The sequence below is a fragment of the Molothrus aeneus genome, chromosome Z (assembly GCF_037042795.1).
Source record: "Molothrus aeneus isolate 106 chromosome Z, BPBGC_Maene_1.0, whole genome shotgun sequence".
NCBI classification, from domain to species: Eukaryota; Metazoa; Chordata; class Aves; order Passeriformes; family Icteridae; genus Molothrus; species Molothrus aeneus.
In genome coordinates this window covers 67,744,868-68,033,225 of record NC_089680.1, presented here as the reverse complement: position 1 = coordinate 68,033,225, position 288,358 = coordinate 67,744,868, and the positions used below count along the sequence as shown (strand labels likewise).

The 288,358-nt window shown below is 39.0% G+C and overlaps 5 protein-coding genes across 7 annotated transcripts in view; 2 read left to right on the top strand and 3 right to left on the bottom strand.

Annotated features, from left to right (window-relative positions):
- Positions 1-89,487, top strand: part of MCC (MCC regulator of WNT signaling pathway) — a 102,196-nt gene extending 12,709 nt beyond the window's left edge. The window contains exons 2-17 of the mRNA XM_066569111.1: positions 24,147-24,260; positions 30,822-30,964; positions 38,380-38,516; positions 42,904-43,067; positions 47,702-47,908; positions 56,478-56,624; positions 56,923-57,012; positions 57,672-57,820; positions 59,492-59,632; positions 60,776-60,876; positions 63,119-63,302; positions 69,843-70,077; positions 75,715-75,921; positions 76,861-76,958; positions 86,987-87,109; positions 88,144-89,487. Coding sequence (XP_066425208.1) covers positions 30,840-30,964; positions 38,380-38,516; positions 42,904-43,067; positions 47,702-47,908; positions 56,478-56,624; positions 56,923-57,012; positions 57,672-57,820; positions 59,492-59,632; positions 60,776-60,876; positions 63,119-63,302; positions 69,843-70,077; positions 75,715-75,921; positions 76,861-76,958; positions 86,987-87,109; positions 88,144-88,324 — 2,289 coding nt within the window. The 5' untranslated portion in view covers positions 24,147-24,260; positions 30,822-30,839 and the 3' untranslated portion in view covers positions 88,325-89,487. The remainder of the gene's footprint in view (positions 1-24,146; positions 24,261-30,821; positions 30,965-38,379; positions 38,517-42,903; positions 43,068-47,701; positions 47,909-56,477; positions 56,625-56,922; positions 57,013-57,671; positions 57,821-59,491; positions 59,633-60,775; positions 60,877-63,118; positions 63,303-69,842; positions 70,078-75,714; positions 75,922-76,860; positions 76,959-86,986; positions 87,110-88,143) is intronic.
- A 7,953-nt stretch (positions 89,488-97,440) lies between these two features.
- On the bottom strand, positions 97,441-113,125 carry DCP2 (decapping mRNA 2). Of its 2 annotated transcripts, XM_066569703.1 has the most exons (11): positions 113,068-113,125; positions 107,648-107,799; positions 105,867-105,994; positions 105,357-105,455; positions 103,703-103,855; positions 101,998-102,110; positions 101,783-101,890; positions 100,920-101,043; positions 100,283-100,390; positions 98,574-98,625; positions 97,441-97,876 (listed from the first exon to the last, which is right to left on the bottom strand). In XM_066569703.1, exons 1-11 carry the CDS (start codon positions 113,118-113,120, stop codon positions 97,713-97,715), a joined length of 1,254 nt encoding a protein of 417 aa, XP_066425800.1. In that variant the 5' UTR covers positions 113,121-113,125; the 3' UTR covers positions 97,441-97,712. The 2 variants fall into 2 exon arrangements, with proteins under 2 accessions (XP_066425800.1, XP_066425801.1); XM_066569704.1 differs by lacking the exon at positions 100,283-100,390.
- Positions 113,126-120,947: 7,822 nt separating this feature from the next.
- On the top strand, positions 120,948-139,954 carry REEP5 (receptor accessory protein 5). Its single transcript, XM_066569179.1, has 5 exons — positions 120,948-121,116; positions 121,224-121,317; positions 131,371-131,509; positions 135,861-136,029; positions 137,400-139,954. Exons 1-5 carry the CDS (start codon positions 120,999-121,001, stop codon positions 137,447-137,449), a joined length of 570 nt encoding a protein of 189 aa, XP_066425276.1. The 5' UTR covers positions 120,948-120,998; the 3' UTR covers positions 137,450-139,954.
- Positions 139,955-146,409: 6,455 nt separating this feature from the next.
- SRP19 (signal recognition particle 19) lies at positions 146,410-151,094 on the bottom strand. Of its 2 annotated transcripts, XM_066569002.1 has the most exons (5): positions 151,019-151,094; positions 149,821-149,896; positions 148,790-148,861; positions 147,707-147,818; positions 146,410-146,742 (listed from the first exon to the last, which is right to left on the bottom strand). In XM_066569002.1, the coding sequence occupies exons 1-5, from the start codon at positions 151,060-151,062 to the stop codon at positions 146,609-146,611; spliced, it is 438 nt and encodes a 145-aa protein (XP_066425099.1). In that variant the 5' UTR covers positions 151,063-151,094; the 3' UTR covers positions 146,410-146,608. The 2 variants fall into 2 exon arrangements, with proteins under 2 accessions (XP_066425099.1, XP_066425100.1); XM_066569003.1 differs by lacking the exon at positions 148,790-148,861.
- Positions 151,095-158,256: 7,162 nt separating this feature from the next.
- APC (APC regulator of WNT signaling pathway) lies at positions 158,257-230,183 on the bottom strand. The gene is made up of 16 exons (XM_066569467.1): positions 230,099-230,183; positions 219,740-219,892; positions 204,212-204,296; positions 203,094-203,295; positions 197,300-197,408; positions 195,651-195,764; positions 190,408-190,491; positions 183,823-183,927; positions 180,162-180,260; positions 177,310-177,688; positions 176,077-176,172; positions 175,369-175,508; positions 174,274-174,351; positions 172,301-172,417; positions 171,440-171,654; positions 158,257-171,023 (listed from the first exon to the last, which is right to left on the bottom strand). The coding sequence occupies exons 2-16, from the start codon at positions 219,872-219,874 to the stop codon at positions 164,459-164,461; spliced, it is 8,523 nt and encodes a 2,840-aa protein (XP_066425564.1). The 5' UTR covers positions 219,875-219,892; positions 230,099-230,183; the 3' UTR covers positions 158,257-164,458.
- Positions 230,184-288,358: the final 58,175 nt, after the last annotated feature.

Here is a 288,358-nt window from a genome sequence, read left to right as displayed (position 1 = left end):
GAAATCAGAATAATCTTTTCTTTTCCAAAGACATCTCTGTTAAAAACAACAACAACAAAACAAAAACAAAACAAACAAACAAAAAAAACCAACAAACAAAAAAAAACCCCAAACCAACTCTGCTCTTGCTCTTATGTTTGAAGGCATTTTAGTAGTTACAATAAAGGAAAGATGTACTGCAGTCTCTCCTTCATTGTGCTTTTCCTTTGCATTGTGTAAGTAACATTACAAACCTCTTGCTTTGTTTTATATGTAGCTTGCTGTTCTATTGGTGCAGGCATTTCAGAGTGTCTGAACTTGTTTGTTTGGGGTTTTCTTCATGCTTCCTTTTGGAAGTGTGTGGGCTGGTTTACATTAGCACTGTATCCATCCTGTATGAATCAGTATAAACTAAAACTTCACACCTAGAGAAGAAGCCACCACCTCTCTTGTTTCGTCCTGCTAAAGGTGGGTCTTTCCAAACTTCAGATAAGTGTGGGAGGTGTGATGGGTGCAGTGTTCTTTGCCACTCTGGACCTAGAGAAGTCACATTCACCATTTACCACTCAGGATGTTATTAAGTAAGTTCTCCACCTTAACAGCAGCAGTAACAGAAGTTCAAAAGCATTATTCACTTCCTTCATTGCTAACACAAGGGCAGCTGTAGCACAGATGGAACACAGGTGTTCTTATTTTTATCAGTACATTGTCTAATCCTGGTCTATACTAGATTATGTGGTACAGGTTACCTCAGCCCAATTACATCAGGGAGTAAGTTTTAGTCTTCCATGCAGAGTATTTAATTGACCATATAGATTTTATTGTCCTTCTTCCTCTCAAGTGCAGGGTTTTCATCAATACTAAATGTCTCAGATAGGTTGCTTTTCTGCTCCAGTGTGGTAAATTCTCTATTTCCAGCCAAAATATACACATAATTGTTGCTCTTAGAGACCTCTCCTTTTGTCCCTTTGTCATTGTGTAATTCTATAGCAGAGTGAAAAATGAGAGCTACTATGTGCTGTCTAAAAGTCCTCCATGTCCACAGGCCTTCCCTTTTCCATTCTTCCTCTTTCTTGTGTGAACTCATTGCATGTTTTACAGCTGTCACTGGGACACTGTGCCTGGAAAGGCTAGCATGCACATCTTGGCACTCTTGCTTGCTCACATGCTCCCTCTGTCTTATTAAAAGCCCCAACCTGGTTAATTCATGCAGTCTGTGAGTCGGGATAAATTTCACCTCCCTATGGATGGGATACTCTGGGAAGCATAAGCAATCATCTGGAGGCCAAGAGTGACAGATCACAGTCCTAGTAGCAGACCTGCTCATTTTTCACTAGGATCCACCTTCTGCTTTTCAGTACACTGAGTTTTTTACACTGTTGATTTTCAGATTGAATTTTGGGGAAATTACAGTGTTGCAGCCCTACTCACGTGATCATTTTTTTCCTTCCTCAAGGGGATGGCATCAGTAGTTGAAAAAACAGGCATAGCCAAATCTTTCCTTGGGAACTCCATACCTGAATAAAATATCTGTGAAAACAGTATCAAAATACTCACTACAAAGGCAGTGGAGATATTCTGAGAGTTGGTGCTGGCTAGGATGTGAAGACAACAGCATTTTTCTATACGTTTAGGTATTATCCTGGGGGGGAATTATGGAAAGAGTCTATATGATAAAAGTACAAAGCAGGTTTTTAACAAAAGGCACTGGAGAGAAACTTCAGGAAGAATCTTGTTATGAAGCAAGCAGAGTGAGATCTTCTGTCTTGCTGACAAGTTTTGCCAAAAGAGTGGTGCTAGCTTTCGCACTCCAGGGGAGGTGAAGTTCAGGCAAAGAGGAGATCATGAGTGCATTCCTGGTGAGTGACACTGACAGAAGGCATAGGTAGGCAGTTCTCTGTGTGACTTAGTCCAAACACAATGCAGGTGGGAAGTAGCAGCACGGAAGTGTGAGATTATGTGGATGAGATAGTGATAACAAGGAGGTCAGCTTAAACTGTCACCCTCTTGAGTTTCCAGGGAACTCATGAACTACAGTCATGAGGACTGACAAAATAGGTGTTTCCTTGAAGGTATATCAGCTGAGACAGTCCCATACTGGAAAAGCCTTTCAGGAGGAGAAAGATGGTGTCATTCTGTGACAGTGGTGACAGTGTTACCCCCTTGATCTTTGCTCTGGGGATGTTTTCCACTGATTCAGGACAGTTTGGGCTTGATCACGAACCAAGGTTTGTGCTCATATAGTCTCCAGGGCTTACATCCTAAGTGGACTTTGCTTGCCTTCCTCTGTGGTTTGACAGTTAGCTTTGCTTTTGTTTTTGCCCTTCTTTACTGTTTTTTCTTCATTAGAGCTCCCATAAAAACCAGAGGTTTAATTGTAAAGAATCTGGGAGAAATTTTGTCCATTTTCTCTATGATATAAAGAGTATTTGGGATGAGGTAAAACTGACTTCAGATGAGTTCTGAAAAGCTACAGTGTGACCTATGTGCTATACTCATAAGTCATTTTGTGTTCTGACCATTATAGAATAAAGGACAGGCTTACATCTGATCCTTTTCCAATTTGCTTTTCTCTCTGAAATTAGTTGTGTGTTAGCCAGACCTGCAAAGACAAACCTCTTTCTTGCTCAGTTGGATTACAGCCAGCGTGAAAGCAGCAAAGTCACAATAACTCATTTGGAAGTAAACTCCCTCATTTTTTAAAAACTATTTTTAGATGATTGTTGAAGTTTCCTCCTCTGGCACTGAATGTTTTTCTGTATTTCACTGAGTTATATAACATCTCACGTTTTGGAAAGTTCATGTTGACATACTTGATTCTCACATATTTTCAGTTCTTAAATTGAGATAGGTAAAAAAACAAAACAAAACCAGCAACTAGACTTTGTTGCTTCCTGCTCCTACTTACTCCTTTGTCCCTTTTGTTGTTGTTGTAATCACATACTGACATTAAATTAGTCTTTGGTGTGTATTTGAAAGAAGGGAGAGGGTCAGAGTGCTCCAAGTCATATGGATTCTCTCACCTAGGAATATGCTGTGCTGCTCAGTGCTGTAGGCACTGCTGTGGATTGACCCCTTCTGGCAGCCTCTCCCCAGCTGGTTGCTCACCTCCTTCTCCACAGCAGGGTATGGGGACAGGATAGAAGGGTAGGCATTCAGAGGGTGTCTCCCATGGCGAGCCAGAATAATGCCAACCTAAAGCAAGATTCTAAGCATGCCAATCAAAACTGTATTAGGCTATCCGATTAATGGATTTACAGGCTTTCCTGTGGCATTGCTCATTTATGACAAGTGTGACTCTTCTAAGGAATTCAGGCACAATTCTTTTATCCTTATCAGAGATACTTTTGAAGAGAAGCTCTTAATTTATATATAAAGGGTAGTAATACAATAATGAAGATCTGTTCATATAAATCAAGTTGTGCTGAGAAGTTTTCTTTGTTCTAAATTTAAGCTGTATTTTTTGAGGATTTTAGGGAAGGAATAATTCCATGCTTTGCTTTCTGTTGGGCTTTTTTTTCCCCCTTCTATTTCAAATATACCTTTATGTTCTAAAAACAAGAGATGAAGAGGACTAAATGCAAGAAGAGGTTTAAGGTTTTCAAAGAACATTAGTGGTGCAGAGATTATTTGCTTGGCTGTTGCTGTTAGAGCAGGATGTTATTTCTCATTTCATGTTATTTCTCTCTATTTTGGTCCTAACACTTGGATTGATGTGCCTTATCTTTATTTACTACTAGTGTGTAGTATTTCAGAACCTTTTGCAACTCTTCAGCTTGTCTTAGATTATGGAAAATCAGAAATGTCTCTTGGGAGATTGTTGAACTGAACACAGTCATATACTCAGAAAAAAATCATAATATACTTTCCTTTCTTACTCTCCTGTATTAAAGTTCTTGTTACCCAAAATGCATTTCCACACTGGGTCGACACCCTGGAAGCAGCTGCTCCTGCTCCTTGTCACTTACCCAGATAATTCATTTCAACTTCACATGCCTCACAGGTGTACAAATCTGTAGTGATGAAAATAGCACTTGAGAGTAGGTAGATAGTCATGCAGAGCGGTCTGATCAGTGGCTCGTGCTGCTCATTGTTCTTTTCTGAATCCCTCAGTATCTCATTCTCTGCTTGGTAATTCCATGTTTTAGGACTGAGTGGATTATTCCGGATGACCTCTTACCTGAGTTGCAGACCTGTCATCTTATTGACTCCCAAACATGACTCCTTCCATAAATGCACAGTTCCTTCTCCTGCTGCTTCACTTTCTCTCTGTGCCTCCATCAGAGCCCTGCTGCACCATAACTCAATATCATCCCATCTTGTATTGTCTGGCCTTCTACCAAAATCACTTCAATTTTCAAACTGTCTTTGTAAAACTTAAGTACTGTTTCTCATTCTTCACTGATCTTTCCAGCACCAGCCTGTTTACTCTTACTTGCAGATGTCATTAGTCCAATTTATTTCCCTTTTATAGGTATTGAAGTTAGGTAAGGTGGACCTCATGAGTTAATGCCTCTTCACAGGCTAGTGGCATTTTTGCTTACTTTACGGTGTAATTGTGATGTCTAACTGTAAATTAATTAAATTTGGAATTAAGTATTCCTGAGACACTTGGAACTTTTACTTAAATGGGATATATTTTGTAGTTACCACATCCAGTCTCCTTCCATGGAAGTTTTCAAGACCCAGCTGTACAAAAAATCCTAAGCAACATTGACTGTACTGTGAGCACAAGATTGGGCTAGAGATCAACCATCCAGCCTGAGTCATTTCATGTTTCTGGAGCATTCTTCAGCCTTACACCATTCCACATCTTTCAGATTCATCAGTCCTCATCCTTCATGTCTCTGGGTTTGCTTCCCTGGTTAAATAAGGTTAGGTACATTGGATTAGCTAGTTTTGTGGGTTTTTAAAATATAGGTTGCATTTCCAGACATACCTCATGTAACACTTACAGATGTATCTTTATCAACTGATAGGTTCTTTGTAAAAACTGATTGGGTCACCTTTGAAAACGAGGGTAAGAATTCTGTTTGTCAGCTGGGCTGGTATTTCCATGATGTCTGGCAGCAGAGCACATTACTATGATTAATTTATAAAAGAAAACAGGGTATTCTGAAATGACTGCAGGGCATGGCTTCCATGAAATGTGAACAAGTTGGGACTAGAATAAGCTATATCTAATATTTCAATTCCCATCTGAGGTCCTGCTTTCTTAACTATAAATAATGTACAAGTCCCTTTTACATACAGTTCTGGACACTAGTGCTCAGTGTAGGTTTTAGATATGCCTGTTCCTTTTTTACTTTCTCTTCTGCCTTAAAACTGCTGCATTAAAATATTTTAAGATGTGGAGTGATGATCTAGAAAGTGTTTATTTTTTTGTTGGTTTTTGGTGGGGGGGCTGCATAAGCTCTTCTAGTTCCTGTGTTCAGTGAAGACAGATTGAAATATCTTGACTTTAATACCTTTAATACCTTTAATGCCTACTACACATTTTTCAAAAGAGTGTTACTAAATATTAATGTCTACAACGGGTAACAAAATTGTTTCCATATTCATTGCAGTACAGCAATAAAAGCTTTTCTTTCATTCCCTCTGTGGTTTTGCTTCACAGAGATAAAATCAGTAGTGCATTTGTGGTTTTATGTGAATGAAATGTCTCTTCTCAATTACTGTTTCAAAACAAGCTTTCTAATTCCTATTGTCCTAATCTAAAAAAGAATTATTTGTCACCAGAAAACTGGCAGTGTCACCTCACTTTTGATTAAAAAAAAAAAAGAAATTATTTCAGAGTTTTATTAGTTTCTGAAATGGCTGTTTTTTGTTGTAACTACTGTACTGTATAATTCATGCACATAGAATAGGATAGTAAACAGAGTTAATCTTATGGTGTACCTACCAAAATATGTTCATAAAAATCGCTGGGGTCAGGATGGTTGGATGATAGGACCACTAGTCTGAGAAATTAAACAACTGGCTTCCAGTGCCACGTCCGCCATTTTCTGTCTGATAGCTGAAAACAAAAACAAAACCAAAACAAACAAACAAAAAAACCCCACGAACAAACAACCCCTCCCAAAAAACTAAAACAAAATCTCTGGAAGAAATATCATTACCCACTTCTGTAAAGTTTTTATGTGGTACCTTACTTTTCACTCCAAGATTTTTACAGTATTAATAGTTTTACATTCTCATTCTGCCTAGGAAATCCTAGGGGTCCTTAACCAGTAGCATGTGGTGTTTCCAGGCTTTAATTCAGAAGAGTTGATAGTAATGAGCATCCCAAATCTTACCTTCTGTGTGCTGCAGGAATTTCTCAATGTTCTGCTATTTTTGGTGTTATTTGGACTTTCAAGAGTATGAAATAATTTGCGTTTTGTTTTTGTTTTGGAGGGGAGGGGATTCTTTGGTTTGTTTTAGCCTAATTCTGTTAAGCTATGATATTATTTTGTTTTTAGTGGGTGAGAGACTTCAGTAAAAGGTGATTGAGGACTTTTTTTTTTTTTAAATCTCTGCCCATGTAATAGTTTTTTTAATTGTTTGAAATGGCATAGTATAATTGTGTTGCACTAGGCATGGAAAAGTCTCATCTGCCGATTATTTGTAGGGAGTGTATAGAAAGAAGATGTAATAGTTTCAAAATGTATGATTCAGACTGGTGGGAGAAACAGCTCCATCCCATGTGTAAGGATTAGAAACCTAGAATCAGCTCGGATAAAATTAAGCTACAATGTGTAGGCCTGTTGGGATTTTGAAGGGCTGGGGTGTTCCCATCTGCCTTCATCCTGCCATAGCTGAGAAGTAGGTTGAGCAGGCAGAATGGTTGATTCTCACAGTTTCCATAGTTTTTGTTGGCAGTTCAAACTTGTCCATTGATAGTCACATAGCTGAGTATGTAAAACAAACCACAATTTTCCCTTGGCTGATTGTGCTGCATTGGTGTCTCCTGCAGTGTGTAGTTCTGGGATATGGAATAGCACTGGAACTGTTGAGTTGGTAACACTGCAAAAATGTGCGTGAGTTGTGCAGAGAGATGTTTATGTTTAAGTGTAACGGTCTTGTCTAGAGACATCTGGTTTATACTGTCCTTGAATTCTTTTCCAGATCTCTGTTCTATTTTCTGATTTTGTAATGTAATGGAACATTTGCTATTAATTAGGAAAGCCCTTAATGTCCTTACTTAAGAAAAGCAGCTAACTCAAATCTCAGGAAACTCAAGTATATTAGTTCAAAGCAGGGTTGTCTAATTCACAGCACCATTTACTGACCAAATCCCCACAGTCTGCATCACAACACTAGGGAAAAGTTGGGGGTGACTACAAGGGAAGCATATGTAAGCCCTACAACTGCATGTGTCTCTAGGTACACAGCCTGGTATCATATGAAAAGGAAGGGAAGGCAGAATTGATGATTCCAGTGTATGGTTGGTGTGTAGCACTGAATTATACAACCAGCTCTGACCTTCAGGTAGAAGTAATTGCAAGGAGGGCTGCAAAATGGGTGATACAAATGTGGGGTTTGGACTTTGGATCAGTGTGGCTCAAAAACTTGGCTAGTCACATGAGCATAGACATGAGCATCCCTGCTCTGTTTTCTAATAGCAGCCCAAACTGGAATTTATACTCATCTGAATATGGATTGGGGGAAAGATTAGAAAAACAAGGGTGCTCTGTATCATGCAACATCCTTCATGTTGCAGTCTTTCAGACTTACTCTGAATCTCATGCTTTTGCTGGGCAGTGGAACTGACCTCAGCAAAATATCTTAACCAGGTTAATACAGATCCAGCTTTGACCCACAGCACCTGAAGAGATTGTGTAATATTCTGCTAGTGCAGTGGGGACTGTTTCAGTCTCATTATACATTTATAAATGGAACTTGAATGGAGGGTTTTGAGTGTTCGTGAGCTGTGCATGATCAGAGCTCAGAGAAGCAGATTATAAATTTCTCTGGTTCTCTGTTGGGACTGGGCAAATGGGAAATCTTAGTAACAGGATTAAAGAGCACTACAAATTACATTTACAGAAATACTCTACTGGAGTTATTTGAAAAGATAAATGTGAGAATCTCATATAGCTGGTGCACACAATCTCAGGAAGCATTCCTTCCCTTCCTGCCTCTCACATCCTTTCCTTCAAGAAATACCTACACTTAAATTTGACTGCCTGTGGATATGTGGTATGTTAGGACTATGAAAAAATTAAACTGAAATTTACGTATCCTAGGTAGCTAAACCACATTAAGCATGCAATTATATGTTTGTGATTACAATTTCATTGAAGTGGAGGGGAACAGTAGGACTGAGTCTTGTTTTGTCTCCACTGTGGTACCTACATGTAATGTGTTTTGTATAAACTTTCTGTCCTCTGACCAGATTTAGCTCTTTCAAAGCATGTTCTGGGTGAGGCTGACACCTTTTTACTCTAAAATATACTGTGTATATCAGTATGTTTTTATTCAGACTGGCACAGGCATTCAGAAACATTGTTTGGTGCTGGAATCTTAGAACAAGACAAGAAAATAAATTACACTCCCTCATTTTCTGGGTCAGGTCGATTTTATTTTTTCCTCTTTGTTTTAGTGGACGTTTGGATTCCTGCTGATTAGATTGCTTTACAGTGATGTTAACACAGTCAAATTGGCAGGAAGATATCCCATTGTGTGACTCAAGAAAGAGCAAATTCATGGTGGCGTCTGTAGTGTCTGTAGTGTCTGTAGTTCTTTTACCCTTCCAGTTGTTGAGACTGCAAAGAGTATTTTGCAGAGTGCTTTGAGATAACGCTCGGTGGGTGACATTGAACTGTGTCTGGAGCAATAATTTCAGGTCACGAGGTACGGAGAGATTCTTCCTTCAGAGGAAAACTGCTTGCTTGCTTTTAGTTTGTTCCCGAGCCCTTGCCCCCTCAGAAGTTTTAACATCTGCATGGCTAGAAGACCTTCAAATAGGTTCACTTAAGGATTAAACATTTGACAAACAGTTAAACATATGTTACAGAATTAGTTGTGTGGTGTCAAAGCTTTGTGCTGTGAGTCCCAGGTCCTGCAGTCAGATTTCCTCCAGCATGGAAGGAGTAGGGCCTCTGGTGAGTTTAGAGGAAGAGTAAACAAAATAGTGATGGGGAAGGTCTGTTGCTAGGACAGCGAGCCTGCTACCAAGCACAGAACACTCTTCTGTGGCTGTTCCCAGGAGTTTGGGGGGAGCAGGAAGAGGTATGTGTTTGGCTGTTCAGGGTCAGGTTTGCAGGCATTGCTGCTTCTGCCCAAGCAGCCACTTCAGCTTTGCTGCCTGTATTTAACTGAGCGCTGTGCAACTTCTTTCAAGCCTGGCTACTGTGTAATAAGAGTTTTGTGTAAATTGCAGTCTGAGTCCATCTAATGACAAATTTAACCTGAGACTTGGATGAGATGCCTGAAGCAAGTAGTTGTTTGTGCAAGGAAGCCATCAATACCTTCTTGTTTAGGACAAAATACTTGAAAATGGACTGAGATAGCTGGGGACTATGGCTGGGAGGAGGAGAAACACTCACCTTCTTACCACAATGTAAAAATAGAAACCAACCAATGTTAATTTTCTACAGCTACCACTTCTTTTAAAAAGTTGTTTTACCTCAGCAGGATTTTAAAAGTTTGTTTTTCAGTATATATTCCCAAATACTCTGGCACATGGAGCAGTTAGGTGCACTTCAGCAAAGAAATGTCATAAAGAATTCCACTATTTTGAGAAGGTTAAAAAAATCCCTCAACAAATCAAACACAAAACCATAAAGAAATAACAGATACTTTGTAAAATGGCTGCTTTTTTTCAAGCAGTAACATGTATTAAAACTTGACCCTTGCTGTTGGAAATCAGATCGCTGTCACGCAGTCTCTTTTAAAATATCTGTTTACCGAGCTTAATTTCTGGAGTCTTTGAGCTGTTATGTTCTAGGGCTTAGGTACCTGTGGCAGCTGAGTATGCTGCTGCATATTCAGCATTGCAGCTGAAAGAGGCAGGAATGGTGACTGCAAACAGAGACGGTACTAATTGCTCCCTGCACTTAGTTAAATAGCTGCAGCGATGCATGACAGCAGGAGGGAGAGGGTTAATGAGGGGCTAATTCCATCCTCAGAGGGACCACAGGGCTGAATGGAAACAGCTGCTGTACTGCAGGCTCTAGGCTGCACAGGGAGTTGCTGGCAGCTTCGGTGAAGGGAGGGAACAGGAGAAGAATGGTATGTGGGGAAGGGAATAAACAATCCAGAAAAAAGAATATATAAAAGTATCTTATGTCGGGACCCCGGAGAGGGGAGAAATCACAACAGGCAGGAGTGAAGGAAAGGAGAGTTCAGGCTGGAATTGCAGACCGGAGGAGCGAGTGCAGCCACCTGCGAGCCACCTGCGACCTCCCTCTGTGAACATCAAGGCTTACAACTAAGTTAACAGGGCACAGTGTAGGTGTAACTTGGATATTGAAGCAGTATAGCTGTCTAAATGCACGCTTAGCTGAGCTAGTGGGCTCTGATGGAAGGTGTGGGGATGTTGCTCAAGATGGATGTATGTGGCAGTGCTTCACCAGAAATGCATGTTTCTGATGGTATTTGTCAAAATTTGAATATGAAAGTAGGAGTTTCATTCACTGAAGTCAAGTTACCCACAGCTTAAGAGTCAAGTTACCCACAGCTCTGTAGAATACAAATAATTTGTGTAATTGCCATCTCTGGCATGATGCCATGATGTTGTCACTTGTAGGTTGCCTTCTTTGGTATACCTGTCGTGTGCACAGACATGTCTTGTGTTGCTGCTTGCATATCAGCAGCTGTTACCAGCATTCATACACAATAAATCCCCAAAAATGTTTTAGCTGAAGACACAGCCTGCCCACTTCATGGAGGAGGAATTGCTAATGCCCTTACCACTGCTTTCTCCTAAAGACCTGCATTTTTCCTTGCAGTTGATACAGTTATCTAAGGTAGGGGTGATGAGGAGGACAGACAACATTGAAATTCTCAGTGCGGACAACCATGGAATATATCCAGGAGAAATACTTGAGAACACAAGGATGTGCAGGCTAGATTGTTAATGTAGTGGAAGTCAGTGATTTAATATATTCATAGGTTGAGGTTGCTGACAGCAAAAAATCAGCATGGCTGGCTGTACAGCCAAGCACTGTCCCACAGGGCTGTGGTGTGTCAAGCACCAGAACTGTAAAACTAAAGCAGTCCCAAGAAATGCACCTGGGAGGATCAAAAGTGGAAGAGCTTGTCCTGTTAAATAGATTAGGGTATGTTAGCCTCAGATGATAAGGAAGAAAAAGGGGTGTATGTTTTGAGAGAGCATTATAAATTCACGAGTGATATGAAGGAGATCAAAAGGGACAAAAGTTATCCTTGAGGTACAGAATGTGCAAAGCAATACCAGAGAAGCTTTACAAATGTGTAAAGGTAGTTCTTACGTGTTTTCTTCAACTTCTCTCTGATTTGCCACTCGCAGAGGATGCTGGACTATAAGTTTGTGGTCTGGTCTGATACAGCACTTATTTAGTATACTTTTTGATACAGAAATCTGCTTTAAGATGGAAAAACTGGTGGTTTTTTTTTTCACTGATGTTTCTTCAATTACATTAGAGTGATTACTGTTTCATTCTTAGAATTACATTAATGAAAATATTTATTGATATGTCAAGATTTAGAGCCCACAGAAACAATTGTTGAGAATGTAAATGAAATTGAATGGAAAAAAAAATGCACCAATGTAACTCTTCACCTGAACTGTGAAGTATTCTGTTACACAGATAGTGAAGCCATGAAAAATGAAAAAACGAACTTCGACTTTCATTCTGCTAGATTATGTGTGAGTCATATGCCACATGCTGTATAAATATTCAAACAGGAATGCTGTATGAATGAGGTATGATTTTTATGAAGAATTAATACAGAATAGCTTTACAATTTTGGAATCAGGAAATTTTTTTTGCCTACGTGCTGTTCAGGGGTGAAAAATAAACCATGTGTTAGATGGAATAATGGAGTGTTGATCCTTTTTTGTCAGGACAATTAACATGAGTAAAATATTTGCCCTACTTTAAACAGATAAGGAGGTGCTACATTGTGTTCCTCTTAAGATTAATGTTTCTGTATCGGCAGCAAAGAGCACAAGATTTATTTGTAGAGCCTTATGTAGATTTACAGCTGTTCCAGTTACTGCTTGAAAGCTCTTTATATGTCAGACTCACAGTGAGTCTTTTTGTATGGGTGAATGTTAGTGAAAGTGGTCATAAGAAGGATGCAGACATTTTGAAGTGTTAAGTGGAATGTGTAACACATACAAAGCCTTTAAATTATAAATTTTGTCTTGTCATGACCCCTGCTTTGGTTTTTTCATATGTGCATGTGTAGGCATGCATTTGTGTGAAATAAACATAAAAAATGTATTTTATCAAAATGCTGTAGAAGCAAATTTCTGCGCTGTCCTGACTTCCTTAGAGAATTAGTAATGTTTTTTATGTTATTATTTGATGATTTAAAGCAAAGAAAATTACACTCAAGGAGAGACAGACTCAGGGGATGTGCACTTTCCATAGAACCATGCTCTGGACTCATAAATATCTATGGAACTCCTGTTTATTTAATGGGATTGCATGGGTGAAATCAGGGTTGAATTTTGGATTCAGAGTCCAAGATAAGGAGTGAATCTGCCTTGGGCTTGGTAAAGACAGATGCATAATATTGGGAATACTATGTAAATTAATTAAAAATATTAGAACAATTGCTGGTTTTCTGTGTGACTGAAACTTTCAAGTTTGGTAATTATAAGCATCTGTAATTTCAGTAAATGCAATTAAATTTTGAGTGTGTGCATATACAAGTGAAGATTAATTGTCTGATAGACACATTTGAATCCTCAGCTTATTCCTTTGCAGAAAAATTGCAGAGAAAAATTCATATAAAATGAGTAGTCTTAACCCATAAATATGAAATAATATGGTTAGAAAATAGCTTTTCATTTGCAGAAGTTTTTGACATTTAAGAAAATTGTTGTACACTTCTTGGTGAACAAGGATATAATATTTTTATACCAGTTGAAAAAGAAAATAGAGACATCCTCACTTGAAGAAAAACTGAAGTTCATCTGTCAAGCCTCTGTCTCTGAACTTATAGTAAAAAAAGAAAGAAAATGAGGTAATTGTGGGAAGAGACGTTAAGAGAAAAACATTTAATCTTGTACCAGGGTTCTCCAGACACCCATGAATTTTGCAGACAGAGTTTTGAACTGGGCTGAAATTCTAACCATTGCATTCATGAACAGTAGCTTCAGGTTCATAATCACTGTCTGTGCCTCCGAATTACTTTTGATCCCATCTTAACAAATTGCTGTCACCAGTTGGCTCAAATGCACTAGCTTGGTTTTGTCCTGCTACATACTCTTGATTCTCTGCAAATTTTACAGCTACTTGCTTTTATATTGGGAGAAGCCTGTTAAATAAATTGCTGAAAAAGTATGAAGCCACTTGGAACAAGATGCTGTGCCTGATGTTACAGACAGAGATACCATGTTGGGTTATTAGTCCAGTGCATGACAAAAAAAATACTTGTCCTGAATGGAGTAATATATCCAGGTGTTACTGAAATACTAAAAAACTTACATATACAAATACTTATTCAGTTACCAAGTTGAGGTCTGCCAGCTGTGCAGATTTATCTCTATTAGCACAATTGATAATAAACATTTTTCAATGCTTATTTTCACCTTCTTAGTTTGTGCACTGGAGGTTCTGTTGCATTAAGTGTAAGCCGTATGACTGGAAAAGAAAAATGTATTCATGCTATCAAGTTTATTGAACAGCTCTGGTTCATGAGTGGCATATCTTTGTGCTGTTTGCTTCGTTCCAAAGGTAGTTGCTATCAGAAAGGAGTTTGAGGTATCATGCAGAAGTGTTGCATAATGTTTTCTGGTGGCCAGCACTAGATCTGAACATTCAAATAAATGGTATCTGGAGGATGAAAGGTAGTGGAGGGCATTTTCAGTTTCTTGTTTCTCTGACACTGCTTTTATCTTGCAGGGGAGGAAAAAACCCTCTAGTGGTTTTCAGTAATGCAAATTGTGTTCTTCCAGATAGGAGAAGAGGTTTTAAGTGGTATTTTTCAGTAAGAGATTTATATCAAAACAGTTATGCCATAGAGAGCAAGAACTTACTTGAACAGGGCTATGTATTGTTTTTAGAAAGGGGCAGCAGTTTGTTAGGATAGAGTGTAGCAATTGTGCTTGAGTATTTTCTTTATTCAGCATACTTTCATTAAGAATCTTTATATAAATATAAAAAAACGTACTGATGTACTGAAATCCAGATAAGCAGATGCTTTTTTTAGTGTTTTCTGTTGTAAACAAGCTCCTCTAACAGTGTTGTAGTAACTGTTGACATACTCACTTCCTTATAACATACTCTCAGAGATGATTCATCACAGAGCCTTATCAGGGCTGTATTTTGCAACAGTAATTGTTTTGTATCCAATTTGTTAAAATTATAAATTGAATAATAACATCCCGTGCAGTGGAAAATCTCATCAGGAAGTAACGCTAACTGCTCCTGCAGTTTGCCATCTATTTGCAAAGCTTTCATTAAAATTAGTCAGCTTTTACCTGGTGTATTGACCAGGTAATAAGAAAGAGGAGGCAGTGAAAAATGCAAGACTTGTGATTGAAAATGCCAGAATGTACTGGGTGTTTCTTATGAGAGAAATACTCAAAGATAACTCACACAAAGGTTTATGGCATGGAGCTAGAAACTTCCTGCAGCAACTGAAGTTATACTAGCATAAGTAATTTTCCTGCCTTGGATTTGTAGTAAGTCTGAAGAAATTAACTGCCCTTGGAGAAGTTGTGCATCCAGTTTTGGTTGGCTTGTGAAGATTACTGGGCAGAAGAACCGACTTCTGCCTAAAACAGAAAGTTCTGGTGTAGGAAACAGTTGTTTATGCTAAGAATTGATGTGTAGTAGTGAGACAGTAACCTAAGAATACTAGTCTGAGATTTACAGCCAGGAGTGTAAAGGTGGTTGGTACTTAAAACCCTGTAGCCCTTATAATATGTTTTTTTTCTAAAAGCATTTTAAAAATCACTGCTTCAATGTAAGCCGGGGAATCGCTGGAGATCTCAATGTCTTTTCTACTTTTTCACTCTGGATAGGCTTTGACTGGTGGGTGTCTTTAGGGATACTGGGCTTCCTGGAAGGAGGGGCCCTCAGGAGATGGAAGAGGGAGTGGCAGTGGGCCAGAGCTTACAGGAGCAGGGAAGGGGGATATCAAGGTCTCAGAGGTGCAGCTGACCTTGGGAAGGTGAAATAATTAAAACTGTACTGAGTGTGTTTTGTTAAGCAAGTACATGTGCATCCAGAGAATTTTGCTGTTATATCTGGGAGCTCCAAAGATGATTAGCTGCTTCTAAAAATTATTTTAGAGCTGTACTTTTGGAAGTTACATAATGGACATTGTAATGTAAAGCTCTTTAGGGCATAAGCTGACTAAGGAAAGCTGGAGAGATGTTTTCTTTCTGTGAGTTTCAAACAATTGGACAAGTACATCCTAGAGGATTTGGTGGGGTTTTTTGTTTGTTTTCTGGGTTGAGTTGGTTTTTGTTTGGTTTTTTTTTTTTATTGCTTATGGTAGAAACAAAGTGCTGATTGGACCTGGCAATACAGATCTTATTTCTCTAAATTTATGGTGACAGCAGATCACATGGGTCATTCTGGAGACAGAGATCCTTTGTAACTTTGTAAGTGGTTTATTGCTATTCCATAGTCCTATCTTTCAAAATCAGAAATTATTTTGAGATAGTTTTTGGAAAGAACTCAAGAACTATGAGATACTTTAGTAAATTATGATTAAATTAGCATAACAAGTAATGTCTAATGTTTGAGTGGTTCTTGAATGGTGATCTCTGTTTTGAAGTATCTGTATTATTGTCAGTCAGTAAAAGCTGAGGCTGAAGGAGCAAGTTAAGTTGTTACAAAAAAATGGCATAACTCTTGGTAAATAATCCAATGTGGAGGAGCTTACACTCTCTCTGTTGCAGCCAGCACTGGACTGTAGGTCACCATAATGCTAAATGCAAAGGATTGAGTGAGGTGCATTCCTGGGATTAGTTTTCCACTCATTTTGTTCCTGAGGGGAAAATAGTGTGCCCATCACCTCAAGAAACTGGAAAGGAACAGAGGTAAGGAATTTGGCATCCTGAGATCTCAAAGGAAAAGAGAATGAACTTTGCTGTTTTTCTCCTCTGTTAATTTTCTCTGGGGATGTTGGGCAGAAGAGGAGATAGAGAAAAAATAAGTCTGTTCCTCTTTGCATTGGTGCAGTGACAAAGAGATAATTTGCCTTACTTAAATTATGTTGAGAGTAAGTGTAAGGCGAGTAAGAATGCTAAATGAGTTAACTGAACAGTCCTTCTAAGACTGGATGAAGGGCCTAGCTATGACCCCTCCTAGCTCATAATTTTGTAGTAATTTATTATTATTATTTTTAGTTAAAGAAAGGCTGTGATTGCAGATAGTATCTTGAAAAATGAAGATAGTATTTTGTTCTAAGCTTAGTCTCCCCACAAGCCCATTTTCATACCCTGCATTACTGTTCTTTTGCTTCCTCACTGGGAGTGGAAATAGCTGCAGATTCCTCCTCTGGAAGGTAAAAGCAAGGCTGACCTTTCCTGCCCAGTGTAGATGCCTGTTCTGAGGCCATCGGGTTGCACATGTGGGCTGCCCTGCAGTGCCGCAGGGAAGATTCTTAAGAATCCCAAACGAGTGAACTTGCCAATGTGTAGTTGTTTTCCGCAGTCCCCAGTTTTAAGTGCTCGTCTCCTTTTGTTATTTTTAGGTCTCAGTATTTGGCTTTTCTTCTCAGGTCATCTAAAATTTTCTTTTCAATGATATTGTAAACATCTGTTTTAATAGAAGTAGAGCCGTTAGTCTAGGCCTCTGGCATACTCAGAAGTGCAATTAGCACCATGGTCCATTCATCAAGTGTGAATTGCCAGATTAATTTTTCAAGGGAAAATCTTCCATGATTGCATTCTTTGTTTTTTCCTTTAATACGTTTTAACACTGATCCTGCTCACCAGAATAGCATTAATTTACCTCTTCTGTGTACTTCTAAAGCAATCTTTATTGTATTTTCTTTATGGGACATTTTTTTGCTTTGATTTATTTGGAATAGTTTTTTGGTTTGTTTTAAGAAATAGTTTGAAATATTCACAAGTGCCTGCAAATGCTAATTTTCAGTAAAAAAACCCCAAGTAACTTCAGTTGAAATTGTTTATAAATAATACAAACAGATTGCAAACATCTTCTGCAGATTTTTCAAATTAAATCTGTGTCTTACAAAAATTTGGTCTTTGTTTTTCTTGAATTTGAATGGCTCCATCCTGGCAAGTGTTGGCACATTATTTGTTTAGTATTGCACAAGCATATGAAGTAACTGTCTAATGTTTAATATGACAATAATTGCCTCAGAAGCACAGTTACAAAATGTCCATTTTGTCTGTCACTTTGAAAATATATAGGCTTTTTATTAGCATGTAACAGTTGTTTCGGACATAAAGTTTTAGGGCATATTTGTAGGCATATCCAGCAATTCGGTGGTACCCCTTTTTTTAGTAATTTTGACTTTGCCTTGGGTAGTTACTTAAAGGGCTGTTGACTGTGGTATTTCAGGGCTGTGCTTTAGAGATCATACAGCTGAAAATGTCTGGGGAATATCAATCTATCATGTCACTGCTTCTGGGATATGGTTATTCTTTTATGTTTTTCCCTTCCATTTTGTCAGTAAATTTACAGAAACTGAGTTTGATTACATTTATTTCATCATGTGGACCATAAAAAATGAACCTTTTATGGGCCGTGGCTAGGAGAAGGTGGCATGAAAATTGTGTAGGACAGAGAAGAAAAGTGGTTGAGAGTAGCTACACATTCATATAGCAATCACTTTAAGTAAGTGTTGTTTGCAAGTAGTGCTGATCTGTGTGCCTGATAAAATGTAAACTTGACAACACCTTGGAGTTTTATCTGTAACAAACATCTCTGAGTTTCATATATTTTAACTCCTCTCTTAGAAATATTTTTAAGCTTTGACTTGACTTTTGTTTCTTTTTGTTTGAGTTTTTTCCCTGCTTGTGTGAAGCAGTGCTGTGATTTCTTTCACGCTTACTGTTCTGTGTAATTTTTTTCCTCTGTACATTGTTCACATGTCTTCAGTATATCTACCATGCCTTAGCATGGAAGTTTCTCATTCACCTGAGCAGATAAGTGCCAGCCTTGTCTGTGCTTTCCCTGGACCAACCCTGATACTATTCTGTATTGCCATTTATGAAAGCTACCAATCTACAGCACAACCACAGCTCTGAGATTGCTGAAGGTTTTATTGTTCTGTCTCCAGATGTGTTTTTCACTATGAAGTTAGATCACCAACCTTTTCATTCCTTGACTGAAATCCCTCATTCCCTTGAAGAAGAAAGGTGTTAGAAAATACAGTGGATAGACATTTGCTGTTTTGCCCTTTCTGTGCTGTTAGCTGGAGTTCTAACTTGTATTTTCCATGTTGTTCTCTACATGTATCATCTCTCATGTTACAAATCAGCTTGGGTTTTCAAAGCCAGCATAGTGTCTAGTGTAATTTGATAACAAAAGAATTGGAACGTTTTCAGAGAAGAGGCAAAATTCTTACTATTTAATCATGTTTTTATATATGTTGCCTGTTATGAAACTAAGTAGTTGCAATACACGGAAAACGCTCATGTTGTGGATTATTTGCACTAAACTATGCAAAATGCCAGTGGGAAATAAAAAGGAGAAGAGAATGGCAGAGCCTAGTACTTTCTGACCAGGTTCTTCTAGACAGTCCACATGTGGAAGCTGTGATGTTTAACATCAGATTTATTTATTTGAAGATAGTTGATGGTATACAGGATTTTTGTTTTAACATCATGTCACAAAACACAGTGAGAACACAATACAGATACAAGTCAAACACAGCAGAAGAGAGCAATTGCAGTGCACAGCTCAATCACAGAGCACCACTATGGTTCCCAGCCTCTCTCTAACATGATCACCCCCACCACACTGGGCGTCCCTGGCTTTGCTAGGAGTAAATGTGTGAATTGAAACTGGCTCAAGCTCATCACTCACTTTGAAATTCTGTCAGTTCATTATGTTTTTATAGTTTTTATTTTGGGCTGAGGTATGTATAGCACCCCACACTGGCCTGGCTAACACACTCCTAGACATTCACACTCTTAATGAGCTTGGGTAGAAATACACACCAGCTGATTTTTTCAGCTGTTCAGTTGTTTGTCAAAATCAAGACTGACCCTCAGATCCTCTTGGTGTTGAGATCAAGTCAGCTTTTTTTGCAACAGCTATGCTCAGTCCCACCCAGCCACATTCTTCCTGAGCTTCATGGACACATACCCTGGCCCATCTCTGGTCCTTCTCCCATGGCAGGGCGTTACTGATCAACCACAGAGGACACACAGAGAACAAATAAACTGGGCTTTTGGTGTTTGGCTGCATTGTATTGGTATATAGTTTGGTGTGATTTTATGGCTCCCTGGTTATGTCCGAGGTTACCTTTCTGAACATCGGTTCCCATACTGGTGTGCAGCAGTGGAGTAGCTAAGGAATACAGGAAGCAAGGGGAAAAAGATAAGATTAGTACTTAAATTTCACAGAGAACTATATGCATAGGTCCTTTCTGTAATTTCTCTGTTGAAAATAGCAAACATGTCCAGTCAGTACAACTGGTTTTAGCAATATGATTTAATTAGTCTGGTTCCAGACTGAGGGAATGAAAAATGTGGATCAGATTTAGTGGTGAGGATCACATTTCACAATGGCTTGGAAAAATGCTGAGTGGAATAGTAATTTTAGTGCTTTTTCAGGGCTCTAACCTTATCATTTTTTCAGCACCCTCATTCATTGCCCTTTGTGATTTTCTCTTGGTTTTTTCTTGGCATCAGAACACTTCTAGTAGTGAGAAGTGAAGAACACTTCATCAGTACAGTAGTCACCTGCTTCCTTGGCATTCAGTTCATCTTATTATCCCATCTACTTCTGTATTTGTTTCCCACAAAATTCTTCAGAAATATGATTCCCCACAAATGTTGTTCCTGATTCCTGCATAAAGCATTTCATAGCACCAAAACCAGTCTTCAAAGCACAGTGCAAAATAGGCATCACATATCATGTCTGCAGTATTGTATGAAATGCTCGTAGAAGCAGGTGGATAATGAGGAAGAAACTGCATTCATAAAGGAGGCTTGATCGGAGGTTAGGAACTTGCTTTTCCTAAGCTTGTTCTTCTGTTTTTATAATTATAGTACCTTTCAAAACTTAGCTGTACATTGGTTTGCATTTTAACAAAAGCATATTATGGAGTTTGTTACTTTATATTGGTAATATCTTAATAATAATAAATAATTGTTACTGTATATTTAATATATTAAAACCTGGCAGGATATATTGGGTATAACATGTGGTGTGTATGTTTCAGTAAGCAACCCGCTGTTGTTACTGTAATAAAAGCTCAAGGAAATTGTAGCTTCTAAGCTAAGATAGGTAATGAATTTTTAATTTATCCTATGCATCTAATCTATTTTCTTACGTTCTTGGATGACGGTAGAGAAGCAAATTGGCTGGCTAGTCTGACCCTTCTTATCTCGTTCTCACGCATTGACCCAGCTTGTCCTGTTGGACAGTTTGGGTGCCTCAGCATCACAGCAATGATTTTTTTTCTTGATGGAATTCAAATAGATGTATTGGATCAATATAAAGTTTTTGAACAGTACAGGCTTTGTCAATTGACTGTTCTCTCTGTATGAAGCAGGTCTCTGTACAGTCTGTTGCCTAAAGGTTCAGACCAGTGTCTTGTACTGGCAGAAATCTTTGTGCTCTCTGTATTAATTTTATACACTGCTGAGTTTTTGATCTGTTTTAAAATCTTGTATCATTAAGAGGCAGCCCACCTTGAACTATAAATGTATGGTATGAGTGTTAGTCATAGTGACTCTGCCTTATCTGTCATTGTTTGCTGAGGAGAGAAACAGTATGCTGTATGGCCACCCCAGTTCTCTCGGTCTCAGTTGTCACAATCCTGTAGTAGTTCAGTGCTGCAGTTACAATTGTGGCTGACTTACTGGTTGAGATTTTTAAATTGAGTCTTTCCCACTTTAATAATTTGGCTTATTAAACTTGATTTCTAAACATGAACTTTATTTTTCCCCCACCCAGAGCTACCTTCTGCATAGATGGTAGCTCTTTGCTCAGATGCTTCCTTTTCTGAGTTACAGCAACATCCAAAGATTATGTTCCAGTTCCCACCTGCCTTGTGATAAACAAGCACACTGGGAAGCATGATCTGTGGGAGCGCTCACACCTTAAGGGAGAGTGCAGCAATGGTTCCTAAAACCTTTTTAAGGAATTGCAGAGGAGAGCCTGACTCTGCCATGAATACACAGTTACAATGGCTATGTTAATCTTAAGTATTCAGTAGTAGCTGGAGGCATCACTTGCACATCAAACTAGAGTATCACAAGCAGCCCTCCTCTATTGTGATAGCTTCTTTTTAGGTAGTCTGCCCTTTCACTGTGTTGTTTGGTTTTGGTTTTTTTTGGTTGTTGTTTTGGGTTTTTGGGTAGTTTTTTTGCTTGTTTGTTTTTATTTTTATTTTTGGGGTTTTGTGGTTTGTTTGTTGGTTGGTTTTGGGTTTTGTTGTTGTTTTTTTGTTTTGTGGTTGTTTTGTTTTTTGGGTTTTTTAAAAGTTTATTAGCACTTGGAAACTGAAACAATCCAATTAATGAAAGGGTAATTTTGGATGGTAAAAGATAGAGCAAGCTTTCCTTGTCCTTAATAAAGCTATCCTTTGGTTGTTTAGAGAAGAGAGATGCTATACTGAGCACAGAGGTATTGGATACCCATCTTTGGCAGGGGCTGCTAGGCCAGGCTGCTGTAAAACCAGGCACAATTCATGTTGTTTCTTACCCAGCTTGCAGTGTGCTAGGGGACATGAAGAACAGCTGAGCTGACTGCAGAGGGTGAAGAGGACAAAGACAAATCCATTGGAAGTCTGCCTCATTAGTTTCACTGTTCAGAGAACAAGTTGCTTTTCATTGAGATTTTCAAATTAATGGTGTCCTTTTATATTACAAGGCCATGTGTATGGGCATTATTAGTCTTGTATTTAATTTAAACAACAGCTGGTGATCATTTAATTACAGGGTATGAAAGGGAATGACACTTGACTATGTAGCATTGTTTTATTCAATTTGGAGAATTGTAGCCATTTTTCATGTACTATTTGAAAGCTGTGGTGAAGGATGTGCATTTTGTGAACAAACTTGTGAGCTTCATTGCAACAATTCTACTCTGTTATGGAAATAAGGTAAAACAGTGGCTTAAAAACATACCAGATTTTCTGAAAATCTGAAGGAAGTAACGAACAGATTGGTACAATTGGTCTGCTTCTTTTTTCTCTGCACTGTGAAATCAGTGCATAGTTTCCTTCTGCTGAAGGTCAAAAATATTTCAAGGTATTAAGGATGTTTCTTGGTTTATTCAGAGTTTTCAGTGTACATACTTTATAGAAGCTGTGTAGGATATGCCCATAGCAAGCCTGAGCTACTGAGTTTTTACATGAAAAATGAGGCTGCCTTGAGAATCTTAAATGTTCTGCAACATAAAATTGTGTATGTGTATAGTTGTACTGAAACAAATAACTACATGTATGTAAGGTATTTTTGTAGCTGATGTAATAAAAGTCCTATTGACTGCACTGACAATTGAGGATACCCAGAGAATTACTAGTTACACAGTATTTAAAAAGGCAGAATTCACATCCAAATACCTTTTTAAAATTATCTTTCTTGTCTTGAAGGGAGAGTTTTTTTCATTAACAATGAGAATACTGTATGTGAAGAGCCAGTTGGTTCTGGTCTCTCTGCTGTCAGGCAGCTGCTTTCACACATCAGCATGGGAAGACAGCTATGGTTTTGCTGGCTTCCAGTATTATAAAGGTAGAATTTATATCAAAATAGGACTTACTAACTGATTCATTGCAAATGAAACAAGAGAAATTACTTTTAGGTGACCCGCCCAATAGAATATCAGATTGAGGGACTGAAAGTGGGTGGAGGATTAGAAGCAGTTTGTATTTCAGCCTGAATCTTGGCAGCAGAGCAGTGTTTGCTGTGTTGCTTGGTCTGGTGTGAAAGGTCACTTCTGTTTTCATACCCAGCATAACTTGAAGCTGTTTCTTTACGACTACAAAGAAAGACTTCAGGGCCAGTGGCTAGTTCTCCTCCTGGACTTTCCAGGTGTAGTTATCAATACTTAGTGTTGAATTCTGGCTGATGAATTTGGTGAAACGATGAATGGGGTATTTAAGGAGAAGAAAAGAATGGGAACAATTAAAATTCTTTTAAGAACTGTTCTTGGTTTTTAAGTTGTGTAGCTAACCTAATTTCAATGTTGTGAGTTATCCTAGACTGATATGTATTTTTGCATGCTATCAGCTAAGTGTGGAAAGTATCTTTCATCAAAAGCATCTGCTGCAGAAAGAAAATTAGTTTGGGTTCTTCATATGTGGGTTAGTAGATAAGAATCACTGAAACTCACTGGCGTGGGACTGACGAGAGCAACAACTGCAGAAGATTAGCTCGCAGTGATGTAAGCGTTAGTTGCAAAATCAAAGCAAATCCTTTGCATGGAGCTATCCACTTTCACCAGAATGATAACCTCTATATGTCTAAAGGCCTTAAAACGTGGTACACCTCATTCTATAATGCAAATTTTAGTCAGCATTTAATGTAAGGGTTTATAGCACAAGACTCAGGCTATGTCTTAATGCAGTAGCATTATAGCTAATCTATGCATTCCTAGCTGAATTATTCCTCGTTGTATTTGCCCTTATAAAGGATATGGTGAACGAATGTGTGTTCTGCCTGGAAAGAAAAATTCCCATGTTAAAAAACTATTAGTTAAATTGTTAGTTGTATGTGGAATTTTTTTAGACTTTGTTCTACTGAAGTTCCTATTGCCTGCTAGAGAAAACCAGCATTACTATAGCTGCCATATAATATTGTCTCTTCTCTAGTGCTAAGTGGTTTGCGAATTGATTCATTTGTTTCTTTCCTTTCTGTCTTCCAGCTTCATTTAGCAGCCCTGGCTTCATTAAAGGGAGACATTGTGGAGCTTAATAAGCGTCTACAACAAACAGAAAAGGAGCGTGACCTATTGGAAAAGAAATTGGCAAAAGCACAGGTGAGCAATAGTTCAAGATTCTGAAGATCCTTGGTTTTGTGCAGTCCTTGTCCTGAGAGAGGATAAAATTCCAAACAATGTCACAAGTCAAAAGAATTTTAAGACTACAAGACACATAGTTGCCATGGGTTATACCTTTTATGTGTTGAAGACATTCTTCTAAAAAAAAAAAAGTAAAAATTAATTAGATACATTTTGTTTTGAAGTCAGTATAAGCAACAAGTGCTTTGAATTATTGTAGAATATAAGACTTACAGGTTGCTCTCAGTGGGTTAGGTAACAGGTTGCAGAGCCTTGCACTCCTGGGTCACATTTAAACACAGCACAAATTAACACTGATCAAAAGTTACTGCCAATTTTCAGTTGTTTTGATGTTATGGGAGAAGTTACTTGTGATCTCAGTCTAGCTTCCAGTATGCCAGTTGGAATTGTGGAAAATACAGCCAGTGGAAAGCCAAGGGGTTTAATAAGAATAAGGTTGGAACTCTGATGCTTTCATAGCTCTTACATAGTGGCAAATGCAAGCAAGGAAAATCAAACTAATACCTTTTAAAAATAGTTAACATTTCAAAACTAATTCAGAATGCTTGGATACAGACAAAAAAACCATTTTGTCCTGTGCCACTTTATTTGTTGCTCAGAGATGTTGTAGAATCTCCAGCCTTGGAAGTACTCAAGGCACCTGGACCTGTTCTTGGGTTGGGTAAGGGACTGAGTGAGTAAGTTCCCTGCAATCCTTAGCCTTTCTGTGACTTTACAGATTTAAATTTTCTATATTTATTTCATTTTGATGAGACCTTTCATCTGTGTTACTTAAATTCAAGCCAAATATAGAAGTGTTTAAGCAGTCTCGATTTTCAGGCTCTTTCTTCAGTCCTCCCTTATTTTGGCCTTTGTCTGCATTCCCTAATGTTTTTTTCAGCTGCTTTTAAGATTTATGGGCTTGTAAGTGATACTGTTATTGCAGACCATCAATGTAACATCCAGAAATAAAATCACTTTCATGTTTTTATTCTCCTCAATATGTGATCCAGAGCCACGCTGGGAGTTAACATGGTTTATCAGCTATAATCCTGAGAGCCTTTTGTAATTTCTGTGGCATTCTTGGGATAGTCCTCTTTCTGGCTTACAGTTTGCTATGAGGCTGCATTAAACTCTCAGATGGATTCACTGTATCCAAATGATCCACATCATTCTGCATGATTGCACTGATTTTATTGTTGTTATTTGTAACTCCGGAGGGTCTGGTGCTAACCACAGGTTTTTGTTAGTATTTTATTTTTATTTCTGGATCTTTATTTAAAAGTAGAGATATTATCTCTCAGCCCATGGAGAGTGCCTTGTAGGTGCTCCCATACAGTACTGAATACACAGTGATGGCAATTGGGATTAAGGATCAGTCCTTAATACCAATTAACGTGTGCTCTGTTAGCTCAAGATTGTTGTTTTCTTTGATGGGTTACCAATTACGCATGCGTACATAATGCTTAGTTTGTAATGCTGGGGGTTTTACTTGATATTGAGCCATGCAAACACAAACATAGTGATCAGTGCCTCCTGACCTGTGAAGAGTACACAACTGGAATATCCGAAAAGCAGGCTCATAGCTGGATTTTGGATAAACAAATAAGTCTTTATAATGAACAGTTTTATATAAAGGTTTAATGATTTATCTCTTTGCACTTCATTTTTTTCTAAAGCCCTCCAGAGGATAGAATTTAGTATGTGTTAAATAAAATACAAATCTTTACTAAGGAATTCAAATCATTAAACAAACACAACTCATATACTGAATGTGTTGGCAGTGCTTAAGTACCAAAACATACACTGGTGAAACCACTGCACCTTGCCTTCTTTTTCTAACTGCATACCAAGTACTTGTGCCACTTAACATATTTTTTTTAACTTTTCTTCCCACTCCACAGAGATTAGTTCATTATTCTTTCCTCTACAGCCTCTGTCTAATGTGAATCAGAGGTTCAGAAGGCATAAATTAAATAGGAGGTGTTTGAGGTTCTGCATAACCACACTCAGATGCTAGTGGGTCAGTATTAAATCTGTATTCTGTATCTGACTGTACTTACCAAGGCAGCACATGTTTCATTTTAGCTGGCATGGTAAATGCTCTCTGGAACAAATAGCTCTTAAAACGCATTTTTTGTAATACCTTTCCCATCATTTCATGATGCATGTGAGGCATTTGGAAGAAAGGATTAGTGATTTGCAGAGTGGAGGTGATTTGGGGAACCACAGCTCAAGTAATAGATGACAAATGGTGAAGAAAGCTAGTTGGACAGCATGGGTTTAAGGTTTTGTGAAGTGATGTAATTGATTAGTGGTTGTTGTAGCATACTCCCTTCCAAATCTGCAGCCTATAGAGACCAGATACAGCATTTCTCTGCATGCTTCTATTATTTCAGTAACATAGCAGATCTCTTTGTGTTTTTATCAGAGTACAATTCAGCAATAAAATGATCTCTTGAATGAAATTTGCTGTGAAACACTGGTCAACCACAACTAATGTCTTCTTCCAAAAATCTTTCTGTGATTATGATAATTCTTGTACTTTCTACTGGCTCTGTGTGGCACAGTATCCTGGCTTTGATAGTGATAAACGGTGGGAGTCTGAAGGGAGAGCATAAGAAATGCACATAGAGGATTTTCCTCTTTCATATCCCCCACCTTTCTGCCAACATCTGTGAGCAGGAGGCCATATCACATCTCTATAGTCATGTCCTCCATGGATTTATATAATCTTCTTTCTAATCTGTCTACATTCTTGGCATTTCCAATATCCTGTGACATTGAGTTCTGTAGTTCTGTGATTGAGCATGGGATTTAATAACATGCTGAATGTTTCAGCAAGTACAACAAGAATAGATAATTCACTTACTATATTTTTCTTATAATTTCATCTCCTTTCACAAGGTTATCCTGCTCTCTCATTCTTATGCTTAGTCATTGTTATTTTATAATAGCTCTAGACACAGAATATGCTGTATTGTTCTGGATCCTGTGTCACAGCAGTAAGTTTCATTACTGCAGTAATAGTTCTTTGCCATCCTCTTGATTATTCAGAATATAGAGAGGAACAGCAGAATTACAGTATAAGAGTAAAACCAACACTCTGTAGACATATAAGAACAGAAGCAACATTCTCTGTAGACATGTAAGAACATGTGAACTTCACAGGAAGGCTTTAGTTTCTCATTTAACAGAGAAACTTGAAATAGGAATGCATGGTGTTCAAATGAACATTGAAATGACTTTGTTTTGTTGTGTGATGTCCTTATCAGACATAGATTAATTTTGTGTTTGTATTCCTCTTCCACATTAAGTATACACAGAACGTATCACAGAACAATTAATTCTGACCATGCATGCTTTTGTGATTGAGGATTTAGCACTATAGACTTTTTTTTATACTTAAATTTAGATTAATTGATTGCTACTTTTAAATCTGCCACTCCTCTCAAATTAAAACACTGTATTAGTTGAGCTAAGATTTTTAGCTTCTGTAATCCTGTTAGACAGGTTTATCACTGTGGCTTGTTCAGGTGATGACTTGTATTCTTGGTGAACAGCACCACAGCCAGGGTTTGTCTCTGCAGGGCCTGGGGCACTGGGGCATCTCGTAATGAGCACCGCTGCTAGTAGTTCCTTTTTGTTTGACCTCTGATTGAACACTGCAAATTTAATATAAAGATTAACAGAATTTAACATATTGCTGGTGTTTCTTTCACTAAGAATATATGAACATTAATAGGAAATAGAATCACTTGTTCAGACAATAAGTTTGAATTAAAATGTTTTCTCTTGTCATTCTTCTTCCTCATACACTTCTTGCTGTTGTTGTTTCCTAGCATCAAGAGATCAGACAGTGGCGGTTCCAACCATTGTTAATTTTTATTGTAAATGAAATGACCTTTTTAATCCGTACCAAATAACAACCAAGAGTTCTCAACTTATATTGAGAACTGTGCTGGAAACTTCTCTTCTGACTCCAACAATTAATTGCTCATCTTTTGCAACCTCTCAGTTGGTTATCCCTGTGTTTACTTTCTCGGAGAATTAGACCTCTTAAGGGTTTTGAGACTGGAGCTCTTAAGTATGAGGCTGGAAGAAAGATGAGGAAAAGGGTATAAGGTATTTATTATTTATTATTAAGGGTATAGATATTTATATTTACCTTGTACTGTGTGACTGACATGCAAATAAATCTTAGGAGGTGAATGTGTACCCCTTGGAAAGAAATAGAGACCGGTGGTAGATTGCTGTTTTGAGACTCAAACCATAAAGAAACTAAGGATGGTGGTGAACAGCCACAGTAGTATCCCAGAGAAAAACTTCAGCAGTGGGTAGAAAAACATGCATTTGTCTTTTCCTTTTTAAGTTTTCAGATGACAGTTCCATAATAAAGAGCACTTTTGAATAACCAGAACAAATTTCCACTGGTGCGTTTTGGGATTCTTACTGAACCATGTTTCCATTGCTTGGATGCTTTTGCCATTTTTTCTTGATGGCTGACCAGAACTTAGGAAATGCAATTCTGTTCCCTGCCTCAAAGACAGACCAGTCCTCAGTATCATGGCTTATCTTTTACAGAGGTTTCCTTTCAGCCTTTTCCAGTTGCTTTTACCTAAGATAATTCAAAAGCTCTTTTAAAAAGTGAAATGTGAAGTTATTATTGTATATTGCCAGACTGCTGGTTGTTCACAAAGTACATCTGTCACTGAATGATGTTATCCTGAAAAATGGTCACTGAAAAATGGCTGGAGAAAACAGAAATCAAGTTGTAATGTGGCTGAAACCCATTAGCAAAAGTCCATATATCTTCAGTCAATAGAAACAAATTCTGCTTTTCAGGCATAGCTTAGAAAGACAAAAATTGTTGTGATTGGGGTTTTATTTATTATCTGGAAACAATTATTATACACTCTATCTGAAACATCCCTTTGGTTTAAAAGCTAAAAAAACCACAAGTGCACATAATAGATTGGTCTTGATAATGGTGAGGTAGCATTTGTGGACAAATACGTGTGTCAGAAGAAATTCAGGTTTAGAAAGGCTAAAGAAGCAACTCTTTATTGCCCCTAAATCTACTTTAAAGTTTTTGTGAAACACTTTCTCTGTGTTATTTCTGCAGTTTGAAATCTTCAGAAAGATACAATGTTAAGATGTGGAAATGTGAGATATAAGCTGTAGAATGATCCTACTGTAAAGAGTCATCATAAGGTACATGTACAGCCTATCAGTTGCCAACCTGAAGTTTCATAAGCCAAGTGAACATTATCAGTCTTCTGAAATGTCTTCCTTTCCTCTCCTTTGCAGTATGATGATATGATCTGTTTTCCTTAGTGTAGGTGAAAGTGATTTTTACTACAGCTGAAGGTAGAAACTATTTTGTTGTAGTCTGTGGAAGGGTGCTCTGATGTCTGTGCTACTTTTAAGTGTGCATATTCATGGAAGTTAAAAACTGTGGAATAAATTTATTTAAAATTAAAAATAAAAATGTTATTGAAGCTTATTGTAAATTTTAATTTTCAAGCAGTCTTTTTATGTTATCAAGCTGTGAATGTAAGTGGACAAAAATATGGGAGCAAATTATGAAAATTCTGGCACATCTACTCCTTCATTATTTTTTGTAGTCCAAAGGGTTTAGGGAGTTAGCTTGTATAGAGTGTTTACTTGATTTGAAAAAAAAAACCTGTTTGATTCAGCAGTTTTGGAGGACCTCCAATATTACTATCAGTTTTGGCCCTTAGAAATGCTAAGATTTTACATTGCTGCTCTTCAATTAAGGAGTGTGGGTTTTATACTGTTAAGTGACTTGTGAGTTTTGGTTTTTTTGACAGCATGGTACTTGACATTGTGTGATTGCTAGGAGGCTTGACTGGAGGGGGTCAGAAGCAAAATGTTAGAAATGAAAGCAAAGCTTCAATCAGCATGCAGTACTGGCTTGTCATTGCAGTGGTTTGTAATGGTTTATTGTAGCCAGGGAGACTATATTTAAAATGCTGTGGGAAGGAAAAAGGAGGATTTCATGATATGGATGAAAAACAAGCAGTCATGTAGCTCTTTATTGTTCAAATCATGAGCATTTTATTGGAGATTACGAACATATTAAAAATATGCTGTTACCTATAAACATTACTAAAAGCAAGTACTTACACTAGAGATGAAGTTATAACCTAAAAGTGTGATTACTTTATAATAATGTGGTTTCTGCTGTAAGATTTGTTCTATTTCAGACCACAATGGGGAGATCCTATGATTCAAAGATTATATATTTATGGCTATTTTGAGTTGCAAATAGTGGGGTTTTTTTCCAAGCAGAAATGGCAACTTCTCTTTAGGAAAAAAAACAAGTAAGTACACCGCATAGTCTGTCAGTTCTCAAATACTGTAACTGCCTACCTGCATACACCTGTCCTTTTCTCTTGTTAAGGCACTGTTGGTTTGATGAGTAGGAAAACCATAGTGCAGTGCACTCCTGCCCTGTGCCCAATCCCCTGCAGCTGTCCATAACACCCTTTCTGTTTCCTTGCTTCTCTGCTGCAGTGTGAGCAGTCCCACCTGATGAGAGAGCACGAGGATGTGCAGGAGCGAACGACGCTGCGCTACGAGGAGCGGATCACAGAGCTGCACAGCATCATTGCTGAGCTCAACAAGAAAATCGATCGGCTGCAGGGAGCAACCATAAGGTACTGCAGCTTCCTGGGAATTCTGGGCCAGGGCAAGACCTGGTGCAAGACGTGGTGCGAGTTATGCTCTAATATGATGACGACTTTCAGGCTTGTCATGACGGGTACAGAATAGCTGCCCATAATCATGGTGCGTGTTCTGCGGAGTATCATCCCAAGCACCCAAGAAGGGCTTCCTTCTCTCTGGCAAAGCCACACTTTACAAAACCTGACAACCTGCACTGCAAAACATGCACCATGACATCTAAATATTCCTTTTTGTAATGTGCCAGTGTACCATATAAGTGATAGCAACAGTGTGTAAAGGAAGATGAAGACACCCGACTTGAATCTCAGCTTTTAACTTTATTTTGCAGCCTCCTGTAGATCACCTAAGCAAAATCATTTGTGGGAAAGATACAGTTCAAATAGATATCAGTAGGTTTTGCCTCTTCTTGTGCTGGCTTTTTTGACAAAACACAATGGTACAAATCATGTTGTTGCCTGGTTCTGCAGCAGCAAAGCTTGGGGTATTACACTAGGTTGTTACTGTGTTAAAATAAACTTTATATTTGACTACATGGAAACAGTTTTCCTCACTTTTTACATGTTTATGTTTTTACATATTATTTTCAATGTAGAAAAGTTGAACTGGAGTGCAGACGGAGCTTCCTAAAGTTTACCTAGTGAAGATGCAATGATATGCCAGAATCTGTGGATTTTCTAGAGAACATTAAGTTAGATTTGATGCATTTGTGGGTAATGTTGATGTGGTGCTCTGGCCATATAGCAAATTTTCAGTTTTTCTTTACTTATTAGTTGCACTTATTTTTTGGCAATTGCTTCATTTCTTTGTTGCGAGTACTTCTGCTAGCACAAGACAATGTTGTTACAACTACTCACTTAATCTTTCATTAATATATTAGAATGGAAAAAGAAGAATGTTTGGTATACCATAAAAAAGACGAAACACAATCACATAAATATTTACCACTACTAAAGCAGTGTTAGAATCACATGTTCATGTTATTTAATAACATAAGTACTGTTGCCTATGAGATGATCGTAACTAGCAATGGTCACGGTGAGATTTTTCAGGTATTTTCTGCTGGTAGTAGTTCTCTGAAAAAAATCCCCATGACTCCCTTCTTCATTTATGCTTGATACCTCTGCAGACAAACTTTCCATTTGTCTTTTAAAAAGACTAGTTGAAAAGCAAAATCTGAGAAAGCATGAGAACTGCACTGATTTTTTTTCTTCTTGAGTGACAGAAAAGCTCTATGACATTTAAGAAGAATATTACATAGAATTCATAAAAATGGTGTGTTTGGAATCCTTGTGGCAAAGTAAATGCCAGGTAGTGTAAAATTATGAAGAACTGGAATCAGATGGATACCTCTGAATGTTTAACCATGTCCATAAATGAGTCAGTTGTGACATGCACAGGAACATGAGGTGTAAGAAACAAGCCTAATGGGATGTACATGTTGCTTCTCATGAAAAATGCAGGTTTTCTGTCCCTTTTGGGCAGTTCTGGCCTTTAAAGGCATCAGAACAATACTACTGCAACAGGTGCCACACCATTGTCATGCCACTCCAGTTTAATTCAATCATATGAGAGCTTGTTTTGCTCAGACAGCTGGAATGCCTCATCTGGTTTTATTTGTTTTGGTTTTATTAGTAAGAACCAAAAATGTTTTTTAAAGTTAGTGGCTCTTTTTATTTCCTTTAATGATGGAAATAGCTTATTTTCTTTGTCAGGCCAATAATTTGGTGCCTGGGGAACAGAGGAGAAATATTCCTTCTGAAAATGGAAACTGAAGGGATTCCACAGGATTTGTAAAGCCAGCTGAAAGAAGGAAAACTGATATCTCCTGCTGTGGCTATCTGTAAATCCACTCTGGAATCCACATGTGTCAGTCTTGAGAAGCTGTCTGTGCATCCCACAGAGCAAGGGTGGTGCAGTTGCTGTCCTTGCTGGAGCAGGTGTGACTCGCAGCGCTCCACCCTTGGCTCTGGGGACTGCTGAGTCTGGGAGCTGGAGCAGAACAGTCCTGAGTGAAGATGTTCTGGGAACACAGCGCTGCTGGGGCCTCAGCAGTTACACTTTCCTCTAAAACAGGAAGATTTTAGTTTTGATTTGTCTCTTTGAAACCTGCAGGTAGTATTGAGGAGAGGCTTTACTTGTGCTGCCACAAAATTTGGGCTGTCTTTCTGGAACCAGAGCTTACATTAATTGCATAACAGATTAATGTTTCCCCAGTGCTGACACAGTGACTCTCTTTTTCACATATCAGTTTTAGATTGTAAAAATAAACTAACGTGTAGCTTCATGTACCTCTACTCTGTGACATTCCTTATAGTTCCTAAACACAAAAATATTTTGGAAACAATTAGAAGAAACCAGTGCTTCATGGAGGGTATTTGACTATCCTCTTTAAATTGTATTATATTTATTTGAATGTGAAGCAGTGCCCTCAGAATGTCAGAAACAGAAAGTAAGGAGACACCATGTTTAAATCGAATAAGGTGTTGCAACAGTCTGAGGAGGAGTGTTGGCAGGCTATATAAGCTGGTTAATATTCTCCATTCTGAGAATTTTTGTCTCTATTTTTTGGTGTGTGTTGGGGGTTTTTTGCTTTTGCACTGTCAGACTTTAGAAGTGTAATGGCTTTTGCTCATGCAGTTTAGTAATGCTGGCTCTAGAATCATGGAGGGGTTTGGGTAGGAAGGGACTTGTAAGACCATCTAGTTCCAGCCACTGCTATGGGCAGGGACACCTTCCACAAAACCAGGTGGCTCAGGGCTCTATCTAGCTTGGCTAGGGACACTTTCAGGAATGGGGCAGCCACAGCTTTCCTGGGAGAAAGCTTAACTCACATGTCAATGCATGTGTCTCTTTCCAGGTGTATCTGATATGCTGATACCCGTGGCAGTAATCTTACAGGAATGTTTTCAGTAGTTTACAGGATTTTTCGAGGTTTGCTAGGCATTTCTTGGGTCCATGTGTGTGGCCTCATGAATTTTTAGCTGCAGCTCTTGCTCTGCATTCTTCCAGCATTCCTTGAGTAAAATGAGTTCACCATGCTTGGGGGAGCAAGCCAGCATTCATCTGCAATTGTCTCATCTCCCTACTGCTGATGCTCCGGACAGCCTAGCTGGTTTGGAATCCCCCTTCCAAAAAGAGGTAGTAAGGTGAAAAAAGTGTGTTCCAGCACTCAAATACTCAGGTGCAAGTAGACGAGCCCCTGTTGCCAAAGATCTCTGTCCTTTGACAAGGTCCATGCAATTTTATCTCAAAGTGTACAGCCTAGAAGATGGGAAAACCAGTCAAATGGATCTTCCCAGAGTCATATTGTAAATACTTGGACATAAAGGATGCACCCAGTTACTCTGAAAGATGAAAAGGATTTAGAAATTACACAGTAGAGTACTAAAATGTAATAATGTCTATATTTAGGTGAGAATTTCTGACTTCAGAAGTTTTTCATATAGCCTTAGATTCATTCAAACTTGACTCTTTTTTTTCCTTAATAATTTCTTGGGCTGTCAAAATCAGCTGTAACTTCAGCATGTGACTGACAGTTTTTCTTAGATGTCAAATTGAGGTTCAAGAAAAGGAAAAGAGAGATGTCTAATTGCTTTTAGTTCTAAACCAATGGCTGTTTGGGTACATCTCTAACTCTAAAAATAGCGAGCAACTATAACAATACCAGACAGAAATATACTATGTTCAGTGTTGGTGCGTGCTATAAATTACTTGAAATAGTTGTCAAGAATCTTATAACCCATTAGTGTAAAATAATTTGTTCAGACTTACAATTTTTATTCTGAGATACATTTAGAAAGTGTTGGAAGTTAATGGAAAAGAGGGGTAGTGTGAGAAACAACTGCTCACTTCGAAAATTTTAAAAGGTTTATTAAACCTTGACAAAAGATACAACAAAGGCACTACATAAGGAAAAATTCACAGTGCTGGGAACTGCCCTCGTGGATACCATGTGGCCGGTTCATCTTCAAGATGGACGCTCAGTCTTTTATATCTTGGGGGTTGCATCAGCCAGCCTTGGCCCCTCCCAAAGTCTGTCAGTCAGCTCTTCTTTGCCATTTATCGGTGGAGACTGCTTTCTTGGAAGTTGATTGGAGATCAGATGTTGCCATCCCGCAGCCCCTAATCACCAGGCTTTTCCATTCCCAACTGCTCCATGCAAGGGGCACATGTGCACGCCTTGTTTTTACCTATCTTAGACAACCCAGGCTGTCTGATGGCAACAATACAGGGGGAGAAAAGGGAACTAACTATGGGGAGAACAGAGGACATCTAAACTACAAGAACATAACTGTACATCACTAAAGCTTTTCTCAATACTCATAACAATAGTAATTTCTTAATTGCGAGACCCAGTCATCTCTTTATCCATCTATAACAGTAGCAAAGAGACTACGGCTTCACAAGAAATAGCACACAGCACTTACAGTCACATTTACACAGTGACCTGGAGGTCTAATTCTGGCTTCTAAATATGTGCTAGGTGGAACCATTTCGAAGGGCAATGTGGGTGTAATAATGTTGGCTTCAATGCACAGTGCCCAGCTCCCCCTGCCCTCAGTGATTAATTTCTGTGCTGTCTCAAGCGTGTCACAATTTGTTCACAATGAACTAGTTCAGAGGGACTCGTCAATCTTTGTGCTCATACACTTGTAGTATTTTCTATCTGAGGGTCTTAGAGGGTTTTAAAAATAGTTTTTTTAAGTTAAATGATTGTTGAAAAACTGCTGGTATCTGTAGTACAAACTATAGGCTGCAGCTATGAAGAAAACATGCACCTTGCCAGTGTTCTGTGGTGTGAAAGGGTGCTGAAAAATGTGCAGTTTTGCTCACTGTTGGAACAAGTTTTTCTGAGTGTCTGTGCAGCACTCTGATCCTTGGTTGCACCTAGTAGTGAAGAAAGCAATTGGTGCAGAAGTAACTGAAAACCACAGACTTTTTTCTCTAATCCTCCCATCCTCTGTGTTTAGCATGGCTTGATCTGGTCTTAATTGCCTCCAACTTATCATGACATTCCAGCAAGTGGGACCATCAGGGCCCATAACAGAACAAATGCCTGCTTTTTACAACCAAGCTGTTGCTGATAGCAGCAATAAGGAAGTTGTAATGCCTCCAGTGGTGTGGCTGGAATCCAATGGCTGGTCCTTGTCAGCTGTCGAGCACCTTGCATTTCCAGTGCCACTGGAGGACTCTTTCCTCTGTTTTGGAGAAAAGAAAGTCTCAAACAGCATCTTTTGTTACTGCCAGCATCAGTTTTAATGGCAGAATTTATATTTGTGATGTATCACTGCCCTTGAATTCCCCCTTATTCTTGCCCTCAGTCTGTTTTCAGTCTGTTCTGTGGTGGTGGAGCACTGATTGACCTTGCTGCCACATAATCAGAAATGGATTTTGATCTTTCTGGTCAGCTTTTAAAAGCATTAGTTCATTTAGAAACTGACTTCTGGCTTGAGTCATCAGAAGGGTGAGAGTCCTACTGCATGATTTACTTTTCACTGTCCCAAGATACTGAGGGGCACTTAAACTGAAAAACCCAGTACTGTTGCTAGCTAGATGAGGCTGTGTTGTATTTTAAACAGAAAAATCTGTGCAAGACCCCAAAGAAGAGTGGTGAGAAATTATTATTGTTATGTGTGCTGTTGCTTTAAGGCCAGAACTTTTTATCCATTTGAGAGGTAATTCGGGTTTTAAAAATATAAGACTAATTGTTTCATAAATGAAAAAAAGTCAATTACCTTCAGAGGAAAAATTACAACTGTTTGAGTGCTTGGTAATTGTTTTGTCTAAAGCTAATTACTAGTGGCTTTTTTTGTGCTAATAACAAACTGGTTCATGGAACATTAAAGGACGCTTATGTGTCTTCATTACACTGTTTTAACTCCTGCTATTCATGACTAGGTTCTATCACTCTCTTAAACAAGTATTTCGTGGTACTTCCAAGACTATTCTTTGATGTAAATCTCAGTGTTTACCAGCTGACCTGCAATTTGTTTAGTAATAGTCGCCACTAAGTGCTTCTGCTAAAGTCACACTTTCTTTGCAGTGAAGCAAATGTAAGGTCCAGAAGAACGTGGTAGAAATTGCATCTCACTACCTTGGGAAACCCTGCTTGGCAAGCAAGCTAGAAGTCCTTTTTTGGTTTTTATTGAGGTACATAAGTTCTCACCTCTGCAACTCTGAGAGCAGACTTTACTTCTGTCATTGATACCTGCATGTATGGGCCATCTTGTCTGCTGTTTTGCCTGACAAATCGAGACACACCTCCAGGCTGGATCCTGCAAGAAACACTCATCACCATGTAGCACACACACAACAGACCTAACATTATAAATACCCCTCCCAGATCCCCAGATAGGTCTTTGCTGTTTCTCATTGTTTCCAAAGCCAGATGGTTCCATTCTCACACTTTTCTGCTGAATCTGCAGCAAAATTAATCTCTGCGTGTGATTTAGTGTGCAACAAAATGATGGCTGTTTCTTTTCTATCAGAGGGGGCCCTGCACCTGGATAAACTGGTGTTTTTCCAATGTTTAAAATAGATACTTTAATGTGAAAACAGTTGCTATGAAAGTTTAAAAAAATAATAAATCTGAGTCAAATCAGCAAATGGATCAAAAGAAAAAATGTTTACAAATGTTCTCAAGCAAAGCTATTATTCATTTACTTATCTTCTTTCCCAGTGCTTTGAACTCTTTGTGGAGATGGGAGAGAAAAGGCCCAATTTTTTTAAGCTCATTAGCTTCAGCTAAAGTATTTTGTGTCCTCAATTATTTTAGTTGAACCAGCTTGACAAATAAACTAAAACCTAGGTAATTGAGGCTTTTCTTTTTCCAGCAGTTCAGTGCAGTGCTCACTTATCTGTTCCTCTCTCTTTTGGGAAGAGAAAGTAAAAAGCAACCTGTCTCCAAAAGCATTTTGATTCACATATGCAGGTACATTCATGTGCATGATTACTTTGCACATGAGGTGGTGACATCCTTGGACTGAGAAAGAGACCAAAACCAGTTACTTCTAATCCACTTTGGGATCAAGGCCACTTGTGCTGATTTGTGTAAATTATCAGCTGGGGAGTTACTTCAGAGCAGTCTATGTCCTTGCATACATCCTTGGTAGCACTCAGTTCCACCCATTGCTTTTTTCTCCAGTGGCCAGGAGAAATAATGAAGTTAGGAATAAAGAAATGGAAACCAGGCACTAACTGCTGCAAGTGGGTGTTGCAAGCATGGCACAGTGGCTTTGCAATGAAGAGTTTAAAGTCATCTCTACTGACTGGGCAAAACACTTGTGTAAATTGGATCCTGTGGCACAGCTTGTGGGTCTGAAATGGCTGTCACGAAGATGCACTTTTCCTCACAGAATTTAATTTCTCCTTTTGCTCTCTCTGCCAGGGAGGAGGATGAGTACTCAGAGCTGCGGTCAGAGCTGAGCCAAAGCCAGCAGGAGGTTAATGAAGACTCACGCAGCATGGACCAGAACTCTGTTTCAGTGCCAGAGAACCAGTCCACCATGGTCACTGCAGATGTGGGTGAGTTGTGTTCTTAGCAGAAGTGATGACTTCCCACTGCAGAAAGGTATCATAGCTTTTGAAATGCAAATCCAAGCATTTGATGAGGAAATGAATTAATGTAGGATGTGTTAATCACAATTGATGCTGAGCCTCTACATGACTGTGAACTTAGATGCGAAGTAATCTTTGTGCCTTGATTGTAGAATTGTAGAATCATTACGTTTTGAAAAAATCTGTGACATCATTGAGTCCAACCATCAACCCAGCACCACCACCATGTTCACCATTAAATTTATTGTCCTCAAGTGCCATACCCACATAGTTTTTGAGCACTTTCAGGCATGGCGACTCCATGCACCCCCTAGGCAGTCTGTTCCTAGGTCAACGCTTCACAACCCTGTCCCATGAACATGCTTTTCCTGATATCCAATCTAAACCTCCCCTGGTGCAGCTTGAGGTTGTTTGCTCTTGTCTGGTCACTTGTTACCTGGGGAAAGAGTCTGACCCTCACCTGACTGCACCCTCCTCTCAGTTGCAGAGAGCAGTGAGGTGCCCCCTGAGCCTCCATTTCCCCAGAAGCAGACCTTCTAGCAGAATTCTGGTGTAATCCTCACTATGACAGATTTCCAGAATTCTCTTCAGTATTCTGTTTCTGTTTTCTATACTATATTGTTTACGAGTGCAAGACCTGCAACAGCATATTTGTATTTTCACATCTACAATTTCTACAAACATTGATACAACAGTATTAATAATAATGTGACTGTGAAGTGTCTGACCTAGGAATTCAAAATATTTAATAGAGGTTTTTAAAGTTATAAAAAAGTTAATATTTTACTTTCAAAAGCTAGTGCTTACTGTTAAGTTCCTATTTGAACAGATTCTGAGGGTTTTTTCATCCTTAATTTTCTTCTTACCAAGAAAAAAACAAAAAGGAAACTTAATCACTTTTTCAGGGTTTATTTTGTCTTCATGAAGTGAAGGCTTTGTCTTCATGAAGTGAAGGCTTTGTGGATATAAACAGCAAGTTGTGTAAGTTTGTTCTAACAATGAAAAACATGGCAGTAGAATGACATACAATGTAGAGACCTAGAATATAAGGGGGATGATGTTTCTGTCTCAAAAACCAACAGACAGATAGCTCTGGAGCCAGCCAAGGACTGTTGGTAATAACAAACTCTGGGAAGGAACAGGATGTGGCTGGAGAAGAGAGCCGTGTGGAGGTACAGGCACCACTCTTTAGAGACAAATGTCCTTCTTCAGCTCCAGGATATGAGCACAACAAAGCACACAGCAAGCGCACAGATGTAGCTGAGAAGGGGGCATGTGCTGTAGAGGGGAATCCAGGTCACCTAAGACCCCAGAAGCCCTCCCAGCCATTTCTAGAAAGGTTTGAAAGAACAGATTGCCCATGATAATTAATTTGCATAGAAAGGGAGAACCTTATCTCCAGAGCAGGGAAAACTTACCTATAAACAGGTCCACAAAGCCGAGGGTGCTTGCTTTACATGTGCAACCCGGCACCCTGAATGGCTGAATCATGCCAGAGCCAAGACTGGTGATCTTCTTCTCTTTCTTCTTCTCCCTCATTCTCCTTCCTTCTCCCTCCTTCTCCCTCCTTCTCCCTCATTCTCCTTCCTTCTCCCTCCTTCTCCCTCCTTCTCCCTCCTTCTCCCTCCTTCTCCCTCCTTCTCCCTCCTTCTCCCTCCTTCTCCCTCCTTCTCCCTCCTTCTCCCTCCTTCTCCCTCCTTCTCCCTCCTTCTCCCTCCTTCTCCCTCCTTCTCCCTCCTTCTCCCTCCTTCTCCCTCCTTCTCCCTCCTTCTCCCTCCTTCTCCCTCCTTCTCCCTCCTTCTCCCTCCTTCTCCCTCCTTCTCCCTCCTTCTCCCTCCTTCTCCCTCCTTCTCCCTCCTTCTCCCTCCTTCTCCCTCCTTCTCCCTCCTTCTCCCTCCTTCTCCCTCCTTCTCCCTCCTTCTCCCTCCTTCTCCCTCCTTCTCCCTCCTTCTCCCTCCTTCTCCCTCCTTCTCCCTCCTTCTCCCTCCTTCTCCCTCCTTCTCCCTCCTTCTCTTCTTCCCTTTCCATCTGCTCTTTCTCTCTCTTCCCTTTCCCACTTCATCCAAAAACCACTGCCATGTGCTTGTATAATAGGTCTGGGCCTAACCTGACCCAGTTTCCATGCCAGTTGTGTATTTGTGAGTTTTTGTGGACCCTGTGACTTTCATCATTCCTTCGACCACAAGCATCTGCAAATATTGGGTGCTCCATTTTCCCTGAAGGGTAGGCTCACAGACAAAAATGGACAAAGTAAGAACAAAGTTATGTCTAGGGATTCCAGCATTTCTTCCATATTTTCCTTCTATCCATAGACTCTATCTTTTTTGGATGTTGTTTCCATATTCCTGTGAAAATAAATTGCACACACACGTATAGATACAGGAATATGTATGATTTTAAATCCTTCTAGATGTAGGTATATAAGGAGAAATAATCATGCTCTAATAACCCATGTGCATGACTTGCTTACTGCTCTGATAGAGTGACTGCCCTAATCAGTGACTTAGTAAAACCAGTAGTACCTCATGACACTCTGGTACATGTGGATCTGCTGCTCAGTTGCTACAGGCAATAAAACACCTAGAGGTAGAACTGTGAATGCTCTCCAGTATGTCTTGCAGAGCTTGTGATTGGGTTGTGCTGGTTTTCTGTCAGAAATGAGGTTCTCACACTGTAAAATACTTATTTTATGGGGGAGTGTCACCATCAGAACAAATCCCAGCAGAGAAGGTCTTGTGACAGTTGTTTAAATGTACAAGAGGTTTATTACAGAGGATGTTATGGAAAAAAGCAAATTCAAGCAAACAAAACAGAAGGTTTTTACAAGTAAGCATCCTGCTTGCTATATCCTGCTTGTGAGTGAATGATGGTATTATGAAGGGCTTTTTTGGTATTACTATAACACATGGGTGATTGCTAATTAGGAATTAGTGAAATGACTTCCCAGAAAAAAACTTGTATATGTTGCCCATTCAAATTTTTCATGCAGTGCTATAACATCATTCTAAACTCTTCTTTTTGGTCAGCAGTAGGTTTGTATTTATGAGTGTTAGGCTGTGAAGTTAGGTTAATGATAACGAGTTTGCAGTTTTTTACTTTCTGTTCCTCCTATTCCTACATCCAGCAGCTCTCAATCTTCCCTTGCACAGGGAGGTTTCAAGGCAGTCTGCAATAATCTGGTGACTCATGTCTGTTAAAATTCGGACCCAGTTGAATGCCACACTGCTTTAGTGCCCTGCAAGATCCACAGCTGTGAGACTACCACAAAGGTCAAACTATGGTGAAGTGCTTGCAGCAGCAATACAGGAATCACAACCTCCACCAAGAATGCCTGCTGCTGTTTTTAGTGGGATGGAGGAACTGCAGGTGCGCTGCTGCCTCATAGTGCCCCCCTTTTTGTGCTGTGCTGTGGGTAGCTTCTGCAGACTCTGATCTAGCCAGCCAGAAATACTGACTGGCACTTCCAGGAGACAGCACAAGGGTGAATTCTGCCACAGGTCTGCCTTAGGATCTGCCACTGCCCATCACCAGAGGTGAACCTAAGAGAAACAAAATTAATTTATGGAGTGAGCTAGCAAGGTACAAAGACCCACGTGTTTTCACATAAGTGGAGGATGCTACGCCAGTGGGCACTAGAAGAGGTTTGCCTGAAGACAGGAAAGGAAGTCATTCTCTGTGATACTTTAAAATAGCTTTGTTGTATAAGGTGGTAATATGGTTGTAGTATGAAACATAAGCTGTGGTGTTATGATCTGTGAATATTCAGCTGCTTTATTTGAAGACATAGCTGTTAAAATAAAACATAGGCTCTAAGGTGGTTGGTAGGGATCATTTCTGTAAACACCAGGATTTTTTAGAATCAGGCAATACCTAAGTACAACCACAAAAATTCCTCTGAAAAACATCAAGTCATAACATCCCTGAATGTACCAGCAGAAGAATCTTGTATTTACAGAGACAAATGTATGACTTCAATAAAATCAGGATAATAGACCTTGAATGGCCAAAAGAAAAACAGAAAAAAAATGTCACGGAGTGTAAGCATGTAATATCTTGAAATGTTCTTCAGAAAAGAGGGAGTTTTGAAGAAAGAATGGACACTTCAGATAATCTGTGGCGTGAAGCAGTCAGGTGTTGTTTGTCAGATGAGAGGTAGCTCATGATTTCAGTTGATGTGATTATAGTATTTAAGCCTATCAGTTATCGAGGAAAAAGTGGCAGAGTGCAAGGACATTCTCTGAACAGTATCAGTCCTGGCTGTTCTGCAGCAGACACTTCCTGGTTAAGAGTTTGTTTTTTCACTGAGTCACTAATTGTTGTGATGTTTGTTTTGTTTTGTCTTGCTTTCTTTTAGATAACTGTAGTGACTTGAATTCAGAACTGCAGAGAGTGCTGACAGGTCTGGAAAATGTTGTCTGTGGGAGGAAGAAAAGCAGCTGCAGTTTATCGGTGGCAGAAGTGGACAGACACATTGAACAACTCACTACTGCCAGTGAACATTGTGATTTAGCTATTAAGGTAATGGTAACATTAGGTTTTAAAATGCAGTGTGTTCATTGCCTGAGACACCTGATCGCTTTTGTAATAATCTTAATCACACTTTGCTTCCAAAGATGTTAAAAGTACTTCACAGGAGTCAACTCAAGTTCACAGTGAGCGTTTATAAGTAGTAACACACCTGTTCTACACCTCCCAAGGTCCCAGGAGGAGCTACTTTGGACCTCAAATCAGAAATGTATTTGTCCTATGCTCCTTTCAACGATAAGAGAAATGAGGATACTCAACAGTTAATTTACTTTCTTAAGCAATTTTTCTTATTCTGCAAACAAGCTGTCACCTGCCCAAGGTCCTACAGGTAATCATTGACCAGTGACTGAAAACACAATGTGTATGTTTGTGGTTGGCTAAGTTGTGATTGGCTGCCTTAAAATGTAAAGCTGTGCTGATTCCAGCCAGTCTGGGCTAATTTTTGCAGCCAGGAGGGGGCATGGCCATGTTATCCCATATCCCTCATTTTCCAGGAAAGAGGGGAAGGGGTCCCTTCCTGGTCATGTATTCTTGGGGGTGAGAGCTCATGTGCAAACTGCCCATTTCTTGTACAGTCCCTTATTAGTATATTTGCTCTTACTGTTCATTTTCTTACCTCATTGCTGTTTCCAGTAAATAGTTCTTATCTCAACCCCTGATCTTTGCCTTTTGTGCCTCTGATGTCCCTTTCTATCCCTCCACTGGAGTCTGGGAAGTGAGTGAACTGGGGTGTAGTTTGGAGTTGTTTCAGTGGGAGCACTAAATTGGGGAACACCATTCCCCAGAGCACAGCAAAAGGTAATTTAACACTAAGCATTGGTTGTGCATTAGTTCAAATGGGATAAATCAGTCTCAGGAACAAATAATTCAAGTGATAGCTGTATGTTGTGAATGTAACCGAACAAGGACATGGATGTTTGCTGGCACATGTAACAAAAGGCACTGCAGTTCAGAACCTGAAAGCGAGAGAGCCACAGAGAATCTTCCTATACACAGTGGAAGACATGAACAAGCTTTTTGTGTCAGGTGGAAAGGTGTCAGTGACTCATTTATGCAAGAAAATTGTACTGACAGCTTCGTCTTGCAGTGAAGAAGTCTCTGACCATTCTAGATGGCTTTGACAGCCCTTTGTAGTACTGCTGGGAAAAGTTCCTTCTCTCCCTGCTGGTGCCTGAGAAATATAACAAAACATAAAGCAATTAATGTTGAGTAGTAATTTGAAGAATGTGTGTATGTTTGACTTCTGGTCTCTTGGGATCAGTATTAAAGCAGTTTATTTGAGTGTCTCAGAGGATTAGGATCAGTACTTTGAATGTTGCCAAGTACTTTTTGGAGTTGTAGGATGAACTGTTTTCAGAGGTCACTATTTACCAAAAGAGAGACTGTGGATTCTGGGAAATAGGTAGAGATCAGCCTGTGTGAGGCCCACAGAGGTATCTGAAGTGAGATGTGTCTAACAGATCAAAACCCATACATAAAAGCCCCTCTCCACCATTGCACCCCTGGCTGCAGGTCATTTCTGCTTTCCTGTTTCCTCAGAGAAAAAAATGGAGAGAATTTTAAAGTGGGTGGAATTGTGAATGGAAACCTGAAGTGTTCTGACTACCTTTTGCCTTGGCTATTGGCTTTTTTCTTCACCAACAGACTAATGCATTTAAATGTTTTAAATCCTTTAGCTTTGGTGGTTAAATTTCACTGGGTTCCTTTTATTGCAGTTGCTGCTGAATTACTTTTTGCTTCTGTTATACAAACTATGTCACCCTAGCTGTCTCAATTGTTTCTGCCCCACAGAAACTGAAAAGACCTTGAAATTAAATTTATCAGATTGTCTTACTTACTTATCAGTTAGAAAAGCATACTTTAAGAAAAGGATTTAAGAAAATTTCCACAGAATAGTCTGGTTAATGCTTTGTTTATTTTGGAGATCACATCAGTAACAGATACCTAACCACTAAAATTTTGCTGATTGAAAAAGCTGTACATATTTCCAAGCATGAAACATTTAGAATGTGAGAACAGCTGTACTGGGTTGGACCAAAAGTCCATATGGACTACCTAGTGGCAGATGCTAACGGAAAGACAGCATCAAAAATTACATGCATAGTATGTTGTTCTCCTTCCTTCAGAGATGCTTCCAGCAAAGTTTGTCTGTAGGAACTTGAACCAAAGATGATGTCTTTGTGTTTAATTGTAATGGGTGAAATCTTCTTCATTCTTTCTATCTGCTGTGGTTTTGGACCTGTCTAAATTCTTGGCCTACATAAATTCTGTTAGGAATAAATTCTGCCATTGAGTTACAGCATGGGAAGAAGTACTGCTTTAGTGTTAGTGTCTTTTAAACCTGATACTTGCTGATTTAATCTGATATCTCATCTGTAACACAACACTTCTTGTAAAGAAAATAAGGCAGAGAGCACTGATGGCAGTGGCTGCAACAAGACTGGAATTACCATGATATGACATCCTGCTGCCCTTTGCTCAGAACATGACATTGTAATTCAATCCCATACTCCGTGAAATTATACCTGAATTGTCTGCTGTGCAGCAGCACACCAGATAAAACTGCTCTGTAATGCTGCTTTGAAGAAAACTAATCAGCATTATTTTACATAGCTATATCTGTGTGGAGTGTTTATGTTTTATTTTCCATGGAGGACGGTTGGTAGCATATTGGACACCAGAGAGAAGCAGTGGTCTAGGAAGGGGGGAGGGGGGTGGGGGTTGGGAAAATAGCAACACTGGAGCATGGGGAATGGGGAGGAAGGAGTCAGCAGCAGAACTACCCGTTAGAGAGGTGAGAAAACAGCAGGGGAACTGCGAGGGTGGTGTGGGGGAAGAAGGGAGAGGACAAATCAGCAACAGAGAGGCACTGTTTAAATAAAGCTGGCATCATCAAATGAGGATGCTCCTGCCATTACAGAGCTTCTCTTTACATTGTGAGATTAACCACCCTGTGCTTATTCAGATCTTGAACTCATCCTCATGCTCTGTTGAAATAATTTACCTGGTTATAATTTGAGACCTATGGGTCCAAGTGAAGCTAATACAAGGGAGACTTGCGGCTTCTTTCACCTCACAGGGATGTTGCAAGCCTTTGCTTTTTCAGAAAAGTAATTTCAATTTCCTGCCAAATCTGTAAGCAGAATTACAGTGTAGATACTCTGATACTCTGTCAATAGAGTTTCATAATTGTGGCTCTAAAATGTATTGCACTTTTATGTAAGAGAGACATGAAATACAATTCAAAAGGATAAACCGAACAAATAATAAAAAATTTCATTGATACCTCAAAGTCAGACAGTGCTGAAAACACTGGTAAGATTTATTGCAGGAAAAAAAAAGTGTCTCCAGCTAGGCTTATTATCTTCAGCTGTAGTCTAGTTGGTTATTTTGGTCCCTCCCAATTTGAGGAAGTAAACAAAGCAGTAATTATTCAGTAATATATAGAATCATAGATTCCTAGAATATGCTGAATTGGAAGGGACAGATCAGAATATAAATGTTCTTTTGAATAAAGCAACTAAATAGATTATTGTTAACCTTGGTGCATCAGTTATCTTCTATATTAGATGTAAAAGTATAGGCTTTAGCTATAACTTGTTTTTGGATTAGCCAATTAAATGAAACTTTCTGCATTACCAGTGATGTCATATATTCTTTTATTTTCCATGTTTCTTCCCATCATTTCAATGCACACTGTTTTCAGGGAGATTAAAAGCTTATGGACAACATTTGGAGTGGTTTTGCTGGTTGCAGATATCTTCCATAGTTAGACACGGAGCATAGGCACAGCATACACTGTTATGCTGTGTTTCAGCATGTTAGTGGGCAGCCTGACAGTCAGTTCAGTCATGGCAGTATTCCCTTGCTGGTGGTGGGTGCTCGTAGTTCAGTTTTCCCCACTGGAAGCTCGTGGCTCGTGAAATGTCCCTTGAACTGAGCAGTGTCTACACAGCTCTGAGGACAGAGGTGGGACAGGAAGTGCTGGATACCATTGTGTCCCAGAGAAACCCAGCTTTTTTTAGATAGTAGAAAGGCTGTAACATCCCCTGTAAGATTAGTCAAGGCCAGAGTTCTTCCTTTTATTCTGCTGTCACCTCAAGGAAGGAACATACTCAGGGATATGGGAAAGAAGAACCCTCTTTCAATCCTCTCCCACTCTTTTTATTGCCCTTTTGTGACATTAGTCTAGCAATAAATAAGGCCCCATGCCATGCACATTCACTGGCTGCTCATTTCTGCCTGTTACTCAGCAGGGAAACAATAAGTACAGTGCTCACCCATGACAAGGAGTTATTGATTTGTTCTAAAGTATTCTGAGATTAAACTACCAGGATTGCTGTCATTCACAGGTGACGTGTCTTATTTGCATGTATTTATCTGCTTTGGTGTTTGTCAGTATGAAATGTTTTAATGAAATGGTCAAACTGTCAAAGAAAATAACTAATAATTTGGTTTGATATTACTTAGCAAACAAAAGAAGCAAACTAATGGTGTTGAGAGGCTGGGGGTGTATGTATGAGGTGTAGAGTTGCCTGTTAACACATATTTCTGTTCAATCTGCCCATTAATCCTGCTCAGTTGTCTTTGGCTCTTTCTGTTTGTTAATGACTGTGTTTTTGCAGACTGTGGAGGAGATTGAGGGAGTGCTGGGACGTGACCTTTATCCAAACCTTTCTGAGGAGAGGTCTCGATGGGAGAAGGAGCTGGCTGGCCTGCGGGAAGAGAATGAGAGCCTCACAGCCATGTTGTGCAGCAAAGAGGAGGAGCTCAACAGGACCAAGGCCACCATGAACGCTGTCCGTGAGGAGAGGGACAGGCTGCGTAGAAGGGTAAGGCTGCTGTACAGATGACGCCTTCTTCTTCCTCCAACCTGTGTGGTTTTGTCACCAGAACAGGCCTATCTTTAATCTTACTTCCTGTGCTGGTTGGAGGGCTTTTTGCTTTCAAAGCTGGGCTGTACAAATGAAAAAACTAGGACAGAACTGAACATAATTGAAAAAGAGTTTGTGAAAAACAGCCAGCGTGCACAACTGCCTGATTTCAGAAATTAGAAAAACTGATACTCATCTTAAAGGAAGCATACGTAACTTGGATATAGAGAAAGCAGATGTTCATCTAGTGAATTTTCCTGTGAGGCTATTTTTTCCTGTAAACAACAAATATTTCTTTGTTTTTGATGGAAATTCAATTTGTGATTAGGAGAAAGAAAAAGAGCAGAACTCCTGTCAGTGGGCAGTAATTCTCATACTGAACAATGTTCCAGCCATATCCTGCTTCCCTGTCTACATTTTATGATACTTTAAGGTCAGATGAAGGCTTTGTGCTTTGTGTGGAGTCCAAAGTGAGAAAAAAAAAGGGGGGGAAGATTCTTCACAAAAAATATGAAAGATCCAAGAGAATGTGACCTCAATCTCAGTTACTTTTAAAATTTGTTAACTTTGTACCTGGTAAATTTGTGGAGTTTTGTTTAGGTAGAAGTTTTTTTATTTTTAAAACAGGCAGTTTCAAGTTTGTGTTCAGTCTAAATGACAATTCAGACCACCATATCATGGTAAACTATTGCAAGTATTACTCTTTACCCGTTGGCACCAGATTAGCTTTTTTTGCTGTTCTAAACTAATATTGCTCTGCAGTGACTGTGCCATTATAGCATGAGCCTACATCATGTGAGATTTGCAATCTTCAGGTATGAAGACTCAAATTACCTTTTCAAAACTCCCTGTCCTCTCCTAACACTAAAAAGGCATGTGTGATGATGCAAGAATAGTAATCTCGTATCATATAAAGCAAGATCACTTCAACTTTTCCTTTGTAAATTTTTGTCTTACTATATACCATGGGTTGTTTTCAGTCCTGAAATTTTTGAACTGATAATGACAATTTTTTTTAGTGGAGGCAATACTACCCTTTGAGCTACAGAAGTAGCATTTATGGACTGGCTGGGTTCTTGCCAAACTGAGGGAGTGGACATCAACACAAGCAGGCAGAGAGTTGAAGTGTGTGCTTGAGAAATTTGCTTACACAAATGCAATTATTGACACCCCAGGTGACCCAGATCAATACTGAGATATCAAACAAGAGAAAAATAAGTGGCTTGAGCATACAAAAAGATTTCTGTTTTGAGAAGTACAGCATGCAAGTTAAAGGGCTTAAAAGAATGGTAACAAGAATTAATGCTGACATCCAGGAGCTCCTCAGTTGAGAAACAGAAAAGGGGAAGGAATTGGTGTAGTACCCTCAGATATCAAAATGGCTGAGCCATAGTAGCAAATTGAGTCCTCTGAGGTACCAGAGAAGTTATTTTCAGTAGGACTTGGAAAAACTGTATAAAAAAATTGTGAGATCTGGTCTGGAATGTTTTATGTCATTTTCATCTCTTAAAAGTGCAGTTTAAATTGGCAAAAAATGATGTAGACAATGGTCAAAGAAATGGTCGTTGTCTGTAGAGTAGGGACTTGTCCTGTTCAGCATGGCAAAACAAATTCCTAATTTGTTTTCTCTTTACAAATGCTAGAGAAAGAAAATAAAAATGGGAGCAACGGCTCTCTAAACTCAGGGACAAAACTGGAGCAAGAACAGAATAACACAAAACACTTATGGTTGTATGAGGCCGTGAGTTGGACTGTGTGGTGTCCAAGACACAGGAAGATTGTGGTTCTGAAGAAACAGTAAGGAGTACTACTTTCTAAATGGAACTTTAAAATATTAAAGTTATCTTTGTATAATGAAATGCATGACTATGCAAGGATAACTGTTAAAACCAGGATCATTTCATTAGGATTGTATCCAAAGGAAAGCAGAAAAAGCCAAGTTAACACAGCTGCATTAATTCTAGAGCCAGCCGTAGCATCTTTTCACAATTCTGCTATGTTTTGTCTGGCTGCCAGCAGTTCCAGTTCTCTATTATGGAGGTATCTCTGATGGAAGCAGAATTAAGGTCATCATCTTGTTTCAGTTGTTTGTAACTTCAGAGGACTTTACTGAAATCTGGTAATTAATATCATCCTTATCATGCAGAACAACTGATTTATTACCCCCACCAGAGAAGTTAGTTTGTGACATATGACCCTGTCTGCACACTATGTAATTGTTGCACTGGAGACCATATTTGCATTTTTAATGTAGCTTCGTGTCCATAGTGGCAACAAAATAAATGTTTTCTTTGACCTATGAAATATTTTCTATATGCCACCTGAACTCAAAAGTCACTTCAAATTATTTCCCTGGAGAGTGGGAAAGGAGATCTAAACTAAAATTTAGTTATTGTCCTTCTCAAATTAAATTGGCTGAAGTGAACAAGCTTGAAGTTGACCAGATCAATAGGTCTGTTCCTTCAGACCAATGTGTGTAATCAAGCAGAGTGCTTTCAATACATTTTTCTCAGGCTTGTTGGAGATTTAATGTAATTTACTGCGCTCAGTTAACAGATTGAGCTGCTCTCTGGAACAGTAGCTAAGAAACAACATACATTCAGAGTTTGTTTCTCACAGGTCATTAGTGAGTGAGGTAAATGCTTATTTCTGTAGGTTGTCTCAGTGTAACAGCTAATTTCATAATGCAGAGGTTTATTTTACCTCTGCATTATTTTGCTGCATTAAAAATAAAATCCATTTAGATCCAGGCTGGTCAGTGCCCTAGAAACTGCTTACACATTGCTGACCATAATCCTGAATTATCCAGTAATACAGATAAGATGGTGGGGAACTTCTGTACCAGTCAGTGGGATGGTTATTATTACATGAGAATAAGGCTGTAATCAGGTCAACGCTATTTACAACTGCTACACAGAGTAACAGGCTTAAGTAGTAGAAGAAAAAGTAATATTTCTGTTCTTACACAAAAGTCCTTGTATTCAGCAGGGGATTCAGATGAGCAGCAGTGAAACAGCATATAAACTCCATCCTGACGGTAAAGTAAAAATTGTGGGTTTTAATGACTGACCATAAAAGTTGTCAGATGAGTGGTACCTCAGCACAGTCTTAAGGAGTTGTTTGGCATAAAAGGCAGTGGGTGTGGGCAGCATTCAGGCTTCCCTGAGGGTGTTCTGAAGAACTAAGTCTGAAATGAAAAGGCAGTTCCAGCTCTGGTAGTCTGTTAAATCTGTTCTGCATGAGCCATATGTCAGCTTGTTCAGTTAATCCCATGCTTCTGGTTGTGAAGGTTTTTCTGTACCTTCTCCAAACTCAGCTGAAGTCACCAAACTGACCAGAACAAAACGACTTCATTAGCTGTCTTCAGCTAAGACCCTAATGAAAACATAGTCTGTGGAGTAGTGGAAAATTAGCATTTTATGTGTGATGCTATCAGCTGCCCACATTCCCCACTCCAGAGAACTTTGATTTGAGCAGAGGTCTCTCCTAAAATATGTGGTTCTTGTGAACAGTTGAAACCTACCCATGCCACAGCAGGACTCAGATCCTTGGCATTGCAGGTGTTCTTGGGCCCACACTGTTCTCAGATGACACAAAGCTGGCAGGATCTGCTGGACTCTGTTTTGTAGTCATTCCTGTTGGGATCAGAAGGTATTGTTCCAGATTGCAGGAGATCACTGATACATTATGGGCCCTTAGAGATTATTATCTGCTTGCACAGCTTATAGTGACCCTGGAGCTATTCTGTCTCCTTTGTCTCTTGGTGAGCACCAGAAACCTGAGGTAGCAGCCCAAAGCTATTTCCATTCTCTGTATCCTTCACTAGATGGTATTTGCTTATGCAGCAGTATCTCCTCTTGGGTGTCAACAAAGTAGAGTTTTATTTCTGATTCCAAACTTACATGCAAATACTCAGTGTTTAATTCACCTTATAGATACCAGGAAAGATTTCTTTACCATACTCAGTTGATCCCAAAAGACAGTACATAGGAGCTCAGCAAACTTTGTTTGCTCTGGTGCTTATGATATAGGAAAGGCAGAGAATTATCTGGCTGAAAATGATCAACACTAGGACTAAATGAAAGGCAAGGCATTTTTTTGGCTGGGAAAGACCTTCAGAGCAGCTCAGATTGTTACACTGGTGTTTGATTTGGCATCTTCTCCTCCACAGATCTGCAGTATGCATGAATAAATTAGAAAGTGGGAGAAGTTCACTCCTTGTAGTTTGCTGTACTTTGTCTTCCTCCTCTGTATAACAGGGGAAAGGAAATGAAGCAGCATTAAAATGCTGAGGGGGAAAAGAGCTGTTACTTGAAGGGTTCAAAGGTACTGTATGATGAAACAGGTCACAAGTAGGGTAGAAGGAAAAGAATTACAGGCATATCCCTCATTTGAAACAGGTTTAGAAACAAAAGCAGCAGGTGTCCTTTGAATGTGGAAATCAGTGACAGAAACAGGCAGTTCGGAGCGGTGGTGTTTTATTCAGGATATGTTAATGAATCATGTAGTTGTCACTATGCATGTGCAAAATAAAAAGACTAAAAACATGCTTCTCAGAGTCATGGTTACAAATAATGAGAATATTCCAATGAAATATTTTTCTGTAGCCCATGATGCATTTGAGCAAACATGTCTGTGATGCCTGTTAATAGCTTATCAAGTCTTTCATAAATTGAACATTGCTATAGTGTGTCTGCCCCTTTTCTCTTCTACTCGCTTTCTTTTTATTTAGTTCTTAAGGTGGTCAGAAATTACCTTTAATTTTTCAGTATTTCCTATTCCAATTCTCAGCATTCAAAGGAAAAAAATTAGAAATGCAGCTCAACAGTTGGTTCAATTGCATAACATCAAATATTAATAGGTGACACTGCGAGTTACTTTTGTTCATATTAATAACTTGAGAACATCTGTTTGCACCTGACCTTTCTTTTGTATCTAGGCTGTCCATTGCTCTGAAACCTAATGGTTCTGATGCTTTGTGTCTCACTTAATGCACCTGCTCTTTGCAGGGTTCCAGCACTTCTTTACTTTTGTAATTTCTTGGACTTCCTTCAATCATTTGGAAGATCTTTCCCTATATTTTTTTCTGAATTTCACAGACATTTCCCTGGATTTCTCCTTTTGCCCTTCATTCTCAACTCTTTTTTTTTTTCTTTTTGACCACATAGTAAGATCTGCTTGCCAGACAGTTTCCACTTCATTTTAGTGCTTCAGGAGTTTATGGCAATTTTTATACCCTTCTGCATATTTCTGTTTTTAAAGTAGTGTGATGTGAGGACTTAAGAAATTTTTCTTTAAATCCTTCCTGGTTATTCCTCTTCCCAAACTCAGAAATCCACACTATTTCTGTCTTAAAATGTAACTTTTTTGGGTTTGTTTCTATACTTGTCTTTACCCATTGCATTTTGACGATTTTGTCATCAATTTCCAGTAAGATATTCCCTTCCTTCCTCTCTCTCCCATTTCCAAGTGTTTTTTGTGTCTCATGTACAGTACTGCAGTTTACCTTCATTCTATGTGTTAATCTTCAGAATAATTTATATTACATTGGTAATGATGCTAAAGACTTGACACAGGGAGTCAGACAATTTTTAATCCTGCTTTTAAAACCAGTCTTTTCATAACCTGTGCATTCACCAAACTCTGGTTTGGGTCTGGGGTATTTTTTCCCTTCTTTGGTAATTCTTTATTTTTTCTGTAGAATAGCTACCAGTGTGGAAAAGTGCTTTCTGAAGAGATGTTGCATACTCCTCTATTTAAAATGCAGGTTTTGGTGACCAGAAATAGTTACCTAATGTGTCTCTGTGCAGTGTGGTAGATGGGCAGCTCAGCTGTGAGATGCTTGGTGAATGTGTGAATTGTGAGATGCATGATTTTACTAATAGGACAAACTCACCCTGTTATCCTGCTCAGAATTAGCATCTGGTACTTGGTGTTGCTAAAATTAGTGCAGTTATTTATAGCAGTCAGTTCAGCATGTAATTTCATAAATGAAGGCCTGACTTAGTAAATACACCAAGAATGACAGATAAGCAGGCAGCTTCTTTTCGTGGTTGCTTCTATGTCACAATATTAAGGCAGTGAGTTGCACAGATTAATAACTGTACTGTGCTCTGAGTTTTCTTCTAGAAGTGCTTTCCTGAGCAAAGCTTTACCTTACTACATTATTAGCTGTGATAATTTCTCCTTCTGTTGCCAGTGTTGTTTTACAGATTTGTATGAATAATTAGCTTTGTAATCCTGGCCAATAGTTACTTCACAGTAAGAAAACACAGAATAAAGGAAACCTATCTGCATTAAAGGTTTGTGTGATACAGGACTGGCTTCTGAGAATAGGTGAATATTTTAGCAATTTTTAAGCTGGACATGGAGGCTGTGGTTTTATTTTATAAAGAATATATCCAAACAGTCTTCCTATTTGTTTGCTTTTAAACAGTGCTGTAACTTCAGCTCTTGGAGAATTTAATTTGGAACAGCCTGGGTTGAAAGAAATAGTAATAAATGTCAATTACTTAATGAACTTTTTGGGCTGCTGTTTTTTTTTTCCTCAGTGTCAATGCCAAAGTACAAATCCTGTCTGCACTGTTTGCTCCACATCTGCAAGCAAAAATATGCATGCATAGTTTATTTCAGGTTTATGCATATCAACAGGCTGAAATAATTGGTTTGCACCAATAGAGCATTTTTTTCCTTAAGGTTTGCATTATACCCATGTTTGCAGCTATACCCGTGTTGAAGCTAAATATGTTTGTATGAACAAAGAAAGCCTCAGCTGCAAATATGTAGAAGACACGTGCTATGGATGTCCCTTTCATACACTCTGCTCAGTTAACTTCATGAGATAATTGCATTTATGATACATAATTCTGAGTCAAGCACCCATATAATTTTTCAGCAAGTTACTTTTAACGTTGGGGGATTTGATTTGAGGTTTTGTGTACTTTAGTTGTTCAGAATCGTTTTGTTCAAGGTGTAGAGCTCGTCCACAACTGAACAGGGAACTCAAAAGTGCAGTGTGACTTCATGTGTTTTTATTATTGCCACCTATGGCGTTTTAAAAATACCATGTTATGTAAAGCACACAGACTGTTTTTTGGGTTTTTGTAATTTGTAATTACCTAAAAATTCTTTTGACACTAAGTGTGCAGGCACTCTTCCTTCAGTTTGCATACAACAGAGCGGGGAGAGGCAGGGATACTCTTCAGGAAATAGGAGCAGGCTATAGAAGATTGTAGGAGGCATAAAATACTGCCTTGGTGACTGGAGAGCATTCCAATTTGAACTCTTTCCTCTCTGCAGTAGGTTGAAGCATCTGTTGTACAGAGAACATGACTGCTGCTGCTGCTTCAAGCAGAGATTGATTAACACTGTCCAGATGCACCTACACCTAAGAAAGTCTAAGCTTTGATGCAACTTTAATTCTTGGGGCTTTTGCCTAAGGGATTTCAGCTTTCTTAGTCTTTGTATAAATGTATTTAGTATAAAATCCTACCTTTCTTTAGACAGTATGAATCACAGTTGCATTTCATGCTTCATACAAAGGGAGATATCAAATGGGCTGAACTTTACTTGACTGGACTTCTGATAAAATTTCACAAGTTCAGTTTTGTAGAGGGACTGTTCCAACAAAATCACATAGAAACCTGTGTATTTAAGGACAACTGTGTTCAGGGGAATTTCCTTTTTAGATGGTTTCCTTCACGTTCTCCCACCTCACGCTCTGTTTGAGATCTGTGGGAAAAATGAGCTCTGTCACTTCACCTTGTGTCATAACTGTTGTGTTAAGCAGACCATTTATTCCTTGTCTGTTAAGAATTATTCCAAGGTAAACACTATAATCTTTAGCACAGCTAGAGTTTGGCTCCTGCAGACCTTTCTTTTTTTTTTTAACCTTTAAACTGAAAATCTTTTGACATCAGTTCTGCAAGAGGTGTGTTATGAGGACCATGCAGTATTTGCAGGGTATGCTTACAGAGAGCTTTTGCAGACTGTTGGTTGAGTACTTTACTGGTGTTTTTTTTGTCTATACATTACTCACTAAATGGTAGTTTTAGTTGACTGTAGTTTCAAAGCATGATTAATGTTTGAATTTCTTTAACCTTTAAATATGACCAAGTCATCATGTAATTTATTTGTGTCAAGAGTTTTTTTCAGCACTGGAGTTTTCCATTAACAGGAGGATTATAATTTGATTTGTATAGCCGTCATCATCTTAGGCTGGAGCTTTAGCTTTACCCCAAAGAGAATAATTTCTATACCTATAGTACAGCTGAAACTTTGAGTACTTATTCTACAGTATTCTGCATATTTCCACATTGCACATATTTTAAAAAACTGATAGCAGTGGGATTTAAAAATAACCTCCACTCGTCTGCTCCCCACGTGAAAACTTCGCAGCCACCAGAGTACAAAAATGTAACTTCTGTACTGAAGCCAGAAGCAATTAGACTTGGCTAGACAATGAGAAAATCTCTGGACTGTTTAGACCATAAAAGAGGAAAAATCAGAATGTTATGTTTTGTTGCAGGTTCGGGAGCTGCAGACTCGTTTACAGAGTGTGCAGGCCACGGGCCCGTCCAGCCCGAGCCGCCTTACTCCTGCCAACCGCCCCATCAACCCCAGCACAGGAGAGCTGAGCACCAGCAGCAGCAGCAACGACATTCCCATCGCCAAGGTGGGGTTTGTGTGTTTGTAACCCTTCTCCTGACCTGGAAAAAGCAGGCTTCATTTTGTGCTCTGCAAGCATGGGATTAACTGGGAGATGTTTAGGGGAGTCCTGAGCAGGTCTGTGAACTTGAGCCGTGGAAAAGAATGAAACATTATTGATTGTAGTTCTCCCAGTTACAACTCGGGGCTCAGTTCTCTAGTAGTTTGCTTCAGCTTTGCAAGTATAACTACAGAATAGATGGGGTTTGTGTGATCTTAATGGGGTGTGGGCTGCTGTGTAACCTGTGCAGCATTCTGACTTGCAGATTGCTGAAAGAGTGAAGTTGTCAAAGACAAGATCAGAGTCTTCATCATCTGATAGACCTGTCTTAGGATCAGAAATCAGCAGCATAGGGGTAAGGACTAAGAACTGTGTTCTTGCATGATCCTTGTTCCAATAAAAGCATTGTTTTCTGAATAAAATTATTAATGTGGACTATCTGAAAACACTCTAAAAGCTAGTTTGAGCAAAATACATCAACAAAGAATATTTCACCCAGTATTAAGATCTCATTTTCTGAAAACAAGTGGCTAGAAGTCATTCTCATGAGTGATTCAAGAGGAAAATTTTGAAGTCAGTTCCACCAAAATATTCTTCAGGAAGACTCTTCAGTTTCATTTCACAACCTTCAACAGTGTACTGGAATCTGCTTTTGAAATGCCATTGTAAATCAATAACGCTGTTGTTACTGTGTGTTAATATTTCTTTTACTGAAGAACTTGTCTCTAACCCTCTGCTAAGCTCTCAAGAACATAAATAACTTGCATAGTAGGCTTTTTAAATGTATAATGAAATAGTGGACTTCACCCTTGGTTTGTAGAATTTTAGAACAAAATGGCTTCTAAAAGTGGAATCTTGTAAATGTTCTATGCAATGTAAAATTCACAACAAAACCTGAATAATGAATGTATTGAAGTGAGTGCATGCAAGCAAATGCAGTTCTCAATGCTGAAGGTATCTGGGAGAAATCCAGTGGGTATCTCTTCACAATGATCTATTAACTGCCCTGTACAGGTCTCTAGTTCTGTGGCTGAACATTTGGCACATTCCCTCCAAGACTGCTCAAACATCCAGGAAATCTTCCAGACTCTCTATTCACATGGATCTGCTATCTCTGAAAGCAAAATCCGAGAGTTTGAAGTGGAAACGGAGAGATTAAATAGGTGAGCTAGAAATTTAGATGTGCTCACACATGTTGTCTTCTGTTAGCTTCATTAGAGTTGACTCTTTTTTTTACCCTTTCTGATGATTTCTTAGTTCAGCTGTGACAGCTGCAGATAAACATGGAATGTGCTTGCTGAAGAAGAGATTGAATCATGTGCTAAGGATTCTTTCCATGACTATGGGTTTGTGCATTATCAGATCAGCACAGCACCTTCCCTGTCTGCACTCTGGAGTGTCCCTCTGTGTGGCTGACCAAGTAGTCATGGCATCTTTTTTTCACACATTATTCCTTGAAATAAGGACTCCCATAACTTAGTCTGCATCATTCTGAAATTAGCTTGCTTTGTTTTGTCCTGAAGAAACAGAATAATAGCAATTAAATGTCTCAATAAATGTACTGATGCGTGGTGGTGGGGCATATAGGTTTCTGTCTGCAGAAGAGAGATTGCAGCTTTCTGGTTGTGGTTAAAATACTGCTGTTGTTATCCTTTAGCAAGCTCTATCAAAGCCAGTGTTTCATGACTGTTTTTGGCACATAAAATCAAAACTGTGGATCAGGAGTATGAGAATTGTGTCTCAGCATGTCTCTCTCGAAATTCTGTCTTCCCTACAGCTAGCTCAAATTTAGTCTGATCAGTACAATGTCTCTTTTTATTTATAGCTGATTTTTTTGTAGCGCTGCAAAACGTGATTCTTGTTTTCTTTTTTCTTTTTTTTCTGTACACTGCACAATTATGCTTTGACAACATGTATCATTATAGAAGATGTCAAGATATGGAAAGTGGTAGTTCTAACATCTAGAAAAGTCAGGGCTTTGTTCTGACAAACATATATACTCTAGCCCTTCTCAGTCTTCTTTGTCAAGAAGTCAGTGATTTTAGAGTCCTGGATGGCATGGATTTCTTCATTATCTACCTGTGCAAGGTTTCAAATTGTTTGTCTTTCTGGTTTTGGCATATATCCAGTTTTTACAGTTAGGTGTAATATATTGATGTATGCTTCAGTTGTCAGCAGAGAGAATAAACAATAATACTGATTCTCTAAATCTTCATTTTCATCTTCAGGGTTAACCTCATTGAGGAGGGTATTACAGTTAAGCTTCTGTTTGACTTTTGCCAGAACATTTGGAAGTTACATTGCCCCAGTGAAACCTCATTCCTAGTTTGGAAGTTGGCTCTCTAATCACAACCCAAACATGACTTCAGATGGAATGGTTACTCTGGATTTTCAGAAGAAAGGAGGCATTTATGCAACTGCATGATCCCTGCACACACCCACAATCACATTAATGAATATGCCATTTAAAACAAGTTGCAAATGTGGCAGCAGAAAGTGAGGAATGAAGGCAGAAAAATTGAGCAAAAGGTTAATATGAAACCGTCTTATGCAGTCTTGTGGCTGCAAAACAAGGGTACAGCTTTCTGCTTGCTGCTGCTGCAGAGGGTTATGACTACGTTTTATGAGGAGGAGAAGAGGATGACCTGAGAGAAATTTCTATCTTGTTGGTTTTTGATAAGATACACAGAACTGATGGATTTTTCCATCTTCCTTAAAAAACAGTTGTGTAGACTAAGAAATTTTTGTTGTTTCAAAGTATGATTATCCTAGAGTTTTCAAAATAGTGACTGCAAGTTAAGCTTGAAGGTTGCAAATTGCTTGTTTTTTTGCAGCCGTATTGAGCACCTGAAATCCCAGAACGACTTGCTGACAATAACACTGGAAGAGTGCAAGAGCAATGCAGAGAGGATGAGCATGCTTGTGGGCAAGTACGAGTCTAATGCCACAGCCCTCAGGCTGGCACTGCAGTACAGGTATGTACCTACACAAGGGGCTCAGCCAAGAAGAGGGAGCTGGAGGGAGACTTGGTAGAAGTGTTTAAGAGTGAAGTTGATGGTCTGCCATAGTAATACTGTTCATTTTTTATTTTCTCCCTGAAAAAGCATCCCTTTTGTTAAACTACCTGACAAACTATCCAACTGAAGTTATTCCTACAGCGTATTTCAACTATAGTTGACCAGCATCTAACAGGAATGTAGAGGTTTATCTCTTCATTCTTAAATACTGAATTAATGTTTGAATTAGGGATTGTGTGTAGACTGAGTCTGTGTTGCTGAATCCAGCCTTAAGATACAGGATCTCTGTACCTGTCCCAAGACCACTGGAGCAGAGAGTGTTATACTCCACATAACTCAGAATGACTTTGTATTGCATTAGTTGGAATTGTAGATTAATGACTTGTCTTTGGTAGTAAGTATCTAAATTTACATCAGGCTGTTCAAAAAAATACAGTGTGACTTAACACCTTCAACTGCAACTAATTTGGGACTGGCAGGTTTAGTCTTGGAACAAATTGTGTGCCTTTTAAAGAATATATTATTTTACTGTCAGCCTTGAGCAAATTGCAATGAAGTGTAAATTGCTAATAGTATATTAGTATGTATTTTTAAAAACATTAAAATGCAACAAGGATTACATTTGACTCATAATTATAATTGGAAGCTATTCTGTTGTAAGGGGGGATATCTTACAGCCAGGACAGAGCAAAAAGTATTTTTCTTGCATCTTTTCCATTTGCAACACTTTGTGTAGTATAATTGTATTGTATAGAATACTGTAGGTTGTATACTAAGAAGGTCTGGGAAAAGTTTCTCAAAGGGATCTTGACCACCTGTTTAAAACATGCTTCTGGAGCTTTCTTTATTTTGGGTCACTCTTATCTTTTGGCTTGTTACATTACTTGAGGCCAGCCTGGCACTGTTATAAGAATGGGGAGACTGCTGAATGCTCGTGATAGAAGCTATGTGTATAATGTTCTTTAATATCCCTGCTGCTACACAAGTAGTAGAGAATCATGCAGTTAATCAGATAGCTCTTTTTCTGTTGTTGTTATTTCAGGTATTGTTCTTCTTTAAATTGCAGTTAACATTTTGTGTGGTTTTTGTTTTTCCTTTCAGTGAACAGTGCATAGAAGCATATGAGCTGCTGTTGGCATTGGCAGAAAGTGAGCAGAGTCTCATTCTTGGACAATTCAGAGCTGCAGGTGTTGGTTCTGTTGGTAAGATGTCAATGAATCACTTAATTTACCTGGGTTTTTTTGGCATGTCAGTTGGCATTAGAATTGGTTGTAATGGTGAATCATGTCATCACCCAATACTTAAGAACGCTCTCCAGTCATTTCATGTTTTTAACTATTTAAATTATTTTATACACCCCAAATATAGGGGTAAAATGCAAGAGAGCAATTTAAATTCACCTGTGTTGGTTTCACAAGGAGATGCCTCTTCTGGCAGGGGTGAGATTGTTGTAGGGATGCAACCGTACAGTGTGGAATAATTAAACAATACTTGTGAGCACAGGTGGTTTAGGGCCATACAGCTGTGGTAGTTGCAAGTGCAGATTCACGAAGATTGACTCCCCAGAAACAGTCTAATCTGTGAAAAACTGGGATAAAAATAATACAAAGTAGCACTGAGTAGTTACGAATAAAAAAATTTTTAAAGGCTTTAATTTTTCACCCCCTGTTTTACCTTTGCTCTAGAATTTTAAAACATTCTATCTTCTGTTTAGCCTGTATGTTCTGGATTTTTCTTATTTTGTTAGTTAATCCTGTGGCTAGGTGTTGTTTTTTAATATGCTGCCTGCTAAATAATGGAACAAACCACTATCATAGGTACAGTACAGTTCAGAAATTTGGAGCTTGGCATTTCTGCTGGCTCCATTCTTCTGATAGAAAGAGGTGATTGCACAATGAAATTCCAGTGTTAGTAGTTCCATTCCTTAAATTGACAGGAGAAGGCAGTCATGGTAATCTTCAAGTAGAAAGAAGCATTCAGAGAGAGAATAACTCTTCATACTGTGCTGATGCATAGCAAGTGCATGGTGTGTTAGGAGCACTGGCTTCTCAGTAGAGGGGATGTCTGAGATTTTCTTCCACCTTTCTCCGAACTGTGTTCATTCCTTTCCACAATGTGCTAGGGAACTTTTCCCAACTGGCAGAGATCAGTGTGCAGCAAAAGTGAATTGAGACTTGGATTTTCTATTCCTGTAGGTGGTAGAAAGAAATCTTACAAGGGAGAAGTACTTTGGGGTTGAGTAGGATTTCATCTGATGTGCATTTTATAGAAGAGACTGTAATTAAATTTTTATGTAGCTATCTGTCTATAGCTGTTAATTATGGTATTATCAGTTACAGCCATGAGATAGAAATAGTGCAAATTTCCCATTACACAGCACAGCATGGAGGAAGTTGTGTATGGTTTATGTACCTTTACTTCATGATGAAATTTGATGAACACACCTAAATAAAATAACAGATTTTTGGTTTGAAGATCAGTCAAGCTTTATATCAACATCTGTGAGTGGAAAATTCATGGGAGTTACATCACTTAAAGCTGAGCATATCCAACTTCTCTTAACAGAACATTCACCCTTCCTTTCTTCCTCATTAATGTTACTTCTAGTGCATGCACTTAACTCAGCAAGTGTGCAGTGCAGGTAATTGACTTGAAAAATGATTAAATGAAAATCCAACACAGAGCAAGCTGTTGAGTTTTGCTAAAGTATAAATATATTACAGCTTAATCTACAAATACATTCATAGATTTTCTTGTAGCCAATAACATGTCTTAATTTAATGATTTGACTGCAATGCAGCTGGAAGACTGTAGGAGTAGTGACAGTGATGGCTTCAGTCCTGCTTCTCCTGAAGTTTACCAGCTACACAGGTGCTGTATAACCACAAAAAATTATAGCAATTTAACCAGGGCTACTTCTCTTTTGGCTTAGTATGCATGACTGTAAAATGTGAGAGGCTGCTTCTCAGCAGCAGGGCAATTCTTCAGTCTGGCCAGGTAGCCTGTAAGGAGGTGTTCTGGCAAACCATCAGGCTTGAGATCAAGGTGCCTGTGAGAAGTTCCGGAGATGACTATGCCGTGAAACCACACTGCACTGACTGGAGTAAGAGTTGTAATTGAGGCTGAGACTTTTCCAGTGTGTTCATAATTTGAGCATCCAAACCCTATGTTAATGCAGAATGCACACCCAGTATAAACAGACAAGCTAAAATTCTGCATCACTTAAAACATGTTGCCTGGAGCCACAAGTACCTGGAACTTGTCACTGGGAGCAGGGTGCATTCAGGCCAGTATCCCAGTTACCACTGATGCTGACAAGGAAGTGAAGTAGCTTTTAGTTCACAGATTGGTAATTTATTGTCATTGTCTTGGTATAAACTGAGAGTGAGTAGAAGGATCTCTTGCCTTAATTCCTGTCTGAAACATTGTTTGCTTGAAAACTAGGGGACCAGACAGGTGATGAAAATGTCACACAGATGCTTAAGAGGGCTCATGACTGCAGGAAGACAGCTGAGAATGCAGCAAAAGCCTTGCTGATGAAGCTGGATGGGAGCTGTGGGGGAGCCTATGCAGTCACAGGCTGTAGTGTGCAGCCCTGGGAAAGCCTGTCCTCCAACAGCCACACCAGGTAACTGCAGCTCTTCTGTTCTCCTAATCTCCTAATCTTTGATTCCAGACAAAAAGTTACGTTCTATTGTATTTGCTGAGCTACCTCCCCTCACCTCACTCCTTTGGCTTCTGTGCTTTGATTTGTAAGTCACCATGCCTCAGTGGTCTAATTGTCTTTGGACTTTGAGCAACTCCAGCCAAGAAGAGTTCTTTATAAATTTGTTGCAAATGGGTGACTCAGACCTTTGATCTTCCTCGTAAAGGGCAAAACCATTACGTTTGTTTTACTACAGTGACTTTCTTACTGTTTCATTGGAACTCAGATCATGTCCTTGTTACTCACATCTATTGTATGCAGACAGCATGGACGTGCGGAGAACCAGAGATCTGAAACAGGCTTTCACTGGCATTTTGGAGTGCTCAATAATTGTTTTCTAAATGTTGCAAATCTAGCCATTTTAAACCATTTCCTCTGTTTTAAACCATTTCCCCTCCCTTCTCCTTCCTTACCCTTTGCACCCTTCCATGTTATTCCTTCCCATGGAATAGATTGGATTCTTCCAGGAAAGACTGGATACTGCAGTTTTTCTGAAGACCTATAAAATAATAAAACATAGATGAGCTATTATTGCAGAAGTGCTCTAGTTCAAATATATCTGCCAGCAGCTTCATTTTGAGTTTTTGCCTGCCTGTGGTGTAATTGTACTCTGCAGTAAATATGTGTGCTTGTGTATGGATACAAATTTGGCAAGTGTCCTGGATAAATATAGATGAACATTTTTCTCTTTAAATGTTATTTTTGTTTCTCAGATTTGCTCTAAAACTTCATTTTGATTCAGTTTTCTAGCCAGTTCTTTATTCAAATGCTGTCATTTTTTTGACACTTCAGAAGTTTATTTTAGTACTGTATCATTTCCTCTTCTTGCTGTTGCCTCCTCCAAAGGATCTTATTTCCTGCCATATGACTGGCATAGAATAGCTAAAAAGGGAACAAAAAGGTAATTTGAGGGAACAGGGTCCTAATGTGAGGTGAATTTTAATGTTATTTTACTCAGAAGATTTCTGGTGCACTCTCAGTGCAAGAAAGCTGTGTCTTTACACAGAAATGATTGTGGCAGCATCTGTGCTAGTGGCACACTGATCACACTTTCTACCAAAAGCATTTAAACCAGGCTTGGGAAGAAATTACATGAAGCTGTTTCAAGCACTGGGCTTGCTGTGTCTTAGGCCATATCTACACCTGTATGCAAACGTATTGTCTGTGTTTAAATGTAGTAACACCTCTACCTAAGCCAAGCTCGTTTCCCATTCTATTGTTTGAAAGGGTAATTCTCAGTTTTTCCTCAGTGTTTTTGTTCCTTGTGGGATATGTGGCATGTAGTCAAGGCATAGTAATTTTTTTTCTTGGAAACAGTTCAGGCAGTTTACAGTATTGATGGGGAAGAAATGGGGGGGAGGGGGATTGTTCCTGTTTCAGTGTTTGCTTTCCTAGATTTGCACTGAAAGTGTTTGGTAGGAACGTAATCTCTACAGCTCTTGCTTGCTTTAGCAGAATTTTTGGGAGGATAAGAGTCTGTGTTTGTGTCTGTGTTCATTGGTGGTCAGCTGGACCTTTGTGTGTGTCCGTGTGAGGTGTTGGCTCAGTAGATAAAGTTTCAGCGGAGTATATTTCAAGTGGCATAGGATTTAAAATTTCATCAGGATAAGCTATGTCATGAATGTGAAAATGCAAATTTAGTGTTCTTATATGAAAGAAGTGTTTTAGCTTGAGCCATTATTGTCATTGTATTATTTTTTTCTGGTGTGGAGCAACATATTGTGCTGAATGAGGTAACTTCTACAACTTCTTCTTATATAGGTGGAACATAGGAGATAAAAGCTGTTGTTACTCACTCAGAGGGCACACAGCAAGTCAGGAATTTGTGGCATGCCGATCTGATTGTTACTTACAGATTGTTGTCCCTCTCCCCTCCCCCATGCCCAAAGTAGTTTATCTTTGCCTAAGCATACATATCAGTGTAGAGGTGTTTTCAGATTTTTTCTACCCTATCTCAGAAGAGAGGAGTCTCCTCTTCAGCTTACAGACAAAGTGCTACCCCATTCATGGAAAATCTGTCTTGGTTCAAAAGGCACACACTTTTTTATATCACAGAACCACAGAAATCAAGTTTGGAAGATACCTTCAAGGTCATCCAGTCCAACCATCACCCCAGCACCACCATAACCCCTAAACCTTATTCCCAAGTGCCACATCCAGATAGCTCTTGAACGCTTCCAGGGGTGGTGACTCCACTGCCTCTCTGAGCAATTTATTCCATGCCTGACCATTCTGTCAGTGAAAATTTTTTACTAGTATCTAATCTGAACCTCCTCTAGCACAATTTAAGGTCATCTCCTCTCACCTCTAGTGAGTTCTATGTGAACCACCCCCCCACCTGGGGACTACTGTGAAAATATTTTTACAGTATTCAATTGAAACATACTTTGAATCTGCAAAACAGATTTTTCTTGCCTTCGATGTTCCAGTGTTGCAGGCTTTTAGTTGCAGATACCTATTGCTGCCTTTTCCCTTTGAAACTAAATGAATAAAGTGGTAGTAGGAAGATGAAAACTATCCTTTGTTGAGACTTGTGACAAATGACTAATTCTCCCTGTTGTTTGAAATCCTGTAGAATATGGATTTACAGTGGAATTGTTGACCCATCTTGGGCTTTGAAATTTCAGATGAGATTCTGAATCAAATCACTGAACACGTTACTGAGATTAAGTGCTTGGTGAGCCACTAGTGATGAGTGGTTAAACACTGTAAAAGGGATCAACTGAAATGAAAATAAATGAATGGCAATGAAAGAGCATTAAATTCATTTGACTGGCAGCAGCACCACAATGTTGCCAATTCAGTTTTTGAAAATAGAAATTGGTTTGCAATGTAGTTGGAAGTCATAATTATTTTAAATGGACAGAAGCTAAGTATAGAACATACACTGCCAATGACGTTAGACTGATTGCACCTTTGGAAGGCAACAAAAAGGAAGAAGCCCATTTTTAACACTGTCTGAAAATGGTGTGTTTTATTCCCTTCTGTGCTAGTAAGCCCAGCCTTACATCTGGGTTCACCGGAGGACAGATTGAATCCCTTACAGGCAAAGGCAACTCTTTTCAGTATTATGCAGTGTCACAAAATATCTGAACTCAGTCAATGGTAGGAATATATCTGTCATCAGAACCATCTCAGGTTTCAGATAAGTTGGTGACAGACAAGATTATCTTGGCTGAGGTGTGCAAATAAGTTATTTGGAAATGTTTAAATAGATATGTCAGTGTTATCTGCATAACACTTTGTGGCTGGACTGAAGCAGTCTCAGAAGGAAGCAGGGCAGTTTACCAAAGGCTCTGGTATTACCTGTTGTTTGTCCTTTGCCTGATTGGGGTATTTTTCAATTTCTCAGGAAGAGAAACTGGCATTGTGCTGTCCCAGATCTCAAACCACAATGTTCAGCTTGAAATAAGGTGTTTGGGCTATGTGCACTGTGGATCAACTGCATTCTTTAAAGTATTAGGTTGTGTGCAGGTATTCAAGCAAGTTTCTGTATTTAGTTCTGACAGTGTTAATCTCAGTTCTACCAACTGTATTATCCACACCATTGCTTAATTGCAGTTGTATTAATTTATTGACTTGATTTTTAACAGATAAAATGATGCTCATGTAGGGTTTTATAGATAAATTTTTGTAGTGTGCAGAAACTACTCACAGAGAAGCACTGCTGAAGGCCTCTTCTATGTCCATCCACTGAATTTTATACACATACACTCATGCTAGCAAATAAGACTGACATTACACTGTACCTGTCCATATGTTTTCCAAAAATTGTATATGAAAATTAGTCTGACATCACCCAGGCATGACATCATCATAAAAGACTCAAGGAATGAAACAAGTGTGAAGAATATTTCTTACTGTCTTACAGCATCCATGGGAATGGGCAGATTGATGTTGTATTCCCTCCAGCTGTGATGAAACTATGATCCTTTCTCTGTGCTTACCTAAACACTTGAGAAATAAGAAGCTGCACATCTTTTGCAAGAGCTTCCTGTGGTTTTTGGATGGATGCATTATACTGTAAATGTTTTCCTTTGTCCTGATTACTGTTCAGAAGGGAGGGCAATATAAGAAGTTCAGGATGAAGTGCTCACCAGCTGTCATCCCTTGAAGGGAGCAGTAGTAGACCAGCACTGTGGCTGTGGAGAGCTGTCTGGTGAGGTTTTTGGGGCAGCACACCCTGGCAGAGTTGCTGGGGAGATCAGAAACACTGCAGTGCTGTTTCTGTCCCTTCTACCCCAGCTGCTTCCAGTCTTTTGGGTGGGGATGTGCTGCTAAATGCAGGGGGTGGTGAAGGTTCTTGTCCTCTCCTTGCTGAGCTTCCTCCAACATCTGAAAAAAAAACCAAAAAAACACTCTAGAAGAAGAAGAGCAGCTTGCTAGCAATTCACCAGAGGAGCCAACTCAGCTGCAGACAGGCAGGCAGGCAGCCAGGACTGAAGTAAAAGCAGCCTGAGTATCACTGGCAACAGCCCAGACTGCCTTCCTCAGTTTGGGCTCCATTCCCCTAACATATATGTGCATAGCTGTGGGTCTTCAAGGGCCAAAATCTGTGAATATGCATGGAGTATGAGGTCCAGCTCAGCATAACAATAAACTTTCAGCATTTTTTTGCTCAGGTTTCATTTGCAGCAGGAAGGCTGGGTTTTCTTTCCTTTTCAAGCAAAAGCTGAGATGAGGCCTTTGTGCCCCAAGACTTACAAAGCTATCCTTCCTCCAACAACAGCTGTTTTACATTTTATCCAGAAAAGCTCTGCAATTGCAGTCTTTGGGTGCTGAGGAAGAAACTTACAACATGACTTCAGTACAGAATAAAGTACTTTTCACATTGTCTGTCCTCATTTTTTTAATATATCTAATTCATGAAGATGCCTTTAGGCTCAGTAAATCAGGATTTAGTAAGTGTTTCATAATTTTCTAATCAAGAAATAGTATGAACAAAAATTTGTTTCAGCCTGGAAGGGTTTCTATGTATCTGGGTACTGAGTGTTCTTAAGCCCCACTGGAGAAGGAAATGGATGAAAACAAAAGCAAAGGCCAATTTACAAAAAGCAAAGGCCAGTTGTGTTGACTATGGCAGGCACCCTCAGAAAAGGAGGGAATAATGTGAAATTAGCATAGAACTGTAGTAAAGAGCTGTAATACGATATATCACAAGGGGGAAGGATTTTGAGAAATCTTGTTAGACCTGCCGATTCACTATCTTCTCCAAGGCTGTGTTTGGAATTTGTGGGAAGATGGGCAATTATTTGAAGCACTTTAAAATCAGTGTAGCTTTAGCTGAAGTAGAACCAGAGGAAAGAGAAAAATGAAGCCTATCTTGATAGGCTTCCCCTTTGCACATGCATAATATTTCAGGACGTCATCCTGGCTCTCACACAATCTAGCGGGTAGGACTTTTTCCTTAGTACAAAAATGTTGAACAGCAGTGCAATTTGATACAGAAAGTGATTTATTCCCCTGCTGATAACTGAGATCATCTAGCATTCCAAACAGGCACAGTTAATGGATGACTTATCCCTCACCCAGCAGCTGATTACAGGACCTCAGGAGACAGCAGGGAGCTTTGAGTGAGGCTATAGAAACAACATGGCATTTTATTTTCCTTTTAGTGTTATTGCAACTATATTCAGCCCTGGAATGCTACAGCTGTGTCAGTCTGGGCCCCCTGCAGCACTGGCATGCATGGAAGTGGGTAGGCAGCACTCAGCCCCCATTGCTCTAATGACATTATTACCCCTTTCTGCAATCTCTGTGTAAACACTTACAGGGCAGAGTAATGGGCCCTCATTTGTTCAGAAGATACACCAAGTCTTTCATGATGACTTTTTATTAGAATTCCTGTTACTCCATTGGTTAGTTTTAAATCACTCTAGCCCTGAAGGAATGCTGAGGAGTACACCTTCACATGAACTGAAAGTTCTCCTGGCATCTGCCAGTGGATTTTTCATTAGATTGATTCCTAAAAGTATCCATTAAAATATCTGAGGTGGTAGCTGGTATGGTCATCAGCAGAGATAGATGAAGTCTGGGTTCATTCTATTTTTTTAGCAGATGCTTCTTCTCAAAGATGATGAAGACTCAGCATCTGAGCAGCTTGCTGTGCTGTTACTGCTAAGAAGTCTTAAACAGCTTTTTTTTTTTTCTTCTTGAATAAAAAAAATCCACCACTTTTTTCCAGAAGACACCATTTCAGATAAAGTAATTCGGTTAGACATCAGTAAATATCTGGCTTTGCAGAGAGGTTGTCATATGACTCAATTTTCTTGTGCAGCTAATTAATGTTTTTCTGAATTTTGTCACCTCACATTGCAGTGTCCATGCTACATCTCTGTCCTTTCTGTGAGCTTTTAAGTAAGACTCAGATGCGTTGATGAAGTATTGGGAGTGTGTTTGATGTAAAAATTAAGATTTTGTTTCAAATATATTTTTTTCTAATGCCATTATTTCTCTTTCCAGTACTACCAGCTCAACAGCAAGCAGTTGTGACACAGAGTTTACAAAGGAAGATGAGCAGCGGCTGAAGGATTACATCCAGCAGCTGAAAAATGACAGGGCAGCAGTGAAACTGACAATGCTGGAGCTGGAAAGCATCCACATTGATCCCCTTAGTTATGATGTTAAGCCACGTGGAGACAACCAGAGACTGGACCTGGAAAATGCAGTCTTGATGCAGGAACTCATGGCAATGAAGGTATTTTATTCATAACCAAGAGGGGAGCTGGTCTGCTGGCAATGCCTCTGTGTCACAAAACATGCTCAGTCACACACATGGGAGACTTTGATAGTGGTCACTGGGTAATAAAGGGTAACTTTTGAAACACATAATCTGGACAGCAAAAATCCAGTAGTCAGAGAGCGACAGAAGGCAGAGCGTTAACAGTGATGGGCTATGTGTGTTCTGAATTAGGAGGACTTCATCTGTGTCTCTAAACTTGGAATGCTCTTCTTGACAAACCAGATGCTCTCTTTCTGAGAGATATGGCAGCTGAATTGCTCAAGGATGACAAAAAACCATGATTCAGCACTTCCCAAGAGATAGTTCATTACTTACGAGCTAGCAAATGTGCATCATGAATATTTGTGAACTGAAGCAGAACAAATTCAGCTGCTTTTAATATTGGTGTGGGAGGAGGAGTGGTCTGTCAGATGTCATCCCTAATGCTCTCTGGCAGTTGGTCACAAGTCCTGAGCTCTTTAGGCACTGTGTTGCAATCTATAGCTCAGTCCAGAGACTGAGCAAAGGGTAGGCTGTGTAATGACTTGCATTAACAGAGTTTTGGAGAAAACCTTGGTTTATATGTCCAGCTGCTAAGATGTGATCTAGAAAAGCTGATGTTTACTGACCAGGTATAGAGCTTACATCATTTTAAGTCTGTCTTCTGTATTTTGAGAGGTGAACTAAAACATAGGAACATACCAAAGGCAATACAAGTGTATGTCTGCATTCAGAATTTGTCTGGTTTTGATTCAGTTTAAGTTTAACTTCTGTATTTTAGCAAGTGCTAATTTAGCCAGCTAATTGCTGACATGTCAGGTGATGGTTTTGAGTGGGACAGAAAATCCTAATAGTTTCATGAGCTTCTAAAGTTATAGATTTTTGTTTAGATGTGCTGCTTCTGGCTAAGCGGTAGCCTGGTGATGATAATTACGTTCTCAGTGATGCTGCTTTTCCATGACGACAGATGCAGTTTTGCAATAATGCCTTCATTATTCACAGTTCAGGAAAGACTGCTTGCTAGAGGTTGGGAGATGTAAAATTATGTTACTTGTTTGAATACATTGTGACCAACAGCAAAATATTCCCCACAACGAAAGCATGCAAGATGTACTGTAAGATGTTGGTAGATAATCAGATGTGTATTTCAGATATCACACTTCCTTTTCCTTTTTTGCATCTAGATCTTCCCTGAAATCTCTTGTTCACCATTCTTACCTCTATTTTTCAATTTTAACTTACTTTATTTTCCTAGTTTTATTTTAATTTAAAGGTAAGGGCAAACTGTGGAGCTGTATCCCTTGTGAGGTACAGGCCTTGTCTTCCCTGACTGTCAGGAGCACCAGCAGTTGCATATCATAATTTCTGGTACACTTTTGTGTGCTGGTAATTCTTTTGTTCACAAAACAGTCATCTGACTTGTTTTTGACGCACAGCATCCATTTGACTGGACCTGGCACATTGGGTTTTCACTGCAGGAATTGCCTCTGCAAGAACATTTTCTTCTTGATTGGGTTGTGTGGAATGCATACAGAATAGACATACATTTTGCATAGGTGTGTGAACCTACCCTCAGCCCTTCGCAGTAAAAGAGAGTTGAATCTGAGGTCAGGACTCATTTTGGCTTTCTGAGTATATTTTTTGTATCAATTATTTGAAACATGTATCTTACACAGAACAGCATATACATCTGCCTCCTTTTGAAACAAACGGAGAATTTAGGTTTCCTTACAGTGTTTTGTTTAACTTGAAGCAGATGGACTGCAGAAGACTTCATTGTTTAGCATTTTTGATTTGTTCTCTCTGTTCCACATTCTTAGCAAGGGTGATACAGTTGGACCAAGCTACTTGATGATTTCCCAGCGTTGCTGGGTCTTACAATCTCCTACTGTCTTCCCAAAACTTGGTTCTGTGTTGGAATCTCTGGCACATCTTTTGGCACCTTCCATTTCTGATTTCCAGTAAAAGCTGATCACCTTGTCGGTTTAAAGTACCTTTACTACAGTAGTTCTTCATTATTAATTAGAAAGGCAGTTTGAGGGTTGTTTCTCTGCTGCCCTGTTTATTATTATTTTTTTACTAATCCAGAGCGTAAGACGTAGTGGTCTGCCAGTACTCCTATAAAATTCAATTCTTTGCTTCAAGCAATAATTAACCACGTTTCAAATACATTCTCGACCACGGTTTGTCATCATTGAGTAGTCTTGCTTTGAGGTCAGTTGTTGTCATGCCCCAGTTAGCAAGGAGATTACTTCTGATGGGTGTAAATAATTCTTGGTTTACAGCCTTTCTGCATTTCAAAGGACTTAATCTAGATAAGAAGTCTCAGCTTTCTACACTGATAATTTTTCCTCTTTTGTGTACAGGTGTTGATAATGTTGCTCATGATGTGCATTGAGACTACAGTCTTTGGTGGAAAATGTTAAGTATTCTATTGTCCACCTTTGTTACAGCCATTCATGCTCTTACAGATTTGTATAGTGAAATACAGATAACTAGAGCATGACACTTACCTGCTGTGAGGTTTGTTTTAATTCTGAAGGTTGGTACATCCCACCTTGTTTACTGTGGTTCTCCATGGCTTTTTGTGACTTTTAAAACTTCTTACCACATTAGAGTCCTACATGAGCAAACCAAATGCAAATTTTGATTTTGAGAATTCTATGGTGTTTCTGATTATTTTGAATCAGAAGATTTTAATTTTCATTCAAGTTTTTGCCCAAAACCAGGATTATGTATGACTGTAAATACAAAATATCCCTCAATATTAAATTAATTTGTCCCAAAATAACTGCTGGATTTGATACCTGAAGCTTGCGAATTTGCATGGATTGTCTTAAGTCTTCTGCAATCCCCTAGAACAGGGACACTTGCTACCTCCTCTTTCAGGGTTTCATTTAGTGAATGCCACTTGTGCTCACACTCTGAAGATGCAGGTGTGTTAAACTGCAAAACTGCTTCACAGCAATCTGTAGCTGGAAGAAAAGGGAAGTAGTAAATATATGAAGGTGGCACTGTCTTTTCAATTAAATTTAGGTGCAGTCTTTAGAAAATATTTTCATGGGAAAAATTGCTGCATATTGACTCTCTAAGTAAACCTGAACTACTTGAATTTTCCCAAAATGGCTGCTGCCACTCTGCCTCATGCATTGCATGGGTCCATACCACAATCCTCAACTGCATTTCAAATTTATAACCATCTTCAACCTTTCCATTCCCTCCTGTTCCTTCTCTGTGAGCCTCTGTAAGACACTGGCTGACACAAGCTTTTTAACTTTTCCCCTGCTTTGTTTTTGCTTCTTTACTTCCAAGTCACATTGTTTTGACATGAGAAGAGTAACATATGGGAGGTGCGTGATATGTCTTCTGGGACAGGATGCAAACTGCTGAATTCATATGTGATGATCTAAGCTTACTGTCTTCATAAACAAAGGAGTTAAACATTGATCCTCAAATTTATTTTGAGCTTGGATAAAATAAATAATGAATATTTATGGAAAAAAAATAAGTTAAATCTTTGCATGATAAGAAAAACCTGTTCCACGCATTGGTTGTTGTAGTGGATTAATTTACCTTTTTTTTTTTAGGAAATAAATGTCTCTTATTTCTGGGCTGAATTTGACTGGCTTCATCCTCTAGCCAGGAAAGATTTTGTCATGACCATCCCATTCAGACAGCTGAAAGTATCTTTTATTCATACAAGTGTCAAAATACTCTGTTCAAATTACTTCTCAGTCTTCACTAAGAAGGCTAAGTAGATTAATGGCTTTAGAAGTAGAAGCTTAAGAAGTTAAATGCATACACTTGAGTATATCAGACCATCCAGTTCAACTGCTATAACAAAATTTCTCCATAATTATTTGTCAGTATTATTTACATTTTTTACTGTTGACAGAGGCAATTAATGGTAAGTTTGCCTAACAACTAAATTTGTGTAAACCGCATTGAATGAAACTGGTTATGCTTCTAACCTTCTGTTCACAAACAAGCAGATGAATAAATCAGTGACTTTAAAGCTTATACAAACCTTTCCGAGCCTCTCGGGGTTTTTAAGATAGGGATTTTGTTTTTGCATGGTTCTGAATAAGCCAGTGATGCTTGTAACTGTGATACACCTGTGTACAGTGCTTAGTCTTAATCCAGACAGCAAATTTTTGTAGGCATTTAGATTCCCTTCAACATAAAAAGTTTGTCTAAATATGTGTAAAGATTTGGTTTTGTATAATGTATGTTAATAATGGCTAAAATATGAACAGCATTATTTTTGAACAATAAAGCAAGATACCTCTGTTATTTTTGTGATTAGGGGTTTTTTGTGTTGGTTTTGTTTGTTTGGTTGTCATTGTTGTTGTTTTAAACAAATAGTGACTTGTTCCTAGGCTGGCCACACAACAAGAAACTTCTGTCTTTCAGAGGTGTTTACATAGTGAACAAGAGAAATGTAATGCAGAAAATGTCTGCATGAACGTAGTATTCACCCATTAAGTGACCTCTAGGGCAAGGCAAGCTAAACAGTGAAAACATGACTCTGGGTTGGGTTTTGTTTTTTGGGGGTTTTTTTAATTTGCTTGTTTTGGCAGTCTTTTGCTTGTTTAGTGGTGGTTTTAAGCACATAATGTAAATTATGTATTAGTACTATCTCTTTAAAGGTTTTGTGGATATTGGGTTTTTCTGGGTATAGAAAATAACTAGGCATTTCGTACAAGAAACATTTCTGAAGTGTTAATCGTAGAGAGCCTTCTGGTTCAGGAATAACCCATCATTTGCTTTTCACAGGAGTTTTGGACCATGTCTTAAAGAAGGGTCATTGCACTCATGCCCTGCTCTTAAACTTCTGCCCAGCCACTGTCAGACAGATGTTAAAACAGAGATCTGTCCCCAGGCAGCAGACATTGTGTTACAATAGGTGACAGCCCTGTCAGAAACAAGAAGCCAACTCTCAGAATTGAGCTTCTTTCTATCAAGTACCACTGTCCATCCTCTGTGGATTATGTTTAGGGAAGAAAATAAATGAGTGCATTTTTCTGTCAAACTCAAGTTGTGTATACTTGGGATTCTGGTCACCTAGGGGAAGGAAATTATAAATGGACATCTGATGGTACCATACTCAGTTGCTCTTCTTGACATAACTCATTTTACCACATGGTATTACAAGGCAGGAATAGGTCCTAGTGTCTCAAACCCCTTCCACTGTAATGAGATTAATTCTTGGATATTAATAAGAAACTGAAATCTTGCTTTTAGGGAGATGTTTGAAAGTCATACACTTCTGCTTTTGAGACAATGGTCTCTGAAGGACAAAGTAGAACCAGAGAAATTTCAGCAGCTGTGGCAATCCTCTCAGATCTCTGATAGTCTAATTCTAATTTTGCTTCTGAGCTTATTCCTGAAGATGATAAAGGGGTGGCAGGGGTCATCATACTCAGACTGAAGATATACAGGTCTTTGACAAATAGCAGTGTGATTATAAAAAGTCATCTGGATGTTGATAGTTTTCTCAATGAAAAGAGTACTTAGGTTATAAGAGTGGATGAAAATCTTGTTTAATCTCATCTTTCATTAGGTACCTAGTCCCATGAAGCAGCATGCAATAATACAATGTTTCTTCAACAGGAAGAGATGGCAGAGCTCAAGGCACAGCTTTACCTGCTGGAGAAGGAGAAGAAGGCTTTGGAATTGAAGCTGAGCACTCGAGAGGCTCAGGAGCAGGCCTACCTTGTCCATATTGAGCACTTGAAGTCTGAAGTGGAAGAACAAAAAGAGCAGAGAATGAGGTCTCTCAGCTCAACCAGCAGTGGAAGTAGAGACAAACTGGGCAAGGTCAGGAGTCAAGCTACATTTCCAAAGTTGTAAACATGATTAATTAAACCTTTCCTGTCCCTATTGCAGTCTTTAGCATGTTAATCATGCTCTTATTTTGTCTATATGCAGATCTTCCATCTCTTCCCTAGTTGTGAGGTGGTTCCTTCCATGCTGTTACTTGAGGACTTTGAAGAATTGGTGTTAGGCATGGGTGCAAATAAGGGTGTTTTGAGGACTACCACAAGGCCAGTCTTGCCAGACATACAAGTTGCTGTGGTTGAGCATGTGTTTTGCCTGTTACCACTCACTAGAAACACTGGAAGGGAGTCTAAGCAAAATGCCATTCTCCCATTAGCACTCATTTCTATGCAGCATTTAGAGCATTGTAATGACAATCTCTTTCTCCAAGTCAGATTGTAATAATTTGAGAATGAAGACTCTTCTCCCCTTAATGCAAAATAATGCAGAATAAACAGATTGCTGCATTTGCAGTAATAATTTGTATTAAGAAATAAATACCTTGGAAAACTTTATCTTATTTTTAGTGCTGTGGCCCCAGAAAATGTCAATAATGTGTTTAAAAACAAAAACCAAGACAAAACATCTTACTTCCTTATTCCTGGCAATACATCATTGGAATTTCTTGATCCCGATGCCTCTTTGTTTCATGTCTGTTGTCAAAAGAAATATAAGGAAGGCAGTGGCAGTTTTGCACACAGTAGCAGAATTCTGCAAGTCGGTGAGCTGTGGTGTTTTAAAAAACATTTAGAGGCATTTGTGAAGTATTAATCTGTTTAGTCCATTTCTTGGTATGATGATACCCTGCTGTGTTGCTGTAGCATTGTGTTGTCTATTTCACCTCCTTTTTAAAAGTAGCTGTGAACTAAGAGGCTTTCAGAATTTTCCCATTAAGATGGTCAGTAATTTCTAATCAGGTGGCTTTTCCTCCTTTGTTAGGAATGTAGTGATGGCACCACAACACCGCTAACCCTTGCTGAGCTGAGACCATACAATGAGAGTGAGCTGACTGCTGAGCTGACAAATGCACTCAGGAGGTAAGCACAGCTTCCCTGACCAGGGTCAGGACTTGTCCTGTAGGTCCAGGGAAAGGTTTATTTCTGAGCCTTCACTCTTAACTCTCAAGTGGTTTGAAGAGTGATCACAGATTTGTCCTGTGAGAAGGAGAACTATCAAAGTCCTTCTAATTTTCCCCTCTCTCCTGCTGTTGTTCTTTAGCTCCTGGTGCTCAACTCTATTCTCCTTGAGGTTCTCCAGAATTCAGTTGAATTTTAGAAATAAAAGAAACCCTCAAAATGGCAGTAATGACCACTATCAGGCAAGACTATGAGACATAAAACAGTGACATGCACATTTCTTTTGTGTGTTAAGAAAATGCTTAGTAAAGACAGGATTTGAAGTGTGATCTTTGGTTAAGACAGTTGGCTGCAGGTTAGAATTTGGGTAGGAGTTACAGGAGTGAGAACTGTAGGCATTTTGATGACTCAGATGCTCCATTTGCCTCCTGAGTATGTAAGTGGAGCCACTGTTCAATTACAAATGACATTGTGTGAGGCATTAGCTTTCCAATGGGAGAGAAAATTGATGTCTTGACAAACAGCTTTTAACAACAGCCAGGTTTTAAGCCTAAGCTTTCAGTACAGTTATACATTAGCTAGATATTTGTTTGTGCAGCAGTTTTTCCTTCACCAGCTATGTGGTAAACATAATAACAAAGAAATTCATAGTTTCGATAATAGCTTCAATACTTGTTCCACCTTTACCAAGAAATGGCTATCTAGTACCTAATCTGGTTCTTATATTTAGAACCTGTCCAAAATGCTGCTAAGAATTTTGGCTGGGAAGAGTGTGTCTTGCTTTACCGGTGTTTGCACCTTCTTTGATGGTGGAATGTCCTTTCAGACAGCTGTGGTGTTTCATTCCTGAGGTGTTTTTTTTTCATAGGTGCAACGTGTGCTGTGCCCAGGGACACTTAAGGCATTATGTGAAAATGTAAGATCATTACCACTGCAGAATCAATACATCTCCTACCATTTGCTTAGTAGTCTGGCAGTTGCTGAGTACTTAGTTTGCATGATGCGGGGAACAAAATTCTGTGGGTAAAATAATCAAAACTCTCATTTGTGTGTGGGTGGATAGAACCCATCAGCAAAGTAATTCACATAAACATTGCAGAGAGCCATTGGCCTTCCCTGTATCCCCCACATTGCTCACTGCTGTGAGCTGCTCCACCAGCATTTTCTCCCTTCACTCAAGCTGCTGCTCTTCCGGCTCTTGTTATTTGCTCCTGGATTTTCAGAAGATGCCAATGACCTTAGTTAACAGAGGTTTGAGTATAGTCATGAAATGTGGTTTGCTGACAACACAGAGAAAACAACCTTGCTTTATCTACTAGGCCTTAAGTTGATTAGCATGGATTTCCAGCCAAGAGCCTCACAAGTACAGTTTGTCAGGCAGAAATGGAGAAGGAAAATAATCGGATTAAACTGTACATAAATTGTGAAGGCTCTCTGTGTAATGGAAATACAGCTGTACTAAATGTGATTGCTGCTGCAAGTGGGGCTCAAGCACAGTTCCTGCAAGCTGTGTAGACAGGGTATTTTTCACCCTATTCAGTGTGCCAGCCAGATCAGGCTGAATGCTTAGCCCTCCTTACCCTGAAGTCCTGTCTCTGCAAGTCAATTGAAGGTCTGTCTAGCACATGGAGAAAGCTTACTGCAACCTGTTTAGCCACAGCTATGCTAAAAAATACCAGAAGTCCCTAACTGTTCTGGACAAATGGGTCCTCAAATATCACAGTGATATTTAGACTATCGCAAATCCACAAAAGAATTCTAAAACTTATCAAAGTCCCTTCTCCTCTGTGGGCGCATCCTCCTCACCTTGCCAAGGAAGTAGGACCAGAATACAAAAGGTATTGTATATTGTATACAAAATACATTTAAGGTATTAGTCCCAGTAACTGTGTTTGCTAAGGGGTGGAAGTGGGAGGAAATGTGAAACAAGTGCAAATCATGCTTTGTGGTCCAGAGGCAGTATTTAAATGCCAGCATTCAGGACTGTTTCAGGACTGGTTACAATTGGTGCATATGTCCAGCAATTGGTTCTCCCTATTGTTTCTCCAGGCAGTAGACAGTTGTTGAGGGGACAACAATTGCAAGGATAGGGGCAGAAATCCATTGGTTTTTGAGTCTATTTATCAGAGCATGTGATATCAATCAGCAGCCTTGCTTCCTGTTCCCTCCTTATCCCATCATTACAGAGACTAAAGCTCTGGTTGCTCCCCCCTCTGCTACTTTCCCATTCTGTCCTTCTGTTGCTATTAAATTGTCAGGTTCTTCTCAGTTAATTGAAACAGAGTGAAACGCAAATAAAACAGCAGGACGTAGTTATGGTCTGTGTTTTGGTGTAGTTTGGAAGCATTTATTTGCTCATTGTCTGCAAATGGCCATGCAGCAGAACAATCTCATCCAGAGAGCCAGGCTGGCTTCTCTCTGCAGATGGGGATATTTTTGTAAATCTGAAATCCAGTAGTGTATTGTGAAAGTTCTGTTGGTAGTGCCCATCAACAGAAATTCAAGGCAGAAGCAGTTCTTCATCTATTGTGTAGATGAAGATAATAATAATAACGTATTTGTTCTAGAACAGCTCAGGATTTCCCGTAGTAGTGCTCAGCATTAAAACCCCTGTTACTGGCTTTTTACAGAATTCACTTGTCTTTTAGATGGTCACTATGCTAGCTGGGAGAAATGTAAATTATCTTTAAGTCCTATGCTGTTAAAGCTACATCTATTACACCAATTTCTGGTGTTGCAGGCTAAGCTCACTAATTCAGACATATTCTATTCCAGCCAAAGATAAACACTTTCTGCCAGAGCCTTTAAGTTTTGGTTTTCCCTCTCTCTTTTCTTAATGGAATGATGAAGTGCTTTAATGGGCACAAAGCCTCTTCTTTCTTGAGTCTGACACATTCATAAACAAGCTTTTTGGCAGGAAATACCTTACTCTTGAGAGGGTAGAAATGTATTCTCAGCAGCCTCATGGCCTGGTGCTGACACCTTGATGGTTGTGCCAGAGGCCAGTTTTATAATACGAGATCTGGTTGAATATCCCAAAATCAGACACACGATGCAGTCTCTGGGGGAAGACCTTAAATGAGTTCTCTTTCTTGCTGGTTTGGTCTCTTCTGCTGGGGCAGGACAGGGAGCACTGTACATGACTTGTATGAGTTTGTAACTCAGTAGACACATACCAGGTTATGCTTTAATGCAAGTAAATGCATTGGAGGTGGCAGGAGGGAGGCAGTAAGAATTCTATTCTGCTTTAGAAGGCTGATGATAATGATGATAGAACAGATATTTTCTTCTACTAAGAAGTTACTTTCTTCTACTTGCATTCTGTGAAAATGGCCAAGCTGGCAAGACTGAAACTTTTTCCTCCTGTGAGGTCCTCCTGTGGTCTATGCTTGTATTTTCAGCTGCTGGTAGCTTTTCTGTCTGTGTAGGGTTGTATTTTATTCATACATTATAGAATCATTTATAAATCATTAAAATGCTTAGCTAGGAAGGATCTAGCAGTACCGGGCAAGGACCGTGGCAGGCAAAACACTTTGTAACTAGACTGACTGTTCAGACTTCAGCTGCATCATTATTTGGCACAAAATTATGATCCTTGATGGCTGTGCCAGAATTAGATGAATTGTGTCAGTCTAGACATGTTTCAGTATCTCCCTCACAAAAGAGTGACTTTCCATCTGGCAACACTGCAAAGGATCTTTATATTTACCATGCCTGATGACTTCTATACGAAGAGATAGTGAGTGATGCTACTAATTGTGAAGTCACTGTGGAGAGAGAAATGAGTAGTTGTCAGTAGACTGGCAAAGAACTCTTCTTCTGTTAACAAAAGGTGTATTTTGCACAGAGCTGTGGTCACACTCTCTGGAGTGGAAGCTGCAGGTATTTCTAGTAAGACATGAAAAACTCATCCTATTGCCATAATTTCCTGGTGTCTGTTGGGACAGTACAATGTTTGTTGCACTCTTACGTCCTTATCCCTGTCTGAAGACCTCAACTGTGTTTTGTGCCAAACTTCTTTTCAGAGAGCAAACATTTCAATAGAACACTGGGCCAGGGCATGGCAGTGACTACTTTCTGACACGATGTCAGTGAGAGAGAAATCAAGGCACCTTCCTTTATTTTAAATTTCCATGAACTTCATGTGATGGCATGTTAAGCTTGCATATTTTCAAGGGCTGACCTTAGTTTCATGATAGCAGCATTCATTAAATTTCATCGTTGAAATTCAGGCCTATGCTGAGCACGGTAAGGCTGTCTCAGAAATGGAAACAGAAATGCCTAAAACATATCATAACCATTCATATTTAAAATTACTCTTAGACTTTTCTTTGACCAAGGTACTGGACAAACGTGCAGTGGGTAAAAGTAGAGGGAGAGAGACAGAGGTTTGTGTTCTGGACCTACTGATGCATCTTTGGCTGCTTTCTGTCAGTGTTTGCTTATTTCTGTTCTCCAATTACCACATCAATTAAATGAGGAGATAAGCAACCCTGAGGCATTTGAAAGCCAGACACTAGTATGGCTTGCAGTCATCGCAAATTTCAGAGATGTCTCTTTTTTGTGACTGTGCAGTATCCTGCTGTGGTTTTCCCTTGGCTTCCAGGGGGTTTCAGAAGGCATGGCCTGTATCTGGAAATCCCTCTGGAGAATCTCACTAAGAGAAACCTTCTCACAAGAGGAGAAGTGACTCATGGTGATATCAGGGACAGATTGCTTAGAAGCACCTTGAGTAACTATTTTTACCATATGCCTCACAGACAGCCATGATTTGTCTTTTTCTCCATTTTTGACATGGTAAGTAGTTCTTACCACCCTGTGGTTATCTGAACTGCTGAGCTGCTATGCACTTCAATATAATCATCACAGGGAGCTCCAAATAGCTCCAGGTCTGGAGAGCTTCCAGGCTGGATTGACAAAGCTGGGTGGGAGGTTTGAGCACCAAGTGTAGCAGACATGCTGCTGCCTCCCTCCAGGGCTGTTCTCCCTTTTTGCTGCCAGTATACTGCTTCAGGACCACACCTGGCCTGTTTCCCCACTGCAGGTGGTGTAACAACATGCCTGTGTTGAGATCTGTTCTGAACATCTTGGCAATCAGCAAAAAAAGCAGTAGAGTATTTTACACCAGCAAAGTGGTTTTTGAAGCACCCTCTGTCACCTCTGCAAAGGGAAAGGCATCCTGTGCACAGGTAGCTGGCAAGCACGGGTGGTGCTTCAGCAGGTGAACCAGGAAGACATGGCATTTGAAGGGGGTGGCTCTCTTGGCATTTGTGAAGTGTTGCCTCCTTAAAACATTTATTATATTTGGTTGTTTCCCTTAGCAGGCCAAGCCAGACCAGTGAGACAGGCGTGCATTCGAATTAGCTTGGGGATTCTGCATGCCAGCCTGATGTAAGATGTTAGTTTAGACTGCTGATGAAGAGAGAATTTATCTGCATTCCTTTTAGATGTCCAGCTGTTATCTCCTGAGAGGAGAAGAGTCAAATGCCTAGGAAAAACAATCATGTGTCACCCTGTTCAACTGGAAAAGTCAGAGAGGGGAGTGAGGGATGGTGCTGGGTTCATTACAACAGGAGGATATCAGGGAAGGAGTAGGAGTGGCGTGGAGTGTGGAATGGGAAGTACCTTCCCTTCAAAGTAGAGGCCTCGAAGATAGCTAAGATAGCTATAGACCGTGCAGGAGGTACCTTCCCTCCCTCCCCTTCCCCACCCCCTGGCCTGCTCTTCCAGCATGGATAGCTCTGCCAGGAGTTCTCTGTCGCCCCGGGCTGGCTGCTGCTGGTCCTGCTACATCAAGGCTTTGTGCCTGAGAGCTCAGGGGCAGGTGCTGGGCTGAGCCTGGTCATCCCACTCCTCAGGAAGAGCCAGGATTTGAAGGGATCTGCCCACAGCAGATCTCTTTTGATGGGTAAGAAGATGTGTCCTAGGAATGGCAAGAGTTCTCTGCCTGGCTGTGGGAAAGTTTCTCACCTCTTCATTTGGAGAGAGCTCATTGTTCCTCTTTTGCTTCAGATTTGGCAAGAGCTGTGGTGCTCTTGACCCCAGGGCAGAGGGCTGGTAGCTTTCACAAGAAGGGGAGCTAGCTGGGTGCTAGCTCCAAGCCAGGGGCAGAAAAATCAACTTTCTGCGTGCCAGAGAAGAGCAGCTTCCCATTTGCAGCACTGGGGAATTTTCAATGAAATCAGCAAGAGCAAAGGAAAATCTGGGATGACTTCTGGCACATGAAACCTGAACATGTCTAGAAAAGCCCAGACAGGAGGGAAAATATAAGGTGCTCATGACCTTGCTTACATTACAGTGTGCGAAACATGGTGTCAGTGTGTGGAGGCCAAATTGACAGAAACAGTTTCCTTTATGGCCCTGGCAGAATTCCTTGCTGTCCAAAGTGGCAGCATTGAAACCAGAGAACACTAGTTAGCCCCTTCCTATTCAGCCATCCTGAAGCAAAAAATCCTTGAAAACCACTATGCAACTGCCCACTGAGTGTTTTGATTGTGAAAATACCAAACAAAAGTCTTTATTACCAGCATATTAGGCATTTCACTGAAAATAGTAGTTTTAGCTGATGTTATAGGCTGTAGGCCCTGAATACATTTATTCTGAGCCTTTTGCTGGAAAGGGAGCAGTCAGGAATTTCCCCAGCTGACTTCTCAGCAGCAGGGAGCCCTTGTGCTGGAAGTGAGCTATGCCCTCAGATCACAGGCTCGTTCCCTCTTCTGGGAGTACTTGCTCATTTTCTCTGTGTTCATGAAGTGTCGTGGCTGTGTTTTCTGCAGCCCCAGCTTGCAGTAGCCAGTTGGAGGAGGAGCTGTTGGGATAAGGAGCAGTCCAATAGAGTGGGAGTCAGGGGCTCACAGAATTTGTGTTCTCTGAAAAAGGCTTCCCCTTCCCTCTTCCCATCAAAATACACATATAAGTGCTTTCTTGAGACACTCAGAGGTCCCCCTGGGGCACAATAGCAGTGTGAGTTTGGTGTGTCTCTTTCCATGAGAGTTTGGATTTTGGGGTCTGGAAGACTGTCTGGCAGCAGCAGACTGTGCCTACATCAATAGAATGTTCCATATGTCTGTCACATCAAGTGCAGTTCCATCCCTGGCAACTTCGACATGTTCTCATTGTAGAGACATGGTTCATATGCAAAATTGAAAATATTCTGCCATATTCAGCCCTGTAGTGGCTGATTTTTCACAGTTTGCAGTCAGGGAAGTGCTGTGGTGCTGGAAATCCCCTTAGGACACCACCTTAGGATTCAGTATAGCTGCTATTCACTGCCTAACTACACAGTCAGTTTTGAGGAAAAACAAGTGTGGACAATTCTTTCTGGCCAAACTGAGGTGATCAGTGATTGAAACTGAGGGAAGCAGGGGGAGTAACCACTGTGAGGCACAGGGTTCTTACCAGCCTGTGACCTAAAGCTCTGAGGTCTCTCAGCTGCTGCTCAAACAGAAGATGCGGCACCCTGGGGAAAACCTTACATGTTTTAGTGTGTAATAGTCATTAACCGTGTGCATCTTCATTTCCCAGAGAAACCCAAGGTGTTTGCTCTGCATTTGCTGTTGCTGCTGCGTGTGGCTCCTCAGGTGTGACTTGTTCTATGAAATGTCTCTTGAAGTAAAGATATTTAGATAGGCAGTTTTAAAATTGTAAAAGGGTGTAAAAGTAGATCCCTATGTGTTGTTTTTTTTCAGATTTTTGAAATATTTCAGCACATGCAATCAAACCACCAGTTGCTTTCCATGAGATTAAGGTTGAGTAGTTATTATCTAGTGCTGTTTCACTGACTTCAAGACATCCTGAAAAGCCAAAAGAAATACATGTATTTTACTGGTGCCAGTGTAAGTTTGAGTCATCTATAGATTTGAAATGTTACCCACTGTTTCCTGGTTCAGAAGGTTCAGAACTGGCATCTGAAAGTTGTTCAAGTAGCTTGAACAGAGTGCTTACCACTCTGCTGGCTCTGTGTCTTCGACAAGCATCAAGACAAGGATGTTTTAGACCAAATATAAAGAAATATATCTTGATGTTTAGCTGAGTTTGGGCTGAACAGGGCTGGTTGAAAGGTGTGAGTGAAAAACAGACAAAAGGTGATATTGTTTTATCAGGCAACGGTCACCATAGCAACCAAACTTTACTATGCATGAAAAGTTCCTCAAAGTCTTTCTACTGTTTTTTTTCCATGCAGCTGTTGTTACAGCAGGTGTGTGTGAAGGAGTTTAGCTTCAGTGAACTGTGGCTCTACAGGGCTCTTTCACATGGGACTGTGTGCAGTGTTTCCACAGCAACACCTTTTCCTGGACATGATGTTAAATGAACCTCACACGATTTTGAGATTTCTCTGCCCATCTAAAACCTGTGCATGTTTATTCCACTGGACTTGCTGTTCACACTAGGTTGTTATGCTGGAATTGGTGCTACTGAGCCTTCCCCAGAGCCTCTGGATGTAGCAGCTGTTGGAGCAGAGAAGCACCAAATTTACCCTCCTCTGCTCTGTCACATCAGTAGTACGATGCCACAAATGCATTAGGTCTGGCCTCTGCCACATCCGATCTTTTTTTTTTTGTGCTCTGGTTCTTTTACTTCTTGTTTTCTTTGCAGAAAACAGATTTTGGCTGTAGACTGTGCTGAGCCTTTCTGACTACTGAGATAGAATATAAAAATGAAAATTTACCTTTGGGATGGATGGCAGTGAACTTCTAATTGCAAGGGAGAAATATTGTGTTACTTGAAAGCAGAGGGTGTGTTCCTTCAATGAAGGGATGTACAAAGAATACTGATGATTCTTCATCAACAAGGGCCCTCTTATGTCCTTTTCCATTTGGCTGGTAACCCAGCTCTGGAGTCTGTTGGGATAGACTGCTAACTTGGAATATTTCCCCAGCTGACTTTGTGAAAGCCCTTCTGTTGCTGCTGGAGCTGGGCGCTGTCCCTCTCTCCAGTGATAAAAGGCTGCCATATCCAGGCCTTCCTGGGAACTGCATGCTGCTGAGCTGGGATTCCAGGAGGATCCCTGTCTCTGCAGAGCTGGGGAAGCTTGCACAAACTTCAGGGTATTAATTCCCATTGGGCTTATATGGGAGCTGGCAGTTGTCTTGTTATTGAGGTGAAAACAAGTGTGCTCATGTAGAAGCACTGCAACAAAGCAGGAGGGAGAGGTGGATCACTGTAGAGTGGTTCTAGGCAGCAAAGCACAGACTCCTTGTAAACACACAAAGTTCCCACGTGTCAGATTTGATGTTGCAAAATCTGTGTCCCAGTTGAGCCCAGCTCCATGTCATTCTTAAAACACTTTTTTTTTTTCTTTTTTTTTACCCCCTTCTAAATCTTACATTTTTTTCTCTGGGCTATCTGTGCAGAGTTTGGGTCACAGAGAAAAGCTCCTGGAACAGTCCCATGTGTGTGTAGGTGTGGGCTGAGCAGGCATCAGCCATCAGCTCTGGAGCAGGGAGCTCCCCAGGAAGAAGCACCGGCCTCATGCCACGTGCTTACCTGGGAAATGTGTTTTAAACCCAACTTAATCCCCCAGCTGTAATGCTTGCTCCTGCCCAGAACTTCTATCTTGTTCACTTTTTCTTTCCCTCATAGAGATACTTGTAATGTGAAAATGTTATAAGATACTTTATTTCTATTTTGTCACACTTTGTGTAATTAGCTTTTGGTTCAGAGTTGGTGAGTAAGTACGGATATTAGCTATTTATGTATCTTATTTATTAGTGTGATTCAATGCATACAGCATCATGATCTACCAGAGAAGTTAGTTTACTCTTTTGTCTGCTATTTCTCTGATCGTGAATTCTAAAATGGTGAATGTTATAAATACCAATCTTTGGAAAAGTTTAATGTAAGAACTACCTCTTTTATTATCCTAGTAATAGTAAGGAAAATATTTGCAGCATGTCAAGCCAGCACAGGACAACTGTTGATACACTTCCAAGCTGAAGTACTATTTCTGTTTTGAAAATAGTTTTCTACCTCCTTTTCTCCTGATCCAGGGAGAAGAAACTGAAAGCAAGAGTGCAGGAGTTAGTGAGTGCTTTGGAGAGACTCACAAAGAGCAGTGAAATCAGACATCAGCAGTCTGCAGAATTTGTTAATGACCTTAAAAGGGCAAACAGGTAAAGGATCTACCAGCAGATGGATTCATTATTGGTTTATTTTTGCTGTGTTCCTGTAAAACACTAATATTCCACTTACCTTAATGAGAAGTTTCAGGACCCTCATGTTCGTCCACATGTCAACACTCCAGGGTTATAGTTAGAGAAGGAGGAGGTACAAACCTCCCATGCAGGCCACTGACAACTACGTGGTTAAGAAGAGAAAGCAGGGAAATAGGTTAATCTCAATTGAGTTTCTAGTAGTGATTGCACAATTTAAAAAGCAAACAAAAATATTTATGAATCTGTTACTTTGTTTTTAACTCCTCCCTTTTCTTTGGCTCCAACCTCTTCATTAATAAAATGTCTTGGATGATCACACCTGAGTTCCATTGCTCACTCAAGGCACTTTTCTTGTACTGTATTGGGATGGCCTAGGAATATGGTGGACTGCAGCTGCCCTTCCTGCAAGCAGCCTCTGACTCACAATGTGGTTTTCCTTAAATTGCATTTAAAAGCCTTTGTGGTGAGAAGCAGCACCCATCTCAAACTTTCCAGCCCAGTCAAGGTGGAGGTTACTCAACAGCTAGCAAATTAGCACAAGATGCCATCCTCTGAACGTAAATCTTACTTCTTTAAAATGAAAAATGCAGAATCAGTCCTTGACTTTCTAAGCAGTTTCTGGCCATGCAATGTTTTTATAAATCACATCTGATGTTGTGGTATGATCTTCACTCATAAACCGTGGTATGAGAGGTCATCAACAGCAACCTCCATCTGTCTCTTAGAATCATATTTAGTTTTCTTTACCAGTTTACTGGAAAAGGTATGTGCTTGCCCCAGGAAAGACACAGACATGAGCATTGATCTGGGTTTGGATCAGAAAGGTTTGGATCTAATCCATTTTAAAGCACTGGTAAATGCTGGGAAGGGGATCAGTACCCAGCCTTTGAAGTTCCCTGAAGGTGGGACTTTGGGGTAGATTTTTTGTAGCACTTACTCTGTCTGAAACAAGCCTTGTTTGAATTATCTTGTATGCCTTGTGTTTTTAACAGCAACTTGGTAGCAGCTTATGAAAAAGCAAAGAAAAAGCATCAAAACAAGCTGAAGAAACTGGAATCACAAATGATGGCCATGGTGGAGAGACATGAAACCCAAGTGAGAATGCTCAAACAAAGAATAGCTTTACTGGAAGAAGAGAACTCCAGACCACACACCAATGAAACTTCACTTTAAGTGCATCTCGTTGAAGGATGCTTAGTGCCATTACAACTTTCTTTCTTTTGGAGGTTGACTTTTAGGTAGCTTCAAATGTTAAAAGCTCTGATTGTCAATGCTGACAAAACTTAAAAGCTCCTTCTCTGGGATCCCAGAGAGGTATCATGGGGATAATAAAAGTGTTAACCTTAAGGACTGTTTCACAATGTAAAATGGCAGTGCCTGAATTATCATGCTATAATTGTGTTCATTGTCTGTGTTGTTATGTCTGTATTCATACAGCTTCTCTTTCTCTGTCACCCATGGGTGACAGTGTCACACAGCAGAATAATTCATGTTAAGAGGTTTTCATTTGGGTAGTTTGGAGATCATGTGAAGTTTTCCCAGTCCCTGAGCTCTCTGCACACAAGTCCACACTGCACCCTCATGACTTGCTGCTGTGGTTACACCACCAAACAGGCAGCTGCAGAGTGAGGGTGACAGCCTGGCTGGCTTTTTCTTTTCGTCCTGCCTGCAATTCTGTTGCTCACAGTGCACGTCAGGTAGGAAAATTCCTGTTGGTTTGGGAAAAAAACAAAGAAAACATAGTTGCATCTCTGAGAATTATGATAAAAGTGTAATTCTTACAGTGCATACAAGGGCCAAAGGCTGTGGGTTTCACCATGCCACACAGACACTCTGTGCCAAGGGTGGGTAAGAAATTACAGAAGACCTCCTGGTATTTATATTGCATGGTGTTTGCAACTACTTTGTAGAAAAAGTTGTTTTTTCTTGCTATATACACTATATCCAAGGTTTTCTTTAAGAAGCTGGGCCATTTTTGTCATGTGTGTTGTGCTTCTTACAACTTACTGTGATCAAGAGGTAGAATGTCTTCTTTTTATCCTTTTTTTTGACCAAAAAAGGTACTTAAATAATGTACCTGTTTAATATTGAATACATAGGCACAAAATTATAGATGTGTAGATGTATGGATATCCAGCCACAAACAGAATGTGAATGGTGAAGTCTTACAGTTTTCTTAGGTTAGTTTTTGTTACTGCTAACATTCCCTTGTTTAAATCATGTATTACTGTATTATCAAACTGACTGAAGTGCAAATTTTGGCTTGTTAGGTAAATGAACATTAAGCAAATCATGGGGATCAGGTTGATTTCTGTAGGGATCAAAATACAGGAGTCTGCCATAGCACCTGTTATATTCAGAATTTGCTTTTTTTTTTTTTTTTTTTTGACAGAGTATGTAAAAAAGCTTTATGTGTGTTTTAAAAAGCCAAGCTATAGTCCCTTCACTGTGTTAGCCTGCTGCTGTGTTATGCCTCTGCTTTGCATTTTCCAGGCTGATTTTCAGTGAATCTGATTTCAGGAGATGTTTATCGTTTTTGCTTTACATGTTGAGTTGCACCTCAAGTTTTTTACTAGTGTATTTAGAATTATGATAACTTTTCTCATTTATTCCTCCCATTACTAGTACTAAGGAAATATTTGAGAGAACTCTGCCTACTGTTGGGTTAGGTCAGGAATTTGTGTTCAGAATGTGGCATTATTGTTAAGTCTTGGTTACATCTGGAAGTGCAGCAGTTGGTTTTCCATCTCTTACTGCTGTAGCTGCTGTAGTCTTCTGTCCTTAGAGTAGTTGTTCCTACTTCTCTGGAGTCTAGTACATCAACCACAAAGCCAGCATCACATGTGGTTGATTGCAACAGCAAATTAAAACAATGCTGATTTCAAAATTTTTAGGTAGTGATGTTCTGGTTTTTATCAGTCCTCTTTCTCAGAATAATTGCACTTCTTAATTTATAATGTGACTAGAAATTATTGCAAATGAGTCTCTTGAGGGAGGAGATTGATTTTTTCTGTCTCTGTGGTTCTGCTTAGCAGTTCTCTATGGTGTTTCCCCTTTTTAGGCCCAATTTTCTCACGCCCCGGAGGGTGGGGGTTTGCCATCAGCTTCAGCAGCTGAGCACACTTGTTCTGAAGAACCACAAAGGAAAGTATCCACCATGTGCTGTGGCAAAAATGTAGTTACAGTTTTGTCTTCCAGCATCTGAAACACCCATGTGACTTGAGGTCACTTCAGAATGTCCATGTGAAATACCTTTCACTGGAGAAGACAGGAACCATACTGCACTGAGCTGCCTCTTAGGCTCATTTTTTCCCCCTATTTAGATTAATGGAGTTACAGGATGGTTTGGGTTGGAAGGGACCCTAAAAATAATTTTGTTACAATCCCTTTCTTTGGGCAGGGACATCTTCCACTGGACCAGGTTGCTCCAAGCCCCATCCATCCTGGCCTTGGACATTCCAGGGATGGGGCAGCCACAACTCCTCTGCACAACCTGGGCCAGTGCTTCAGTGCCCTCACACGGAAGAGTTTCTTCCGTAAGAAATTCAGATACTCTTACACAGAAGCTGCAGCCTCAGTGTTTTTTCCAGGCCTGACAATTAGCTGATTATTTCACTACATTTAGCACAAATCATCTGTGCCAGCTGTGCTCTAGAAGTGCATTAGAATTATAAATCATCAGTAAATGTAAACCAGTCCCATTTTTTCCCCATAAGGGTTGTAGATGTAAAAGCAACACTGGTACCATCCAGCCTCAGCAGTAGCCATAGTTTGCCAGACCACCAGTTGATTTATTTGCCTCAGCAAGCAGCTGCTGCATCTGGGAAGTGGTCAGAGGCTTAATGTTGCTGTGAAAACTGTTCATTAGTGATAATCAGCTTCAGCTCCAGTGTACCCCATTCAAATGGCACCAACCCTCAGAAAAAATGCCAAAAAAACCTCAAACTCCTTTTATGCAACTCTGAAGTACCAGCACACCAGAAATACCTGAGTGTGCAGTGCAGAGTTACAGCAACTTAACTTTCTTAAAGCTTGTTGCAGAAATAATAAATTTGCAAAGCAAGAAAAAAAGGTGATTCCTGCCAACCTAAGTCCATTCATGAATTAATGATTGGACGTTTTTTGATTTTCTTAAGTCACCAGAGTGCATGAAATTTTTCTATTTCACTGAGTGCTTAGAAAAAAATCACTTTTTTTCTAATTCTATGTGTAAATCTTCACCAGCTTGAATGTACTGTTAGCTTTTGCAAAGCACATGTGACTAAGTTTGCATTCATGTCATGTTCTACTGGTTTTGTTACTTTTCTCCTCCTCCAGTATACTGCACCATGAATTGTAACTTTAGAAACTTTTCACCTTACTGAATTAGCTTTAAATGTGTTGCTACCTTTTCATTTCCAAGCAGCTGTAAAATAGCTATTTTGCGTTCATTTGATATAGAATTATAAAAACTGCATTTATTTATACAGAGGCATTTATAACACTTATTTTACAAATGTTCTTATATTCTGAATAAATTTCTAATGCTGTTTCTTTGCGTTGGGAGTTGTTTCACTGTGGCTTGTCACCTTGCTGTTGAATGGGACTGCATAAAGACACCTTGGCACAAAGAGCTCTCATCTCCAAGCTAAGTTACTGAGGGAGATGATTTGACATTGTCAGTAAAGTTCACTTAACAGAGCCATGAAAAGTTGTTAAGAACTCAGATATGGCCACAGGTTTTTGAACATCAATTTAGTACATCTTCAATGAACCGTTTATGGAAATGGAAGGGCATGTGTGAAACTGTTACCACACGTCCAATTCTTTTAATAACAAGTTATATAGACCAAAACAAAATGAAAACAAAATACTCAATCTTACATAAAATATCTAAAAGCACTGATTAAAGTTTAAATACTTCTTTCTTCTGTTTGTCTAACACTTTTTTTTTTCCATTGTGTTGAATGGCATCCACCTTTACAGCTGACTTCAAAAAATAACTTCCTCTCCTGGCTAGAGGAGATATAATCACTGCTGGCTTAAGTCAACACATAAACACTCTACAGTGAAAGAATAACCTGTACCAGCAGCAGAGGCATCACATTCCACAATGAACTGCAATCCTTATGCTTCATTACTTCAATACGTTTATTTATAAAGTAATTTAATTTTACAGAGGAAAAAATAACAATATAGAAGAAAATGTTAACTTAGTCATAGTCTTCTAAATGGTGTGCTTCAGTTTTGAATCAATTTATAACAAACAAAATCACAATCATCAGTACAGTAGATGTTACAGGTAGTTACAGATTCTACTTAATACAATTGAAGAGCTGACTAATGCAAACTTTCTTCAAAAAACATAATGGAAGTTGTATAAAATCTGTAATGATTTTAACTCTTTAGCTGTACATATTTTCTTCTTAATGAGCACGATGTGCCACTTACACACAGAGGAAAACAGATCGAGTTCTTGAGCTTTAACAAACAGGAAGACATAACCCTTCATGCCTGAGCCACACCACAAAGCACTGGCTCCTGTTTTCTGTGAGGCATGCAGTGCTGCCCTGAAAAGTGTCATCGTTTGGAAGCAATACCCAAGTCTGGGTCGTGGAACATGAACACCAGTAGAGCATTCTGCCTGAATTAACAACCCCACACCTTCTGGGGGGGTCTGTTTTGCTTTTTAATGGTAAAAGTGCCTTGCAAACCCAGCTAAACTGCTCCTCAGGGATGAAGTTAAACTTCCACATAGTGCAGTGCCATGCAGACACAGTAAAGTTCTGTTGCAAGTATTGGCGTGAGAAGTATTTGCTGAGAGCTCTTTATCATGCAGTTTTCCATACATTTTCTGCATAACAAAATTATGTACCCAACCAGTAAGATACAAATTTCATCCCCACAGTTTAGTAATTTTGATCAAACATGCTTAAAAAAATTTGCAGAGTTCTTCTCACCATTGGAAATGTGTCATTGAGAACTGTTTGCAGGATGTGTTTTCTTAAAAAGCTATGAATGCCTTACTTTAAAATGATTAATGCTCCACGAGCTGTAATCATTTTCTTAAAGGCACTGAACTGTAACCCATACTGGAAACAAGAAGCTAGTTCTTCTGATCAACAGTATAAATGCTGAGAAATTACAAAATACTCTGTTTTCAGTACAAGCCATAGAGACCTTTCCAAATTTAAACATTCTGTACTCTCTGAACTGTTAACAATTACTTAAAAGGAAGCATTTTTTTTTCCTGGAAGAATTGATGGAGGACTCAAAGACACTTTTGACTTCCCAAAAGCAGCCAGAGCTGAGAACAGTTTAAAGATAAGGGTTTCTGTAAAGCTGAATCTGTACAAAAAGTTAAGTCTTGCCAAACCTAACATTTTCAATGGGAAGACAAACCCCAAGTATGTTGTTTTATTGTACTGCTACCAACCTGGAATAGTTCCTCTGGTACAATCTTGAATATGACCAATGTCATTCTTGTTTAATGTTGACTTCCTTTTAAGTTCACAAGCTACATGAAAAAGTGAAATGCACACACAGCACAAAACCTACCGCATCTATCAGTGCTTACGTATGGGATTAAGAACAGTGCAAATACTAGCATTTAGCCTATTTCCATTCTTGACTACACTATTGCTATAAATGCATATGAACAAAAACCTATTATGGAAGAATTTCTAAGTCTAATTTACTGTAAAAGCACCTTCAGTTAGTTTGTATAAATTTACTGTGTCTTAAATAATTTTGGTTGTTTCAAAAGGTGAAATATTGTAATAACAAAAACAATTTGAAATTATGAAGTTTTGTATAAGCACCAGATTATTTAACATTTACAGTGCAAGACTTAAAATAGGTTTATTTACAGAAATCAGTATCAACAAGAGAGACTATTCTACTAATTCTCAATAACTATGAGCTTACTAACATATTTAGAATATAACCTCCTAACTTCAAACATGAAGGCACCTGGCTTTACCTCTGAAAAAGAAACCTGTTGCTCAGAATTTGTAACAAAACCCCAAGTATCTGAGGATTAAGCAGCCCACTAACCCCACAACTGGGCAGCCAGTTACCCCCGGAGCAGCAGTGCTGTCTTGCACCACAGGATATTGGAGTTTGGATTCTTAATGTAGACTCTTTGCTCTTCACACCACAATCGCATGAGTGCAAAAGCAAATCACCACATTAAGTAAAGGTTCGAAGAACTGCGTTCTTATCTGAAATTACAATCTGAGAGCAAGTATGTTAGAAGTAGCCAGACCCGAAGCCTGCCTTGTTTTTAAAAGGAACTGTTACATCTGTAACTGCCACAGGTAGGTGAAAAAAAATCACTAAGTTATTGTTCTCAAATCACCAAATTAGTTCAGGAAGATTGAAGCACAGCACAGAAGCCTGGAACAGTGATCAGGCCCAAAATTTCATTAGAAACAATTTATGCATGTTTGGCCTAAAGAATTTATATTGTGTTAAAAAATAATACTCTGATTGTACAATAAATAAAGCTATTTCCCCTTCTCCTTCCCAGAACCACTGTTGCCAGACTTCAAACTATGCAAGACACAGTTACTTTCAAAAGCTGGATGATTGATGTGCATCAAGGAGCTGAAGTCAGCAGCACTTCAGTCACTTAACTAACTGGGCAGGCCACTCTTCAGTCCAAGGTCAAAGTATAGAAGCACTCTGAGGAGACGTGCTAAAAACCTCATGCTAAAGCAGGGAGTTGTAGTACTAGGAACTGCACACTAGTACCAGATTCCTAGCACCACACAGCTGTAGGGTTTTTTGCTAAATATTTGTTCACTCTGCAAGTTGATTCCAAGAACACTGATTGACCATTCATTATGTGAATAACCCCTAACATGGCAGCATTCTCAAATTGACAGTGTTTGTTTTTCAAGTATCTCAACACCAGCTCTCGAGTCGGACATGCAAACAATTCCTATTTCCCTGCATCTAGCTCCTGTACAGTAAAAACTCACAGAACTAAAGCCTGTATCTCAGTTGCTATTTCTTCACTGTTTTATGGAAGATAATGTAAACAGTACTTCTAAACTTAGAAATACAATTATAAAGGGATGGTGAAATAAGAACATAAACAACAGTAAACAAAATGTTCACGGTGCAGGGCATGTTGGAGCCCACCAAGTGGATCACATGCCACCACATTTACATAGTTTTAGGATAAACCTTACTAAGAAAGCAGAAAGCAATGCTACTACAGGAAACTGTACCCTTATACAAAAAAGTAAGTTATTGCATATTTATCACATTTATTTGCAACTCACATTAAGGCTAGGTTTACTAAAATGAATGACATATGTATAAGCTTCACTTTGGGCTGCTTAATGAAGCAACCAATGTCTCTTATACTGAACCAACCTTTCACTAAGAAGAAAAATATTACACAGTAAACAGAGGGCAGCCAGCATCTCCTATTCATAGAACATGCTTCCATTGTTCTAAAGACTTCCTCTTGCCTGGGACAGGACTTCCCAAACAGATGACAGATGCTCCAAGTTCACTGTTTCATCAACATCCCCATTATTTCACAGAGCACTATCTATAACTAATTTATCTGAAAAGTCAACTTATTTATAAAAAGATTTCCACAGCCCGTTATTTAATTATGCCTTAGGAGAGTCCTGTGAGCTCCACAGGCAGTAGCAGCCTCAGGATATGATACAAACTTCTGCCTCACCATGAGTAAAGGCACTTTTGCTGGGAAATCAACTAAAATAGCACAAAGAAGTAACTAAAGATTAGTTTTCACCTGAAGCTGAATAACATAACCTCCTCCAGCATTATCCTACCCTCTCAATTACTCTTCTTTGTCATTGTATGGCCTTTGGATACGTTTAAGAAAAAACAAAAAGAAAAAAAGTGAGTCAAAGCTAGATAGAGCTATTTCACAATTTGGTCTTGAAAAACAAGGCCCTCAGAACCCTTGTCCTCCAGAAGGAGGAAATGCTGTAGTCCATTTCTCCTGTTGACTGATACAGAAGTTGAACACTCCCACGGCCAAAATTATTACAGCACTGGAGTTCCAAACCACCTGGTGCCAGGCAGGTGAATAAACCAGGAGAAAGTTCTAAAGCTATTTCTGAGGAAAACACTAGGTAGGGTATATGAAGTAGGGTGGTTGAAGGAAGACCATGATTTTGGTTTTGGATGACATATGAGTTGCATAAAAACTCAGTGCATGTAGATACACTACAAGGGTGTAGTTCATTCAACCTATCAAGTTATCAATTACCTCTATTCTAGAGAAAAGTCCATTTTTAAATCTGGGACATGCTTGCTATCACAAGCTGCTGTGACAAATTATTTCAGTGCATTTCTCTCCACTGCAACACAGATGCTCAAAACCCACTGACCTGCAGGTGATGTAACAGCCCATCACCCCAACTCTTACAAGTTTTTTGTTCCTCCCTTCCATCCCCACCCCATCTTTCATGTTTTTCCTAAGAAAGCACTGTAGCTGAAAATTACTGAGGCTAGATCATTTAAATGCTAACTGCAAGTGCAATTCAATACTACTGGATATATACAGAGCAGATACACTACACAAGAGATCTGAGGACAACAGCACAGGATACAATACTGAACACCCTTGGAATAGTTATTGGAAGCCTGATTAAGCTGTTCAGTGTCACACAATGCCTCTATTACCCATGCACCTGCCTTCCTCCTCAGCGAGATCTACAGAGGCTTATTTACATTCAGTATAAATTCTACACAAGTTACGTCTCACAGACAAGTTTAAGCTTCTCTTTCTTCACAAGCAGCTGCTTTGTAACTTCTTATGCAGCTATGGGCAGTGCACAAGAGCTAAGTTGGACACTTTGAAGGGCTGAGTTTTACCCAGTTTGAGTGTCATTATTGAAGACCAAGGAAAAGTAGGTACAAAAAGTCAACATGCTATAGATTTGACTCAAGTACTAATGATTGCCAGCCAACAAAAACTATCAGTGTGAAGGAGGGAAGGTATTTGGGGCAAACAATCAGTACAGAGAAAGGATGACAGGCTGAGACTAGGTTTGAAATGTGCAACTTGGTTTCAAAATCACTAGGACAGAAGTGTCCTCTGAGAATTAGTTTCATTGCCACTGCATAATATTGCAATGTTCTACAAAATAATGACAAACAAGTCCAATAATTTACATCAGAACAGTTAAAAGGTTAGCAAGCTGGTAAACTCCAACAGTTAAAAAAAAGTCAATGACATTCTACAAAACACACGGCAAGTTACAATTAAAAAAAAATTTAAACCACAAAAAAATAAAACACAAGTAAAAAGAATGCCCTCTAATGCACAGCTAGGAACAAGTGAACTGAACATTGGAAAGGTACTTTTGTGGACAAAGGCTAGACTGCATTTAAAGTGCAACACTTGACTATGCCACTCCCATACTGCAAAGAGAACAAACCCTTCCAAACCAGCAGTCAGTCCCTGCATTGCATTTAAAAACAAACAAACAAAACAAAATAAAGAACTCCTGAGAAAGAGTAAGGCTGGATAAGAAACCCCCTCAACTGCAACAGGCAAGTCTGATTCTTACTCCTAATACGTTTGCTGTCAGAGGTCAAAACTTTTCATTATGGCATCATGGTCAAACTTGAAACTCAAGAAAGCTCTTGATGAAAAAACATATTTGTAATGGCCATTGCATGCCACAGAATATCCATCTACATGTTCTGGCAGCGCGTCTTCACTGGAGCAACACATCTCGTATGCTGCTTCTGCTCAAAGAGAAAAAAGTATGAAACAAATTCTAAATGGGAAGTTGCCAATAAAAGTATCTATAACAACAATGGTATAAAGCCATACCTCAAAATACATTCAATTAATATTTATAAGAAAACCTGTATGTTTGGTCATAAACAGAAGGTGACTCAAACCAGCCACATTTACAGGTTGTCTAGAGGCTGGCATGAATCTTCAAATTCACTGCAATCTGGAAACACTTTTAATAGCCACATACATATACACATATTTTACACATATAATACTGTTTCATTTCTCAATAGCCATTTCTTAACAAGGAGAAATGGCATGGCACTGTTTCCTGAGCAGCAAGTAAGGAACTGTGTGCACTCTTCTGCAGCTTATTACAAGCAGGACAGAAAGCCTTAAAACACACTCAATTACCAGCAATGTGTTGACTCAGATGCTATTTTTCTAAACTAGCTTTTAGTTACTTTTTCACTCAGCCACCTGGTGTATCAGTCAGTCTTAACAATTAAAGAGAAGCATTGCAAGACCAACATGAAACGGTATATTTTTCATTAAAAAACAAACAAAACCTCAGACTACCTTGAAAAACATGGCTTTATAAGATTTGGAAAGCTGGCATGAGGAAGAGCCCTCAATCATCATTATTCAGGTGCCTTCAGCCTGTAGCACAGAACAGTGGATGAAAATTCTGACTGCACTTGCCTGTTTCAAAGTTATCTTGAAGTCTTCTAGGATTAAGCCTTTTTTCACATTTCTGGTGAAGAGAATGACCATACATTACACATTTTTGATAAAGAAATGGCATTATATTAAAGCATCGTCTAACAGGCATGCTAGTTTGCTTTGACACACCTCACGTCTGAATTATTTTACCTCTAACTCAGCATTAGTTCTGTCACATTACTTGATCTAGCAAACATGCTTTAAATCCACAAGTCTTTCAGAATCATGCAACCTTTTAACAGTCACTAAAACATTTCTAACATGCAGACTTTTTAGGGGGAAATTTTGAATACTTTCTAACTGTTTTAAGACAGAAGGGTCTTGCATATGATGGTGTGTAATCAACATTGTGCATGCATAAGCCCACTCTTCAATGAGTTTGTCCCAAAAGAGGCAGGGGGAATGTATCTGCAGACATGCTGCTACTGCCAATTAAATTAACATGCTTTAGAGACACAAACTCAAAACTCTCCAGGGAGGAACTGCTTTGACCCCAGGTATTGGTGCTCTAAGTACACCAATACAAAAAAAATACGGCTCTTTGCACTCTCTGCAAATTAGGAGTTTCCTGGCCTTCAAGTTGCATCAGAAAATTATCACTGGACACTAAATATTTAAACTTCAAAAGACTGACCATCATGAAAACACAAGTGAAACAGGAAAAGAGAAATATTTAGAAAAGTTTGTGAAAAGCCTGCAAAGTAACTGTGGAGCATTAACAGTTATCTCCATGAAGATCTTACAGATTACCATTACAGTTTTTTCCTATTCATCTAAATTTCTGGGCAGTCAACTCACTCTTCGACACTCAGATTCAAACATAACTAATAATTTCTTGCCGCAGTAAGGATTTTAGGACAAGTTTACCATTTCTGTATGTTTACATGAGTAAGAGAAAGAAGGCAATAAACCCAAGCCAGAATGGGAAGAATCTAGTTTAAAGCCTGTAAACAAGAGAAACTAAAGTCTGGACAAGCCAGCTGAGCTGCACAGAGATCTGGGGGCTCACTGCTGCAAAAGAGTCAACAAAGTATACTGAAGAGCCATAAAAAACAGGGAATAAAAGCACATTCCACTATAAGAGAGAGCACAGCCCAGTGAGTCAGCTTCCATTGAGAACTGGACAAACACAATTAGTAACTGCAAGGGAAAGTAAAACACAAACAGTGTGAAACTGGAATTTACAAACTGCTGTAACCAGCTGTACTGTATGATTGAAAAACTATATGAGATTCTGGCATCCAAGCCAAGTCTGTCTGAACATTTTTTGCTGGAGAGAAGGGAAATAATAAGTATTTACATCACCACTTTCTAAGTGCTTCATGACAAAACCCCATGTTTACAGTAAGACATCATATGTGAATAAATAAGATGTGTACAGATCACAGAAGGCTTTTACATGACAGGAACCGGGAAAGCTGCAGGATTGTGTACTGAAACAGCTGACAAATTTTCAACGGCTAAAATTACTTCTAAAATGCACACTTTGAAATTTAGTATGTTTGTTTATAGATGTATATGCATACAAGGTAAGAAATGTTACACATCTACAAACATGGATCAAATACTGTAACCAAACATACTCTTGATAGATAGGCACTCTACTATGTTTCAGCAGGACATTGCCCTGGACATTTGTTAAGCATTACTGGAACCTACTACTGACACAGACACTGCATGTTTCTTACCAAGGTATGGTTTTGCTTAACTGGTTGACTGTGCAGTCCATTTGTTCGCTTCTTTTGGCTGGAAGTGTCTTGATTTTGCTTTCTGCCATTGTTCCTCACACTCTGACTCTGCTGTTAAGTCCAAAACAAGTAGAGGGAAGAGTTTAAATGGCAGAATTGGACATAATTGCATTGACATTTCCTACTTAGTAACTAAAACTTTCCTCCAAGTAACTTCAAAACATGTAAACACATTCTTTTGCAGAAAGACTGAAGCCCACTGAAATTAACCAAACATACACTCAAGCTACAAGGCTATCAACTGTTACTCATTCTCTCTTGCACTCAATATGAGAGAATTATTTCACAATTAATTGAGTTCAGTGAATTTCCATGCACTGATGCAGATAGATATACGAGAGATACCAGCAAAATGTAAAGTACTAATTACTATCTCTACATGAAACACCACAATTGCTCATACCACCACTTCTAGTGTGAGATAAATCAAAAAATTCCCAAGAGTATTCCCCCACTCTATTTTTGCATTCTCTGGAGATGAAATTCACTGGTTTTGTCCTAGAGAGGAAACCCTTATGAACAAAGACATCTGTTTTAAATAGTCCAGATGTATATGCTTGCCTAACAAACAACCTACCTTTACTTTCAAAACTTCAGACACCTCAGGATGATTATATGGCTTCTGTGGCTGTTTTGGCTTCACCAAGTGCTCTCCTGAAAAGCCATCTGTAAACACCTGTTGACTACAGCGAAGTTTGGATCTAGTACAGGAAAACAAAGACAGGTTACAACACAACTTCAAATCTACTGAGAGCAGAAGACAAATATGAAAAAAGTTACTGAGAACAATATGGAAGACAATCTTAAGTAACCTGTATGGAAACTCTAATAGTGCTCACTACCATTTGCATTCTCCACAGACAAGAGGCCAAGTCCACATTAACATTTGTCCTGTTGTTCTCAGCGTTGGTGTTGCCCTGGCACAAATTATTAAGTCCTCTCATAGGGACTACAGGTTTCAACATTTGCTCTACCACTTTTCACTCAGCTGAATCTAAAGCCAGCAGGACATGTTCCCCTACTGGTTCCCACAGGTTTTATCTAGCATTTCTTAGACTACTTTACAGTCCTGCTTTGGGGAGTCCTACTTTTCCTGTGCAGAAGGGCCAAAAATATTGAAGTTGAAGCACTGGAAGTTATCTACTTGCTTTTAGCTTCTGGTTTTTTTTTGATTCCCATAAACAAGACTGAAGAAATAATCCCAGTTCTGACACCTGTGTATCAACACATTCATTAACTTTTCACCTTACTTACAAGTCTATGATATACATCTATGTTGATTTTTCTGTTATTTACCTATTACTGGAACACAAATCCTTGGAGAAAGAGAAAAGGACAACCAGTATTGTATATAATTGTCATTGTATAATATTGTCATATTTGTATGACCAGTGTTTTGTAAGAAAGAATATAGAGATGTTAAACTGACCTGGTTCTTACCTAGCTTTTTCCAAGTTGGGCTTAGAGGGTGTGCTCCCTGCAGATGAAAAACCATTGTCACTGTCTGAGGAATCTCCATTCCTTCGGGAAATCCATTCCCTCAACGGCCTGTGAGCAAGGAGTAGTACAACAAGATCTACTTACCAAAACAAATCTAAAGAATTTAAAGTTGTCTGAAAGACCCTGGCCTAGCATTTGCCTCATCTCAAACATACCTGATGAAGGGAATTGCCATAAAAAATTTGTTAGGTGCCAAACCCAGCTTGGACTTTGGGGTCATGTCATTCCTGTGGCATGGTAATTTGTCGATGGAAAACCACTCAATATTCTAGAAAAACAAGAAATAAAATCAAAATACCCTCTATTGTAGCCGTAGCAGAATTTTACAAATGTTTATCAGCCACAATTATTTCCCTTAATTAAAAAATTACCATGGAAGACTTAAATTAACGGGCCACAACAGCATTTTTCACAAAAGGTTAATTAACTCTTCCGACTGCCCCTACAGTAGCAGATGGTACAGCACAAAATTGCATGATATCGCACCTAAAATATGAAAGGTATTAATCAGCAACTAAAGTCTGAATAAGAGTTTCACAAACAAACCAACCAAACCACTGCACAAAGAATGCCATGAATAAATGTACAGGCTTTGAATAACTTTCAAAAACTTTTTACTTAAAGTGTGATCAATACTGGACCACCAACATCCATTCAAAAGTGAGAAGGGTGTTTAGCTTGACAGTAAAGTTTCAGGTTTTGTTATAAAAGAAAAAAAACATGGAAATAGGATAGGATTTGTGTTATTGTTTAAATGTTATAGTTTTAATAGTTAAAACTGTATACTTAGCAGAATGGGGAACAAAATCAGGAATTCTGACCACAGACAGTGTAGAAGAACCCACATGAGATTTGCTATCACAGAATCTACTCAGAAAGCCTCAGGTCCAAACAAGATGCAAATTATGGAAATAAGTTACAAACAGAGCAAGTCTTCAATATAGTTCTACAGGGAGTACAAAACCAGCCTGCCTGGTGGCATTAGATCAGATGAAGACAAAACTTCAAAACTCTGTCATTGCAAGAACTCTTCAACATTCCCACACATATGGTCACTGTTCTACAAAGTACCATATTTACTGTATATTTTTTTTAAAATTTCGTCTTATGTCATATTTTTAAAAAAGAGGTCTTGAATGCAAGAAATTAAGTCCTGTCCACTCAAATACTTTGTTTATTTAGAAAGCAAGATGCCCTGTTTAGTGACACAATCTGCATGGAAATATAGCTGGTTTGAACTGAACTATCATAAAGGGAGAAAAAATTCAAACTTCAAAGATTACAGATACCACTGACAAAGGTTCCAACAAGTTGCTACCTGAGCCTTGGTCTTTCGCTTTCACAATACCTTTTAAAAGCCCAGTGGTACACAATGGTACATCCAAAATAGTTCCCTTTTTCTGTCCCCTTCTCAACTTCCTCCTTAAAATATACTATTTTTTAAATCCAAAAGTATTAGACATGAAAGAAAGAAAACAATCCTTAGTTTGTCCTTTTGATATGTAGGCTTTTGCACGTCCCCAACTAATAATTACAACGTAAGAATGCATAGTTACATTTGCATCTGTAACTAGGAATAATATGAAATTATTAATATATATACCACCTACAGAAGAGGAGAATTGTATTTTAGCAGCATGGTCTATTGTCTTTTCATGATGAATGGAGATGTCAGACAGATGTTCAAGTATGAGACTTGCAGTTGAGCTGAAAGAAGTCATCACAAAACCCTACAATGCAGAGATGCCACTGGTACCTAGCAGTGCTCATTGTGCTAGTGGGTTCATTATTTTATACACTTCTGGCTTTAAAAAGCAACTTCTGCAAAGTTCCTACAGATTCAGACAAGGTAGCACATACCCGAATTTCCCTTCTAGTTTTGGGGTTGAATTTGGTGTTCTTGGGAACTCCAGGAATGATGTACAGCCGTGCTAACTGATCATTGATTCGCAGCTCAATGTAGTCCTCTTTGCAGATATAATCTTTTATGTCAAATCCAGTTTCTTCAAACACCTGTGAAGTATTTTAATGAAATTAGTGTGTGTGTATTCAGAGTTATCCTTTACACAACCTATTACCCCAAGCAAAGGAATGACTATTTTTCAGATATATCCATGAAAGTTGCCAGGAAAAACAAATCTTTACACATAGAGGTTTGCTCAGAAATAGAAAAAGGATCTACATGCTTTAAATTTCTCTGAAACTGCAAACCTGTTTCATGCTTTAAATTTCTCTGAAACTGCAAACCTGTTTCACAAGTTGAAACAATTTCTATTACACCTACATGTAGCAATTTATTAATATGGATGGGTCTTAGTCCTCACCAACTTCTGAGGTACTACTGAACTCTGTAGGCACTGCCAAGTGAAGACCTCTTCAATTAGATTTTACACAGATGCAGCTTATGGTTTCAGATCTGTCCCGACTCCAGTGAAAGAAGTTGAAAGATTTATTTCAGATATAAAATAAATTGTTAGTCTATCCACAATGACAATCTAGCGTATCAGAATAAAGATGGTAATAGTGCTGATCACTAGTGAAATCTAAATAGATTTTTCAGATTAACAATATCGTCAAAATATCTTTTCCCCCAGTGTAACTGTGCTCCCTTTAATGTGTTTGCCGGCATAACTTGAAGAGGAAGATACACTTCATGCAACTCCTTCTTGAAGTAGCTGTCTAGTTTATCCTTGATAGGTATACTTAAAACAAAAGAAATCCCCAAAACCCTGTGATTTCTCAGATACTGATTCAGTCAAATTGAAGAACACTAAATGCATCATACTACTTTCCTTCATCTTAATTTTCTCTCTCAAAAACTCTGGATGTATTAAGTTGAATGAACACTGAATTTGTACCAGTAATGTTCTTTTACAGGCCATTTTAAATATGCAGCTTCACAACATATCTAGGTCTCCAGGAGCAATAAATACAGATTATTTTATGTTTCAGATTTTACTTGCAATATACAGTGATTCTTGTTCCTGAAAATAACTGAAAAATACCATAACTGAAAAATAGAAAAGTAAAGTTCTGCACAATTTTTATATTACATTCTACAACCTCCAACTCAGCTCTTTAGCCTCTTTACACAGACCAGTGTACATAGGATAAATTCCCATTTCTCCACATTTTTACAGTTATGGTGACCCTTGAAATTAATATACCAAAAGTCATAAATTACATAAGACTTCCCAAGCACCACAAGTAATACTTAAATATAAATTCACAGTTCAGCAGAGAACTTTAAAAAGAGTACTCACTTCATTTAGCACATTAGTGCAAAAGAATGTAAAACAAACAATTTTCTGGTTTTATTTTAATATATAACCTCAACCTTGATTACCATTTTGGAACTCAGAAAGGCACCAGAAGATGAATGCAATAACAGACTATTTATTCACACAATTTCAATAACAGGATTACCTAAGTAAAGTGCCTTTTAACCCAACACATATATCCTGATTTCAGCAAAATTTCACTTCTTTATCTTAAAGGAGCTGATATAACTTACCTCTCTAGCAGCACAGTCATGAGGTGCCTCTTCTTTATTTACTTTCCCTTTTGGAAATCCCCAACCAGATTTTGCTAAATAGCCCTGAACCAAAAGAACCTACAAAATGCAAGGGAACGCAACTGTCAAACATGCAGGTGTTCTAACCAATTTCATTAAATGTCTTCCCTCCACCATCCCCTTGTTCTCCAAAAGAATATGTTAGCCTCAAGGAAGGAAACCATTAGGTTTTCTGTGTTGTAGCAAGAATGGTGAAATATTTTACAGAATCATGTAACTCAGATGAAAAAAATAAAATCTCAGAGGGAAAGCATGCAGAAGTGTGTTTACTGACTCACATATTATATTTCTGTACATAGCCACCAATATCAAGTAACTGTCAGATCTCTGCGAATCTGACAGTGAATGTAAATTTCTTCAGAAGAAAAATGTAAACAACAAAGAATTATTTCTGCCAGCATACACCATCCCTCCCTCTAGACAGTCCTTCACAACTATTTCCATACTTACATTTTCAAGTGTCTCATCAAGGATAATTGCACCGTAGGTTGGCACTCCCATTTTGTATTCTTTCCACTCATCTAAAACCTTTTGTACATCTTCACCTTGAGGCAGTAAAAAGGGGCAGTGATTGAAGAGTATAGCAGCATGTCAAGGAAGATAAACTTAAGCAGCCAGTTCCAAAGTACATACCAACTATAAAAGATAGAGTAAACACTCCCTCCCCTAAGTCCTTTCAAGATAGATTCTCTTGGAATATATACAAAATATATACATAAATATATACATATATACAAAATATATACATAAATACAAATAATCCACTACCAAACACTGAAAGTCAGAGTGCATCAAGTAATTCAGCAATTCCTATACAAAGCAATCTAAACAAATAAAAAAAAACCAAACCAAAAACAACCAAAAACCAACAAACAAAAAAGATTGCACAAGGTTGATTGTTTGAGGGAAGGTAATTTTGAAAAAGAGTAACCCCATAACAGTTGTTTTGAATATGTATTGTTTGCAAACACATTTTATTAATTTTTAAGTGAGCAAGACAGAAAAAAAATCAGTTTCCTGTGCTTGAAATAAATGGGAATACATTTTTGCCACAATCATTTGTTAAGATTATGGCATAGAATCCTATCTTCAGTATTTATTATGCAAAAAAAAAAAAATTTAATGACATATAGTTACAGAAATCTAAATCCTAATACACTTTATCAAAACACATCATGCAGAGAAAATATAAACAACCTCTATAATTCTAAAATTTTGAGAGAAAATCTCTAAGTCCTTAATCAAAGTATTAATATTATAAATTACATATATGATACTACCAATAAAAAACACTCCACAGCAGAATACTTAAAAATACACTGCAGCAGAACTAATATTCATGGCAAATATGGGCTAGAAAGGGAAATATTAATGAACATATAACATCTATTACACTGCATTTCTTCTGCACTGCCTGCAATTACTAGGAGAATTTTGTTGGTCTGAAAATACATTTTTAATTAAAAACATATATAAAATAACAGCATAACATCGACCAACAGGATATGACCATATATTTACAGTTTACTGTTAAAAGCTGTAGTGTTTCAAAGTAAATATATATTAAGAAACTAACAGATAAGTATGTTGTGCAGTGAAAGCATGGATAATATTATCCTCAAAGTTAGAAGCAATATTTCAATCTTAGATCAAGAACATATGGGACAAGGCTAAAACTAAAACGTTTGCTGGATGAAAGCCACAAAGTTTTCTCTAGCAAGAACTAGATAGTACACATTCCAACAGCCCTTGTGAGCAAAAAAAAAAGCAGAGGGCAACCATCTGAATTCAGTAAAAAGAAGTTTCTACTCTACAGAAACTTCCAACAAATATATACCACTGCCCATGGCAGAACACATACCACCTTCAACTACTTTAACATTTATGTTACTAGTTACTTGAAAATTAATAAACTGCGGCGTTCAGTTTGAAGAGCATCAACAGCTCACCCTTGAAACCAACCTAGCATGCAAAGTGCAACCATAAGAAAAATCCTCAAACATCCGAAATGGACCATTTTCCATAGTTCTTTAGCAGCCCAAGAAACATCCCTTTTGTGGGTGCCACAAAATTATGGAAGCAGTGAACTCAGTAACATCACATACCTAGCAATACTAACTTTTAATCATTAACACATGAACTGACATTATCATACTGTGAAATACCGTTAACAATATTTAGTTTGCACTTTACCACCAGGCAGAAAACAATCAGAGTAATAAAAAGGATATCAGCTTTAGCAAAGTCTCTTATCCCACACTGAGGTAATCCTGGTGTGTTTTGCATGTAGAAATCCAAATAAAACCAATGGGCAAGTTCAATCTGAAAACACACTCTGATTGCATTGTCTCTCTCTTCACTTGGAATGTGCAAAATAAATCGGCTGCCAGGAAAGAAAAAGAGTAAGATTAGCCAAATCTACTGACTTAAATACAGCTAACAATAAAACATTGCAACAGTACAATTCTTGATCCATTAGCACATACCGACAGACCTCCAGATCCTTCTCATGTTCCAAAAGGACAGTAAAAAGTTTTCGCAAAGTAAAATACAGCTTTTAAAGTTAAGAAGGAAAATGGATTATTGTGATCTTTCAGAAATATCAATTACAATATACTAAGTAAATTTACTGTTGTGAAAACAGGAAGTGTGAAGATAACCTACTTAAATCACTGTATTACAAAAATGAAAGCATTTTTACAAGTCCATTAAAGAACATCTGCAAACTCTGATAAGATATTTCAGTGCTATTTTTTTCAGGATACAAGTTGAACATAGTTATATTTATTCACTTAAAACCACAGTAAACAATTAATTTACATAGATTTTAAAATTCAATATGATCCTACAAATTTCCTCAGTCTGAATCTGGGTTTAGCCCAGATACTGGCACACAGACAGAGTTACTGAGATAAAAGTTTAAGCAGCACTGTGTGATAGCTCATTTTAGTAAAGCAAAAGAAGCTTTATTTATTTATGTATTTGTATCAAAAGCAGAACTTCCTTTTTATGGTCGTACACCCCACTGAACTTAAATAATTTGATGGAGATCTTTGACATTGAGCTCCTGAGTGCAACCAGCTGAATTCCCAAAGTGCATCATATCACTGGTCTAAACAGAAACAGTGTATCTTTAATTACAATCTGACAAGTATGAATTGTCACAGGATCTCAGAATTAGGTGCCTCTCTAAGGCAGTCTGGCCAAGGACAGAGGCAGAAGGTCACTGCTGCAGGCACACACCTGACACTCCCCAAGCTTCCAGGCACATTCACAGGTCCCCCAAGTACTAGCACAGGTCTCCTTTTCCACCCCATAGCCCTGCCCAGATCCCAGACCCTCACACCCCTCTCACAGGTCCTGCCCCACCAGATGGCCCAGTTTGAAGTTTGCTAGAGAGAACACGCGCACGACAGGTCTGGGGAAGGCACCTGTCCCCTCCCACCCAGCGCATGGGCGGTGACACAGTCCTGCTGCAGCTGCGGGTGCTCTGCCCCTCACTGCCCTCACTCACACCACCTGCACCACAAAAGCTGGTTCCCAGGACACTCTACATTGCCATCCCAGACACTGGGAGCTGAGACCACCTCCTGGGAGTGGATGGCACTGAGATCTGCTCCCTCACTCCAGCAGCTGACACCCTTGCCCAGCTCCCATCAACAGCTCTCACTTCATCCTTGGAGCACACATATACAGGGCGTAGAGAGTGGAATTATCCAGACAAAAATAAATATTTACTAAGAAGATGTAAGATAGGACAGTCTGTGACACTTGGGCAGAAGGGTCAGACAGAGAAGTGACTAACTTGCCCAGTTTTATGGCCAGCCTCTTTTATACCCCTTTCTGCCTATCCTTCCTTTGTCCTCCCCTGCTTCTCCTCTCCTGTGGCACTCCTCTCAACCCAGAGTGTAGGATCCCCGCAGGTCTAAAGCCCTACCAGATACAAAGGAGAGGCTGATATTCCTGAGAGTGATGCCTGTGGTTTCTTGCTAGTTGGCCAATTAGTGCAATTAACAGGTTTGTTTCATGTCATTGTGTCTACTTCTGATTTCTTAGGTCTGTGTCTAAATATTTTTTCATTCTGATTCCTCCACTTTTTTCCTGTTTTCCAGGAATAGGTCCACACTCAGATAAACTTGCTGGAATGAACATTCCTATACTCCCCCATCAACCAGCGGCCAGGTTTGGTTTTCGCTACTGCCTTCCTTATCATTCCTCTTTTCAGTTTGTAGCCTTGTATGCTTTATTTATGGATTTCTCATCTTCTTATCATTCTTCTGCTGGGTTTGTAGCCTTGCATGCTTTATTTATTTATTATGCTTTTATTTCTCATCTTCCTAGCCAATTTTCACACAGAAAAAGGTCCTTGGCCAGATACCCTTAAAGACCTTGGCAGGCCTGAGAGGGAGTCTCTGTGAACCTCGTGAATTTCAACACGGACAAGTGCAAGGCACTGTGCCTGGGCTGGGACAATCCCAAGCACAATGTAAACACAGTCTAATCAGAGAAAGGATGGAGAGCAGCTCTGGGGAGGAGGATTTGGGGTGTTGGTGGATGAGAATCTTGACATGAGCTGACACTGTGAGCTCCCAGCCCATTCTTTTGATGGAACACAGTGTGCACAGCAGACTGAGGGAGGTGATTCTCACCCTCTATTCTGTTCTGATGAGACCTCACCTGAAGCAATGTGTCCAGCTGTTGGAACCCCAATAAAACAGGATGGGGACCTGCTGGAGCAAGTCTTCTCTGAGGCCTAATCTCCAGGACGTCAGGGGGGTAAAGAGAGCTGGAGAGGGGCTTTTTACTATGTCATAATGACAGGACAAGGGGAAAGAGAAAAAAGGAAGGTTTAGATAACAGGAAAAAAATTCTTCACTGTGAGGGTCATGAGGCACTGGCACACACTGCCCAGAGAAGTTGTGGATGGCCTGTCCCTGGAAGTGTTCAGTAGCAACCTGGTCTAGAAGGCGTCCCTGCTTTTGGCAGAGGGGCTGGGATGAGATTATCTTTAAGGTCCCCTCAACCCAAAGCACTCTATGATTCTCCCTTGCATAAATAACCTTATTCACATCAACACTTTACCACTTCCCAATTTTCAATTGGCACTACCACTCCCAATTTCTTTTGAAGGCTCTGCTCTTATCTATAAGGCTGCTGTAACTAAAAGATAAAAACTTAAAAGCCTACATTACATCTACTTGATGATATTTTCTTGCCCCAGCACTGCAGCTGAACATAAATCTAAAGATAAAATATGCAGCAGTATCAAAGAAAAGTAAGAATATTAAAGAATATAAAAGTAAGAATATCTCTAAGCCAGGGATTAGGTTTAGAGAACAATAGCAAAGCCAAGTACAATGATTACTTGTAAGTAATTAAGTTCTAAGTTACTTGGAGTGACCGAAGAGCTAAAACAGGCATCTCTAGGTGCAGCTGCCAGGTGCTGGCAGTGATGGGCTAATGCTGGACACACTGTGGGACACAGCTGGAGGCAGCAGCTGAGATGGTGGTGCCTGTAGGGATGTGTATTATAAGGACAAAAATGCCAGACAGGCAGGGGAAGTGAAAAAACCAGCATGAAACAGCAGTGCAAACACCAAAGTTGGAGAAGAAAAAGGAAGAGGAGATGTCCATCCTACAGCCTGTGGAGTATCACGTGCTGGAGCAGATGGATATTCCTGAAGGACCCTTAGCCCGTGGGAGTGATCCCACACTGGAGCAGGGGCAAAGCATAAGAGTGAAGGAGCCCAGAGAGGATGTGTTACAGACTGACCACAACCCCCACTGCCCATCCCGAGCTGCTCGCAGGGGAGGAGGTAGAGGAGAGTAGAGAATTAAAGGATGAAGCTGACATGAAGTTTCCCTGGGAAAAACAAGGATGCAGAAAAATCTTTTTTTCAATTTTTTTTTTTTTTGCTGTGTGGCTGGGTGAGCATCTGGCCACTTGAGCAAGGTGAACCAAGCACAGTCTGGAAGTCAAAAGATAGGGTAAAAGTACTTGTTTACAAGACAAAGGAAGTTTCAAGAAGCTGCTAAACCCACATTATGTCTCTGCACATCCACTTCTTTACTCAGTTAAACAACTCCATAGCAGAAGGCAGCATGAAAAAAACGGACCTGGATACCTGTAACTTATTATTTAACAATACCCAGTAACTGAGTAGGAAAAATCACTTTCTAGCAAAATTCCCACTAATATCACATATAGATTGAAGAATGTAGGAAACTACAGCTATTTTTATAACACGTTTATAACATCAACAGAATTACAATACAAAACACCATTTTTAAGACAGAAGATGACAGTATATCAAAGAAACACAGTAAGACACTGGGACTGATCCTATTACAATGTAAGATTCAAACACTCATGTGCCCTTCTATCAGTCACCCCAAGGAAGTGACACTAATAGGCTGTATCAGTTTTGTAATAACTGGAATTCCTCTCTGGATTTTCTGAAGAAGTCTTAAATCTTGTGTTATATGTGAACGGGATCTTAGAGGCAAGTTCCTCTCTCTGCAGGGAGCCCAAAGGAGACACAATGGAAACACAAACATGCTTCAGAGGCCAGATTTAGGGAATTGAAAATTTACATGTCTATCAGAAACTCTGACTCTTGCATTAGACAAGTGCAAAACAATACTGAGCAGGACAGTTCTACCCTCCTGTGGTATTCTCACTTCTAAACATTATCACTCACTTGAAAACCGTAATTACAGGAAGTATCTTTCCTCTTCAATAATCTTTCCCTCTTTTACATAAATACCTCACAAGGAGTCCCTTGGAGGTGGTAAAATAGAAGGATTATTTCATGCCAAATATCACATGCAGTTTGTGTCATCACATTCTGGGGATGACAGACAAATTACAAAGTTTTAAGGGCTACACCACAGATGATCAGAAGTTGAGACCGTAGGAGGGAAAACGCAACTTGGCCCTTTTAGAGAATCCACGCTTTATGAAAATCCAAACTCAAAGCCCCTGGAACAAGAAAAGCATTTCACTCTGAAAGAACGGACAAGCAGGAGAGGGCAGCTTCACACCGAAGGGTGTCCCTGTGGCTCTTCTCTTTCCGCCCGCTGGCACGTTCCCTTCCAGCAGAGGTAACTCACCAGAAGGGACTCCCTGACACCCCTTCCAAAGCTTCCCACCCCCTTCCAAGGAAACCAGACCTCGGAGCACTGAGTACCACCTCAGTGCTCGGCTACACGTCACGCCAGCCCCACGCTCCCAGCTCTTCTTTCACCTGCGCAAACACCGCCAACGCAGCTCTACCTTTTCCGGCCCAAACCGCGCAAGAAATCCCCACAAACAATGTTCTTCCACTTCCCCCGTGCGCCCGGTTCCCGGCCCGCTGCCGGAGCAGCCCCACACCCGGTCCAGAGGGTGCCGCGGGTAGCCTTCCCGCCCTTCCAGGACGGATTCCACGGGGAGGGCGGAGCCTCAGGCTCGGGGGAACGGGCCGAGTCTCGCCCTTCCGCTTCCCGGCGGGCGCGGGACGGCCAGAGCCGCCCCTCGGCCCGGGCGGCCTCGCACCCCCTCAGCGTCTCGAGCATCCCGGGCCGGCGCGGGCAGGGTCAGGCGCCCTTCGCGCCCTCCGGCAGCAGCGGCACGGCAGCCCCGGGGCCGCCCCCCGCCCCACGGCCGTACCTGCATAGGTCGTCCAGGACGCTGCTGGGGATCTCGGCCCGTTTGGTCTCCATGGGGAAGCGCGGCTCATCCCGACGCGGCGGAGGCCGGGGCGCAGGGAAGCGGCGGGGGCGGGGCCGCGCGGCGGGGGGGCGGTGGAGCGGCGGCTGCCGGGGCCAATCGGCGCCCGCCGCTGGCGGAGCGGCGGCCAATGGGGCGGGGCGCAGGGCGGGATCGGCGTGCTCAGGTGATCGCGGGCGGCCAATGGGCGACGCGGGGCGGGTTCACTGCGAGCACGCTGATAACGCGGCGCGCCGGGTCACGGAACGGGACACCGGGACACCCGGGGACCCGGACCTCCAGACCCGGTGAGGCACAGCTGACGTGCTGTGTCCAGCTCTGGGCTCCTCAGCACAGGGAGCCACGGGAGGGGGTCCAGCAGAGGCCATGAAGATGAGGATGGTGTGGGGCATCTCTGCCTTGTGAGGAAGGGCAGCGGGAGCTGGGCTTGTTTAGTCTAGGGGAGATTGAGAGGGGATCTCATTAATGCGTGTCAATTCATTATAATCATTAATGCACGTAAAGATCTCCAAGGCGGCTGCCAGGAGGGTGGTGCCCAGCGACAGGACGAGGAGCAATGGCCACAAACACAGCAAGTCCCGCCGCAATATGAAGAACTTCGTCGCGTTTGAGGGGTGGCAGAGCTCTGGAGCCGCTGCCTGGGGCGGGTGGGGACTCTCCCCTCTGGAGACATTGAAAGCCTCCTGGACGCTTTGTTCCTGTGTCACCTGCTCCAGGTGACCGTGCCGTGGTGGCGGGCGGACTGGAGGGGATGATCTCCGAAAGGGAATAATTCTGTGATTCTGCGAAACCTAACCGGCTGCGGTGGCATTCCCGGAGGAGCCTCCCTGCCGGCAGAGGGTATCGCTGCTCTCTCCGCTGCGGCTGGCATTGCAGCCTCTGATTTTAAGTTGCAGCGAGTATTTAACGCATATCTTCTCTTGTTCTTCCCCTTCCTTTGCTCGCCAAAGTGCCTGAGCTCCGTCTGGCTGCTCTTTCCCTCAGCGGGATTGAGGAGAAAATCAGCGAAATGAGAAAACACGTTGGTTGAGATAAAGACGAAATTGTCTAGCAAGTTATTAGTATTGCCTATTAAACTATAGGTAATGCAAAAGATGCACACACAAGAAAGCAAAACAAGAAATTACTTTGCTGCTTCCCGTGACCAGGCAGGTGTTCATCCATCTCCAGAATGGGGATCCATCATGTGTAACAGTGACTGGGGGAGACAAATGCCATCACTCTGAATGCCCCCCTTTTGTTCTCCCCACAACTTTATAGCCTGATTGTGATGCTATATGGTATGGAATATAATCAACACTGTGTTCAGCACAAATCCAAAACATGGCTTCATACTAGCTAATTAGCTCTGCCCTAGTCAAAACTAGTGCACAGAAGCACCAGTCCAGCATTACCCTGAAGACACAAAAAGTATATATACATTCACAGTTCAGTTACTGACAGGCACAGAAAGTGAGAGGTGTATCCTTTGCCTCCTTTCCAGAAATATAACAAAAAACAGGAGGCTCCATGATAGCTCCAGAAGTATAAGGAAAGGGCATTCAACCAGGTATAGAAAGAACAATACTGTAAGAAGACTTTGGAGTCCAGTCTTAGTAGGAGCTGAAGCAGTAGTATTTACATATATGGGTGTCTCACTCATGAGCAAACTCCACTAAGTGTATTTGACAGTGACTTTTGCTCCACTCCCTTTATTGCTGTGATGCTTGGAGGTGATGGGTGGATCACTTTAACACTGACTTACAGAAGTACTTTGTTAGGAAAAGTAAAGTCCACTAACAGTACTATTGATATGTCTAGATAGAGGAACAGCTGGAATAATCCAAGTTAAAACTGATCAATCCCATTGCTCAGGAATCCAAAAAGCTCCGTTTTTACCAGAAAGAGTAGATGTAGGAGGTTCTTTAAAAGTTGTATCATCTGGATTATTTCAAGTATCAGGATACTCTTGCTGTTACTGTTTTTCCCTGCTTTGCTACATTCACAAACTACTCCCCATGTCCTAGTCCCCATCTCCCATGTGGATTTGGTACCAGGAGCTCCTAAAATTGATAGAGAGGAAAAAAAGTGGCTTAGAATATGCATTTTGACATCTCATGCCATCTATGGTACTTTTAGCCCTGTCATGGTTTCTGAAAAATACCCAACGTGATACAATGAAGAAGCAAATGTGTCAAATGTTACCTAAGGTACAAATCACCTTAACACATCCTCAAGATATATTTTTAACATATACCTCAAGAACATAATGGAAGTTTGTAGACAGTGTTCCAGGACAGGGGAGAGAGGAGAGACATGCTTGAACATTTCTGCGTGCTCCATTTTGGAGACATTGCTGGAAGACTAGGTTAGCCAGAACATGAACATAAGAAAAAATATGTTCATAGGTAGGATTTTTGTGTATAATTGTAGTTTCTTTTTCTTGTGCATTTTCTAATTTCTTTGATAAACTAACATGCACTCCTTTTACCCGTTAGCTCACATGAAGCAAGTTGAGTTAAAGCTGACACATTCAGGTTATATTTTCCCAAAGATAAATCCTCCAGGGAACTTGCATGCTTTGGTGGCAAAGTAGCTCTTGTCAAACTTCAAGGGCAATTAAGAGAGTAGGAAAGCCAGGCATACAGAGAGCACAGGCAACACAGAGAAGCTCACTCAGTACCCACAACATCTCACAGCTCCAAGCAATGTGCAGAATCACCCAGTGATGTAGTCAAACTGGTTTTTAATCACTGCTTATCAGTCAGCCTTGGCAGTCCGAAAGGCAACAATAAGATATTTGAAAAATAATGTTGTTGTCTGTTTGCACTGAGCAAGGTGGCAGAAAAAAAAACAGGGGCCAGCCATTTACATATTCAGAAAGGGATCTCAGAAAAGGAGTTGGATTGCAAAGGACAAACAAGAGCTGAAAGTGGATAAAGTTTGCTCGGAGAATCTCACCAAAGTGAGAATTGCATTGGATAGGAAGACACTCTCAGATACCAAGCACCAGCCAAATCTCAATATATCTCAATAAATATAACTCAATAAACATTTATTTGCAATTTATGTGAATTAGAATAAAGACTGAGATAATCAAGAGATTGCAGATTTCAGCTTGCCTAAGTAATCAGAAAAAGGCATTAATTCCACTCAGCCCTTCAATAAACAGATTCTGTACTAAAATCTCCAACAAAGGATGGAGGTGAGAAGTAAATGGACTGAAAAGCAATACCTTCTGTAAGCAGTACAAGCTCAGCACCCTCAGTTGCTACAAGCTGGTATTTTGGGTCACATTTGTATGCAAGGAGACAATGCAAGCACTACTCCCCTGCTTTGCTCCATGTGTTACATGGTAAGAAGTGAGTGAAGAGCTAGCACAGACCATCAGGAGGACAGTGATATATTTTAGAACCAGTCCTATATAACCCATGTGGAGAAACATAAACACTTAAATATGTTGAAGCAAGTTTTAGGTAAAGCAAATCGCCCACACAAAAGTTAATGAAAATTTAGGCTTAAATCTGTGTTAATCTCAGTTTCCTGACTGTAAAGGCAAGGGAACCATAAAGATCTGAAAATAATCTGGAAGAGTTTTTATTAAGTGAGAAGCACCATTGAAAGGACCACACACTTGTGGTAATGCACAAGACATTATAATAACTAATAAGATGCACTCATTAGCAGACTTGGATGAATAATGGTACCTAAACCTTGGAGAGGTTCTCTGAACCTTGCAGAGGAGATAGGAAACACACAGAAAAAAGTAAGCCAGTGATCATTTGGTTACTTTATGTATAGAGAGCTGTGGTGAGCCAGTTCAGAAGACTCTGTACTGGGTTTTTCCTAACATTACAGTGCTTTCATAATCAGATCAAGTAATTTATGATCCAAGACTTTGCAAGGTAATAATTAATTTAATGGCAATAACATGTGCATTGCTGTACATACATGACATGACATGCTACAGGTCAAGACAGCAGGGTTTGTTTAGGCAACACTGATCTCAAGCAGGCTTAACCAGATGGCCCAAGTAACACACACACACCCTTCTTGGTATGTGATCATCCATCCAAACTCCAAGTCAAGCAGACTGTTGGAGGAAGTCCAGCTCTGGGGCCCCCAATATCAGCAGTACATGGACCTGCTGGAGTGAGTCCAAAGGACCACAAGGATGATCAGGGGGCTGGAGCACCTCTCCTGAACAGACAGGCTGAGAGAGATGGGGTTCTTCAGCCTGGAGAAGAGAAGGCTCCAGGGAGAGCTTATAGCACCTTCTTGTACCTAAAGGGAGCCTACAAGAAAGATGGGGAAAGACTTTTTGCAAAGGCATGTAATGATAGGACAAGGAGGAATGGTTTTAAACAAAGACAGTAGGTTTAGTTTAGCTGTTGTGAAAAAACTCTTAACTGTAAGAGTGGTGGGGCCCTGGCAGAGGTTGCCCAGAGAAGTTGTTGATGCCCTCTCCCTGGAAGTGTTCAAGGCCAGGTTGGGCAGGGCTCTGAACAACCTGGTCTAGTGGGAGGTGTCCCTGCCCATGGCAGGTGGGGCAGAATGAGATGAGCTTTAGGGTCCCTTCCAACCCAAACCATTCTGTGAGTCCATGAAGTACAGACCTGTGCTAAAGGCACAAGCTGACCTTTAACTCTGTCTTGATTGTTACAGTGGAACACTGCTTCAGCTCAGGGTGAAAAGACACTTGAAGTGTGTTGAAGACAATTAAAGAAGTAAGAGAACTTATTTAGTGACTAGAGCAGTCTGATCCTAAAATCAGATTAAATAGCTTAAAACATCAAAGAGAAAAAATAAAGATATGGATTTGTATTAACTGGAAAAATAAAGGTAGAGAAAAAATTAGGACACAAAAAGGGAAAATGAAGAATATAATTTTCATTATATATAAGGAGTATCGTTAAAAGGACATAGCCCTGTAATACACTGTTTTCTATTAGTTTGTTTCATAGCACAGCCCTCAGCAGGTAGGATAGGCAGCCTGCCATTCTGAAGGTACAATTACTCTCCCAGCCCAGGTGTGTCCTGCAGCTTGTGACTTTAGATGTCAGCTCTGGTAATTCATGGTAACCTACAGATAATGGCTGGGTAGCCTGGGTAAATGGGCTACTGCTGCACGTGCTTCGGTTCTGGTGTATAGGACACCACTATTTTCAAATCTTTATAGGTGGAAAGGCACTTATGTTCTTGATCCTCCATGGGGTAGTTTTGGTACATTTTTCTAGTTTTCTTCCTCTCCTGCAGAAGCTCCTTGAGCAGGTCATGCAATATGCCTTTAACCTTCCTCTCTAGATCTTTCAACTTACAATATTTCTTTCCCATTCACATTTTCAGGTTTTTTTGGGAACATGAAGGACCACCGCCCAATACAGCATGTTCTCCATATTGAGCTGGAGGACTCTTGATATTTTTTAGTTTAGTACCCTATCTTTATTTCTTCTAAAATTCATTTTTCTCTTGCCCTGTAGCACTGGTATCTTAGACAAAACAGTTAGGCACCTTACTGCTATAAAGAGTTTACACAGCGCACTGTAGTGCACTGAAAACATTTGTCTAGCACAGATCAGCTGGAGGAGCTATTAATGCCATGTTTCATAGTTTAGTTTTAAATAAAAGAACAAAAAAAGTAGACAGTGAGTTATGAAAACCCAGCAGAAATTTAGTTGGTTTTAACATTCTTATTAAATTCTCTTTTCTATAATACTTTTGTGTCTTACCTGCTCTCCTCCTCAGTCCTTCAGTCTTATAGGTATGATGAAAAAATCCCAAATTTTTAGAAGGACCTTATTAAGTGCAAAGAGAGTGAGCGTAGGAGAGAAACAAACCCCTAAAGACCAAAATAAGTTTTCATGAGGCTTTTACACTCCTGCAAACAATGATCTAAGTCTGCAAATCTTCAGTTTGAGAATTGCTTATTCAGAATTTAGCAGGTCCTGTACTTTCTCCACATTCCAGCATAATCATAAGTAAAATGAGAGCGACACTGCTTTCTGCAACCTTTGGTTATGGTTACCTTGTTTCACTTTTAACCCTTAGGCACATTAGAATATTACAATGTCCTTATAAGGCAGAGAGTCTCTACACGACATATACTGGACAAAAAGGCAATCTCAGTTGAGTTGCTAAAATTTTTAATATTGCTGCATCTTAAATTAAGGTGTAGAATTTTGCTCTGCTTGAAGCCAGGAATTAACCCTCTCACAGATCTTGTAAAAGACCATTTCTTAAGGCTATCTGGCACTGTTACTAATCTTTATTAATTTGAAAGCATCAGTATATCCCTTCATGCTCTCTAATTCCAGTACCAACAGTCCCCCATGTTCTCTGTAAAACCCAAGGCATATCAGATGGATCCAGCAGACAAAGAAGGGAAAGGGAGGGGGCTGGAACACATGGCATAGGAGGAGGGTCAAGGATCTGGGACTGTTGAGCTTCTTCTGAGAAGTGAAGGCTAAGTGGGGATTGCTACCTTCAGCTCTCTGGAGGTTACACTGAACTGGACCCTCCTCAGAAGTATAAAAAATCAGGGCAAAGGACAAGATGAAACAGTCAAAATATGACATCAAAGGACATCTCAATTTCAAATGTGAGGGAAAATATCTGTTTGGTTGCAGTTAAGCACAGTGAAGGGCTGTCCAAGGAGGTTGCAGAATTTCCATCCACGAACATTTTCAGACCCTAGGGGTCCAAATCCTGAGCATCAGGATCGATCTTTAGCATTAGCCATACTTTGAGTAGAAGACTGCACTACATAACCTCCAAAGATCACTTTTAACTCTATCTTTTTATTCCATAAAAAAAAAAAAGCAGAAACCTTATATAAAAAAAAGTTGCAATTATGGACTAAATATTATTCTTCTCCCTCTTCTCCTCACCTCTGCTTTATTAAGACAGTTACTGGAAAGAAGAAAATGTATTTCAGCAATTAAATTTAAATTATTTCCAAGATGCCTTCCTCACAGCTGACAGCTACAAAGCACAATGTGATGTTTAGATTTAAAAACTTTTTAGGTGAAGATAAGACATATGCAAAAGAAGACTGATAAGTATTTTCTGGCACACTCAGAAGCAACACAGATTTGAGGAGGGCATAAGGAGTCCCAGTACTGGTTGTAATGCTGAGTCAGATGCAGAGGAGTTGCTCAGAAGAGTCAGTCCAGCCGAGGAAGTTTCCAGGACTATATCACAGCCAACAAATTAGATTTAGTTGGCAAGAACATTGCACACACCATAAATTCCAGGGTACAGTTACAGCAAGGCGCTGCTGCCCTCAGCGTGGTCACATGCGCCTTTTGGGTACCCGTAAATTGTCATAACCTTTCTTCTACATCACATCGATGCCTACCATCTGTTTCTGACTTTTGCTCACCGTGTATGGTATCAGGCGCTGATTTTGGGGGTGGGGGGACATTTTAGCACTTGTAGGCAATTGGAGCAGGCTACGTGCGTGGCCTCCTCCCCTTGCCGTCTTTGACACAGGGGGCTTGTCTGTTTGATTCCTTGAACAAGGCGCACCATCCTTGCAGGGACCTATGTCCCTGGCCCCCCTCCAGGATTAAAAATCTACCCCTACTGGCGGGACAAGAAGGGCGGGAGGCGGCGAGGGGACGTGGGCTGCGCACACCGCGCCCGGTGCCGCATCCCGCCCTGCGCCCGGGGCCCCCCAAAGCCGCCGGGGACCGGGTCCGCCCCGGCGGGGCGAGCCCCCAGACCTCCATTTCGCGCAGGGGCGGGCTCGGAGCGGGCCCGCAGCCGGCGGAAGATGGTTCCCGGGCGCTCGCCACCGCCCCCGGGCGCGGCGCCACGGGGCCGGACGCTGGGTGCTGGGGCGGGGCCGCGGGCAGCGCGGGGCTGCGGCGCGGAGCGGCGGCACCAGCGCCATGACCGCGGCGATGCGGCAGCGCTTCGACCGCTTCCTGCACGAGAAGAACTGCATGACCGCCCTACTCGAGCGGATCGAGAGCAAGACCGGCGTCAGCCGCACCTACATCGCCACCGGTGAGCGCCGGCCGCCGCCCCACCGGCTCCCCGCGGGCGGCCGCGCCCTGCCCGCTCCTCCTGGCCCCGGTCCCTCGGGCTCTGACGGCCCTCTGCTCTCTCCTCAGGCATCCTCGGCGTCGTGGCCGTGTACCTGGTGGTGGGATACGGCGCGTCCTTGCTCTGCAACATCATCGGCTTCGCCTACCCCGCCTACATCTCGTGAGTGTCGCGACTCCTGCCCCCTGCGCCACGCCACGGTTCCGGCTGCCACCCGCTGATGTGGTTGCAAAATCGCGTCACTTGCGACGGTGCCGAGCCAGTCTAGGGTGGCGTTCCAGTCTGGGACCGTGCGCCAAAGTGTTGGTTTTGGCGCCCCCCCCCCCCCCCCCGCCACCCCCCGTCACCCCCCGTCCCCCTTTCCTTGAGCAGGTACAGGTGCCAGGTGAAGAACGAGGCTTCTCCCATCTGGCGAATGCTGCAGGAGTTACAGATGGGAGACGCTGGGTGGTTTCCACACTTGATAACCAGTTCCTGTAGCGGGTTGTGCTTTGGGGTTGGGCTCCCAGCTTTGTCATCCCCAGCGGGAAGCGGGACCGTACGGGAGGGGGGTCCTCCTTTGAGGGTGTTTGTCAGAAGTCGCGCTGATGGTTTGAGCGGGGCGCGGGGAGGCACTGGCGCGTCCTCGGCGTGTGCCTGGTACCGAGTACCGGGGATGGGCTGGAGACAGAGGTGCAGTAAGGACTGCTGTGTGTTCCAAACCTGCCTCGCTGATGGGCGGGAGCGGGGAAGAAAAACGCTGTAACTCCTCTCGAGTGTGAAAGACTTTAAAATACTTCCTTTTTCAGAGGAAGGGCTCCTTAGATATTCTTAAAAACAAAGTAACTGTTATCTTTCACATGCGTATATAGTCCCTTAGACCAAAATGCATTTCCTGTTAGGCTGGACCGCAGTCGAGTATGATCCAAAAGACTGCAGAAACTAAATAAAACCTGTGTAACCTAATACCTCCATCGAATGGAAGTCCTTCCCAGCAGGACTGTGATATTGTTGAAACACAGTGCTTGCCTTTTATGTAACTCTATTTAAATGCAGTTAGCAGCTTTTAAAAATATCTTCTCTGTAATTGGATCCTGGACAATAAAAGTTCGGTTCTTTTATTTTTTCAGAGATGCGAGAGTTTCACTTCATTTTATACTCTTGAAACATTCTGTGGTTGTGATGTTTAAGGCCAAACAACATTTTCCTAAGTGCTGTTCCTGTTGTTCCCTTATTTTGGAGATTATAGGCCAAGAATTCTGGAGAAACTTAGGTTTTGTTTCCTAGACGATAATTTTTAATGAAAAGATTGGTTTAAAAGTATTCTTTCATTAAAATCTGAAAGGGGAAATATCGGCCAACAAACCTTCAAAACATTGAAATGGTTATGTAGGAATTATGTTTATGTAATATTATGTGTCTTAGGTCACTTTTAAAATTATGTAATTACTTTCTAAAATCCTATTTGAATTTTTAAATTTGTTTTAGAATTTCACTGTTTGGAGTATATTTTAAACCTTCCATTGTGCAATGATGCTGAATAAATTGATACTACAAACTCTTGGAACTGCAGAATCAAGGCAGTAGCAAATCAAATATGAATAATAAGGTTTCATTGCTAATTTTTTCTTTCAAATTTGAGGGGTTTTAAAAATGTTTTGTGGAGTATCTCCCTTTTTCATGTTGAAAAGTGGTTTTAAATGTGTCTTAATGTGAAAAGTTACATCCCAGATCTTAGTATTGTGGTGTGTTTCAGTTTTTGGAGCTTTTTTTAATAATGGGAGCAATATTCCTGGCAACAAGTTTTACTTAAACAAAAAAGCACACAAATACAATGCCAGTTCTGGGGTTTTTTTCCTAGTTCGTGCTCAGGTAATGCTTGTCCTTTTTAATGCTGGAAAACATTTTTGTAGGAAATTATAATCCTAGGTGAAAACCTAATTTAAAATGTGTGTGGTGTGCTGCTTGCCAGTGTCTTTCAGTGGCAGCCTGCTGACAGCACACGTGGGCTCAATCCCCTCCCCAGCCCTTCTCTCCCAAGTCCAGAGCTGGTATGTAGAGTTTATCCACATTTCACTGTGCCTGTTTTTGTTTTGGCTGCTCTGGGTCAGGTACTGTAGTCAGGGTGCTGCTGAGTGCCTTCTCCCGTGCTTATAGAGACCCAGAGCATAAAGAACACCGCCCGGAGTGGTTTGTTTATTCCTCTCTGCTGTTTTCTCTGTCCCCCTTGGAAAGGCAGATGAAGAGCCTGCTGTATGAACTGACTGTAGTGGATATGCTGCCTAGCACTGAACAGAAAACAGTTTTCAGCTGTTTTCATCAGCTGCACACACCCTCAAATGCCTTTTGCTCTAAAAGCTGCGGCTTCTGGAAGAGGTCAGGAGCTGTAAATGGAATGTATTGTGCAGGGTGTTAGTTTGATGTTTACACAGATGGTTCAACAATGAAACAAAGCCTGAAATGTCTCAGAAAGGCACCGAAAGAGAAAAAGCAGATTACTTTTCCTTGGTTAATTTACTTTCTTCTTTTGTAAAGTAGTTCAGTGTATCATTTCTCCATCGTCAGTAACTGAATTGTTTAAGAGGAAAACAAGGAATGGTTTGGGTTGAAAGGAACCCTGAAGGTCATGTAGTTCCAGCCACCCTGCCATGGCCAGGGACAAAGTTGTGGGTCAAGCTCTTTGTCAGCAGAAAAGGCACTCATGAAGAAGTGGGGACAGATGTCTGTGCTCTGCAAGGGGCATCAACAGTCTTTACAGTTGTTTAAAACGGCAAACAGGCTGCCTGATGGGCAACCCACAGGCATGTTCCAAATGTGTTTTATTGGGATTTCAGTTCTGGGTTACTTTAGTCATGGTAATTACTGTCCATCTCTATGCTTTCCTGAAAGAAAATATATTGGAGTCACAGCAAACCCAGAGACCCTCAGCTCAGAGTTAATTCTGTTCCTGCATGAAATCAGGACAGTTTTGTGCAGGTATCTGCCTGTCAGGCTTTGTATAAACCTGCAGTTTATTTTCCCTGGTCTCTGTCATTCTGTGTGTTCGCTGTGGTGTGTGCAGTGCAGCAGGTGTGAATTTCAGTGGAGAAATGCTGGAGGCTCTAACTGCTGGCCCAGCAGATGGTGTGAAGTGGTGCAGCTGCAGCTGCACTGCTGCCCACGTTCTCATCACTGTGGTGCAAACCAGTGCCAGGGAAGGGGGCAGGTCCCTGCTTAATGCCTGATACAGCTTCAAGCAGGCACAGCTGTTTCCCTCTTTACTCTTCCTTACTCACCTTCAGGTCTGCCTCGGGTAAATCTTTAGTGGTTTCATACATGGAGGAATTTCTTCTTCGGCAATACAAAAATCTCCCTGTACATCCACGTGATGTGTCATAGCACGGGCCCACCTCAGTCTCTTAACATAGGCAAAATGAAAGAGTAGTTCTCTGGCTGTTTCTCAATAGGTCAGGCAATCTCTACTCTCATTCCTTGGAAGTCTGTAAGTGCTATGTGATGGAAGAGAAGAAATAATTTTAAGTTGAAATCTAATACTTAATTTACAGGCTTTTGTGGTTGCAGAAGACCAGCACTGAAAAGTGTCCCACACATCATTGACACAAGTTTTTAAACTTCTAGCAAGCTTTAACTGCACAAGGCAGTAATCAGGCTAGAGATGGAAAAAGTGAGTGTTGGCAAGTGCATAAATACCATTGCCAGCGTTTTCACTGCTCCTCTAAACTTTCCAGAGCTAGCGTGTTCAAATGTAGCTCCACCCATAGTTAGTGGTGGTTAACTGCCTCGGAAAAATTAGAGTGCAAGCAGGAAGGGAGCCTTTGATGACTAAGAAATGTGTGCAAAGGATTGGAAATTTCTTAAGTGCCGTCATGCTTGGTTTAAAAATTACGAAGAGAAAATAGCTTTGGGCAGTAAAATGTCTGAACTTATTACTAGTGTCTTCAAGGGAGAAAAGCAATATAGTACAATAATGCCTCTCTGTGCTTTGGCTAATTTTATGCTGTTACTTCGCTTCAGCTGTTTTTACTATGTAAATGTTGCTTGTAGCATTTTACTAGTAGGAAACAATCTGGATTGATTGTAGAGAAGTATAAACACTCAACTGAAGTTTGACTATTGTCATGGTCTCCTAGCTCCTTTTCCTCTTTCATGCTTTTAAAACAGGACCACTGCTTTTCTTTGGTGACAGTTATTCAGAAAAGATTTAATTGTTTGTGTATTTCTTGAGAACTAGGACAGCAAATTTCTCTTAACAAGTTTTGAGGCAAATGCTTACTTTCTTCCTTCATGAAAAATCATGCATGATGTGCCAAGGTTCAGAAGTAATGGTCTGCTGCTGCTTTATAAATATGATTTGAGAGAGCTGACATATCTAACCAGATTCACAATGCCTAGTATAAATATAAGTAGAAAATTTTCAAATCTGTCTGCACTTGTGCTGTTTTCTCTTGTGCATAATAATCTGGGGTTTCAGACACTAAAAAGGGTATTTTGATTTTTTTTTAATATGTCCTGCCAAATCAGTTCCTCCAAGCACACTTACTTTTTGGTTTTTAGGTTTTAGAGTGCCATGTTTAAAAGCCATCTTATCAGTCATTTGGACAAATTATGTGCTTTCCTTTCTAAAGAAAGCAAGTGTTTAGGTTCAGGGAGTCTAATATTGCGATAACAGTATGAAAATTTTGCTTTTACTTCCAAATCTTGCTTATAGGTTTAAAATATAAAGGTGTTTGTTATATGGATGCGTCTACTCTGAGCTGAGGCACTAAGACATCTTAATTCCTGCAGAAGAGCCAGCATGTGTGGGATTGTGTTTTGGGAAGCTGGTTTTGGTCAGAACTGGGGAACTGACTCATTGGTTTGCTCTACAAATACTTGTGCCAGGAATGAGCAGAGAGCAGTGAAATGAGAGGATGCCTGCTTTTTTCCCCCCTCTCTGTTTCAGGAATCTAGCTTTGTGTTAACATGTAGGCTGTAGGACTCTATGGGCGGGCAAAATGGCATATGTTCCTCTTGCTGCCTCAGTCCCCATTTCATTTCAAGAAACACAGTTAGAACCCCTTGTGCTACTCTCATGTAGCTTTTTGGTGTCTTCTAATATCTGTCTGTCCATGGTCAGTGAAACCCTCCCTTGCTATCCTTGATGAGTTTTTCTGATCCCTTCTGCTACATCCTCAAAATTGTGAGAGAGGGGAACTGGTAGACTGAAATTACAGCAATTGTGTAAGTGCAGTTGGCAGGAAGATCTTTTCTATATCTGCAAATGCATGACTGCTGTTGCAGTCAGTGAGGAGGAAGAAAGATGGAAAGCAAGAAAGATGGAAAGCAGAAGGCTTTTCGGTGATGGATAGTAATGTAGAAGCCAAAACGATAAAGTGAATCCAAAGGTACTTGTTTCAGTGAAATGATATGAGGTGTCAGAGAGGCAACCTGCCAGGATGAGTCTGACATGAGGATGACAGGGAGGCTCCAAGCTAAGGAGGTTTGTGGTGCAGTGGAGTGTTGATTCTGTGTGGGTGTCTGGATACATAGCTAGAAGTAAATTTTACAACCAGCTGTAAAGAGTTGGGGCAGACCAGTAGGCATAAGCTCTAGAAATATAGGTGATTTCATGGGTTTTTAAGTTAAATGAAGAAAAACCAAACCCAAACTTACTCTTGGTTAAGGTTATGACAAAAATTCATATACTTACTTCATATAGCACTGACCAGAAAACTGAAGGAAGCATGCCCAAAATGGTCCAGTCTTTCCCAGCTACAATCTGAGCACCGGGTTTAAGGGAGACTGATCTTTTGCCTTGAACCTGTAACTTTGTTTATACAAGAATCTTCAGGTTCACCTTGTAAATTGCGGGGATAAGGGCGATCGCTTCACATGAGACCATGGCAATAAAATTTTGCATTTCTTTATTTCTGCTTCCCAGATCTGGACTCAGCTCAGTAAAATCCTGACTCCAAACTTATAACTTAGCTTGTGAGTACTATATGTGTGAATTTACTGTAACAAATGATTTGTTATGCCAGAGCTAATTGTGGAGCAACAGTCTCTTCTTGGAAAAGAGCTGATTTTTTTGTTGAAATGAGTCAGATGCTCGAAGTGAAAGAACTCTACTTGGCAACTTACTAAAATTAGACCAGTGTCCGTTACTATCAGTAGCAGGATAAGTAGCCAGAATGGATCTAGAGTAAAGTTTGACTGGCTTTAGGGTGCACAGGGTCAAAGCTGAGCCAATGCTCTGACGCTGTAAGTACAGCACGGATGGGAACCCTGGGCTGCCACAGAATGTGACTACCTCCACTCTTCCATCTTGGCACCACCAGCTAGCAGAGTTACTGGGGAACAGATCTGGCTGAAAATTAAGTTTCTCTTGGCTCCCCATCCATCACAGTGCTGGCCCACAGCAGGTTATTTTCACTCTTGGTCAGGCAGCTGTTTTTAAAATAACTGAGCTGTGATATTTACTCTCCACACTACTGGAGCTTTTCCTAGTGATTGCTTTTACCTCCAAGGTGCAGAACTACTGTAAGTAGTTGTTTGAAACTCTATTTAAAGTCCTCTACAGTTAGTGATTAAGCAGTATAAAAAATCCTTTGGGATATATAATTACTATGCATAACTAAGGTGGAATTTAATCAGATCAGCACTAGACAAAATGGTGTAATTTTTTTAAAATATGAATTGTCTTTGGATTGTCCTTCATTTGTTAGAAAATCTTGATATAATGTGTTCATGAGGCTGACTTATTTGCTCTTGCAACACAGAAATAATTTATAAGAAGGCAATCCTAAAGTAGGATATAGTGTCAGTGCCTCTTGCTCTGTAACTTTTCACTTATTCATGGAGATTGCATTTTGAATATCAGCCTGCTTGATTGCTGACCTAACATGGAGAAGAATGAAGTGTTCTTGGCTTGAAGTAATGCCTATGGTATCTCTCCTAAGCTTAATTATATAGGGCATTACACCAGGATAATACTTCTAGAATAACTTGGAAGACTAAGTTTAATTAAAGTGTGATTCTCATGTTGAAAGGAGTATAGTTATAAATGGATAAAAAAATCCCTCTCTGTTCAGATATTCTACATAGCTTACTGTGCTTGTTCTTGGACAAATACTATTTTCTGTGACTTACTATTGAAATAGTGTGTAAATAGCAAGGGATGGAGGTAACTTTTGCCTTTTGTTCAACAGGGACATGTTATGCTGGATTTCCCTGTCTCATCTGAGGAACACACTCCCCATTCCAAAGCAGGATATTTATAAAATACTTGCTTTTCCTTGACTTCAGTTAAAACTTTCATTCACTGATGGTCCTGCTGTGACCTGCTTTTCCCCCCTCCCTCTCTCCCAGCTGGGACTGGAGCCATGGCTTGCAGGAGCAGTTTGAGCTGACATGGCTCTTCCCTGCTGGCTCTGGTAGGGTGCTGCCCCTCACCTTGCCCACCAATATCAGACCACTGCAGAAGGAGGGGAGATGTGCTGTTCCCTACAGTGTGTAAGAAAACAACCACATGTGGATTTAATGTTGTGTACATCAGCTGGCTAAATCAGATGGGGCTTTGACTACTCGTAGTGCTGCTGCTCGTGGCTGTCTGACAAAAAAAGCGTGTTGTTCATGTATCCCCTGAGGAACTACAGCAGCAGATGGTAAATGTTCAAAGGGAGAACACCCACGGCACTGCATTTAGGAGCTCTCAAAAGCCATTTGTTTCCAGAAGAGAGAAGATAATAGAGCGTGGCCCATTAACAGAGTGATATGCCATCTGCCTATTGCCACTAAATTGGAGATTCTAATTTTTTTTTTTTTTTTAATAAATGAAAGCTGATTTTCATAGTTACTGAGATGATTTTAATAATGTTAAAAAGGATGATGAAACAATGCTCCCTTAAACCCATATATGATTTCACTTCATATATGGTGACTGGAAAACAGGAAGACTGCTGGCAGGTTAACTGCAAAGTATTTTCTCACAAATACCAAGCTAGGATGCTTGTTGTGGTAATATAAGCCTTCTCTTCTCTGCCTCTAATGGAGCAATTGTCAGAACTAAAGGAATTCACATGGTGGGCCTCTACAGCAGGTTTTCCTAAGCACTGAGAAATTTTGCAATTGGTGCCTTTCTCTGCTCCATTTATCCACCACCCTCACATCCCTACTAGTCCATGTACTTTTTTCTTTCCCTCCAGAAGTGCAGTTTCACACATTGAAAATAGCTCTATAGCCTTCTTTCTTAACTCCTGTGGTGTCCAAGGGCTGTTTTTGTACAACCCCCTCACCTGGTCCTACAAGAATACTTCAGAGGTGTGGGCATGGAAAAGATGTGCTTTACAGTGGGAGCAGGAGCAGCTGAAGTTGTCACTGCCTTTGGAAATGTTTGGACTAGGGCTGCCTGTGATGGTAGGAGCAGCAAGTTGCAAGACCTGTGGAAAACCTGTTCTTCCAGTTGTGCTGGTGCTGTGTGTTGTTAAGATCCCCTTATTGATGGGGTATGGCAAGGGCTGCAGCTTTTCCCCTGCAGGACACTGCTGGCCAGCCTCTCACTCTAGCAGAAATAATGCATGAATTAATTATCAGATCCTTGTCCTGCATTTCAAAGTAATTCAGTCCAGCAGCTGTGCCAGCTCCCTCCTCTGCATGTGGTGGGTTTGCCAGTGCTTTTGCTAAAACGTGCAGCATGTCACAGGAATTATTTCCCCCAACTCCCCCTGCTCCCCCCTAACTTACAGAACTAGGAAGTGACAGAATCCACAGCATTTTTCAGCTCACAGACCAGGAAATAGACTTAGGCCAACTCTCTGATTTCTGCCTTGTAAACCTCCTTAACTCTGCCTTTTTAAGGGAACTAACAGAAAACTTGGCACTTCTGAAACATCTCACACATGCTGCTTCAGAAACAATACAGGTGATATTAAAGGAAGAAGTGATACAAGAATTTAAACTAAATTGATTAAACTGAGTCTACAGATTTCAATCCTCCAGCATAAGTGGAGAGGACAAATGCTCTCTAAGACTCTTAAGCTTGAAATTATCAGGCGTAGATTTGCTAGTATTTTCTTTTAAAACTTCTTACAGTGCTAATCTGGAATTTAGTGGCTCCAGAAACTCCACTCCACTACTTTTTCTGAAAGAGCACATGTGCATCTTTTAGTTTCTGTTTTTTAAAACTATATAAACTTGAACTGCATTCTCATAGCAGATGGAGAACAAAAGCCCATCAAATCATGATGCAGAAAGCCCAATACTTTAGTAAAGTTTTTTTTGCTCTGTTCTTAATACTTTAGTCTACATCAGACTTTGCAAGTCGTGTAGGAATTAGTTTATAGAGCAATACATTGGGTGATGCAGACACATATTCCTCAGCATACAGATCTGGATCCCCTCTGCTTATGTAGACCAAGTGCTTCTTAGGACTTAGAGCAAATCTTAGGCATAAGTTTACCTTTTCAAAGAGGAATCTAGTGCATGTATGAGTACATTTCAAATGCTATTTATTAGAGCTAACTATATTAAAAAACCCAGAATAGTATAGACAGTTTTATACCACTGGTGCTGCTGGGAACCCCAGGCTGTGCAGCACTGAATGAATTTCTGATCCATGCATAGCCCACTGTGCAGGCCTTGTCTGGAGGCAAGGCTACCCCATTTTGATTACTTAAGGTATTATAGGATTTTTCATCCAAGACAACAACTCTGTTCATCATTCCTTTCTGACTGCCAGAGAAGGAGGATGGTCACTGATGGGTGCAGGCTAAGCCAGGCAGGTGATCACTGGCATCCTGTGTCTCACAGGACTGGGCTCACTCAGGTTATCTGTTATGTGGGTCAATAATGCTCTGATGTACAGTAGCCTTCTGATCAGGATTACCACAGTGCCTCCGGAACTGGAACTATGCCCAAAGATTATCCCCTCCCTTTCTTGCCCCTCAAAATGTTTTGTGAGCAAGGTCACAATGCTCACTGGTTTTGTTTGGTTGGGTTTTTTTTTTTTTTCCCTCCTTGTAATCCCAGAGGTAGAAATATCTCAAGTATCTTTTGGTTTTGAAGTGTGGTATATAGGGATAAGTTTTGCTGTTCAAAGACCTTGACACACTGTCTGTATAATAGATGCTAATTAGTTTTCTTTGTGTAGTTAAAATATGGAGAGCCACATAAAACAAAGGATCTGAGTCATTAAATCTTCATCATTATAGATGAGACTGATGCTACTGTTCTGCTCACTTTTATTTATTTTCCTTGCAGAATCAAGGCCATTGAAAGTCCCAGCAAAGATGATGACACACAGTGGCTGACTTACTGGGTTGTGTATGGCATTTTCAGCATAGCTGAATTCTTCTCTGACATCTTTCTGTCATGGTTCCCTTTCTACTACATGCTAAAGGTATGTTAATTCATGTGACCCCTCTCCTAAAATGGAACCTTTTGATGAGACTGATCTAATATCTCCAGGAATGGTAGATGACAACAGATTCATTTGGAATCATTCCCAGGTTACACCTTCTTTTTACATGCAGGTTATGTGTAGCTTATTACTGTGAAAGCGATCTGTTTACAGCTGATGGTTTTGTGATGCAGGAGGGGAAGTTGGGATAGGTGGAAGGGAAAGGTCTGCTGGGTTTTAGGAAAGAAGAAAAGACAGTGGAACTGTCCCATAAAGAAAAAAAAACCAAGCCAAAGACAGTTCTTTCTCTTGGTGCTCAGGTAAATTTGGACAAATGGCATAAGTAAGCCCCACAGAGTGGCTCTATTTTTGCTTTAAGTGGATTAGTAAAAGTGGAGAGTAAAATCATGAAGGCTGTTGAAGGAGGTCATAACATCTGTGCTTTTGGAGCAAAGATGGAAATTGGAACACAAGAATAGTTGTCCTACAGTTTTAATTTTTAATTAAGCTCAGTTTCCTGAAAGGAACTGGTAGCTATCAGAGGAGATGGTTGCTAATGTCCATTTGTAAGTGTGATTTGACTACCAGCCATGATTTGGTTAAGCTTTGTTTGTGATCTAAGGTGTCAGTCAACTTCAACACGTTAAATTCTTCTAGGAGATAGCTGATCACTCTATGTGCTGTTGAGTAAAAGACATTTTAGCTTGCTGCAGAGCCTGCTCTTTATCTCAAAGAACTGTTACGAGCTTTCTGATTCAGTGGCTGTTCTCTTCCTTCTCTTTTATTTTGTTAGCCTGGTTTACTCACACCAAAATTGTTAAAACAATTTACTTGCCAGGTATTGTGGTGGGGTCATTTAATATTTTAATGATAAGACCTGACAATGTAAAAAGGCGTTTCCAGGAAATGCCATATTTTATAGGCAAAAATTGACTGCAACAGCTGGTTTACATGTCTGCCTTGTTCCTTTTCAGTCTTTAACAAGCCTCAACTCTGGCAATCATTTATACACCTTCTACTTTAGTAGAATTACGACTTTATTCCATCATCTGTATATGCTCACAATTCTGAATTCATACAGTGTATTTTCAGAGCTTCTTTTTCTAAATTCTTAGTGAAAAAAGGCATGGGAACAGTTTCTTCATGCCACTACAGCTCTCTTTCTGAAGAGTACATGACTGAAATTCAGGTTGACTTTTCAAATAAAGACGACAAATGGCTCTGTAAAATGGTATCAGGAGTACCACAGTTACATGTAGTACTGTAGTCAAGGGAAAGGCACTTTTCTCAGTTCTGCAAAAGCAAGCACAAGGAATTGTGTCAATACACAGCTTTCTATGATAGCTGCAGAAGGCACATAGAAGCCAAGTGTTTGCTCTCAGTAGTGGTTGGTAGGAGAGGTTTGTACAAAGGCAGGCAGGTGTTGGCTGAGGATCAGAAAGTGTTGCTGAATGGGTGAGAAGATGGAGATTACTCCACAGGAGAAGAAGGAGGAATCAGGCAGCTTCCACACTTCATTCTCATGAACTAAGGCCTCATGGAGGGTAGTTATGATGTCTCCATATCTTTTTCATGAAGTAGAAGCCCAGATATTCATTCATGAAAATTTCGAGCTTGCTTTCATTCTCAGGATGTGCTAAATTTGTGTATTCACATCTCTTTGATATGGCTTGTAGCTTCCACTCCAGACTGGGATTTAGTTGCTCAGTATTTTAAAGCACCTTCATGTACGTGGCTGAAACACTGAGCACCGCTGCTTCCAGAGTCCCCAAGGTCCACAGTTTAGACTCTGTGACGTTAAAGTTTTCAGCAGACTAGAAAATTTTGTGGGTGGGAGAAAGGAATGTTGAAGAACTCCTTTAAATATGTTATGATGTTTGTATACACTTTTGTTCTCCAGATGACATTTCTTGGATTTTATGGGCTTTTCTTTTTTTGGTAATGCCCACTTCCTATTTATCTGTTTGAGGTTTTTTTATTTCTGAAGCACAGGACATGCATGCAACTCATAATTTCTTATGCTTATGATTTGTTATTTAATACTTCTGTTCAGGCTTTAAAGATTTCTGTGGCATTCGGGAATTAGAGTACAGTAGCCAGTAAAAGCAGCAGAGTTTATCATCCTATGAGTATTCTTGGTGGTGGGAACAAGAGGGACTCCTTACTCCACTAATGGTTCTGCCTTGAAATACTGTAATGCTATTTCTGTAATGCTAAAATTGGTGCTGCGAGGGCAAAAACAGCTGCTAGGAGCAGGTCCAAGTGAGCCAGACTGAGCTCAGGTGAATTCCATTCCCTCCTCTGACTGGTCTGGAGGGTTGCAAAGAATATATTTTGGGTTTGGGTTTTTTTTTCCTAGTTAACAATTTTATCACTCTGAGCTTGCTGGAACCTCTTACAACCCTCTTTATTTTCAATAGCCTGTGTTAGTTCAGTTTCATGAGAGATAGGGGTGAAATAAACTAAGTTATCAGTCTAACATTTTCAAGCTTTTAAACAAGTGAGAATCTCAACTTTGGTACATGTCCAATAGAAAATGTATATAAACATCTGTTGCAGTACAATTCAAAAGTAATAGGTATTATTTGAGAACAAATCTATAATTACCTGTGTCTCAACTAGAGTGGGACAAAGCTGTCAAATCAAAATTACTAATTTTATTCTTAGGCAGGGAAAGGGAAATTTCAATTTCTTTAGGTTTTAGATGAAGTTGGACTCACATTTGAGGGATTTTTTTCTAAAACAAAGGAGAACTAATTTTTTTTGTGTAGAAGTTGAGATACTTGTACAGTTTTGTGGGAGAAGTAACTTTCAGTAATTGATCAGATATTCTTGAACAGGAAATAAAGTCAGTGCACTGCTCAGCTTTTAATGAAAAGTAACAACATAAGATAGCACCATGTAGTCTTTATGTTATATTAAATTCCAAGGAATTGAAGCTTTTGAAAATCAGTATTTATATTGATAAAGGCACTTTTTGCCTTTATTTTCTCTGACCATACTTAATAATTCATCAGCTGCTACTTACTGGTGCCAGATTTTACTGCATGTTGAATTATGTGTTTTACTTCATTGGAATTTTCCCGATGGGCCAATCTCTCTGGTGAACACTTTACTTCAAAAACCTTTATTTCTCTTCTGGTAAACATTGCTTTCAGTCATTTTGTCTTGATACCACAATCAAATAGTTTAAAGAAGAAACTTAATGCTTACCCAAAAGGATAGTAAATTGATCTGGCACTGCAGAGAAGACAAAGCCAAAATTTTACAGATGTGAAGAGTAGAATCTAGAGAATATTCAGTCTCAGTATACCTTATTGGGAAGGAACAGAGGAGACATACTCCAAAATATTTTGAGACCTTGCTTGAAGAAAATTGTGTGCTTTGATTCCTTTCTGCCGAGAGATGTGTGGAAATCCTCAAACATGGAATCCTGTCTAACATGAAAAGAAGACATGTTTTGAGCCTGTTTTGTTTTGTGTTTCAGGAAAGAATAGTCTGAGAAAAGCTGTTACGGCTTCATTTTCTGGAGAGGCTTTTGACATGGAATAGTACTGTACTATTTGTGTACAGAAAGAACTGTACTGCTGTGAAAATGTACTTCATTTTGTTGCAGTTTTATCCTACAAAATAATTTTATATGTATTTTCATCGCTCAAGCAGATTTAGTTTATGGCACTCCCTGTCCCTTAAATGTTTCATCTTGCTCTGCATGACTGTCTTTGTGTGCTATATGGCAGTGAAACTGAAGCCAAATAAAAGTGCCTCAGTAGTAAAGACAGGGATTTGTAGTACTTGTAATAACTGTCCTTCCAAACCCCTTTTGTAAGATGCAGAAACGTGACCCCACATTGTGGTCTTCGATTTTTCTGGAGAGCAGATGGTGCTCTAAAAGCTATACCTAAACTGTAATCCAGAGGCATTAGTCTTGTTTGTGCACTGTGTGCAGCTTGGGCTTATCTCTCCTCCTCGTCAATTGACTTCTGGGGTACACACAATCCTGTTCTTTCCCCACTGTGTTTTCAAGGCAGACAGGCAGAGAGGAGAGGGATGTGTTTTGGCTGAATTGAAGTAATTTAGGGTCCTAGACATTCAGTGAGGCCTGTGCCATGTGTTTTAGAAATATTGAGAGAAACTGATGGTTTTTTTCTTTCATGTATATATCCATGAAATTACTCCAGTATGAAGATTGGCTGTATGTAGCTGTCCTGGTGCACTCCCTCCCAGAGCCCTGACCGCACAGGGAAGGACTACCTGTTCTCACTGTGCTCGGTTCTGTGGCACTTAGAAAAGGCACCTTGTCTCCTACTCATGATTCCTTCCACTCAGGCCGATGTTCTCGTTCTCACAGTGTGGCTTCCTGCTGTGGTGCATGGCTCCAAGCCCTTCCAACGGGGCAGAGTTTCTCTACCACCGGATTATCCGTCCCTTCTTCCTGAAGCACGAGGCCCAGCTGGACAGCGTGGTGCAGGACCTGAAAGACAAGGCTGCAGAGACTGCAGACACCATCACTAAAGAGGGTGAGCAAAAGGCCCTTCACTGGTCACAGCAAGTAGGGGGAACTGCACTGGGGAGCTCACTTAATATTCATCATTTGGAGGAAACAAAAATAAATTGCAAGAAGACTGTGTAAATTACAATGGAGAAGTTAAATTTGAGAAATGTGGATTGTAGTGGATCTTACTTGCAGTTAGGCTAGAATGAGTGGAAGGAATGGAATCGTTTTTATGTCTTCCCACCATACACACCACTAAAAACATTCTCTCTAGAGGCAGGTCCAGACATACCTTTCATAACTACAGTTACTGTTTTAGTGTATCCTCATGTCTCCTGAAATACTCCCTCAAATACCTGCTAGTATAGAGGGGGTCCCAGTTGTGCAGTAAACAGTTAACAGCAATACACAGCAACATGGGAACTGCAGTTTTCCCATGTATATATTTTTGCATTTTTCCTTCCTCTGGAGGTCAAAGGATTCTTCACTCTTAAATGAATTACTTACATTTTATTTTTACGTGTTATAACAGCCTCTGGATTGCTTAAGTTTTTTATTTCCTTGCATTCTGTTGTGAACCCTTGCATTCTAGAATATCTGATGATGGTTTTATGACTAAGAGAAGGAAATGTATTAAGTGGCTAAAATAAAGGTTTTTTTAAGATTAACTTGAAAGGAATTGTATCTATATGCTATTTCAAAGCATTTTAATTCTCCTTTCCACCAAACAATGAATGCAGCCTCATTTCATCTTACCAACTTAAGCAGTTTTCCTGTCTGCTTAAAAGATCTGCCTTGCTCAACTATTCTTGAAAATTTTGCTGCATGATTCTTTTGGAGTCCCTATTGTTAGGCGTGTATCTTAATTAATGTCCTTCCATGTTGCATGTGGGATTTTCCTGTCCTCATTTCATCACTTATTCTTTCTTTTTCCTATTTTTATGTATAAAGATTTCTACAAAAAAAACCCCAACAAACCAAACAACAACAAACCAAACAAACAAACTAAAAGAAACCCACCAAAACAAAACAACAGCCTTTTTTAAAGAATCCATGCATACGCATATATATTTACACACAAATATTAGCATTATTCCGAGTCTGTTTTATCATTATGGTATATTTCTTCCTGCAAACCTGTATGTCCTTAACACTATGAGCAGCCCTGTTTTAACAATACCATAGTTACAGTACTGGTCCTTACTTATGATTTATTTTTTAATGTTTTTATGATCAGTTTTATCACTATATCTAGGTGTATACAAAAGCTATGATTTTCTTCTATGTTCTATCTCTTGTGAGTAAAAGGAAATATTTTTTCATGCAGTTCAAGAACATTTGATAACCCACTTTGTCTGTTGGCCTATGACTAAACTTGATTTTATTTTCCTACAGCCAAGAAAGCAACAGTGAACTTGCTGGGTGAAGAAAAGAAGAGCACTTAAACTGGATAAGTTTCCCTACCACCTCCTTTGTGCAGCTTGATGTTACTGGGGACTGTGGTATAAGTTCAATAATATTGCCTTGGAAACATTTTGATATATTAAAGGAATGTGCTGTAAGTTTACTTACTACTTTGCTGTGACTGATAGAGAGTATGCATTTTTATTTAAAAGCAATGCAGTGGGCAGCATCTGAAGCTTAATGAAAATATTTTATTCATCTTCATGCAGAAGAAGTCTTTCAGTAATCTCTTTCTGCAGTAACAAATAAAAAAGTATATATCCCTCAGGCTCTGCACTTTAGTTGTCTCTTTGTCTATGAAATTACTCTTAACACTTTGATTGTGGTGCATCTGGTAGCACAAAGCTATTTCATAGGGAAAATTCTGAATGGATTTCTTGAATATACCGGGAATTATTGTGAGAGATGGCATAATGGATGTATTCCCCACCACTAAAGCTGTAAATTGTGAAATTATGTGTTCTAGGCACCTGATTATAGAGATTATTCACTGTTGCATGTTTTGTTGTAACACAGTATTTGGTACAGTGTGTGTATTCTTAAATGGATGGATACTAAATGTAGGAAAGAATAACTTCCTTGGAATGATGCTTATTTTGGCCTGAAGTGATTTGCCAGAAATGGATGTATTAAATCCCACAAGACTAACAGAACATGACTGAAGTACAACTTCTTGCCTATTCTTGTTAAAACAAGTTGTTATCCAAAATTATTCAAAGAGTGCTTTTTAAGATCACACTCAAAAGCACAAGCCACCTTTAGCTAAGGAGTGGTACCATTACAAACACTTTTTCTTGAATTCCTTTTAAAATAGCAGCTGCCTTGGATGTCAGTCCTCAGAATTACATCATTAAGGGGACAGACTACAACTCCCACAAGCTTTTTCTGCTCATAAAGATCTGAAATCTCTTCTGACTATACTAAGAACAACTTTGTATGAGTGCTTAAACTTCCTGAGTGGAGATGCTCTTGTTGTTCCTTGATATATTCCTGGCCAATCAGTAAGAATGCAACCAAAGCTGCAAAGAGAATAAAGGTATTTTTTACAATCAATGTAAAAAAAAATTATTTTTCTTAGATTTCCATCTGTACTCTTTCACACTGTGGTATTTTCAACAAAAATGATTACATTAATTAATCAGGCATGAATTACTGAAATTCCCATGTTTTCATCTCCATGCTGACATTTCTTTGAAGCCTAGAGTAATGGTATGGCAGTTCTGAGCTCACAGAACATGCAGAAAGAAAGCTTAAGCTTTTGATAGGATAAAAATTATTTCCAGTACACAATCTTGAATTCTAAAGACTTAAAATAAAGTTTTGAAGACTTCTGGCTTTCTGCAACAAATTGTTGTATGAAGATTCTTTGTACATTTTCAGATTTTCACTGCAAAAAAGTGAAGCACACAGTGCAACTCAGTGGGTCAGTTTTAACCTGGAGAGATATGTTTTATAAAAGGGGATTTAGAAGTGTCATAAGAGAAAGCATTTTAAGCTTTGAGCTGGAAAACATAGCCCTTGGAGCTGGCAGCTTGGAGAGGGAAATACAAGACCTGCTGTACCTCATGTTCTGTAGAACAGCATGCAGTTTGTCATTTGAAGAAAAAATAGCTAATCATTCCTTGACAACTTTTTGTTAGGAGGGGATATGCTGAAGAGGATAAAGTTTACAACAAAGTTCTAGATTTTAAGCATGTAAAAAGTTTGAAGTGTATCACCATTTAACTGCTTTAATTTCTTGTCTTAACTTCTTCTGTCGTAAACCCACTGGACTTTCTGGTAAGCCTTACTAAACCTTAGTCCTGTGTTTTAAGCTCTATCAGCTCTATGTAAAGCACTCATGTGGCCACTGTAATTTAGTTTCACTTCTTGAGATTAGAAGTAACTAGATGAAAATAAATGAGGATTCGTAATAGACTATTTGATTTCAGTGCAAAGCACTACATAACTTACTTATCTAAAAGCTTACAGTAAATTTTAGATTTTTCAAGCATAATGATATCTGTAGTAGAGACAGGATTTACTTTTTATTTCTTATACCAATTAACAGTTCTTCCACTGTTTTTAATGGGGATAAAACATTCTAGGTAGATGTTAGGTAAGTGTTGAAACAGTCCCTTGCATCTCTCAGAACTCAAAAGACTTTAAATCAGCTTCTTGTCTTCACCAACTTGATATTATCAGCACATAAAATCAGTGCTCTTTTGTCAGATATCTACTTGAATTAGAGCTACAGTCTGTTGTTAACAAAAGTTGCCCTTGTTTTTTTGCCTTGATGCAAGTAGAAATGACTGAATTTCTGCAGCAAGTTATCCTTTCCTAGAAGTAACTCCACTGGGCTGGCCCCGCAGATCAGTGCTTTTCTTTGTGTCTTCACAACATTTATGTGCAAATGTTGGTACATACATCTGCTCCATGTCTTTGCTGAAGCTGTAATGTGCTAAATAAAAATGGACACAAATAAAGAGATTCTTATGGGACTGGTATGATGCCTCAGTATTTCTTAAGAACCTCATACCTCAACAGTGAAAACCTGGCTACTTTAGGAAGGCAGAAGGTCTTTACACGGTATTCACTTTTTTTTCCCCCTCCCTGAAGTTCATTACTGTGGAACCAATAGAAAATTCTTAAACTCCAAAGGAAGTGTCTCTGCCTCATGCCAATCTGAGGGTGCAGCCAAGCAGATTTAGAGCATCAGACCCTTACAGAAGAGTTTGGAATGCAGAACTCTTCCCAACAGTGAGCACCACGAGCATCTTTCTAGGCTTCATAGCCTGGCTTACCTGGGAATCATCAAGGTTTAGGATTCTCTAGAAACATAGAGAGGAAAGACTGTAAACTACAGGGATTTTGAAGTTTTTCCTATCCCATGGGTTTCCTGGTATTCCATAAATGATCTCAACAAACAATGCTGAATACTTACTAGCAGTGGTGTTCCACTTACCTGAGACTGATGTTGCCACTCTTTATAGGACATTTCATGTGCTTTACCTGACTCCTTTCCAAACTCAAAAAAAGGAAAATAAGTTCAGGAAAACATAACTTCCCCCACCAACGATAACATCACCACTAGTGATAAAATAATGAAAACTCTCCAACCCAGAGCAAGCCAATTAACAAAGCATAGAAATTCTTTTAAGTAGTGGAAGGTGTGACTAGTATTTGTCAGGTCAAACCCTCACTACATTTAATTTGACAAATAAAAGGAAGTTTCTTGAGTTTGCATTCCAGTCTTGCCAACTCCTTGTAAATAATCTGAGAATGAGCTAAAATTTTTATTACTAATTCCTTAGTCCTCTTCCACCCCCATTTCTTATTCCACAAACAATAGTTTCCTTATGCAAAGGAGGAAGAATGGAGTTTTAAAAAACAAAACCACAAATCCTTGAAGGTAATGAGAGATTCTCATTTTCTATAAAGTGCGCCTAACAAATATGACGAACGTCTTGTTTTCTAGAGAACTTCTACATCCAATGTGATGGAATGAAACTCTTCTTGAGGAATGACAACCCAGGAAGTCCTCAATTGTGCAACCATGTTGTGCAACCATGTTGTTACAGCATCTTGAAAATCTTGTCTCCTACAGATAGAGAAACCATTAAGAGATTCTGTAGCAAAAAAATCTTCAGATGACCACATGAACTCATGAACTTGTCAAGTAAAAATAATTAACTTTTAATTTAGCATACTTTGGAATGCAATGTAGTTTACACCTTTGCTGTGGCTATGAAATTCCAAAAAACTTTATATTTTGTATTACTGGATCTTTGCAGGAGAAGAATACATGAAGATTTCTTAGACATGTCTAAGTTTTTCTACTTGAGAAGCAAACAGACAAAACCCAAAAAACTACATCCCAAAGAACACCCAAACCTTGACAGATGAAAAGAGGCACACATGCTGCTTCATAGGAAATAGCACTACAGTTCGGACTATGCAGTTCCTACCTGCAGTGTCCTCTACTCTTTCCCAGACCCCAAACTACTGTTTGGATTGTCTGTTTCTTTCCATCTCCCTTACACAGCCACTATGGCAAGGGGTACTTAATTCTTTATTATTATTATTAATTACTATTATATAATAAAGCAAATTATTTAATAGTAATAAATTATATTTTTATTTAGGAAAAAAAAACCACTTTGAAAAGGGTATCCCTTATCCTAAGAGAGAAAATAACCTCACAAAGGCCAGTCTGTAACAGGAAGAAGCTAAATAACTGGTGTCCAGTGACAGAACATGTGGGACTTGTTGAAAGCTGTGCCAGGGGAAGTTCAGACTTGACACTGGGAAGCATTTCTTTACCAGGAGGGTGCTCAGACATTGGAACAGGCTTCCTAGAGAGAGTGGTTGATGCCCCAAACCTGTCAGTGTTGAGGCATTGGGACAATATCCTTAATAGCGTGCTTTAACTATTGGTCAGCCCTGAAGTGGTCAGGCAGTTGGTTTGGATGATCATTTTACATCCTTTCCCTTCCTGAAATAGTATATCCCATTCTATTCCATGCCATTCCATGCCATACCATCCCATTCCATTCCATTTCACTGCATGTGTAGCTCCAGAGGAGGAATCTAGGGAGCCACCATCTCTCATGCTCCCAAGTAGAACACATATGTGCCCCAAAAGGGAGTTCTGGCAACAAGTTTCTCTTAAACACACACAAGGAACAGGATGTACACACGGGCAAGTTTTTTAAGACCAGCTGTTTTTTGCAGTGCTGTTCTTTGAGTTACTTCATAGCTGAAGGCTGACAATTACATATGGTCACATATTATTGTCACTTCCCAACTTAAATACATTTCAAAATAACCTTTTAAAGCTCCCTCTCTTTAATTACTCAATTAAGAATTGAGTAATTATGGTGTGCTTCTGCTATAGCAGCTACATGCTATACATCTGAAAGAATAAACCACCTATCTCACAACAGTGCTGAATTCTAATTTTTAGTCATTCTGTTATTGATTGCCTGTATCATCACACCTCCTTGATGCTCAATGTCAATGTTGCCATCCATTCCTGACACAGAAATTGTTGTAAGAATTGTTATAAGGATTTTGAGCTTATATGTCCATTTCAAATGTTTAATTTTGCTCAGGTACCTAGAAAATGGTATAGGGAAATAATGGACATGTACTTTTAGAGCTGGACTGTGACACTAGTTCATTATCCATATTCCTCCTCTCCTGGATGCTGAGTAAACTCCCACTCATGGATGCATGCCTTCCTTTATTACTGTTGCCACCTACAGGAAATCTCAGACCAGATTGTCTTTTTAGCAATGATACTGCATAAACAAAACCTCACAGAAAACTGTAAAAGCAAGGCAGGTGGAATAAAAGGACATTCATTATCACCCATTTGCCCCTCAAAAATAAAATAATAATTAAAAAAATATTCACAGCATTCAGATGAAAATATTTCTGTATTTTTGCATAAAAAATTATTGCAATATTTCTGTATTTTTACAGCTGGCTTGTCTCCACTCCCAGTCCCACAATGGTCCATAAAATTTTGCCTGTTCCCAGAAATGAGGCATAATCTGTTAACTGAGGAAGAACTGAGGTGGTCTTGACCTGCTTGTTTTAAATCCTCCAAGGAACCCAGCTTATTCAAATACAGAAATGAAAGTCTAGTTTATAAACTTAACTCTGTTAGGAAAAGGGGAGGTGTGTTTCACTTTGTGCTGCCTCGTCTAGGAACAAATATTGCTCATATAATATACTAAGTCTTAATCCAGAAATCATAAAAAGCAAAACAGTCCCATTTAAAAGATGGGAGGATAAGCAGATAGGAGATAGGGAACTCAGTCTTCAACTTCCTAATGGTAGTAATCATCTGATTTCCTAGCAGGGCTTTAAAATACATAAATCAGCTTTACCCAAAACATCCACAGAGATTTCTTTTTGTTAGTTGGACTAATTCACATTTCATGTATTTGAGCTCAATATTACCCTTTTCCGAAGTCTTTCTTGTCTTTCCTAGCAAGATTGCTAAACTTTAAAATAGTTTTAGTATTTTGGGTTCTTAGATCAGGAAAGTTTGATAAGCAATGCCACTAAGATTCTTTCTCACACACAAAGATAGGTTAGACCACTTCTGAAGGTATTTAATTTCAGACCACAGTAAATTATATCCAACAAGACTCAACCTCCACATTTTTCAGCTGTCTGTAGTCTAAAGCTCTGATTTACAAAAGTTAAGCATGATGTGATTTTAATTTTTCATAGAGCTCTCACTTTATTTAAAAGTTTCAGAAAAAATCTCAAAAATTCAGAAAAAACTCATCACTCAGCAGAATCGAGAAATAATTTGAGCCTAACAATCTGTGGGCAATTATAGTCTTTTATATGACAAGTGTATCTTCCATTCCTGGTAATTCCCCCCATATTGCAACTAACTGTAGCACTTCCCTAATTCTATAATAGAGTGGATGTGCCTTAATAACCTCTAAATATGTCCAGTTGTTTTCTGCTTCAAAAACCCCTTTTCATACAGCATCTGTTTCCACATCTCATATCCCATGGCATTTCATCAGCTCACAGGGATACTATTTAACTAACTTCTCAAAGTTTATGCCAGACACTCTAAAGATAGCTCATATAAACTCTTACATCACCAGAAAAATCTCTCCTAAAGACATTTGTATATGACCATGGTCAATTACAGCCTTAGAACACAGGGCTTCCTCTCCTAAACATTTCTGTTTTAGAGAATCTGCATAACTGCTCATATTGAAAGGCAAGAATTCTCCCTAATAGTGAGAAGAGAGCAGGAGGGATGTGAGTGTGTACATAGACATTCCTTTCCTGCAGAATCCAACATCACTCTGGAATGAATCATGGAGTGACATGGGCAGGGTCCTGTCCTGGCTAAACTGATGGTGTGTTTGAGTGGTGGACTTGAGCATGGGCACTATCACAGAGGTTCTGGATGTGAAACAGGCAGCATGATCAAAGCTGCGTGGAGAAGGCAGCTTTATGGAGGTATGGAGGACGATGGCTGAAATGTCAATATGGTAGAGCCAGGCAGCTTGAGTGTATCAGTCTCCTAAATCTACCAAGACAAGAGCTCACAGTGGGGGGATCAACCATTGGATGGCTGGAAACACCATTTTTACCACACCACTGTCCTGGGTCTTGAAAAGCAGGTCTTATGGGGGCACAGTCCACCAGACATAATTGAGTCAGATAATGGGATTAGTTTCCAAAGCAACCTCATGAACACTTGGGTCAAAGAGCATGGCGCTGTGTGGGAATATCACATTCCCTGTCATGCCATCACATCATCCTCTGGAAAGATCAAATAATGCAATGGATAGTAAAAGACCACACTGAGAGCAGTGGGTGGTGGGAGCTTCACCTCCTGGGGAGCACATTTAGCAAAGGCCACCCGGTCAGTCAACACCAAGGGATTGTCCACCAGCTGGTGTGGCCCAGTCTAAACTTTTGCTTATTGTACAAGGGGATAAAGTTCCTGCAGTGAACATTAAAAACATGCTGGGGAAAAGTGTCTGAGTTATCCCTACATCAGGCAAAGGAAAACCCATCCCTGGGATTGTTTTTGCTCAGGGACCTGGATGCACATGGTGGGTTCCGTGAAAGGATGGAAAAGCCTGGTGGTCAAAGGGACTTGATTTTGGGAAAGAATAGCCAATTAATTATACTAATTACTATGTAACACTGTGAATTATCATTTCTATGATGGCCCTGTCCCATCACCACATTGGCCACCCCATGGTGCGTGTCTGCTGTGCTGGATCTGGAGCTCTGATCCCAACTCCCTTTTGATCACACATTAATGAACTTTGATGGAACCATGAGCACAGCAGTGATGGATTCAGAACTGCTTTCCACATGCAACATTCAAACACCACACACCCTCTCTCCGCCTGAAAACTGGTTCTGACAAATGAAGCCCAGGGTCATGCACTCAGTGAGCTCAATGGGTTTTTATAGGGATGGTCCATAATTTAAGGGAATTTTATCTCTGTGTATGTACCAAGAGAGGAAATTGATGAGGTTTTGGGAAGTGGAACCTGGCAGCTGCAATCCAGTGAATTTTCTTCCCAGAAGCTGTGAGTGCTGTATTTTAGATTCGGTGTGAGAATAATACTGCTAACACACTGGTGCTCTGCTTGTTCCTGAGCAGTGCTTATCTTAAACCAAGGACTTTTCTGTGCCTCATGCTCTACCAGTGAGGAGGTGTGGCAAGAAGCCAGGACCTAAGCTGGCCAAAGGGATATTCCATATCACAAATTAGCATATCCAGTAAGTATATAAACGGGGGAGATTGGCCAGAAGGGGCTGATCACTGCTGGGGGTGGACTGGGCTGGGCATCAGTCAGCAGGTGGTGAATAATTGTATTGGGCAGCACTTGTTTTGAGTTTTTTCCTCATTAAAAAAAAAAAGAAAAAAGTATTTTTATCTCATTATAATTTTATTTTTATCTCATTAAAAATAATTATATTTTTATTGTAATCACTGTCACTTGCATTATTGAATTTTATTTAGTTTAAATTATTACACTGTTCTTACCTACACCCACAAACTTCTTCTTTCCTGATTATCTTTCCCTGCATCCCATTGAGGGTGGGGAGTGAGGGAGGGGCTGGATGGTGGTTAGTTGCCTGCTGGGGTGAAACCGTAACAATTAGGTTGCTCAAAGTCCCCTCCAGCCTGGGACTGAACACTTCCAGGAATGGGGCATCCACAACTTGTCTGCACAACCTCTGCCTCCACTACCCTCATGGTGAAGAATTTCTTCCTCATACAGAATAGCAGAGAATTAAGACAATTGCTTCCCTATCATAAATAAATGGTTTACTGAGGCAACCAGATTTGAAAAGGTGCATATTTCTTTTGGGAAAAAAAAAATTCTCCCACCCACCCTATTTGCTTATGTTCTTCCGCTTTTACCGTGGGTGCTAACATCAGACATGCAGGTTGTGTGTGAAAAGAGATTTATTGTTACACAGATGCGAGGCAGTTACATGCATTCCAGTTCCAAGAAAAGCAGGCAGTTCTACTCAGCTTCAGCTCTTCATTTCTTGCTTGTATCTTCACTTCAAAGTTGCTGCATGGTGTCCATCTGTACTTCCTGTAAGTACAACTATGCGATGCAACAGCGACTCCAGAAGTTAATTTATTTCTTTTTCTTCCCTTTACCTTTCTTGCCTCCCTCTCCTTGCTGAAGGCTTTGATCACTACCTCCCATCTTCTGAGTTCTTGTTTTCAGTTTGGGAATCGTTTCTGCAGCATATAGCATCACTGATTTACCTAAAATACAGGGAGACATCAATGCATGCCTGCTATGTTAACAACAGATATAAAGCCTGGCAAATCTGCTTCCTTCCCCTGAACAGCAAGCAGCTTGTGAAAAATTCTTGGGGGAAAAAAAAATAAAAATGCAGGACTGATAAGTGTCACATTAGTCTGGAAAAGCCACATAACCTGACAATCTCCAAAGTGCCTGCATGCTTTCTGCTACTCTTTTCATCCACCTCCTGCTGATCCAGAACACTGGTGACAGAATGATCAGGCAAACGTGACACACATTTTTAGAAAGGCACTGCTGCCCTCCAGCAGGACTCTGGTTTTAAATCATCTCTCTCTGTCAGCACTCTTATGCTACTGTATACCCAGCACTCTTCTTGCTCTTTCCTTAAGATATATACTGTTTCTCTTTTACTTAGGGATTCATCTTCAGAAAAAATGCAAAAAATTACATTACAATTGACATTCAAGATGAATAATTTCTATTAATTAGTTAAGGGAAGCTGCTTCATTGTTAATTTATGAAAATGGCCAGTGGAAAATTCAGCTGAACTCAGTATTGTGTTTTATCAATTTAGCATCCACTCTTATGCCCAGATAATGTATGTATCCTAAAAAAAACGGTGGAATTTAGCCATTTAAGAACTAAACTGTTTTAAATGTCAACAAAGCAGTAAGCCAAAACTGAACAGAGGCTTTGTTCCACACAGCAATCACACAATGTTCCCCACAAGCCCCTCCAATGACACTGCTGCAGAAGCAGCAGAATCAAAGGCAACAGCATTTTACAAACTTTACTCAATGCTCACAACTTAATTTTGTTGACTTATACAAGCAATGAGATTTAACGGTAAAATATAGGATTTATAATAGTTAAAACTAATTAAGCAGCCTGTTAACATAAAACAAACCAAGTCTTCCTGGTTTATTAACAGGCGAGGTACCTAAACCCAGGCACTCTACTCACGTGTTGGAAACTGAGGTAAACATGGGTTGCCATCATCTTGTTTGAGCTGGATTCGTACTCTACCTCTGTACTGCACATCTCTGTTCCATTCTCTGGGATACATCTTGTTCTTCTGTCACACAAAAGGAGAAATGTATTATAAAGTGCATTTGAAGACACAACTATTTCAGAGGCACTGCTGAAAGCAACTCCAGGTACTGAGAAATTTTGTGAGTAAACTGTTACAGGGACCATTTTATGTCCCCAGTGGTCTGGACCACAGGGGCACAGGTTTTTGTTTTGTCTCCACTGCTACCAACCCTTCTGAACACCTAGGGATAGCAAGTGATAGGTCACAATCACTGCTTTTGGCTAATTACAGCCTTCATTCTTGATGAAACATCACAGGTTTCTCAGTACAGATGGTGTGCACTGTCCAGATACTTCTGAAAAACAAACTGATTTTGTAGCAGGCTTTTGGCTACCTCTGGAAGAGAACCTGTATTCTTCTTAGAAAAACAACAGTTCTAAATTAATAATTACTTCAGGAAATGATGTGTGAAGTTACCTCTCCAGAAATCCAGACTCATTCCCTAAGGAAAAAGTAACCAATAAACTATTTAAAGAGCAAGCACGTACTGCAATAAAAAGCTAACACTGTCTGGCTGAAACATAACTCCAAAGGACTATGAAGATTCCAATTATGAGAATCCTATTCCTATACCAGATTAATTGCAAAGGTCATTACCTTCCATTAAAAACATCTGTTTTTAGAAGCTTAATTTGCAGAGTTGCAGCTTGCAAGAACAGCTTTTATTCTGACACACTTTTAAACATCCAGGAAAGCCTTCTAAGAAGGATGGTAAAACAGAAGTAATTTTTAATAAGCTTTAAAAGTCACATTGTCTGAGAGATCTGAGATATTCCTGACTTGCATAAGGAATGCAACATTTACTTCCTGATTATGGTCAGCTATCATATAAAGCAAGCAAAGCTAGTAACAAAACTTCTGAACCACAACTTATTAAAAAAAGACGTGATGAAAGAACAAACAGGCATAACAAATTTGGAGGTTTTTGTATGTGGGACTTTTTTTTTAATTACCTCTAGTAACACATTGAATCCTACTGCTGCACATACATCTTGGATTTCTGTAGATGTGGGATTTTCAACAGCCTGTTTAAAAAATGTGTTAAAATTAATTAATTTTCAACAATGACCTGCCAATAAAAAAAATAGTTACCAGTTTCTCACCTTATACTCAGTAATTAGGAAAAGCTTATGGGGAAAGAGAAAGTACAAATCTAGTGTAGAAGTCATACGTCAGTGATGCTGTGCTTTAGAAAACATTAAAAAAAAAAAAAAAAAGTGTAAGACACCAGGAAACAGATGAGATAGAATTCACTAGGACAGGGGAGCAAGTTAAAGAATCACTTAGAAAAAGTAATTGAAATTAACAGTTATTGTATGTACAGAGATATCAAAAGCTGTGAATTTGCTGTGAAAGAGCAAACTTACAGCAGGGACTGAGGGAGGAAAAAAACCACAAATTTTTTTTTCCAGAAGGCAGCAGGTTCTTCCCATAGGTAGATCTTTGATAGGCAATTTGCATACTCAAGAAAGCTTTTATTTTTAAAAAAACCCCAAACCCTAAGCAGTAAAGAAAGCTCTTTATATTCCCAGAACTGCTTGCTAAAATTATTACATATGAGTGACATGACGAAAAATTACTTCTGGACAGATCCAAAGCAGCAGTAACTACCATGCCTGTGTGTCACATGCACAGCACACAGAGTACAGGCTCATATAGTCAGTCACCAGCACCCAATCATCAGCCAACTACTCTTTTCTGCATTGCTTTCAAATTCTGCAAACTATCTGTGTAGGCAGCTGAGTGTATTCAGCTCCTCATTACTTCATCTGCTTGCTCAAGGTGCTGCTCCCATGAAAGCAAACACTTCAGCTCAGGACTCTCCTGCTAAATTCACATGCTGGCACTAGGTTACCTTCAAATACACTGTTATTTCCATGCCATGGGGGAATGGAAAGATCAGAGAGATGTATTTTCCAGCACTCTACACACTGGTGCATTGCAAAACAAAATGTCCTATTTTCCCTGCCACCCATGAAATTACCTTGTCTATAGGTATCCTTCTTCCTTCTGCTATTGTCTTCTTGTTATTCAAATAAGCTGGATAAATGCAGATGAATCTAAAAAGAGAAAACAGCAAGTTTTTAAGCAAGCTGTATCAATTCATTAATGCTTATGCAGTATTTTCCTAGTATTTTCCTAGTAAAACAGAAAATAAATGTCATGGCTACAACACAGAAGTTCCCACAGCAGCTTAGAACAACCACTTGTTTTCCATAGACTGCTTAATAAGATGCTACAAAATCCCACTTTGAGTTATCATGGACACTGAACAACACCATTTTTTGGGCACTATGTGTACAAGGGATGGCACTACCCACTCTGAGGAAAAAAAAAAAAAAAACAAACCCCAAACCAAAAACCATGAGGCTGAAACAGAACTCTTTGACCTATTTCTTACAATCTTGAAGCATGGTACACACTTATTTCCCTGAAAATAATTAACACTTTCCGAAAAGGTTCCACTACACTATTAACTAAGTTCTGTGATTGTTTTGTTGGTTTTTTTTTAATTCACACAGAAATCACCCCAGATTTGGGTACATTTCTAAAAGCTACTAAAACACTGCGCTCTTAGAAACTGGCTTAATGATTTTTCAATAGATTTACACTTGTCAAGCACATACACGGGATTAGCGTGAGAGAACGTCAATTATACTAATTAGACAATTAAAAAACCAACTAGCTGAGACCAAGGGAATGTGGAAGAAGACTCGCGTTGATTTTATTAATAAGGATCTACGAAAGCATAAGAAAATAGTTAAAACGAGTAAAACATATGGTGCAGACAGATTCCAATTAGCTAAATGACAAGAGCATGACAAGGATCACGCTCCTGGCTGCCTCTAAAAACCACAAAATTAATCACTTCAACTTCTACTGTTTTCTCCTTCTTTTGTCCAGAGGTGTTCTCCACTCTGTGCTACTGCCATCTTTACGGGCTGACAAGCTCTGGGTTCTACGGAACTCCAGTCTCGTCGCTGAGTTCCCAACCACACAAGCGTCACCACCACCCCTTGTCCCACAGGGATTTAATGCCAACCACCATCATCTCTCGCTCCAAGGGGACTGAAACCACCACCTCTTCCTCCGCGCGCATTTGCTCTTTCGCGAGCCCTGACTGACACGTCAACAAAGGAACCCAGAAGGACCCGACCCCAAACAAGCCGTGCTCACGGTACCTCTCCTTGTCCGCCGGGGACGCGGCGCCGGCGGCGGCGGCCATGACAGCAGTACCTCCCCTGCCCCGCCCCGCCCCGCGCTACGGCGGCGGAGAGGGCCCGCCCCCAGCGGCACCATGCGAGATTCTATTGGTCAATGGGGCCATCTGTCAAAAGCCGCAGCCTGTGAGAAGGCGCGACGTTAGCGCCGAGGCTGTGTACGCGACTTCCGCCAGGCTGAGGGAGGGATGGCGGGAATGGCGGCGGGCAGGGCCGGAGCTGTGGGGGTGTGCGGAAACGCTGTGACACACACCCGCGAACAATGGGCTGCGGGCGCCAGGCAAATACGAGCCCAGAGGGTGGCGGTGGGCGACGCAGAGTGTGTTCGGAGGGTGCCACGCCGCCGTGTGTTGTCCTTCACTTACAGAGCTCTAGCGGTGTTTGAATCAAAGAACGATTTATCTAAGAAATGCAGGGATATGTTTATTTGTTATTACCACAGCTTCCTGTACAATTACACGAGAAAAACAGGCTAAAGCTTAAGGGGAAAACTACGGGGTCAGTACTGGGTCCAGTCCTGTGTCGCACCTTCACTAAGGCTGTGGGTGAGGGGCAGGTGCCCCCTCAGGGATGGTGACACAGCAGTGTCCCCCTTGCTGGTGGCACCGAGCCCTGGGGGGGTCTGATACACTACAGGGTGGTGGTGCTGTCCACAGGGACCGGGACAGGCTGGAGAAAGGGCTGGCAGGAGCCTCAAGAATGGGAAGAACCAAGTGCTGCACCTGGGAACAGCCCCGGGCACCAGTACGGGCGGGGAATGCCCCGTGGGAAGCGGTTTGTCAGGAAAGGCCCTGGGGCTCCTACTGGATCCCGATCTGGACATCGGCCAGCGACATGTGCCTGTTGACACCGCTGTGACAAGGCCAGTGGTGTCTGGGCTGCACCACGAGAAGTGCTGCCAGCAAGGCAGGGGAGGTGATGCTGTCCCTTGGCACTGGGGAGGCCACACTGGGAGTGCCAGGCCCAGTATTGGGCTCCCCAGGACAAGACACATGGACACAATGGAGAGAGTCCAGTGAATGGTCACCAAAGCCATAGAGGGACCAGAGCAGCTTATCCTGGAGAAGAAAAGGCTCAGGGGATCTCATCAATGTACATAAAACTCCTGCAGGGATGGTGCAAGGAGGATGGATCCAGGCTCTTTCCAGGGGTGCCAAGTGACAGCACCTGAGTTGAGGGGCACACACTGAAACACAGGAGGTTCCCTCTGAACATCAGGAAACTCCTTTTCCCTGTGAGGGTGACTGAGCACTGGCACAGGTTGCCCAGAGAGGTGGTGGTGTCTCCATCCTTGGAGATACTGAAAAGCTGTGTGGGAGTGATCCTGAGCTACCAGCTCTTGGTGGCCCTGCTGGAGCAGTGGTTGGACCAGATGACAGCCAGAGGTCCCTGCCAGCCTCAACCATTCAGTCACCCTGTGAATTTCACATGTCATGTTTTGTGCACTCTTCATACAGCAGCAATGTACCAGGACAAAGAACTGAAGGTGTCTATTCAGTATTTATCTGTGGTGGTGTCTTTTTAAATTTTTCTGCTCCACCAACATATCCAGCTGGCAACGAAATATGGAAGAGGGAATGACCGAAGTGCAACACAGTGGTTCCCCCAGGGGAGAACTGCAAGTACTGTTCATGAAAACTTGGAAGAGTTAAGAGTTACAGGGAATCTTCAGAAGGAATCAGGGTGGTACAGATTAAGAAGTTATTGTCTGTTCAGGTTTTTGAATGATGAGGAGTTTGTTGTGTTCAGTCTTTGCTCTCATTCTGTCAGAATGAATGCACTGCACAAAGTACTGCAGCAAACACGAGCAGCACAACTGTGTCGATCAGCAGGACCAAGCAGCTCTTGGAAGTATGATTGCAGCTCTCTGGGACCAGCTCAGCGACTTGGCAGCTCCTCACAAACATGACTCAACAAGCTCCTCAGCTGAAAAACAAGGTTATGTAAATGAGGTGTGCTGGTTATGAAGGAAGTTTTTGCAATACTTGTCCAGTGCTAAAGACAGGTTTTTGAGGCTTATCTCCAGATTACATTGAAACTGACTGGTACAGAGGAGAGTGTAGCTTTCTCAGAGATAATCCATTTACAAATAATTACTTAGATATTTTGTTACCTAGCAACAAAGCGTTCTCATCTTGTTAGCAGTAGCTTGATAATGGATTTCCTGTGCTTTTCTTTCTTTGCAGAGTGTTTTTATTTTAAGTCTCCATTCCTTGCACTCACTTGTCTTTCTATTGAATGACTTTTTATTGAGATCCCTACCACCTAAGAGGTGTCAAGAGCTTCGAGTTGTCCTTGCGAGTTGTCCTGTCGTCCAGGTTGTCACTGCTTAAATCTGTGCATCAGCCAACATGGGCAGAAGTTTCTTCTGTCAGCTGCTGTCACCTGCTTTTAGCAAGACAGATGTGGGCTGCCAGGGAGGAGAGGGCTCCTGTGTGCCTCCATAGTGTGTGCACAGAGTGGATGTGGACAAACCAGGTACAATATATTAATTGTCTCTGTACAGGCATGAAGCGTGCAGGGCATATTCATGATCTGACTATTGCATGAAACGTGGTCATCCTACACCTTGTTACTGCCATTTGGTTTGAACAACCCATGCATTGCCCTTTTTTCCTGGGTCACAGAGGTCTGAACCCACCAAAAGGGTATAAACATAAACCTCTCTCTGCAGGACAGTGCTCTAGCAGGGTTTGAATCAAAGAACAATGGAATCTAATCTTTTAGGAAGTAATGCTAAGAAATATTTATTTGGCATTGCCACAGGTTCATTTTTAAAAATTGAAAAATAGGCTGAAACTTAATTGAAAAAATACTAAAATTTACTCCATACTATTCCCTTAGATTTCTATAGTGGTTTTAGTCTCTCAGATTGTAAAGCAGTCTCCTCTGGTGAAATCTCCTCTGGTGCATGAGAAACAGTGCTCTGATATCATGTTAAAGGCAGTGAATACAGCTGCAGTTTGTGAGTACCATCGTTGCTTATTAAGATTGCCCTCAGTCAGTCCACCTAATAGAGAGCACTGAGAAAGGTTTTGTGTATTTTAATGTTTTATTATTTGACAGTTGCATGTTATTTTTTTTCTTCAAATTCACGTAGCTTTTAAATACCAACATATTAATGGCTTATCTTGGAAAAGAATATTTAAATTTAGTGTTGCGAAAGATACATAGCGTGTGTCAGCATTTGTGAAATAGAAAGGGTACGAGGACAAAAGTTATTTTCCACATCTTTTTCAGATGGAAAAATAATTAAAAAGTTGTCAGAAATGGAGTTAGTAGAATTACAGACTGGATCACACGGCGAACATAACTGACCACACAGGGGAAGCATGAGGTTTTTTTCTGCAGATCTTCTTATTACTTACCAATCTCCTTTGTAGGTGCTAGAATTCACAATGTCTTGAAACCAGGATGCCTAAAATGAAACAGTGAGTAGAGATATGTCAATTTAATCCCCATCATCACTGTAAAATGACTTCACTGAGTATATGGCATCCAATCAATGCATTTGTTCTAGTGCCATAAGAAATACATTTCAAAATTGAATTCTGCGTATTTCCAGCCTGAGGAGTTCAGAGACAGAAGTAGGTCACAAAGCATTCCAGCTCAGGCATGCTGTAGCTGCATGCATTTCCCAAGTATCTGCTGGCCCTGGACTCAGAAATGGAATGGAGCACTCAGCGCCTGACAGGTTTTAACCAATTTAAAGCAGTATGAGGAGAAGGTACAATTGCTGGTGAGGGACAGGACTTGTACGCATCTGCAGCAAAACAGCAAGACTGCAGATAATGCCTTTGGAGAGCAGTAACAGGGATACTGGTCTTGGAAAGCTGTGTATAACTTACTGAGGTTATTCCTGTGTCTGTCGCCACTGCAGTGGAAGGGAAAGGGCAGAGAATGAAAATTACACTATAAAACCCTAAAGCAGAGAATTCTGCCTCTGTATACACTGTCACCAGCAAGTCAGGTGTCCTGACTGAGACTCTGTTTTTACTGTTAATGGCTTTTGAGGAAGAAAAATAACAAAAAAAAAAAAAAAAAAAAAAATCCCCAACAAAAACCAAAGAAAAAACCCCCTCAAAACTCAAAGGAAACCCTTCAAAAAAACCAAAACAACCCAGCAACAAGAGCCCTTTACAAATATGAAACAGCAATTCAAAGTGGTTGTGATAGATTGCTGCAATTCACGTGGGGTAAATGCAAATGCCCTGACTGGAAGTGGGAGCCCAAGAAAATGGAGATGATTTGAGGTGACACACAGTTTTACTGGAAGTGTCACATACACCTTCTTATTCAGACATTGCATCCATGTTCAGTTTCTTCTCACTTGAGGCTACACTCCATAGTCTAAACATGCTAAAAATACCTATATAATAATAGGACTAGTGAAGTTATTCAGGAGAAGGCAGATTTTCACCTAGATTGGTAGAACAGGGATGCAGAGTGAAATCTTGATTTGTTCAGTGGTCACTGAAGGGAAGGGAGCAATATGGGAAGGATTTGCTTCAGAGTTCTGTAAATGAGAATTCCAGAATGATATTTTTAAGTAAAATATAAGGGCTGGGAAAAAACCCACAAAACTTTAATAGTGAAAAATGCTTCATGAATTATGACTCAAGTTGGAAGTAACAGGCAGGTCCGTCCAACAGTAAATTTTCAATAGCATAGACAGAAAATGATGCTTTAATTTAGTTTCGTTTTGCTGGTATTTACTTACCATGAGACTTCAACATGCAGAATTAATCACTAATTGCTACTTTTACAAGACTGTATGCACCATTTTCCCAAAGCAAGAGGTGTCCTTATGCATGGCAGAGTTTCAACCCAGAACTGAATGATTTCTAAGGTCCCTTTCCTACTCAAGCCATTCTGTGATTCTGTGATTTTAAATCCATAGACTGCCTTTCAGTTTTAATGATCCAGAATCCTGTCTGCTACATAAGTGTTATCAGAAGATAGAGGCACTACCTCATGCCCATACAGAGAACACCAACACCAAACATTCTTTATGAATCAGCAGAAGCACCAGTTCTGTTCATCTCAGTGGCAGAGGACTATAAATGTCAATAGCTTGTTTAAGGAGTGTTGGATGTTCTAAAGCCACTTGAGGCTTAAATGTTTCAATCTGTGAAAGAGCTGCACCACCAAGAGCAGCTGAAAAGTGGCCTTGAAACAACCAGCCTTACTATGGTGTTTAGACCTAAAAGTCTTTTGGATTATGTCACCTAGACCCAAAATTGACTTGCATGAATTAATGTACAGCAAACAGTATATACAGTGTTTCACTGAGATCCTGAGGGTAATGCTGGGCACCACAATGCCAAAATTCTATCCAAATCCCTATTAACTGGCCACAATGGAACTGGCAAAGTGGAAAACCATGGATTTCTACCAATCTCTCATCCCTTCTGATTGCAAAGACTGTATTTCTTAAGTATGGAGCTCAGTTTTACACCCATTCTTTATCTTTCTGTTTTAGCTTTGTAAAGCAGCTGACCGCTGTGTAAATTCACAGCTGTGTACAGCCAGCTTCCAAGATCAAAAGAAACCATCAGTCATCTGTGTGTGATACAGTAATGCAGGATTTGCTCTGAATTCCTAGCTTTCACTTCAGCTAGATTTTCACTTCTAACAAGTCCAAATGATTTATGTTCTGGTTTTGGCTGGGATGGTTAATTTTCTTTCTAGTAAGTAGAATAGTACTGTGTTTTGAATTTAGTATGAGAATGTTGAAAATGCACTGATGTTTTTGTTGCTAGAGTAAGTTTCTCATGCCTTGCCAGGAAGAGAGCTGAGTGGCACAAGAATTTGAGGGAGTCACATAAACCAGCAAAAATGATAGTTCCAGACCTTATGGCATCATGCTGAGGATATACCTGTGGAGAAGGTGGGCTGGAGGCCATGCTCAGGGATTGCCTAGAAATCAGTCAGCAAATGGTAAGCAACTGTATTGTGACTCACTGGTTTTGTAGATTCTCTATTATTATTATTATCATCATCATCATCATCGTAATTTTCTTCCTTTCCTGTTTATTCAACTGTCCTTATCTGAATCTACAGTTTTCTAATTTTTACTCTTCTGATTGTCTCCCCCATCCCATAAGAGGGGAGTGAGTGGCTGGGTAGTGTTTGATTGCCAACTGTGGTTAAACAATGTCACATAAAACACTTAAAAGTGTCAAATACTCCATCACAGCCTTTCAGCTGCTCAGTGTAGTTGGAAAAAAAGGATGCCAATTCCTTTTCATCATTCAGTGGAATAACAAAATTCTACTACAAAAATAATAAAAATTGGGAGTTTTCTTATAACTCATTTTTATGGCTTAACTTTTACATCTATTTGTGTGTTCTTCCACAGTTACTTCCAGTGTGAATGTGTGCCATCCCAGACCTTAGCAATAGTCAGGTAAGATGTACAAGTCCTTCCCTGCTACCAATGTGCTTTTTGCATAGAGGACTGTTAGAGAAAAAAGGGCATAATTAGGCTTAGCCTACCTTCATTTGTATTTAATATAATCATCACTCAAAGTCTCCTTGTTTTCGTGATCCCTACTGATTTTAAATTGCAGGTGATAATTATAATGCTTTTAAAAATCTTATTTTTAATAAAACATTTAAATTTCTGGCAAAGCAATTTTCTGCAAATAAACAAAGATTTAAGTGCTTTTTTTTTTTTTCCTAGAACAACTTGAAAATCAGTCCTGAAATTAATATATATGTGTATGTGTGTTGGGAATTAATCAACTTAGGTCCTTTAATAGTCTAATCAGGGACTAAAGAATTCATTCTTTACAGGAAAAAAAGACTTTTGTAATTAGTCTCTGCTATGCTTATAAGTCATAATGAAATAAGCCTTGTGAAACTTTGGTAAGTAATAGAGGGATTATGGAATTATATTGTGTCAGAACTAGATTTTGTTTTGTGCAATTCCTTCTAAGGTGAAACATGGAAGAGAACAAAGAACTCTACAGGTGAACCAGGTTTTCAAGGTTCTTTTTTCCACTTATTTATCTGAAATGCAGGTATCTCTAAAATGAAAATGCATGGGGTTTTTTTAGAGCATTTGTTCTGATACACTGAATTATTGAAGTATCTTAAACAACAAATTCCTTTTTAAATGAAATCATATTTCTAACACAGTGGACAGACACCTAACTTTCAGTAGTAGCCAAGAAAACAATTCCACTCTGACAAGGTGCAATCAGGAGGAAATTTTATGTAACACTGCAAGTAATAAATAAATTATGCATAGCAAGACTAAATTCAGAATAAGTATACTATGAAACAAAATACATTAGAATAATTGAAGAAAGAATTAATTACAGAGTTAGGATATAAACAGTAATGCATCTCAGGCAGAAGCAAACAACAAAATTGAAGGAAAGATAATTGTGGGCCAAGTTTGTTCAAGAGAAACAACACTTACAGGTGGGCAAATTCATCTGATCTCAAAGGATGACAGTTTACTTGCAGAGAACCAGCACAAGCTTTATTCATGTTAGATCCTACCAGAAAGGATGGCATTGGATATACTGTGTTTGTACGTATGGCTTGAGCTCTGGACAGAAGTGCATTTTACTGAGGGAACTAGCTCCCTCTACACCTTTCTGATATTCTAATTGCAATTCTACAGCCACTTAAGCAGAGGATGTTTTCACAAAAGAGCAAAATTTGAATAATTTCTTTAAATCTTGAAGTGGCAGAAATTCACTAATACATAAGCCTGTAACTGTGTGGAAATTTCTTAAGAAAGGTAATTTGCAAAACTACTAGGGAGGTGTTCCCCAATCTTAGAGTAAGTAAACAGCATATCTGGTAAACTGAAACTTCACAGCAGAAAATTCATCTTGGCATCACAAGTTAATTGACACCTGCATTAATTATGTTGTGAACTCTTAAAGCACCACACCACATTCCCTTGCACTTCCAATATGTAACCAAACACAACACACGTAAGCAGTTAACTTACCATTCTGACTAAAAACTCAACCTTAGCTACGTAACATTCTCTATAAACACATTTACAGATACAAACTGTTATTCTGCATATAGGAAACTATGATGCAGGAATCTTATTTCTACATGTGATCTGAAATGAAATTAAAAACGAGCATCTCTTCTGGTTAAATGTCAAAGTGCAAAGGAGATGGCTGTGGAACCAGAGAGCGAATACACTTGGGTAATTTGGTATCGAAAAGTTCCTCAGTTTTAAACATGTGGAGAAAGTCATGCTTTACATTAACTGACACTTCACTTCTGATTCACAGCTTCATCCAAATCACACATCTCATCAAGAACAAAGCTGTCGCACAGGTGGGTCTAACTTTGCAAGGCATTACAGTAGATGTAGGAAGTTATATTTAGGTGGAAGTCTATACGTGATTTTTAGTGATGCTCCTATGGCTGTTTGTACTATTTCATGAAAGTTAGATGGGAAGGACATTTGGGAGGCATCTAGTAACTAGTAACTACAACTTCCTTGTATGAAGAGTCCACCTAAACATTTTCCAGATCATCCCTACAATACTGACCTCATTAAGAAAGGGAGATGTTATCTCCCTCTTCAAGCCTCTTCTGGGAAAGAAATAGTTGCAATAAATCTTTTCACTGGAAGGATTTACTGATTTACTGCATTGAATTTAATATTGCAAATCTAAAACAAGTCTCCCAGAAGTTTACAAGTGGTAGAATTTTTTTTGAAGGGGGGGGGCAGATTTTTGATGAAGAAATGTATTTTTTCCACATCCATATACTGATGTAATACTTCTGAAGTTAAGTTGTCAGAATTTCAGGATTGAGGATTTACCCGAATATAAGGTACTTAAATGCAAAGCACTAGAGGTCATAGGCAAAAATTCAGTAAAAAAAACCCCAAAAAACCCAAACCAAAAAAAAAAAACGAAAAAACCCAACTTCAATTTGCTTTTGCTGCATCAAAATGGGTGAAAGTCTGAAACTTGGCACATAGGCTTAAAATTGCCTGTAATGGCTCAATCCAATGATCTCCTATAAAGTAAACTATCCCAACCTCTGTCAACCAGCCCTAGCTGTTTTGTTTACTTTTTTGCTGGCTCGGGTGGCACTTGTCCAACTATGCAGTGAGCAATTTCAGCATTTCCAAGCAGCACTAATCCTACTAACCCCATCAGGGTAGAAGGTAAGATGTGAGCAAGTGAATGGTCATGTAAGAGCCAGGATTCATAGCCAGAAGCATGGAATGCAGAAGAAAACTTCTTTGAACAGCACATGCCATTTCTTCAGTTCTAGAAATAGTATGGATTATTATCCTTAAGAAGAAAGAGGAAGCTAACACAGTTATCTTTGTTGGTAATATCAACTTCTGTTAAGGGGATCAAGGGGATGGACAGCTATGAAGTACTCCAAAGTAGACATCAAATAATTCAGTTTTCAGATTATCAGGCAAGGGTTATGCAGTTTTGTGGTCTACTGGTATACTTCAAAATAATGCCTCATTAATTTGTGCATAAGCTGTTCTCTCTCTGGTACAGCTTATGTAATTTACTGAGGAAAAAAGGAAAGTACATCCCTAGGACAACATGACTCACTGAAACTGTCCTTTTTATCTCCCTCCTCCTTTACCAAAGACAGTGCAGCTAACCTCCCAAAGCCATCAAAGGTATTTGTCTATGTTGAAGAATACTGCAGCTTACTGACATTTATAGCATAAACTATGCTTGTATTCTGCAGCCAAAGCCTACTTGAAATAATACTCCAGTCTCATCCAGAAACCATGGCAAGGCTTTCAATTTTTAAGCTGTCATATCTGACAGAGCTGTATTATCTTTAATCTTTCAGGAGAAAATACTCTCAATAGAGAACTGCACATGAAAAATAGAAATAGATTAATTCCCCTTTAAAGACTGCAATATTTAGTCAGAAGAGCTTACACAGAAATTGAGCAGTAACCTTAACTGTGGCACACTGCAAGAAACTAAAATGGAAGTACATTTTAAAAAGTGAACTAATTACAAATTATGGGGAGGTCAGATCTCTGCTTTTCACACCAAGAGGACAAAGCTAGAAGACAGTCTGAAATGAGCTTTATGGTTATTTTTCAGTATAAACTAATTTTGAAGTGTAAGTTTGGTATGCACTAGATACAATAAGCTAATTCAAGGACAAATAAAGGTCTGAGCATAAGTCACAAAAAATTATACCAAAATTGGTAGAAAGAAAGGCAGTGCATCCCAGAACAGTAAATTGAGTCTTGGTTTCCTTAACTCCTTGCTATTCTTTGTTTTGCCTTGACATAAATAATGTCCTCTTACCTGCTGTGGCAACTTCGTACAAATAAAACCAAGGAACAAGAGGTTATCTTTAGCAGCATAAATCAAATCTGACTATTGTGACTCTGACATCATTAACAAAATCCAAGACCAAATATACTTATTGCAACCATTTTTTGTATCTTTGATTTTATATTTCTTGGATCTGTTTTTTAGTTAAGCTTAAAGAATATAACTTTATATCCCCATCATAAATCAAACATCATGGATGTCTTTAAATATTCTGAAAGGCTCTTAGTGGATACTAAGTATTTTAGATAAAGAATCAGAGAAATGTAGATCTGGAAGAGATTTCAAAAGATCACCCATCTCTGCACACAGGCAATATGAAATATACTACAGTCCATCCCTATGAGATGTTTCATAAACCTCTTCTTAAAACTTCTATAATGGAAATTTAACAACTCCCATGGGAAGCATATTTTAGTGTATCACTACCCTTATAGTTGGAAAGGTTCTCTAGCTTGTCTTTGCTACAAATATAGGTTTACTTAAGTGGATACTAAGAGAAACTTTCCAATTATAATGATCATGAAGTATCCCCAAGTCTATATCAAGAAGCCACTATAATTTTCAAAGACATTCTGGTGTTTGATACGCATACAGTTATTTATAGTTTCACGTTCTTCTGATTAAAAAAACGATTTCAGTAGTTTTTCAGTAACAGAACTGAAACCAGAATTTCTTTTCTGAGACTGAGTTCACCTTTAATTCTTTAATTGACAGGACAAATATGTAATGCCGGTGTTAAACAACTATTCTGGATTATGTCGTATATTTTTGTATTAGTTGTTAAAAGCCCAGCACAAAATAATGATAAAAAAGAAAAAAAATCAAAACATGTAGAACAAAAGTGGTCTTTCATTTAAAACTCAAGGATGGAGCTCCATATTCTACTCCAGCAGGAAGTCCTGACTTTAAACACATGCCATAATCTGTTTCTATCTCATCTTTAAAAGGACACTAAATATTCATTTATATTAGAAGTTTAATGAAGATGCTTGTATGCAAAATATTTCAAATGCTAACACGAGGAGTGCTGCTTCTTAACAGTTTCATAAGATGATACAGGAACATGGCATGTCTCTAAGAAAATCTGACAGGAAGCAAAGAACAAAAGAGCAAGTAAGATACCACTTCTCCCAGATAGGTATTTTGGTACTGGCTTCTATATAAATTGACTTCTGTCTGCTCATAATGTCTTGATTGTGTTCCTAAATCAGTGCATGATTTATAATGAATTCAACTGATTCATTTCAGTATCAGAAGTACAAAAGCCACAGAAGTGATACACTCTGCAAGTGTGTTAAAGCTACCATAAAGGTAAATTGCTCTATTTCAGGCTTCCTGAAATCAGGGCATTCTGACATACCAGTTATTTAGAAAGCTACCTTTAGACAATCCAGTCGAGATACAACGAAACTGATATACCATTTCATTTCATGGTTTGTTTAAACATGCACAGAATGGTTAATGTTCTGTTCTCTCATGTTACTACTTTGAAGTAATCCTCATCTAAATTCAGACTATATTTATATTTTTAAAGCACAAATCTGGTTTATTTTCAGCATTGTTCTAGCACAGTCTATATTTGCATCAAAAAGGCTTGAGGCAGCACATGTCATGTTTTGCATAAAATTATTTTTCTACTATGGTAACAAATTTCTTGCTGCCATGGGATTCTTGTGATATTTTTCCCTTCATAATTTTTTTAAAAATAAATAAATTAAAAAAAAAACCCATAGAGAGCGCAAATAGAAGCAAAATTTCATCTTATAGTCACTATTTCACATTCTACATTATATCCCCAATCAAAAAATGTTTTGTTTTACAAATATTATTTGTATAGATACAATATTGTTTCAGGCTTTCAGTCGTGAGAACAATTATACTGCGTGGCTACTGGAAATACCCTGCCTTTAGCCTTGTTATGCACCTGAGATGTGTGAAACTGTTTCAATTACAAATATATTACAGAAGACGTAGGGCCTGATCTTGCAAATGTTAAAAGCATCCTACAACAGCCATTTGCCAGTGATAAGGAAGAACAGATATTGGAGGTGCAGGATTATCCCAAATCAGGCCTTAAGTGTTAAGTGCATACAACCACATTATATGGTGACATCTCAAAGTAAAATCCTGTATTTTTATGTAATGCAGAAGTAACACACACAACTTACATATAGTAATAATTTATTCTGAAATGTTCATTTTAGTCTCTGTTGAGACATCACCCACGTCTCATTAATAAAAGAGCAGCCATCTCACCTCAAATACCAGAATATACAACAAGTTACAGCATAGCAAAAAAAATCTACCTACTTTAAGATAAAATCTAATTCAGGTAAAATAATTTTGTTCAAGGTTTTACAGTTACACAGTTGTTTTTTTGTTGTTTTTTTTTTCCTTTTCAGAGCACAAAGAAAGTGTAAATTGTTACACCATAACTATCTATGCACATTATGTGACCACAGAAATGTTAATCATTACTTCATAAAATGAACCATCAGCTCCATTCATGCAGAAAAGCAGGCTAGGAAAGCTTGTTCAGCGGAAACCATATTACTGTGAATTTCACAGCCACATGATTAATTATTGGGTTAGATGAACTCACAAATACTAAACATGAATATATTTTTTTTTGCATAAATAATACCAATTCTTCCCTGATGTAGTTTAGTTGGTCTGTAATCTAGAAATTATTGGTAAAGCAATATGACTGCATCATTTCTATTGTGCTATTCTATTTCAATGATAAGCAATATTCAAAGGATAATGGGATGAGATGCATGTTAAAAATGGGAATACATGTTAAACATACTGTACAAATACACTTGCTTTAGCAATTTTATTCCAAACTGTCAATCAGGTATTCCTGCAAAATATCACCAGTGGAGACAAAGTATACTATCAAATATGGCTTCCAGAACAAGGACCATCTAACAGGAATCAAAGCTATTTACAACAAATAAAAACAAAACAAAACAAACAAACAAACAAAAAAATCAATCCCCATTTTTCTTGTTTCATTTGAAACAAAGTTTCTAAGTAGCTGCTGTATATAATACATCAGTTTTGCTTTTTGTTGCACTTAAACAGAAGTTACCAGGTAAGAGCCAGAGTGACGTTTAGGGCTTTGTGTTCCACTGGAGTCAGTGTTTTCAGACTTGGTGTCACGTTTCTTGGTGCTGTTATTCACCGGGGTTGGTATCTGTGAGGGCCGAGCAGAGCTATTGTCCACGCTGCTCTTCCTGCGGCTCGGGTTGTAGTTGAAAGGAGTCACCCTTGCTGCCACAGCACCGATGGGGGAGCTGTGCTTGCTTGAGCTACTGGAACTGAATGGAGTACGCTCGCTAACAGTACTTTCATTAATTTCTGGTGCAGGAACGGGATTATTCTGCAGAGGCTTTGTTTCAGTGCCTTTCTTGTCTGGACTGTCTATCTGAAAGAAAGAGTTCAGACGGTTTTCTAAGCCAACGGTACGAACAGGACCACCTCCATTCCCTGGGGTTTGCTTTTCTTGAATCTCTTTAGGATCTTTACCATTCATACCCCCTTTCTCTGAAATACTGTCAATAACAGGGGGAGTATTTCCAGTTGGGGACCTTCCAGATCGAGGGTTGTTAATTGGGCAGTCCTCTATCCTCACCCACACATCCTCTGTCTTAGAGACAGCTGGAGCCATCTGATAGATGAGGGTTTTGGAATCAGAGCCATTTGCAGCACCTGAAGAAGAATGCTGAGGATCATTCATTATCTGAGGAATTTCATTTTCTTTTATTTTTCTCCAAGTACCTTTTGCTGGTGCTTGGCTTTCTTTGCTTTGCTTGTGTCCAGGGAGAGAACCTCCATGCTGCTTTTCATCTTCACTTTTTGCCTTTTCACTGGATTCTGAAGAAGCTGACAGAATTGAGGAGGAACTTCCAGTTCTCCGCCAAGTGCTTACACGAGGAAGTGATGAGGAATGCTTACTGTGCTCACGCTTCCACGTTCCTGATCTGTTGATCAGCAGCCTAGATGGACTCTCAGAATGGGAACGAGCTATGTCATGACGCTTTGCTGGTCTCCCATCATATTCTATGGTAGGGCTCTGATTAGGGGCTAATTTTCGCCAACCACCACTCTGGACAGGTGAATGAGTGGATAAAGACATATCAGGAAGAGAAGGACTTAAAACTGGGGTCTGTAGTTGGGACCTTGTGGGAGAATCTGGCCTGGAAGGTGACAGAGATTCAAATGAAGCTGACTCTTCTAATTTCCGTCTCAGAGTAGGGCTTGGAGCCTCTTTAATGAAAGTTGACTGACGAACGAGAACAGGTCTCTCAGATCTGTCAGATTCACTTCCACTAGACTTTGTGGATGGCATTCTGGATAGGTCAGTCTTTTTGTTTGATCCACCAGCACTGAGAGTTTGGTTTAACCCCTTTGAAGCAGATTCACTTCGTGGAATGCTACTGGTACTCTTAGGTAAGGCAGTTTGCTTTGTAAGGTTTTGCTGGCTCATCTGCCTGCCTGGTGGTGTGTATGACATTCTACCTGAACTTGAGGATTTAGTTGAAGCCGTGCTAGGAGATGATGTTCTTGGCAACTGTGATAGTTTGTTGGGAGGACTAATACCATTTCTTCCTGGGGAAATGGAGCTTCGTCCAGGAGATTGCAGAGGCCTACTTAATGGCTGCTGTTGAGGTCTAGAAGGAGTGGAGTCTCTAGATCCTGATCTAGAAGGTCCTTTACTTGATCCACTCTGGTTCAACCCTGATGGCTGCCTAGTCACAGGAGCTGGCTCAGGTTTCACTGATGATTTGGCTCCTCTTGGAGAACTAGTCAAACTCTGGCCTTCACTGGGACTCTTGGAATTCATGTTTTTGAGAGGGGGTCCTTTTTTCGAAACAGGACTAGTACTTGAAGAACTATTTCGAACCCCTGGAATATGGATCATTGTTCTGCCACGTGAAATGGAAGGCACACTTGTCTGTTGTGGTTGCTTCAAACTTGAAACTTCTGAATTAGAGCGTGCTTTTCCTGTGATCATACTTTTATACACTTTCTTCCCTCCTTTGATTCCCCTACTTTCTGATTCTACTTTTTTAGACTCCAGTGTACTCTTCTCTCCTGGCTTAATAATTCTTGGACCTTTATTACTAGTGAAAGGTTTTTCTTCTTGGTCTGGGGTAAGATGAAATGGTGACCCTAGAGAAATACCAGATTTTAATGAAAGGATAGAGTCAGAGTCTGATGAAGCTTGTCTAGACAGCGATGCAGCAGCTGCAGCTTGATGCAAGCTACTAACTATAGAATTTGCACCTTCTTGTATAGCTTTCCAGTCAAAGTTTTCTGAATCAGGTGAAAAACCATGTTCTGAATCTGGCCTCTGTATCTCTCTTAAATCCAGTGTTAAATCTTCTGCTAGTATACCACCTGTGTTTCTGGAATTATTTTTTTCACTATCACTCTTCATTCTTGAGGGCTTTTTCTTTTTAGGCATAGCAGAACTAATGCACTCCTGCAGAAGATCATCTTCTGAGTCAATGCTAAGAGAACTCAGAGAGCTGTTTCTAGAGAAGCACACAGGAGTATCTTCAACATGAAATGATTTAGGTGCATAACCAGAAGTCTGTGGTCTGTTGGATTCCACCTGTGGCTCAGGAGCCTCAGGACGTTTTGGAGGTTCCCCTTCTTTGTTGTTATTGTTTTCTTGATCAATATCACTGAGGGAGCTAAGAGATGAATTGCGAGAAAAACAAACAGGTGTGTTTTCAATAGCAAAATTCTGCATTTTTTCATCTGTAGCTGCTCCTCTGTCTGGAATATCTTTAGTTGACTGAGAGAAAGTCTTTGTCTGGCTTCTGCCCATTGGGTGTTTTTGACAAACTTGTGTCCTATTACTTGGCTGCTGATTTGAAGACTGTTCTGCATTAGAGCACTCTTTACTTTCAATTTCCTTTCCTTCTTTTCCTTTTCTTAATTCTGCCTTCTCCCTTGAAAGGTCAACATCATCATCATCAAAATCTAATGAACTCAGGGAATCATTCCGTGAAAAACAGTAAGGAGTTCCCTCAATAGGCGTATAATGATGAGGGGAATCAAATGCAAAGCTTCCTCTTGCACGCTCTTCATTATTTGGCAATTTGTCATGAATCTCTCTTGAATTATTTTTAAGGTTCTGTTTCTTTGCATCTCTGTTCTCTAGATAGCCTCTTTCATTACTAGCATTGCTTTTGGGTTCTATGCTTTTTCGCACACGTGCTCTGTATTCATTGTTTTGGGAAACAGGCTTTACTGGTGATGTTGGCTTCTTTTTCTCACCTTCTGGTTGGTTTTTATTACTTGGAGATGAAGATGCTTGTTGAATTTGATCCATTATCTTCTTCACTCTGAAAGGTTTATGACTTTTTCCTTTTGGCATAGCTGAGTTAATGCACTCAGCTAGAATATCACCCTCTTCTGTTTTGTCGTCATCCAGGCTAAGGGGAGTCACAACTGAGCTTTTTGCTCTCTGAGAATCATCAGTACTTCTGCCTTCTGTAGGAATGGTGTCCCGCTTTTCAAACTCCCCTGACTCCGCTCCCACACCCACATTGTCTGCATTGGCCAGCTCACTTGGGGGGGATTCTATTGTCAAGTCACTCAGAGATGTAGCTGTTGAAAAATTTATTGGTGTACCCTCAACACAATATACCCGTGGCATATCATCTCCTGGTGTAAAAGTCACGTGCTTTTGTGATTGCAGTCTGCTTTGTGAAGGCAAAAGTTTGTAAACTGGCAACTGGCTAGGCTTTCTGGCTACAGGAGGAGGTATTTTCGGAGCAGACGCTTGAGAAGGCTTTTTGGCTTTGCGTGAAGACTTCGTTGGCATTGCAGAAATAATACACGCTTCCAGGATTTCAATATCATCATCAGAATCATCCAGAATGTCTTTTTCTGCTTCAGCTGGCTTCTCTGGTTTCTTCTCCTGGTTATCCTTAGTATCATCTGACTGTTCAGGTTCTGCTTCATTTCCATGCTCATTTTCATGAACTGGAGGCATAATTCTTAACTCTGCATCCTTCTGTATAAATGGCTCATCAAGGCTCAGAGCACTCAGGCTAGAAGAGCAAGAAAACCCATCCGGTGTGCTTTCTGTGGCAAAATGTAATAGTGTATCAGCATCTGGCAGTACCTGAACTCTTTGAACAGCTGCATTTACAGCTGCCTGTCTAGGACCAGGCTCTCTTTTCTCTGTAGTAGATGCTTTTCCTTTAGGTACCTCTCTTTTAACTTGACCTCCTTGAGCAGGCGGTGGTGTTTTACTTCTACTTGGAGGCATTGTTTGTCCAGGGCTGTCTGGAAGGTCACTGGGACTTATAATACCACTTACTATTCCACTGCAAGGCTCACTTTGAACTGAACTAGCAATTGAACGGCTTTCAAAACTATCCAGGGAACTTACAGAAGTACATCTGCTGAACATGAGTGGTGTTTCCTGTACATAGTGTTCTGGTGGGCTTTTAGGAGTTTGGGCACCACTCTTTGAGGGAGATTTGGCACCTGAAGAAAATTCAACAGCTTTATGTCTAGAGGAATCAGAAGGAGACAAGCTAGAAGTCTGAAGTCTAGTGGATTTTGTTCTGATGTGTTGTGCTGTTGATGTGATTTCACTTGCTGCACCTTCTGTAGGTAGAGCCCCACTGTTCTCCTTCAGTTCTGCAATCTGCAGTGTGTTATTGGCATCTGTGCCACGTGCAGATTGATCACGTCCTATTTCATCTTCAGCTGATGACAAGGATGACAAAGAGCTACACCTTGAAAAACATATTGGTGTATCTTCCACACAGTAAGTTTGTATAGTTTCCTGATTAATAGAGGGAGTCTTACACGAGGCGTTCTTCTGTGCATGACCACTTCTGCTCTGTGCAGAGCTTGGGTGAAGCTGGTTCTGCCTCTTTGAACCAGCTGAGGGGGCTGATGTGCTCCCACTGCTTGGGGCAATATGGTCAGTTTTATTGAGTTGCACTGAAGAAGTCTTTGGAATAGTAAAAGATGGCTTCTGAGAAGGTGCTGGAACTTCTGTTGAATATTTTAAACTATAATCAATAGGCTGATCAACATGCTGTTCCTCTTCATTGTACTTTATGCTGTAATTAGTTGGTCTGTCTTCCTCTTCATGTTGTTCCTCCTCAGAATAACGTTCACTATAGTTGGTTGGCTTATCATCATCATAATCATCAACCTGGCACAAAGACTGGTTTACTTTCTGATTCATTCCAAGAGTTGGGCCTACTCTGTTCTGATCTGAGCCACTGGATCCTCTTGATCTAAAGGAAGAAACACACTCTTGCTGTCCAAAAGGTGTCTGATATTTCATGTGTTTATCCTCTCCACTTTCAGTATACACAGGGTAGGCTGCATTTTGGTTCCTTGACTGTCTTTGCTCATTTTGTTTTATTTCATCATCTATTATATGCTTAGGCCTTGCCCATCTTTCATTCTGGGAGGGACTTTGCCTTCCAGAATTTAACTGCTCATCTGAATATTTAAGACTATAATTAATAGGAGTGTCTAGTTCTCCATCATTGTCATCCATGTGATTTGCACTATGAATCTTGTGTGCCAAGTCAGCTGGATATTGGCCATAACTACAGAATTTGCTTTCATCATCTTCGGAGTAAGACTCAATGGAAGGTTTCATTTGGCCTCTTTTACCATAGCCATCGCTGCTGCTGACACTATTTAAACTATCATTTGAAGCTCTTTTGTATTCCATTTTTGTATAAGGCACAGGACATGTCCTGTTTGAGTTCTCAGATTTTGGAAAGTATGTATTTGAGTGAGTATGGGTAGAGGCTGATCTCCTCTGGGCATTTCTGTCTTCTGTCAAACAGTGTATTTCAGAAGTGGAACCAGAACTTCTGTCTTCCTGTGGAATGTGCATGCTTGTTACTTCTTCCATAACTTTGGCAATCTGAGCTGCAGCAGTAGAAATCTGCATTCCTATTCTCTTAGAGGAACTCCCAGTACTCTCTGCAGCTTGATGATAGGTATTTAAACCTACCGTTCGATCCCTTTCAACACTCCTGTCTTTCTCAGACCGAGAATTTTCTGTGTTTCCTCTATTGGAAGAGGAGGAGGCAGGCAATACCGTAGTATTTACGGTATATGGTGAGAGCACAGTCACATTGCCAGCATTAAAGCTCTCTGACCTGCACACCCCATCGTCGTGGCGGCTGGCATCCAGCACATACTCACTGTATATATTTTGCTTATGTCTCTGCTTATTGCGGTGAGATGCTTTCGGGCTTAAGTTATCAATGTTGTCAAAAGTCTCTGATAAATGCTGAGCATCTAATTCTGCTTCTAGTGCCTTTTGCTTTCTGACATGGAGGGATGGGAGGCTTGATCCTGGAGACATGATGTTAGCATCTTTGTACTTTGCTGGCCTGTTTGCCATGAGGTTCCGTAGAGCTGCAGCACTACCCATGGCTATCATTTTGTGTTTAGAGTGAATCAGGTTTTTCAGCATGCTCACGGCTCCCATGTCCCACAGCGCCTCCTGATCCTTTGCATTTCGAGCAGAGAGATTCCACAGGGTCCCACATGCGTTACTAACTATTGTCAAACTGTGTGACTTCAAGTGTTGTAACAAGGTTTGTAAGCAGCTGTTCTCTCGCAAGATTTGCCTGGGGTTGAGTAATTGAAAACAAACATCTGTAAGTGGCATTTCAAAAGGATAAGAGACAAAGCAAAACAGAAACCTATTCTTCTAGAAATTAGTTTTGCCCTTACAAAGGATAATTAGGAATTCTCCTGTGCAAATAAATTGTATTTCCACTAGCTTTTATCTGAATGCTAACAAAATCCTATTACAAATATGAATAGTTAGCTTTTAGTACAGTTCATCATTAGCAAGCAGCAGCTCTTAATCTGTTTGCACATTCCTGTTATCTAAGTGAAATACCCACTTCATCAAATGTACTACAAATTAACTGTTTTTAATTACTATACTTAATACATGCATTCATATTAAGGCTTGGTCATAGAAACTATCTAATAAATATACATGTAGAACAATTAAAATTGTCAGAAGTGTACCCACCTATGGTCCTCATTAGTAGCAATTAGGCTAGAAACATTTCTTAGTATTCCTCCTCCACTTTCTATGATGGCTAAAGTGTTTGTTTGGCTCCGGTATGTCAGTGTGCCAACCAGAAATGCAAGAGCACCATCAACAGCACATATGTCAGCTTTATTCCCAGTGCAGTGAGCTGACAAATTCCATAAGGCACTCAGAACGCTTTTCAGGGTGGATTCCTAGGAAAACAGCAACATGACAGGAGAAGTTTTGAGCTATTGACCTTAAGCTCTCAGAAACTTCATTAAGTTAGCTTCAGGGAGCTGTGTACACTCCAATTCTGTTTTCTGGGGTGGTAAGGTGCAGGCAGCAGTGCACATGTATTTTGTTTACTTTGCTCCTTCCTTCAGCCATGGATTTGGTACTGCCTGCCTCAGAAGTATCAGAAATATGTGCCTCAATACTTGTTTGCTGCCACAATGATAGAAGGGCTTGAAGAACAGTTGGCAGCAGTCTCTGGGATGGAATATACTCTCATCTACATACCAAAAAAGTTGTAGATGCCTACTAACTAACTCAAAAGAGCTTTTATTAAATGACAAAATTATAAAAAAGACTATTTTAACAGCACAGCTCATGAAACTGAAAAGCAAAAGCAGTCAACCCTCATAAATAAAATCAGATCAATACTAGTTTTGAGGTGACATTGCTCCATTGTGGTCTGCTGCTATGTTAAATCAAACTCTTCTTCCAGAAAAATTACCTGAGCCACATCAACTGTTTCAGCAACTGCTGTTATTAAAAATGGTCAATGGTCATATTAGCGTTTTGTGTAAAATAAATGCAATCTCTCAAAAATTCAATTTAATAACTTATAGAAGATACCTTTTTAACTTCTAAAGCACATTCCATCAATGCTTTCACACTTCCAACTTCTCTTAGAGTCTTTTTACTGTTTACATCTGCTCGCCAGGACAAGTTCCTCAATACACTTGCAATGACCTGCAAAATGAGAAAGAAAAGTAACATATTTCAAGGTAGGTATGTTTTTAGCAGGTTATCAGACTTTCCTCCTGGACTTATCAAAATGCTATGTTAATTAACAGTGGTCATGTTCAGTTACTGAACTAAAATTTGCTAACATCTGCTTTTTGTTGTATTGTCTGCTAGACTGTCTAACGTTTCAGCATCAAGTTTGATCAAAGGTATTGGCTTTTGTGTGTTGGTACTTAAAACAGAGATTGGAAGTCAGGTTTCCTGCTTCTCTATTCTTATGTCTGTTTTAGACTTATATTATCTCAAAGGAGAGATTTATATAATATTTTTTTCACTTTTTTCACTTAGAACAATACCACTTGCCTGTCTCTCATGTGGTATGATTATTTTGATGTTTATAAAGCTCTTTAAACTATTTTTAAAATACACTCTGCCTTTTACAAGCAGAATAGCTATGTCCAGAAGATGTCCTGGTACTTGGCAGCAGTTAGACTGAGATAGGTTGTCACTGTAGTGGGCAGTCATTACACATTAAACTCCATCCATTCATGAGCAGCTGTAAGCATGCATATTCCTCGTGAAATTAATTTGATAGAAAACTTTTGCTTATGGGTGTTCTCATTGTCACAGAAGTGCATAAACTTTTCAGGTTACGTGGTGAATGCTCCCTTGCTCACCCACCCAGTGGAGCACAGGGAGCCAGTGGCACATGGAAGAACCTGGGAACACCCAGCCCTGGCTGCTCCCAAGGAGCCACCAGCCCTTCAGAGCCCACCTCAACACAGCCAGAGCAACACAGGAGCCCAAAGCCAGGTGGGAACTGTGCCCTGTCCAGGCTCTTCCCAGGACTCTCCCAGGGAACCCACCACCCCGTGGCATGGCTGTGACACTCAAGGGAGTCAAAGGGAGCAGCTGTCTGCCCATTTTGGACAGAGGGGATGTGGGACACTGTGGGAACCAGGGGAAGAGCACTCTAGAACTGTAGAACTTATTGCGGGATGGCAGAACCCAAAGGTTTCAAGTGCAGGAAAACAGATGGATTGAGGTGATCTTTCAGCACAGGAATGCACAGGGGACAGAAAGGCACAGTGACGTCTGAACAGCTGATTGGCTGATACAGTTGTGTGGACATGCCTTTTGAGTACACTGATCCCATATTCTTACTAAATCTCATTTATAACTTGTCCTGAGTGGAGGATTTCATGCTCTGTGTGTGTGTTTGTGTGGTGTCTAAGTGTCAGTGGCTGGAGACATCCCAGAGTTCAGAGGGCCCATGGGGCTGTGACTCTCCTTTCAAGAATACTCAATACCTGTCCTAATACCACATCACAGAGTTTATCCAAGAGTCTCTGTTGTAATTCTAGTATTTTCCTCAATTGTAACTTAAGAGGTAAGGTCAATTTTATTTAAAATTGCTCTTATGTCAGATGATTCAGTCAGACTGCAAGGAAAAAGGTGGTTTTATTTTAAAGAAGTGTTCCACTTTGTATGCAATAAGCATTAGTTAAAGTTGACTATAATTTAATATTTAGTAATTTTACACAAGTTCCAACAGTTCTGCTCTCTCAGTTCTGAGGATTATCCTAAGCACTTCCTAAAGGCTTTATTTCAGGCTGTTTTCCTTACACAGAAGGACCCATTAGAACAGACAGTAACAGATCAGAATCATAAAAAAATTTGCAGCCCATGCATTATGATTTACAAAAAACGAAACCACAAAAAACCCAGACCGTGATCCCACAGATAAGAATATTTTACAAGAAGAATGTACTTCCTAATTAATGAAGTATGAGAAAAATTTTACATCAAAGTTAAGGCAGATAAGACAACAAAAAAAGTATTTTATCTCAAAAGAGCATTACCTGCTGTAAGTCTTCGCTTTCAGATTTCAGCTGGGCTACAAGAGCTCTCATGCAGCCCTTCATGGAACATAATGTAGCCTGTTAGGAATCAGGAGAAAAAAAGAAAGTGAGTAGTACTAAATAGCAGGTTAGATGGCTGCTTCTGCACAATGTTTTGATATTTTAAGCAAATCATATCTATGTTCATATCTATTTATCTTAGTAAATATGTTGTCAACAATAAATACTTGGTTTACAACTACTAAAAAATTTCAGCACAGCTATCAGTGTAAATACATAAGTGGCAAAATTGTGCTAAAATTTTGTATTTATTTTTTACAGTACTTCAAGGATGTGATCTTTACTGCCTTAGAAGCCTTCTTTCCTTTGCACCACATAAAAACACCTGTGAGCCAGCAATGTGTTGTTACCTACTGCCTAGTGAGAGAACAAATCCTGAGTTCTCTGAAGTCTGTTATTTCCATTTACTGCTGAAATCTCTTCCCTCTAGAGCAGAAGGGTAGGTCTTCAGTATTGAGTTATTTTAAGATACACAGACTGGCAAATCTATTGGAAGTTTCTAGAGTTTAAAGAAATGTCTTTGTCAGAAATTAGGGGAACCAATTTTCTTTTATAATGATTGAAGTGGTGCCCAGTGTGATCCAGATACACTCCATATATTTAAAAGCAAGCTCTACCCTGAATTGAGGTTGGAAAAATTTCATTAGACAGTAATAGTATTGTTAAATAACTGAAAACTTCAGAAAACGACCCAATTACATATTTTAATTCAACATTCTCAGAAAGAATCAGTTACTATAAAATCACTGTGTGCTGTTCTAACCTAGTTCTCATTAAAAAAGCAGGTCAATAGATAAAATCCTTGCTTTCAGTGACAAAAGTGATTTGAGAGCCAATACCATAGATGTATGATGGAACATTCTGTTTGTGCTGCTCTCTGTCAGCAACAGGATGGAATAGAGATAGTATATGAACTCAACTGCCTTGAGTTTAAACTCAATATCCTATCCTGGAGATTTTAATCACCTGTGTTGAGAGCTGTAATTCAAACAGCTATGAACTGAAATTACTGCAAGTTTACAGTTCTGTTCTCACCTTGTTTGCCACATCTCCAAAAGTCAGGTTTGTCAGAGCCATGCCAGCATACCTCCTTAGGGTAACACTATAGTGATCATTTGTGAGTCCATACATTTCACAATCCACTTGCAGCAGTTCAGCAATGGCCTGCAAACCTCCTTTAAAAAGATTCAGGTAAGAAAAACAGTCATACCTGTACTCTAATGTTGTACATACAGGACATATGAAGCAAGGAACAAATTGCATTTTTATGTACAGAAGAAACCTCAAATGTCTGAAAACCACAATGCTCAGAAAGAAATACGAATTGCTAAAATTACATGCATGGAATTTATTGAGCATGGACTAAAAAAAATTCAGGCTGTCAAATAAGAACATATGCAGGATAAAAAACGCCACTAAAACACCAATCAAAAAACCACCCATCCTGGAAAGTAGTCTCAATTTTAAGTCCAATACTTGTAAAATTGCAAATATTTCCACAATAATATTACTCTTCAGAAATTCACAATTCATGCCAGAAAAAACAGTAACTGACATAATAATTTATGCACTGGGAAATGGTATAGTTAATTTCAACTGCTTTCAGTACTTAGGGGGCAACAACTGACACAAATGAATTGCTGTTAATAGCTTAAATTGTTAGTAAAAAAAAGCCATATACGCAGTGACATGCACAAAGTTTCTAGCAATGGCTTCTAGCAAGCTTCACAAGTCCAATCTTACCAAGCTCATTCATTGCATGTCTGTGTTCTTCATCAAATGAAAGTTTCATCAAAACACACACTGCAGGACAAATCTGATGATCCACTGGAGCAGGCACTGATCCAGAAACAGGTAACAATTAGTACCTTCCAGGTGATTTTGTCTAGATCATAAGTTCTCCAGAGCAAATCTAATCTTAAAAATAAACCAGCTGCAGCTTTGGTCAGGTCTGTATCTTCCCAGTAATCCATGAACACACAATTAGTTAAACCATTACTAAAGAAAGTGTGTACTGTAAATATATTTGATGCTTGAAAACAAATTAGGGAGAATTCTGAATGTATGCGCTGAGCTAGAAACACAACTTGCAGTGCAAAAAATATTACCTTATTACTCTTAGAAATTAATAATATTTGTGAAACAAATCAATATGGTCAAATATTCTGGTGGCAATAAATAATATTCTGTTTCTTTGGGTGCTATATCCTTACGAATGGTTAATTAAACCTTCTGCTTCATAACCTAGAAGTTTTTAAGTTCATACTTTTGTGAGCTAGGTTCTGAATAATGCAGAAATGGTACTGATACAGCTTTTGCAGAGGCCACTTCTGCTGAATTGCATCAGGCAAAAGGCAGCCCTGATTTCAGTCACACACCTGCCATGGACACCTACAGGCTACACTCACGGGATGCCCTCAATTCAGAGGAGCAATGAAGGTAACTCTAAGCTTAAATCTATTTTTCTAACTGTTCCCTGAGAAAAATCCTATTAATTTACATTTCTCAATTTACATTTACATATAACATTATAAACAGCAGTTCATTTTGATACATAGAGATTATTTAATTGGTTCTCTCTGCCCCTCTCCCAAATGGAAAGTGCTATCTCCTAAACATCTGCATGAAGAGCAATTTGGGACTGTTTATCCATAAAAATGTAAATCAGAATGAGTATATATTCAATATTATTTTACAAATTACAAATATAAACCACTAGAATTACTATCTGTAAAGTACACCAAAGTCCAAGATTTAAATTTAAAAAGCTTCTAAATAGGGTATTGTATCTGTGACACATACTATTTCTCAACAGTAGCTGAACTTAAATAAAGGAGAAACCACGCACACACACATATATATAGATAAGAAAACTTGCATACATTCAACAAGAAGTTAGATTAAAGCTGTACTTTCTGTAAATTCACTCTTTTCAATATATCTTTGAAATGCTTTTATATGGCTTGCAGAACCTACTTGGGTTTTTGTCTTGGTCCATGCCTTGTTCATGTGCCTCCTGCCATTCCCAACACGTTTCACAGTAAGAACGGATCTGCTCCAAGAGATGGAGCACACGGATTTCCCGTCTGCCTCGCTTATCATCGGGCTGGGAGTGAATGATGTTGTGCAGTGCTGCGCTGGCTCTGGCACGGGCCTCTTTACTACCACGGGAGTTTCCTAACAACACAGAGTCCTTATCGTTGCCATGTAAAAGCTGGATGAGGAGAGGAAGACATCCAGACTGACGCATGGCTATGCAGCTGTCCTGGGAGCTAGACATTGCTAGCAATGTTCTTGACATGTCATCTTTATCATGAGTACCAAGCATTGATAACAATGAATACACCATTTCCACCTGCAGGTCAAATGATTTTAAAAATACAGTTACGTTTTAAAAACACACATAAAATTGAAACGAAACTTGAATGGTACATATGAGCAAAAAAGCCCCTTATTTAATGGTGAAAAAAATTGTACTACTTCAGCATTCATAATCTTAATAAATTCCACTTAGTGGTTAAATGGCTGGAAGTGGGGCGTAGCTGTGTGTAACTGTATTAATCTAGAAAACCAATAGCAAAGACTTCCAGATTTCCATCATACAAAAAGATTAAACAATTGTATAATTAAAGTGTTTCATTTTGGGAAACCAAAATACCTTCAAAATTAAATCTTTTTTTAAAAAGGTATCCTGTGTGTGAATTCATTACACTTTATTTATAGTCTACATCATGCTGAAAAAACATCCATGTATTTTAAAGTTTTCCTTTAAAACACCTCAAATTAACTGATAATTTTTTGTTATAATCACTGACTTTTATATGAACCAGATTATTTTGAGCAAATGCAAAACTAAAGAGTTAAATGAATACTTTTTCAAGTTTACAGGGATAAAACCAGTAAAGCAAACAAATGCTTATTTAATATGTATAAAATACTGAGCATTTGTCAAGTTAACTCATGCCATGAAAACCCAGAATTACCCATTTAACTTGGAGTAACCCACTTCTTAAAATTAAAAATAGTGATTTTTTTAGTGATTCCCTTGGCTTTTGTGTAATATTGTGGTCAAGGCACTATTTGTACTCCCACTCTTCAGTAACATCTTTCAATCAAGAAATACATTTGATTCTTCTAGTCAACTTTTAGCAGAATAACAGGATGTAGAGGATGAGCTTAGATACTATCTAAAAAACTCCAAACTTGTAAAGCCAAGATAAACAGGAACACTGAAAGTCAAAGCACAACATAAAGAAACTATCAAAGGGAATTATAAAGTAGCAGCATGTATGTTTCTCTAGAATATAGTAAATAAGGAAGAAATGAGACTTAGAACCATTAGACAAATTTTCCTACTAACAATTAGATATTTGCACTGGTTGCCCTGTCAATGAATGATTTTATTTGGTGTCTTCAGTGACAATTCCAATGTGCCTGAAGATTAATACACATACCAAGTTAAAAAAAAAAAAAAAAAGAACATCAGCAGGCAGACTAAATAGTGAGTCTGGTAACATGGACTTCTCTAAACACTTACAGGTTGCTGAGGCAATACAAATCTTAAGAGTTTGTTAAAATGTATGGTCACATGGCAAAACCCATTGAAATAGACTTCTGTGACAGTCTAGCATCCCAGTTTGGAGATCCTGTCTTCCTGGTCTGGGAAACCCCAAATGTAGCATTTAAACAAAGCCTTTGATTCTTAAAGGAGAATGAATTTATTTGCTTTATGTGTATCTCTTTGCAAATGTTTCAACTGGCAGCTATAATACAGTGTTACTTGGATTTGGAAGGTTAAGTTTTTGGCAGATAATAAAGCTGAAGAAGCCACCAAATCAGGCCTCCAAGTTGCAGCTCATGTATTATAGGAAAAACAAACAAATCTATTTGTTTCTCTTGTTTAGACTGACTGCCCACAGACTCATCTCTTTTTGCACCTGTAAATGTACTCCTCCATTTAGAATCTCTACCATTTTCCCTTTTAAGGCATTAATATTAATAATTTCCTACCCCACAGTACACTCAGTTAAACCTGTGTCTTTGCCTGTATCCTTCCACACTCACTCCTCTTCTGCGTTCAGGGCTTTCCCACCGCTTGTAACTTTGTGGAGTTCTACAGTTTGCAGTGAAAACTGGCAGACAGACAGCTGTTATCAACTCCATTTAGGATGTGCATACAGCGTGGGACTGAAATTACAACACTGTGATACTGTTTTAAGGCCCAAAATCATTAACACTATGCAAAATTAATAGGTCCACCTTCCCAGAGAACTGTTCTCAGCACACCACCCACAATATCCATACTGCTGCTGATTCCAGAGGCAGTATGAGATCCAGTGGCTCCTGAATTTGCCCTTTTCTTCCCCTCTCTTTTCATGCTTCATATGTACTTTTTAGTGCAGTCTTCTATCGGCAGATGCTGTGAAGGGCTTAAATAAATTTTTTTGGTCTGTTTAATTTCTTGGCAACTGTGTCTGTTTTGTGGATTTGGACTCCGCAAAAGTATTCAAAGAAACGCTCTTAAAAAGGTTAATTTTCATCATGGATTATAAAGAAACATCACAAGGTTTTTTGATATCCCAGTAGCTTCTAGGAATTGCTTGTTCCTTACTGTAACAACTCTTAACTCATCATCAACAAGTCAAAAAAAAGATTTCTGTGCACATATTTTCAAAGCTGAAAAATATACTAAAATTTTAACTTAATAAAAATTACTATGTATGGACAAGACTCTTCAGATAATATTAGTACTACTGGCAGAAACAATGAGGTTATTGTATTAGTAAAAATGTAGCATTAGCGACCTGTGGTTTGTAATCTTCGGTTACCTTGGTACCCAGATGACTTGTCAGTCTGCGAGGAACAGAATAGTTACTACTAGAGCTCATAACACTGGCTGTCTCATGGTCCACTCGAGCAGCAGAACCCTACAGATTTAAACAACAACTCATATAAAACAAAGTCTGAGGGACAGAACAACATTGAGTTTCAGCACTGGATGATGCAGTTGTGCCGAGAGCAATGAACTATCAACCTGCTTCTCCTTAGGTCCTCTCTGCCCTGACACAACAGAGAGGTCACTGTTAAACTTGGTTCTATTAACCTTTTTTCCTGAGATTCAGTCTCAATAGAACTGTAATTTCAACTGAATGGATTTAATTGCTATTTTCACCACGAAGAAGTAGATTTTGGAACAAACTGAATAATAATTTTGACAGTGAAAAAAGCAGACTCCATTTTTATGTCAGATTTTGTAGCGCACTGGAGAAGTATCTGAGAACCCACCAGTAAGAAGAGTCTGATCTGGGCAATGAATAACTCCACCTGAATTTGTTTATTTCAAAAGCAAAGCATAATGGTGTAGTGAAAACTATAGAATAATGCTGACAACACTTGATGTAATTTTCCTAGAATCTAGGTATGCTCCTACCCGTATTAGCAAGACTCAATTATTAGCATCTTTGTCTTATTTTAATTATTTCATGTATTTACATTTTTCCTTTTTCTGCCATTTTTTATCCACTCATATTCTTACGTTTTATTTGCTGTTGTTTTCTATCTGTGATGTTTCCCTTACTGTATCACTCCCTTCCCTTCTGCTCTGGGAAATTAAAAATATATTTGTTTAGAGAACACTTCTAGTATCAATAACTATATTCCTGAGGTAGTCACCAGTTTTAATTTGATCCTCTAAAAAAGCTAAAATCAGTTTATGGAATTATTAGCCTAATTTGCAAAACATTTTCGAACTATGAGGATCAATGGATATAATTTTTTTTTCCCAGTAAAAATAGGTAACACTGAAGAAAATTACATGGAAAACACTTTGAAATAATGTCTGTTTCTTCTATGTGCTCCATAAAGAAAGAGGAATTTTGCAGTTCATACAGTTCAACATCTTAAACATGAAATTGAAAGAGACTTGTAAGTACAAGGTAGGAGTAACTTAATGAAGTGTTCGTATAGACAGAAAAGAATCTAGTTATATTGGAATATTTAAACACATTAACATTATTATACTCATTTCACTTCCATGTTTGAATCCAGAAAATGTGATACATGTTCCAGAAGTATTTTATGCTACAAGAGTATAACTGGAATTATTTATATTAACTCCATTTATTCCATTCTATATTTCCTATGTAAACAAACCCTTATTTTCTCTGTTGGCTACAGGGAAAAAATCAGAATCTAAAAGCCTAGGAAGAAAATCACACTACATTTTCTCCATAATTCAGTTAAATAATGTTCAGTGCTATAGTGAAGTATATGGGCAATATTCCCATACACTTCACTATAGAATATGTGACATATATGGGGATGAATTCCTGGAATTTTACACCCTGCAATCCCTTCATATTTCCTCAAACTACATTCAGAGGATTACAGGTTCAACATAATGTACGTACCAAAATTATCCATTATTAAGCTCAGTGTGATTGTTTCATGCAAAAAGGTAAAAAAGGACACAAGTCTGGGGCACTATCTATTAAAATTCACCATGGTGTAGATGGAAAAGCAACCTCAGTTCAGGTAACCAATTCCTTCAGGGCCATCACATGGCTGGGCCACCTGCTCAGCTGAAGTGTAACTACATTTCTCACTGGCTTGTAAAGACTAATGCCAAGGAACTAATGTCAGGTGAGCAGTCATTTATCCAAGAAAATGGGAAATGACAAGGAAATGTTAGGTGGACCCTTCCTGTATAGGACCTCCTCCTTCAAAATCTTTTCCTGTCTACATCATCTTGTTTCTGGCTTTTATACTTCACTATCTTTCACTCACTCTTTTACCTTGCTATTTACCATGCCAGCTGAGTAATTTTCTCTGTTTTGTGATGTATTTTCTTAACAACATGGTCAATCTCAACAAATTCCTTTATAGAACTTCCAAAATGAAGCTATAAACAAAATTTTAGTCCAGCAGGAAAGTAGTGAGTGCAATGGAAAAGACAGCTGAAAGATGGTGCTGAAAAGGACACACTTGAAAAGTGAAAAATCCTGGATTCAATTAACACTGACTACAAAATCAATTAGAACAAAATAAATTGGTGAAAACTTTTTTTTTTCACTCCACTGAATGATGATTGCTCTAAGTATACTGAGCTGGTTTATCAGAAATAAATGTTATGTCCAATCCATTAAACCTTCTCAGTCTGGACTTGCACTGAAAGTAAATAATCCCCAGATGGCTGTTTTAAAATAGATAGAGTGCCATGGCTCTATCCCCCACCAGGAGGAAGGAATAGCCATGTTTTATATATTTTTACAAGGCAAAGGTCAAAATTGCACAAATCCTCAACATTAAGGCCTCAACTGAATTATGAACGGATCTTCCATTTGCATAAGTCTGCCAAGACATGTCAATCCCTTTTTCCTTCCTTCTCTGTAAAATACATTGTCCAGAAAAAACTCCTAATTCATTCTCTGAAGATGGATGATAGAGCAACAATGCATCAATTATTTAAATACATTATGCTTTCAGCCCAAAAGCAGCAGTGAACTATTTTCTTCCCAAACAATAAAGCTGTCATAAGAATTAAGAGTCAGAACCACAATAAGATATGGATGATAGAATTTAATTCCAAATGGTGATCAAATGTATTTCAAAAGCAAAATTATGGGCTGTGCTTAATGTTTAATCAAGAGAAATATTCCAGCCAAACCACAATTCTTTCTGATAAATCTTCTACAAGACACTTTCGGAAATATTTAAATAATTTTACTTCCCTGGAGTAACAAAAACATCCTGTATATGAATTCAGCTATTAAATCTGTAGTGTGAAGTTTTAAAAACCCAAATTACTAGTGGGAATGTCTAAGCTACAGTTGGAAATCATGAAAGAAAATAATCATGGTAAATAAATGAAAGTATTTTTAGCCAAAGAGAGTAGTAATAAATATTGATTTTAAAGGATAAGTAAAGAATTTAATGTATACCTCAAAATATTCCACTACTGTATTTCAGTAATAAAAGGAGAAACAGCAATGGAAGATTATTTAGAAGCATTTAAATAACCCTTCAGCCAACTTTCAGGAGATTACCTCATTGATACTTCAGTTTCAAATAATAAACCTGTCATTTGCTTTTCTTCTTTTTTTAAAAATCACCAGCATCTTAGTGGTAGTTTCTAAAATGAAAATTTGAACAATTTTCGTAATTTACTAGCACTTCTGATATTACCGTTCACCTACAATGAAATACGTTTCCTGTAATCACTCTTGCCATCTCTTTCACACCATTAGGCTCATTAATCATTTAAACAAAAGAAAAATGCTCCCTGCATTACTGAATATTTATATGTCCCTTTATTCAAACACTTCCTTACAGTAAATACAATAAATTTCCCAGATATAGATGGAAAGAGGAAAAATATACTTTTTTTTAAATGAGTAGACATGCAAACACACTAAGTTAAATACCAGCATGTAAGCATCATATGTCTTAAATACTTAATTATATTAAAACAAGGAAAATACTCTTACTTACCTGACCAGTACTGATGGTTGCCACACTGATTTCTGCTGCTCCTTGACCTTCATTCTGCCTCTCTGTATCATGGGAACCTGCCTCATGCTTGCTTTGAGGTGCTCTCTGTTAATACAAGAGTTTATGAAATTACAAACAGAAATGAGGTACAATTTACCATTCAAAGATTCCTTGGCTGTGAGCACATCAATACTGCATCCTCAGAAGCCACTGAGCAGCACTTTGCATTTCATAATCCTGAGCCTCAAAAATTAACAGCAGAGACTGAGCGCCTTCAAAAACTGCGAGATGAAAGAGAAGCATTTCCTCTGAGGATTACAGCCCTGCAAGACAAAGGATCTGCTGTGACACACAGCAGCACCATTTTCCACCAGCTGTGCTCACATCCCTATCAGAAATGTAACAGAATTGGAGCAAACGACTGTCTACTCTGCTGGACACGTGATCCCTGCTTTTACTGGGGAGCATGGCCAGCACTGTTCAATTAAGCTTCACGTTTAAAGATGAATAATTTCTGCTTGAACAGAAGGATATCTCTACTATAAGAATATTCTAAATGTCAAGGACAAACAGTGCAGGAATTACCACTTTGACTGAAAAGAAATTTATACAGCCCGATACTGATCCATCTAAAATTTTGTCAAAATAAATTTAACTGACGTGGCAAGCTGGTACAGAGAGGTTTCAGTTCCTTTAGGAAAACAGATTTTTATACATCTACATAAAAACTAAATTGGTCTTCCTGATGCTGATAGGCATTTAAATGAGCAGTTATGAAATATGTGAAGTATCAAACATCAGCTATTAATAGGTTTAAAACATTTCACATTTTCAGAAAGACATGAATAATCCATGGAAATGGCTGAAGTTTGGAGTTGAAAGCAATATTATTTTCTAAGTATTGCTTTTGTTGCCAAGCTTCATTTCACATACTGAAAGGCTACTACCTAACAGACAACACAATCTTAATTAATTTGTTTAGCCACATATGGTCTATGTCATCCAGTTTCTATGTGGCTCTGCAATGTTTTTGAGCTGCAGAGCCTAGCATAGCACAGTCTGCCTCATCATGCTTTAAGGATATTTATCTCTGACTTTTAGCAATACCTCTCTTCAATGTACACACCCTGAAACATCTTTGGATACTCTCAGTGATTAAATTCATACAGTATCACTGGCATAAATAACTCTGTTTTGTTCATCTAAGACAGAAGAGTCTCACTTAACATTAAGCAGAATTTCAGAAACCACTAATCAGCACGTGAAGTAATTAATTTAGGGAAAAATTTAAAAGTGTAAATATAGTTTAACTAAATGAATAAGGTATGTAAAAAATGCAGGCTATTATACCAACTAGTAATGTGAGGAAATTGGAAACAACTATAGGTTAAAAATTCCTTGACGTTATACCTTCACTTACAGAAAATAAGCCACAAAGCAAATCTCCAAGTATTTTAGCACACACAGTGTTACTTCTTTCTAAAATCTGATCTAATTTTTCACCCTCTCTGTCACTGTGTATAAAATGAAACTGCTATTGATGCTCATACAGTAACTGAAGAAATTTTGGTTCTCAATACAAGAGTCAGGCACTCAGTTAAGATCAGGCCTTGCTGTACATGAAGTGAATTCAGTATAATGCTAAATTCCTGTCTCACAACACACTTCAATCTTGAATAAAATGTAATTATGAGTTTGACAAAATCAAGACAGATTTTTCCAGTCACTAAATGACTGCAAAGCACGAAGAAAGTAGTACTGGACATGCCTAGAGGTGAAAATCTGAATGGTTCATTAGCAGGGCTCTGACCCACTGGGTCACCTGAGAGGGAATACTACTCCTTTTCCAAGAACACTCCTGGGGATTGGGACAGGGTGGTCAAAATGGGGTGTACCTATTAAATAGTTCTGCTGCATCCACAGCACAGAGATATTTCATTCCCTGACAAGAAAAGTTTCTGCTCTCCTTTAACACTTTCTGCTTCTATTAACATACATTTGTTTTCTACAAGCTATTTAAGAATGAGATACTTTCCCATTTCCCCTAAGCACTCTCAAGAATATGCCAATACAAAATGTAGTCAACTCAACGCACAAATTAATTTGTAAGGCAGTTTTTAACAGTTACTAGCAGGGTTTATCTGATTTGAGATGCAGAATGTGCTCACAACATACAAACCCATTACTGTCACATGAGTTATCAGCTGGACTTGAACATCAAATCTGTGAATTCTCAGTGAAGACTCCCTACCACTTCAGCCACTGAAGTAATTTGAAGTGAACTGTTCTCTTAATGCAGACTGGCACAAAAGAGTTAATAACAACACAGGCAGCAGAAAGCAGGTTATTAGTTGAAAATGGAGTATTTATATAAATATGTATTATATTATTATAATGTATAAAATGATTAAACATTTTTATTTATTACATATGAAAATAGCACATATCCATGCAGATGGATAATGTAAAAATATTTTTGTATAGATACAGTATTACTGTAAATGAATTAATATTCATCTGACAGACTGCAGATTAATGGTTAGAAAGGCCATATAACACTGAAAGTATATCCCTCCTTCATGGTGCCTTTTAACACTCAACACAGGACCTGTGGAAGAAAATACAGAAGCCACCAACCACATCAGCAAAGAACAGCATGTGAACAGCAGCAGGCTCTGTAAACCCTACGTGAGGCACAGCAGCCAGAGAATGGCACACAGGTCCCCTGGGTTAACCTGTTTTGAAGCATGACTTTTGAGGAGGCCTAAGCTGGCTTTGTAACCCCTGCCATTGCTGAATTTTGGCATCAGACCATGAAAGTCAGTTTGACAGAGTTCTCTTGTTTGCTCTTGCAGCAAAATTGTGGGAGACTGCATGTGCTGATTACAGGGACATGGAGCTACTCCTTCCATCGCATTTGCCACAATGTTCTAAGTGCTTCTGAAGTCAGCAAGAATTATCATTATCAGTTATTAATTTCCATGTATTTATTAGTAGAAAATTATAAACTCTAGCTAGCACACTAGACCTTGACTATTTCTGCTAAGAAACCCAATTATAAATAATTTTACCTAATGCTTTGTCAACCTGAGATGCTGACGCTTATATATTCATTAGGAATTGCCATTACTCCATATTAAACACAATAGATATACATGTATAAGTAAGAGATATATGAGAAAATGGAAAATGCAACAAATGAAACTGTAAGAAATTATTTTGCTACGGTTGATTCGAAGACAAAAGAAACTCTTGTGAGAAAAATGACTGAGAATGCTCTTGTCCATCACAGTATAAAACCTGCTGAGCATAATTTCAGGAAGAAAAAAATCCTTTACATTTTATCTACGGCAACACTGCCCAATGGAAGTATTTTCAAGTTACAGATATTATGAAAGAAGGGCTTGTACAACTACTGCCAAAAATTTCCTTTTTCCTTTTAAATAATTTCATATTGTACCCAAGAGCTGAAAATTCTTTCTGGACAGGTCTAGAATAATTTTTCTAAAATCATTCATGAGACTTAGCAATTTGCCAAACCTTAAAAATGTGATAAAATGTGTGTGAGAATTTTCTCTGCTCATTGACTCTCAAAAGCTGATTTTACGCCACAGCTTTATATTAGGTCTTACTCTTCAAGATATATTGCACTTGGGTTCCACAGTGACTGGTATCACCACAGGGCCTACTGTATCAGCAGACAAGCTGTGATATTTATTATTGTTGTTACCAGATCTTTATAACAGAAGGAGCATATTCAATTTGGTTATTGGCACCGAAAACCAGGAAATAAAGTCTCCAACCAATTTACCAGCTCAGAAAGCCAACATTTCTTTATTACCAGTGCTGAATGCATGGGGAATTCTGCTCAAAGCATGCTCAGTAACAGACTAACAGACCAGGGTATATTCCTGAAACAAATACATATTCATCACATTTCCTGAATATATGCATATATGCTAATTATTTTCATGGACTTATCTGGATACAGTTCAGATTTTCTGATGAATCTTTTCTCCTTGAGAGTATCTCAAATATGTGATCATGCCATAATGTACTTCTCTTATCATTCTTTGTTGTCACACAGAATCCTTGTTCTCAAAACTAATGTATCAGCTAGTACATAATAATTACTGATATAACTAAATAAGGAAGCATTAGTTGGAACACAACTTATTAGTCACAGATGTAGGGAGTTAACACAAGGCTGTGCTAATCTCTGGCATTTGTACTAAGCACTGAATGGTACCAAACTAAGCATTAACCACAAATACAGGGATCAAACCCTATTGTGCTAAGGTTAAAAGAATTTTCCAGCTTTCCCCCACTACTGTATAGACTTCTTCTTAAAAAAATATACTTATTCAGTATCAGGCACTGGATAAAAATATAAAAAATGTCTCATGTTTGTATTTTTCAGTTTTATGTACTTCACAGTGTTACTGCACCACCAGACAATTTCAGATCTAGCTGTTCTCTGTAGGAGATGGTCATCACTCAGAAATTACTGAAACACACTGTAAAGTATTAGGGTGTGTCTTGTGACTGCCTCCTTTACCACCATCAGCATGCTGGTAAGTCTGTCCTAAAACATGTAACTATGCAACCAGATATCCAAACATTTTCCAGATAAGACACATCATGCAAAATTTCAATATATCAGACCTTTAGTGTATGAGGCAGCCAAATGATTTGGCAGGAGTGAAAAACTATGAAACAACCTTTTTTCAATAGTTGCATCACAAAATATTGTCTTTCTTTTTCTACCAGAGTAAAAGATAAACACTCTGTCTGACTATATGAGGCAAAAGTATCTGTTGAGAGGCTGGTCAACCAGGCAGTGAGAGCATTATGCCAGAAATAACAGAGGACAGAAGATAGGGCTGGCAAGCAGGAGCCCTGGCTGGTGGGAACACAAGGGCAAAGCACACAGCTGAGATAAGAGCACGTCCTTGAGCACAGGTGTCCAAGGAAGAACAATGTGCAGCACAGCTGCCTTGCTGGGAACACTCCTAGGCCTGTGCTGGGCAATGGGCATGGCTGGGTGCTGCTCTCTGGCACATCCCTGCAGTGCTGCTCAGGGAGCAAGCAGGAGGTGAGGGACAGGGATGTGGACTGAAAACTGCTGGAATAGCTAGCAATCAGGGGGGTGCAATCAGTAGCACAAAGTACAGCTGGAAGCAAACTGAGTCCAATACTGTCCAACATCTGCATGCTGGGACATGGTGCACTCTCCTCAAGCTGGAGAAGCTGATACAGCATAGGGTTCAGCTGCCTTCCAAAGGGGCCTAGATGGGTGGGTAGAACGGGCTGAGAGGAAGCTCAGGCTGTTCAAGAAGGGGAGTACAATGTCCTGCATCTGTGAAGGAACAACCCCAGGCACCAGCACAGGCTGGAGCTGTCCAGCTGGGAAGCACCTGGAGGTCCTGCTGTGCCATCCTTTCAAAGGTCTTGAGGCAAAAATTCCAACACTGTCCTCTGCTGCAGTGAGGGGCATATTGTCAGCAGGGCCAGGGAGGTGGCCCTTCCTCTCCCCTCAGCATCCAAAGTCCTGTTAAGGCCTGCCCAGCACAATAAAGCTGGATTTACGATTGATTCACTGAAACAAGTCCTCTGCAGGGTTCAGCAGTCCTTAAAGGTCCTGAGCATCTCTCACACACAGAGAGGCTGAGAGAACTGAGCCTGTTCAGCTGGAGAAAAACAAGGCTCAGGGAGATCTTGTCAATATCTATAAACATCCGGACTGACTGATATCAATAGCCCAGGCAACTTTAATTTCACACACTACAGTCTGCATCACTTATAAGAATTTATTTCCCCCCCAAATCCTGGAACTATGAAACAAGTGGAAAATTTCCATCTACAAAATGGAAAAAATATACATCCTTTAGTGATTCAAATGATGCTCTGAGCTTTTTTTGTAGTTATTTTGGGTGAAGGCAAGTCATAAAATATTCATGTCAAACACACAATTTAATTTACCAGTACAAGAAATGGAGTTGACATTCTAAGTGAATTTCCATGAGAGCAGTTTTTGCTAATGGCAATTACTGCTATGGAGTTCGTAATTTACAGGAAACATCCTGCATTTCTTAATATAGAACCCTGTACTTAAACACTAAAATATACCAGGTTTCTATAATGAAGTCTGACAGAAGCTCTATTCATCCTTTTCTTACACCTTATCTCCTTCAAAACACAAACAAAAATGAAGGTGCTTATCACAGATTCATAATTACAAAGGCATGTACAACTGATTGTTTTAATTATTTCTAAAACCAGGACTCAGCCTTCATAAGCACATTGCACATTGACATTTTCAGTGAAATTTCAAGCTAAACTTTTAACTTACAGTCCTCATACTACTGTGGATAGAAGATCCACAGTAGTACGAGGACTAATCCAAGTATTCCATCTTCAGTTCATTAGAAACAGAGCAAGTAACAGTCCAAGAATATTGACTACCTGATTGTGACATCAACAGCTGATGGGAATAATCCTGCCTACCACTTTATTAAAATATTTTGGGTTTTTTAGAGAAAATACACATCCCACAATAAAAAAAGCAAGTTATTGCTCACTAACCTCTGCTTCAGCTGCTTGTGATTGCAGGAGCTGACGTATACGAAGAATGTCCTTCTCAATTTGTTGAATTCTGGCCACCCTTGCCTGAAATGAATGGATTTTCACATTTAATTTTGTTCAAAAGCTCCTTTTACTTACTGTACAGAGTGACAGCATGAAAAGTTCTTGGCAAATACTGCTGACTACAAAAAAACTTACTTTAGTAGATACAAGCAGAGGTACTACATGCAGTAATTCATGTGTTCTTTGTAATGCAAACAAGCAAGGGAATAGTTGGGGTTCTAATAACACTGAATACTCATTTGGATGTAATAGGTTGTCACACAGCACACATTTAGGTATTTAAAAATGCTCCCCTTAACTTGCACAATATTCTTGTTTCTGAAACTGACATTTTATGCAGATCTTTGGCATATTACTTCACTTTCATCTATAGTATCAGAATTTTACTTGCCTTTTAGTGATCTGAGAAATATTTTTATTTGCAGAGTGTCTTGGAAGGTATGAGACCCTGACAGATTTTTATTACATTCAGTTGCTCTACTGATGTGAGAATTTTGCTTATGTCCAACCTTGGATGATTCTCTGCTCCTACAAATCTCAAAGAATTTAACAGGCTAAGTATATATATATTAAAAAAAATCTACATACTGCTTCTTTGGTTTATCTGGGATTTTACAGACATCTCTGAATCAGTCTTTTACAGGCATATTGCTACACATTTCCCACTGCAACCATTCTGTGGTAAGAACAGGGAATATTAAGAGACTCCAAATGTAAAAGGATACATGTACTCCACACAAATTGTAGTGAAGCACAGGATGCATTATCAGTCTGTAAAACAGTTAGTGTATAACCTTGATAATTTAATAAATTCACATTATTTGACTTTAAATGTGGACAGAAGACCAAACTGATTAAAGAGTATTTTTTTTGGTGCCATGGATAGATTAATAAAATAGACATATTGTTGAAAAAAGTTCTAATGCCTTTATTTGATTAACATTTACAGTGCTATACTAGAAAAGCAATCTAATAGACACTGCAAAGATCAGCATTATAACCGACCTTATTTGACATGTTTATAATCTGAAAATGGAAATAAGATGAACTTTCAAAAGGTGCTAATGCCAGAAGATGCACATGCAATAGAAACACAATGCTATCTAGAAAATTTAGAAACACAAAACATAACCAAAAAATATGAATTACTGAAACACGCATCAGAAGCAGCTGTGGGGAAAACACCATAAGCATCAACATTTAGCAGAGCTAGAAAGGTATAACTTTAAGCTATACATTTGATTTGATTTTGTAAAGCAAAGTATTGGAAAATACAAAAAAAGCTTCAGCACAGAGGTAAACAGATAATTTATCCCACCCTTTGCTCCTAGTTCAAGAAATTTTTAAGTATTAGAAAGATAATAGAAAAATATTTTGGGAATATCTATATTGGTGACATGATGCATGACTGACAAAATACATTTCTCATTGTCCTTAAGAATTACGTGAATTTAATAGAATTATAGAGCAGTCAGGGTTGGAAGGGACCTTGGAAGGTCATCCACTCCAAACTCTCTGCCAAGGACAGGAACATCTTCAAGTAAATCATGTTGCTGAAAGCCTGTCTGACCTTGAATGTTTCCAGGGATGGGGCCCCTGCTGCCTCTTGGCAACCTTTTCCAGCGTTTCACCACTCCCACCATAGAACATTTCTATCTTGTATCTAATCTGAATCAACTCTCCATTAATTTTAAGCCATTACCTTTCTCCTATCACTATTTCCTGCTAAGAAGTTTCTTATAGGTCCCCTTTCAAGCACTCAAGAGACACAGGTCTCCCCAAAATTTCCCATAAATCGAGTTTCTTTCTGTGTAACCAGCAATGTAGCCAATAAAGGGCATCAAGAATATCGGAGTATCTTTATATATGCACCTAAACACAGGAAAAAAATGTTGTGCAGATGAAAACAATTAACTACTGCATGATTTGCCAAGTATTACTGAGTCCTCCAAAGGGACAGAAATTCTATCCACCCTTTCCAATTTCAGTCCAGAGATTTAAACATCAGATCATACTTCTAATTAACTTTTTTCTAGTACAGGGAAACTGGGGAGTTCCACTAACCAGGACTGTACTTTGTGCCAAACACTGCAGAACAGAAAAAAGGGATGCATTTCTTGCCACAAAGGGGTGAAGCCTACTGGCAAATGGGCAAAACAATGGAACAAGCAACAATGTTCTTAACTTTGGAACCTACTTGAGAAATATCACCTTTGATTTCTATTTGTTCATACTACATTCCCATTTATTATTGTATTTACTTGTAATTTTTATAAACATAAAATAGTTGCAGAAAGTAACTTTACATTTGAAGTTACACATTATTTGGTTTTCACTGCCCCAGTAACATGTCTAACAAAGTAAAAATAAAATTCCTCCACACTCACAGTGAGAGAAAAATAATCACTATATAGAAAGTAAAAACAGGGAATAACATTTTGTTTTTAAAATGCTGTCTGCCTTTTTTGTTTGGTTGGGTTTTTTTCCAAAATAAACAAATATAATAGACAAATGCATTAACGGCTTGGTATATATACAAGACCAGCATATAAATATAACAGTGCTGAAATGTTTATCTGTGTGAAAGTCCAGGAACTAAATTTTCTTGTATCTTTAGTGTTCTGCTGTTTTAGCCAACTTTTAGAGATCTTGGGATAAATTCTTATAAGAATGGTAATTTAACATAAGAATTTAAGGAACTCTTAACCTCAAAAAAATTAGAGCCTTTTTGTTCTGGCTTGAAAAATAAATTCTATGTGAACATGAATTCAGTCTTAGAATTGAAATATTTTAAAATATATCTTACAGAAATTAAGTTTGCTTCTACTTATAACTAAATATATTGGCTACTTGCCAACTATTGGTTGCTACAGTAACAACCTTTGAACAAATAAAAAAAGTAAAAATAAAACATCGTTAAGAATGCTTTTTTCCTTTTTTTCAAGTAAGCACTACTATGTGAAATTATTGGCTTCAGAGAATAGTTACAAGTTTCTAAGTTAGTACAAATCATTAAAGTAGCTGAAATAAACTGCCAAAACCCTTCTTTTTCATCTTTCTGAGCAACTGCTGGGCAAGTAGTTGTGAACAATCTTCATAGAAGACATCAACAGTGAGTTGCTGTGAGTTAAGTTGCTTCAGAAGGAAACAAAGCCAAATCATGCCACACTAAAATGGGAGAAAGCCATTGTTTCAAGGCTCATGAGAAAGGGCAGCCACAGAAAGAGCAGTGACTACCTGGGCAACTGCAGGTTACCAGCTCCCTCACAGAATAATCTCTGGGACTCTTAATTCAGAGATGTCTGCAATGCCAGCCTTTATGTAGCTGAAATATTCCCTCCCTGCAGCCTACATTTTGCATAGTATTATATATCACTATCAATTTGGGTGGAAAGAAAATATGGAGCGGAAAGAAAATGGTAAAACTACTAAGCTGAATATCCTTGCCAAATACAGAAGCTTCATTTTGCAAATTTAAAGATCACAGTGAAATAATGCAGAAATTGCTCTTATGTATTTGTACATCAGTGAGCTTCTACACATTTTTGGCACTGGTCCATGGCAGAATGAAACCAAGGGGAATTACCAGTTAAATTCACAAGAAGCACATGTAGAAGTAGTTACTTTGTATTCAATAATCTGTATATAATCACAATAGGCACTGTAATTTCTGCAAGTATGTAAATGTTACACACATACAGAGAGAGAGTGAAACAGCTGTGACAGAACCCATGTCAAACATTAATTCAGAAACCCATAAAATGTTTCAACAACATCTTGGCAGCATTCTTCCCCCCACCAAATATAAAACCCCCAACAATCAGGGAAGAAGCAAATGCATGGTCAGCTTGATTATTTCCATATAGTGATAAAACCACAGCCAAGTTGTGTGTCTGAATAATTTCTTTTGATCCCTGCCTGAGTGCATTTAGAATGCTGCCAGCAGCCTAGCCTGCTTAGCTTATTTCTATTTAGCTTAATTCATCTTCCTCTCACTTAAGCCTGTTAACAGCAGCAGAAGTTTCCCAGGAGTTTTGCTGCCCACGATCTTCACCTGGGACAGGCTGACACAAAGTGCACAGCTGAAACTGTGGAGGGCATCACCCCTGCTGATAAACCTTGGTAACTGCCTTACAGCTCCCAGATCAGAGCCAGTGACTCCCCAAACACACTGAACCTGTGCCTGCCTGAGAATATCAGCACAGACATTCTCTGCACAGCCCTGCACACATAACCCGACAGCTGCAGGGTATCTCTTTGGCTAAATACTTTCAACTCTAGGAATTTTTGTAGAAGTCCTACTAGATTACTCACTTTAAAGCAACTATTTTGATTACCTCTTGTAATCAGAACAGCTGCTTTACTTTAAATGTAAACCCAAATGAGAAATGTTTCTCATGTAGCAAAATTTTGTGTTGAGTCAACCTAGTGAGGGAGATAGAGCCTAAGAAGACTTTGTACTGAAAAAAAACTGATTATTGTCATTCACCAAAAAAACTCCAAATCTTACTAAATTGGTTATTTAATACGTCTAGAAATGCATGCTAATAAATAATTCAAATTGTTTTCCTACTATGGAGGATTCTTTTTTATAACCAGCAACCAAATGATTATTAATTTATGATTTGCACATGACTGCATTCTAATTTATACTTCCAAATGGGTGGGCCATGTGGTTAGATATGTACATATCCTCATCATGAATGCAAAACAACTCCTGGTGAGAGCAAACAACTTCCAGATATGTATGTGAATTACATTTTACTTGAACATCTTGTGATACATCTTTTCTGGCTAAGGAAAATTAAGAACAGTAGCTGGATTTTATTTGACATAGAAGCATGAAGAAATCCAGCAAAAAGATGAAAAATTAAGCAGTTGCAAATACATTGGCTTTTCTAAAGCTAAAATGGTAGTGAATTGTAAGGAAATTATCATTAAAAAGTATTTTCTCTTGGATAAATTGTCTACATCTGCTGAATAAAAAGGATTATTTACAACAGGCAGATGAGGGTACTTTTTGCCGAGTAATTATTTCCTATGTCCTGATTCCTATTTGTATACTTGAAAGGCTAACTAAGTGCTGCATTTACACACAGTTTAAAGGTACAATTACCAATAATTTAATAAATATGCAGGAAAACCTTTTCCCTTGCTTTTAATGGTGAAAGACACTCTACCTGTGCTCGCTTCTCCATGTCCTGACAAGTGCCCAGTTGTTCCTCCATTGCAGCTCTGATTTGCCTGGCCTCGTACTCCAGCTGCCTTCTGGTCATATCTGTTTGCAAGGAGAACTGAAACAAGAGTACAGGGAAGGCATTTTAGCAAATAACATTGATGTAACCAATGTATTTCCCAGAACAAAAGGCAGAACTATTACTTTTCTACAACAAATTTCATAAACAAACAAAACATAGTAATACATTCTTAAAACATGACTGCATTGTGAAAAACTAGTACACAGCAATGTTCAACCAGTAGACTATACCTGAGTTTTGTCAAATGACTAAATATAATAAGCATTGAGAAAGTATAATTGCTTACAGGAACATATGGCTGCTACCAACAAAACTGTGATGTGTGCCATCAGAATTGGCATTTTCAAAAATATTCAGATGTATTAAGCTACTGCACATAGTGGTGGTATTCATACTGCTGCTATTTACATTATTTCTAACTACCCCGTGAAAAGAGCACAAGTGTTAAACCCAAGAGCAGCAATACAGCCTAAGGGACTTTTGAACTAAAAGAAATTTCAAGGCAGGAGCAAAGCTCTTCACTGGCTTTGGACAATTACTCAGTCTGTAAATAAATGAGTTTCCAAGAGCACTCTTTCCAGAAGACTTCACCAAGGTCAATTCAGAAAGTCAAAACAAGACAATCATCTGCAAGGACCAAATGGGACCTCTCATTTTGCTGTGTCTGGCCTAAGTAGTAATGGATATAAATTGCCAAAAAAGACCTTTAGTGTAGATGTTAAGTAATGCATTCTAATCCTAAGAGCAGCTAAGTGAATTCTTTATCCATGGAACAGAGGAGACAAACTTAAAAACCTATGACAGAGTGACACAGAAACAGCTGACAGTGCTTTGAGAATGGGTTGCAGTTCCTCAAAATCTTTTTCAGGCCTTCTGCCTTGGTTCTGGTGCTCTGCTAAGCTCAGTTATGACTCAGTGTTACTTCTGCTCACTGAAGAAGTGTTTCTGCCATCTGTTTCCATTTCCAGAAGGTTGACTGAACCTTCATCAGGTGTGACTCTCTCAACCACACCTTCCCAACTCTATGTGTGAAGGATGCACTGAAGATACATCCATGTTGCTGACATCTAACAGGGAATCCTGCATTATGTGGGATATCAGACATCTTTATTATCCCAGATAACAGTGACTTGACTATAAATAGTTTGGAGACGCCAAGGTAAAAGCTTACAGCAAACACCTGCATAGGCTATAGAATCACTTTACTGATTGTTATAAAAAAACAACTCTTGTGTACATTGTCATATGCTAATATTATTCTCAAAACCAGAAAAATCCACCAAATAAAAGAACAGGAGAGAAGAGAGTTAAGGAAGTATACTGACATGCAATTAATTTGTCACAATGACGTCTTAATGTTCCTCTCTTTTCACTGACATGTTTGAATTTTGATGTGTAAAATTCTATATGAAATGCATTATTTAGGCTAAGTTATCATTACGTACTGAATGAAAAAACAATTTGGAACTAAAGTGATAGTAGAGAATGCCACCAAATTAATAAAATACAGACAGCATCTAAACAGAGACTGTAGCACCAGACACCTCATCAAGCACTCAGAAGGTACTTACATTTTCAGTAAGGGGAAGACTATCAATTCTTTTAGTCAGGTTCTGAAGCTGGGCGTAATACCAGTCTTTTTCTTTCTCTTCCTTCTCAAGCTCCGCAAGCAGCAGAGATCTATTAAAAGCAGAAGGAGGAAGTTTCTCACCATTAACACCTCATTTCCATGTGGAAGTTTGAAGAAGGCACTAAGGAGACATTTAGCTCAGTTCCCTGGCCCTGGCTAATCAACCTATCCACTCCTTTGTGCTAAGCATTTCAGGTCCTCATCTATGAGAGAGAAAAATACACATATTTCTCAAAAAAACCCACTTCAAAATCCAAAGCTAAGAGACATTTTGTGAAAGCAAAACCAGTTATTAGTGGTGTGTTAACCTGTACCCTGCTACTTTGAAAAATACATTTTGTATAGTGCAAACATTTAAGAAAAGGTCTGTCAAAGAAACATGTCCAACCATCAGTCCTCAATTACTGAATCGAGAATCTTCACCTTTGCACTGTTCTTTTACTCATCTGTCACCTATAGCAACACTATGGGTAAAGCACACAAAACAAGCCATTTCTATGAGTGTCTAAAATATTTTAAATCCGTATTTTCCAGCAAATGTTATAGACAAGATACGTTTGCAGCTGTTAGAAACTTTATTTTAAATGGGTATCATAAGCACACTGCATACCTGAGTAATAACTGGGAAAGACAAAATGAGTTATATATGCAGACTACCAGGGAAAAAATTATTAAAAATTTCACATGCTACTTTATCAATCCTTCATGAATTGAATTTTATATAATTCTAAATCTTATGAATATAGTAAAATACTCATGTCTACAACACTCCTCAAAATAGATACTAAAATTTTTTAGCAAAATCTGTCTAGTAGGAATAAACAGAAATCCACTCTTTTCAATATGCAAGTTTATTATTTTCTTTCTAATGCTTTCTGTGAGTATTGCTCTCCCTTCTGATATTTTAATATTGCTCATTAACAGAAATTACAAAAAACAACATTTAGCCAGAAGACAGAAAGTTGCATACAAGTTTGCCCACTATTATTTTCCATCCCTTAACTTTTGCATCCCTCTCTGGCTGTGGCAGTTCTGAGCAAGAGCATATGAACCTTTACAAAGCACACAAATACATTATAAATAATTACCGTAAGTCATTAAGGAACAATTACACAGCAGACAACAAAAGTACAAATTTCCCCTGACTATTTTGATCATGCATCACAGACATTATTTGAGATAGTAATCCATCTTCCACACAAAACAAAGAAGAAAGAACTTTAAAATTTGTATTTAAAAGAATCTGTTTGACTATTTCCTGCTTTAAAAATATTTCAAGCTAATTTTGATGATTTAACATTTAGTCCATATCCTATACAAGTGGCCTGGCCTGCCTGCAAATGGAAAATTGAATGAGAGGATCCCTCCACTTCAATGGGAGACTGGAAAACCACATATCTAAGAGTGCTAAATGTTTGTAAACATGAACAAAATTACATAAATTTCCAGAATTGATCCAATAGTCACATTGAAACCTTTTTGTTTTAAGAATGCCATGGTTTACAAAATAAAAATGATTGAAGAGAAGTAACAAACAATTACCATAATTTGGCAGGTAACTGGAGCAGTATCACAGGACAGCCGTAATTCTTCAGTCACAAGGATGTGGCTGGCAGAAATTCTTAAAGTCCTTTAGACAGACTGAAGGCAAAACTAATAGATGGTGCTTGGGAAAAGCTTGTTGAGAAAGCTTTTTTTGCCTCCCACCTGCCTATTCTCTTGCCACACAGCCCTAGTGCCTAATCTCTGGACAGAGTGGAATTCTGCAGAGTTTCCCTTTTTACCACCTTGAGTGCCCAGGCACCAGTTGTGTTCAGGCTGTGAAATAAAATTCGCAAAAGCACAATTAATGCAATCCTTATAAAAAGTATTTTCACTTTTGAGGACTTGCAAATGTGAAAGGACTGACTAATTCTGCCTCTGGATGTCAAAGAACTGGTAGCAGAAACCGGAGGGATTACTTTCAGCTAAGTAAACATGTGATTAAGTTCCTCTTAAGAAATGCAGGGTATTCAGTATGTGAGACAGTGTGTCATTCAATCTGCTTTGACATGTACAATGGATGCTGGAAGCAAGAAAATAACTTAGGAACCATCAGTGCTGCATAAATAACATAATGCATGACCCAAGGGTGACTTGTTAATTTAATATTGTCATTTTGTCTTCTGAAGTGATGCTTCATTTGGGATTACTAGTTTGGTATCACTGCTCTGTAAGAATGCAGGTTTAACAGTCTTTAAGTTCTCTCAGCACAGAACCTGAAAGGTTGCTACAACAACAGCAGGCTGCACTTCAGTTTTCTTGAAAATAAGCAGCAAGAAACAGCAGTTCTCTGTAGATGTGTCTGATAAGCTGTTCCCCACGTTGAACACTACTCTCAGATACTACTCTAACCAGAAGTACAGCTGCTTCTCAGCCTCCTGGAGCTTCTCAGGGTTAGGAGAGGATTTTAAGTGGAAGAGCTGCTACTGGTAATGAAAAACAAGATGGAAAAAAAACAGTGCAGTTATTCCATCTTTTTTATACCCCCAAGATGTGTACATTAGGACTTTTACTTTTTTCATCAGAGAAAATTCTGTTCTGTGTCATACCCTGTCAAGTTCACGGAGAATTCAGCAAAGCAAATGGAGAAAGCTTTTGGAACTTGACACTATTTTTATGAGTTAACAAAAAGTTTTCAATTTGAGCTGTTCTTCTGAAGGGTGGGTTTTTCAAAGACTTCTCATATGTGGCACTTCTGAAGCTCCCAACAATAGAGGAAGCTGAATGAATGCAGAAAACTCTTGACTTCTTTTGCAAGTATTTTCTGCATAATTATGTCAATATTATTCCTGGCTAAAAGGGAGAATAGAAACAAACTATATGCTACTTTACTTGCATTATGTAAATTACAACTATAATTAATACTTTCACTTCAATTGGTCGGAGATAAAATAAAATCTTGAAAAGCATTTCTGATGCTGTAAAGTTTGAGGTAAGTTTTACCAACCAGCCAAAAGATAGAAAATGCTCCAAATCAACATTAAAGAAATAAAAAAGGAAATGGCATAAACCAGAAGGAATAAAGAAGGCATACAAACATTTTCATATAAAATATATAAAAATATATTAAATTTCACTGAAGACTGTCATCTTTAGTAGCCAATTACAGAATTTAAAAAGGTGAGATTATTAAATTTGCTAAATTGCCAAGGGCAAACACAAAAATTAACCTGCAGTATACTCTGAAAAGTTTTGTTGTTGATATGATGCTCTTACCAAGTATTCCTGGAAATAGCCAGAAAAAGCAAGAGCTATTTCATTATTAGAGTATTCTAAACAGGCAATTTAAAAGCACAGTGCTGCCACTGCCCATTTTTCTCTTTTTTTTTTTTTCTCTTTGTTTTTTTAAACTTTAGAATTAGAGGAGAGCCAAGCAAATGAGATACATGCCAATAATTTAATCTTTATTCTGGCAGATGAATCAATTGATAAACTGTCTTCCTCTCAGAAGTTCACCTTCAGTCAAGTGCGGTGGGTTGACCCTGACTGGATGCCAGGTGCCCACTGAATTGCTGTAAATATTTAAATACATAATTTAGTCCTCCCACAAACACTGTTGCCCATTAATAGCATATATTGTGCCAGCCTGTTAAAGTACTGAATGGAAATGGTCTCCTGCTGCATATGTCTGGAAAGTGTTATTTTATTCCAAATTATTTTAGTCTTGTCAAGTTCAACAAGTTCTTGAAAGTCTGTTTAAGTGCAAAAATCCAAACTTGATTAGCAAATATATACATTTAGATACACAGAAATTTAGTAAATATGCCAAACAAGTTCATACACAAAACACGGGAAAAGAAGTGTTTAATTTTAGAAATGGTAGTGATTTTAGATGCACAGTCCTATGCCACTCCCCCCTAAGATTTGATTCATTTTTGGCTACCCAGGATTCTTATCAATGCCCTACATGCTTCCACATGTACCCTGAAACAGCTTAAAGAACAGAGCAGTTTTGGATTATCCACCATTTCACTAATAATGAAGCTAGATGTGATCTGGCCATGCCTCCATACATCCATCTTCTCCACAGCACAAATATTTACCTCATCAGCTACAACAGTAACAGTGTCTAAGCTACTCTGAAATTAAATATCCTCATCCCTTTTCTCCAGTGTTATTTGGAACACAGACTGGTTCACTGCCTAAGTTGTCTTCACTGCCAAGAAAAATGTCCTAAAAACTATCACCTTAGAATCCACCATGATGAGGAAAGATCATAGATCATAAATCAGAGGTGCTAATCACCTTAAAGAACTCTGGCTGCTAAAAATACTGCTTGTTCCAAGTGAGCAGGAGTTCACTGGAACCACACTGGAAGTTCCAACTGTGTTTAAAGATTGTAGCATCACCCATAGTAAAACATAGCACTGGAAGAATATAAACAAATGGACAGTTTGTTAAGACAGTAAATAACAGACACATCAGACTCTTGAAGACTGAGATGAACAAGTAGATAGTTTCCCAAATTCCTAAATATTCTTATACAGCTCCTCAGGAAACTACATTTTATGCAACAGAACAAGTATCATTAGTGGTGGTCCTGGCTAGGAGAAGGTAAAAAACAGTGGTTTTGATAGAACAGGCTCAGTATGGACCCATGGGAAGTTACTTTTATTCTGCTGATAGGACAAAAAAACCCCAGGGACCTAGATCTTGGAAGAAAAGCATTGTCCTTTCAGGTCTTGGCTGTAAAAATTTTGCTGATATTCAGAGAAAATCCTTTAGAGGAGGGGTTTCTAGAGGGCTATCCACAAAGCACTTGTTACCCACAAAGCTTTTCTATTACAACTTCAAATTGGATTTTTCTGCTTGTTAATGTATACTAGGCATAAAAATACTGTGTTCCAGTTTATTTGGTTTTGCAGCCCACAGCTTGGTACCCCATCCATTAAGTAGGACCAAATCTTTAAGAAACCTTATCTTGCAGATGGGCTTCTGAAAACACCTGGTATTTCAGTCAGATTCATTTTAAGAAATAAAGATGAATTCAGTGGAAACAGCTGCACATCTCTTACTTTGCATTTCCTTTGTAAGTGACTGATAAAGTGCTACAATTCTGTATTATGACCTGAAAGTATGTTCTTCCTATAAATGGGTACCACTGCCTTTCAAGAAAAGAAATTCCAGGATTTTATCAATACAAAATGTCTGAACAACACCTTGAAGATAAGAACATGTATTTTGTTTAGCTGATATATTTGCTGAGAGAGTAAAGTCACTAGGTAAATGTCTGCTAATAGTAAATAATTGATAAACCAGTTATGGTACTTAATAACCATTTGCAAAAGAGAGAAAACTATTTCACCATCACATTGTTACAGCTTCAGCATTTATCAACAGTGGTGAGGAGATATGGAGGGGGTTAGAATGCTCCACCCTCACTATTTAAACATATTTCAGACAGTGACAACCTGCTTATCAAAATAAAAGAGCCAACAAAGAGTAACAATGAAATGCACAAATGAAGAAACAGTAGAAATTGAATGATACTTCATTATTTTTAAAATATTTTTCTCCATGTGCATCTAAATAAAATGTAGATTCCTGGTTTCTTACCTGTCAAGGTAAATGACAGGTAAATACACCACTGATCAAAACCATATTCATGATAGCTAAATACTAGGTGTGTCAGTAAGCTTCCACATTAAAATGAGAAGTCAATACATACTGGAGGAATAAACAAATAAATTTACCTTTCTTTTTCTAGCTCTTCTAAGTAACCAGTGCTTTCTCTGCTTCCATTCATAAAGCCTCTTCTTGGAAATGACCCCATGGGGACTGGACTGCACTCCCCTGAGCGGCTCGACACGGACCCTTCCCGGCTCCCATACGAGCGCACCGACATCTTTGGCCTTAACTTCACCCCAGCAAAGCTGGTGCTTTCCAAATTCAGTTCTGGATAATAAACAGCAAACATTTTTCAGAGCTGAAAGTTCAGTAGCACAAACTTAAAAGATCATTTCTATCTTAATTTCTTACTTTCTGAACAAATTCATGAGCTTTTTTACAGCAGCATTTTGCACAGAAATGCAGTGAAAATACTGTGAACAAAAACAATGGATACAGTGGACTCGGGGAACAGCAGTTATCTGAGCAGATGGCCAAATTACAATCCTGGCAATCAGAACAGTATCCTACAAAAGCCTGCCTGCCTCCTCCTTAGAGGACTTAAGAAATGGGCAGGGTTTTGCATAAACATCATGTGAATTACCTTGTGGCCCACTTGCGAACAATTTCTTTTCCAGAGGTCCTGCAAATGTTTCACCATCATGTAACAGATGAATACCCTGTTCATCACAGGGGGCTTAGACATCCATATGAAATTTCTGGGTCAGAGGCAGGGATGATGGATGTATACAGGGAGTTAGTGGTCTGGGCTTGCTGGCACTTCCCACACAATGGGATATACACATTCCAGCACGTGCTATAGGGAAGGGACCATAAATTTGCAGAATAACAGAAACAATTTCAGTAATATGACATGGAGAGGGCAGGATATGCAAACAAATATAGAAAATTGGTAGAACTACACCAACATTGACTGTTTTTTCTGAAGAAACAAATGTGAGTTATAGCAAATGCAATTAATATGAAATTCTAGAGTTACAGTAGCAAAAGTACAAATGGAGACTTTTTTTTTCCCTGAGGATGTGTCTTAAAATGTTTAGCAAAAATATTTAGGCACTGAGACTATGCCTACTTATCAAGCTCAGCACTGAAAAGAAGATACAAATGACTTTGAAAATGTTATCCCAAACTATAAACAAAGGACAAAGAAACTAACCTACTTAAAGCATAATTCTAGATTTACCTTTAAGTCGTTCCAGTAAGTCAATCTGTCCAGAAGATGTCATTGCCTCATCTTCAATACTTCCTTGTAGCTGTTTCAGTACCTCCTATAAGAAATTAAGCTTAATTAAGAAATCATTACAATAGTAACACACAAGGTAAATGCATCCTATCCTGCCCTAAAGTGCACACTCATGTAACAGCTGCTGAGACACTGATGTAAATTATAATTAAATTATTTATGTGAGCAGTGATCAAGTGTCATAATTTTAATTGCCATCAGATATATTCTACAATGTTTACCCCAGCACTGTCATGATGTAAAGTGTATCTTGCATAAACCTATCTGGCAGTTCAATCTACTGGATTATTTGGAAGTTCTTCTCAAAGTGAATAACAGTTTTTTGAATTAAGCACAAAGAAATCAGTCAGTCTTGTAAAAATAAATTTTGGCTATGTAACTGACAGAAAAGCATCTTGACTAGAAGCAATCCCCAGGATGTGTTTTCTTTGAGGCCCTAGCACCACTGTAAACCCACAAGAAGACTCATGTTATTCTTACTAGAAATGCTACCATTTCCATGCCTGTGAGCAAAAGATTTAGGTTTCCTTCATGGCACCTATTATTTGTATTATTACTACTTCTATTTCAACCACCCTCAGGCCCACCAGAAAGAGATGTAGACTCCTTCATGCAGCTGAAGCTTCAGATCCAAGAATGCTACCATGTGCTGTGCATGCTAAAATTATACATCTGAAGGAACATAGTTCTGATGTACAAAAAAATCATAGTCAATAATGACTGTTACACTAGAGGGGCCTGTAAGCCCCCAGGTCCCAAATGCTCAGTGGCCTAAATTCACATAGAAAATTAAATGCAACTTAATGAAAGTCTTTTCAATATCATCATGACAGATGTATCAATAGAAAGAACAAATAAAAGACTGGCTACAAGGCAAAAAGCCCTTAATGGAATTTAAAGTACCATTTTTCATACTGAACCACAGAAAATATTTTTAGAAGCAGCAACAGTCAGAAGATGAAACCAATTCTGAATAATGGAAGGTATTTTGTAATTTTCGTACATAGACCCTGTATGAAAGGGTCTATGTACGAAGGATTGTACTGAAAACTAATGAATTCTAGACAATTTAAAAATATGTCCATACCAAAGTTTTGCTCTTTTAAGAGTCTAGCATACCTTACTGTCAATATTAGAGGGTTTTGCAACTTACACAAAAGGTACCTTTTAAATGCATTTTTCTCTTTTCAAGAGAAAAAAAAAACATATACGAAAAGGCATCTACAAAAAGTCAAGATTTTTTTTTAAAGCAGTGCAGCAACGAGCTTTTCTGTATTCCAAGTGTTGTTACTTGTAACTAAAAAAAAATGAGGAGACTAAAACGATTTTGAGTACAGAACTGTGCACTTCTGGGGAAATAATCTCAAGCCCTAGACTCAGATAAATGGTAGCAGCCCAAGTGCTGCAGCCTCTGCCATGCTGCTCTGGGAAGAAGAATTCTGGAGTACAGACACCCAAATTTCCAGTTTACTGATGGAGTCAAGATGTTTGTCCACATTCATGTCTTAGTTTGGACAAGTTTGATGCCAGACTTCCATCCTCCCACACCAGCTGTACCTGGATTCCCATTGCAGATATCTTGGAGCATGAACCAAACTCCTTTTGGATCCAGTCAAGCCAGCAGTTACACCCAGGACTGCTGATGGGCATTCACTCCATGGGACAAGGCTGAAACTAGTCCAGACAAAATACTCTGATATATAGATTGATTGTGTGCTGGGTCCTCAAGACAATTCACCGACAGAGCTTCTCCTACTGCACTGCCTGTTAATGTCAGCTTTGCCTTTAGGATCAAGCCTGGGATGATAAAATCCATACTCTTGGAAAGACATCTTCCCTTTGCTTGTGCTTATAAGTATGTTCAAGGGCACCCTCATCAGCCATATGGCCCAGCCATCTCTATACGTAACATCTGCCCTGTCAGCAAAGGCAGACAAACAACTGATATGGTGTTTTTCAAAGAAGGGCTCCTGCACTGTGTGATGCAAGAGCAGATCTGCAGACAGCAGTCTTGGCTTAAAGTCTAAAGGGCAGTATGATACATGAAGTGGTCTTGAGAGAGTTTTGCACTGTTGTTGGAAACCTGTCAACTCAGATAAATATAGAAATAACTAATGGATCATTTTTCTCTGAAAACAGCACTGTTTTACAAGGGAGAAACCTAAAATCCCACATCTCCTTCCATTCCCTTTTTAGAAGCCTCTCTCTCAAATGTGTGACACATCTGCTGTTTCAGCATGTTCAGGATACTTCCCTATGTAATGAGTCTTCCTGCTCTAAGAGCCAATATGAGATGCTAAATGGAACTACCATCAGCTTTTCCTGCCCTATCAAATTACATGACTGAGGTGTCCAGGCAGCAAGGGACTGCTCTTTTTTAAATACTGGCAACAGTTAAACACTAGCACACTGGATCACCTTGCTCAAATTTTATGTTTCAATTCAAACTTTAAGTTCTAACTTTTAGTTTTTGTATCATCCCCCTTTTCCTCCAACAGCACATGCACTTTTCTCAAGTTAGCTTTTCTGTATTTTTCTACGTTTCTTTTCTACAGTGCTATTGCTAAGGCAACAATGCCATTACGAGGCTGTGACATCAACTTTAAACTCCACCACAGTACACTTCAAAATCTAAGCTGACCACTCAATAGGCAGTTAAATAAAGGAGATGAAATTTTTAGAGCAGGAGATGCAGCCCCTGGGCCAGGTACTGGTAGAAAATGAGGCTGTGTGCTAAAATGACAAGTCAGGGAATTTGCGCTTTTACTTGAACAAGGAACAGAGCCATTTCCTGCAATAATCCTTCTGGAGGAAACATGGCAAGTTACCTGTTACTGTGCTAATGAAAATTTTTATTTATTCACTATTTATAATCTAGGATTCAACAGTAACGCTGTTTACCTGCATATAGTGCTTTGAAATAGTGTTTTTCCATGATAATTTTATATTAAATTTGATATCATGTTCACTAAAGCATAAAATAGTCTCCAAGGTTCAATTAGTATCTGTTTATTATTGCAAATTTCAGTAAGTATTTTAGTAGTGGTTTACAGCATTATTCTAAGCAAACTGTTTACTGACTTAGCAGTGACTTACTGAAAATATACACAAATGTAAATCTATAAGAAAAGGCTCCAAGGTTTTTTCTGCTCTTTTAAAGAATACAAGTCAAATTATTTTAATGGTCACTTAAGTATAACATATCTTGTTCTGTGCAGAAGTACAAAAGAATGTTTCTGGAAATGGAGCAGGCCCTATGACTCATCATCATTTAAAAGGGTTTCTGTCTTCACAGTCTCTGGACTGGGAAGTACTGAAACATTGTCTATTTTTTGTCTGGTTGGGTGGGTTTTTTTGCTTGGACTCTGTGAATATAATCCTGACATAAAACCCACATTATGAATTATTAAATAAAAGAGATCAGATCTGTCAGCATGTAAATGCACAACTATGGTAAATAAAAGCACCTTAACTAAAAGTAGATGCACCCAGCTAAGTGGTAAGGGTTCTTGTAAATAACATGGCTTAAAGGCTGTAAATTTACTCAAGCTGCTAATAAGGAAAGGAATCACAGAGGAATAATGCTTACAATGGTGGATTTAAAATCCCAAGGAGTTAAGACTTAAAGTGTATTCCATTTTTGGGAACTTTAAGTATAAATATGAATACCTAGGACTATTTCAAAATATGGTATATGTAAAAATACATTTTGGTGACAATTCAGATATGTTTGGTCTTCTGTAAACACTATTCTCTCTCCCCCACTCCTTAAACATTAAGCCTTATTACTTGTATTCACTTTTGTCATAGCTATGTGGATTCAGTGAATGACAAAATCTATGAAAATCACAATGAAAATTAAATTTATGAAACTCCTGGATGCAGGACACCAGATATACTCACAGGCCAGTTATGCTGGTTACCACTCTATTTACAACATTTGAGTATAAAACCAGGTTTAATCACACAAACACATGAAAGTGTTCACAATTTCAGAGAGCAATCCAACATCTATTAGCAGCATACAGGAGGGGAATATGCATAATGAATGAATAAAAAATCATGGTTTACCAAATCAGCGTTATTTTTAAATTACAGTATTTCTGACCACATTGGTATGCATAATTTTAACCTGGTATGCTGAAAATGTAACATAAAATTTCTAAATTAAAGTAATTTTTGACCTCCAATGGAGCTGAGTGTAGTTTCAATTACTATTTAGAAAAGCAGAAAAAAAGGTAACATATACTCAAAGAATATCACTCAAATTCCACAAAACCATTAAATGTCAGAACCATGGTGGAGGGCGGGGGGGGGGTAGACATCAGAATACTATTTTTTTTTGAGATAGTAGAAATTTTAAGTTCAAGGTCTTATATGACCTGTCATAACTACATGAACTAGACAGTGCAATTAATTCTGTCACATATGGTAGAACATTCACAGTGGCTGAGAGAGTGCTTGGAAGGAGCTCTTTGCTCCTATACATTTTGGTGAATTATGCGGCTGCTTAATCAGGCTTGCTGGGAGCCCTTCTAGCCCTTCAAGTGCAAAGAACTGCTCAGGCTGCTCAACCCTGTAGCCAGGTCCAAATGATAATATCACCAGTGACAGCACTGCTGACTGAGGTGGAACACTGGAGCAACTCAACTTTCAACCTTGCAGAAAGAGGAATGCATTTCTTATGTGAAATGATGTTGTTCATTTTAATTTCCAACAATGTCATTTTCTAAATGGAAAATATTCACCCAGTGTCACCATGCTCAGGAGCTGTCACTTGCTATAACCACTTACAGAAGACAGTACCAAGTTCTTAGTGCAAGTACACTGTCAGGTCAACTAAAATTATCTGATTTTATGCTCAGAAAGAGGGATGTCTAAAGTAATGGAATTAACTATATGTATCACCAGCTTAATTTCACCTAAATTCTAAAAAGAAAAGTAAACAAATATTTTCTTTAATTTTCCAGCCAACTTGGATCCTGTTAGAAACTTCAGAATTGCAAAGATCTAAAAATATTTCTTACTGTAAAATCATAAAAACACACAGATCCACAATGTAAAGCTGTTGCTGCTTCTTTGCAGATTAAATAAATTCACTGATATTTAAAATATCTGTGTTTTGTAGAATGCTAAATGACTTTTATAAGCACATTTTTAGTTCATGTGAGCCTAATAACATCCCTGACTGCATTAGATGTGCCATCACTGAATTCCCAGAATTCATCACTTGATACACTTTGTAAGAATCAATTTGGCTTATGACAGTTTCTTCCATTAACACATTCGAATTTACTGAATGATCAATACACATCATTATTTTCAAAATTACTTCTGTTTTGGAGGATCTAACTATTGTGCTATCTCCTGCAGTATCTCCCATGCCTATCAGTGTTCTAATTCCCTATGTCACTTTATCCTGATGTGACTTAATGTGCTTTCAGAACAACATCACCTCTTCCCTCCTGAAAGGACTGAGTGCATGGGGCACAAAAAAGCCACAAAAAACATTCTGCAAATGCAAAATCCAGCTAAGAGCAAATAAAATAATTTGAGAATGAAGATGAAGATTCTCACTAGCGGGAAAAAAATCATAAGTACATATAATGTTTCCTGTGATCACTGCTTTCCCTTGCAAGACTTCAAAAGTTCAAGTGCTTGCATGCTGGGTAAGGATGTGTTGAAATTATTTGAAAACCAGGCAGATATGAAAAGGAAAATACTGGGTGAATTCACACAGCACAAGTTACAGAAGCTCAGAATTTAGCACCTATTTCACAAATGTTAACACAGACAAGGAATGCTACTGCTGAATCAATCCCTTTTCTCCCTATTTGTTCACCAAACAATGCATTTGCTAAAAAAAAAGAAAAAAAGAGAAATAAGCATCATTTCACTCCCAGACAAGACCAGCTATATCATGTACGCTAAGGCTGTTCATTCAGGCAGTTGAAAACAGCAAATTTGAAAAAATCTGAAAGCTAGCATGGCTACTCAAAGAAGAAAACTAGTTTATACCATATTCTGTCCATTTTTATCACACTTGTTGTGCAGAATGGGATGAATTGAAAGCTAAAAGAAGCTCACACTGAGAGCAGGGACATATATGCACCTGCTGTGCAAGTGCCTGTGTAGCCAGCCCTTTGGAAGGGATCTGACTTTTAGAATGTCAGATACTCTTATGTTACCAATGTTCTCCAATAAAAAGCAGGTAAAATGTTAAATTTCTACATCTAGCTGATTCACAGCTAATGTACTAATTTTTTTAAAAGCTGTATTATTTCAGAGACAAAACACAATTCGGTTACCCTGAAAGCAAAATATTTTGTTAGCTTAGATCGAGTGCATTTGGATTTTGACCACTGTTCAGTGCTGTCTGAGGTGTGTATCTCATAATTCTCACTTATTTCTCCCTGACTAGCTTGGCTGTCCAAAGACAGTGTTTCTGATGGGGAGTGCAATTTCCAGAAAGTATGTGATCCACTCATAATGAGACCACAGTCATTCAAAGAGAGAGAGAGTTTAGCTAAGAAATCCAGCTGACAGAGGAAGATGGAGTTTTAGTTTACTTTTAATAATGTGAACAAAAAAAAATTAGTTTCTAGTTAAAAATGTTCAATTCCTCCTGTAGAGTCTATTTCTATAAAGGAGTAACTTTCAAGAGAAATACTTTACTCATTGCACAACACTATATGCCTGAAAAGTACAGATTTAAAAACTTCTTTTGCAGAAGCAAATTAGAAAATAACACTGTTATACAAATATATATTTTCATCCATCCTGGAAGCATTGAGCACATTGACTTTGGAAAATTTTTTTGTAGAATAGGTAAAGTTGTATTATAGAATGTACGAACCAAGTGGCAAAATCAGGATGAGATCATCTGCCTAAAAACCGTAATTTCCTTAATATTTCAATCTGCAAACCCAAATAAAATGCCTTTGTTTATTTGCTTTTGGGGTTTTTGTTTGTTCTGGGGTTTTAAATCTAAAAATAAGGAGTAAAAATAAACTCAGTTGTGCAAATTACTAAGGGTATTTTTGTAGCTAACCTCAAACACAAAGTTTGTTATTGCTAGAAGCAAAGAACAGATCTGGTGGTCAAACTGCAACTGATACAAACATGAATTGCACATGAATTTTATTCATTTATGCTTTTAATTTATTGATTCCCTCACATAGCTTCCTTCTCAAAAGGAGGAAACTTATAGCACAAACTCCTCACTTGTTACAGGATCTTTAGCTGCTCTTCAAAGCATTTCCAAATCCTTCTGCATTTCCCTTTACTGATGGCTGAAATTTATGTTCCTGCTTAATGCTCTTCAAAATGGAACAACCATTGTTGGTGGAATGAAACAACAAATCCAGTGAAGTATCAGAGAAATTAAGACAAAGCACCTCCTGTGTGCCAGACAGAGTAGAGATCAAAACATGCTTTAAAAGAACAGTAAGTTTAAAGAAGAAAAACAAGCTCTGCTAAGACAGCAGAGCCTGCACTACCATATAAACAACTCCTAAGAGCCAGGAGTACAAAAGTGCTGAAAAATCCCAAACCCCTTAACTTTGGCCACATCAGCCATAGTGCTGAAAAATCAGTCAGACAAAATGAAGTTGACTCATTAGAGTTGGCTGGAAGTTGCAAGGAAACAATGCCAGGACAAGGGCAGATTCAACACAGGCACCACTTTGTCAGGTACACTCCTTGCATAGCAATGAGCAAATGAAGAGTGTGCTAGAAGGCTCTCATTACTTGGTGACACATAGGCTAATTAAGGAGGGAAAATTTATGTTCAACTGCTTCAAGTAGGAAGTGAAAAAAAGATGTTTCATTTACTACAGTTGGTATCCAGGTAAACAGAATTCTTCTCTGAAGAGCTGTAAGCCAGGCATGCACAGACAGACCTAAGATGATGGGAAACAAAAAAATACCACAACTGAAGGATGCAGTAAAAGTGGTAACATGTCTGCAACCTCACAGCAGCATAGTACTGACATTACAGGATGATAACAGAATCACTGAATCACTTAGGCTGGGAAAAATCTTTAAGATCAGCCATTAAAGCTACTATTGGGTTAGTCCTACATGAAACCATATCCTTCACTGCCACATCTACACATCCTTTAAATACCTCCAGGGATGGTGACTCCACCACTGCCCTTGGCAGAATGTTCCTTGGCTTGAAAACTCCTTCAGTGAAGAAATTTTCCATAACATCCAATTTAAACATCCACAGTACAACATGAGGCCGTTTCCTCTTAGCCTGTTCCTTGTTACTTAAGAGAAGGGATCTACCCCCAACTCACCAACAACCTCTTGTCAGAAGTTGTATAGAGTAAGAAGGTCCCCATGAGCCTTATTTTCTCCAGGCTGAGCCTCCCCATATTCCTCAGCTGCTCCTCATATGACTTGTGCTCTAGACAAGAATCAAGAACAGAATCAAGAGCAAACACCATCCTTAACACTGAGAGAGACCAAACATCTTTCCAAACCAACCTCCTTCCTCTCCAACAGCAGGAACCTTGAGAGGATACATGAACAAAACCTACTGTTCATTTTTCTTGAATGTCCTCTCCTCAGATTCCCTCTGGCCTTGACTTGCAGACTTCCTAAAACCACATCTCCAGTGGTTCTACCTCCCATGGCAAACACATGATGCAAAACAATCTTTGTTTTGTTTGTTTTCCACTGTCTATCTCACAATGTTATTTGATGCCCTTAGATCTAGTATTCAGGAAAATTACTAATTCCCTAGTAACTTTCCTCATGACACGATCTTTTATTAGAGCTCAACATCCATCCTCTGTCCCTCTCCTTTTCCTGTGTCTTCACCTGAAAAGTCCCATTTTATTCAATCATATCACTTAAGGAAGATTTTCAGATCACTTGATTTTTCTGGCACCTAATATGATGAATTCTACTAGGTCGTCCCTGAGGAGGTTGATCAGGACAGAACATAATACTCATCTTCTGGATCAGCATGTATTCATCCTGGCACAATTATAATCGTTCTGTTTCCCTACTTATGCCCAGTAATTCCCAATATCAGACCAACTTTGTGGATCCAAACTAAGCATTAACTTGACACTATATGGAAAAGCCCTTTCATTTTTCAGGTATTTAGTGTATTACTAATACCTCTCTCTACACTGTTGCCATATTAATTCAGTCCTCATGGTGTACATAAAGTTAAGGCTCTTTTCTAGAAGCTATGATTCTTCTATGCTTTTGCCATGGAATTTTATTTTCCATGTATTCACTCACTCAACACCAGAAGATTCTTTTGACACTGTTCACACTCCTGTGTTCGTTTTTACCATGATGAAAATCACCAGTCAAACTCTTCTATCTCTTTTTTCCACATGACATAAGACTATGTTGAAAAGAAATACAGGTAATGGCAGAAATCTCACTAAGATACTAGTGTTTTTCTAAAGTAAAAAGAAAAAGACTATTTATTCTGCACTTCATTTTCTACCTTTAAGTTGAATAATCATCAAAGAACCAAGAACCTTAAAATTCCAGACAGGGCTACTTAGATATTCTCAGCATACTAGGGAATACCCTCAAGTTCTCTGTGACCAGTTGCTGTGGAGATTTCACAACACTGGTTTTGGTCCATGAAGCAACTATAATCCACTGTGCTATATCTGACTTGATCTCTTAGCAGAAATAACAACATACCAGATAACTCTAATCAGAAATCAGATTCTGGAATCCAGTTCTGGAAATAATGCTAATATTCTTATGCGCAACAGGATACACTAAGAAATGTCTATTGTACTACATTCAGGATTCAAATAAAGCATCTCAGGTTATACAGCAGTTTAGTTACTACATGTAGCCTACTCACTAACAGTAATTCCACATCAAATATATCTATTTTAACATATTTAACATATTGAAACATATTTAACCATTTCATTCTCGTCTGAATGGTTTGTTTTCATAGCTTAATGTAATTTTTCAGTTGTGTTTTTCTATATATGCCTTGGCAAAACATTTCACTGCATGCAATGCCAACCAAATGAAGACAAAATTAAAAAAAGGCAGGATGCAGCTAAAAACACTCTCCCTTTGCACAGAGATGGAAAAGTGATGTTATTGGACACAGTAAGTATTCACAGCAAAATGTGTCATTTCTGGTACCTTAGAAGAAAAACTGCTGTTAGACTTCTGGAAATGCTATTGCAAACCTGGGTATCTCTCAAATGTATTCATCTCCCACCTACCTGAGAAGTACACACACAGACAGATGGAAACTGCAAGCACATATAGCACATGACAAGCAGCGTGTTATGTTATGTGTTATGTTAAGCAGCGTGTATTAGAGGTCTCTGTGAATATGCTGGGCTTCAAATTCTAATTTGCAAGCATACAGCTTACCACAACACATTGAACCAAAAATTGCTGTGCCAATTAGAATATCATTGCCAGTACCTTCTATGCTTTATGATAAGGATCAATAAGCACTGATGATCAGAGACAGCTGATCAGAACAAAACATGTTTTCAAGGTTAAATATCAAGAAGTGATGGCTATGCAGACTGTAAGGCCATCAAGTGGGGTTTGTCAATTTAAAAGAAAATGGGATCACCTGCTTGCCTGATCAGGGAGACATCTGATAAAAGCAGCTACTCATTCCTAAAGAGAGAATGGCCCAGTAGACATTTAAAAGGAAACCTTAAATTTAGTCAAGGGGCATAACAGATACAAATAGTATCTGAAATCTTACTCCTAAAAATGGGTGTGATTAAGCCAAGAGTATACCTGATGTAAAGGATCAGCACTTTTAAAATTTTTCATGTAACTCTTATGACTTAGAGATCACAAAGTGCAGCTTCCATCTGAAAACAGTACAAGACACTTCAGTTAAGATTCTGGAACATTCTGAACATCCATCTTCCCTTTTTTATAGACAAACATTGGCTAACAAGGTTCAATCTGCAATCAGCACATTTTCCAGAGTCCCTCTTCTTAAAATTAGTTAAACAAGCTACTGTAGCTGCTAAATTGCTAGCTTGCTATCAATTAGTCAATTCAATTTCTGTCAATTATCAATAGTCAATCTGCTATTCCTGATAAGGATTTGTATATTCATTCTTTCCAATATACATAAAAAGATATAATGGAAAGTTGAATTTGCAGGTAAAATACAACTAAATCATATTTGGACATAGAAGTACACTGTAATTTTAATACAATATAAGCTTTCTCACAATTTTTTCAAAGCCATCATGACAGAAGATGAAAACCAGGCCCCATGGCATCTCTTTGGCATTGTTTTTACCTTTAATTCTGAGAATTTGCATATTAATTCATCAACATCCCAAAGTATCCACAGCACTGAAATAAATATGGGATATTATACTCCAGAGACTTAATATTCCTTTTGCTATCACATAAAATTACCATAGCTTAACATTTTACAAACACATTTAAAATAAAAATCCTCAAAATAAAATATCTTCATTCTTGCTTTTTTATTTAGTGAAAATATACTTGAATCCAACATAATAGCATTGCAAGTTTTATTGCCCAGTTGGCTTATTAGCAGAAGAAACTCAAAACACTGTCAACGTCAAAAACAAATCACTCTCTGGATCTGAAATGGACATGATAGTAATGACAGTCCTCTCTAGGACTTTGTCTTTTAAACATTAATTCCTTCAAACACGCAAACTAAATAAAAAAAAAAACCACACAGAAAATAATTACAACTAAAATATTTATATGAAGAAAACGATCTGCCTAAACACCACCCTCCACAACACATAAATGAACAGCTCATAATTTTCTGAAAAGAGTTTAACCACTACCATGTTTCTTTATAGCGTATATTTATCTGGTTAGAACACTTCTCCAAAAAAATCAACATGTCTGAATCACCTCTAGCAACAGTCTTTTTATTTTTGATACATGTCAACACAATACAGAAGACACTGAATAAACTGAAAAGCCATATGTAGAATAAAATTTTAAGTGCACTACATGAAAACAAAAGAGACAATGTCTAGCTCACAGAGCATCACATTTACTAAAAATGGCTTTCTTACACATGATATCATGAATTACTGGTTTACTACAAAATCAAAGCATTCAAATATTGAGTGTGCAAATCAAGCATGGTATCACTCTTAAGTGATTTCTGGAGGTTAAGGTGAACATACCAGCTCCACCCCAGGTTTTATATGGGGAAAAATGCTGATATTATTTAGCTATGACATTAAAAATAAATGCCATCCTTAAAGAGAAAAAGGCAGAAAAGTCTCACAAAAAGTCTTTTGCAAATGTAGGAGACATGTAGGGATATGCACAAAGTAGTATAGCTGACATTGGATTACTTCTCGTCTCTCTGTGAATTTTACAGGTTTTGAATTCAGATAAAACTGTTAATATTTTTTTTAAATCTGTCCTTAGTCTGTGTTTTATGCAGTTACTCTTACATCTAGATACTGACACCATTTTTCTTTATTTATGGTCCAACATTGTTATTTCATTGGCCATCAAACAGGGTATTTGTTGATTTAGAGAGAAACTTTTATCATACCAAACTGCTGTATTTCATCTGACAGTAAGCCAATAAAAACAACTGAATTTCCCAAGTTAGTCATAACACTCTGAGGGATTTCTTTTGTTTGAACAGTTAATCCCTAGGACAACACAAATTAAAAAATAAAGTGGAGATTGTTTTACTGATCATTTTGGCACCCCCCCATTATCACATTTGTCTTTGTTTACCCATCATTTTTCTGGTCAGCAAATAGAGTTTTTACTTTTAAATAAGAGATTTAGCTTTAAACAGGAAGGATTCAGAAATAGTTCTTATATAGGTCAGTAGTAGTTTATAATAAATACATGTGCAAGATGAGCTCATGTTAAGCTTTTAATTCCCATACGATTACCTTATAATTCTGAAATGAAGGGATTATAAAGATGGGGCACACTTACACAGCGTTTTAATACTGTTACTTCCAAAATAAAATTCTTTAAATATTGTCTTTAAAATGTCCTTCCTAACTACTGCCCTTCACAACTGATTAAAGAATATAAAGAAATGAGGACACCAACAAAGCAGCAGTCCAAAGAATCAGTGTGAGATGTCTCTGCACTGGGCCACAGACCAAAATTCACACTGCAAGAACAGGGATGTTTGCCATGGAGCCACAGCTTGTCTTCCCCACTGCTGCTCCCTGGCTAATATCTGGGATTTCACTTGGCAGGATGGGTTACAAGGGCTCTGTGACAGTTCTGTGCTCCCAAAGGATCATTTTTTCCAAGACATTTGGGAAATTTTTTGACTGCATACATCATAGCCAAATGGCTTTCAATCCTGACTGCTCTTGCTCTGCTAATGACTTTGCTTGTAATTATCCCTAATTATGGCACTGGAACTGTACAAACCACGTAGTTTCTTTCAGTGCAAAAAAAGCCAACACATACTTTCTCCAAAAGCCTGCGAAACTAAAATTATCTTCCAGTTTAAGAGAATCCTGCAATTATCCCAACCAAACTTCACCCACCTACTCCAATCTGACCCCAAAATCATTCCCACACCATCCTTCAAATTTTAGTCAAATCAAAACTATGTTGTGACCCTTTACAAAGAAAGGGGTCTGAAACAAACAGGGGAAAGACAGGACTTAGTTCAGGTGCAGGAGCAAATACACCGCAGGAATGAACCCATGATTTCCTAATAGAAGATGGTTTAAAAAAAAAAAATCTAATTAATCTGAACAATCTTTTCTCCATCCATCCCCCAAAATGAAAAGAAACATAACGAGTTTGATATTTGAGGTTTGTGTTACATTCCTTAGATCTAGAAGGGAACTTTAGGACAGAAAAAAATGAGACCTCTACTCTGCATATGTTCATAAGCACAGAGGAGTGCAATAGAGCCACTTTCTGTTTGGTGGTCTGCCAGATTTAATGTAAGAACATTAAGCCATTCCACATCCCAAATTAATGCCCCAGAGACCAGCTTGTACAGCTGGACTGGCTTTAGGTCACTGGAAATTTATAATTTATCTGCACAAAAGGTAGAAAAACCTCAAACAAACAACCAAACCCCAAAACACCTGTATGTGGATGAAGAAGAAGGAAAAAAGACATTTTTACTCTTTTTTTGTAAAACTAGCAGTAAGATCATCTGTCCTGTTCTTCCCTACCTTAATTTAGACTGCAATGACAAGGAGTGTAAGGGAGTTACTAATAAATTTGTTGTAACATTATCTTAAGAAAAATAATATAAATGACAGAACTAGTTTTCAGACATGTAACTCAGCAAATGAACATTTGTAGCTGTTAATGACAACCATTTCAAGTACCTAGTGTAGAGGACTATAGTATCCTTTTAATTTAGGTAGCAAAGTCGTTTTCATTCTACACTGCAATGCAATGATTAAATGTATCTGAAATATCTATGCTTTTTTCAAGTGTCGTAACTAGTGTTTCAGAAAGCAGAAGAATTTTACTTCTTACAGTGAATTTTTCTTCTTATGGTCTACATGCTGGAGGAGAAGAAAATTGAGTTCAAATATTTTTAATTGCTATGCTAAGCAAATTACCACATTTTAAAAATTAAACACTGCATGTAAAGGAACAGTAACTCTGTCATAAAATGATTGGCAAACAAGGAAATGGAGAAAAAAAATTTAATTTAAGTTTAATACTTAGAATATGCCTACCCTATACAGGAGTATACAGAGAAATACCAACAATTTCTGAGCCCTTCTACCTGAGGTATCAAAAGCAGACCGGTTTTGCTGCTAGCAGTAGGATTTGTCAGCTTAGGAAGAGTACTGCATTAATGCAGCTCTAAGGCTTGCAAAATTTTGCCATGTTCACTATCATGGATCACACAGATGCAGCTGACAGTGTATCTTCCTACAGATTAAAATCCATCTAAATTCCATTTGAGCGTAGTGTTTGCTCTTGGATGAGTGGCTCTGAAGGTCTACACTCAGCCAAAAAACACCAGCAGGAACTGATCTGGGTGAATTTTTAAAGTATTAATTTAGGCCTTGGGAAAGATTGGAGAACTTGCGGTTTATGTAAAAGAAACTACTCCTGTTAAGACATTAGATATTGTAATTATAGTAAACCCCCAAATTTTTAAAATTACCTAAAACACTGAAAACCTCCTCCACTGAAAATGTTTCCCACATTTTCAAGAGCCAAACAATACTTGCTTTGTCAACCTTGGTCAGCACTCTGGACTTCCTGCTGAGAAGCACAGCTGTGCTAAAATGGTAGTGCTTACCAGAGCATGCTGGGAGCTGTTTCTAGAAAACAATTTTGAAATTAAAAAATAATAATAAAGAAATGTAGCTTTGATAGCTTTTCCTTTACAGCCTGGAAAATGACTTCCATAGGAATCTAAAAGTACACAAAACTCTCCGAGCGATTCCCAGTCCATGACACAAAGGGCAGTGACAGAAACCCCACACACAGGCATAGAGCTTGCAATACCTTCATAGTGGACGCCTCGGTTTCCAATTTTGTGAGGTGATTTGAGTTATCCTCTAGCTCTTGCCGAAGGTTGGAGTTCTCCATCTTTAATGCCTCAACTTGCTTTAACAATTGATCATATGAAGCTGCGGCCATCCTGGGCTACCCTCAGCCCTTAAAAAGGTAAGAGAAAATATTAAATTTAAGCATTTTAGAAAAAAACCTTCACTTCCTGAAAGGATCTAACCACAAAATCATCTCTCTCCCATTTACCACACGTCTTTCAAAACATTTAATTTAAATCCATTGCACCAAACTGTTAATGACTATAACTAGTGCCAGATCAAGACTTTTTTTTCTGTGGGCTTCCATTTGGTGCATGATTAAGCAAATGAAAAAAGTTCATTGTCAATTGCATCAGATATTAGGAGAAGCTAGAATACATGAAAGAAAATCACTGTATCACACAAAAGCATCTTTACTACTGGCACTTCGGTTTCAACAGGGAGAACTGCAGATAATAGACCATATATAGTAATTTTTGGGTAGATAACAAGCATCTTCACACATATCTAAAAGATGCTGGCTGCCTACTTATTTTAGGAAATGAATGGTAGTCACAGATGTTCAATGTTCCTAGGAATAGCACACACTCTGAGGGAGATGCTATACTAAAGGAAATCAGTAAATATTGGGGAATTTTTAATTGAAAAAACTCCACATCATCAAATGTAGTAAATATGTAGATATTTTGTAAAAATATCCTTCGAGGCACAAGATTAAAACAAATTTCTTCCACACAAAGTGGTCATACTGCACCATTTAATTTAAAGATGAAAGCCTACTCTTGATATCAAGGCACCCCATACTGTTTTCAGAAAAACTGTAACACAGTCCCAGAACACCAGCACAACTGCTCAGCCATTATATAGGAGAAAGAAACAAATACTTCGATTTCCATTATGAATTACAAACTGTTCCCCACTTTCCAAACCAAAAGCTGGCAGTTGTTAATCTAACAACATAAGTTAACTAAAACATGGGTAATGAATGTTTGAAGCTCTTCAGAATTAGTGCTATCAGTTTCTTATTAATCAGCCATTACAGAGAAAAAAAGGGAGCCTAGCACTTCACATAAGACAAGTTACCCTTCCAATGTCATCGCAGACATTTCCTGAGTATGTGGCCTGAAACTCAGAGGAAAAAAAAACAACAAAAAAACCCCCTTACATGGCAACATTCCCTTTCTTCATTATTGCAGTATATATACTTTGGAAAAGATGAAACAATTAAAAGCTATTATTTTGTATTTACTTTAACCTGCTTGTGTAACCCCTTATAAATCATGTTTCCTCTTCCAGATGAAACTCAATTGAATTACCCAGTCTACCAAAAATAAGGTAAAATTTTTCAAAAACATTTTAGTTCCTCAGTACAAATTTTGAAAATTCTGTTTAACCTTTCTAAATTTAAACTGAATGAAATGTAAAGGAGAGAGGACATCACTGAAGCAAGGAACAGTAACAAAAGCTGTAGTGCAGTTGATATGACTGGTTTATTTCCTTTCCAAGCACCTGCCACCATCAAAGAAAAAAGAAGACACCTGCCACTTATGAAATCGTGACTTCCATGAATGAAAAGAATCGGTAACATTTATTTTCAAAATTGGATCATGCTTTGCTGAAGACCTCCTTTTTGAGAAATAAAGGCAATCTGAAATAACTACTCTACAATGTGAATTCTGGGATTTTGGCATCAGGCTGTTTCACCTAAAAGTTTGAGTCTTGTCAAGGAGAGTTGTAGCAAAAGCAAAACAAACACACAAACACCAAAAAAACAGTAAGGACAGACTGTTTCTATTTCATGTATGCCTTTATCTATTAAGTAACAATTTCTATTATTATTAAGAAAATTAATAGCTATAGTTCACATTTCAGAACACACTGCATGCACAAGCCCAAGGAAAGGCAGACAGAAGTGAAGAAGAATGGAAACTTTTCCCCATTATTTGTCACGAATTAGCACTATATTGTAATATTGATAGGATGTTTTTACTGAAGTATATCAGTAAAATAAATCACATTTATTCATCTACATGTGATTTACAGAAGCTGCCCTGTGCCACACAGGACATGCATTTTGTTTCTAGATAGAGTGTATTTTTCTCCCATTGCTATAATTCGCTACTACTATGAAAGGACAGGTAATAACAAGTAAGTATCCAGTTTTTCACTTTCTGGTCCATTTTTAGGAATTCTAACGTACAGATTTGAAATTTAGAACAGCCAGCCCTATTAACAAGATGTACATACACAATACATTAAATGGAGAAAAATGGACGAGGGGAGGACTATGGTAGAAATACATAAATTGCATAGCTCTGGTATTTCATATGCATAACAAACTTATGTATATTTTTGCTAAATGAGTAAGGATCCTGAAGGAGAGATGAGGTTTGGCTTTCCACCCTTTTAAGTTCCTAAGCTTCCTTTATTCCTGTAACATGAAAGCAGGACATCACTAAGAGACAGTACCCTACCACGGACTAGGAGTTACTTCCTGATTTATTCAAATGTCAGGCTCTGTGGGTTTTCAGATTAAAAAAAAAATTTAGCTAACTACCACAGCCTAGGCAACCTGAAACAATTTTTCCCCCGTGCTAAATAAATGCCCAAAGGAAGCGACACTGTCACCACAGTTGCAACAGAGATGAACAGAAAAACTGTACATAGGTAAGGGGCAGTTCAAAGACATCAAGAGGACACAGGACAGTTCTGAGAGCCAAATTATTGGGCTGGAGGTAGGCTGTCAGAAAAGTTCCCCCAAAACCAGACAGTGACAGGCATTTTAAAATGTTTTGCGATTGACTTTGGCACAAGAAGTAGCATCAAAACTTGCTCCCATAAATTCACGAGGTTGCACAAGGTCAGAGGGCTCCACATTATACACAATGAATTTGATGAACTGAGAAATAAAGCAGTAGAAACAGGGTGGAATTGCAGAGCATAGCAACACAGGGTCACTCACAAAGGAATCTCAACCTAGAGCAGTGAAGCCTCTCAGCAGCCAGCCTGCGGGGCACTATGTGCTGCCAATGAGACTGGCACAAGGAGAACAAACACGATTCTCAGAGTTAGCAAATAATTTTACAAAGAGGTGGGTAAGAAAAGTGAATTTAAGCGGATGCAGAGAAAGATCTGAAGTGATCAGGGGATGACAGAGTATTTTAGAAGAGATTAGCCAGGCAAACCTTGGCTGCCTCAGCACATCAAAGGCTGGAATGACACAGCCATACTTTGCTATTAGGGAGCAGAAAACACTGAAGAGGGAGAACAACATTTATGTTGAAACACAATACTAACACAGAACAAATGGGTGTAAATCGGTCATTTATCAACCTAGGCTGGCAACATTAATTAGAACTTGTAGTTCAGTGGGATCCCTGCCAAGCATACTACACAAGGAGCCAGACTTCATGGCTCGAGAAATCCAATCCTAAACTTCAATACAGACAAATGCTGTACTTATTTTTGATATCTCCAAGATATTTGCCTCTTCTTCTGAAATAATACAATGCCAAAGTATTTCACACAAGATACTGTTATTTAATTTTAAAACTGGTGAAACTAACAAAGGTAATGTATGACCACAAAGCAGCTTAGGTTTTCTGATGCTGAACACTGTGTGATCTCTCAGGCACGTGATTTGTAGAGTGAAATCACTGGGCTCCATTACACATAAGCTGGTCCATGTATGAGATAAACCCCTCAAAATTAAAATCTGCCTCTCTTCTGAAAATACATTTTTACCAGCTGCCTCAAACTTGACACATGAGATCAGAATTCAGGTCCCAAAATGATCCTAGGATTTATGCTCTGAGTAAAAAATAATTATAAATTAAAAATAATTTATAAATTATATATTATAGGTTTTCTAATCACAGAAGCCCCAGCATAAATAGAAACTGACTGTACCATTTCATCCCCTTTTGGAAGTTTCTCAGTGGTTAAATTACTAGCCATGAGGAAAGAGTTAAACTCTCGACCCTCTTGGCCACACAGGTTTCCCAGCCACATCACTCTTCATTTGGAGCAGAATTAACCAGCCCATGGGAAAACAAGGACTACTTTAGACATGGCTCACTAGTCTGAAGCTCTACTACTACACATGCAAACATGTTCAACACCACTAGTGTCAGAATCAGCTGGATCAAGAATAAAACATCTCTTCTTTCCCCCTGTAGGAAACCATTATAATGAGGGAGAATGGAGGAGAAGGGAAGAACTCTGACCTCCAGAATCCATTCCACATTTCACCCAGCCCAAGGGAAAATGCATCACAAATGCAACACAAACCCCACCTTTGTGAAATTCAGTATTATGCTTCAAATCAAGCTCCCTTTTACACTCTTAACTGCATTGTTTCTTCACGAAGTGGTCATCAAAGGCAAGAACAGATCCTGAGTTCCCTAGATTTACTCTGAAAAATAACAGTCTCAGAATGCAGAAAGTTTAAAATTCAATACCCTCATGTCAGAGACACCCAAAAAATCTAGCTGTGCTACTTCCCTGACCCATATTTCTCATCATTAAAAAGCTTCTTCTCCATCTCCTATCAGAGTAAGAGGAAATTGTGACAAGAAATTTCACTCTTTACTGAATCAGCACTTTGCATGAATATACATATCAAAAAGGAATTTCAAGCTAGATAGAACTCTTTTATGCATTAAAATCAAAATTAATGAGAAGCCTAAATTTATGCAAACATACTGTTAAGATTCAGATATGCATTTTCCTGTATTAAGAAAACTGCACCAGTAGCCGCTGCCCAGACAGGAATTTACATGCAATCATTTTGATCTCAAATCCCAAGTAATAGGAAAAACATAATGTTGCCTGAAAACATAGAATTTCTTAATAGATCAGAGCCACCTTCTTTGAATTCAGCAAGCGTTTATACTCAATAGGCCCTGAACAGGTTCCACTTAAGAACCCCAACAATCTGTCATATATTAAATCTCCTTATGAAAATATTTCAGAGTCCTATTATTGCTTTTATCCATACAATCTATCAACACCATCACACTGTACTACCACCAGCAAGCAGATTTACTCCTAAACTCTGTAACTCAGATTTTTCACAATGTTGTTTATCTTGATGTAACAAATTTAACTCTACACATAGATACAATGCATCTACATGCTTATAGCTTTGATCTTTTTGATCTTTGTATCCAAATTCTGAAAATTTTTTGTATCTACATTTAAATTTTTTTTCTAGTCTAAAATTCATGACTATCTAAAGTATAATTTAGTAAGGCTGGGAAGGACCATCCGCTCAGATTTCTTTCTACATCCACAAATTCTATGCAACTCTTCAGTCCGTGGCCCAGGATCTCATCCTTGTTATTCTTTACCGTTCTGTCAATTTTTGTCATTCGTTTATAGGAATGTGTCTAATGGGGAATTGTTTCTCCAAGGGCACACTACACTGAATTCAGGGAGGAAATGCTGATACTGTCATGACATTTTTCCTATTAGTTACGCTAAACCCCCTTTAAAAACAGATTATTTTTAAGCACTAGGCCTAGGGGTTCTGAGAAGCAGTGGTTGTGGCTAGTGGCAGGGAGGGCTGCGCTGGTGCCTTCCCAGCTGTCTGCTCCACCCATCTCCTCACGGTTCCCACCCAGGGAAGAGCTCAGCTGCTCAAGTGGCAGCTGCTAAACCACTGCAGATTACTGCTCGACTGCCAAGGTAATCTGACATAGGTGTCAGTTTAAGCTTACTTCGCTGGGTCATTAGCCACGATGCTTCAGCAGCTGTTACAGAGCTATTTCCAAAAGAGGGGCAAGGCTGACAGGAGCAAAAAATCCAGCACAGCTGTTCCAAGCTAAGTTCCTTAAGTGGACTATTTTCATGCAGCTTCCTTATCTATACAGTCATAAGAAAGAAGTGGGGGGGGGGGGGTTTTGCTGTTCTTATTTTGAACATATCAAACCACGCCAATTTGCATTAGTTCAATTTCTCTGTTGACTGAATACTGTATTGAATTTTCCATTATTTTGTTTGAAGCTCGCCTTCAGGTTTTCAGCTCTGGCAAAATATCAGCACTCCAAGTGTTGTGTTCAAGAACTTATCAAAAATGAGTATCACTGTGCCAGGGATTGTCTAATCCATTTCAGTACGGGCAAGGTTTCAAGGTTTGCCAATCTAAAAATGTTTATCCTTCACTGGCATTGTCTAATTCTCTCCTTCCCTACTCACTGAAAAATACTCCACTGGACTCAAATCATAAAAGCCCATTATCCTAACTCCCTCTGAACAGCAGAAAAAATATTTCTGCCTTCTCCAGCATCACACTGAAAAACTATGTTATTTCCATCTGGTGCTAAATCCATCCTTTACTAAAATGGCCTTTGTTGCCAGCATATTTGGTCCTCCTATCCCCACCTGAATGTAAGAACAATCCCCCAAATTTGAGTCAGGAGCAGCTGAAAGGGAAGCCATTTTGTTTGGGTTCTCTTCAACTGGGCAATGTGGGCACACAAATATAATGAGCTGTCTGTAAGTGGCTTTGAATGTGGTCAGAGACAACTAAGAAAATACTCAGCCCAGAATGAGAACCATCCATGAGTGGAGCAGCAGATCTGTTCATGTTCTCATTCACTCTGCTTTAGCACACTTAGGTGATTAGAGATGGAGGAAGGAGTATAAAAAGCAATCATCACAGAAAACTGCTCTTCATCCAGTTTCTTTCAGCAACAAGGGCTTTGATAACAGAAAATTAATTGCAAGTTATGTAACACTACTCTTTTTAATACGTTTGAAAAGGATGACGTTGAAAAAGATGGATAACAAATTACAATCTGTAGATTTTGCGTACTGTGGATTCCTGGGGTTTTCAACCATGGCAAAGGGTTTTCAACCAAAAGGCAAAGGCCAGATGAAGAACCATTACTGTTATTAGTTATCCGAACACAACTTGTGAAAGCATTAGTCCCTTTAAAAGAGGATCGCACAATTTTCTCTACACTTTGGTAGCATGAAGAAGATTTTTTTTTTAGTTTTTTTATCCACTTCTGCATGAAGGCTATTTTTGTGGACAGCAGACTAAAACAAATGTTAATATACCCAACCTTCCTAAATCCTTTTGAGTGGTGATTGGGTAAAGACTGTGTTTTTGTGTTTAATTCTTTCAGAAATTAATTCATAACTTGGCAAGAGCTTTCAACCCATCACTATATTTTGGGATACTTCAGTAAATGCAATACTTGGCCTGTACTCACCAACCATGAACAGAAGCCTCATCTATTCATTTTAACCAAAAGTGATAAGTGATCCATGCTTTCAGCATTCCGTAAGAGAAAAAATGAGAACACCATGGTCTGAACTCTTGTGTGCCTCATGACATGTCAAGTATGATAAAGGTCAAGTGTGTGTTTGTGTGAAAAACAAAAATTATTTATTGCTTGGAATGCCACTAAAGAATGCTAACAATGAAAAAAAATTCTTATTAATACAAAAAGAAAAATCAAGAAGTTGTATGTTTCAGGCTATGAACTGTCAAGTTCAGCTTCTTTACACTGTCAAGAAAATTCCCACTTCTTCCTTTATAATTCAGGGTTGGGAAGTTCCTTAGCTGGTTAGTCATGCTGTATTCAGAATATGACTGTGAATATTCGAACCATGATTTGCATTTAAATACTATATTGAACACAAACAACTCCAGACATCATTTGAATCATAACTTACATTGGATCAGGAATGATTCATAAGCCTGAACACTCATCCTTCAAGATGATCATCTTTGCAATTCATGACTAATTGAGTATGCCCTCACTGCACATGACTTGCTCTTGTTTACTTTTACATTTCTCGTAATCTTTAAGGATTCAATGCTAGAAAGTTTAAGCTATTAAAAAGTCTGAGACCAGTATTTCTTTTCCTATTTTACCTGAAAACAAACTCAAAACAACTAACATGAAATAGATCAGTTATAATTAAAAACATTGTACATACTATAAAAATTCTATTATATATTATAAAAATAATTTACAATAAATATTGGGCGCCCTATCAGGGCCATCTTCAGGGTTCCCTTCAGAACTTTAAAAGACCAGAAGACAATTTGTCTTGCAGGAAATGTATCAGCACCTGATCATACAGGTGCTGCATGAATTTTGGAAAACCATGAGTGGAAACCAGATCTTTGCTGACAATAACTTACCATCACAGCACACCATTAATAGTACGGCCTATTTTAAACAGGATTTTGCCACACTGATAATAAAAGAATTTACCATATGTCATCAACATAAATGTTTTACCCACTAAATCAAGATGCATACTGAAATCCAACATAAGAATTTAGAGATCAAGGGAACCAATTGTAGCCATGTGCGTTTCCACCTTGTGCTGTATCATTCCATACTGATATAATGATATAACAATGATATAACAATGGCAAAGTGTGACAAGATGTACCAGAACATTTATCATAACCAAGTATTTTATACTTCAGGGATGATGTTTAGTAAAGTTTGCACCCATAAGTAAATTAAAGTATTAAATTAAAAAGTGATCTTTTATTCAAGTTATCATTTTAAGAGTGTGGCTTACAGAACTACTACAGTGGTTACATAGAACGATACTATTTAAGAGCAAAAAAAGTACAGGAAGAAGCATCACCATAATAATCATCATAACCACTACTGTGCTTATGTCACTCTTTCCTTTTAGAAAAAAAGTGGTGAAAACACCTCTGCATCTTCGTTTCTTTTAACATTTAAGCAATTGTAAAGAACGCCAAAACAGAAATATCTATTGTCACCAATTTACCTCTTGAAACCAGTTATTCCAAACAGTAAGTTCTCAAGTGATGTTTTAAGATGTAATATTATCCAAAGCCTCTGTAAGTGATAAAACAGCAGATTCATGATTCTAAAAATAATGGTGTATGTATAGAAAATGTTTTGAGGGCATGTATAAAGCAGGTATTTAAACTGATGCTTTTCTTTATCAAACCTTTTTTGCCCATCACTGTATTTAACAGAACTGAGGAGATGAGCTTTTTATAGTTACTTCAAGTCTCCTTAAAAATACAGAAGTTTGGTTCCAGGAAATGGCTTTCAGAATACATGCTTATGTACATTTTCAAAGAACTATAATCTTGACAAAATACTCATAAATCTATTACCTGTATTAGATAACAGAAAAAAATAACCATATGGTAAAAAGACAGTAGGGAAAAAAAATTAAGAAGCATTTTCAACAGAACAAACAGCAAAGGGTGGAAGAAGTACTTAAAAACGGAAATAGATCTATATCGTGCTATTCACGTATGAAATGAAATTTACTGAAAATACTTCTCTGCACACTAAGAAGCTGTGTGTTTCTTGGTATGCTTTTAAGAGGCATTTTTCAGGGTATGACTCTCCAAATCAAGTCAAAACCGGGCCCTACTGGTCCTCTGAAGAAAATCCAATCAAACGAAAAATGCCCCTTACAGCCCACAGACAAGGTCCTCCATGTGAATCGATAGGAAGAATTCCGTATCTTGACAAGAAACCCGAATAGGATGAAATGATATATGTGTCCTCCAAAAATCGCCACACATTTTTGCAAAAGCAAGGAGCGCTCTGCTAGCAATGACCTAATTACTAGCATAAAAGCTGCGTATCTGACAAAGGGGAAGAAAGGACCCACTGCTTCATACATAATTTATTAAGATTTCCCACAGCATTCAGGTTAAGTCGCGGACCCAAGCACCTCTTTGTGATGTTAAATCAATCTGTGAGAAGTCAGCGGATCCCAGGGCGCGCTGAGGGCGCAGCGCTGCTCCCCGAGCGCTCCCGCCGGCCGCCCACCCGCGCGTCCCCCGCGCTGCGGCAGCGGAGGCGCCGCCGCCGCCCGTCCCTAACAAAGCCGGGCCGGTGCCACCCGCGGGCAGCGCCTCGCCGCCCTGCGAGGAGCGCCTCCACGGCTCTGCCCGCACCGAGACCCCTGCCCGCCGCCGCTCCCCCTCCTCCTCCCGTTCCTCCCGGCCCCGGAGCCCGCGCAGGGGCTGCGCAGGGCTTTGTGCCTCCGGCCGGCGCGGCGCACTGCGCTCGGTCCCGCCCGCGGCGGCGCCCCGCCGCGCCCGCCCGCCCGTCCCCGCGGCTCCGGAGCTCCCTTCCCCGCCGCGCGAAAGCCCTTTCGCGCACCCCCGTTTTTTCGGTTTTTCTTTTTGGTTTTCGGGGGGAGAGGGGTTGCGCGCTTTTTTTTTTTTTTTTTTTTTTTTTTTTTTTTTTTTTTAACCCGCGAAACAGCTCCTACCCCGCTACCCTTGCCCGTTCCGGGCGCGGTGAGCCTCGCCCGCGCGGGAAGCCGCCGCCGCACTCACCCCATGGCCGCGGCCGCCGCGCCTCCATCCCCGCGCCAGCGCCAGCGCCCGGCCCCGCCCGCGCCACCGGCTGTGCCAGCGCCGCGCGCACGGCGCGGCCCCGCGGGTCACGTGCGGCGCAGCCAATGGCGCGCGCGGCCGCCCCCGCCCCGCCCCGCCCCGGGCGGAGCTTCGCGCGCGGCCCCGGGCGCGGCCCCGGCGCTGCCCGAGCGCCCGGACACCGAACCCGCGCCGCGCAAACCCTCCCGGGCCGCACCGCTGCCTCTCAACCTGCCCGCCAAAACACAACATTTAACACTTTCCGTGTAGAAATGAAACGAGGTTCTGCGTGTAGTAGCATTAAAGCTGGCACAGCTCACCCAGAAATAAATTGAGACATTGCTTATTAAAAAGGCAGAAGGAAGCGTGTCCTTCAAGGGAATCTCAGATTTCTCTGCGGTTCAGCAAAACATTGTTTCCATGTGCTTTTCAGATATGAAGTTGTTACTGCAACTTGGTAGCTTAATAACAAATCAAATATATTTAACATTTAAGCGATGTTAAATCAGAACATTAAGTACCAGTTGGAAAAAAAAATCTAAAAGACAAATGAATTTATGAAAGAAATCAATTTATGAAACTATTTTATAATCTCCTTTCAGAAATTATCTCTCGCCAAGGGTAAGGATGTAACAATGTGTTCATGAGGATGACTTAAAATCTCACAGAAGCACACTAATGAAATCCAAAAGACAGCAGAAATTAAGCCGTATTTCAGCTATGTTTTTCATTTTATAAAACAATTATCTATATAGCAGGTACTATAGGAATCTTTTAAAAAAACTTTTATATCAAAGTCAGCTTTGCAGAAACAGCACAGTATTAAACCTTTTTAATCCCCTAGAATGATTCAGGAATAGATTTATGAGCACTGCAACCCATCTCAACAAAATAGGGCATGATAGAAGACATCTGAAAAGGTGCAGTGGTTCCCCACCTAGAGCAGAACAATGCCCTTCCCTGTGGTCTGTTACATAAATTATGGCATTGTATGCTTATACAAGGGGACATAAGGATAGGTAACTCATTAAAAACATATGTTCTGATATGCCTTCTTATAATCCTTCATTTGGCTTATAATAATCTTTTTGATTTGCATGAGACAAGCAAACATGTAGGACCTCGTGGTTGGGATGAGATTAAATTAAAGGCACTGGCACGCCTGTGCATGCATGCGAGCAATTGCACCACACATTACTTAAATGCTACTAATTTTATTTCAGCTGTTTCCTCATACCTCCTTTTTCCAATCAGAGAAGGCAACAATCCACACTCAGGAAAGATGCCCTTTACCAGATTACCTTTTATCAAACTTTTCACGATTAAGACGTGTGACACGTCATCTGCTATCTTCAGGACACTTTTGCACAAAATTCTCTATAACTTCATCACTCAGGCTAACTGCAGAGGTACTGCCACTCCATCTGTTATGGTAAAACACTTTAAGCCAAACTTAAGTGGGCCATTAGTTAAGAGTGTTCCAGGCTTTATGATTTTTTTGCTCTAAAGCTTCTATTAATTACAGTAATCATTGACATCCTATGGTTTATGGTGGTTTATGATCCACTTGATTCCATTTCACAGCAACCAAGTTTATCCTATCCTACTGTAACAAATTGTCACAGTACTCTTTACAGTTCAAATTTTAGAACCTAGCTAGTCATTCGACCTAATGCCATCTTACTTGATATCTTAGTGATATACACCACTGCTCCACCCCTCAGAAAAGCAAACCAAAATGCTCTCAGTTGTTATTGTGAAGCTCTCTCCATCCCAAAATTCTTTACGTTAGTATAAGCATACATTCAAGCGTACATACAAGCGTACATACAAATAAATACAGACACCACTCAACACCTTCATTATCAGTTCGCAAATTGTTGCAATAGGAGTTGTAGCTTAATAACAAACCAGGATACTCCAGTAATAGTTTTAAACCTGAAGAGTGGCAAGTGTTCAGAAATGGCAAGTGCCACACAGCCAGGAATGACGATGTGTGCAAAGATTACACCAGAGAACCAAAGAAACGGAAATACTTGGTACTTTAAAACTAAATTCCATACTTAAAAGTGAAAAACTAAGCTTTGAGAAGTAATTTACTAGAACCCAAACCAGGTGTACTAAAGATGGAAGGCTACATAATGTATTTATTTACACACACCATAGTTCATTTTCTACAGCTCTGAAAAACTAACTGTAGTTCCCACTACATGAAAAGATTTTGCTACTCCTGGTACTTGTTAATACTTTTTGAGTCTGGGAGTCACAACCTGAGCAAATTCACTATTCTGTAGCCTGAAGTCCCACATTTATTTGCAGAACAAGCAGAAACACAAATTCTTTAATGCTTTATGCCAAGATGACAGCTGAGTGGGAGGGAAAAAGCCTTCCCTTCCTCCCTCATTGTAATGCCCATTCTGTTATGATTTCATAAACATGGCCTGTGTCTGTGTCACATGTACTTGCCTCTGCAGCAATATCCACTATTAAGTCAAATTCAGTCTAATAAACTGAATAAGCATGCTTTGACCCTTCCCAGATTACATCTTTCAGTGGTGTCAAACCACTGCCATACAGGTGAATATATTCCCTCAAAAACTGCTTTCTATGTGCAGTGCTGGATTTTCTTAATAAAACTGATACCAATGAAACACTGTTTGAGAAAAAAAAAAAAGGGTCAGGCTCTCAGGAAAAAAGAAAGGAATTTTACAGGAAAAAGTCTTTAGACTAAGTTTATTTTTGGCTAGTTATTTCCTATCTGGCAGATGGAACAAGATGACTTTTTCATTCCTTGAAAGAAACCATTAACAAGTCAGACTTAGCAATACCTGCAAGATATTACATAAACCCACCCTTTTAAATCTATCAGAAGACTCAAATCTCTGCATGAATCCATGTAAGCTACCAAATCCAAAGGACAAAAACTTTAGTATCTAAAGATACCTGTTCAGTTTCAAATTACTTCTATGATTTTGGACAAATTCCCTGCAGCCTACTCAGCCCAGCATTCTCAAACAGTCAGATGGGAATTTGGGCTCAGAAATGGAATCAGTAGTATTTTTAGGCAATTTTTGACGCAATCTCTATGGTATCTCCCACTGCATTTATAAAAATATATTTTGTGACCAAATGAAATTGTCATTAACTGTTACAACCCACTACTAAGTAGTGCTAATTAGAATCTCGGAGTAGGTTAAGGTCTAAATTTTTAAAAACATAAGGTACATTCCCCAAAGTATCTATTTGCCACATAAAATCACAACTACTACAAAAGAAATTTCAAGAGGTTTTCTGGTTTTAGATAGCTGGCTCATAAATGGCAATTCTTTCAACCTTTGCAGCCTCACCCTCTGCAGCAATACTCTTCTCTGTAGAAGCTTTTCATACTTAATGTAAGTAAATCACTTAAAGTGATTGATATTTCATTATTAGTCATTGAACATGCACAGAACTACCTACCTCAGAAACCCTGGGCAGGGAGTGGTTGGGTAATGAACTAAATTCTCCCTCTGGTGCCAAGAACTGTTCTGGCATTGCCTGCAAATGTAAAACAATAGTGCTGCTGAGATCTTGCCTTCAGAATTTTCTAGTGCAAGATTTAGGCATTGACTTGTATTAGACTGCACTTTTTAGAAAGATTGTACTTCATAGATTTCATTAACAAAATAAACTGAAGACATTTCATATCTGTTTTACATAGACCAAAGTTTTTATCTCAACACAAGACTTGATGACAAATTTAGCAGCTGCTGTAACCAAAGGTTGTCCTTGTGTCTTTCAAGTTTACATGGGGGAAAAAAAAAATCAATGAAGCCAAACATTCTCTTTGTTTCTTATTTTCTCTTCAGTATGTGAAGATACATTTATGTCTCCCACTACCACACAAAGACCAGGTTTCCTCTGAGGTCTGTCCTTACCATGGGACCAGGACCAGTGAAAGTTTGTATATATTCACTTGAGAAAACGCATAACTTGCTCCCATTGGCATTAGTATCACTGTTTTGGCCATTAAGAGCTGTAGCCCTGCTTTCTCCATCAAAATTCTCTCACCTATATTGCATATTATTTCCCCAACTATAGGAACTTCCAACTATGAGCACTAGAAAGGTCATCAGAAGTTTTCCTAAGGATCAAGAACCTAAAGGACTACCTTTCTCATGCACATGAATAAAGAATGAAGAAAATAACTCTGTCATTGTTCCCAATGCATCATCCAGAACATATGCAGTAGTCCTACAAACCAGGAATTTTCTGTACTGAGAACAGATTTTTTACTATACTAATGTACAAAATTACACGTTGGTTTTTTTTTTTCCCCCAGGAAGCTGTGCTACCAGTTCCTGAACTTCAGAAGATTTTTCCACAAGCAATGACAAGGTCTGTCTTTCCTTGTCTGTGGGGTCAATTAATTACCCCACAGATATGTACCATAAGCTAAATGAGAAAAGTAGAAAATGCATGCTGTTTAGTTATTTCATAACTAAGTCAGAAGTACAGAAATACATTACTTGCTCTTTAAATCCTTTACTATTTAATGCTCTCTACTGTTTGCCAATTCCTAACTTTTGTCCAGAAGTAGTCTGCTCTCTGGAGCATCTCCCACTCATACTTTCTTCCCTCTCACTAAGTTTTTCCATCTGCATGAAGCTTTCTTGCTCTAAATTAAAAAAAAACCCAAAGAACCAAGGAGAAATACTGCTTCCTTCCTCACATCTGTTAGCTCTAGTGTGGAGCCATAGCCCAGGCTGCAATATTAGTCACATTTTCTAAAAACAGTAAAGCAATAATGAAGAGTTTGTTTAGAAAACCGTTAATCCACTGTATTTCACCATCCACTCTTCTATCTCAGCTACATAATAAACACCACCTGACAAAACTTTGTGTCACATTACCTATGATTTCCTCCTCCACTAATTAAGAACATCACACTATTCTGGCATTATATCACTTCATTTCCTCTGCTGTAGCTCTTTCAGGCTTGTTAGGTAGTTTACTGTATCTGCATATTGTAATTTTCACTTCTTGCTTCATTGATAGTGCTTATTCAATCCACTAAGTGGCTCAACCTTTGAAGAGATTTGGAAGCTGATTTTAGAGATGTGAGCTAGGAATCTTTGTCTGTAATCTGCAGAAAGTGAGTTCACAGTGATCAGATAAAGAGCTGACTTTCAAGCGTAGCTTAGCCCACTGACCAGGCTGTGTTGGTATGTGCCAACACACTCATTCCAACTTCTTATCTGGCGAATTTGAAAACTTGTAATTGCACCTTTTAGCCCATCTGTAATTCTGTTTCAGTAGTCTGTTAATAGTATTGAAGGCCAAACTTCAATATTGGCCTTCAATATAAAAGCCCTTGGTCAGCATACCTCAGGGATTCTCTGCTGATTATTTTTCAGATGGAAGATTATTCCCAGAGGTCTTTTTTCAAAAAGACATATTTTTTATCTTTTCTCCATTGGGGCCATAGACTAGAAAAATATGTTTAAAGAAAGATAAAAACCAGTATATTTTCCCATGTTTCTTGGGAAGTCTCAGACTCTGGATCTGTCTGATGGCAGATCTGCTCTGAGTGCAGACTTGGAACACTTACTTGCAGTGGCCTGGATTGCAAGATAAACCCCTGTTTTGCTGCTTCTTCATACTCAGCATTAACCATAAGAAGTCACAGTACTCACATGACACATGGATGGCTGCATGTGCAAGTGGATGGTTAGATTCAGTTTCTTGTTACACTGTGGTTGACAGAGGTCCCTGCTAAAAGATGGATGCTACATGGTTATGTAAGCTTTATAGTGCCCAGGAGCATCCCAGAATTCTACACCACTCTGACAAATGGAAGGTCTATCAGTAGAATATTTACCTTTTTCTTCACAATCTTTTTTTCAGTCCTCCCTTTGTTTGGTTTGAACCAGATGTTCTTAATGCAAGAGCTGATTTCTTGTAAGCATTCTGACATTTTAGTGGTAATAAATCAGTTAGCTGAAGGTCATCTATTTAGCTAAAGGTCATCAACACATTTTTTGCCAATGGTATTGAAAAGGAGGGAAAGTAAATTTTTGTGGAGTCCTGTAAGCAATGACCTTTTCCAAAAAACATACATTAACCATGACCATTTTCCAAGTCTGCTAAGATTAAAAAAGTTCCAGCTAGACGCAAGTTTCTTAAAACCTACTGCATTAAGAAAGGCTGTGACAACATCTTGAAACACAAAGATCTTGCTAAGTCATGGCTGTGAGTTCTTTCACCATAATTATAATCTTTTGAACACTTAAAATTAAGGCTCAAGCCTTAGAGGCTCTTAGCTACAACAGGACAACTGTATCAAATCAATCTAGAAAAACTATAATTTACAAGATAAAGTGCTGGCAAAGAATCTGAGGACACATACATCATACTCAGATATATAAAAAAATTCCACATTTCAGTACATAAAAGTAATTACTAGGGAGTTTGAAAAAAGAACACAAATAAAAATGGCTTGTCAAGGAAGATTTATGCTGTATGGTTTAAGGAGTACAACGTAGCTGGTTTAGAAAAAGGTAGGCTGTTTTTTATCACTGTATACTGAAAATATTTTTAAGTGTCACAAGTTTAAAGAGATCCATCAGCACAGATCAGACAAACTGGAAATTAATTTCTCAACATTACTGCAGTTAATCAAATCACAGAAGTTCAGTAGGAATTAAGCCCACAAGTTGAGACTAGGTATTTAAAAAAATACCAATTTTTACTGTTCTACAGCCTCTAATGTAAGGATCACACTGAAAAGTGCTGGAATCCGCTGCAGGTCCGAAATACATGAAAGTTTATTATTCAGTTAATTCAGAATTTAATTCCTTGCAGTGTGCATATACTCATAAGGTCTTGGAACAATTATAATCAAGTCTCACACCACCAAGATCGAGCTGATTGCTTGGTAAGGTTAAGAAAGAAAATCCCCCAGCTCATTTCTCAGGACCAATACGGAACTTCACCATTAATTGATTTCTGTGCATGCAAAGATCAGCTGCTGTGGGAGGCAGCATTCCTGCAGAAAGAAGAAAATTAACTCTATCTCAGCTGAAAACCAGGACAAGAATGGACTTGTGCTCTCAGGTAGCACAACCCTCCAAGACACCTGGCCAACATGTAGTTTTTCTGCTCACTTCCATATTAATCATTACAAATAATGATTCATGTCATATTTTTGGGTTAGCTTTTGTTTTGGAAGCATTTTTACTCCCTTCAGCTTATTTATTCACCATAAAAATGTGTCATTGGATGATTTGGGTCTCACTCCCTTAGGGAATTGCCATTACACAATCCTCTAGGCAATAGCGGCATACTAATTTTTTTCCCTCCTCATTTGGCACATTGTTTAGTCAGTTTATTAAAGTTAAAAATACATAACCTCAATTCAAAATACGTGTTGCTGGTGTGGGTGCTAGGAGTTACATTCTTTTGTTGGGGTTTTGAATGAATGATATCTCTAAATCTTAATTTCAGTAACACTAGAGAGGGGGGAAAGACTTTTTTTCCTTTGATTGGAGAGGGAAGTGTTTTAATAAAAGTCTAAGAAATCTGTAATATCTTATGATATATTCTCCTAAAAATGAAGGTCCAGCTTACTGAATAGCCAACAGGGGGTAAAAATTCAAGCATAAGCTGCTCTGCCTACTATTCACGCAGCATGAATACTTTTTTTTAATTGGTCTATCTGTGGAGTAGAAAAGGAATACAAATTTGAAATATTAATTGTATTTCCAGGCAAGCTGCTTCCAGTACCAAGCTCTACACATGTAGCAACAGTGCTCTGTGATCCACATTTTTAGGAGTCACAAAACTGCTCTTTCTTTGGGCCATTCATCATCTTAGAAATTACCATGCATCTCCAAAGTATCAAAACCACCATCTGAGACAGCTACTACTGATAAATTTATCACTACCCAAGTTACTTTAGTACAGTACTGGGAAAAAGCAGTTGAAGAAAAGGACTGATATCCATGCCCAGAACAAATAAAGCATCAGTGGAGCAAAAGAGCTGAAAAAACACATTTAAGTCTGTCAAAAAAACTGAGAAGGAAGGAATTTCTTGATCTAGATAGAATACATACTTCAATTCCAGTTTCTCTTCCCAGTTTGAATTCAAGGTCACCAGCTACTCAACCAAAATACTTAAATTACATGCACTAAATCTTAGAATCCATAATATAAATGCATGATTGAAGTATACAATGTTGTAACTCTGCAGAAACAGTCAGATTAAAATGTAACAATTTAAAACTAACATTACTGGTGTACTTTGCATCTTAGATTTCAATCCCTATGGATATGAGACGGAAAAATTTTAGTTAATCACAACAATACCTATAAAAGCTCTCCATCACTAAGTGTACTAGAGGACTACTCTTCCTCCTAATACATAACCCAAATACTTCAATCTTAAATGAAAAGACTGTATTTTCAAAAATCTCCAGGACAAGTCAGTTAGAACACCAGCCTTTAGTCATATTTGACACAAACAGTCCTTCTCAGCATGGGTTTGCATTTCACAGATCCATGACTCTTTATAAATGTATATATTTCTAATCAAGTACAGAATCCCTTGCCAGAAGTAATTTGTAACATTTCAATGATAAAATTCAAACTATTCAAGTTTAAAGTGTGTCTTGCAAACTCAAGTAAACTGAGCAATCTCAAGAAAACTCTGGTAAACAAACATAATACATTCTTTCTACACAAAGAAAAAATCCAAATAGAGTAGTCTTGCAAGGAAACTTAATGCCTGAAAATTAAGGTAAACTGAGACCTCAAAAATTTTAAGTATTTCCCACAATACTGAAGGAGTTAATTTTGTAAGCTAATTACCCCAGGTGGCAAGAGAAAGGCAGAAATCTTCACAGTAGGTAATAATTGTTCTAACAAGGAAGAAACAATAGGAGAGATCCCATGCCATTGACAAAATCCCTTCTGTCACTCAAACAGAAAACCAAAGTCGTTCTCCAGAAACACAATAGGCAGTAATTGAAATTTTCTTATTCAAGACTATGAATGACCTGTTGTCCGGTCTCACTTCTTTATTTTTCTGCTTTACTTGATTTTTTTTTTGCCCCATCTTGTGACTGGACACTGGGAATTTTGTTCCACATTCATGTCATGGCACTCATTCCTCACATTATCACACACAGGTGCGACTAAAGTCACCTGGATGAGTGACTCGACCAGAACTGGCTCTGTGTGCCCAGATGTGCACCCACCACACAGAAGGGTGGGATAGCACGTGTGACTCCACAATGTCCAAGCACTTCCAGGAAAGGCTGGAGTCACAGCATGACTTCACTGAGTGAGCTATAAGAGCAGGGGCCTTCTAGTCTACACCTAGCTGACACTTTTCCTGGTGCTCTCCTATTTACTGACTTTCGCTCCTCCTTCCCCCAAGGAGCAAATGCTCCCAAGTGCTGGTAATGAGGCTCATGACAACCTTATTGCTCAGTCCAAGGGCCTGGTAGTGCTCTGCACTGCGGGCTTTGAACAGCAGAATTGCTTTAGCACAAAACCAGTGTCTTCTTAAGGATTTGAGGTTTCCATAACATAAAGCAGTTCTGAAGCTTATGGGGCTTCTAGAAAACAGAAGCAATATAATTATATTTAGAACTTAGAAACTTCTGAACAGAGGCAAGAATGATGAAAAGTACTATCCATCCATGTTCAGAAATGGTACACTAAACTTAAAAGGAACACAGATTGAATAAAACAGACAGCTGTTCTTCAAACAGTGAACCAGGTGGCAAACTGCCCACACTAACAATTACTTGGCATTCTAAAGAACTCCATCACTTCCACGTCATTAGTCAGAAAATTTTCAAACAACAGACACTGGCTAAGAAAGTAACAGATAAGTACCTTCCAAAGCCACTCATATTCAGAGCAGTTGACTTTAAGACAAGAGTTAATATACTGGCAGAGAGCAAAAATAAAACAGCCACAGGAGCACGGGTACCTTGAAGGTAGACACATCTCCCAGTATTTTCTGAACAAGTTAAAATATTCTAAACCTGAGATTTAGAAAACCACTGTTTTCTAAATAAGAAAACAGTGAATTACAACCAGGCTTTGTCACTACAACTAGTTTCAGGTCTTCCTGGCTGCATGTATACCAGACTGTCACATGGATTCTTCAGTAGCTTTACATCATTCTGGGCACTATTTCACTTGTGGAAAAAAAAGACCTGGACATCTTGCTCACAAGTAAAATTGAGAGAGTGATTTGGAACAGTATAAAGACAGTCATGTATGGACAACTACTCTTTCATAGAAAACAAAGCAATACACAAATCCACTGGTTTTAGAGGAAGACTAGTTCTCTTTCTCCATTCAATTAATTCTTTTCAGCTTTCAGCACTTGAAACATTTTTTTGGAAAAAGCTTTATGAATCAAGCCTAGTTCTCAAGGTCTTAATGACATTTAGACATTTAATTAGCAAGCCATCACTTGGACTGGCATCTAAAGCTTTTGTCAGAGACCTAATTCCATGCCAATTCAAACATCCCATTAGTCTTATATTAACTAAAAAGAAGCCTCGTAATATTCTGGCTACTTGATTGCACTGGCATGCATTAACACAACAGTGGAATGAATCTAACTGAGTGCAAGGATATAGATTTACAATGTATACATGTTAAATTAACAAAGATGTTATAGGACAAAAATGTAATCATATACCATATATGTATATGAATTGGTACTCGGGCATACTTTGTGCTTCTTGGTACCCTGTATGAAATGTAAGAGACAATCAAGTGAAAAAAAGGAAAAAAAAGCAAAAAAATTGACTTAATTAAAACTGTTTAATTGATTCCAAGCTATGCCCTGCTCTTAAACCTTTCTAGAGCTCACTCTGAACATATTTATACACTTACACATGTGAATTAAGTATCATTATTCTATGTTGTCATTTCTCCCCCAACACATGTTCAGTACATCAGATTTCTAAAAAGTCATTAATGTATATAACAATACATACAAACAAATAAGCTATATCTGGAAAGAAAGAAAAATCACAGTGCCCTTTTTCACCTCGTATTTCTAATTTACACCTGCAGTTTTCACTGAAATAACAAATCAAGAAGTAGAAAAATGCTAGAGCAAATACTAGAAATCATTTGCATGCATTCCGTAAGGTTTTTTTCCCTGCTTTTGTGGAAACCGAGTCACTGCTTCACTACAATGGGCTAAAATTAGAGTCCTATACAATGAAATGCTTGCAGTCGAACAATTTGAATACCATGGAAAAAAACCCTAATGCAGTAATTCTGCTAAAATATAGAGGAGAAGGAAAATTGGTACCAAGAATGATTAAAGAAACAGGTATATAAAGAAATTGGGAAGTATTCAGTTGTTTTTAATTTTGGTATTTATAAAGTCTGTAAACAAAATTTTTAGTATACTAAAAAATTATTTTTAAAAATCAGTTTAACTTTATGTTAAAAAGTAACTGTGTGGAAGGATATATGATCATATACTGGATTTGCTAACCTTGGAATCTCAGGTATTTTAGCATTACCTGCTGACACTATCTCCTCAGCAATGACAGGTGACAATTGTAGCATCAGGGTTACTGGCACTGAAGCATTTACTCCAAAACTGCTGACAAATGCATTTTTGATGACAGAAGTAAGTAAATTGTAACATAATCAGCTTTTTTTTTTAAATTGGTCTAGATCCTGGTGTATAGCAGGTGCTACACAGCCGTTATTTTTGTTGTACACCACCTGCTGATAGCCAACAATTTAACCCAAACTTCATTCCACATCCAAGTCTTTTACGACTAATACAGAGTAATCAAGGAGACTTTACTTGAGCCCTTGGATTGCAAATTCTTGGGAAACAGCTTAGAAAGAATAGGGATCTTAAATGTAGATCTTTCTGAGCAAAAAATACAGACTTTGCAAACAATCTCAGTGAGAAGAGGCAGGCATTTAACTCCAGAAATCCCATTATTCAAGGCATATACAGCATTTTCTTTGTAGAATGTCTAACTCAAGTACCTGTATCTCTCCCTCCACAACATAGCTGAATTCTAAAGGACACAACAAAAAAACCCCAACGTCCCCCCCCCCCCCAACCTCCAAAAGAAAAAAAAAGTATTGAGGAGTTCAAGACGACTTTGGTCTGGTATCGCTTCTACTGCAGTAGAAGCAGCACAGCTACTTAGCCCTTTATGATCTATGCTTTGCCCATCATAAATTGGAATTTTTCACTCAAAGAGTCTCTAAACATGAGGATAAGAGACACTCTTTCTTTTGGGCAAGCATTAGGGGTGCTGGAAGGGCACCGGCGCAGGCCTGAAAGTAAAAACTTTTCTTTCAGAATGAAAGCTGATTTCCCTTTGTCATGAAAATGAAGTCTCTACTTATGTACTTGAAGCTTTAACTAAACAGCAAAATGGTAAGATGGCCAGCGTTTTCACTGAAATAATCAAGTTGCTACAGAATACCAAAATTTCAAATCAGGAACTACATCAGCTACAGGAAAAGTATTTTTTACTAAATAGGCTATAAGCAGTGCAAAGGTCACCCACTTGGACCCTTAAAAGACAATAAGTAGACTTCTGACAATGTTTCAAACTGTTGGGCACTAGAACTCACTATTAACTGCATGAAAAAGCTAACAAACGAAGGCATACCAAATTTCTGGTCCTGAGAACAAGCTTACACTTTTTTGAATAGTAAAGACCAACACAACAAACCATCCAGATCAATATGATTACCAAAAGACTTTGCAACACAGAAAAAAGTACTTTCAATGTGTATTTTCAAAACACATCAAATATTAGGATGGTGTTTTGGAAACAAGTAACCATGGAGAAGACACATGAAATCTGAGCAGCACTAACCAAGATGGACAGTAGCAGTATGACACTAAGATGTCAGCGACTTGAGACAAAGTGGAAGTTATTTGCAAGACTTGCATCTGAATTTAGAACTACAAAGACAGTGCTACTATGACCTGTGTCCAAGAGGAACAGCTGAGGAATTCAGTATTTTTATTCAGACACTGTACACACAAATAAAACTTAATAAAACTAAGAGATTGTCTGATAAAAGTACTTAACTCCATTTCCAAAATAAATGTCCTGTTTCATAGTTTGATGAAGCTTAGCCTGTTCCAAAGAATGTCAGACTTACAAAAGCAATGGAAGTAACTCTTGATGACTGAAATGACAATCAACACAACTGCACTTAAAAAATGCTGCACTACCCAACAACTTCTTCAAGCAGGCAAGGAATGGACTGTAATAGTAAACTACATCAGAAATTGGGCAAATTTTACTCCACTTTTTTTTTTTTTTAATAAAGAAGCATTTTAAGTATTTCGATTATCAGCGACAACTGAATGTTTCAATGTTTCCAATAGAAAGAAAATGAAAATAAAAGTGGTTGTTACATCACAATAGTAGAAGAAACCATGACTGTCTATGATGGAAAAGCAGCATGACTGCTTCTTGTAGAACATGAACATATCTGCTCAAATTCTTATACCACAGCCTCACAAAATGCTTTCCCTATAGCTAGTCAATTACAGGACAGTCCTGTTACTATGTTTGTTTCCATACAAAGTTACATTTTTTTAAAAAAAGAGTCTATGTAGCAGTGCAGGAAAATGTTGGAAAATTCTTATAATCTTCACAAAATAATGTTTGATCCCTAGCCAGGACTAATGCTTAGTTTTGTACCATATGTGCTTCGCTAATGATATAACTTTCCCAATAACTTTTCTAATTAATTGTTCGAATTAACTTTTCTAGTTTATTATTTTAATTAATTATAAGTAGTGTAAATTTCTGCTCTGTCATCTGTCACTGTAGCCAGAATTTAGCAAGGTTTGTCATAGCCTGCTGTTGTGGGAACAGAGTCTGGGAAAATTACTGAAACTCTTCTAAACCAATTCCAATTAACCTGGATAAGCTTCAGTGATCTCAGTCCTAGGAGGAGGTTAACAAAGCCTGGGAGAGAGATTTACTGCTGAAACTGGACACAAGGAAAACAGAATTTATGGACCACAAGGACATTTTGCAAAACTCTAAAACAAGAAAGTAACAAAGAAAATTCAGCAATTGTATTGAAACCCTCTCTTTCTGGGATAAAGATAATAAAATGAGTGAAAAGGTGGGCTAATTAGGATGAGAAGCAAGAAAACAATAACCAATGGAAGACAGAACACTAATTAATGAAGATAATTACCCTATTTATAGACAATGAACATTCATTTCTTTGCTACAATGCATAGTGAAAAGTTCTGACAATGGGTGCGGATGTTGGGTGGAGCTATCCCCATGCACTCAGCAAACTGAGTAATGTTAACATCCTAACCTAACAAACTGGTTGGAGAGTCTATTCAAATAACAAGTCTGAAACAAAGAACACTTCTAAAAAAATTACAAACTAAACCAGTGTACTCTCCAAGCCACTAAATTCCAATGTCTCAAAGTAGGTATCAACATGGTAGATTTCCTTCCCATTCCATCTTGCATATGCTTCAAAACATAGCCAAAGGTTAATTAATGTTAACTATGCAGCAAGACTTTCTAAAATATATGTTCAGTATTTTAGTAATTTGTACACACTATCTGTGAAAAAAGTATTATCCTCTTGTATAACAAAGAGCCCGCATACCTGTGCAAAAAGCGATTTTGATAGGCAGTCCTCTTGTAGTAGCATATATGACTGCTTTTTAACAGACTGTGTAAGCAGGTCTCTGCTGCCAGCAATAACTAAACCTTCCCCTTCTCCTCCCTGCAAATAAAAACACTGAAATAGAGGTCTAGCTATAAACTCGCCTAAATTTTCCCTTTCTCTGCAGCACTAGCTTTTTTGTAGTTGTAAGTTTTAATTAAGAGAAACTGAGGAGTCGCATGAAAAACAGTATTAGTTTCATCAAACTCTGCTACTTGGCAAATGAATAATTTCTGAGAACAGAGATCAGTTTCAAGCAAGAGCTTTCTATGCACACAACTACCTACAGCAATCAGGAATACCATCTTTGTAACGACTTGTGTAATGAATTGTAGAGAAGAAAGAGTCTGCAACTCTATCCCAACTGAGAAGGACACAAATTTATTACAAAACGACTTATAAAAAACCTATTAACTATAAAACCCAAAAGCAAGAAACACTTATCACAACAAAGATCTCAGTACACTACATGCCGTGTTTCTTCATTTCTAGTAACACACTGGAGTTTCCACTGAATTATTCCAACACGAAGCCACATGACATATAACAAGAAGATTGGACAAATTCCTTATAATAATTTTGATGTAGTAACAATTTGCTTCTATCACTCTGAAGTTTTTTCTGTTTCTCCAAGCATAACACAAGCAGCAACATGGAATACTGCTTGTGTACAGATTTGTACATTCTGTATATATCTGAACATGAAGTCTGTGACCAAAGATATTCACACAGCTTCTGCACAAAAAAAGTCTTGCAAGACAATGATGGGTAATATCCACTGAAATTATATGGATACATTTAATGTTACAGTACTCTTAATTTTCACCTCTATGTTGGAACCTCATTTCTTATTTCTATAACCAGTATGGTATTTTTATTCACACTCTTACCTTTCCATATTACCAAAAACAGTTACAAAACAATATACACTAAAATCACAAACCCCAAAACCAAACAATTCAGATGTTAGAAGACAAACCAAAATGAGGAGCAGGAATCCACTTCAGCAAAAAATTCTATCCTGACACGTTTACTCAGGCATTCATTTGCCATTTTTTAGGATTAAAGAATCATTTAGGTTGGAAAAGACCCTGAAGATCATGAACACCAATGACACTGCCAAGACATCACTCACTAAACCACGTCCCTAAGTGCCACAGCTACATGTCTTTTAAGTACCTCCAGGAAGCTGGAAATGGTAACTTTTTCTACCAGTTTGTGATATTCCATAACTTCCCCTGGCAGCCTTCTCCAATGCTTGACGACCCTTTTGGTGAAGAAATTTTCCTTAATATCAAACCTAAGCTTCCCCGGGTGTACCCTGTTTCCTCTTGTCCTATCATTTGTTACCAGACTGAAACAATGTCCTCACTACAACTTCCTCTCAGGCAGTTGTAAGGAGCAATACAGTTACCATTAAGCCTCCTTTTCTCCAGGCTACACACCCACAGCCCCCTCAACTGCTCCTCATTTGATTCGTGCTCCACTCCCTTCCCCAGCTCCATTCCCTCCTCTACACACGCTGCAGCCCCTCAAGGACTTTCTGCTTCCCAGGGGCCCACAAGTGCACCCAGCACTGCAGCTGTGGCCGCAGCGCTGCCCAGCACAGGGCCACGCTCACTGCCCTGCTCCTGCTGCCTCACTGCTGCTGACACAGGCCACCATGCCCTGGGCCTTCTTGGCCACCTGGCCACACGCTGCCTCATCTTCAGCTCCTCTTGACCAGCTCCCCTTTTTTCCCACAGGGCAGTTTTCCAGCCTGTAGAGCTGTAGGAGTTGTTATGACCCAAGGCAGGACTGTGCATTTGCTCTTTTTAAACCTCAGGCCGTTGGCCTCACCCACTGATCCAACCTGTTCTGATCCCTCTGCAGATCTTTCCGGTTCTCTGGCAAATCAACACTCCTGCCCAACGTAGTGTTGTCTGCAGACTGACTGAGGGAACACTCCATTCAACAGGACTGGTCCCAACACTGGACCCTGGGGAACTCCGAGCCACCAGCTGGACGTAACTCCATTCATCACCACTCCCAGAGTCCAGGTGTCCAGACAGTTTTTCACCCAGACACCGCAGCTGTTGAAGCCATGAGCAGCCAGTTTCTCCAGAAGAATGCTGTGGGAGATGGTGCCAAAGGCTTTACCAGAGTCCAGGCAGGCAGCAGCCACAGCCCTTCCCTCAGCCACCAAGCAGATGACATTGTCATAGAAGACCAGGCTGGTGAAGCCAGACCTGCCTTTCATAAATCCATGCCAGGATCCCAGGCAGGCAGGGCCTGATCCCCGGCCATCCTGCAGACATATGGCACTCAGCACAATTTGCTCCATGGCCTGCCCTGGCACTGAGGTCAGCTTGGCAAACCTGAATCAGAAGTCACCTCACTACCCACACAGAGTCCTCAGCCCACAAACTCCAGCTGAGTCTGTAACACAACAAGCCAGTAGGAGCTTGAGGGAAATACTTCTCATTCATCAGCTGAATTTGAACTTATAGTATGCAAACAAATTTAAATGTTATTCCAAGAAATAGCAAAGCACAGCCAAGTACCACACTGAGTTTTATGACTTATTTCACTTAAAGTGAGAGAATGAGATGAAGTAGGCATATTTGCTTCACACACCTAAGTAAAATGTGTTAAATTGGACTTTTTAACACTATTCTGTAAGAAAATATATTGCTTAGCTCTAAAGAGATTCTTGGCTGAGGTTCTTTTTAAAAAGAAGAACAGCAGCAATGTGGACTCTCCATAGCAGGGGTTTCAGAGAAGAGAAAAAGCTCATGTGATCCTGAGAACCTTTTTCCATTAATAAAGGGAAAGCCAACTCACACAATTTATGCTTTCATGATTTCTTTGCACTCTTGTCACACAACAATGAGAAGTCCTAGTTTCCTTCCAGTTCTCTCCACATGCCAGTTACTACAAAAAAAGGCCAATCTACTAAAAGCCAAACTCAGCTTTGTGAAACTCAGCACATTTCAGAATCTATTTAAAGCAGCCAACAATCATACCATTAACAGCAGAAGTAAGAGCTTTTTATTGGTATCTGATTTCCAGAAAAATAAGCAACTTTCACTCCAACAATTTAATCTATGTGTGAAAAGCTAAGTATTAAGTAATGTTTGACTATGCCACCAAAATTCTGTTATAGGGTAAGAATATAAAGTTCGTAGCTTCAAAAAATCACTGTATTAAGAGTGGCATCACTATACTATTTTGCACAGCATAAATTCTTTTTATTTTGAAAATAAAAGTCTACCTGAATAAGGTTTCTTCTTCCATTACTGATTAATGTGCTATCAGCTTAGGGTTAAAACACACCCCCGAAGAATAATACTACACCTATGAAAGCCATATCAAAATGCTATTGCTACTTAAACTTTATGCTTTAGTTTAACATCTCCATAGAGAAATCAAACTACTTGTCCTGTAATACAACTGTATTTACATATTCAGACCATAGTCTTGTCTACTGAATTTTATTTCTTATCTTCTTAAAATCCATGCGGAAGTAATGGCAAAATGCATTCTCTCTGATCTCAAAAAGAATTAATGCTTCTAAAATGTGTTATTTCCACTAGAGATGACTAATATTTAATAAAGAATGACTGCTTTAAGACACAAATGAACATACTCATGAACCCAATTACTCTTTGGCAGTTGGTTCAAATTAGCATATACTATCTTTGTGACCATGACCAGCAAGCAGTATCAGAGGTAGTGTCAGAGTAGCACATGGAGATACCAAATCCAAACAAGTATTATCTTTTTAACCTTTCTTCCAACCACATACCTCTCCCCTATCCTTCATTATCCCTGTTAAATTGAAGTAGAATATTGAGGAAATGCTCACTGCCCAGTAGCTTTATCACCCAGCTACAACTGATGCAACTCAATGTTACCTTTCAACTAAAACTGAACAGCAATGAGGCAACAGTTCATGTTCTATGACAGCACACCATGATTTGCTGCTGAAATAACCATCATAGTTATTTTTAACACTATTTTATCCAAAGTTGTATTTGTAGTGATAATTCAAGTTGATTAGAACCAAAATCCCAACAGTTTGAAACAGTACTGAAACTTTTTAAATTGGGTATGTTAATCTGAAGGGTGTAAGAGGTATGGCTATGAAGTAATAGGGGTTTTACTTTACCAATACTGGTAAAAAAAAGGATTATGAAAATAATATAAGTTTGAACAGCAAACAATTAGAAGATTCACTGAAAAATGAGATACAACTATTTCCCAGCAGAGTTCACATACATTCATTCAGTATGTTTCATACATACATTTTTAAACTTACAATGGGAGATACACTTCAATGTATCCAAATACACTCCAATGATTATAAAATAATCCTGACACTTTTTTCTTTTAACATACGTAATACTGATACCTCCATTAAAAGTTTAAAAGTCTGTATTTTATTAACCAAGTCCATTACCTAGAAGCTAAATGATTGCTTATTGTAGCAATATCTGGTAAGTTACTAAAACCATACTGTGAAAACATGGTAACTTGATATAAAATAACTACATACTGCTTTCTAATGTCCAAATTATACTGAGATAACTCAAAGAAGAATATGAGGCACAACACAAAACCCAAAAGATTCCTACAGTGAATTTTAGGTAAGTGTGATTGAAGACCACAGACTTAACAGATTTCTACTGTACAATGCTATGGAACAACTTCTGAGAAGTTGTAGAAGTAGAGACAAGATGAATACTACCCTAAATCAGTGGTGTCTTTTCACTTCCCACTCGCAGGATGTGTAAGGGCAGAAGGGACACAGTAGCTCAAATGGTCCCACCTCTCTACTTAAGCAGGGTCATCCTAGAGCACATTGCTCAGAACTGCGTCCAGGTTCTGGAATATTTCCAACGAGGGAGACTCCACAGACTCTCTGTGAAATCTGTCCCAGTGTGTGATCATCTGCACAAAGAAGTTCTTCCTCATATTCTGGTGGAACTTCCTGCGCATCAGTTTCTGCCCATTCCTCTTTTCCTATTGCTCAGCACCACGGAGAAGAGTCTGGCTCTATTCCCTTGACACCCTTCCCTCAGACACTTACAGACATTGATGCGATTCTGGTCTTGTCCAGACTAAAAACAGGCCCTGCTCCCTCAGCCTTTCCTCCATGGTGTTTCGTGCATTCATGATACTTCAGAACAGCTTGCTAATATTTCCAAAAGCATACATCTGACACCTGTGTGAATAATTCTGTTTATTGTTATTGAGTTGTTTGAAAGACACTACAAAAGTTAACCATTAAAAACCAATTCAACCTGTTTTGCTTGTGCAGAAAGAAGGAAATTTTAGAGTTTAGCCAAGATAAAGTGAGCCAAATCAAAATTTTCTTTCTCAATCATGACAGGATTGAGGAAGATTTATTGTTAACTAAGCTGTTTAGTTTTAAATACAATGACAGAGAGATATAACTGCCTTACTCTAGAGGTTATCTAGATAGAAGACTTTCTAAAAATAACCTGAAAGTATTTATGAAAAGTAAATTCCTACACTGAGTTGTAGACATAAAATATATATTTTTGTGTATAAAGCATACTTGAGATACTGCAAATACAAAATGTATTTGTTTGTTAGGGTCAACAGCTACTAGTTTAGCATTAATACAAACCAAAACAGTATCACAAACTCTATGCATACAGTGGCATAGCATACTGCTGATGGTATCTATTGTATGTTCCAGAAAAATTGCATTTGTGTATTTGTGATGTCAGTTACGTGGGGAATATTTTGTGCAACAGATTTCTGGGTACCAACACTTGACACATCTGAGCATGGGTTTCATTGCATGGGGGATGTGCATAAACAAGGCAGGCTGTAATACATGTTTTATGCTCAACAGAGTTTCTTATTGTATTTCTTAGAAATGAAAAACAGTAATTCAGTAACTAGATCACCATATGGCAGTCCACAATCTTTTTTTCTCCTTTATGCAACCGAGTACATATACACCTCTAACCAAGTATTATACTTTTTTGACACCTAAAGCATCTAAGGAGAGAAAGTACATGAAAGGCCTTTGTCAATGGGCACAATTACGCTATAAATAGTCTTCACTCTAACTAAAGGAAAAAAACATATCAAGGAAGTTGAAGCTGAAGCATAACAATGATCTCATGATGTCCACTTCAATATTTCTTGAGTGCTTAGGATTGGACAAACCCATCTGGCATACAAGCTTTTTTAAAGTCAGCTTAAAAAGGTAATATTATAGCACCTGGAGAGGAAAAGGTTCTGTTTCTATGCATTTCAATTAATGACCTAATCTCACTTAACTCTTGATGTAGCCTTAACTTAACAAAATGTTAGCAGTACTTCTGAAGCAAAGTTTGCAAACCTGTGCTTCTCCACCTGTACACAAAACTATCTCCTCTAGTTCAACCACTAGCTGGTAGAAGCAACTACATGAAAACAGATTCTGCAGAATTATGTTTTATTTTTTCAAAAAGTTAGAAGTTTCTGTGACAGCCTTAACAAAAGGCCTGTCTTACAGCTCTACAGGTCAGCACCATTATATTGTTTATAGCTGGGAGGGGACATGCAAGGCAGCAGCAAACAAGTCAGTTTAGTACACCGGAATCTTCATTTCTCTGCACTTACTCAGCGATGTCTGATGTTTACAGAAATCTGAGCTATTTTGCTTTACATCCAGCCAATTCTGAAGCTGTGAATGGCTGCTAAGGCTAAAACGACTACAGAATCTGAGGCTGTGGTCAGAGACACCTGTACACAGCCACCCTTCATCACCGGAGGTCAGAGGGCACGTAACAGAAGAAACAAAACCTCTTAACACAGAGTTTCGAGGTTAATTACTCGTTTAATAGTGGAGTTTTTAACTATGGTTTTTGGAGGTCAAGGCTTTTAAGTATCTTTTCACAGGAGAGAGCGGCTCAGCTCTTCCTAAGACGCAGCCTTCATACTCCAGGAATATTCTAGCTATGGAGTACCTGAATGCTTTCAGACTTATTTTGAAGGACCAAACCACTAGGTGATGTCAAATTACATCGCGCTACCGCAAAATAAAATTTAAAAAAAGGAAAGCAAAGCAAAGCTGCTGCACGGGCTTCGAGTGACACGCACTGGACCGGACGGGGGCAGCGCCCCGAGGGCTCATCCCGCTCCCGGCACTCACCTGCTCGCCTTCCTCTGCCCCCGCCAGAGCCGCCGCGGTTCCTCCGACTCCTCCGCCGGACCGCCGAGCTACGCCCCGACTCCGGGGCGGCGAGGAGCGCCGGCCAGCCGCGCATACGGAGCAACCCCGCTCCCTCCTCACCGGCTCTCTGCCCCGGCTTCTCGGCTCCTCATCCCCGCCGCGGAGCTCCGGGACACCCCCGGCCGCCTCCTGCCCAGCCCCTGCCGCTGTCCCTGCCCAGCAGCCGCCTTCCCTCAGACACGGCGCCGGGGCCGCGTCGCCCCCGTCCCTCACTCGCCGCCCCCAGCCGGTGCCCCCACGGCCGCCATCTTGTCCGGGAGGGGAGAGGGGCGCGCGCAGGCGCGGCCGCGGCGATCCCGGGCCCGCAGCGGCGGGCGCGCGCACGCGCGGGGGCGCGCCCTGCCCCGCCCCGTGAGCGCGCATCTGCCGCGGCGAGACGGGGTCGCGCGGCGGCCGTCCAGCATCCGGGCCCGGTCACTCCGGGTCAGTCACCTGGTGCGGGTCGGCCACCCAGGGTCAGTCACCTGCCGGGGACCGGTCATCCAGGGTCAGTCACCCCTGGAGGGTCAGTCACCCGGAGTTCATCCCCGTCACAGGGCCCGTCACCCCGAGGAGAGTCACTCACTCAGGATCGGGGATCGGTCACCCGGGGTCGGTCACCCGGGGCCGGTCCCTCAGGGTCAGTCTCCCGGGGCTGCGGCTGCGCTGCCCGGGCCGGGGAGGCACGGTCCGAGCGGCGGGCGGTAAGAGCCCGGGGCTGCCGGGGTGAGAGCAAACAGATGTCCCTGCTGAGGGGTGGATGCGAACAGCTCCCGAGTGTGTGTGGGAGGGGATGTCGGCGGAAAGCTCAGAGTGCCCACGGGCACTGTGGAAGCTGAAGGAAACCAGGGGAAGGACCCTCGTGGTATGTTTCTCGAGAGCCTCACGCAGTCGGGCAGTTTGCCTTTTAAAAATCACAGTCACGGGATGGACAAGGTTGGAAGATATCACAGCACCTCATTTGGTCCAACCTCCCTGCTTAAGAAGGGTCACCTGAGTGGCACAACATTGCGTGCAGACAGTTCTGGAGTATCTCCAGGGAGGGAGACTCCATAACCTCTCTGGGCAGCCTGTCACTGGTCACATGAGGATAAAATCTTCCCTGTCAGCCCCTGCTTGTCCATGTGCTCAGTGAGCTTTGCCACAAGTGTTTCAGCTTCACAATGGACAAGCTCAGACTCTCCAGTTTCTCCCTCTCAAGCTGGGCTGTCATGGCCTCGCTTGGCAGTGACGCTTTGGTGGTCACCTCCCAACTGTGAGGATGGGTTCTTTGTGACAACCAGTAGTTCCACAGTTTGGTAGCTGAGGTGTCTCATCATTTGTGCCTCAATGTCGCCTGGTTTGGATTACTTTCTTCATTTACAGGTGAAATGTTTGCACAGCCTGTATGTCTCTTCCCTATTTAGGCTTGTATTTGCTGTGAGGTTACTTCAAGTTGATGTAGATCCCATCTTCAGTGGGAGGCAGATCTAGTGCCATGAATTCCCAGCATATCCAGATGCAGCCTGGGGCAGACAAGTTTTTGAGCTTCTCTGCTCGCTTTGCCATCCTTGATCACACCATCGTACTCCCTCCCCCAACTAAGACATTTGTTTTTAACCTATCTTATGAGTTCTGTAACTACTTTCTTTCTTTTGATGTATGTAAAGACCTTTTTACTACCACTTTGAGCATCGTTAGCAAGATGTTCTTCAAATTCTTTTCTAGTCCTCATTTCCTGCCTTGATGTGACCTGCAGTGTTTTACAGCTTTCTGGTCTCTTTATTTTGGTCTCGACAAGTTCTGCCCCCTCATTATCAAAGGAATTGCCTTGGACAGAGATCACACTAGAACCTCTCACAAGAGGCTGTCAAACCACAAATGTTTGTGAGTGTTAAACACATATTTAAGAAAGCTGGTACATACTGATGAATAGCTGTGTCTGTGCATTTTAAGTTTTTATATTGTTTTTCCTGCTTAATTTAACAACGAAGTTTTTCTAGGATTTGAATATAATTTTTAAATGCAATTTCTATCATTGCTGTTTCATCATTATGCCTGTTTCAAGTGTCATAAAATTGTATCCTACAAACCATGATCACGAATACCTACATTCAAGCTGATACAAATTTGACCCATATTATGAAAACTCGCACAGTTAAATATATGGAAGAAATTCTTTACTATGAGGGTGTTGAGGCACTGGCACATGTTATCCAGAGAAGCTGTAGCTGCCACATCCCTGGAAGTGCTGAAAGTCAGGTCCAGACTGGATGGGATTTTGAGCCAGCTAAGGTCTAATGGGAGGTGTCTCATGACAAGGGGTTTGGAACTGGATGATCTTTGTAAGGTCCCTCCCAAACCATTCAATGATCCTGTGATTCAGCTGTTCCAAGTGGTATCTTTTACAGAGTCATATGATGTATCACACTATTATGGCTTTTTGAAAGACAGTTTTTCTCAGTAATATTCTGGTAAATTGAGTCACCTTTAGTTTTGCTAGCATATTGCCCAAAAGTTGAAGGATGAGATTAATAATAATAATTTTATATTCTAAGGAATTTGGATTAACTCAAAGAATGTTCAGCTGTGTGACAGTCTAAATAAAGACAATTTTGAATGTCTCTGTGGTACACACAATAACCTTCCACTTCATAAAAAGAGAGAAACCTTCAACTTTTCTTGAATCCAATTTATGGGAATGTCTTCAAACAGATTTCCTCCTGACTAACATAGTAGCCCTCCACAGTGGAATAACTGTATCAGGACTGTAGCTGGACAAGGAAGAGTTATGGATGTCATCTAACTGGGCTTCTGTAAAACTCTTGGTACAGACCCCCCCACAACATTCTTATTGGAGAGATTTGATCTTGATAGATGGACTGAGTGTAGGATGGAGAAGGAAATGCCTGGGTGGCCATATCCAAAGAGTTACAGTGAATAGCTCAGTGTCCAAGTGGAAACCGGTAATGAGGGGTGTCCCTCAAGGGACTAAGCCTGTTTAATGGCTTTATCAATGACAGACATGGTGGGAGTGAGTATACTCTCAGGAAGTGGACAGATGACACCAAGCTGAGTGATGAAGCTGACGTGCTTGAGAGCAGGGATGTCACCTGGGGAGACCTTGTCAGGCTTGAGGGGTGGTCCCATGTGAACCTCATAAAGCTGAACAAGACCAAGGGCAAGGTCCTCACCTGAGCTGGGGAAATCCCCACTATTTACACAAGCACAGGAATGAAAGAACTGAGAGCAGAGAAAAAGGACTCGGGGGTACTGGTGGATGAAAAACTGGACATGAGTCAGCCATGGGCACTGGCAGCCCAGAAAGCCAAGTGTGCATCCAAGGCTGCATCCAAAGCCCTGCGGGCAACAGGGAGGGAGAGGATTCTGCCCCTCTGCCCTGCTCTGGTGAGACACCACTCTGGGCTCCCAACACTGGAAGGACATGACATGTTGGAGTGAGTCCAGAGAAAGGCCCTGGAGTGGTTCAGAGGGCTGGAGCACCTCTCCTGTGATGAAAGGCTGAGGGAGCTGAGGATGTTCAGCTTGCAGAGACCTTGTCCAAACAAGTGTAGGAAAATGAAACTACAGTAGTAGTCATTTACAATTTGCACACCCTTGGTTCCTTGAGGTAATGAAGTGAACATATGCATTTAAGTATAAGCTGCACCTTTGTGCTGAAGTGCAGCACGGGACTGTTGCCACAGGTGAAAAGCAGAGAATGTATCTGCCCCAGCAGTGTAAGCCAGCTCACTGGTATGCTGAGGGTGTTTCAAGCAGCTGCTGCAGAGCTTTTGCAGCTATAGATCCTCCCTGGCCCCTGTGGCTGAACACCTGTAGCTAGTGGAGAAAGAAACTTTGGCTAATACACCATCTGTCTTCATGAAAAGGGAGAGTAAGGGACTCTCAAGCTAACCTGCCTCACAGGGGATAAAGACATACAAGAGAGGTAGAAAAACAGTAATTAGTTAGGATTCTCAAGGGACCTGGCTGTAACCTCTCTAAATTGTGCCACAAGGAAATATATGCCATTAGAAATCAGTAGGAATTAGCCCTAGCTATTTGCCCTAGGAAAAAAATATAGCTGTGTTGAAATCTGTCTCTCTTCTTCTCTGTATAGGAGTAACTTATTGCTACAACCTAGCTATGACCTTTCCTTTTCCTCCCATTGTGCCTTCTGCAGCCGAGTACCTATTCCAGAGGTAAACACAGGATTTGTCTGTGTGCTGGATGGGGAATTCGCTGAATAAAGGTGAAGGGTATACTGTGGTAGCATGAAGGTTGTGGATGTGTTTCTCAAAATAGTCTCTGAAACAATCTGCTTTCTTGTCTTTTCAGCTTGCTGGCTAGTTATGCAATTGGAGGTTATTACCACTTGTTTAGTTTTTAAGACAATGTTCAGATGATGATCAGATTAATATTCCATTGCACTTAAATGTTTGATTCATGCACATAAATCAATTTCTGCCCTCAATCAGTAAACAACATACACAAGAATAAGCCAGAACCTACTGAACAATATAAAGTGGCAGCAGCTCTAATTCAGTAACTTGACAGTTGAACAAGATGATTATACTGAAGATTCACTCTGAATAGTTCTAATTTGCCCACCAAGATAAGCTCTCTAGCTATTGGCCCATATATTCAAATGTTAGTTGGAAGATGGATGTTTTCAGAAGTGCTTTCATTGGGGCAATTCTACAGCTCACTGTGAAAAACTTTTCTATAGAACTACATTTTAAAGGCATGAAAAATGTCAATGTTGTTAACTATAATACTAAGTATAATAATATTATCCTCACTCTGGAGAGTATAATTACAGGAGGAAAGCATATCTTACAATTGGCAGTTTGCTGTGTGGTATATTTAAAGAACATTTTGTAGGAACACTTATCTTTCAGGACAAAGGCCAATCTGGAGAACCCCAAGTAAATAAAAGCATAGACAAAAAAGTTTAGGTAGCAGTTTTACAGATGTTTGCTACAGAGGGACTAGCCTTCTCTATTTATGGATTGCCAATTACAAAGAAAATTCACCCTTAAGAAGAATGACTTCCTGTAATCCTAAAAGTATAATTAGAACTGTAAAGGTTGTTATTTTTTTATAATTTTATTTTTGGTGTAGCTAAATATCAATGCATTAGCTAATTACATCAGAGAACTTGAAGCAATGAAGCATGTGTTGGGTAGTCTGGTTCATTTAAGGTTCACATTTCTAAGAGAAAGCAAAGGAAAAAAGAAAAACACTAATGTCAGAAAAGAAATCCCAACTTGGGATCACAGGATCAAAAACCACATTATTTTTAGTTAATCTTATCCTGTCAATATAAAGGAAAGGGATAGTTGAATGGAATATGTCCAAGTTTCCTGTGCTGGAACTGAAACAGGAAAGAAAATGAGCTATGAGGGTCTTGAATATTCATGAAAAATGGCTTTGAGTGTAGTCCAGAGAATGAGTAATTTTGAGTTACACTCAAGTCCTGACATCAGAAGAGGTCTGAACTTGCACCCTGAATTTCAGCTTTCTAAAAAAAGGGTGTTTTTTCCACAAAAGACAGATGTCTGCATCTTTAAACAACATTGTTGCTTCCCTTGGGAGATAGAAGGGATAGAGATATCCTAAAGGTGAAGTTCAGTTGATGGGTTTTGCTTACCCAAATCTCTTAAACCAGGAAGATTTTAAATAGTTCTTGCTATACAACAGGAGATGTCATTAGGCAAAGACACAGAGTAAAAAATTTTTCTCTTGGATTACTCAAAAGTATTGCAAAGAGTAGAGAAGCTGGTATCTAACAGATGGGCAAGGGAAGCTCTTGAGGAAAGGTTGAAATAAAAGTCGGCTATAGCTACCAAAGGTCAGGACACAAGTGACAGAATCTTTGGAGAAATGAGAATCCAGTCATTGCATCTAAAAGATTGCCTTTGATAAATAGAAGAATTACATATGGTGACCCAAGCTACTCTGATAAGAGCAGACAGGCAGCCATCTGCATGATAATGTTCCACCACAGAGCAAACAGTAATGGTAAACACTTCACAGTGAAGACACTAAAACTGCACTTGAAAAATAAAAGTGGATGATTTTTGCTCATGCGGTCATTTCTAAAAGTGGAAAAAAATATAGCTGTGTTAAAATCCGTCTTTCTTCTTCTGTGTATAGGAGTAGCTTACTGCTACAAACAGCAAGAATAATATGGACTTTGTATGAGCTCTAAACCCAATAAAATTAGCAATGTTACTGAACAATTTTTTATGTATTCTTCCAAAAGAAGCAAATCTCTGTTATCTTCCTCAAATTTTTCTTATGATCAGAATTGACTTCTTTACCAGGGAAGCAACTGTGTCAGCATGTGGGCTTGATAAACTTTTCCCCTCTATTGGTTTTTATGTAGAATAAATGAACTAACATTGCTGATACTTGTACTTGCAATTTTCTTGAATGAAGAATTAAAAATTTTTGATGGGGAATGGAGCAGTACATTTCAATGTTCTCCAGATTATGATATTTTATATGAAAATCTTCATACTTTGTTTTTGCATGCTTATGCTACAGTACATACTAAAAGAAACATTTCCATATTAAGCCTTAATTTCTGTAAAATTTCAGTAAATATGGCAGATAATACAGAGTGCTGTTAGGACATGGTTTTGTACACTGTATTATATATATATAATATAAGATTCAGTTTATAGATAATAAATATAATATATATATAATATATTATATATATAAATATATATATTATATATATAATATCTTTTATATATATATATATATTTTTATATATATATATATACACACACATATATATATATAAGATTCAGCTCAGCCATCTGAAGCTGGGTTCACCATATCATATGGGGCAATTATTCTAACTTATTTTAGGCATTTAAGAAAAATTACCTGCTAGAGTTACCTGATTCTGTCTACTGATTATAAGTAGAGTCAAAAGGGACCAATATAAAGTCATAGTTTAGCATTCATGTTCTTAAAAGAAAACATGATAATCTTGTATTATATATCAGTACATTATAAGATATGATACAATCCAATGAGTTAATGCAACTATTACACTTCTAGAAACTATGAGAGAATCAACAAATGTAGATAATTTTGTCTAAAAGACATACATTTTAAAAATCTGAACATCTGAAATGTTTGCATTTCTGATTGCTTCTGTCATTGGTATTTTCTTAAGTAATATATCATTTATCTGAGATATTACTACTGTTTCCCTGGGAAAAAACCCAAACCAACACAGAAGCCTAATTTATTAGGTCTAGGTCAGATAGAACTCAATTTAAACTAGCACATCAATGTCAGTGAGATTAAATAGCCACACTCATGACTATCTTTACATTTTTTCTTTCTGAAAGTCTGCATCATAGCTCACCAATAGCAACAGTATTTACATTCCTAAAGTAAAGTTCAAAATAACCATGATTTCTCTGTCCACACTCTATGCTGGGAAAAATCTTTGAAGGCTGCCTAAATGAAAAGCTCATTATTATAACTACATCACTGATGCAAGTTTTGAGAAAAAAGTGTTAGAATCAAGTTGTTTCCTTGAAAGCTTGTTGAAAGCTTGACTTTGTGTAGTGTCCAAGCTTCCTTCATTTGCACAGTTCATTTACTGAAGTTCATATAAAAATTTATATTATTTACAGGGACATTTACTGTGGAGGGGTGTATTAGGAAGCAGAATCTATATAATTAGAATTGATTTGGTTGTTGAGAAATAGTAGGAATTTAGGAAAAAATATTTAATTTTAGATAAAGTGACATTTTAATAATACTGAGTTAATAAATTTTCTGAGAAAAAATAAGAGAGTTGGAGTTGGACTTTAGATATCAGTATTGCTACGTTCATCACTATGGGAAAGACCACACAAAAGGTCACATCTGAAACCACTTAAAAAATTCCTGGCATGTTACTAAAACTACATGTGATAATCTTATTTTAGAAGCAAAATAGATATTTTTCCAATTGAAAACCAATGTATTTCAACTCAGCTAAGATATCTACTGTCCCGCTCTCACACATTTCATGTTTTTGTAGAAGATAAACTGCAGGAGTTTTAATAATGATTCAGAAATAAATACTTCTAAATAGCTACTCAGTTACTTAAAAGAGAAACCTGTTCTGACATGCCCATCAGTCTAGACCATGAAGTGGAGACAGTGTTTCCACATTCACAGGTGTAGATTTTTTGAGGCACTGGTCAGTCATAAATAGTGCTGATCAACTTGTAAATTCCAGCACCAGGACAGCTGACAGAAGCTCTCATGCAGAATAAAAATCACAATTGAAAATCAGTTCTGAAACAGATGAAAACTGCAGTGGGGTGCTGCAGGAGTATTGGAGAGAGATGTATATTTCTTCAGAAATATATCTATCTAAATGCTGTCATTTGCAATAATTTCAGGATCTGTGTGTACAATTTCATGGAGTGGTAGAGCTCTTAGGTAGAATGTACAGACAACCTTATAAAACATTATTTGCAAAGAAAAGCACTTAAATATTAAGAAATCTAAAGGTTGCCTGTGCAGTATTAATTAATTTGATTCGTTCATTTGTTTTATTCCCTCATGCTGTGAATCAGTGCTTGTTCATAAAATCATTATATCTTCTCTGCAGGGATCAAGAATCAATCAGCAAACCACATCTACTGAAAATATGAGAACGTGGTGTGTCTTGGTATTGCTCTCTGTGAAAAATGCATTGTTCTGTTTGCTCTGAATGGGTATACTGTGAGTTTTTTTTAAAGCCACTTAATTATATGTGTCCAGAGAGATAGTAAAGCATTCTCTAGTAATCCTTTCTGATCTGAAATGCCCTGTTAGTCATATTTTTTCCCAGGATGAACTGTCCTAGTTGAGCTAGTCAGTCCCAATATGGAAGGTGTATCAAGACTTTCAGACTCATCTGAGTTCCTCTTTGAGTTTTGCTCTTTGCCTTTTGAGACAGAGGCACTGCCATTGTGCCTAAACTTACAAAAACATGGCTACATTATTTGAAAATTGAAGTAGACTGTATCAGCAGGACTTGTCTAATGCACATGATTTTTAACTCCTTCGAAGAATGCTGCTGGATTTGTGTGTAAACTCATAAAATACCCATACAGATTCTTTCCCAGTCAAGATAATCCACACTACCGTCAATTTTGGATTGTCCACACGACCATCAATTTTGGACTCCCATTCTTTTGGATGGTTTCCACCAACTTGTCCTGTGAAGAATTCAGGTTTACTGCTCTTTAGTTCCTCTTCTGCAGTTCTTTTGGAAGCCTTTTAAAATCAGTGTCATATTGATAATTTTGCAGTTGAGCAAAGAGAAAAAAATTAGAAAAGTCTTTGAAACCTAAGGAAGTAATGGAGCCAAATCTTGCAGAACTTGATAGTCCAAGAAGAATTGCATGCTAGTGAATCTCTGTTAAGCAATATTGTCGCTACTGCATACTTATTTGGTAGTGCAATAGGATAGAATTAATAAGAACATATTCCAAGTCCATTTGAAAAACTTGAATGTGATAATGTCAAACTGCTGAATTTAAATATTTGTGACTTTTAGAGTGCTTAAACTACTTTGATAAATGTAATTTAATATTTACATCACAGTTTAATTTTCTAAGTAATTGTTATCTTAGATTTCTGTTCCTGGTCAGTTTTGGTTACCTGAATAATTCATCCAATGTATTTTTCTGAAGTTTTTGGTGAAGGTAAATAAAACCACCTTCTGACTATGATGAAGCATTTTTAGTTGGAGGTGCAGAAGATAACATACCGATTTTTAAGCAAGTACAGAAAGAGAGAGAACTGAATAAACTGAGATCTAAATATAATACTGGAGTCGTTATGTACAAGTGAAGGAAAAACTGTATTTAGTGTCTATGATTATAGCTTAAAATCCCTATGAGAAGTAGCTCCAAAACATTAACACATATGCCTGTATGTCTGTGTGTTCAGGTTGGCCTTAAACTTCACACTAAAGGACAGTGTCCCTTAAGTGAAGATTTTGATTATGAAAAACAGATAGAAAGTAAGAGACTGTTCAAAGAGAGGTAACCTAAGCAAGAGAATTGGCTTCTTCTACCTGAGTGGCTGATTATTATCGTACTTGACATTTTTCAGTTGGTAACAGCATTATAATACCAGCACAGGAGCTAAATTCAAAGTTTTCAGAAGCTTAACTATATGTGGGGACCTTGGCAGAAGCAAAACACAAGTTGGTTGACTTGATTTTTGTTATTGACATGAATGCATAACAGGAAAATTCCAGTCTAAGTAAAATTTATCAAGATAAATTTACATAATTAGCAATTGGAGGAAAAATCAAATATGGGATGCAGCACCATGCACTTTTAAACTTATTTTTAGAGCCTGAGTTTAATTACCTCTGGCACTGTCACAGCTGCTACATGATTCTCAAATACTTTAACTGAGCATTTGCATCCTAATAGAGAGGCTGTCTCCTGTACATATTCTGTCCACATTCTGATGCAGTTTCATGAAATAATCTAACTGGCTGGGCTATAAATACCCTATGGGGGAAAAAAAAGGCATGGTTTGCTTCTTACACAGTTCATTAGATGGAGATAATAAGGAAGGGCAGAATAGTACCGGAAGCCAATTTTACCCTTCTTCTTACCTGTAACTCTGTAGCTATTATGGGTTACTTAAATAAACAACCAGAATAGATTATCCATTACATATTTGAAGAGTGGGTAAGTAACTGTGCCTTCAACTCTGACATAAGCAAAACCTCATCTGGTAAATTCATTTAACAGTTATTAAGAAATTGGCCTCTAGCAATTTGGGAACTCACATATAATGTTTTATACATTCAGAATCCCTCAAATTTATATGATTTATGATTTAGATATTCAATCAAGCCTAATATGATTATGTGAGACGTTCTGCCAGTTTCTGAAATTAATCTATTATCATATATTATTCAAAATATCTCATAACACACAACTTCATCAAAAAGCAGTCTAAATTCCTGTTTTGTCAACAAAGAATATTAAATTAAAGAAATTTTAAAATAACTAGAGTCAGATTATGATAAATAGTTAGAAGTAGGCCTGAAAGAAGACCTTATTTTGAGACATTGAAAACAAATGACTGCAGGCTTACTTTTTACAAATCGAATTGTTTCATGCATAACTGTTCAATATCTACAGCTTTATGTTTTCATGATATTAAAGAAGAAATATTTACACCACTTACTTTGACTAAAAGTTGTGTGGTCTTAAAGCAGTTTGGGTAGTCTAAAGACCCATATATTGCTACTATCTCCACTGTCTTCATTTCTCCTCTAAGTTATTCCCTGATGTCTTTCTGATTTTCTCTGTTCACCTTATTTACAGAAATCTGCTCTGCTAAGGTGCTATGATAGGAAGCTGCTATGTCTGGAAGGAGAGAGACAAGAAAGAGAACAGAAATGCTTTAGTTTAACCATCAAATATGTGGGATTGAAAGAAATTCAGGCATCAGTCATGGAAGTATTTGATCTTTTACTTAAATGTATTTCATAGGAGGAATAGTGCTGTGAAAGATTATGGGTTTATGCAAGCATTTCCATGATTACAGCCTATGGATTATGGATTAGAATTTTTCATGGTGGAGTCAATAGAATTCATTTATTTAATTCTTCTGAGGTCTGAGCTTGAAACTATTGCTGAAGATGGAAAATATGTATAAACTTTCATAGAAACAACAATTTTTAAAAGTCAAATGCAGAGGATAAGCTTTACAAGCATACCTGTCTCTTCATGTCATGTACCTGCCTGTTCTGTACTGGGGTGGAAGATAAGAGTTGAAGTGAGGGAGAGATGATGCAGGGCTTTTTCTGGATCAATAAAAAAGGCTTTGACAACAAATGGCTCAATAAGATAGCTCCATTTATTAGACAAACTAAGAAGAGTAATATAACTAGGAGTGAAACCTGATGCTCCATGAATGGCTGGGGCACCCTGAGTTTGTGCACCACAAGATGTGACCTGTATGGATTTTCCGATGGCACATTGTGCAGAGCAGATCCTGTCTGTGCAGAGAAACTCTCCCTTTCAGTACTGGGAGATATCCCATTGTTTCATTACAAGAAAACAGCACTGTTCCTAAGGGATTATAATGGGCAGTCATTGCTGTACTTGTAGTAAAGGTGAGGCCAGGCAGGTGGTGAAATCACTGGTACCCAGTGGGAGCTGCCTGTGGGCTCCTCTGTTCCAGTGAACTTGCTGTGTTTAATCCTGCAGCCAAGAACTTTGTGCAGCACAGAACAGCCCTGAATGCCACCCTGTATATTCAGCACAGCCCTCTGCCTACTCAGGTGAGCTGTTGTGTGGATCCCTAGCTCCTAAACATGGAATGGTGTCCTATCTGGACCAATACACTACCTAGGAGGACCAGGCATAGTTTCTTTGAGAGCTCTCTGTTGATGCCTTCTGGAGGCTGACCTAGAACAGAGGCTAGACAGAGTCAAAGAATAAAGTAGGTATTTATTAAAAGGCTTCAGTGGATACACCTTGGGCAGTACAAGAGCCCAGAAAGGGCTACACCCAAGATGGACCCAGAATGGTTGGAAAATGGATGACCGGTCATGCAGTCTCACACTTTAATAAAGTTTTGGTCCATTTGCATATTGGGGTTAATTGTGCAACTATAGCTTTAGGTTATGAAGTTCCATCCTCCTTGTTTTTCTCTCTTCAATTCATTGTTGTTTATACTTTTTGGGCTTGGAGCTTGTAAAAGTTGTCCTTGGACAAGCTGAAAAAGGATTGTTTTGTCTACCTACCCTGTGAAGAGAGCTTGCTAACACCCACCATGGAGCTCAGAGTTACACACTAAAGCAGCACAGAATCTGAAAAATATAAAAGCTAAAACTTAAGCAAATCCTCATTCCTTCATGTTTAGTTTGATGGGTAAATTTATGCTTTTAAGGCTGTGAAAGTACTCTTCCTTCTAATGAGGGGCTGTTGTATTAAACAGTGTTGTCTAAGGAAAAAGAGGAAGAATAGATAGATTGTCTAAAATAAATAAAAATTCTCAAATTTAATCTTACCATCTAACATCTTGTAAAGTAATTTCAGATCAATAAACTAACCACCTAGCAAATAGCCAAAAATAATTTTCAGAGTATAATACAGGTGCTTCTGTGTGTGCATTCTAAAAAGGATGTTTTCTGTTTGAGAAATTAAATGTCTTCTCCAGCCAGAAATGAAAACACTGCTTGGAAGAAAGTAATCCTTCTCCTATCTGCTAAGGGGTACAGTAGATGCACCCTTCTTTAGCTCCTCCTGGTTTGGATAACATGGTATATACTTCACTGCACATCCTATCACATGACCCTGGACATTATGCCATTGTGTGACCAAGTATGGTACTTTCTTGTTGATTAATGGGAAAAAAAAAGAAGCAAAATAGAATTTATTCTCATATTTTTTCCTTGAAAAATTAGTGGGATACCACAGCAATTAGACTTCAGTTGCCCTTGTTGACATCAGCTCAGGTATTTGTGAAGATTTCTACCTCCAAGCTTGCATGTGTGATTACATATATTTTTTTAATCTGCCTTATGAAAATTTTTCTATTTAAGATTAACTTTTTCTCTCTCCCTGTGATAGCAACTCGCTCTACTTTTCACAGATTAGTAATGCATATCTGTATATTAATGATATTTTTACATCAGAGGCTTGGCTAACATACAGACTTCTGTTTCAAGTGCAGTCTTACTGTCATGTCAGCATGATTTGTGGTGGAGCTAATAAAAAGTGACCACTGTAAAACAGGTATCTCTGTTTCCAGGCATAAAAATTTACACTTTTGTCACCCTGAGTTTTTAAGATTCTCTAAGCCTTCTGATGTTGACATTCTTGTAGTGAATTTTCTCACACACTTTCTGTAAATAACTTATTGTTTTGCATTCCTCTATGAAAGAAGAGAGAGTTGATAGACTGTTAGTTTAACCAGTGGCATTGGAGAGGTGCCACTGTCACCCTCCAATCCACTGTCACTTTTGGAAAACTATAAATGTTGAAGTCAGAAAATAAACAGCCCTTTTTTCTCTCGTTCACCTTGAGAACGGTGTGAGCGTGTGTTCCTTTGTGTCCTATAGCGACACACTTTTGAAAGCAATCCCTTGGTTGTATCTCTCCACTGCTTACACACTAACATTGCACCTTAATTTCTGGAATTCAAGTTAATTTAGTAAGTATTTTAGCAATAAACACATTAGAAATTGTTTCTTGCATTTTTAAAATAGAAGCAACAAATTCTAAAAGTCTTTCTGTACAGGAGGGGAATGGTAATGTAAGTTAAAATAATAAAAGAGAATCAAGCTTAAATATGAAAACATAAGGCAGTTTTTCACATATGAGTATGTTCAATTTGGGCCCATCTGAATCTAAAAATATTTTGAAACTAATTATTTTATTTGTCTTAAAATAATTGGTAAAACATATGGGATAATGTGTACAATATTTTTCTTTCTTTCCTGCCATTTAAAATTTCTTAATGCTAAATGGACAGGACAGGGTACAACATCTCCGTTTCTATGTATTCTCTATCTTCTCTCTAAATAGCCATTCTTAAGTCGTACTGTGCAATAAACAATGCTCTTAAATAATGTGAAACCGAATAAAAAAATTGAAGGAGTAGTGCAGGGTGCCCTGAGAGGTGATAGGTGCTCCATCCCTGGAAACATTGGAGGTCAGATGGGAGGGGGTTCTGGGCAATCCTTCCAGTTGAAGATGTCCCTGCTCATTCCAGTGGTGTTGGACTAGGCGACCTTTAAAAGGTCCCTTTTAGCCCAAACCATTCTGTGATTCCATGAAAAATTAGAGCTGTTGCATTGTCACTGGTTTATTTTAAGCTTCTAGGCTGCAATTAGAGCCTCATCAAGTTATTCTCAAGCTGTTTCATCCACATTCTAACCAGTAAATGCTACACTGAATTTACCACATCAGGATAGCACTATTCTCATGGAGTTAAAGCTTGAGATCATAAGGAAGTGTGGATTTTGGACACAGACAGGGGTGCAGACAGAGCTAAGCTAAACCAAGAGGACCATGGAGGCTGCGCAATGTAGAGATTTGTGCTTGTGCTGTATTCCTGTTATGGTATCAAGCTCTGTTTACTTTCCAAATACCAGTGGGGTTTAGGTGACACAATATGCAAATAATGAAGGGGGGCATGTCTGAGTAAGTGACATTTCCTCTGAAAAACAGGTTGTATTTTTCTAACAGAGGGGACTGGTGTTTTAATTTCCCATGATGGTCACGTAGGTTTCATCAATCCTGTTTTCCAGTGTGTTGCATTGCCTCAGGCAACTGGATTGGTTTTAAGAGAGTCACTGTCAGCAGAGTGACACTTTTTGTGGTGTTGTTGTCTTCTGTGCCCATATACCATGGACACATGCATATCCCCTGATGGCTTTTCCTCTAGTACACACCTCCTGCTTATTCTAGGTTGCCATCTAGTCCTTTTGTAATGGCTCCTCATCTGTATACATTTTACAAATAAAACATCCCCTTAGGCATTGCCCTTTACATATTCCAGTTTCTAAATACCTCCTAGTAAACATGAATACAAAATAATAGCATTCAAAATAATGTAACTAATATCACAACTGTATTGAGAGTGATTGTATAGGAACATTTGATGGTCAGGCTTTGCATCAGTAAGCAGAATATTGAACATGGAATTGCCTGGCATAAAATCTTTATCCTGGACACTTTGTAAATAAAAATATGCAGCACTACTGCAATCTAAGGAATTTATTTAATCCTTTATGGAGTAAATAAAAAGTACAGCAGAGCAACTTTTTCTTATTAAGGAAATAGAAATGAAAAAAAACCCACAAAGTGAAAGTGGACTGAAGCCCTCTGATTTAGTTAGTCCAGTCTGTTCTGCTTTTTCTACAGTCTCCCTCTTCCAAAGAAAAGGCACTGAGAAAAAGTTTTAGGGAATGTATTCGGACCTGTTTGCTTTACACATCTGCTTTGCAATATTTGGTGCTCAGGATCCCTCTCTTGACTGAGGGAGTGTGGGGAGATAAGTAGCCAAGGTAGAAAACACCAGTAACCCAGTCTTAATGCTTCCTTCTTGTCCACATGTCTTTCAGTCTGCTTCTTTCACTGCAACCACCCATCTCTGTAGACTGGTGTGGAGGGCTGTAGAAGGAAAAAGGCCACAGCTCTGCCAAATGAATGCTTCCTCCTGCACGTACATGTTCACAGAGCGGCTGGACAGGGGCTGAACCACCCTCAGAGCCACATTTCTGATTCAGGCAGCCTGAGTGCACTCACTTGGAGCAAGAGGCACTTTCCCCCATTGTTTGTTTGTGTGAGAGTGTTAGTGAAAATCTGTGCCTTGTGGTGAATCATTTCCCAAAGGAAGTATAGGGATTTTTTGTTTGTTTGTTTTTGGTATATCCTCCTTGTGGAGTTGATGAGAAAAACCAGAAGCTGGAGTGTTATTTTCAATGGGAAAACAATAGGAGGGAAGTTAGGTAAATGAAAAGGAGGAAGGATGGACTGAGGAAAGGGAAAATACAACACAAGGAGAACGAAAAAAAGTAAAGAAACCTGTATCTTAAACAACTCCAAAACAGCAAGGGAGCATTTAATTATTTTGTATTTATCAGTCTCTCCATATTGGCACAATCACTGTATTTCACTTCTGTCATTGATACTCTACAGCTTATAAGTGAACTCAGCTATTCTACATGAGAAAAGTAAAATAGGAAACAGATCTGCATTATGAGGGAAATTATTTTATTCAGTGAGTGAATGAAGGGAAAGAGGGAAAAGAGCTTCACTGCTTTAATTTATGCCTTCTGAGCTATATGATCTGGAGCTTTGCCTCAACAGAGAGCTTCAAGGTGGTGAAAAAGGGGAATGTTACTGCCCTCCATAGTACAGAAATCATAGATCTGTTTCCTTTGATGGGATGTCGAAGTACATTTTAGAAATAATATTCAAATTAAAAAATATTAATTTTTGTAGATACTTCAGATTTCTAAAAGTTAAACATTACATAGAGACCGTTGTTATAATTTTGTTCACTTGTCTAATTCAGTGTCAGGTACTCCTGTAGTTTCAAATCTGACCTGAACAGTTAAGAAAACTTGAGAAAAAAAATTCAAGTTTTATTTACTTCTGGAGTTCCTGGGGAAAAAAAATAATTTGTCTATATTTTCAAGGTTAAAAAATGTAATGCATACATTGCTTACAGCAGTATTTCACCCACAGTTTTCTGCTGGGTTGATTTGTCAGAGAGGCAACTGTTAAATGGAAAAATAATAAGGTCAAGAATGAAGCTGTTTTATTTGTAGCATGAAGACATTTGAAATTTTTGAAAGTTGTTAAAATATGATTCTAACCAGAAATGGCATTTACTAATAGCCCAAAGGATTTTGGCCAGTATCTTGTTGTGTTTCATAGACATCTGGAGTGGTCACAGCCAAGGAAGAGGCTCAACCCTGAGGTTGTTTACTTTCAGCACTGATAGAGCATTGGTCAGAGATTCAGTTGTTTGTAAGAACATCCCTATTAGAGACACATTTCAGTGTGTTGCTGTGGATGTATAAACTAGTAACTGGAGTGGCTGGATTGTGGTGATAATCACTGGTCATTGTGATTATCTGTTCTGGACCTCTTTGGGGCTTATTTCTGTTTTGTGCTGAGTGTTTATCATAAAACACATAAATGGTCTTGGGAGGACAAGGTAAGGGTACAAATCACTGGGCTTTGGAGAATACATCCACATGATGTGCAGCACAAACACAAGCCTATTTCAGCTGTTTGACCAGCATCCAGCCACTATGAGTCCTGCAAAGCTACACTGATGTGCAGTTAACTTAAAAAACCACCAAAACCCATTCTTTAAAAAAAAACCAACTTAGCTATTTGTCTTTTTTTCCCACATCTTAATCTCCAAGGCTCTTATTTTTGGAGTCTTGTCTATAATAACTCATTCTAATTAGTGTTGTGGCTTTTGCTTTGGATAAAATTGTTTTTCCCCACAGGCCAATAGTGATTGACAGCTTTCTCATCTTTAAATACTCCAAGTGCTATAACCATTTTTGCTTTGTACAGTCACATGCTGTTCTGTAAATACATCATGCACAAAATGTTAATTTATGTAACTGCTCTATCAGATATTTCTTCGCTCTGCATAAGTGACTTCAGCAAAATTCATGATATTAAGAATTAAATTTATATTAATATTTTGGCAGTGCACTTTGGAATATACTGCATTTTTAGAGATATCTATCTTTAAAAAGAGAAAATTCTACCCCTATATTAAAACGATTGGTGTTTCAAGGCTGGCTGCAAAAGCATGAATTATGCACCATATCTTCCCTGTGCCAGATTAGGAAATAATGATTTCCCTCTTATTTGAGTGGTTATAACTGGAGAACTAAATGAATGCAAAATTTAACTTTTAATTTTGTTTCAAAAATTCAGCCTTTAGTTTTCGAGGCTGAAGGAAGTATATAGGGGTATTTTTCCCCATTTACTACTCCATATTGAAACAGTTGTGACTACAGGATTTCCTGAGCCTTTTAACTACAGGTCAGATTTTTTCTTCTATGAATTTGTCCAGCCGATCTTTATGCATTTATGGTTTTGATATTCAGAATATATTGTATTAAGAAATTCTGAGATTTAACATTTGCAGTATGCAAATTTACCTCTTATTTTTTAAAAAATTCTTTGAGTAGTAATACAACTTGATACTCCCTCAAATAAAATAATACAACAAGATTTTGGGGAAAGAAAAACAGTCATAGAAACATTAAAAGGCATGTATTTTATTTAGGTGCTATAATTAGTGGAGAATTGTCACTGAGATAGCTTTTGTCAAAGCAGTGTCCAACTTTTAAATATTGTATGGTGAGCTACCTGGATAATAGATTGAAGACTGCTTTGAGCATATTATAGTGAGAGTATTTCCTGTATACATGACAAGCCTCATAACCATTCCTCAATCTCTGCTTTTTCTCCTCTTGAGAAAATTAAATAAAAAGGTTCTTTTTAAATGATTTATCTCTGTATTGTGAGAGAAATGTGGTCAGATGTGGCTGTCAAAAATTCCATAGAGAACCATTACTTTATGGTAATCTTCATCAGGCCCTATTGATTTCAACTCCTTACACACACTCCTTTCAACTCCTTACATTCTAAACTTTTAAATACTTGCATTTAAATATCCTTTAGCCTTCATTTCCTCTTCTGAAAGATGTGTTCCTACTACCTTGTTTTATGATGCTCCTACTACCTTTATGTGTTCCTACTACCTTGTTTACTTTTTATTTATGAAAAATTGCATCAGGATACTTTTTATTTTAAATAGAATAGTGAAAATAGCCATCGAATATTTCTGCTTTGTACCTACTTACTTCAACTATTATTTTGTACCATACTGCAGCAATATGTCATTACTTACAGTGGGTCTTTTTTGATTTTCAAAGCATGATAAAGAGTCTGATATAATAATTTGTGATATACTTCCCGGTTTTCTTGTGTATTGGAATAATTGTTATGTTAAAACATAATTGTTTTTATGTTATCTTCTTTAACTGCTAGTTTGATGCACAATTTCTTCCCTTTTAGATTTTTTTTTTAATGCAAAAAATTACAGAGAGAATGTAGGTCACATGTCACAACAGCTGCTTGCTTCCATGTCTTTGTTTACACCTGAATCTGCAAAGGAGGAAAAACATACTGTCTGTTCTGAAAACACCAGTTGAAAAACTGAAATGAGAACAGACAGAAACCAATGTTTTTCAGCTTTTCTGTAGTTTTTGTAACTCATGGACATGGCACTAATAGCAACAACATTTATTGGTAGGCTCAACATCTGCAACAGCTCTGCATGCAGCAGTGGATGTTATGTGCCTGCCATGTCTCTGTATCTCTGAAAATTGTGGCCCATACATATTCTTTTAACTAAGGTATCAATACAACTGTCCTGACTGTATTACTAATTTTACAGAAAAAAATGGGGGGATGCCTTCAATCTATAAATTGATATAAATTTCATGACCCACTTTTTGAGGCTTTCTTAATATTCCTACAGATCTGTCTCCTCCTAAATCTAGTTAGTGCCTTTTGACTGGTAGTCCTTATTTTGCTATGTGATCCTACCAGAAAATCCCATTATAAGGATGTACTTTGGATTTATTGTGTGTGGATGACAGCCATGTAGTGAAACTCTCACCAAAAATCAGTAAAAATAAAACTCTATAACACCAATGACGCATTACAAAACAGGTGTTCTTTATTTGGCCGGATGCATGAGGGGGTATCTCCCCAGAAAGCTGTGCATACTGATCTTAGAAAAAGCTCCTGTTTATATACAATATTTGACATATGTATCCATTGATTTTCCTAGAATAAACATGTGTATAATCAACATTTTCTCCAAATCATTAACATGTGTTTTCTGCCCTCTGCTCATGTTCTTCTGTCCCAGGCATCTCTCTGGTGGTCACCAAGTCACACCTGACCGCCTGGTGAACTGGTAAAAGTTGGCACAACTGAGCTAGTTGCTTTCCTGTTCTCCTTCCTACAGAATAAGTATTCTGTGGTTCCACAGGCCAGTGGCTTTTAAAGAATAAGCATTGTGTTAGCCTACCGGGTGCAAACAATTTTTCATCAAAAAAACTCTTCTAAGACAGGCATGTGCTTATCTCAGATGAGGCTGAAATGAGACTATATTCAATATAAATGAATCACAGTCTTGCAAAATGAGTTGCTGTTCAATAGGTAATGTAATATAGTTTCAGTAATGTTGCCCACTTTTAAAGCATAGTTCTGTATGTTAATGTCCTTCAGAGGACAAAAATATTTCTTGTTATTCACCTGACACTGTCATCAGCCTTTGACTTCTAAGCAGTTCTGAAGAAAGGAAGGAGGAACAAGGTAAGTAGCTTAACATTTTAAATATCATTTACCTAATGATAATAATGACATTTATTTCCAAAACAAAATTACTTAGCATACAGGGACAAGGGGGATTACAGTTCTGCTGGGGTGTTAGCATAAATCCCAAAGTGTGATAACTAAATGCATTTATATTTCTAGTTCCTGTCTATATAAAGACTGCTAATATCATGACAGAGACAGCAGTAAAATAGCAAACCCTCTGGGCTAAGGAGCCAGGTTTAAATCTGGGATATTTCTCCTTGAAAAAGTAATACCCAGTTAAGTGTGTTCCGCTCCAGGTAAGGACGGTAAATTCTTAAATGTCACTCAGGCAGTCAGTCACTAAGAGATCAAACATACCAAAAAAGGGTTTTAATTCCTATGCAGAAGAGCTTCAGTACTATTTTTTGCCTTAGAACATAGTGATAGTATGAAGAGCTGGGTACAAGATATCATTCCCCTCCCATTAAACTTTACATGACAGAGCTTATGTTTTCTTAGAGCTTTTCAGTTCCCTCAAGGGAAAATTTTTCTCTAATGTTTTCTAATTTTTTCTTCACTGTGAATGCAAAGGGATCCTTATTGCTTTTCTAGAACTTATCTGATCCAAAAATATTACATGCATAAAAAGGCTTAAAAGAAAACTATTTAAGTATAGAAAGATTTTGCATCTCTGAAAGACCTCCCTGTACTTATGATCAGAAAACACACAGTGTTCAGATAAAACAGGCTTCATCTTGAAAGGTCTGCTCCAAGTGCATAGTTTGAGTTCTAGTGAGTTCAAAGCCTGCTGGGCTAGCTTTCTGAATTATAGGGAGATTAAAAGTTTCATCACAGGCTGATGATTCTTCTTCCCTGCTTCCACAGAGTTCAGCAAATCAGCAGAACTGCGCATGAACTCCAGTCCAGCAGAGCCCCTGATCACTCAAAATGCAGTGTTCAGCTGCTCAGCATGACTCTTCTTGCTGCAGTGTTGCCACACTCCCTGATTTTTCAGGGTTGGAGTGTTACAGAATTAGATCTTTTCAGCATTATTAGCTCTTTCCTCAGTCTTAGCAATGACACAGGACATTTTGCTTAAAAATTTCTAGGTAATGGAAGAATGGATATTTATGTTTTGGTTGGATTGTGACAGTAGTGTGGCCTATTTTTATTTCCTGCACAATACACCAATCCTAGCTTTAAAATAAGATATGTAAATCTAAGCAATTATCTACATAAAAGAGATTGATCAATATCATCAGTAAATTAAGGATTTTTAATGTCTTTTGTGATTCAGGAACGAGAAATTATATTGCTGCTGCTAGGACCTATGAAAGTTTTATTTCTTTGTATTTGGTTTTGTTCTGTTTATTGGAAAGAGAAAGTATGTTTTGAGAAAAATTTATAAAAGGAAAACTGCTTCTTTTTAGTCAAATATAGAATTGAAGATATAGGGGAAATAAATGGCTCCAAATACTTTAAAAATTTTTTCATTGCTAACCATTGGTGTGAATCAAAAGCTGCAGGGTCAGACTGATGCTCAACAGAAGCCTAACTTGGGATACCTGATGGGATGCTCCATTTCTCCCTGCTCTGCAGATAGCTCCGTTTCTCAACAGCCAGACCTTAAATCACTAATGCTCAAAGCACAGCATTAAATGAAAAGGAACCATGAAAAGGAACCATAATCAGCCCCACAGTTCAGAAGGTGCAGCTGTCAGATATTTGTGCCACTGGTAAAGGATGGGCAGATGACAGGAGTACATTTTTAAACAGTCTTTACCTGGGGGACCCCCTGGTTACAAATCAGGATCCAGAGCACGAGGTTTGTACAATGGTTGTTCAGTAGAATAAAAGAGTATCTTTTCTTGTCAATTGTAAATGTGACACCTGATGTGCTAATAGGAGCCCTACACCAGTGGACAGCTGTAGGGAAGGAAGGCAGGTTTAGAAAGAGGAGAGCCTACATGCACAACACTTTTATGACTGGTCTGCCATGTATGGTCTCTTGGGAAACCTAAAACGCAAGCCAGGAGTTAATCAAATGTATGCATAATGCTCCTCGTACTGTAGTAGTTATAAAATTTTTGGCAGACCTGAAGCTGTTAGTGAATTGTGGGAAGGTCCCTTAAGATGGAAAGATATGGTTCATTCGTTCATTACATATGCAATCTGGGAACTCTGGGTTTTTGTGGGTTGAGCTAGATGCCATAAGTTATTAAGTCTTTTCTTTGATGTCATAATTATTTTCTTCGTAGGAAATGTAATAGTTCAGCAAAATTATTGCTGTGGATGGAAAGGAAAAAAAATCGTAACATTCTAATCTGCTTCTCTTTAACGCTAGTAAGATAGTTTAAAGTTGTAATGACTTTCAATTTGCCATTAAGTATAATGGCAAAAATCATAATAAAAACTGGTGCCCTTTTCAAAGATGATCTGATAGGACTGGTTAGGTAAATGACTACAGACAAAAATGTGAAGGCATGCAAGTCTTACGCCAAGCCCTTAAATAGGCCCTGGCAACACATCCAGAAACATGCAATGTCACCTATTCATGGACTCATTGAATCATAAAATGGCTTGGGTTGGAAGGGACCCCAAAGCTCATCCAATTCCATGGACAAGGACATCTTCCATTACCCCTGGTTGCTCAGAACACTATCCAGACTGGTCTTGAACACCTCCAGGGATGGAGCAGCCACAGCTTCTCTGGGCAAGCTGTGCCACTGTCTCACTATGCTCACAGGAAAGAACTGCTTCCTAATATCCAAGACCAACTTTCTCCTATAGCAAACAGAATTTAAAGCTCATTGAAGTAATTTTGTTCACTGAAGTATAATGACAAACAAAACTGTAAGGACAGCTATTTAGAGATGAAAACTCTTTCTATTTTTAATGCTTTGCTAAATTATGCTTGAGAAATTCATGACTAAGGAATTCACCAATAACATTCTAGTTAAGTTTTCAGTTAGCACACCATATTATAATGTTTAAGACCTACAAATTCACATTTTTAATACTGTCGCAAAACTGGGTTAGCAATTTGAGAAAGAAATATAACTTTAAATATATGTCTTACAAAAATTAAAAATGCCTGCAAATGGGCAATCTAATCAACTCCTATTTTTAAAAATCTGTAGAACATATTAAGATCTTTCTAGAAACAAGTGATCTGTGGGATATGCCTAATCATATGTGCCAAGGCTTAAAATTTTAAATATGATATATATACTCAAGATTCACAAATTCTTTGATGCTTGAGGAAAATACATCACAAACCCCTCAAAATCAGGTTACACTTACCTATACTACTATACTTTAATATATTTTTCAAAATGTGAACTGGATAATTAAGGGAAGCAAAAGTTCAAAGTTAATTTTCATTTTACCTAACTATGTAATGGAATGTTGACAAACTTAACACAACTACTGCCATCTGTAAATGGTACTTAGTATTAACAATCAAACCACTTGGTTTCAGTCTCCTTTTCAATGATTGGTTTTCCTAGACCATTTTTGCTTCTCCCATGAAAATAACAGAGCAGGGCCTGGGATTTTTTTTTTTCCATTGTAAAAGTAGCAAATTACTTTTTGGAATACATTTATTATCTCCATAGCTCAAATCACCAGAGATCACATGCAAATATCCATTCCTTCTGTCCAAGTCAGTAATTGATTCCACTGTTTTGTCAGCTGAAATAGGAACTAGTATTTTGATGTCAATTCTTAAATATGTGTTCTATTCTGCCAAGATACAGGAGATTGGAAAACACCACTACTTTATCTGAGGTGACAGTCAAGGGATACTCATGGAGACTCTTCAATATTTAATGCCAGTTATGGCAGAAAGGAAGATGAAAACAAACACTGGACTTGACTGATGTAGTTCGAGGGATACCATTTGTCACTGGAATTCACCAGTCTAGCTTACCTCTTCAGTTAATCCTCATAGAAAATTTCACAAGGAGTGTATTTCCCTGTTGCTAACTGTAATAAGACACACATTGTGTCAACAAAAAGCCACGTTGATGAAGAAGATTGCTGCCCACCAGGCTCTCCCCATTTTCTTGGGATCCATGTGTCAGAGTTGCTGAGGAACTACTCCTGTGCTCATCACATGAGTGTTTGGGAAGAGGTGATACAGGGCTGAGGGCAAGGCACTGTTTGAGTTCTGGGAAAAACAGTTCCACTGCAGCCTTCATGTTACAATCACTGGTAGGGACATCCTCTGCTTAGGTCTTTTCTTATACACAGAAAAGGCAGGGATTAAGTTCAGTTTAGGCTGAATTCTTTCTGGAAAGATGATGTGCCTGAATTACATTGTTATTAAAAAGCTACAACTAAGTGGCACATGAATTTAAAGGATTAACCTGAGCATGTAACTGTAAATTAAAAAAAACCCCAAAACTAAGGCACAAAATGAGGCAGAGTGTGTTGCAGAGGCTGAAAAAATGTGGAAATTTTGTGGAAAAAACTCATGTGTGGGGCTTACAAAGAAATTTATAATTCAGCAATTTAACTAAGGGGAAAGGAAATAAAGGAGAAACAGAGAAGGGTGCAGCATTCATCTCTCTCTTTTGCTTCTTTCTTCACAGAAAGGCAATTTGAGCTTATTTATGATTGTTGCCTGAACAAAACATAGCTTTAGCTAGGAGTCAAGTAACTGACAAGAAAATGGGAGAAGAGCCTTGAAAGAATACCAAACGAGTTATGTGTATTCCGGTCAGCACTCTGAAAACCCCAGCAATTATTTCCAAGATCTCTTCAAAGAAAAAGGAAGAGTGGAAGAAAGTCCACTGTGTTATTTATCTCTAAAAAAGGCATGTGGAAGGGACAACCTGAAGAGTTGCAGAGCAGTCCCACTTGAAGCTGATTCCTGGGAGGAGACAGGAAAAAATTATATGTGACTGTTTCAAAGATTTGGATAATAAAGCAGTAAGAGAGCCAGCATGGATTTATCTAGAACAAATCATGCTAAATCAATTGAATTTCATTCCTGACAGAGGGACAGTAATAGTAGACTAAGTAAGAAACAGCTGTTGTGTCCATGGCCTTTTATGAATACTTTACTGCTACTGCCTTTCCCAGTTTGTAAAACAAACTAGTGAAACATGTTCTAAATTAAATTACTGGTTCATTCATGTACCACTGGCTGAAAGGCTGCTCTCAGAAATCAGCAATTAATAAAGTCCTCTGAGAGAGAAAGAATTTCAGGCTGGGTTGACAGATTACTGTCCTAAACCCTTTCTGTAACTCTATTTCCATTCATAGCTGAATATGTACTAGTGCAGTTTCCAGGTAACACCATGATAGGAGAGTTTGCAGTCACTCTGAGGGGCAGTGTTAGAATTTAGACTTGAAAAATGATTTGCACAGAAAAGTGAATGTAATTTTTTATTATTGACTTCAAAGATCAGACTGAAATCCACCAAAGCTCTCTGCCAGCAATAGGGATCAGAAAACTCTGATTTAAATACATTAACAACTTTTATTGTCATTTGCATGAATGCCTATTTTATAAGCAGAGACAGTAAATTGCTTCCTGACACTGGGATGCATATACGCTCATCCTTTCCTTTCAAAATATAAAATGATGGCAATATGGACGAAGATGAGATTTTACTCTGTTTCAGAGAAGGACCAAGTTAGAAGGCTGTAAGTTGCATGCAGCTGGTGTTTTTTTTAGTATTTCCCATTGCTGTTATCACCTATAATGTTGTAAGTGAAAGCACAAGCAGAAAATCAGACAAAAAGGGTAAGTTTAAAAGCCGATCTAGAAGACCTAGCTCATACTGAGACTGTTCTCTTAGTGCTGATGTTGATCCCTTTGTTTTTATCTCACCTTTTAGGTTTTTATTTTGCCTCAAAACAAAACCAGCAAAATTCATCCAAATCTTCCATATAGCATCCAGCATTCATTAAAAGAATAGTATAACAAAAAATCCATGATGTTTTCCCCCAACAATTTACTTTCTGGGGTATTAAAAGAACCCACAATGTAATGCAGGAAGTTTTTTCATATGGAAGTTAACACATCCGGCACTTCTGTCTTCAGCACTTTACGCGTCTGATGCATTTACTTTAAATCCAAAAGTAAAAGACAAGGAGTAAGATAGATTGGATTTTTTGACAGGAACAAGCCCAGCCAAAAGCTCAAAGGTTAGTAATACTCTTCCAAAATCACTCAGTTTCAATATATGAACTCAATGGGATATGGAGAAAACTGTTAGATAATGGTTCAAGCAACCTAAGAAACAAGAGATTTCATTGCTTTTCTACCAGGAGGGAATAAATGGAAAAAAATGGCAGCCCTGTATAGAGGAAAATCACAGTCCTCACAAGGTGGCTTCATAAGGAGCAGAGTCAGGACCAGGTAGTCTTGATTTGCTGCTGTTAAAATATCCAAGGATTTTGCAACATTGATTTGCTTTTCCCAATGAGAGTTTTATGATCAGTCAAAATTTTTTTTTTTCCTAGGCTACTACAGCTTTTGCAGAAATATGCATAGGATTTGTAGGTAGTCCAGAAATATGACAGAAATATAAAAGATCTGATATTAAGTTCTATGTATTTTTGGGGTCTTTTGGTGGGTTTTGTTTTGGTTTTTGATTCTTGTTCTTTCCTTTCTAGGTTTCTTTTTCAGTTTTTGTGTTGTACTGTTGGCATATTAGCATGCCTTTAAACTCACATTTTGCCTTCTCAGTGTACTGCTTTGATGGCATATTTTGTTTTTCCAGTCTTCTCATCTTTTCTTTTCCTTTGACCCATTTTTATTCTATTTAAATATAAAGTATTTTATAACACTTTATGACTGAGTCAGAAGACAGCATTCAAAAAAATATAAAAACCAACTAAACTATCCTATCTACATGGAAGTGTGTCATGGGGACACAGGTCCCAAATATTCTGAGAAAGGAGACTTAGAATGTTTATTTACTGCTTATAGTCCCAAGGGTCACACTCCATGTGAGCAGACCTGAGAATTGTAGTAGCCCTGGGAGGACAGCTGTGTAATCAACAGAAAGAAAAGTAAACCCAGGTCTGCACGAAGATCCTTTTTTTTTAGTGTGACTACCCTGTCATGTATTCCAAAGAGAAAGCACTCCTCTCTGGAGCCAGACATCACAGAACTTCCTCATGTGACTGACATAAAATCTCAGTTTATTTGTGTCTCTTAATGAGGCTGGTTTGTCTGGGTGGAAGAAGGAGCTACACAGCTTGAGTCAGGCACTGAGGCAAAGAGCTGCCAGGCATGGTCCGGGTGGGCCCACACCAGCACTGAGCAGAATCACACTCCTGCAGAAACACAGGAATCTAGATCAGAGCAGGCCTCTCGAGTCAAACTTTTTTTCCAGCTCTTCCCTTCCTCACTCTCTGCCCCAAAAATGCCATTCAAAATAAAATAAAAGAGCTGTTGCCAGGCAACGTCTCACCATATCTTGAAGTCAATTTTTTATGTGGATGCTAGATGCTGAAGTCTGTATGGATGTATTAGGCACAAGATAATTATTGAATTGCTAACGAGAAAAGAATAATCACACCTTTCTTAATTATATATGCCCTAGATAGAGATCAAGCTCATTAATTATTAACTACCTTTCCAATCAGCTTTTTCATTAATCTTCATAGAATGTGAGTTTAAAGTGTAACAAATCCCTCTAAATTTATGGGACCTGATGGGATTAATCTAAGGATACTCAAAAAGCTGGCTGATGTTATTGTGAGGCCTCTTGATTTTTGAATGGTCTTGGGAATCTTGAGATTTGAAAATTCCCAATTTTCTGTTGCCTAGAAGCTGGAAAACATCGTCCCAGTTTTCAGCAAGGGCAAGAAGGATGACCTGGAGACTACAGCCCTGTCAGTCTCACTTCGGTGACTGGTAAAATGATGCAGAATATTATTCTGAGAGGTAGTGAAAAACACCTATAGGACAATGTAACCATTGGTCACAGCCAGCACAGCTTTCTGAGGGGAAAGACTTGCCTGTCAAATCCAATTCCTTGTGCGACAAGGTAAGCCACCTAGCTGATATGCCAACTGATGTAGTATTCCAGATTTCAGTAAAGTTCAGGATCATCTCTCCCATAGGATCCTTCTGGACAAAATGTCCAGCCCACAACTGGGTAAACACATCATGTGATGAGTGAGCAACTGGCTCACCAGTCAGGCACAAAGGGTTACATACAGTGACTGGGGTGACATCAGACTGGTACCTGTCACTAGCAGGGTTCTGCAGGGCTCCATCCTTGGCCCTGTGCTCTTTGACATCTTCATAAGCAACCTGCAGGCAGGACTGGAAGGGAGACTCAGCAAATCTGCAGATGATACAAGACAGGGAAGAGCTGTTGACTCCCTCAAAGGCAGGGAGGCCCTGCAGAGACCTCGATGAATCAAAGGGCTGGGCAATCACCATGTGCAGTTCAACAAGGAAACGTGCTGGACTCTGCACCTGGGATGGGGCAACCCTGGATGTATGGAAAGACTGGGGAATGAGAGGCTGGAGAGCAGCACCACAGAGAGGGACCTGGAGATCCTGGTCCATGGCAAGCTGAAAATGAGGCAACAGTGCTCTGGCAGCCAGGAGGGACATCCCTGTCCTGGGGGCATCAGGCCCAGCATCACCAGCTGGGCAAGGAAGGGGATTGTCCCACTCTGCTCTGGGCTGGGGTGGCGTCACCTCAGAAGTCCTTGGTGCAGTTTGGGGCACTACAGTGTAAGAAAGACATTCAACTATTAGAGGATGTCCAAAGGAGGCCATGAAGATGGTGAAGGGCCTTGAGGGGAAACCTTGTGAGAAGTGGCTGAAGGCACTTGGTCTGTTCAGCCTGGAGAAAAAGAGACTTGAGGGGAGACCTCACTGGGGTCAGAAACTTCCATGTGAGGGGAAGAGGAGGGGCAGACACTGATCTTTTCTTTGTCATGACCAGTGAAAGGACCTGAAGGAATGCCTGGAAGTTGTGTTGGGGAGATTTATGTTGGATATCCGAAAAATGTTTTTCACCCAGGAGGTGTTTGGGCACTGGAACAGGCTCCCCAGGGAAGTGGTCACAGCCCCTGAGTTCAAGAAGTGTTTAGACAATGCTCTGGAGCCCATGGTGTGATTCTTGGGACTGTCCAGTGCAGGATCAGAAGAGGGACTTGATGATCCTGGGTCTCTTCAAACTCTGGATATTCTATGATTCTATAAATGAAATAAACTGTGCACCAGTCCTCAAGTCAAAGAAGGTCTACCCATCAATACTGGTCAACTGATGACAATAGATTTAGAAAAAGGCTGAGAAGGCTTTTTTACCTCAGTCTCCACTGGCAATCTCTACTCCCACACCTCTCAAGTGGATATTATGGACAGAAGGATGAGGTTATGTTATGTATGGACAGAAGGATGAGGTAGGGGGAGCCTGAATGTATTTAGCTGTATGGGACCCAATAGGATTCATCCCAGAGTCCCAAGAGAAATGAATGATGTAGTTGCCAAGCCACTCTCCATGATATTTGAAAAGTCATGGCAATCAAGTGGAATCCCAGGTGCCTGAAAAGGGAAAACATTGTACTCAACTTGAAAAGGGTAGAAAGGAGGACCCTGGGAATTTTGAACTGTCAGCCTCTGTGCTTGGGAAGATCATGGATGGATCCTCCTAGAAACTCTGCTAAGGCTCATGGAGGATGGGGAGGTGATTCCAGACACCCAGCACAGCTGTGCTAAGGGCAAGCCCTGCCTGGCCAACCTTGTGGTCTTCTGTGATGGAATGGCTCCATCAGTGTACAAGGGAAGGGTTACAGATGTCACTTATCTGAAATTAAATAAAGCCTTTGACACAGTTCCCCACAACCTCCTTCTCCAAACTGGAGAGAGGTGGACTGGATGGACTCTTCAATGGATAAGGAATTGGGTGGATGGTCACATCCAAGCATTGTGGTCAACAGCTCAGAGCACTGATGGACATCAGTGACAAGTGGTGCCTTTCAGGGGTTTGTGCTGGGACCAGCTCTATTTAATATCTTCATTAAAGATACAGAAAAAAGGGTTGAGTGCACCTTCAGCAAATCTGCAGATGACACCAAGCTGAGTGGTGCAGCTGACACTCCTGAGGGACAGATGCCATCCAGAGGGACCTGGACAAGCTCGAGCAGTGGCCCATGGGAATCTCATGAGGTTTAACAAGGCCAAGCTCAGGTGCTGCACCTGGGTCAGGGCAATCCCTGGTGCCAGCCCAGGCTGGGCAGGAACAGATCGAGAGCAGCCCTGCCCAGAAGGACTTGGGGGTGCTGTGGGTGAGAGCTGGACATGAGCCAGCCATGGGCACTCCCAGCCCAGAGAGCCAAGTGTGTCCTGGGCTGCACCCAGAGCCCCTGGGCAGCAGGGCAGGGAGGGGATTCTGCCCCTCTGCCCCGCTCTGCTGAGACCCCACCTGCAGAGCTGCCTCCAGCCCTGGGGTCCCAGCACAGGAAGGACATGGAGCTGCTGGAGAGAGTCCAGAGGAGGCACCAAGGTGATCAGGGGGATGGGGCACCTCTGCTATGAGGGAAGGCTGAGAGAATGGGGATTGTTCAGCCCAGAGAAGAGAAGGTTCTTAGGGTTACCTAATTGTGGCCTTCCAGTACCTGAAGGGACTCCACAAGAAAGATGGAGAGGGACTTCTCACAAGAGCTTGGAGTGACAGGACAAGGGGGAATGTTTTCAAATATCTCTTGAGAGAGAGTAGGTTTAGACTGGATATTAGGAAGAAATTATTTTCTGTAAGGGTGGTGAGGACCAGGTTGCCCACAGCAGTTGTGGATGCCCCATCCCTGGCAGTGTTCAAGGCCAGGTTGGATGCGGCTTTAAGCAATCTGCATAGTGAAATATATGCATAAGTGAAATATATGTCCTTCTATGGCAGGGGGTTTCCATCAGGAAACCAGATGAGCTTTAAGGTCCCTTCCAACCCAACAATTCCCATGATTCTGTTAGATCAAGTAACCATTCTCCTGAATAATTCAAAAAGGAGAACAATAATTGAGATTCTTCACTGCAACATTCAGTCCTCTTACTGCCTAACCATTAATTCATCAGTACTTAAATAAGTATAAAATATTTTCCTTGAAATGCATGTTTTAAATCAAATAGTTACTACATTACTCTGTTTTTATTTCTCAATCAAAATTTTGCATTTTAGTTCAATAGTCTGTTGTAACAAAGCTCCCTCATTTCAGATGGAATTAGCAACTAAACCAGGTACTTTTATTTTAATCTTAATAATGAGGAGAGGAACGAAATAAGAATAGGAAAGTCTAATTGTCACCTAGGGAGAAGGAGTCTTCTTTATTTCATTTCTTTTTTCCTAATTAAATAATGTAATAATGAGTGAAACAGGTATATGGTGGAGATGGCCCAATTATCAGCACAATGTCAGTATAAAATGATTGCTTTCCTTCAGTTTTAATTGCAAAATTGTAGCGAGAACAGGAAGCATTTATTAAAAACCATACTAAATTAATCAGATTTGAAACAGCATGTTTGCAGGTAGCCTTTCATTTTGCATTTAATTTTTTTTTTGGAAAGTGAAAACTGATAATGAATATTATGAAAAATGAGTCATTCAAGCAATTCTTCAAATTAAAGGTACAATATATATGGAGCGTAATTCTGAAAATGCCCCAGTGATTAGATGCATGGATATTCCATTCTATTAATATTCCTATTTTGGAAGCAGAAATGGGAAAAAAAACCACATCAGAAATATCACTGCATTGCCATAAACACCTGTTGTTGTCACAGGTAGTTTGTTTGCTATACTAGAAGCAGGGTTCTGCTGCTGAGTGCCACACCTTTCATTCTGGTCCCTACACTAATTAGACCTCCATAAGCTGATTTAATTCACTGGTGTGTCAGAAACCACCAGAGCAAAAGGAGGGTGGTTGGTTGTTTCATCTTTTGGTGCTGCTGTGTTGCATCAGAAGTGTCTGGCAAGAGGAGATAGAAGGGCATGGGTGAGACCATTTGGCAGGTGGGCAGAAAACCAAACCAAACCAAACCAAACCAAACCAAACCAATAAAATAAAATAAAATCCCTCAAAAAACCACAGACATGTTTTGACTCCCCTTGTGCTCTGGGGGGTTACAAATATTCCTGCTTCCTGCACAGCTCCTTTAGCAATTAGTCTGCTATACAAAAGGTGACTTTCCCTGCCTCTCCTCTGGCTCTGCACACAGATGGTGCTGGGATTCAGGCATGCCAAGCAGCTCAGCCCCTGCAGGGGATGTGGCTTTGGTGATACCCACCCACAGGGTGAAACCTGGCCCCACCTAGGGAACTGGATGATCAGGTGAGGCGGAGGTACTCAGAGTCCTACCCAAAAATCTGAAAAATTTAAATGCTATATTTTTTTGCCAAGAAAAATAAATTCAGACAGGATACTGAAGACACTGAGCCATCTCCCAGTGCTTGCGGGAGCATTATGAATGCCTTCTTATAAAATGGATCACAATGCATTCAACAAGAAGATTATTAAGCAGTACTGTTTAAGTCATAACTAAGTTATAAAGTTGAATTTGTGCTTTTCAGCTTATTTCTCATCTCAGTAATTCCTGTAGTAAATCAAATGTGAAGCACTGGGCACTGTGATATTTATGCATTTTTGTGTTTTATACATTGTGTTTAATTGTTTAGGGAAAAGAAAAGTAAAACAAATATATGTTGCATGCTAAATTAGCAATTACATTTAGTTAGAATTAGGGAACATTAATCACTTTTAAATCCCTGTTACCATGTATTGTCAGCAGTTGGAATGACACCGTGTTCCAGTGTGGCCAGTAACATGATCTTAAAGCAAGTAACTTCATCTCCAGCAAGTATTATGAAACTTAAAAATAGCTTAAGCAGCTGCTTCTATTGAACATCCACATAGGTTGCACCAGTTGAAATGAACAAGAAATATTTGTAGTAGTTCCTTTTGTTGACTGTCTCCCTCCACATCTTCTCCAGCTGGTACAGAAGACAAGTTCATATTTTAAATGCTGTATATTTGCAAGTGGTTTTATTCACCTTTAATCTTCATCCATTTTCTGATTTGACCTTCAGTTCTCTTGATATCCAGTGAACTGGAGAGAACACACACACACACAAACACACTCTTTGCACACTTTCTAAATTATTTCCTTCATCTGCAGAACATTCAGCATCTAAATGTCAGAGAAGATGCCGTAGGAGCTAGCTTTAGCTGGCACTAATAATGAATTTCTTCCTCTTTCTGCAATTGATCCAAGGACACAGGCCTTTTTTCCTGATTTTGGGTAACAGTGGTGCAGTAGGCATGTAGAAAGATTTGAAAACTACATAATGAACTGCTTCAGTTCTGAAGCTCAGTACCCCTAAAATCCATGTCTAAGACACCAAACTCTCAGATATCTTAATCTGCTTTGTTGTGCTCACCCAACCTATTTCTCCTAAGGCTGATTAAAGCTGTAAAATGTGTGAGGTACATGGATGACCAACACAGGTCTGATGAGAATCTGCACCACATTATTTTTGTGAAGAGGACTATATTCATATGCCCTCAATCCCACCAAATGGCAGGACTAAGTGGCCAGCTGCCCATCAAACTAGTAAAAAGATTCAAAGGAAAACAACAGACAGATGAAACACAAGTAAAATTTTGACCCACAATATGATGTTAGTAATTGAAAGATCATGGTTGAATAATATTTTGCTTCAAGTATTGTGGGGGTGAGTATCTGGATCAAAACAGATCCTATAAGCATTTGGTGTGGATATTTCAATGTCTTGAATAAACTACACTTTTTTCCCCCCCCTCAGGTTAACCTCTGGAGTTTAGCAGTTTCCTGGGTGTTGGTTTACCAGCCAGATGTGTTGTGGTGCTCTTATTTTATTTGATGCAATTCTTGGAAACTCCTCCACAGAAGTTCCACTTTGAAAATGCAGATGTGTGAACAAAAGCAAACACATTTGTGTGTGCTTAATAGTTTTCTCTAAACTTCTAAGAACCAGCCTAGAAAGATACAGGGAGGAATTAAAAAATTTTCTATACATCTGTTTGCTTTTTACGTGTGTAAAACTGTCTAAATTCCCCATTCAAAGATTTTATTTTAAGCAATGGGATTTGTTGAAGAAGGGTTAGCAGCCAAAAGGATAGAACAAAGTCTCTTCAAATGGACTGGCAGTAGAAAACACAATATCGAAAAGCTGGCTCAGCCAGGCATAGCTTCACAGATGAGATGCACACACACATCTGCTGCTGGATTTATTGGTGATTCAGTACAGCATACTGCACTGGAGATATAGGATGCTATAAACCAGAATGTGATAATCTTACAATAAGCTCAGAAGCTCCAGATGTTAGTGACACAAGCAACAGAAGCTCAGCAGAAGAAGAATACTTTCAGGAGCTGCCCTGTCTTTTCTCCTGCAACCTTGCAGTGGCAGAGACTGATGCAGTCTCTTCAGGAACTCTCCCCTGCACTCTGCCACAGATTCTTCATGCTGAGAAGGAACCATCCTTCTTCTCACACTAAAAGAACAGAGATGTCCTCTCCTGTGCCTTTCTAGTTGTTCCCTTTGCCTCTGGTGATCTGGGATCCATGGGGTATCTTGGCAGTGCAGTATACGCCAACAAAACCAGCATTTTCCAGGATGGAAGAGTATTTCAGTGTTTTTCTGGTGAAACTGGTGTTTTGGTGTTTTTCAATGTTACACACTGTGCTAAAAAATATTTAGAATTAAATAAATAGACAACCATAAATAAAGAAATTGAATATTTAGGAGGGCCCTCCCCTAGTCAGCAAGGCATATTGAATATTTCCCCTTTAAGGAATGAAAATGCCGTTTCCATTCTGCCCCTGCCTATTTCTTGTTCAAAGTGCTTTAGCTTCTTCCCTCTTATCATTCAATTTAATTCACCATCTGTTCACCCAGGACTTAGTATTTTCAGCTGAGATTTCAAAAGGAAGACCACATTAATCAAACATTAGTACTTTTGAAGCAAGTAGGATCTAGAAGAAACAGATGTATAAATCACGACACCTAATTACTGATCACATTTTTCTTTAACTCGGCCTGTAGGAATGCATGTGCTTCACAGGTTCCTACATTATCCAGAGATTTAAGGACTCAGGATGCAGAGGCAGGAGAATTAGATTTTCTTGGCGACATTAAGAGGACTCAGGGGTAACTCCCGCTTACAGCTAACAAGCTGAAACCAAAATTAGTGCTGTGTCAGCACGCTCACAACAAATCAAAGTAAGGTTAATAAATACACCCAGAGAATACAAAAAAAAAAGGTCAGAAAAGACATCATTAGAAGTCAAGCTGTCAAGAACAAAATGGCTATTTTTGAAAGGGTTGAGACAATAGAGACAATCATTGTTGAAAATGGCATTTTGAGATAAAATAGGTCAGA

Bases quoted from the DNA above. Each gene is read 5' to 3' on its own strand.
- DCP2 (XM_066569703.1), bottom strand. From the start codon at position 113,120: ATGGAGACCAAACGGGCCGAGATCCCCAGCAGCGTCCTGGACGACCTA. The intron at 107,800-113,067 runs GTACGGCCGTGG...CTTTCCTGGCAG, and splicing joins GTCCTGGACGACCTATGCAG to CCGATTTATTTTGCACATTC. The intron at 98,626-100,282 runs GTAAGAAACATG...TCTCTTCACCAG, and splicing joins TTAAGCAAAACCATACCTTG to AAATGTGAAAAAAGGCTTAA.
- REEP5 (XM_066569179.1), top strand. From the start codon at position 120,999: ATGACCGCGGCGATGCGGCAGCGCTTCGACCGCTTCCTGCACGAGAAG. The intron at 121,318-131,370 runs GTGAGTGTCGCG...TTTTCCTTGCAG, and splicing joins GCCTACCCCGCCTACATCTC to AATCAAGGCCATTGAAAGTC. The intron at 136,030-137,399 runs GTGAGCAAAAGG...ATTTTCCTACAG, and splicing joins AGACACCATCACTAAAGAGG to CCAAGAAAGCAACAGTGAAC.
- SRP19 (XM_066569002.1), bottom strand. From the start codon at position 151,062: ATGGCCGCCGCCGCCGGCGCCGCGTCCCCGGCGGACAAGGAGAG. The intron at 149,897-151,018 runs GTACCGTGAGCA...TTCTCTTTTTAG, and splicing joins TCCCCGGCGGACAAGGAGAG to ATTCATCTGCATTTATCCAG. The intron at 146,743-147,706 runs GTGAGTAGAGTG...CCTGTATTTTAG, and splicing joins TTTACCTCAGTTTCCAACAC to GTAAATCAGTGATGCTATAT.
- APC (XM_066569467.1), bottom strand. From the start codon at position 219,874: ATGGCCGCAGCTTCATATGATCAATTGTTAAAGCAAGTTGAGGCATTA. The intron at 174,352-175,368 runs GTGAGAACAGAA...GATTCCTAACAG, and splicing joins TTGGAGATGTGGCAAACAAG to GCTACATTATGTTCCATGAA. The intron at 171,024-171,439 runs GTGGGTACACTT...ACTCAACCCCAG, and splicing joins GCTACTAATGAGGACCATAG to GCAAATCTTGCGAGAGAACA.